The 260,309-nt window shown below is 44.8% G+C and overlaps 3 protein-coding genes, 3 long non-coding RNA genes, 1 other non-coding gene and 2 pseudogenes across 10 annotated transcripts; 4 read left to right on the top strand and 5 right to left on the bottom strand.

Moving 5' to 3' along the window:
• Nucleotides 1-3,491: 3,491 nt before the first annotated feature.
• LOC100436056 (large ribosomal subunit protein eL34-like) lies at nucleotides 3,492-3,842 on the top strand (annotated as a pseudogene).
• A 21,695-nt stretch (nucleotides 3,843-25,537) lies between these two features.
• HSPA8 (heat shock protein family A (Hsp70) member 8) lies at nucleotides 25,538-30,293 on the bottom strand. 2 transcript variants are annotated; one of them, XM_009247180.4, is made up of 9 exons: nucleotides 30,045-30,293; nucleotides 29,097-29,306; nucleotides 28,574-28,779; nucleotides 28,103-28,255; nucleotides 27,462-28,017; nucleotides 27,048-27,250; nucleotides 26,622-26,820; nucleotides 26,270-26,502; nucleotides 25,538-25,963 (listed from the first exon to the last, which is right to left on the bottom strand). In XM_009247180.4, the coding sequence occupies exons 2-9, from the start codon at nucleotides 29,299-29,301 to the stop codon at nucleotides 25,778-25,780; spliced, it is 1,941 nt and encodes a 646-aa protein (XP_009245455.1). In that variant the 5' UTR covers nucleotides 29,302-29,306; nucleotides 30,045-30,293; the 3' UTR covers nucleotides 25,538-25,777.
• On the bottom strand, nucleotides 26,901-26,987 carry LOC112135698 (small nucleolar RNA SNORD14). The gene has a single exon (XR_002916935.1). It is a non-coding gene; the product is annotated as a small nucleolar RNA SNORD14 (small nucleolar RNA).
• LOC129048880 (uncharacterized) lies at nucleotides 29,770-31,237 on the top strand. Its single transcript, XM_054525502.1, has 3 exons — nucleotides 29,770-29,990; nucleotides 30,335-30,677; nucleotides 30,969-31,237. Exons 1-3 carry the CDS (start codon nucleotides 29,770-29,772, stop codon nucleotides 31,083-31,085), a joined length of 681 nt encoding a protein of 226 aa, XP_054381477.1. The 3' UTR covers nucleotides 31,086-31,237.
• A 6,582-nt stretch (nucleotides 31,238-37,819) lies between these two features.
• Nucleotides 37,820-164,669, bottom strand: CLMP (CXADR like membrane protein). Of its 2 annotated transcripts, XM_009247183.4 has the most exons (8): nucleotides 164,281-164,669; nucleotides 65,695-65,852; nucleotides 52,457-52,658; nucleotides 51,625-51,792; nucleotides 51,034-51,156; nucleotides 45,674-45,747; nucleotides 42,673-42,821; nucleotides 37,820-41,752 (listed from the first exon to the last, which is right to left on the bottom strand). In XM_009247183.4, exons 1-8 carry the CDS (start codon nucleotides 164,306-164,308, stop codon nucleotides 41,452-41,454), a joined length of 1,203 nt encoding a protein of 400 aa, XP_009245458.2. In that variant the 5' UTR covers nucleotides 164,309-164,669; the 3' UTR covers nucleotides 37,820-41,451. The 2 variants fall into 2 exon arrangements, with proteins under 2 accessions (XP_009245458.2, XP_024110805.1); XM_024255037.3 differs by lacking the exon at nucleotides 45,674-45,747 and having other exon boundaries at nucleotides 42,673-42,814.
• Nucleotides 103,012-108,628, bottom strand: LOC112135534 (FUN14 domain-containing protein 1-like; annotated as a pseudogene).
• Nucleotides 164,670-173,725: 9,056 nt separating the features above from the next.
• On the top strand, nucleotides 173,726-177,232 carry LOC129048810 (uncharacterized). Its single transcript, XR_008511475.1, has 2 exons — nucleotides 173,726-174,200; nucleotides 176,370-177,232. It is a non-coding gene; the product is annotated as an uncharacterized LOC129048810 (long non-coding RNA).
• Nucleotides 176,050-177,148, bottom strand: LOC129048808 (uncharacterized). Its single transcript, XR_008511472.1, has 2 exons — nucleotides 176,769-177,148; nucleotides 176,050-176,619 (listed from the first exon to the last, which is right to left on the bottom strand). It is a non-coding gene; the product is annotated as an uncharacterized LOC129048808 (long non-coding RNA).
• Nucleotides 177,233-181,127: 3,895 nt separating the features above from the next.
• Nucleotides 181,128-212,433, top strand: LOC129048809 (uncharacterized). 2 transcript variants are annotated; one of them, XR_008511473.2, is made up of 5 exons: nucleotides 181,128-181,179; nucleotides 181,409-181,514; nucleotides 196,466-196,698; nucleotides 196,911-197,093; nucleotides 211,847-212,433. It is a non-coding gene; the product is annotated as an uncharacterized LOC129048809 (long non-coding RNA). The 2 variants fall into 2 exon arrangements; XR_008511474.2 differs by having other exon boundaries at nucleotides 196,911-197,037; nucleotides 211,847-212,280.
• The last annotated feature ends 47,876 nt before the right edge of the window (nucleotides 212,434-260,309 follow it).

Below are 260,309 nucleotides of genomic sequence, written 5' to 3' on the forward strand. Positions count from 1 at the left end.
CCCAGGCTGGAGTGCAGTGGCGTGATCTCGGCTCACTGCAAGCTCCGCCTCCCGGGTTCACGCCATTCTCCTGCCTCAGCCTCCCGAGTAGCTGGGACTATAGGCGCCCACCACCACGCCCGGCTAGTTTTTTGTATTTTTAGTAGAGACAGGGTTTCACCATGTTAGCCAGGATGGTCTCGATCTCCTGACCTCGTGATCCGCCCGCCTCGGCCTCCCAAAGCGCTGGGATTACAGGCGTGAGCCACCGCACACAGCAATAGAGGAATATATTCTAAACACAAATGAGGCGAGGTGTGGTGACTTGTACCTGTAATCCCAGCCCTTTCTCATACTGAGGCAAGAGGATCACTTGCTTGAGGACAGGAGTTCAAGACCAGCCTGGGCAACACAGCCAAGACCACAGTCTCTACAAATTAATAATAATAATAATAAATTAGCCAGTCAGGGTGGCTGAGGTGGGAGGATCATTTGAGCCCAACAGTTTGAGGCTGCAGTAAGCTGTGATTGCACCACTGCACTCCAGCATGGCCAACAGAATGAGACCCTGACTCTTAAAAAAAAATTTTTAGGCCGGGTGCTATGGCTCACGGCTGTAATCTCAGCATTTTGGGAGGCCGAGGCAGGCGGATCACCTGAGGTCGGGAGTTGGAGACCAGCCTGACCAACATGGAGAAACTCCGTCTCCACTAAAAATACAAAATTAGCCGGGCATGGGGGTGCATACCTGTAATCCCAGCTACTCAGGAGGCTGGGGCAGGGGAATCACTTGAACCCGGGAGGTGGAGGTTGTGATGAGCTGAGATTGTGCCATTGCACTCCAGCCTGGGCAACAAGAGCGAAACTTCGTCTCAAAAAAAAAAAAAAAAATTTAGACTTTATTTGGTAGCTTAATTGTAGTCATAATATTTGTTTTATTACTTTAAAACTATTTTATGGCCAGGCGAGCTGGCTTCCGCCTGTAATCCCAGCACTTTGAGAGGCCGAGGTGGGTGGATCACGAGCTCAGGAGATCGAGACCATCCTGGTCAATATGGTGAAGCCCCAACTCTACTAAAATACAAAAAATTAGCCAGGAGTTGTGGTGCACGTCTGTAATCCCAGCTACTTGGGAACCTGAGGCAGGGGAATCACTTGAACCCGGGAGACGGAGGTTGCAGTGAGCCAAGATCGCGCCACTGCACTCCACCCTGGTGACAGAGCAAGACTCCGTCTCAAAAAAAAAACAAAACAAAACTATTTTATGTATTGTAGACTAATGCAGCAAGTAGTAACAGTGTCAGGAACCAAGATTTTCAATGTAAGAAAAAAGACATAAAGGATAAATTTTAAAATGTTAAGTAAAGATCTTGGTAAATAAAGAGATGATATAGTAACTCTTAACTTTTTGTTCTTGTTTTTGTTCTTTGGAAAGAGACTCTCCACACGGAGAGTCTCTGGACCCCTGACCAAGGGGTCCAGAACACCCTGAGTTTCTTCCTTTGGCTTGGGGCTCTGTTAGATGGTCTTAGCTACAAGCAACAAACAGAAATAGGTACTCATTGACTTGAGGGGAAAAAAATGACTTGTTAGGAAAAAACCTGTTAGAAGCGTAGCCGGAGAATCAAAGGAAGTGTCAAACCATCACCCGCCGCGGGAGGGCCCTGCGAGCTGTTTTAATCAGCTATTGCAGCATCACAAAACACAGCTGATTAATACAACGGCAGTGTCCTGTTTCTCAGAATTGTGTGGAGGGACTGGCTAGAAGTTCTTCTGTTGGTTTCTTCTAAAACTCACTCAGGTGACAACATCCAGCTGGTGGAGAGACTGGGGCAGGACTCAGCTGGGAAAGCTGTGAAGATGGGGCCATTCTCTCCACGTGGTCTCTCATCCTCCAGGGTTAAACTGGGCTTTTTCCCATCACACCGTGGGCAATGGTCCAAGAGAGTAGGAGTGGAACTGCAAGGCCCATCCTGGCAGCCGTACTACAGCATCGCTCCCACCGCGCTCTGCTGGCCAAAGAACGTCATCAGGACATCCCAGATTCAAGTGTTCATACTTCACCTTTTAATAGGAAAGGCCACAAATAATTTTTATCTGCTTTTAATCAGCCACAGTCCATCTATAAACAATGGTTGTCACTGGTAACAATGATTGGCAGCTCCTTCCATCAAAAAGTAGACCCCTTGAATCTGGACCAGCCTTACGAAATGTTTTCAATGATAGAATGCTGGAGAAGACATGGGCCACAGCATCCCAGAAAGGCCGTATCTTCTCCCTCCTGGAACACTGCCTTTGCCGTGTGAAAAAGTCTGGTCTAGACTCCAGTAGGATGCAAGACCATGTGGAAAGAAACCTATGCCAGGCTCTTGGCTAAGCTCAGCTCACAGTCAACACCACGTGAATGTATCTACATGAGTTTGCCCACAGACCAGAGGAAGAACTGCCCAACCAACTCACAGAATCACGAGCAATAAGTTGTGGTTTCAAGCCACCACATTTTGGGGTAGTTTGTCACACAGCAGTAGATAACCACCTCTGGGGCTCTCAGCATCAGGAATTGTGCAAAGTCTCTCTGTATTTGTCATTAACATAACTGCTCCTAAGTCTGGTGCCCTGGCCTCTTGGCTGCAAGATTGCCAACTTTAGGTTAAGAGTCTACTTCTGAACCAACCAGCTACGGCAGAAAAGTGAGGGGCTGAGTCACTTAGCACAGAAAGAGGTCCTGAGGGTCACCCAAGCTGATATCTCCTGTTACCTCCACACTGCATCCCAAAGAGTCTGCTATTTCTGATCTCAATCTTCAAAACCCTAGCCCATTTCTCCACATCCTTGCCAACGTGCATGTTATCTTTCATCTTTTTGATGCTGCCATTCTGACATGTGTGAGGTAAGAACTCATTGTGGTTTTAATTTTTATTCTCCTGATGATTAGTGATGTTGAACATTTTCTCATCTATTAGTTGGTATTTGTATTTGTTTGTCTGAGATGGAGTCTCGCTCTGTCACCCAGACTGGAGTGCAGTGGCGCCATCTCGGCTCACTGCAACCTCTGCCTCCCGGGTTCAAGTGATTCTCCTGCCTCAGCCTCCCAAGTAGCTGGGATTACAGGTGTGCGCCACTATGTCCAGCTAATTTTTTGGATTTTTATTAGAGACGGGGTTTCACTATGTTGGCCAGGCTGGTCTCAAACTGCTGACCTCAGGTGATCCACCTGCCTCGCCCTACCAAAGTGCTGGGATTACAGGCGTGAGCCACTGCACCTGTCCTGTTTTCTTTTGAGAAATGTCTATTCAAGCTCCTTTGCCCATTTTTTAATGGGAACCCCTCTCCACTCTTGGTGGGAATGTAAACTAGTACAGCCATTATGGAAAATTGTATGAAGTTTCCTCAAAAAAAAACTAAAAATAAAATTGCCATACGATCCAGAAATCCCACATCTGGGTCTATGCCCTAAGGACTTGAAATCAGTATGTTTGCTCTTCCGGGGATGTGGTCTAGAGGCACTCGGAATGGTCCAGCATTTGACATACTGCTGTAGGCTTTCCTACAGTTCAGTCTCTAACAAAACTAGGCTGTCCCGAACACCTGGTAATAGAATTGTTTACCTTTATACCAGGAAGGTTGGGAAAGCACCAAAATCTGCATGTGGGCATGTGTCCAGGCAGACTTCATTTTGAAGTTTGTGCTGTGAGACCTAAAGTTCCTAGGAGATTGCCCCAAACAAAAAATATGTCAGCAGGGCCTCTGGTGGTTCTGTGTGTGTTAGATGTGTTCATGACAGGATCAAGAGTGATTTCCTTATCAAGGAGCAGAAAACCATTGCGAAAGTGTTGAAGGCACAAGCACAGTCAGAAAGCTAAATAAAAAATGAAGCTTACAGCCGGATGTGGTGGCTCAAGCCTGCAATCTCAGCACTTTGGGAGGCCAAGCCGGGCGGATCACCTGAGTTCAGGAGATCGAGACCAGCCTGGCCAGCGTGGTGAAACCCCGTCTCTACTAAAAATACAAAAATTAGCCTGGCATGGTGGTGCGCACCTGTAATCCCAGTTACTTGGAAGGCTGAGGCAAAAGAATCACTTGAACCCAGGAGGTAGAGGTTGCAGTGAGATCATGCCACTGCACTCCAGCCTGGGTGACAGAGTGAGACTCTGTCTCAAAAAAAAACAAACAAACAAAAAAAAAACTGCCGGTCATGGTGGCTCACACCCGTAATCCCAGCACTTTGGGAGGCCAAGGCGGGTGGATCACCTGAGGTCAGGAGTTTGAGACCAGCCTGGCCAACATGGGCCAACCCCATCTCTACTAAAAATACAAAAAATTAGCTGGGCGTGGTGGTGAGCACCTGTAATCCCAGCTACTCAGGAGGCTGAGGCAGGAGAATCGATTGAACCTGGGAGGCTGGGGTTGCAGTCAGCCAAGATCGCACCACTGCACTCCAGCCTGGGCAACAAGAGTGAAACTCTGTCTCAAAAAACAAAACAAAACAAAACAAAACAAAAAAAGAAGCCATTTGGAGTCATAATTTTTTTTAAAAATCACTATGTCAAAAAGCTATCTGCACTCCATGTTCATTACAGCATTATTCACAATAGCCAAGATGTGAAATCAACCTAAGGCTTCATCAAGGGATGAATGAATAAAGAAACTGTGGTACATATAAACAATGGAGTACTAAACAGTCATTAAAAAGAAGAAAATTCTGTCACTTGCGACAACATGAATGAACCTGGAGGGCAATAAGCTAAGTGAGGCCGGGCATGGTGGCTCACGCCTATAATCCTAGCACTTTGGGAGGCCGAGGTGGGCAGATTGCCTGAGCTCAGGAGTTCGAGACCAGCCTGAGCAACACTGTCTCTACTAAAATACAAAAAATTAGCCAGGCGTGGTGGCGGGTGCCTGTAGTCGCAGCTACTCAGAAGGCTGAGGCAGGAGAATTGCTTGAACCCAGAAGGCGGAGGTTGCAGTGAGCCGAGATCAGGCCACTGCACTCCAGTCTGGGTGACAGACCGAGACTCTGTCTCAGAACAAATAAATAAATAAAAATAAGCCAAGTGAAATCAGCGCAGAAGGACAAAATCCTCATATTTTCATTTATCTGTGGAATCTAAAACAATCAAACTCAAACCAGAGAGTAGAACGGTGGTTGGGAGGTGAGAGGAATGTGGAGATGTTGGTCAAAGGGTACCAAGTAGCAGTTAAACAGGAGGGATAAATAAGTATTTAAGGTAATGGGTATGTTAATTATCTTGATTCAATCATTCCACACTGTATACGTAGATCATAACATCACTGTGTATCCCATAATTACATAAGATTATAACTTGTCAAAATTAATACTAATTAAAGAAAAAACAAGCTCAGGTAGGATGCTTCTCCTTTCTTTTTTCTCTTTAATGCAGCTGAAAAATGCTGAAGCTTTGGAGATTTGGGGAAGCTGGTAGTTAGCCAAGATCGCAAAGGGAACAAGAGTCCTAAATAAAGGAAAAGAAAATGTATAAAATAATTTAAATAGCAAGATTTCAGATGTGTGCTAGCTAGGCTGTGATGACAGGCATGATGGACCTTTTTTTTTTTTTTTTTTTTTTTGAGACCAGGTCTCTCTCTGTTGCCCAGGCTGGAGTGCAGTGGCGTGATCTGCACTGCAACCTCCACTTGAACCCCGGGTTCAATCCTCCACTTGAATCCCAGGTTCAAGCGATTCTCCTGCCTCAGCCTCCCAAGAAGCTAAGATTACAGGCACCTACCACCACGCCCGGCTAATTTTTGTATTTTTATTAGAGAAGGGGTTTCACTATGTTGGCCAGCCTGGTCTCAAAACTCCTGACCTTGGGTGATTCACCCACCTTGGCATCCCAAAGTGCTGGGATTACAGGTGTGAGCCAGTGTGCCCAGCCAGTCCTCACCTCTTATATGCTGAGGGTTATTTATTTATTTATTTATTTATTTTTTATTTTTCTTTTTTTTCGAGATGGAGTCTCGCTCTGTCACCAGGCTGGAGTGCAGTGGTGCGATCTCAGCTCACTGCAACCTCCACCTCCCGGGTTCAAGAGATTCTCCTGCCTCAACCTCCCAAGGAACTGGGACTACAGGGGCATGCCACCACACCCAGCTAATTTTTGTATTTTTAGTAGAGACGGGGTTTCACCATATTGGGCAGGATGGTCTCTATCTCTTGACCTCCTGATCCTCCTGCTTTGGCCTCCCAAAGTGCTGGGATTACAGGTGTGAGCCACCACGCCCGGGCATGCTGAGGGTAATTTTGTTGCTCTTGCAGATCCAAAAGAGTATCAATACCTTGACACACAATACACAAGTCTATAGAACATGGTCTGTTCTGGGAACTTCCCATTTACAAATTCCAATAGGGTAAATTCTGTCCAGGTGTCACGTGGCTCACACCTATAATCCCAGCACTTTGGGAGGCTGAGGCTGCTGGATCACTTGAGGTCAGGAGTTTGAGACCAGCCTGGGCAACATGGCAAAGCCCCATCTCTACTAAAAATACAAAAAAAAAAAAAAAAAAAATCCAGATGTAGTGGCGCATGGCTGTAGTCCCAGCTGCTCAGGAGGCTGAGGCAGGGGAACAGCTTGAACCCTTAGTGAGCTGATATTGCCCCACTGCATTCCAGCCTGGGCAACAGAGTAAGACTCTGTCTCAAAAAAACAAACAAACATACAAATTCCAATAGGGTAAGTTCTATATAGGGAGACGGTACTGCATGGTGCTTAATATTATGGATTGAAGAGTCAGACAGAATAGTCTCCTCATTTGTTAATGCGAATACAATGTAGCTTACCTCATAGGATTATGGCAAGGATTAAATGAAAGAAGGCATGTGGAGTATTTCACATAGTTGGCAAATAGTGTTTTATAAATGCTGGTTATTAATAAGAAACTAAGAACAATTTTTTGCAGGAAGTTCACCTTTGTATCCTCAGAATCTATCATGTTGCCTAGCACCTGTTAGGGGTTCAATAAATGTTCACCAGGCCAGGCACGGTGGCTCACGCCTGTAATCCCAGCACTTTGGGAGGCCAAGGTGGATGGATCACTTGAGGTCAGGAGTTTGAGACCAGCCTGGCCAACATGGTGAAACCCTGTCTCTACTAAAAATACAAAGAAAAAAAATTAGCCTGGCATAGTGGCATGTGCCTGTAATCCCAGCTACACAGGAGGTTGGGGCAGGAGAATCACTTGAACCTGGGAGGCAGAGGTTGCAGTGACGGGAGATCATGCCACTGTACTCCAGCCTGAGCGACAGAGCGAGACTCTGTCTCAAAAGAAAAAAAAGAAATTCACCAAATGCGTCACCGTATCCAGGGGTCAGAAAGCATAAGGACACTCAGGAATGAAGTCATTTGCCCAAGGTCACCATGCCACATGGCCACTTCGAAGCAGACCTTATAAATCTCTACAGTGTGGGTGCCCTGTAAGTCTCTTGTGCCCTAAGTGTTTAGATGATACCTGACTGAGCATAAGTCTTGGGGAGAAAGATTCAATCAAAGTTCCAAATCTGATTCTATTCCAGCCAGAGCTGAGTGAGTGTCTGTCTCTCTTTTTCCCTGGGCCTGTCACAATCTCAACAAATAGGCTTTTAAATTAAGTAGTGATTTGGAATGTAAGTGAGTGCATTTAAGATGATAAGAGACGGAGAGATCCTAATGGCTGAAATATTTGTCATATCACAAGTAAACGGAGTGTTTCGGGGAGTCACTAATATAACTAATTTTTTCCAAATCCTCCTCTGCTCTGTGTGGGAAGATGAGGTCAGTGCAGGTTGAGCCAGCCTGGAGTGAGCAGCTGCCGGGGGACTGAAGAGAATACTGATGGATGGCTGAGGCGCCCGGACAGTTCGCCTCAGGAAACCAGAGCCCACTTGTTCAAATTAAGCTATGGATGCCCAACAACCGGTGGCAGGCTGCCGCGAATGAAAAGGTGGGGAAATGAATGCACAGCCCAGCCCGCCTCCCCCCGAGAGTGGAGCTGTGCTGCCGGCTTGGGCTTGGCCCCTATGCTGGGGGGTGTCTGAAAGGAAGCTGGAAGTAATCTAACGCAGCTCCCTCCTCCTTGCACCCTGACACCCCATTCTTGAATATCCTCTGCAGCAACCCAAATCATTTTAGTCAGACCTCTTCTTGGTGGCTCCTGAAGCCTGGGATCTCACTACCTCCATGGCAGCCCACTTTCCTTGGCAGATCCCAGAGGTCTCCTCTGCCGCAGCCAGGAGCACATTCTGCCTGTGTTAGTGGTGAACTGACAGCTGTAGAATATGCGAATATTCGGCACTCACTGTCCAAAATGAATAGCCCCCTCAGTTAGGCTTGGTGTCTCGAGTGTTTAGGCTTACAGCCAAAACCCAAGTTCCAGTCTTTTATTTATTTATTTATAAATTTTAAGTTGTCTATTTATTATTTATTTATTTTTTATTTTTATATTTATTTATTTTTGAGAAGGAGTCTCACTCTGTCGCCCAGCCTGGAGTGCAATGGTGCGATCTCGGCTCACTGCAACCTCCGCCTCCCAATCAAGTTCCACTACCAAATTTGCTGCAAAGCCTTCAGGCGGAAACAATACCTTTGCTGAGATGCTTTCTTGGTTTGTAAAAATGGAAATGACATTTGCACCATGGCTTTTCACAATGGCAAGTGCTGGTGGAAAGAGAGAAGTGGTCATTTCACCTGAACCTCACATTAATTTGGGGCCTCAAGTTTAGATTTTGACATTATCTTAAAATAAATACACATTCAGGCCAAGCATGGTGGCTCACACCTGTAATCCCAGTACTTTGGGAGTTGAAGTTCCCAAAATTGTCCCATGTTTGGGAGGCTGGTCAGAAGTTCAAGACCAGCCTGGCCAAACATGGCGAAACTGTCTCTACTTAAAATACAAAAAATTAGCCGGGTGTGGTGGCATGTGCTTGTAATTCCAGCTACTCAGGAGGCTGAGGCACACGAATCGCTTGAGCCCGGGTGGTGGACTTGCAGTGAGCCGAGATTGCGCCATTGCACTCCAGCCTGGGTGATAGGGTAAGACTCTGTCTCAAACACACACACACACACACACACACACACTCAGCCAAAGAGAAATACTGATAAGACTAAAAGGAAATGATCAGCCGGGAGCAGTGGCTGGTGCCTATAATCCCAGCACTTTGGGAGGCTGAGACCAGTGGCTTGCTTGAGCCCAAGAGTTCTAGACCAACCTAAGCCACATGTCAAAACCCCATCTCAATTTAAAAAAAAAAATAGGAGATGTTCCTCATTGGAAATGTATGAGTCATTTTTGGGCCACCCTTTCTGCAGTGCACACTAATGGGATTTTTAAAATACATTTTTGTCTAGGACAAGGATTTAGCATTGCGTTTTTTAGGTAGGTTGTTTGTTTGTTTGTTTGTTTTAAGACAGGGTCTCACTCTGTCATCCAGGCTGGAGTGCAGTGGTACAAACACAGCTCACTGTGGCCTTGACTTCCTGGGCTCAAGCCATCCTTTCACCTCAGCCTCCCGAGTAGCTGGGACTAAAGGCACATGCCACCACATTTGGTGAATTTTTAAAACTTTTTGTAGAGATGGGCTCCCACTATGTTGAATTCCTGGGCTCAAGTGATCCTCCTGCCTGGGCCTCTCAAAATGCTGGGATTACAGGCAGGAGACACCACACTTGGCCAACATTGCATTTTTGTTTACTTTTTAAAAATTTTTTTGTAGAGATGGGATCTGGTTTTCTGCCCAGGCTGGTCTCAAACTCCTGACTTCAAGTGATCCTCCTGCCTCTTCCTCCTAAATTGCTGAGATTATAGACGTGGACCACCATACCTGGCCAGCATTGCTTTTTTTTTTTTTTTTTTTGAGACGGAGTCTCGCTCTGTCACCCAGGCTGGAGTGCAGCGGCCCAATCTTGGCCTCCCCAGTTCACGCCATTGTCCTGCCTCAGCCTCTCAAGTAGCTGGGACCACAGGCGCCCACCGCCACGCCCGGCTAATTTTTTGTATTTTTAGTAGAGACGGGGTTTTACCATGTTAGCCAGGATGGTCTCGATCGCCTGACCTCGTGATCCACCTGCCTCGGCCTCCCAAAGTGCTGGGATTACAGGCGTGAGCCACCACGCCCAGCCCAGCATTGCATTTTAAAAAGCATTCACTCTTCAGAGAAATGTGAGAAAAAAAGAAAAATAAATAAGTAAATAAAATAAAAGCATTCACTCATTAAATATAAAGTTTTAAATATATCACAATTTTTATAATCTTGTTTTGACATTTTTTAATATCCTAAGAGCCTAAAAAAATGTAAATATTCCAGGTTTCTGTCTAAGAGGTTCTGTCCTTGCCTCCTTGTAACATTATTGTTGCAATCAAATAAGATTAGAAATGTAAAATCAAGCCAGGCGCGGTGGCTCACACCTGTAATTCCAACACTTTGGGAGGCCGAGGCAGGTGGATCACCTGATGTCAGGAGTTCGAGATCAGCCTGGCCAACATGGTGAAACCCCGTCTCTACTAAAAATACAAAAATTCGCTGGGCATGAGGGTGCACACCTGTAGTCCCAGCTACTTGGGAGGCTAAGGCAGGAGAATCACTTGAACCTGGGAGGAAGAGGTTGCAGTGAGCCGAGATCATGCCATTGCACCCTAGCCTGGGTGACAGAGCAAGATTCTGCCTCAAAAAAAAGAAATATAAAATCAGTTTTTCATAAAAAGGTTCTGTATATTATATAAGGTATTTAAAATAGTCAAATTCATAGAAACAAAAAGTAGCATGGTAATTGCCAGGGACTTGGGGGTGGGGAAACTGATAATTTGTTTAATGGGTTCATTCTGCAAGATGAAAAAGTTCTGGAGATGAGTTGCACAATGATGTAAATATACTTAACACTGCTGAACTGTACACTTACAAATGATTAAGATGGTAAATTTTATGTTATGTGTGTTCTACCACAGTTAAATTTTTTTAATCTTAAAAATTTTTTTAAGTTGTCTATAAATTAGTTGCTGCTGCTATTTTTTGTTAATACTACTAACAGTAATTATATACTGTCTTTCTTTAAATATGTATTGAGTATTCACTATGTGTCAGGTGCTGTGTAGACCCTAGAGAGCTTTTTAACTTAGATGGTGAATAAATACAATATGATGGCCAGGCACAATGGCTCACGTCTATAACCCCAACACTTTGGGAGGCCAAGGTGGCAGGATTGCTTAAGGCCAGAAGTTTGAGGTGACCAGCCTAGACAACATAGTGAGACCATGTCTCTACAAAAAAAATTAATTAAAAACTTAGCCAAGTGTAGTGGCACACACCTGTAGTCCCAACTACTTGGGAGGCTGAGGCAAGAAGATTGCTTGAGTCTAGGAATTTGAGGCTACAGTGAGGTATGATCAATGATGCCACCGTACTTCTGCCTGGATGACAGAGGGAGCTCTTGTCTCTAAAAAAAAGAAAAGAGGGTCGGGCACAGTGGCTCACGCCTGTAATCCCAGCAATTTGGGAGGCCAAGGCAAGTGGATTGCTTGAGCTCAGGAGTTCAAGACCAGCCTGGGCAACATAGCAAAAACCTGTCTCTATAAAAAATACAAAAAAAAAAAAAAAAAATTAGCCAGGTGTGGTGGTACACACCTATAGTCCCAGCTACTCAGGAGGATGAGGTGGGAAGACCACTTGAGCCTAGGAGGTAGAGGTTGCAGTAAGCTGAGATCACACAACCGCACTCCAGCCTGGGTGACAGAGTGAGAGCCTGTCTCAAAAAAATAAAATAAAATAATAAAATAAAATAAAATAAAGTAAAGATATGCAAGATTTCTTCATTTTAAACTACAAAACACTGCTGACAGAAATTTTAAAAGACCTAAATAAAAGGAAAGATATGCCATATTTGTGGATTCAGACTCAATTTTGTTAAGAGGTAAACTCAATTTGATCTAATAGAGTCATTAAAATCCTAAGAATAAGTCAAATCGGTTATTTTTGTGGAAATTGAGTTGATTTTTAAGAATTATGTGAAAAAGCAAAGATCTAGAAGAACAAAAGCAATCTTGAAAAAGCAAAACAGCTGGGCGCAGCAGCTCATGCTTGTAATCCCAGCACTTTGGGAGGCCGAGGCAGGCATATTATTTGATGTCAGCAGTTCAAGACTGGCCTGGCCAACATGGTGAAACCCCGTCTATACTAAAAATACAAAAAGTAGCTGGGCATGGTGAGAGGTGCCTGTAATCCCAGCTACTCGGGAGGCTGAGGCAGGAGAATCACTTGAACCCAGGAAGCAGAGGTTGCAGTGAACCAAGATTTGTGCCACTGCACTCTAGCCCGGGTGACAGAGCAAGACTCCATCTCAAACAACAACAACAACAAAAAACACACTAAAGTTGGAGAACTCATTACCTGACTTTAAGACTTACTATAAAGCTTAATAATCAAGCTTAAACACAAATATTACCAAATCTAACTGTTCTAGTTATTTATTATTGCGTAACAAACTACCCTAAAATAGTGGCTTAAAAACAATAACATGGCCAGGCACAGTGGCTCATGCCTGTAATCCTAGCACTTAGGAGGTGAAGGTGGGAGGATTGCTTAAGGCCAGGAGTTCAAGACCAGCCTGGGCAATATAGCAAGACCCAATCTCTACCAAATACAAACTAACAAAAAAATAGCCAGGAGTGGTGGTACATGCCTATAGCCCCAGCTACTTGGGAGGCTGAGACCAGAGGATTGCTTGAGCCCAGGAGTTTGAGGCTGCAGTGAGCTATGATCACCACTGTACTCCAGCCCAGGTGACAGAGGGAGACTCTGTCTCAAACAAACAAAACCCAATAACATTTATTTTGCTCATGAACCTGGGGGTTGGCTGGGCTCAGCTGAACAGTTCTCACTTGGGTTCTGCCATGAAGATGCAGTCAGCTGGTGGCTGGGACTGGAGTCATCTCCAAGGCATCCTCACTCACATGTCTGGCGCCCAAGCCAGGACCCACTCAAACAGCTGGGGACTGGAACAGCTGAGGCCCCTCAGGCCCCTCCTCTCTCTCTGTGTAACCTTTCCAAATATGGGCCTCAAGGGGACCAGACATCCTACAAGGCAGCTGTAGGGACAGTGAACATCATCCTACAAGGCAGCTGTAGGGACGGTGAACATCATCCTACAAGGCAGCTGTAGGGACGGTGAACATCATCCTACAAGGCAGCTGTAGGGACGGTGAACATCATCCTACAAGGCAGCTGTAGGGACGGTGAACATCATCCTACAAGGCAGCTGTAGGGACGCTGAACATCATCCTACAAGGCAGCTGTAGGGACGCTGAACATCATCCTACAAGGCAGCTGTAGGGACGGTGAACATCATCCTACAAGGCAGCTGTAGGGACGGTGAACATCATCCTACAAGGCAGCTGTAGGGACGGTGAACATCATCCTACAAGGCAGCTGTAGGGACGGTGAACATCATCCTACAAGGCAGCGGTAGGAACGGTGAACATCCAGACAGCCAGGTGGAAATAACATGGCTTTAATAATCTAGACTTGGAAGTTACCCAGCGTCACTTTCTCCTCATTCTATCCATTAGAAGTCAGTGCCTGAGGACAGCCCATATTCAAAGGGAGAGGAATTAGACTCTGTACATACAAAAAAAAAAAAAAAAAAAAGGCACGGTGGCTCACGTCTGTAATCCTAGCACTTTGGGAGGCCGAGGCGGGTGGATCACAAGGTCAGGAGATCGAGACCATCCTGGCTAACATGGTGAAACCCCGTCTCTACTAAAAAAAACACAAAAAATTAGCCAGGCATGGTGGCAGGTGCCTGTAGTCCCAGCTACTCGGGAGGCCGAGGCAGGAGAATGGCATGAACCTGGGAGGTGGAGTTTGTAGTGAGCCGAGATCGCGCCACTGCACTCCAGCCTGGGCGACAGAGTCAGACTCCGTCTCAAAAAAAAAAAAAAAAAAAAAAGTAGCTGGGTGTGGTGGAGGGTGCCTGTAGTTCCAGCTACTCGGGAGGCTGAGGCGGGAGAATCACTTGAACCTGGGAGGTGGAGGTTGCAGTGAGCCAACATGCCACTGCACTCTAGCCTGGGTGACAGAGTGAAACTACGTCTCAAAAAAAAAAAAAAAAAAAGAGGCCAGGTGCAGTGGCTCATGCCTATAACCCCAGCACTTTGGGAGTCCAACGCTGGTGGATCACCTGAGGTCAGGAGTTCAAGACCAGCCTGGCAAAACCCGTCTTTACTAAAAATACAAAAATTAACTGGGCGTGGTGGTGCGTGCCTATAGTCCCAGCTAGTCGGGAGGCTGAGGCAGGAGAATCGCTTGAACCCAGGAGGCGGAAGTTGTAGTGAGCTGAGATTGCACCACTGCACTCTAGCCTGGGTGACAGAGCAAGACTCCACCTCAAAAAAAAAAAAAAAAAAAAAAAAAAAGGCAGACATATTTTTAAACCACCCTGGGAACCAAAGAAGTGAAGAGCCTGAAATAAAAATCACTCTTGGCCTAAACGAAATTTTGGTCCAAACAAGAAGGCACCTGGTAAAATGGTGGGAAATGCATCTGAGACTCTTTTTGAGCTTTCCTAAGGCTCCAGGTGAGATTTAGCCACAGTGGGAGGTGGGTGAGAAGGCAAGAAACCTGAGTGAGGGCTGGAACTTTTCCCCACCTCATATAAAGTCTGAGCCTTACTTTACTGGATGAGGTTGTGTCGTCTGGCCTTTGCTTCCGTGCCCTTTGGAACATGCTGTTCCCACTGACTGGGCTGCTCTTCTCTCTCATCTGGCCATCTCCTGCTCATTCTTTAGGCTCAGCTTAGGCATTTGCTCCTCCAGGAAGCCTCCCTCCATCCTCAATCCTGGGTCAAGAGCTTCTTCCACTGGATTTCTTAACTCCCTGTCCTCTGCCCTTTCTCAATGCTCATTGGTGTCTGTCTCATTGCTGCATATTTACATGTTCATCCCTTTTCCCCTTACTAAAGTCTAAGCTCCTTGGGGGCACAAGGCAGTGTTTTGTACTCCTTTGTGTCCATAGCACCCTAGTAAAGGTGATGGATGATTTAAGCAAGAGGATGGAATATTCCTGAGCTATGTCAGGACTCAAAGCCTCACAAGGAAGCAGCTGCAAGATCTCTCACTTTGTCCCAAGGTCTCCTGCGTCACCTCCCTGCACAGGCAAACCAGAGCTGGGCAAAGCACATCTGATGGTGTGATTAGTAGTTCCTTAGTGGGAGTAGCCAACACTGCAATCTGCTCAATCGTGGCCTCCCCTCCAATCTCCCCAAATCAGCCAACTCCTCTTCCCAGTTCCTCTCTGGGAGTAGACTGACCTGCTTCCCACTAAAACCACAGACGCGATAATAGGAGAAAAAAAAATAAGGGTCGAGAGTAGGACAATTGGTGGCAACGAGATGAACACAGATTAATGATGCAGACCTCGCCCTGGCCTCCCCAGCCTAAGCTGGGGAAGGTTCATAGTTGATACCCATTAAAGGGCTTAATGAAATAATTATAATTCACACCCCAGAGCATCTGAGAATCAATACTGGGGAACTTTGAGCCACTCTGGGGGTGGCACCCCACTGGCTGCACAGTTCAGCGCAGCAGGCAGAGCTGGTGGAAGTAAATGCAGTTGACACAGAAGTTGCATTAAAAGAGGGCAATAATAGATTAAAAGCTGCCGGGATCCTGGCGACTGGCTGTCGATATCCTTTATTCCCTATCTCACCCCATTTCTGCCCCCTCTGTGCACTATTAGCCCAAATCGATGGGCTGTCAATTTACATCACTGGCTACAGCATTAATGCAAGCTCACAAAAGAAGCCCGACCCTAGATTATCACTTCTCTCGCTTCCAAATTACCACATAATGCAGGCCGTGGGCAGCTTGTGACATGTTAACACTATACACGATTTGTTGGGATTGGACTAAACATTTCATAGCTAAAGATTTCATCAGAGACTTGATGACAGGAATAAACTGCTGCCCACGGGGAAATCACTGGAAATAATAGAATTAGGCATTGTTTGGGAATCCGGAGGGACGCTGGAGGGATGAGGAAGGATGTCGGGGAGCAGGACCTACAGCTGGTGGCCTGCTGTGGGAGCAGCTTCAGGGAAAGAGACGGCAATTAAAAGGCCTTTTTGTTGGTCCCACTAAAAGACAGGTATTTGGATCTTGTCTAGGGCTTACGTAGTTTCTATTTTTGTGCAAAAGCTGGGAAGGGAATTTTTTCAGTGATAACAGGGAATATAACTGCTGTGGGTCAAATTGTGTCTTTTCTCCCTGCGGCCCACTCAAATATGTTGAAGTCCTAATCCCCAGAACCTCAGAATGTGACCTTCCTTATTTGGAAATGGGGGTCTCTTACAGAGGTAATCAAGTTATAATGAGGTGCAGTAGGACATGTGTTCCTATAGAAAGGGGAAATTTGGGCCAGGCATGGTGGCTCATGCCTGTAATCCCAGCACTTTGGGAGGCCGAGGCAGGCAGATCACTTTGAGCTCAGGAGTTTGAGACCAGCCTGAGCAATATGAAGAAACCCAGTCTCTACAAAAAAAAAAAAAAATGTTTTAAATTAGCCAAGTGTGGTGTCTCACGTCTATAGTCCCAGCTACTTAGGGGGCTGAGACTGGAGAATTGCTTGAGCCTGGGAAGCAGAGGCTGCAGTCAGCCGAGACTGTGCCACTGCACTCCAGCCTGGGCAACAGAGTGAGACCCTGTCTCAAAAAAAGAGGGGAGGGGAGTGGCGGGAATCTGGACACAGAGACAGACAGGTGCAGAGAGATGATGTGAAGACACACAGAAAGAAGACAGCCATGTGACTGCAGTGATGCAAGAAACACCTGAAGCTACTAGAAGCTCATAGAGAGGCATTGGACAGTTCCCTCCCTCGTGCCTTTAAAGGAAGCATGGCCCTACTGACACCTTGATGTCAGGCCTCTAGCCGCCAGTAGATTTCTGTTGTTTTAAGCTACACAGTTGTTGGAACTTTGCTACAGCAACCTTAGGAAAAATACTAATTATTATAATCTAATAGTGATAATAGCCCCCATTTATTGAGCATCTCTGAGAGTCTGGCACAGAGACTGGCTAATTTCATCCTCATAACAAACTAATTGTTGAGTATTATAACCCCCATTTCTTTTTTACTTTTTTTTTTTTAGACAGAGTTTCACTCTTTTTGCCCAGGCTGGAGTGCAGTGGCGCCATCTCAGCTCACCGAGCTCCGCCTCCCAGGTTCAAGCGATTCTCCTGCCTTAGCCTCCCAAGAAGCTGGGATTACAGGCATGCACCACCACACCTGGCTAGTTTTGTATTTTTAGTAGAGACAGGGTTTCTCCATGTTGGTCAGGCTGGTCTTGAATTCCCGACCTCAGGTGAGGTTGGGAGTTGCCTCAGCCTCCCAAAGTGCTGGGATTACAGGCGTGAGCCACAGTGCCCAGAAAATTTTAATTTTTTTTAAGTACAATTTCTATTTTATTTTTCTCCAGAGAATAATCCATCTTCAGTCTTTTTTTTTTTTTTTCTTTTTTTGAGACGGAGTCTTGCTCTGTCATCCAGGCTGGAGTACAGTGGCACGATCTCGGCTCACTGCAAGCTCCGCCTCCCGGGTTCACGCCATTCTCCTGCCTCAGCCTCCTGAGTAGCTGGGACTACAGGCGCCCGCCACCATGCCTGGCTAATTTTTTTTTTTTTTTTTGGTATTTTTTTAGTAAAGACAGGGTTTCACCGTGTTAGCCAGGATGGTCTCAACCTCCTGACCTCGTGATCCATCCACCTTGGCCTCCCAAAGTACTGGGATTACAGGCGTGAGCCACAGTGCCCGGCTCGTCTTCAATCTTTAAGGACTCAGCTCCTTACATGGGCTTTGGTGGGGCTCATGGGGCAGCACCCATGGGTATAAATGGACCTTGCTGGTGTCATGAGATTAATTCCTGACTACTTTGCTGTGAATTGCACAACTCACACAGTAATGTAGCTTCACATTCAGCTTGGGAAGCACATAGGTATCGAAGACGCTTGCTTCAGAAATGTCCCTGATTGCTGCAGCCTCCACTATGTTTCAAATGACAATTTTTTTTTTTTGAGACAGAGTCTTACTCTGTCACCAGGGCTGAGTGCAGTGGCACGATCTTGCCTCACTGCAACCTCTGCCTCCCTAGTTCAAGCGATTCTCCTGTCTCAGCTTCCCGAATAGCTGGGACTACAGGCACTCGCCACCACGCCCAGCTAATTTTTGTATTTTTAGTAGGGACGGGGTTTCACCATGTTGGCCAGGATGGTATCAATCTCTTGACCTCGTGATCCGCCCGCCTTGGCCTCCCAAAGTGCTGGGATTACAGGTGTGAGCCACCGCGCCACCGCTCCCGGCCAAATGATGAACTTCTCAATGGCCTTATCCTTGGGCACGCATCGGGCACAGTTCTTGCAGTGAATAGACTGCACATGACCGCAGCCCTTCTTGGCATGACCGTTGTTCCTTCTTTCCTTTCTTTCTTTCTTTTTTTTGACATGGAGCCTTGCTCTGTCGCCCAGGCTGGAGTGCGGTGGTGCAATCTCGGCTCACTGGAACCTCCACCTCCCTCGTTCCAACGATTCTCCTGCCTCAGCCTCCTGAGTAGCTGGGATTACAGGCATGTGCCACCACACCTGGCTAATTTTTGTATTTTTAGTAGAGTTGGGGTTTCACCATGTTGGCCAGGCTGGTCTTGAACTCCTGACCTCAGGTGATCTGCCTGCCTCAGTTTCCCACAGTGCTGAGATTACAGGCGTGAGCCAACGTGCCCATAAAGCCACAACCCACCTTCTTTTCAGTACAATCTAATCTTTTCCCAGCTCCTAAGGGGACCTATATCCACTTGGTTTGAGTGACCACAATGTCTCAAATGAAAGTGTAGAAATTTTTTAAAAAATAAAAAACAGGCCAGCACGGTGGCTCACGCCTGTAATCCCAGCACTGTGGGAGGCCAAGGTGGGTGGACCGCTTGAGGCCAGGAGTTCGAGACCAGCCTGGCCAACATGGCGAAACCCTATCGCTACTAAAAATACAAAAAATTTAGCCAGGCATGGTGGCGCGTGCCTGTAATCCCAGCTACTCCTGAAGCTGAAGCCAACAATCCTTTGAACGCGGGCAGTGGAGGTTGCAGTGAGCCGAGATGGCCCCACTGCATTCCAGCCTTGGCAACAGAGTGAAACTCTGTCTCAAAAAAACAAAAACAAAAACAAAACAATTTGGACCCGGCAGAATGGCTCTTGCAGAGAAGGGTGGTGAGAAGGGCCATTCTGCCATCAGCGGAGGTGATCATCTGAGACTACACCATCAACATATACAAGCGCATCCGTGAAGTGGGCTTCAAAAAGGGTGCCCCTTGGGCACTCAGAGAGATCCGGAAATTTGCCATGGAGATGGGGACTCCAGATGTACACACTGATATCAGGCTTAACACAACTGTCTGGGCCAAAGGAATAAGGAATGTCCCATACTATATCCATATCCATGTGCACAGAAAACATGAGGATGAAGATTCACCCAAAAAAACGCTGTACCTATGTACCTGTTACCACTTTCAAAAATGTATAGACCGTCAACATGGATGGGTGCTAACTGCTGATTATAAAATAAAATTATAAAACTACCAAAAAAAAAAAAACCCAGTAAGCCCAGCACAGCCATGATTATTCCATTCTTTGAGAGTAAGAATCTTATTATTTTTTTCTTTTTCCTTCTTTTTTGTTGAGTCGGGGGGTGGACAGAGTCTCACTCCATCGCCCAGGATGGAGTGCAGTGGCGCCATCTCAGCTCACTGCAACCTCTGCCTCCCAGGTTCAAGCCATCCTCCCATCTCAGCCTCCCAAGCAGCTAGGACCACAGGCATATGCCACCATGCCCAGCTAATTTTTGTATTTTAGTAGAGATGGGATTTTGCCATGTTGCCCAGGCTGCTCTTGAATTCCTGGCCCCAAGCAATCCACCCACCTCAGCCTTGAGCTGAGCAATATTGTTCTTCCTCATCCATGTTCCCAGTTACAATGGTAGGCCTTTGTCTCTGTCTCTGTCTCACTTTCTCTTTTCTCCTTGCAGGGGAAACCAGCCCTACGCCTCTTTTTCAGTTAATATATGTAAAGCTTTATTGAGATCATACGATTCACCCATCTAAAGTGTGTAATTCAATATTTTTAGTTTACAGAATTGTGCAATCATCATCACAATCAATTTAGAACAATCTGATCACCCCAAAACAAATATCCCATACCCTTTATCACTCTGTATTTCTCCCCAACTGTTTTTCCCCTCAGCCTATGCAACCATCAATCTTTTTTGTCTTAAAAGATTTCCTATTCTGCACATTTCGTATAAATAGAATCATATGTGTTTTTTTGTGACTGGGTTCTTTCACTTACCATAATGTTTTTAAGGCTAATCTATGTTGTACCACATATCAGTACTCAATTCCTTATTTTTTTTTTTTTTTGAGACAGAGTCTCACTCTGTTGCCCAGGCTGGAGTGCAGTGGTGTGATCTCAGCTCACTGCAACCTCTGCTTCCCGGGTTCAAGCGATTCTTGTGCTTCAGCCTCTGGGGTAGCTGGGATTACAGGCACACACCACCATACCCGGCTAATTTTTCTATTTTTAGTAGAGATGGGGCTTCACCATGTTGCCCAGGATGGTCTTGAACTCCCGACCACAGGTGATCCGCCCTCCTCCTCGGCCTCTCAAAGTGCTGGGATTACAGGTGTGAGCCACAGCGCCCAGCCCCATCAGAGTGTTTTCCAAAATGGCTATACCACCAACAGTGTATGAGGGTCCTAATTTCTCTACATTCTTGCCAGCTTGATTATAGACATCCTAATGTACGAGAAATTCTATATCTGTGATAACTTGCATTTCACTGGTGGCTAATGTTGAGCATCTTTTCATGTGCTTATTAGCTATTTATCTTCATTGAAGAAGTGTCTATTCAGACATTTTGCCCATTTTAAAAAATGGGTTGTCTTTTTGAGTTATGAGTATTTTTAATATATTTGGGATAACAGTCCCTTATCAGATATATGATTTATAAATATTTTATCTATGGGTTCACTTTCTTGATGGTGTCTTTGACTTTATCTTGGCAACATGGCAAAACCCCGTCTCTACACAAAAAAGTACAAAATTAGCTGGGCGTGGTGGCATGTGCTTGTGGTTCCAGTTACTCAGTAAGAGGATCACTTGAGCCCAGGAGGCGGAGGCTGCAGTGAGCTGTGATCATGAAACTGCATCCCAGCTTGAGTGACAGAGCAAGACCCTGTCTAAAAAAAATAATAATAAAATAAAAAAATAAAAAATTGGGCTGTCTACATGCTCTGAATGTTCTGTGCTGTGGCCCAGTGTTCTAGGACAGGCCCCATTGCTCCAGGCAGGCCCTGACAGTCTTCTCATACTGCAGACTAGCTACACTGTCTCTGCTCATCCCACTGACTCCACATAGTGCCCAGATCTCAGGGGCAATGTAAAGACCTTTATTCCAGTCAAGATCTTGGCAATTCTGTTATTGCCAACTTTCCTTTACCCAAAGCTGCTCCAGGTTTGATCACTTTCTTCCCATCACATGCAACTCTAATGTTGGCTCCCCACCCTGCAAGGAACCCTCCCACTCTTCCAAAAGAGATGATCATGAGTAGACTATTATAAAGCACAAAGAGAGCACATTCTATCCTCTTGGGTACCTGCTCCACCCACCCCTTTTTATTCATTCACTTGACAAATATGTGCTGCTTATGTGCCAGACACTGGGAACACAGGTGTGCACACAGGTGTTTCTCCATTCTTGGGTGAGCTTCCTGAGGAATTTAAGCATTTCACCAAGGTGTGTTGAGAAACCCAGAAGCAGTTCAGGGGGATGAGGGAAATAATATGGGGACTTAAACTAGCCAGTGTGACTCAGGAAAGGCTATATTCTCTGAGCTTTTTCTTCACCTCACCCTCCGTATTCTAAACCTGTCTGTATTACCCATCCCTCCATACCCATTGCCCAAGTATCCTGAGATCTCAACTCAAGCCATTACTCCCACCTGAGCAGGGCACTTGCTCAGTTGAGAATGCCGGGCCGGGCGCAGTGGCTCACACCTGTAATCCCAGCACTTTGGGAGGCTAAAGCGGGCGGATCACCTGAGCTCGGGAGCTCGAGACCAGCCTGACCAACATGGAGAAACCCTGTCTCTATCAAAACCACAAAATTAGCTGGGCATGGTGGCGCATGGCTGTAATCCCAGCTACTCGGGAGGCTGAGGCAGGAGAATTGCTTGAGCCCGGGAGGCGGAGGTTGCAGTGAGCCGAGATCTCACCATTGCACTCCAGCCTGGGCAACAAGAGCGAAATTCCATCTCAAAAAAAAAAAAAAGGAAAAAAAGAATGCTTTGCCTGGAAGGTAATTGTGGATATTTAGAGCTGACTTCCTTTTCCTTCTTCATTATTTGCTGTGCTTCCAGCTAGAAAGCACAACAAACAGCACAGACAATGCTACAGCAGCTTCCCTCGGGGTACTCTGATAGTTTTATAAATAGCTACTGCCATCTAGTGGACTAAGATGACTACATCAGTACATAGACCCACAGAAATGGAAATTCTCAGCGTTTCCTATTTATGTCCTACAACCACTTCATCCCACCTTAACGGAATCCGAAACACCACTTTTCCTTTGAAAGCCTAAAGCCTGGAACATTATAAGTACTCAATATTGTTTGGGCAAAGGATTTTTCACGGGCCTTGTCATTTTTTAATTTTATATGTAACATAAATATTGTAGTAATATTGTTGGATAATTTTATTGCTGTGGCTTTATACTATTGCCTTAGAAGTTTAAGTCTATTAAGGGCCAGGCGTGGTGGCTCATGCTTGTAATCCCAGCACTTTGGGAGGCGGGCAGATTGCCTGAGCTCAGGATACTGAGCCTGGGTACACGATGAAACCCTATCTCTACTAAAATACAAAACATGAGCTGGGCGTGGCAGCGTGCACCTGTAGTCCCAGCTACTCAGGAGACTGAGGCAGAATTGCTTGATCCCGGGAGGTGGAGGCTGCAGCAAGGTGAGATCACACCACTGCACTCCAGCCTGGGCAACAGAGCAAGACTCCCATCTCCAGAAAAAAAAAGAAAAAAAGAAAAATGTCTAATAAGGTCAAGTAGAAACTTGGAGAGCTATAGTAATAAGAACACATTTTAGAATATAACCATATTGCCAAGTTCACCAGAAACCTGCATGTAACTCCTAAACTGGACCTAGAGATTGTTTTTTGGCCTGTCTTCCCAATCCAGTAGTGCCCTGTGCAGCAGGGACAGAACCATCTAGGTCATGGAGTTTCCTCTTACAAACTCAAACCTCCTTACAGTAACTTGCAAAAGCAAATTTTGCCACCGTGTAGATTTGTGCATACACAGCCAGAGCATCCAAACATCCCTCCATTTTAAGGTTATTTGGAGAATCAAATAAGGGGAGAAACAAATGCCATTAACTCGAAATTGAATGGGAAATGGTAGACATTGCTGTCCCTATGGTTACCTTCTCTTCCTCTAAGCCTTACCTAATAAACAGCTAATTAGACATTTATAAGGTTTAAACATCTTTACTGGCTTTTTATACTAGCCCACAGCAGAACCCTAATTACAAATAGGCCAGGCACAGTGGCTCACACCTGTAATCTTGGCACTTTGGGAGGTCAATGTGGGGCAAACCATTTGAGGTCAAAAATTCAAGACCAGCCTGGGCAACATGGCAAAACTCCCGCTCTATAGAAAATATAAAAACTAGCTGCGCATGGTGTCCTAGCTACTTAGGTGGGAGGATGCAAAGGTGGGAGGCAAAGTTTGCAGTGAGATCGTACCACTGCACTCCAGCCTGGGTAAGAGAGGCTAGAGGCTGTCTTAAAAAAAAAAAAAAAAAAAATCCATTTCCCCAGATTAGACTATGGGATGACATTAAGTGTCCACCTGAGCCTCAGTGTCATCTATAAACACATCCTGGTTTATAGATGAAAATATAATACAAATAACTGAGAAAGCCTAGCAAATATTAATTCCCAACTTCCCAGGTCCCAATTCCTTGCTATACATTACACATGTCCAACAAGGTATTATCTGTATAGGGGAAACACTGCCATATTTACTACTCTAATTTTGTGTTTCACTAATGAAACATTAAGCTAACATTAACCTGAAGTTCAAAAATTTGCAGTAACAGCTACCACTGAAAACCTTCCACATAATTTTAAGATTCCACATGAAACGAGATAAAACTGTATTTACCCTTTAGTCTCATTGAGTCAAGGCATCAAAAAAGTTTGTAGCATCTCAAATACATGGTATGGCCATGTGCAGTGACATACACCTGTAGAGCCAGCTACTTGGAACTAAGGCTGGGTGACCACTTGGACCCAGGAGTTCCAGTCCAGCCTGCCCAAGTGATGATAAACCCGTATGGAAAACTGAAGCCCAGGTAAGATTCTCACCCAAACAAAAGAAACATGCCAAAAATGTGCATTGCTGTCAGGCGCGGTGACTCACGCCTGTAATCCCAGCATTTTGGGAGGCCGAGGCAAGCAAACCACCTGAGGTTGGGAGACCAGCCTGACCAACATGGAGAAATCCCATCTCTACTAAAAAATACAAATTAGCCAGGAGTGGTGGCGCACGGCTGTAATCCCAGATACTCGGGAGACTGAGGCAGGCAGGAGAATCCCTTGAACCCGGGAGACAGGGGTTGCACTATTGCACTCTGAGATCCAATGAGATCGTGCTATTGCACTATAGCCTAGGAAATAAGAGCAAAACCCTTCAAAAAAGAAGTGTGTACTAGCCATTTTTTGTAACCTTGGAGAAAATATGGAATGAGAAATGTATTAAATCGTGCTATAAATTCCCACTGATACCCAGACATTAGTAGACCTTCAGTACCAAAGGGAAATACTGCAGCTCCTTCATGAATTAGCTTTTTGGCATATGCTAAGATTAGCCAGTCCACCTAAATCTGAAATCTGTCACCTATGTAATGACAGCTAACAGCCTGCTCCCCTAGGCTATCACAACTCACTGTTGGGACCTTCATTAACCAGGTGGCAGCTTAGCTCCATCCCCAACCTTCTGAATAATCTTAACTCAGGAAGATGAAATAGAAGCCCACAGGGCAGTGGCTCATACAAGGGATTGAGATTCAAAAATACCTCTGCCATGTAGCTTAACATTCACTGCCCTTTATTTGGTTCTGATCTCTAAATTCTTACTCATCTAGCACAACCCTCCAGGAAAGCCTCTGCTCCTAGGCAGGCTTACACACAGAATAAGTTTAGGAAACACCATTAAGTCAGCTTTCTGCCTCTCCAGACTAAGGACTAAGGTTAGTTTGATCCAGATCCCATTTCTCATGGTCCCCTTCTCAAAGCTCTGAATTCCAAAACGTACCATCCACAACGCTCTGAAGGGCAACTTGCCACCCAGCCCTTGTTAACTCAAGCTTAAGAGGAAGGGAGGAAGTTAGTAAGATTCACATAATCACCCTAAGCCCTACTTCTCCCACCAGCTGGCCTGGAAGGCTATTTAAAGACTCAGAACAATTGTATGGTGCCAATTTTAAATAGTTTTATTTAAGACATTGCATTTTCCACTTACAATACAGTTTATAAAGTGCAATGTTATTTCCTTCCCCTGTGCATATGTTCCATATTCAAGTATTGAAAATGCCCAGTAACTTACTATAGCAGCTTAACTTTTTAAAACTGCCACAGAATTTCCTACGAATTTAGGTCCTTCAAATGTTTTAGATGTGTGGAACAATGCTACATCTACACTTGGTTGGCTTAATCAACCTCTTCAATGGTGGGCCCCGAGGAAGCACCACCAGAGGGAGGAGCTCCACCACCAGGGAATCCCCCAGGCATTCCTCCTGGCATGCCTCCTGCACTCTGGTACAGCTTGGTGATGATGGGGTTGCAAACTTTCTCCAGCTCTTTCTGTTGATGTTCAAATTCCTCCTTCTCAGCAGTCTGAGGAAGAGAAAAAGGAATTACTACAAGTTCTTTTAATGTTAATAACCCTTCTTTCTCCCTGATGCAATCTGATACTAAAAAGTCTGGCGCAAACTGGCAACATTAAAATAGGGCCTTATTCTTCCTTAACATCTTGGGTCACTCAGACATCCAAGGAAGGTAGTTGCCAACACCTTGAATTCTGGTGGAAACCGCGAATGTTTTGGACCATTCATCATTGTGACCCTATACTGAAATCCAACTCAAACTTGGTTTACCATCCCCCTTCCCCTACACAGAGTGAAAAAAAAAAAAATCACAAACCTGATTCTTATCAAGCCAGTTGATAATTTCATTACACTTGTCCAGAATCTTCTGTTTGTCCTCATCGTTAATCTTGCCTTGAAGTTTCTCATCTTCAACAGTTGCTTTCATGTTGAAGGCATAGGACTCAAGTGAATTCTTGGATGACACCTTGTCCCTCTGCTTCTCATCTTCAGCTTTGTACTTCTCAGCTTCCTGGACCATACGTTCAATGTCTTCCTTGCTCAAACGGCCTAGAAAAGAATTACCTGTGTAACTCTAGTTTCTCTTAGCTAGATGCCCTTAGGCACCAGTAACTCAACTGAAATACCATTATGATCCCTGTCAAGACCAGATGATCGTGCCTACTTACCCTTGTCATTAGTGATAGTAATCTTATTCTCTTTTCCTGTACTCTTGTCCACAGCAGAGACATTGAGGATACCATTGGCATCAATGTCAAAAGTGACTTCAATCTGAGGAACACCTCGGGGTGCAGGAGGTATGCCCGTGAGTTCAAACTTGCCAAGCAGGTTGTTATCCTTGGTCATGGCACGCTCGCCTTCATAAACCTTGGTAGGGAATAAAACGAATTACTGCAATGGACTTCAGGTCTCTGTCATACTGCTAGAGTCCTGCTAAGGAAGAATGGTCGCTCAGACATCCAAGGAAGGAACTGGCCAACATGAGACTTTCTGGTGGAAACTACGAATGGTTTTGGAATCCATCATCATAGCGAGTCAGTCAAGACTTCCCTTTATCTGTTTTCAGTAAGCCAAACAAAAGTACAGAAACATACCTGAATAAGCACACCAGGCTGGTTGTCAGAATAGGTAGTGAAGGTCTGCGTCTGCTTGGTAGGAATGGTGGTATTACGCTTGATGAGGACGGTCATGACTCCACCAGCAGTTTCAATACCAAGGGAAAGAGGAGTGACATCCAAGAGCAGCAAATCTTGAACATTCTCAGACTTGTCTCCAGACAAGATGGCTGCCTGGACAGCTAGCAAACAAAAAGTTAACATTAAAAAAAACTAAAAAGAAAACCCGGTACATAGCTCCTGTTTTAACAACTATATCACTCGCTCAGACATCCAAGGAAGGTGTTGCCATCATTAGCCAAGCTTTTGGTGGCAACTACGAATGTTTAACAATCACTCATCAGTGAGTCACCTTGGGCCTGCCTGCCTTTAGGGTTGAGCTACCATTGTTACCTGCACCATAAGCAACAGCTTCATCAGGGTTGATGCTCTTATTCAGTTCTTTTCCATTGAAAAAGTCTTGGAGAAGCTTCTGAATCTTGGGGATACGAGTAGAACCACCAACCAGGACAATATCATGAATCTGTGACTTGTCCAATTTGGCATCTCGAAGGGCTTTCTCTACTGGGTCCAGGGTGCCACGGAACAGGTCAGCATTCAATTCTTCAAATCGGGCACGGGTAATGGAGGTATAGAAGTCGATTCCTTCATAGAGAGAATCGATCTCAATACTGGCCTGGGTGCTGGAAGAGAGGGTACGCTTAGCACGTTCACAAGCAGTACGGAGACGTCTTACAGCTCTCTTGTTCTCACTGATGTCCTTCTTATGCTTGCGCTTAAACTCAGCAATAAAATGGTTGACCATTCGGTTGTCAAAATCTTCTCCACCCAAGTGGGTGTCTCCAGCTGTAGACTTGACCTCAAAGATTCCATCCTCAATAGTGAGGATTGACACATCAAAAGTGCCACCTCCCAGGTCAAAGATGAGCACGTTTCTTTCTGCTCCAACCTGCCATTAAAAACAATCATTTAAATTCGTGATGGATCAAATTAATCTTAAAATAATCTGGATTTGCATCACAAATGGTACATACCTTTTTGTCTAAGCCGTAAGCAATAGCAGCAGCAGTTGGCTCATTAATAATTCTAAGTACATTGAGACCAGCAATAGTTCCAGCATCTTTGGTAGCCTGACGCTGAGAGTCATTAAAGTAAGCTGGCACTGTGACCACAGCATTGGTAACAGTCTAGGAAAAAAGAAAAGACCACAGATTGATAACTAGTATACTTATATATGCAAACTCCAACAAATGGATTAATGCTGGTGAAAGAACAGCTGGAGCACCCCCTCAAAATGTAAATCACTGTGTAATTGTCAGGATCCACTGGTTTCTGGCGTTGACAGACCCATCTACCTAGAGAGCCTGGGGCATTGTTGGGCACGTGGTCTTAACCCTGAGCTGAGCCCCATCTGTTCCCCTCCCTCGCCAGGTGCCAGTGCCCCTGGGAGTCATCAAGCTTTTAACTACTCCGGAATGCACTCCATACTGAAAAACAAACCTCACCTTCCCAAGGTAGGCTTCTGCAATTTCCTTCATCTTTGTCAGAACCATAGAGGATACCTCCTCTGGATAGAAGCTTTTGGTCTCTCCCTTGTATTCTACTTGGACCTTGGGCCTGCCAGCATCATTCACCACCATGAAGGGCCAATGTTTCATATCAGACTGGACAACAGCATCATCAAATCTGCGTCCAATCAGACGTTTGGCATCTATAAAAGATATCAAATGAACACACTTAATTTCATACCTCTTCTGATAAAACCCAAGTCCATGATTACTCAAATAACTAAGAGTTCATAGGTAGGTGAATTCAACTACCATATACGTAGTGAAGGTTCAAACTTCGACCTCCTACATTACCTAGATTTCAGCCTGAAAGGTTTCTACAACCTGTTTTATAACAGACTTGAGAACAAGTCTCAGCTCAGTTTTTCTAAAAACAAAAAGATACCCGCTCACGTTTCATAAACTTTTCTGCTTCCTAGCCCTGTTAAATTTGTTCTGTCATTTAAAATTAGTAACTTACCAAAAACTGTGTTGGTGGGGTTCATTGCAACTTGATTCTTTGCGGCATCACCGATCAACCGTTCAGTGTCCGTAAAGGCGACATAGCTTGGAGTGGTTCGGTTTCCCTGATCATTGGCAATTATCTCGACTTTTCCGTGCTGGAAAACACCCACACAAGAGTAGGTGGTGCCAAGATCAATACCAACTGCAGGTCCCTTGGACATGGTTGCTGAAAAAAAAAAAAAATCCAGTTTAAAAATTCAATTAATCAAAATATTTCCCTTATCCCTTAAAACAAAACATAACCAGGAAAAAAGTATGGCCACTGTCAAGAGGTAATAGTGCCCATCACCTCTTGTCTGAGCACGCGGGAGGTCCAAAACTAGCGGTGCAGTCCAGGTTGCCGTGCCAACCACAGCAGAGCACGCCCTAAATGAAGGACCCATCTATCCAGAGGGCCTGGAGCGTTGCTAAACACGTGGTCTTAACCCTGAACTGAGCACTATCTGTTCCCCTCCCTCGCCAGGCGCCAGTGCCCCCTGGAGTCAACGGGCTTTTAACTACTCCGGAACGTACCCCCATACTGGAAGCACGCCAACAACGGGTTTGAAGAACCACGGTGGGACTAGGCTAAGCAAAGAACCAGGTGAAAGAAAACGCTGGCACCATTTCCCTGCGCGCCAGGCAAGCCGATGCAGCAACCCTCCCCCGCCACGCGGTCGCCGGGCGTCTCCCAGCCTCCTCTGAGGCCACTGCGGCCCACTCCCCTACATTTCTGTCCTGCCAGCTGCAACCAAACGCCGCTGCCATCCCACCGAAAACTGAGGCCCCTTAATCCGGTGGATGGGGCCACACACTCGCCTCGACGAAATTCTCAGAACGCTCCAAGCCTCAGCAAGCCCAACCGGCCTGTGTGGAAGCTTTACGCTCCCAGACCCACAACCCAACTCTTGAGCAGAGGTTTTACCTGACGTGTAGGCCTGGCTCCAATAACGAAGAGAGCCACAAAAATCCCCCAAGAGATGCAGGCGAGTTCAATGAGACCGGTTTCCGCCCGCCACCCTGCCTCTTATACCCTATCTCAGAACCTTCCAGAAGGAGCCCGCCCCTGCTACCTGCCATTACGGCTTCCCCGGCCAATAGACGCCCGGCTGCCCTTACAAGACCCAATCACAAGCCCGGCTCCACTCCTCGGGCCTCGCCCCCTTCCGCACCCACCCCACCGCGCTCCGCCTCGCGATAACGCACTCACCGCAGCGTTCTGGAACTTTCAAGCTCGCCCCCGCTCTCCGGACGGCCCCGGGGAAAGGGAGGGTGGGGCGCAGAGAGCCCGCGCGCGGGAGTCCTCAGTTACCCCGGGCGGGGGAGGGGAGCGTCCGCCTCTACGCATGCGCCCCCAGCTTCCGCGGGAGGGAGGGGGCGGAAAGAGGAGGAAGAGGGGCGGGCAAACGTGGAACCAACCAATGATAGCGGCGCTAGCCGGGATCTTGGCCCGCACAGAACTGGGGGAGGAATCGCGCGGGGCCTGAAGGGAGGGGTTCGGGCGCGGGAGCCCGGGAGGAGAAGACGGAAGTGGAGCGAGGACAAAATGGCTGCGAAGGTTGTTACTCCCCTCCCCCACCCACGTCCTAATTCCTCCTTTCCATCCCCCACCTCTGTGTTCCAGACGGTCCTCTAAGTGCCCCGGGTTTCGCGAATCTATATTTCATAGCGTGGCTTTGGGCAAGGGCTGACCCCGAGGGGCTGGGGCGAAGGTTCCGGCTTCAGGGTGTTACTAGGGCTGCTCGCTCACGGCCCCCCAGGATTGGGATTGGAGGGAGCCGCCAGGCCGCCGCGGGGTGGGGCGGGTTAGCTCCGCAGGCCCCCCAGTACCGGCACTTCGCTACGGCAGCTGTTGGGAGGCAGCCCCCGACGCAGAGGTTTAAGGAGCCCGGCTTTTCAGAACCGCCTCACGATGCGGTCGTGTCTGGACCCCTCCGCGGAAAAGAAGGCGAGCCCGCTTCTCTGAGCCCTGACCGTTGGGCCCCTTCCCACCTCCGTCTAGAACAGATTCGACTTCTTGGCTCAGTCCTTCCCCAACTAGCCCAAGCCCTGCATTTCACCGTTGTTTATAAAATAAACAGATTTAAAAGGTGGCGAGTGTATTGTTGGTTAGGTGAACCAGGCATTAGGAATCATAGGTTCCAATAGCCGTGCGTCTTTGATTTAGACTTTCTGAACGTTTGTATTTTCAGTAACATGAGGTGACATCTTTCCTGGTTTGACTTTCATCAAAAATTAAACGACAGACCGTGCCGACGCTTTGAAAACGTGACAGAGCTGGTGCACAAAACAATGGTGCCTAGAATTTTAAATTGTGCAGTGTTGTGCATGGCCCCGGACATGTGGGGCCTTGTCGTTCCAAGAGCCTGTCTCAGGTACCTTGAACACTCCCTGTATCCTTTCAAGCAGGCGAGGTAGCTGTTATTCCTATTTAGTAGATAAATAGGCACCGATGGGGGAAAAGATTTTTTAAGGCTACACCAAAAGAACTTTTAGTAGCAGGGCTGGAATTAGAAGGTCTCTAGACTGCGAAAAAGGCTGTCAGAAGAGCGAGGACATCTTGTCCTTGTCAAAGCCAGTAAAGGGTACAGACAGACTCAAACATATGAAAAATTTCCTTTTCATATTTTCCTTTTGGGGAGGAACGTTGGCTTAGAGTTCATGGAGATATATTCTTAGCCTCTCCCACGTCCCAAGAATTTAATTTTATACAATGCCTCACTACACACAAAATGCTTTCATTTGTCATCTAATCATCAACACAGTTCTCGAAGGTGTGTATTATTCATCCTTATATCAGGAGAAAAATGCAGCTGAGAGATATCATTTGTGGGAAGATAAGCAGCTGGGTAAGCTAGTATCAAATATAGCTTTTTTTGGTTCAAGATTTGTTTTATATCTTTTGTTAGTTACGCTACAGTGTAATTTCCTTCCTGGAAATAAATTCAACTCAACTCCAGAAAGAGGTAAGGTGTGTCCTGTGAGCCACTCTTTTCAGTTTCTTTTGGTATTTGGAACCCCCAGTCCCCCACGCTAACTGTTAGTAATGTTATCTGGATTTTTTCTTTTCACACCCCAGTGCCTAAAGTTTAACAAGCACACATTTCAAACTACACCCTGTGCTGTATTTTGCATTTTTGTAATTATTTTAATCATCGAACCGGTGGAAAATAGAATTGGGGCGCACATCCACTTGTTTGGGATGTCCCATCCAATAGCAGTGATAAAAGAAAGCAGAACAAATAACCTCTGTTTCTGGTTACTCTCAAAACGTGTTCTGGGACTTGGGCTATGTCTTATTAAATGGAATGATTTAGCGTTTATATATTTAAAGCTCAGAATATGATAAAGGTCCTGTCTCCACCACTTTAAATGCACAGGGTTTCAAATCACACATAAGATCTAAAATTAAAGTTTGGTTGCATGGGACTGCAGTGGAGTCTAGAGCCTAGGACTTCTGACTGGATAAAAGGATAATGATGTAACATTTTTGTGTGCCTACCACATGCTAACCTTACCTCATTTAATTCTCACTGTACACCTAAGCGGTAGCAACTTATGATCGTCATTTTGTAAATGAGGAAACTAAGGCACGACTCTGTCTCCCAAAAAAGACAGTCTCCCAATGGAGTCTCCCAGAAAAGACGGAGTCTCGCTCTGTCCCCCAGGCTGGAGTGCAGTGGCACGAACTTGGCTCACTGCGACCTCTGCCTCCCAGGTTCAAGCGATTCCCCTGCCTCAGCCTCCCGAGTAGCTGAGACTACAGGTGCATGCCACCACGCCTGGCTACTTTTTGTATTTTAGTAGAGACAGGGTTTCACCATATTGGCCAGGCTGGTCTCAAACTCCTGACTTCAGGTAATCCGCCTGCCTTGGCCTCCCAGAGTGCTGGGATTACAGGCATGAGCAACCACGCCTGGCATGTTTTTTTTTTTTGTTTTGTTTGTTTTTGTTTTTATGTGGAGTCTAACTGTCATCCAGGCTGGAGTGCAGTGCTGTGGTCTTGGCTCACTGCAACCTCCGCCTCCTGGGTTCAAGCCATTCTCCTGCCTCAGCCTCCCAGGTAGCTGGGATTAGAGGCCCGCACCACCACCACGCCCTGCTAATTTTTGTATTTTTAGTAGGGACGGGGTTTCCCCATATTGGTCAGACCGGTCTCAGGCCTCAAGTGATCTGCCCGCTTCGGCCTCCCAGAGTGCTGGGATTGCAGGAGTGAGCCCCCGTGCCGGCCTCAGTTTTTGAAGAAATTATTTAATAGTTTTGTGGTTTCAGTTGCTTCTGTTGAAAAGTCTCAACCAGCCTAGGCAACATAGTGAGACCCCCATCTCAAAAAATGAGATGGGAGGATCACTTGAGCTCAAGAGGTGGAGGCTGCAGTGAGCCATGATTGTGCCCCTGCACTCCAGCCTGAGTGACGGAGCAAAACCCTGTCTCAAAAAACAAAAAAAAATGAAAAAAATGTAAGGTTTAGAATTTAATTGAATAATCTGTGTTAGGATTATGTGGTGTACTGTTACTAAATATGCATTTTTTAAAAATTAGTATTAAAGAATAGTAAACTTACAGTCCCTTGCTTCAAAAACTCAGATATTAAAAACAACCCTTCTGGGACCCAGTGACATGACTAAAAGATGCAATATATGTATGCCCTGATTGCCCAAATACTGGAGTGTATGTACTGCATTGCATCAGGGAAATTTGAAACCAGAATGATGAAAGCTGTTATTAATATTTTGATTTCTAACTTTAGCCATGTATAAATTATTGCAACTGGAGAACAGCATACATAAACATAGCTCCAGTATCTTTTTCCTGCATTATGCTTTACCTTCCTAAACCAGATTATATGCTTTAGAATATTCTCATGCCTATTGTATTTCTGGTAGTAGAGCCCTTGCCATTGATGTTTTATTCAATGCTTTATGCAGGGCATCATGCTAAGCATTTCACATATATTCTCTTACATGAGCCTCACAACTATTTTTGGCAGATCATATTGTCCCCATTTTCAGATAAAGAAATTCAGGTTCAAATAGGTCAAATAATTTGCTTAAGATCTCTAGCTGACCCTGAATTTTTCAAAATCAGATTTTATTCCACAGCTTATGCTTCTTACTCAGGCTAGATTGCTTTCTCCTTTCAAACTCTTAGTCATCTTGTTTAGCCCCTGCACTATGGAGAGGAGGTGCTGTATAAAATGCGCTCGTGGCCAGGCACTGTAATCCCAGCATTTTGGGAGGCCAAAGCTGGTAGATGGCTTGAGCCCAGGAGTTCAAGGCCAGCCTGGGCAACATAAGGAGACCCTGTCTCTACAAAAAATACAAAAATTAGCTGGGCATGTTGGCATGTGCCTGTAGTCTCAGGTACTCAGGAGGCTGAGGTGGGAAGATGGTTTGAGCCTGGGAGGTTGAGGCTGCCGTGAGCCGTGATTGTGCCACTGAGCTCCAGCCTGGGCGACAGAGTGAGAGAACCTGTCTCTTAAAGAAAAAAAAAGTGCTCCTTATTATTTTAATTTTTTTTTTTTTTTTTTTTTAAATCTGAGACGGAGTCTCACTCTGTCACCCAGTCTGGAGTGCAATGGTGCAATCTCAGCTCACTGCAGCCTCCCCCTCCTGGGTTCAAGCGATTCTCCTGCCTCAGCCTCCTGAGTAGCTGGGATTACAGGCGCGCACCACCACGCCCGGCTAATTTTTTTTGCATTTTTAGTAGAGATGGGTTTTCGCCATGTTGGTCAGTCTGATCTTGAACTCCTGACCTCGTGATCCACCCGCCTCGGCCTCCCAAAGTGCTGAGACTTAGGCATGAGCCACTGCGCCCCGCCTATTTTAATTTAAAATTTTTTTCAGAGCAGCTTAATTTTTAAGATTATTTATTTATTTATTTTTTTGAGATGGAGTTTCACTTTTGTTGCCCAGGCTGGAGTGCAATGGCGCAATCTCAGCTCACTGCAACCTCCGCCTCCCAGGTTCAAGCAATTCTCCTGCCTCAGCCTCCCAAGTAGCTGGGATTACAGGCATGTGCCACCACGCCCAGCTAATTTTTTCTATTTTTAGTAGAGACGGGGTTTCTCCATGTTGGTCAGGCTGGTCTTGAACTCCTGACCTCAGGTGATCCACCCGCCTCAGCCTCCCAAAGTGCTGGGATGACAGGCGTGAGCCACCGCACCTGGCTAATTTTTAAGATTTTTTTTTGGCTGGGTGCGGTGGCTCACGCCTGTCATCCCAGCACTTTGGGAGGCCAAGGCAGGAGGATCACAAGGTCAAGAGATCGAGACTATTCTGGCCAACATGCTGAAACCCTGTTTCTACTAAAAATACAAAAATTAGCTGGGCATGGTGGCACGCTCCTCTAGTCCCAGCTTCTCAGGAGGCTGAGGCAGGAGAATCACTTGAACCCAGGAGGTGGAGGCTGCAGTGAGCCGAGATCACACCACTGCACTCCAGCCTGGCAACAGAGCAAGACTCCGTCTCCAAAAAAAAAAAATTTTTTTTTGTTTGTTTTCCTTTTGCAGAGATGGGGTCTTACTGTATTGCCCAAGCTGGTCTCAAACTCCTGGACTCGAGCGATCCTCCTGCTTTGGCCTCCCAAAGTGCTAGGTTTACAGGCAAGAGCCACTGTGCCTGGCCCTAATTTTTAAATTGTTTTACTAATTGAAGTCTTTAGCAGAGCTGCTTACAAGTAGCCAAACTCATTGAGTTTTCCTTTTTTATAACTTACTTTTCCATCCACAAGTGGTAACAAAAACATATGATATAAAAGATGACAGAGGGCTGGGTACAGTGGCTCACGCCTATAATCCCAGCACTTTGGGAGGCTGGCGGATCACCTGAGGTCAGGAGTTGGAGACCAGCCTGGGTAACATGGTGAAAGCCCATCTCTACTAAAAATACAAAAATTAGCCAGGCGTGGTGGTGTGCGCCTGTAGTCCCAGCTACTCGGGATGCTGAGGCAGGAGAATCGCTTGAACCCAGGAGGCGGAGGTTGCAGCAGTGAACTAAGATCACACCACTGCACTCCAGCCTGGGCAACAGAGTGAGACTACGTCTCCAAAAAAAAAAAAAAAAAAAAGAAGCAAATAATTGTAAACATAATTACTAAACACGGGGTCCTTGAACTGTATTTTTTTTTTTTTTTTTTGAGAGAGTCTTGCTGTGTCACCTAGGCTGGGGTAGAGTGGTACGATCTCCGCTTACTGCAACCTCCACCTCCCGGGTTCAAGTGATTGACCTGCCTCAGCCTCCCGAGTAGTTGGGACCACAGGCATGTGCCACCACGCCTGGCTAATTTTTGTATTTTTAGTAGAGATGGAGTTTCACCATCGTGGCCAGGCTGGTCTTGAACTCTTGACCTCAAGTGATCCACCTACCTCAGCCTCCCAAAGTGTTGGAATTACAGGCGTGAGCCATGGCCCCCAGCCTACATTTTAAATAAATTGATATGACTGTATCATCTTTGAAGAATCAACTGTACCTATTATTTTGTAGTTTCAATGCACCTTATCTTTTTGCCTCTCAGAAGATTGGACAGATTTAATCTTGATGTGCTCAAGATACTCTGTGCTTAACATTCAACAAAAATTACATGATCTAAGCCCATCATTACCATATAAAGACAAATCAGGCAATTATAAAGTTGGGAATTGTATCTTGTTTTGCAGAACAAGGGAAAACTAAAGGATTTGGACTTGTGTGAGTGAGCTAAGTGTGTCCCAAGTATGGTGAACAGCTTTAGGTCAAGGAAGAAAGCAAAGAGAAAAGAAAGCCTATAGTTGAGTGTAAAGGTTTGAGGATTTCAGGAGGGAAGATGATGATGAATCAGGATCTGTCAGTTGTGATGGAATATATTAACAGTGGCTGGGTTTAAATCCTGGCTCCAGGGCCGGGCGCAGTGGCTCATGCCTGTAATCCCAGCACTCGAAGGCTGAGGTGGGCGGATCACGAGGTCAGGAGATCGAGACCATCCTGGCTAACGGTGAAACCCCGTCTCTACTGAAAACACAAAAAATTAGCCAGGCGTGGTGGCAGGCGCCTGTAGTCCCAGCTACTCGAGTGGCTGAGGCAGGAGAATGGCGTGAACCCGGGAGGCGGAGCTTGCAGTGAGCCGAGATCGCGCCACTGCACTCCAGCCCGGGCGACAGAGCTAGACTCGGTCTCAAAATAAAAATAAAAGTAAAAATAAATCCTGGCTCTACTACTGACTTAACCTCTTTGAGCCTTACATTTCTCACTTGTAGAATGTGAATACAGATATTTCCTTATAGGGTTGATGTGAGTATGAAACTGAGACGAAATGTGTAATGTACTTAGCGTGACTGGCACACGATGGCTCAGTAAGTGATGATTGCTGTTACCGCTGTTATTTTACAATGACCTCTGTGAAGTTTTTCCAGATGTATTTGAATCTCTTAGTGCATACTTTTCAGATTTATTTGAACCCCTTAGTGTGTGCTTCTCTGTTGGCACTTCACCTAGGCACAAAATACTTGCTTAGTAATTATTATGTCGTTAATTTTGATAAATCCTTAAGGACAGCAACTCTCTTGGTATCCCCTGTGCAACTTATACCTAGCATCTTGCCTTGTGGGAGAAAAAAGTAATTGGTAAATTCGTGACTGAAATTGATAAATAATAGATCATATTCAGTCTGAGTTCTTCTGTTCTTCTATTGGCAGCAAGCTGATAAACAAATTTCCAGTCCAGGTTATATGAGCTTCAGCTTCTCCTACAGTATCACTTTTACTTGTTTATTTTTTAATTGCTGATACAGATGCATCCATAATAAATATTTGGTTTTTATGATGCTGAAACACAGTCCCAATTACAAGGAACTAGAAGTTAAAACTGAAACTGAAATATAAACAGCTTAACACCAGAAGGAAGCAAAACTATATATGTCTTTTTGCAACAGCAGTTCCGAAATTGTTTTTATACACTGTAACAACAAAGGTACCAACTTCCTTATTTCACAAATTTAAGTTTGGTTTATATATTTTATTGACATGGTTACTCAACATCCACATCATTCCATCTGCATCTTCTTCTACAAACAGTTTTTCTTCTACTATTTGGTTATTTCTCCTTTTTTTGTTTCCTATTTCAGAATCAAATTTATTTTACTTGCAAAGTCAGTGGAATATGGTTTGGAACCAGTAGGGCCTCTAACTTAAGCCCAGAACCTGTCAAAGAGAAGTGCAGTATCATTGCTAAGACTTGAACAGTTTATCTCTCAGAATCTTCAGTTCCTTTGAGTTTCTCAGCTCTTAGTGTAATCTGTTTTATGTGTTTGTTGTAGACTTCCATTATGGATAGATTTCCAAAATAATTTGGGTAGTCAACTGGTATTTTAGCATTCTGGTAACTAACATGTTTAAAAATCTAAGGCTGTTTTTCATGCAAAGGAGACTGATTTTTGCTTTCAAAAGCATAGGCAGGAAACCTTAGGTTCAAAGGTAGTAAATAATGATGAGCAAATTGCTAGTGATGATAACAGCTGCAGCTTCCGTAGTGTATTTGTTTGGCTCAGGTACTCTAGAAATGAGAATTCTTAGAATTACATAGCAGAAGTGATATGTTGCCTGGATACCACACTACCAGAGGAATAAAAATGTAGTTAGAGTAAGGGGTTTTATATTTTACAATGAGACAGTGTTAGTGTAAGAAGCATTCCAAATACACCAGTTCTCTTAAACCCATAGCAGACATTTATATGTTAATTCCTCAATGTCTCATTTCCCACCTTTTTTAGAGGAAGACAATACTCAGGCTAAAACTTTCACCCAAGGATAAACTCCTGGGGACTTGACAAGAATTTTGTTTTTTGCACTATGTGACGACACGATTGTGAGAATTAAATATAGGAATGAAAAACCAGAGAAATGGGGCAAAATCCCAGATTAGTCTTTCCTCTTTAAGCATCGGCTTCCCATTTTAGAAACATGCTTTCATCACCACATTCAGCATTAATGTTTTTCTTTCCTCTAACCTGCTCTTCTTTTAAAAAGTATTCTGGGCCGGGCACGGTGGCTCACACCTGTAATCCTAGCACTTTGTGGGGCTGAGGTGGGTGGATCACCTGAGGTCAGGCGTTTGAGACCAGCCTGGTCAACATGGCGAAACCCCATCTCTACTAAAAATACAACAATTAGCTGTATGTGGTGGCGCACACCTATAATCCCAGCTACTTGGGGGACTGAGGAAGAAGAATCGCTTGAACCCGGGAGGTGGAGGTCGCAGTGAGCCGAGATGCGCCACTGCACTCCAGCCTGCATGATGAGAGCAAGACTGCATCTCAAAAAAAAAAGTATTCTGGGCCAGGTGCAGTGGCTTCCAGCACTTTGGGAGGCCAAGGGTGGGCAGGTCACTTGAGGTCAGGAGCTTGAGACAAGCCTGGCCAACATGGAGAAACCCTGTCTCTATCAGAACTCCAAAAATTAGCTGGGTGTGATGGCAGGCACCTGTAATACCAGCTACTCAGGAGGACAAGGCAGGAGAATCGCTTGAACCCGAGAGGCGGAGGCTGCAGTGAGCTGAGATTGTGCCACTGCACTCCAGCCTGGGCAACAGAGCGAGACTTCATCTCAAAAAAAAAAAAGTTTTCTACTCTCCCAGAGGTGATCAGTTGACATTTGTGCTAGGGTCCTTGAAGGGCTGATTCAGGTCCAGCATTTGTGCTATAGGTATTAAGAGTAATCAAAACTATTAAAAAGGCAAGTTATTGTATCGGAGGCTGCTGTTTTCTTTATTTCTCAAACATCTTTCTTCTCCCATTCATCAGCTCTTCAGCAGCTATCCTGGTGAGTTATTTTTGCTAAATCTTTCCAAGATACAACCAAAATTTTAGCAGGCACTAGCTCAGCCCTCTCCTGCCACCCACTAATTATTCTCATCTCTTCCCTAAATATTAGTACCCTTTTCTTCCAGCCCAGAGCTAAACTTCTGGAGGCCGAGCCTGGGAAAATACTGAATTTCTCTCATTTTTCACTTTTAGGAGGGAACGATTATGGCATATACTTGCAGTGCCATTAGAAGCGTTGGCAATCCCTGATCTTTTTGATAATTTAAGGCTTAGAATCATCAAAAGTTCCAGGTTCTCATCCTTCTAAAATGGAAGAAATGGAGGAAGTTCCAAGTGTGGTACAATACTGAACTTTCTTTTATCCTTCCTTGATTTTTTTTTTTTTTTTTTTGAGATGGAGTCTTGCTCTGTCACCCAGGCTGGAGTGCAATGGCACAATCTTGGCTCACTGCAACCTCCACCTGCTGGATTTTCCTACAGGTGCCTGGCACCACGCCCAGCTACCTTCCTTGACATATTAAGAGAAAACTGATCTAATCTCCCTTTCTAGTCCGCCCAGTCTTGCAATTCTGGTTTCACATTTTCTCAGAAAGAAGAGACTATAATGGAATGTTGGGTAATCTTTCAGCATTCCTAGATCCCTTTTTCTCTAGAAGAATTCTTTCTAAGGACGTTGATAAATGACATGTTGTATTTTCTCCTTCCAGAAATATCTAGCAGGAAAGTCCTTAGAGGTATCTGATTTGAGGGGAAATCCACAATTGCTCCATTATATATTTCTAATGTTTGTCACCAGTCCTCATAACATCATGAAGATGGAAAGCTCTTCACAATCCTGTCACAAATTTTCGTCTCCTTTCATAGTTATTTTGGGCTCAGTACAAGTAGTGAGATTAGTATAGAGTGGCAGAAACTCATTCACTCTTCTCCATCTCCCACTATTTCAACTCCCCTTGAAATTAATATCCAAACCTTATGACAAATGAAGTTAAGTCAGAATAGAAGACACATGTTTCCTTTTTTGGAGTTTCTTAGAAGTGGTTAGCTCAGTACATGGTGCAGACAGGTGTAATAAGGCTGTGGGTTCTGCTTGACTGTCTGAATAACTGTAATAATCCAATAAGTTTGCAGAAATGCATAGAAAAATTACAAACAGCATCCCATTTCCTCTTGAAAATTGTGAATCAAAGCACTGATACAAAATATCCCACATTAAAAGTTTTAGGTATATTCACCTCACCTTTCCCCAACCTTCTCACCACAGGTCCTGGTCAACAAATAGATTTGGACTCCTGTTTTCCCTTACTCTGGTCTAAAGGCACAATAAGATGCCTTTTTGGAGATGAATCAGCTTACATCCTTTTGCTTGTTTGGTATCGTATAAGGAAAGTGCTCATCTGAATCTGTTCCGTGCAATGCTCACTGCTACTTAAATGACCTCTCATCTGGTTGTGTGGCTGGTGACTTGAGCTCCAATGACTAGAAGAGTCCAAAGACCCTGACTCCTAGGAAAGCGTGGGAGTCAAGTCGATTGTAATTCAGACCGTTTGGAAGGCTCTGCTCTGGCTGGGGATCATGCTGGGTGTGGTTTCTGCTTTGGTCAGCGTAGCATGGTGGACTTTCTTTGGTTCAGAACCTCTCACCTCTGGCCCCACTAGACTGTATGCCTGGGTGGCCAGCCCTGGCTGGGGTGCTGCGTCAGTTGACAGTGTCCGCTGGCTGCGTGAGGCACTATTTGCTGTGGAGCGAGTGGAGGAAGAACCAGAGCGTGAGCTCCGAGAGCCTGAGGAAGAGGAGCTGGGTTTCACAAGACGGGCTTTCGGAGCTTCAGCATCTTCTCTGAGGAGAAAAAACAGCAAAGATAAACTTAACACTGGCAGATCTGTGATTGCTTCCAGTATGATTGCTTCCTTCTGAGGTTTCCCAAGCTGTAAACCTCAGATCATACCATCGGAAGGCAACCATTTAGGGTCATAGGTACTTCTTCGTATCTTAAGACTTAATGCTTGGCTCACACAAATGTGTATTTTGTTAGCCCACAGGTCAACTCTATTATACTGGGGAGGATAGGATCTTACCATTGAGATGGTCTAGACAGCACTCCTCCTGATTTAGGGTTTGTCTGCATAAACCCTTTCATGACCTATAGGCTATGCCCATTCTTCATTGTATGCCCATTATGAGTAGAAGTGAATCAGAAGTAATGTAAATTGAACTGTTTTATGTATATACCTATGTACATACTTTTTTTTGTGTGTGTGAGACATGCTCTTTCTCTGTCACCCAGGCTGGAGTACAGAGGTGCAATCATGGCTCACTGTAGTCTCAAACTGCTGGGCTAAAGTCATCCTCCTGTCTCAGCCTCCTGAGTAGCTGGGACTACAAGCGTGGGCCACCATGCCTGGTTATTTATTTATTTATTTTTCTTTTGTAAAGATGGAGTCTAACTATGTTGACAAGGCTGGTTTCAAACTCCTGGCCTCAAGTAATCCTCCTCCCAAAGTGCTGGGATTACAGGCATGAGCTACCACGCCCAGCCTAATTTAACTTTTAAGTGTTTGTTGAGGATAAGATAGTTTCACAATAAAGTCCAGGTAAACCATACCCTCTGTCCCTAGGCTGGAACTTCCTACCTACCAGCATAATCCTTTTAACAGATTCATGGTTAAGAGAAAACTGGGAACATTTATGTTGGCTGGTCACTATAGTGCTGGCCCTAAAACAGAAGCCCCCTAAAAGTGGGGATTTGAGAGGTTTACCGAATTTCATTAGGTCTCTCTTCTTCCTCATATCTTTCTTTGTCTTTCCTTCGGATTAGCAGCCACACCAAGAGGAAAATCAGCAGGGCTCCAGCCACTATGCCTGTCACTGCTCCTGCAACCATGCCGATGCTTTGTACATCTATTTTCTCAGAAGCAAAAGCACAAGTAAAACCAAACATAAGCTAGGAAATACGTTATTAACTCAAAAAACATAAGCTCTGGACAGAATGAGTATTTCCAGGTTTTTTTTTTTTTTGAGACGGAGTTTCACTCTTGTTGCCCAGGCTGGGGTGTAATGGCATGATCTCGGCTCATGGCAACCTCCACCTCCTGGGTTCAAGTGATTCTCCTGCCTCAACCTCTTGAGTAGCTGGGATCACAGGCGTGCGCCACCACGCCCAGCTAATTTTGTATTTTTAGTAGAAACGGGATTTCTCTATGTTGGTCAGGCTGGTGGCAAACTCCTGACCTCAGGTGATCCACCCGACTCAGCCTCCGAAAGTGCTGGGCTTACAGGCAGAAGCCACCGCGCCGACCTCCAGGTCTTTATGTCTATCTTCCCGAGTAGTACTGCATTACTCTCTCTTATTGTATGACCAACCCTCTTGATATATTTGCAGTTGCAGGTACTGAATCACAGACTTCGCCAGCAAGTGGCCAGGGTTTTTGTTTGTCTGTTTGTTTGTTTGTTTTGAGACGGAGTCTCGCTCTGTCCCCCAGACTGGAGTGCAGTGTCGCGATCTCGGCTCACTGCAAGCTCCGCTTCCCGGGTTCACACCATTCTCCTGCTTCAACCTCCCGAGTCGCTGGGACTATAGACGCCCGCCACCACACCCGGCTAATTTTTTTGTAGTTTTAGTAGAGACGGGGTTTCACCGTGTTAGCCAGGATGGTCTTGACCACCTGACCTCGTGATCCGCCCGCCTCGTTCTCCCAAATTGCTGGGATTACAGGAGTGAGCCACCGCACACAACCAAGTGGCCATGTTTTAGTGAATAAGTCTGGGTGGGTTCAGATGATAAAACTGGGCTGGGAGAGTAATCATACCATGTCTGAAGATTTGTCAGCCTTAATAGGATAACATTTGGGCATTCCTCTGGCTCTGCCGACTTCCTTGTTTTCTCTAACATCTCTCTTCTCCCACCAGTCATATAAAAGGGAATGTAAGAAAAATTTTTTGGCTGGGCACAGTGCCTCAGGCCTGTAATCCCAGCACTTTGGGAGGCTGATGTGGGCGGATCACTTGAGGTCAGGAGTTCGAGACCGGCCTGGCCAACATGGCAAAACCCCGTCTCTACTAAAAATACAAAAATGATCTGGGCATGGTGGCGCACGCCTATAATGCCAGCTACTCAGGAGGTTAAGGCAGGAGAATCACTTGAACCTGGGAGGCAGAGGTTGTAGTGAGCCGAGATCACGCTACTGCACTCCAGCGAGACTCTGTCTCAAAAAAAAAAAAAAAAAAAAAAGAAAAATTGAGTAGAATAAAAGTTGATTTTTAAAAAAGGAATATAACCTATAATGTTAGACTCTGTGGAATTTGACGTTGGATCCTAGAATTTAAGAAGTTAAGGTAAATACAATTTGTAGTTTAGTAATACACACTTTTTCTTATACCAAATATTTATTTCAGTGCCTACCCTGAGCCAGGCACAGTTATAGGCACTGTTGAAGACCAGCAAGTTTTCTGCTTTTGTTGAGTTTTCATTCCAGAAGGGGAAAACAGATAAACAAGTAAATAAAGATAATTTCAGATAATGGATAAATTCCATGAAGGCAAAATTGGATGAGTGAATTTTAGAGGGGTAATGGAGGGATACCACTTAAGTTTGGGTGATCAAGACTTTGAGGAGGTGACATTCGAGTTGAGGCATATATGATATAAAGGACGATCTTGTGATTATCTAGAAACAGAGCATTCCAGGCAGAAAACAGCAAGTACAATTAATGTGAGTGGGTCTGGAGCATAGTAAGCAAGGGAAAGTAGAGGGAGATGAGGTCCAGAGACAGGAAAGGACCAGCCCACATAGGCCATGGCAAAGATTTTAATGTGAGAGCAATAAAAGAGTAACACAATCTGAATTATATCTGAGACAGTACACCATGGCTGCTCTAGGGAAAATAAATAGTGGAGAAGTAGGAAAGAAAGCAGGGACATTGGCTACGAGGCGTATAATAGTGCAGGCTAGAGATGATGATGGATTAGGCTAGGATGAAAGCAATGTATATAGAAACAAGTACATGGATATTGCCTATATTTTGGATGCCTAATCAACAGAATTTGCTATTTATTCTTTTTTTTTTTTTTTTTTTTTTTGAGACGGAGTTTCGCTCTTGTTGCCCAGGCTGGAGTGCAATGGTGGGATCTCGGCTCACTGCAACCTCCACGTCCCGGGTTCAAGTGATTCTCCTTCCTCAGTTTCCTGAGTAGCTGGGATTACCAGCGCACACCACCATGGCTGGCTAATTATTGTATTTTTAGTAGAGACAGGGTTTCACCATGTCCGCCAGGCTGGTTTCGAACTCCTGATCTCAGGTGATCCACCCACCTTGGCCTCCCAAAGTGCTGGGATTTCAGGCGTGAGCCGCTGCACCCAGCCTATTTATTCGTATAAAAACAAAATGATATAATTATTTATTTATTTTTAAGATAGAGTTTTGCTCTTGTTGCCCAGGCTGGAATGCAATGGCGCGATCTCAGCTTACCGCAACCTCTGCCTCCCGGGTTCAAGCGATTCTCCTGCCTCAACTTCCCGAGTAGCTGGGATTACAGGCATGCACCACCACACCTGGCTAATTTTGTATTTTTAGTAGAGATGGGATTTCTCCATGTTTGTCAGGCTGGTCTCAAACTCCTGACCTCAGGTGATCTGCCCACCTCCATCAAAGTGTTGGGGTTACAGGTGTGAGCCACATGCCCAGCCAAAATTTTATTTTTTAAAGAAATTGAACTTTGGATATTTTTATTTAAGGTCTCAAAGGAATGGAGTTATTTTACCTGAGTAATTTCAAATAGAGAATGCTGTTTTCCCCACTGCCCCAGCTCCAGGACACGTAATCTAGATGGATTGTCTGTTAATGGAAATTTAAATCACTTTCAATTTTTCACAATTGAAAATAATATATCTCTGGGTGCTGTGGCCACACCTGTAATCTCTGCACTTTGGGAAGCTGAGGCGGGTGGATCACTTGATGCCAGGAGTTCGAGACCAGCCTGGCCAACATGGTAAGACCCTGACTCTACTAAAAATGCAAAAATCAGCTGGGCGTGGTGTGCAGGCCTGTAATCCCAGCTCCTCAGGAGGCTGAGGCAGGAGAAGTGCTTGAACCTGGGAGGCGGAGGTTGCAGTGAGCAGAGATCGCACCATTGCACTCCAGCCTGTGCAACAAGAGTGAAACTCCGTCTCAAAAAAAAAGAAAAGAAAAATCATTATTTTCCATATGTATTTGGACACTTGGGGCATGTCTCTAAAAGATAAATCCACAGAAATATTACTGGATAAAATGGAATGCACTTTTGCATCTGAAATAAAATGAATGACTAATTGTATAGTTATACAATGAAATACTATAGAACAATGAAAAATAACATACTCTAGCTATAAGCAACAACAATGATGAGTCGCAAAAATATAATGGGAAATGAAAGAAACCAGACACAGTGGAATGATTCCACTTATTTAAAGTTTTGAGACAGGAAAAGTAATCCATAAAGTTAGAAACCTGGATTATGGAGAGGTAGCAGGAGTTAGAAACAGGTTCTTTTTTTTGAGCCAGAGTCTCTCACTCTGTTGTCCAGGCTGGAGTGCAGTGGCACGATCTCGGCTCACTGCAACTTCTGTCTCTCAGGTTCAAGTGATTTTCCCACCTCAGCCTCCCGAGTAGCTGGGATTACAGGTGTGCACCACCATCCGCAGCTAAGTTTTGTATTTTTTTTTTTTTCTTTTTTGAGACAGAGTCTTGCTCTGTCGCCCAGGCTGGAGTGCAGTGGTGGGATCTCGGCTCACTGCAAGCTCCGCCTCCGGGTTCACGCCATTCTCCTGCCTCAGCCTCCCGAGTAGCTGGGACTACAGGCGCCCACCACCACGCCCAGCTAATTTTTTGTATTTTTAGTAGAGATGGGGTTTCACCGTGTTAGCCAGGATGGTCTCGATCTCCTGACCTCGTGATCCACCCACCTTGGCCTCCCAAAGTGCTGGGATTACAGGCGTGAGCCACCGCGCCTGGCAAGTTTTGTATTTTTAGTAGAGCTGGGGTTTTGGCATGTTGGTCAGGCTGGTCTCAAACTCCTGACCTCAGGTGATGTGCCCAGGTTGGCCTCCCAGAGTGCTGGGATTACAGGCATGAGCCACTGTGCCTGGCCAGAAACAGGTTCCTAATCATGATACTGGTTACACAGTTATCTTCACTTTTGAAAATCTATCAAGTTGTACACTTATCCTTCTTCTTTGCATAAGTTTTACTTTAACATATTTACCCCTCAGAAATCTATAGATAAATCTAAATTGTGCTACCAATGTATATGTTAGTCAAAAATGTAAAAGCACCTGTTTCCTCATAACCTTTCTAATATAGATTCTACAATTTTTATATTTACTAAACTGATAGCTTAAAATTAAAAGGGTGATATTTTTTTCTCAACCTAGTGGGGAAAAAAGGATTTTGGGGGGCCTCTTTATTTATGTTTATTGACCATTTTTTATTTCTTTTCCAGAAAACTGCCTGTTACTTTTTTTGTTTTGTTTTGTTTTTGAGACGGAGTGTCCCTCTGTCACCCAGGCTGGAGTGCAGTGGCCTGATCTCAGCTCACTGCAACCTCCGCCTCCTGGGGTCAAGCGATTCTCCTACCTCAGCCTCCCAAGTAGCTGGGATTACAGGCATGCCCAGCTAATTTTTTGTGTGTGTTTTAGTAGAGACGGGGTTTCACCATGCTGGCCAGGCTGGTCTCGATCTCCTGACCTCGTGAGGCCCGCCTCGACCTCCCAAAGTGCTGGGATTACAGGCGTGAGCCACTGCACCCAGCCTGACTGTTGTGTTTTTAAGAAAAATTATTGAAACTTGGAAATAGACAAAAGAAGTACAGAGCTTGGCAATTTACAACTCTGTAAGGGCAACTTGTAGACCTCTGTCTGGTAGAGATGGAAATAATTTCTCCACCAGTTAAACAGCTGACCCCAGGAATTATAGTCTGCGACTTTGTAGCTCGATGTCTAATCCAGCAATCTGTTAATAGTAATAATAGCTAGTGATACTGAACACCCACCATGTGTGAAGCCCTGTTCCTAGGCTTGCCTGGTGTTGGATGATCTGCCTCTGAAATGGCTCATTCATATGGCTGTTGGCTGGAGGCCTCAGTTTCCTCACTTAAAATAAAACATAAAACATGGGCCTCTATATAAGGCTCTTAAAGCGGCTGGCTTCCCATAAAGTGAGTGATCTAAGAGAGAGAGGATCTGAGTGATCTGAGATCTAAGAGATCTATCATCTAAGAAAGCAAGCTGCAGTGCTTTTGCAGATGCAACATACCATCACTTCTGCTGTATTATACTCATCAGAAGTGAGTCACTAAGTTCAGATCATACTCAAAAAGAGGAAAATGAAGGTGTACTTTTTATTTTTTTGGAGACAGAGTTTTGCTCTTGTTGCCCAGGCTGGAGTGCAGTGGCGCAATCTAGGCTCACTACAACCTCCACCTCCCGGGTTCGAGTGATTCTCCTGCCCCAGCCTCCCAAGTGGCTGGGATTACGGGCATGTGCCACCACACCCAGCTAATTTTCTATTTTTAGTAGAGACAGGGTTTCACCATGTTGGTCAGGCTGATCTCGAACTCCCAACTTCAAGTGATCTGCCCGCCTTGGCCTCCCAAAGTGTTGGGATTACAGGTGTGAGCCACTGCGCCTGGACAAAGGTATACCTCTTGAAGGGAGAAGTAGCAAATAATTACATGGACATATTTTTAAAACCACCAGAGTGCAAATTCTAATAAATAGAGTATATAAATACATAATAAAGAACTCTTTCAAATCAGTGAGAAAACAGCTAAACCAAAATAGGCACAGAATGTTGAAGTATAACTTTGAAAAAAGTAAAATACTGATTCTGACAAATTAAAGGTTTTATTTAATTTATTAATAAGGGGGCGCTGGGTGTGGTGGCTCACACCTGTGATCCCAGCACTTTGGGAGGCCGAGGTGGGCGGATCATGAGGTCGGTAGTTCGAGACCAGCCTGGCCAACATAGTGAAACCCGTCTCTACTACTAAAAATACAAGAATTAGCCAGGTGTGGTGGCACGCGCCTGTAGTCCCAGCTACTCGCTACTCGGGAGGCTGAAGCAGGAGAATTGCTTGAACCTGGGAGGTGGAGGTGGCAATGAGCCAAGACCACGCCATTGCACTGCAGCCTGGGTGACAGAGTGAGACTCTGTCTCAAAAACAAACAAACAACAACAAAAAAACAGGGTGGGGGTTAGGAAAATGTTAAAAGTGGTGCAAAGAGCATTTGAGAAATTAGAGACAATTTAACAAAGATGTTATGGAGACAATGTAACAAAGATTAATATCCATGCCCTGCCTCCTTTTATCTTTCAACTTGGTTTATCCTGTCTTTTTTTCAAGACTCAATCTCTAGATGATAAGCCTAGCATAGTATTTATTGCACCAAATAAATTTTAACACTGCAAACATGGCTTGTGGATATAGGATTTGGTTCAAAAGTCTGAAGTTACTAAACTGATTAAGGAGAAATTATAATAATAGCTAATGTTACTGAACACCCACTGTATGTCAAGCCCTGTTCCTAGGCAGTTGTGAGTAAATGTGTTCATTTACTAACTTTTCAGAAACACTCTAAGAGGCCAGGTGGCGTTGCGCACGCCTGTAATCCCAGCACTCTGGGAGGTGAAGGGTGGATCGCCTAAGTCCAGGAGTTTGAGACCAGCCTGGCCAATGTGGCAAAACCCTGTCTCTACAAAAATTAGCCAGGTGTGATGGCATGTGCCTGTAATTCCAGCTACTCAGGAGGCTGAGGCAGGAGAGTCGCTTGAACCCGGGAGGCAGAGGCTGCAGTAAGCCAAGATGGCACCACTGCACTCCAGCCTGGGCGACAGAGCAAGACCCTGTCCAGAAAAAAAAAAAAAAAAAAGGAAAAAAAGAAAAACTCTGTGAGACAGTTACCTATTATTCTCCTTTATAGATTGGGAAATATGCCTAAGGTACTACAGAGTCAGTGGTAGCTGTGATTGAAATCCAGGCAGTTAATCTGACTCCATGGCTGATGCTCTTAGTCGCCTACTATTGTCTCTCATCCGTACTTGAAGCAAATCAAATTCTTGATTATAACACATGTACACATGTGTGTGTGCACGAGCACATGCACGTATGCACTCACAAACACTCTGTGGAGGGGAGAAATCTCATCTACTTGCCTAGAATGGTAGGTGGCATATAACTAACTAGCTGCACGGTTTTGTTTGTTTTTGTTTTTAGGAATAGTGTTTATTTAGTACTCTCCTGGATATAGTGAATTTCTTTAGGGGGCTGGCTAATTCACATGTTTGTAAATACAGAGTCAACTGATGTGTTTTTGTTTTTTTTGGTTGGAGTCTCGCCCTGTTGTCCAGGCTGGAGTGCAATGGCACCATCTCGGCTCACTGCAACCTCCGCGTCTCAGGTTAAAGCAATTCTCCTGCCTCAGCCTCCTAAGTAGCTGGGATTACAGGCACGCATCAGCACACCTGGCTAATTTTTTTGTATCTTTTAGCAGAGATGGGGTTTCACCATGTTGGTCAGGCTGGTCTTGAACTCCTGACCTCGTGATCTGCCTGCCTCGGCCTCCCGAAGTGCTGGGATTACAGGCGTGAGCCACCGCGCTGGGCTGGTTTTTTTTTTTTTTTTGAGAGGGAGTCTCGGTCTGTCACCCAGACTGGAGTGCAGTGGCGTGATCTTGGCTTACTGCAACGCAACCTCCGCCTCCCAGATTCAGGAGATTTTCCTGGCTCAGCTTCCTGAGTAGCTGAGATTACAGGCACCCACCACCACACCCAGCTAATTTTTGTATTTTAGTAGAAATGGGGTTTCACCATGTTAGCCAGGCTGGTCTCGAACTCCTGACCTCAACTGATCTGCCCACCTGGGCCTCCTAAAGTGCTGGGATTACAGGTGTGAGCCACTGTGCCTGGCCAGTCAATTGTTGAGTGGTCTTTGCAACTATTGAATTTATTTTGGTGATAGCCATATCCTTCTGGAGATAAAGATTTTGACCTTAACCTTACTCTTACTTATGATTAGAATGTCTTAACATTGATCTACAATGCAAAAACAAACAGAAAAATGAAATTAAAACCTCTTTGGATGCTTACACTGTACAGTTACTCGCACCACACAGCTTTCCTTCCCAGCTTCATTGCCTGCTGTGCACTGGTACAGTCCAGAGTAGGACATGGTAAGATTCTGCAGCAGAACTCGCCCAGGGTGGTTGTAGTCTGCACAAGCAGAAAGAATGACTGTAAATCCCTTTAGTGATGGTATCTATATTTATTGTTTACTTTATTGTATCACTGACCTGAGATTCTGTAATACTATTTGATAAGAATGAAATGATGGAAAAGATATCCTTTGGGAACACGAGAAGAAAGGTAAACATTTTTTTTAAGTTGTAGCACATTCTCAAAAGTTACAAAAGATTGTGAACATTTAAAGGATACTAAACATAATATTTAGATATAGTGGATTTATGTAGTACATTTCTTCCAATCTCTTTTACTACTTTTACATGTCATTTGAGGAAAGGAAAGACAGATTTTCTGTTCTAGTTAATGGATTTTAAAAATGGAAGTTCAGGAGGTTCAGCAGGGTATTTCAGGTCACACAGTTGCTGAGAAAGCTGATTTAGAGCTCGTGGATAGAGGACTATTTTGTTGGCTCAATAGATTGGTAGGAAGATGACTTACCAATCCTAGATTTGGGAGGCAGACGTTCATCCTCTCCCTCTTTCTCTCGGATTCGCTGCCAGTAATACACAATGGGCTCTGTGCCAGAGGATGACTCACACTGCAAAGTCAGGTCACTTCCTTCTGTCAGCTCTCCTTCCAACTCACACTTGGGCTTGGATGGTCTCACTGGCAACAGCAACAACAAGCAAAAGTGTAGTGATTCAAAGATCCCCAAACACCAGATTCAATGGAAAAATTATGTCCTATTGAGTTGCTTCTCCAGCCATCCATTTTGGTCAACTTTTGAGTGGGGATTCAACTAGTCTTGCTTTACACTACCCCCAGCAAAACATCCACCTCCATCCCCTAAGCACACATACCCCCAACTCCAGTGGTGCTGTTTTAATTTTTGGGGCAGAGGCTGCCTCATTACTTCTCAAAGAAGACACATTATTATTGGACATTTTAGGAAAGTTGAGCATGGTTTTACTGATACAGAAGTGTATTAATTTGGAAGCAATTAAGTAGAACTTAGTAGCTCTTGCTGTCAAAAAACAGAAATGAATTTGAATCATATCTGAGAGACTTAAATATGAAGATCCCACTTAAATATTAGAGAATATGTTTTGTAATAGACAACTATGGAAAATTGCTCTTATATTTTCATTTTTTATTATGGCTATAATACAGAAGATACACATTTCTTTCCAGGGAACTGGACGAGGTGACCTCTGAATGTGTAATACAAAGTACTGAACATGATGTTTTGTACCACCGTGATGCGTATGGCTATCCCTCTTAGATACCTTAGAAATAAGCTGTAGACATTCACTGTGGCATCCTATCTTACCTAAGACTTTTAAGATGACATGGCTCCACACGTAGCGCCCTGAATTCTTAACCTTGCAGGTGTACCGGCCCTCATCACTGGGCTTCAGAGGTTCAATCTGCAAGGAGGCATCTCCTGCCAGGAAATTGGAAGCAAAGGCCACTCGGCCCTTCTGTTCCTCAGTCAAGTTATTGTAGACATGACGACTGGAGTAAGTGATCACCTGTGGGATAGACCGAGGCAGAGTCAAGCAGCGTAACTCTCAGCCTGCCTTTCCTGATGGTGTGAAGAAGAGGAAAGGGAGTACTCCCAGTGGCACAAAGTAGTCAAGCCTGGGGCTAAGAGTCCAAGAGACCTCTGTTCTAAATAAAAGTTAAAAATACAGTACATTTGCACCTAGGCCTTGCCTCTCCTTCCAAAAATAATAACACTTCATGTTTGTGTAGCATTTTTAGTTATAAAGTATTATTAATTGCTCAGAACCACTCCATCTTACAGGTAAGGAATTTGAAGTTTGAGTTACATACTGAAGTTCACACAGCTAAGTCAAGGAAAGGAGGAAAATGTACGAGTGTAGAGCTATGCATATATTAAGCATAGACTTGTGAAAGGAAAAGAAACCTCGAGACCCCTTGGGAAGCCAAAGGGAAGGTTGAGCTTGGAACTATGTCAGCAAACCTGCCTCCCATTCTTTTTTTTTTTTTTTTTTTTTTTTTAAGTATTTGAGAGACTTCTATGAGACAGGACTGTTTACTTGGTTTTATTTATTTATTTATTTATTTATTTTTGAGACAGTCTTGCTCTGTCGCCCAGGCTGGAGTGCAGTGGTGTAATCTTGGCTCACTGTAACCTCCGCTTTCTGGGTTCAAGCAGTCCTCCTGCCTCAGCCTCCTGAGTAGCTGGGATTACAGGTGTACACCACCATGCCCGGCTAACTTTTGTATTATTGGTAGAGACGGTTTCGCCATGTTGGCCAGGCTGGTCTTGAACTCCTGACCTCAGGTGATCCACCCTCCTTGGCCTCCCAAAGTGCTGGGATTACAGGCATGAGCCACCATGCCTGGCCTGCCTTCCATTCTATTCCTGAATAAGAAATAAGGTAGCTACAAAGATGAAAAAAAAAAAAGCTTACAGTACTCCTGCACAATTTGCCTACAAGGAGACTGCTTGTGGACAAAGGACAGAGAGAACTCACAATTACCCCTCTGCACACATGAGATAAATGCATATCTTATTGCTTCCTTTGCCCTATTTCACTAAGCTGGACTAATTTTTTTTTTTTTTTTTTTTTTTTTGAGACGGAGTCTCACTCTTGTCGCCCAGTCTGAAGTACAATGGTGCGATCCTGGCTTACTGCAACCTCTGCCTCCTGGGTTCAAGCAATTCTTCTGCCTCAGTCTCCTGAGTAGCTGGGATTACAGATGCATGCCACAACGCCTTGCTCACTTTTGTATTTTTAGTAGAGCTGGGGTTTCACCCGTGTTGGCCAGGCTGGTCTTGAACTCCTGACCTCAGATGATCTGCCTGTCTCAGCCTCCCAAAGTGCTGGGATTACAGGTGTGAGCCACTACGCCTAGCCCTAATTTTTTATTTTAGTAGAGATGGGGTTTCACCATTCTGGCCAGGCTGGACTCAAAAGTCCTGACCTCAGGTGATCCACCCTCCTCGGCTTCCCAAAGTGCTGCGATTACAGGTGTGAGCCACTGCGCCTGGCAAATCTCTTCTTTGGTTCAAGTGATTAATAATCAAGTGAAATTAACAAGGAAAGACATATAAACAGAGAAAAAGAAATGATTTATTTGAAATAGTATCAAGGAGAGTGTCCCAGAAAAGTTGGTGGCATTTGAGCTAGGCTTTGAGAGGCAAGGAGAAAAGGCCTGGAGGGAGCGTTCCAGATACACAAAAGGGCACTAAAAAAGGCATGCAAGCATATGGGCATCTCCCAGGCACCTTTCCGCTGCAGCTGTTCCAAATTGTTTCACTCAAGCCCTCAACCCTGCCCTCAATCACGTGATGCTCTGCAGCTCCTCAGATCCTTTACTGAGAAGGTTCTCTCAATCAGATAAAACCTATGAACTCTGACCCAGAAAAAACTCACATATTATTTTGCAGATAATTCCATGGGGTTCCTAGCACTCAAGGGAAAGCCCTCTGCTTTAGGCACAGATGGGGAAGAGCTAGGATCACAGCCCTTCTCCTGGATGTGGTACTTGTTTGTTCTAAATGTTTGTGGGGGCAAGACGCGCGGTGTTTCATGCCTGTAATCCAAGCACTTTGGGAGACCAAGGCTGGTGGTTTGCTTGAACCCAATAGGTTGAGGCTATAGTGAGCCGAGACTGTGCCACTGCACTCCAGCCTGGGTGATAGAGTGAGACCCTGTCTCAACAAATAAAACAAAATTTAAAAAAAGGAAAAAATGTAACTGGGTGCAGTGGCTCACACCTGTAATCCAAGCATTTTGAGACACCAAGGCAGGCACATCACTTGAGGTCAGGAGTTCGAGACCAGCCTGGCCAACATGGTGAAACCCCGTCTCTACTAAAAAATACAAAAATTAGACAGGTGGCCTGGCGCGGTGGCTCACGCCTGTAATCCCAGTCCTTTGGGAGGCCGAGATGGGCAGATCACCTGAGGTCGGGAGTTCGAGACCAGCCTGACCCACATGGTGAAACCCCATCTCTACTAAAAATACAAAATTAGCTGGGCGTGGTGGCACATGCCTATAATCCCAGCTACTTGGGAAGCTGAGGCAGGAGAATTGCTTGAACCTGGGAGGTGGAGGTTGTGGTGAGCAGAGATCGTGGCATTGCACTGCAGCCTGGGCAACAAGAGTGAAACTCCGTCTCAAAAAAAAAAAAAGAAAAAAATTAGGTGTGGTGGTGTGTGCCTGTAATCCCAGCTAGTCAGGAGGCTGAGGCAGCAGAACCACTTGAAACTGGGAGGCAGAGATTGCAGTGAGTGGAGATTAGGCCACTGCACTCCAGCCTGGGCAACATAACAAGACTGTCTCAAAAAAATAAAATGAAATAAATAAATATTTGTGGCTGAGTATGGTGGCTCACGCCTGTAATCCCAGTACTTCGGGAGGCCGAGGCGGGTGGATCACGAGGTCAAGAGATCGAGACCATCCTGGCCAACGTGGTGAAACCCTGTCTCTACTAAAAATACAAAAATTAGCTGGGTGTGGTGGCACATGTCTGTAATCCCAGCTACTAAAGAGGCTGAGGCAGAAGAATCACGGGAACCCAGGAGGCAGAGGTTCCAGTGAGCCAAGATCATGCCACTGCACTCCAGCCTAGGGACAGAGTGAGACTCTGTCTCAAAACAAGACAAAACAAAACAGAAAAATGTTTGTAGGGTGTTGTTGGCCCCACATCCTGTTGTACTCCATAGGAAGGGTAGGTTTCGTTTCTTTTTTTTTTTTCTTTGAGACAGAGTTTCACTCTTTTTGCCCAGACTGGGGTGCAATGTCATGATCTTGGCTCACCACAACCTCCGCCTCCCGGGTTCAAGTGATTCTCCTGCCTCAGCTTCCTGAGTAGCTGGGATTACAGGCATGTGCCACCACGCCCGGCTAATTTTGTATTTTTAGTAGAGACGGGGTTTCTCCACGTTGGTCAGGCTGGTCTCGAACTGCTGACTTCAGGTGATCTGCCCGCCTCGGCCTCCCAAAGTGCTGGGATTACAGATGTGAGCCACCGTGTCCAGCTGGAAGGGTAGTTTCTTGGCAGGTGGTAGAGCTGCCTTAGTAATGCAAAATTTCTGGGATAGTTGGAAAAGAAGGAAATGCGTTCACAACAGGAAAAAACTGGAAGCTCTAGGGTTTGTCTCCATTCAAAGACTGAAAGTAAGGGGGCCTTACACCTGGAGATAAGGCAGGTAAGCTTGGAACACTTAATAGGTGCTCTATTAATGTTTCTCTTTCTTTCTGATTTGTCCATATTTCCCCCAGATGCATAATCACTTACAATGAAGTCAGTTTGTACTTTCTAGGAGAATGAAGAGAAGCAAAACCTAGAAGACAGTGAAGCACTGGGTAATTTTTAGGAACTTTGGGGTTTTGTGGGCTTTGAGAGGTGGGTGAACTTTTTGGCCTGAGGGCTTTGGAATTTCTTTCTTGTTTATCTTATTTATTTATTTTTGAGATGGAGTTTCATTCTTGTTGCCCAGGCTAGAGTGCAGTGGCATAATCTCCACTCATTGCAACCTCTGCCTCCTGGGTTCAAGCGATTCTCCTGTTTCAGCCTCCGAAGTAGCTGGGATTACAGGCATGCACCACCACACCAGCTAATTTTGTATTTTTAGTAGAGACGGGGTTTTACCATGTTGGTCAGGCTGGTCTCGAACTCCCGACCTCAGGTGATCCACCCGCCTCAGCTTCCCAAAGTGCTGGAATTCCAGGCGTGAGCCATCGCGCCAAGCTGCTTGTTTATTTTAGTATTTGGATTAGCATCCAGAGATGGCTTTGTCTTGAAATGTATATTTGAATTTGAAGAATCTTAGTAGCTGTGGTCCAAAGTAGAATCAGGCTGCTTTGGACTGCTAGAAGAACAGTACAGCAAGCACTTTCAAACTGTTTTCAACAAACTCACATTAAGAAATACATTTTTCTGGCCCGGGGCTCATGCCTGTAATCCCAGCACTTTGGGAGGCCAAGGCAGGCAGATCACTTGAGTCCAGGAGTTCCAGACGAGCCTGGCCAACATGGTGAAACCCTGTCTCTACTAAAATTACAAAAATTAGCCAGGCATGGTGGCACACGCCTGTAGTCCCAGCTACTCAGATGGCTGAGGCAGGAGAATTGCTTGAGCCCAGGAGACAAAGTTTGCAGTGAGCCGAGATCATGCCACTGCACTTCAGTCAAAAAAAAGAAACACATTTTTCTTCATGACACAGCGTACACATATATAACTGAAACATGAGTTTCATGAGTATATGTGCAGTATGCTCTGATATTGTCTAGTCTATGTTAAAAGAAAACAAAATGACCAGGCGCAGTGGCTCATGCCTGTAATCCCAGCACTTTGGGAGGCCGAGGTGGGCGGATCACAAGGTCAGGAGATCAAGACCATCCCTGGCTAACACGGTGAAACCCCGTCTCTACTAAAAATACAAAAAATTAGCCAAAAAATTAGCCGGGTGTGTTGGCAGACGCCTGTAGTTCCAGCTACTCGGGAGGCTGAGGCAGGAGAATGGCGTGAACCCAGGAGGCGGAGCTTGCAGTGAGCCGAGATCGCGTCACTGCACTCCAGCCTGGGCGACAGAGCAAGACTCCATCTCAAAAAAAAAAAAAAAAAGAAAGAAAACAAAACAAGGCTGGGCGTGGTGGCTCACACCTGTAATCCCAGCATTTTGGGAGACCAAGGCGGGCAGATCATCCGAGGTCGGGAGTTTGAGACCAGCTTGACCAACATGGAGAAACCCGTCTCTATTAAAAATACAAAATTAGCTGGGCATGGTGGTGCATGCCTGTAATCCCAGCTACTCGGGAGGCTTAGGCAGGAGAACCCAGGAGGCGGAGGTTGCAGTGATCCAAGATCGTGCCATTGCACCCCAGCCTGGGCAACAAGAGCGAAACTCTGTCTCAAAAACAAAAAACAAAAAACAAAAAAAAAAACAAAATTTCTTATCATGTAGGATCCACTAACTAGTTGTGATACAGATTTTGAAAAAAACGCTAGGCCGGGCGTGGTGGCTCACGCCTGTAATCTCAGCACTTTGGGAGGCCAAGGTGGGTGGATCACAAGGTCAGGAGATTGAGACCAGCCTGGCCAACATTGTGAAACCCCCATCTCTACTAAAATACAAAAAAAAATTAGCTGGGCATGGTGGCACGCGCCTGTACTCCCAGGTACTCAGGAGGTGGAGGTTGCGGTGAGCCGAGATTGTGTCACTGCACTCCAGCCTGGCAACAGAGCGAGACTCCGTCTCAAAAAAAAAAAAAAGAAAAAACACTGTGCCAGGCCGCAGTGATTGGGATTGCTGGCTGGGAAGTCAAGTGATCTCCACACGGAAGCCTCTCCTCTGACAGCTGTGTGCCTGGCTCTGATCACTTATCCTTTCTAAGCCTTAAGATCCTGAACTATAAAAGGGGGCTGCATTACTTCAGAGGATTTTTGTGGGAATGAGATAGTAAGCATTCAAGTGTTAGCATTATCATTTTTATTAGCCTGGTTCTGGGTTCAAGAAGGCCCCTAAGGTTTTAAAAATTGTTCGGCTCAATACCCAAAGAATACTAATCATTCTCTTCCCGGAAAGAGCCGGGTCCAGTTGCATTTTCTCATGGCCCAATAACGAGAAGCACACAAACTAGGAAAGAAGGGAATTTATCACTGTAACCAGATACAGGGAGAAGGTTGGAGATAATTCCACCAGACCAACTCAAAAGTGTACAATTTTCTTAGTGCTTATATAGGTTGGGGTTATGTGCCTATGTGCAGTATAGCATTTGCCTAAGTCTATAGGTAACTAATTTTGTTTCAACTAGAAGGTCAGAGGCCAAAAAAATGCTTGCTAAGTCCGATTAAGCTGTGAGGGTCTCAGTATCTTCAAGATCTATCTACTGTGGTACTGGAGTGATTCATTCATTCTTTCTTTCTTTCTTTTTCTTTTTTTTTTTTTTTGAGACAGTTTCATTCTGTCACCCAGGCTGGAGTGCAGTGCCACGATCTCGGCTCACTGCAACCTTTGCCTCCTGTGTTCAAGCGATTCTCCTGCCTCAGCCTCCCATGTAGCTGGGACTACAGGCACATGCCACCATGTCCAGCTAATTTTTGTAGTTTTAGTAGAGATGGGGTTTCACCAGGTGGGCCAGGCTGGTCTCAAACCCCTGGCCTTAAGTGACCTGCCCACCTCAGTCTCCCAAAGTGCTGGGATTACAGGCGTGAGCCACCGTGCCCATCCGGAGTGATTATTCCTATCTTATCTCATTTACAGCTTGGTCTGAAGAGCTGCCTTAGACTTTCCAATAAATCTATTCAAACAACTGCCTCTGTTACCTTGGCTCGTCTCAGATTTCGACAACCCAAGTCAGGTCCTGGCACTAGGAAAGTGAGACTGTCTCCGTTATTTTGACTTGCTCCAGGATAGGGAGAAGCCTATGCACGTCTCCTACTGACCATATGTTTATATTTCTAGCTTTGATGTCTGGGCACTGATTTCCCTAGGTTTAATTATTTGCTCAGTGTTAAGGCAGTGCTGTGGAAATTTGTCTGTGTAACTGGAGTGCTGTGCAGGCCTGTCTGTGTGACTGTCATGCAGGCCCATCTGTTTGATTGTTAGGGAGAAATGGCCTGCCACAATTCCACACATTTGTGTAGCAAAACTCCCCTGGCTGAAAATCTGTTTCCCATCACCTGTGCACACTGATGAAGGCTTGGCCTTCTGAATGTTACACCTATGCCAGTGCAGTCTGGACCATACCTCATTTTTGACTCCTGCCCTCAGATCTCTGAATCTCGTTGTCCCCAAACCTGATGTTTCTTGACTCTGAATAGTGTTTTCTGATAGATCTCGGCTTTGATTATGCAGTTTTTTCTTTCTGAAATGCCTTTTCCTCTTGTATTTTTGCCTCAACAACACCTATATAAGGCCTCAAGATCAAGCTCAAGGACCACTTTCTGAATATAGCCTTTCTCGACTCCCCAGTTAGAATGGTGACTCCCTGCTTCAACCTGTGGTGTTTGGGGCATACTGCTACCATAGTGCATAGTACATTCCGGTAGGTATGACTCCATCTGCTTTTCCTCGCTTTCCCTAAAATCTTGTCTCCACACACACACACACAAAGACACACACTTTTTTTTTTTTGAGACGGAGCCTAGCTCTGTCGCCCAGGTTGGAGTGCAGTGGCGCAATCTTGGCTCACTGCAACCTCCGCCTCCCGGATTCAAGTGATTCTTCTGCCCCAGCCTCTCAAGTAGCTGGGACTACAGGCACACACCACCACGCCCGGCTAATTTTTGTATTTTTAGTAGAGACTGGGTTTCACCATATTGGCCAGGCTGGTCTTGAACTCTTGACCTTGTGATCCACCCATCTTGGCCTCCCAAAGTGCTGGGATTACAGGCATGAGCCACTGCACCCAGCCACATTTTTTTTTTTCTTTTTTGAGACACAGACTCACTCTTTTGCCCAGGCTGGAGTACAGTGATGCAATCTCAGCTCCCTGCAACCTTCGCCTCCCGGGTTCAAGTGATTCTTCTGCCTCAGCCTCCCAAGTAGCTGGAACTACATGTGTGTGCCACCATGCCCAGCTAATTTTTTTGTATTTTTAGTAGAGATGGGGTTTCACCATATTGGTCAAGCTGTTCTCGAGCTCCTGACCTCATGATCTGCCCGCCTCGGCCTCCCAAAGTGCTGAGATTACAGGTGTGAGCCACTGTGCCCGGCCTGACACACACTTTTTTTTTTTTTTTGAGATGTTGTCTCATGCTGTCGCCCAGGCTGGAGTGCAGTGGTGCGATCTCTGCTCACTGCAACCTCCTCATCCCGGGTTTAAGCGATTCTCCTGCCTCAGCCTCCTGAGTAGCTGAGACTACAGGCATCCGCCATCACTCCTGGCTAATTTTTGTATTTTTAGTAGAGACGGAGTTTCACCGTGTTGTTCAGGTTGGTCTCGAACTCCTGACCTTGTGATCCGCCGGCCTCAGCCTCCCAAAGTGCTGGAATTACAGGTGTGAACTACCACGCCCGGCCATCACACACCTACTTTTAAGAGACAGGTCTCACTGTGTTGCCCAGGCCGAGACTGTCTCCATATTTAATGAAGAAAAAAGGGATAAGGTATAGGCAAGCATCTGACATCTTTGGAAAGGTGAAATTATACAATTGCAAGATAGTCTTTTTTGCGGGGTGGGGATGGACTCTCACTCTGTCACCCAGGTTGGAGTGCAGTGGTGCGATCTCGGCTCACTGTGACCTCCGCCTCACAGGTTCAAGCAATTCTCCTGCCTCAGTCTCCCAAGTAGCTGGGATTACAGGTGCCTACCACCATGCCTGGCTAAATTTTTTGTGATTTTAGTCGAGAGAGGGTTTCACCATGTTAGCCAGGCTGGTTTCGAACTCTTGACCTCAAATGATCTGCCCACCTCGGCCTCCCAAAGTGCTAGGATTACAGGTGTGAGCCACTGCGCCCGGCCTATTTTGTTTTTTATCCTAAGAAATGTAGTGTTGAGACTAAGCAGTTCATCAGGGTGTGATGGGAGAAAAATGAACATCAATTTAGTCCTTTTGCAAACAAATAAAAAAATTAAAAATATGAATTTCAGTGGTTTGGGGCTGTTTGTATTATGTCATTCCTGGTGGACTTGGAACAATTTGTTAGGACTTGTATAGAACAGATGGAGCAGCTCAACTTTCTGGCGGCCATTCTGCTGTGCCATCGCCTGCAGAGCAATCGTAAAACTGCTCTAAATGGAGATGGATGCAGATCTCTCTTGATGTTTCAGATCAGGATTTTTCCGCCATTTGGTCTTTTCTTGGAGAAGAAGCCTACATAGCACATATTATACTTTCACATTATTTATGAAGGTAATACAGCTAGTGGTTCTCAGACCAGGCACTGAGGTCAGGGTGCCTAATTTGTTTTTTGTTCATTTGTTTTGTTTTGAGATGGTCTCCTTCTGTCACCCAGGCTGGAGTGCAGTGGCGCCATCTCTGCTCACTGCAGCCTCAACTTCCCATGCTCCAGCCATTCTCTCACCTTCGCTTCATAAGTGGCTGAGATTATAAGCCTGCACCACCATGCTCAGCGAAGTTTTGTAATTTTAGTAGAGGTGGGGTTTCACCATGTTGCCCAGGCTGGTCTTGAACTCCTGAGCTCAAGTGAACCTCCCGCCTGGGCCTCCCAAAGTGCTGGGATTACAGGCATGAGCCACTGTGTCTGCCCAGCCCAGCCCAGAGTGCCTAATTTGAAAATGCAAATTAGGTGACCTTAGGCAATGTGTCACTATGTTTGTGTGTTTACACACATGTGGGCATATCTCAGCTCCTTATTTGTAAAATGGGCCCATTAATCCTAGTTATGAGTATTACATTAACAAATTTTAAAAATTGTTTTAGAAATGGGGGTTCTCACTCTGTTGCTCAGGCCTTCTGGAACTCCTGGCCTCAAGCAGTCCTTGCACCTCAGTCTCCCGAGTAGCTGGGACTACAGGCACAAGCTACTGCAACTGGCACATATTAAATAACATGAGATAATATGTGCTAAACAGATTTGTACCTGGCATATTTATTGGTTTCTTTGTTCCTACCTTTCTACCTACCCCTCCCCTCCTTTCTTAAAAAATAAAAATTATTTAAGAGATAGAGTCTCACTGTGTCACCCAGGCTGGTCTCAAATTCCTAGGTTCAAGCAATCCACCCACCTCAGCCTCCTGAGTAGCTGAGATTGCAGACACTAGCCACTGTGCCAGGCTCTTTGTAAAAAATTATTAAATGTCTTTTCACTATAACCTCTAAGAAGGCAAGGACTATGATGTCTTCTTCACTATTGTATCCTGGTACCTAGCATGGCATACAGTAAGTGCTAAATAAATTTGTGTAATCTGAATGATTGAATAAATGGACATCCTTGCTTCACAGTATCAACTGAAGACAAGCAGGGAATTGTGACTGCTTAAAGCCATATCAAGGGCTTTTTGAAATCAATAATTAACATCCTAATCCTTATATTCACTTGGCTATATAACCAAGCAAGTCCTTTTTTCTTTAATTCAAATGAAAATACTTGGGTGAAAGTTAGATGTGTGAAATTGTTAATGAGAAAATTATCCAGTGAAACTTTTTTTTTTTTTTTTTGAGACAGTCTTGCTCTGTTGCCCAGGCTGGAGTGCAATGGCTCGATCTCAGCTCCAAGCTATTCTCCTGCCTCTGCCTCTCTAGTAGCTGGGATTACGGGCAGATGCCACCAGGCTTGGCTAATTTTTTTGTACTTTTAGTAGAGACAGAGTTTCACCATGTTGCCCAGCCTGATCTTGAACTCCTAACCTCAGGTTATCCACCCACCTCGGTCTCCCAAAGTGCTGGGATTACAGGCATGAGCCACCGCACCTGGCCGAAACTTGTTAAAGATAGTAAAACAGACTATTCAAAAAGGGCCACGGTAATAGGTATGAAGACCTATGAGTCAGAGATTGGGCTTGACTCTGATTCCAGCAAGTACAAGGGGAGTTTACAACCAAGGAGCTGGGTGGGTGTCATGAAATTACTAAGAGGGAGCATCAGGGCTGAGGGGGTTTCTGGTTGAACCTGCTTGATAGGATTATTGTAGGCAGGACAGGGTGATAAGATACCAAGCGTAGAGCATTTTCACCAACCTGACTTGGCAGCATTTTTGCTCAAAATGCTTTCTATGAGGGCAGAAAGGGAAGTCCAAGATTAGCTCTAGTCAGAAAGACCTCAGGAACCTGCCTCAAGTGTGATCAAAGAAGAGAATCTATCAGAGTCATTCTTGGATTTTTATTACAGGAACATGGGCTGTAATAAACATGAACATCACTTCATTCAGAACTGAGAGTATCAAATCTAGGCTGACCAAGAAGCTGTTAAAATAAACATACTCAGAGGTCGGGCACAGTGGCTCACACCTGTAATCCCAGCACTTTGGGAGGCCGAGGCAGGTGGAACACCTGAGGTCAGGAGTTCGAGACCAGCATGGTGACACTCTGTCTCTACTAAAAAAACAAAAATTAGCTGGGCGTGGTGGTGGATGCCTGTAATCCCAGCTACTCGGGAGGTTAAGACATGAGAATCGCTTGAACCCAGCAGGTGGAGGTGGCAGTGAGCTGAGATGGCGCCACAGCACTCCAGCCTGGGCAACAGAGGAAGACTTCATCTCAAACAACAACAACAACAAAAATTCGCCAGGCGTGGTGGTGCACGTCTGTAATCCCAGCTGCTCAGGAGGCTGAAGCGGGAGAATTGCTTGAATCCTGTGAATGGAGGTTGCAGTGAGCTAAGATCGAGCCATTGCACCCCAGCCTGGACAACAGAGTGAGACTCTGTCTCAAAATAAAAAAATAAATAAATAAACCTACTCAGGTTGAAGTGACCTCGCTCTACAGAGAACAGATAGTATCTTAGGATGTTGCTGTATGCGAACAAAATGACAAGCAATATCAATATAATGAGGTGATGTAGACAGCTATTTAAGCAAGTTAAACTACAATAGTGATCCTGAAATCTGTTTTCAGTGAAAACCTTAGCTCTTCCCAACATAAACCATGTTATAAAATTAGTGGTATAGACAGAGAAGAGGAAAGGACAACTTTTTTCTTTCTTTTGCTTTTGTTTTGTTTTTGTTTTTTTAGAGACAGTGTCTGGCTTGTTGCCCAGGCTGGAGCACAGTGGTGTGATCTCAGCTCACTGCAGCTTTGACCTCCTGCACTCAAGTGATCCTCCTGCACTCAAGCGATCCTCCTGCTTCAGCCTCCTGAGAAGCTGGGACTATGGGCATGTGTCATCACATCTGGCTAATTAAAAAACTTTTGTTGGTACAGAGGGAGTCTCACTTTGTTGCCCAGGCTGGTCTTGAACTCCTGGGCTCAAGCAGTTCACCCCCCTCAGGCTCCCAAAGTGTTGGGATTACAGGTGTGAGTCACTGCACCAGCCTGACAACTTCTTATTTATTTAGAGACAGGGTCTTGCTATGTTGCCCAGGCTCAAGTACAGTGGCTATTCCCAGGTGTGATCATAGCTCACTGCAGCCTTGCACTCCTGGGCTCAAGTGATCCTCCCACCTCAGCCTCCCAAGTGGCTGACACTACAGGTATGTGCCACCACATCTGGCTAATTTTTCTTTCTTTCTTTTTTTTTTTTTGAGATGGAGTCTTGCTGTGTCACCCAGGCTGGAGTGCAGTGGCATGATCTCAGCTCACTGCAACCTCTACCTCCTGGGTTTAAGCGATTCTCCTGCCTCAGCCTCCCAAGTAGCTGGGTTTACAAGCATAGGCCACCACACCCGGCTATTATTAGTAGAGACAAGGTTTCACCATGTTGGCCAGGCTGGTCTCGAACTCCTGACCTCAGGTGATCCACCCGCCTTGGCCTCCGAAAATGCTGAGATTATAGGTGTGAGCCATCACACCCAGCAATACTCTTTCTTCTCAATAGTTTTGTATCTAAAGTCTTTCAAGTAGAAGCCAGATGAAAAAGGAATTCCAGCTCTTTCAGAGCCAACAAGAAAGACTGGAAGACTGAAGAAAGGCAAATGCAGGAGGACAAGAAGGAGGAGGGACTCCAGCCAGGTGTCTACTTACCACTTTTTGGTTCCCTTCATTATCGGTGAGCAGCCATTCAATATCCAGAGTGTCTTTTTCTGGAAGCCCCAGTTGATGGTGGCAGGGCAAAGTGACTTTTTCCTCTGCCACTCTCTTGATCTCAGTGTGAGTCCCCAAAGTTCCAACATAGTAGGAAACTGCAAGAAGAAAATCTTTAATGAGTAATGCAGAGACTGGATGGCAATGTGTGGGGAACAAATATGACAACAAAGAATTATGGGATGTTCCTGTGGGCAAAGGCATGTCGAGGGGTTGCAAGAGTCCTAGACCAGGAGTACTAGAAGTCCTGGTCTCACACTGGCTCCTCCGTTAACTGAATTCATCACGTCTTCTTTAACCACCCCAAATTACAACCTACTAGTGACTGTCTTTCTTACCTTACTTGGTCTTTATGAACAATGAAATTGCTCATGTTAACTTTTTTTTGGAGATGGAGTTTTGCTCTTGTCACCCAGGCTGGAGTGCAATGGCACGATCTTGGCTCACTGCAACCTCTGCCTCCTGAGTTCAAGTGATTCTCCTGCCTTAGCCTCCCGAGTAGCTGGAATTACAGGTGCTTGCCACCACACCCAGCTAATTTTTGTATTTTTAGTAGAGACAGGGTTTCACTATGTTGGCCAGGCTGGTCTCGAACTCCTAACTTCAGGTGATCCACCCGCCTTGGCCTCCCAAAGTGCTGGTATTATAAGCATGAGCCACTGTGCCCGGCCTGTTTGTTTGTTTGTTTGTTTGTTTGTTTTTAGAGAGATTGGGTGTCTCTCTGTTACCCAGGCTGGAGTGCAGTGGTGCAATCATGGCTCATTGCACCCTCGACCTCACCAATTCAAGCGATCCTCCCACCTCAGGCTCCAGAGAAGCTAAGACTATAGGCACATGCCACCATGCTGGCTAATTTTTTTTCTTTTTTTTGAGATGGAGTCTCGCTCTGTCACCCAGGCTGGAGTGCAGTGGTGCGATCTCAGCTCACTGCAACCTCTGCCCCCCAGGTTCAAGCGATTCTGGTGCCTCAGCCTCCCAAGTGGCTGGGATTACAGGCGCACTGTAATTTTTGTACTTTTTAGTAGAGATGGGGTTTCACCATCTTGGCCAGGCTAGTCTTGAACTCTTGACCTCACGATCCACCCTCCTCAGCCTCCCAAAGTGCTGGGATTACAGGCGTGAGCCACCGCGTCCGGCCATGCTGGCTAATTTTTTGTAGAGACAGGATCTTGCTCTGTTATTATGCCAGGTCCCAGGTTACTTCTGGGCTGAAGCGATTCGCCAACCTTGGCCTCACAAAGTGCTAGAATTGCAGGCATGAGCCACTGTGCCTGGAAACAACTGTGTTTTTGATCTTTCTGTCTTCTATTAGCAGAGGCTTCCAAGAAGATGATACTCATGGAAACTGCACTAAGTTGCCCAGAAACTCATGTTCTTAAATTATAGAGTCATAGCCATTTGAAGCTGGAGAAAACCTTACAGATGAACCTTCTTACTTTCTTTAAGTCTAGTAACAGTTGTTGCTGACCAGTAGCATGTATTTAGAAGGATGAAAAGACAATTACACAAATAGTGTAGTATAAAGGGAAATTATTCATGATCAAAGGGCTATGCAAATTTAGAGGAGAGAAATTATAGGCAATTAATTATAGGGTTCAGGAAAAGCTGAAATCCTTCCAGGGTTTTGTAAATATTAGAAACAGAGTATGTAAATCATCTAGTATAGTGTTTAGCACTGAGTGGCTCTGAATAAAAGGCAATTTATTTTATTATGGAGAAGGTGACATTTGATATGGAGCTTGGAACATGGAATTCATGTGGATAGAATAGAGGAGGAGGAAAGGTGTTGAGATGTTGGGGGAGATGACGGGATCAAAGACACAGGATGGGAGAGGCGGTGGGGGGCGGATATTCAGTGGATGGTAGTAGTTCAGCTTGGCTGGTGTGAAGAAGAAATGTGGAAAAACAAAACAAATTATGCTGGAAAAGTGAAGCAGTTGATGGGATAAAAGTCCTTTCTTGCTGCAGTGAGCACAGTGACATGATCTCTTGCTTAAGGAAGAGATAATTTAGGAGTTGTGTGTTGAATGCACAGGAAAAGGGAAATATTGAGACAGACATTTGTGAAAATGCTATTAAATTTTTCCAAGTAACAGATATTGCTCTAGGATAGTGGTGAAGGTAGTAAAAAACAAATGATGGATTTGCGAGGTAATGTGAATAGTCAAAACTACGGAATACAGCAACTGACTGGATCTAAGAGGAGAAAGAAAAAGGATTCAAAGCAAAGATTGGGCCGGGCACGGTGGCTCACGCCTGTAATCCCAGCACTTTGGGAGGCTGAGGAGTGACGATCAACTGAGGTCAGGAGTTTGAGACCAGCCTGGCCAACCATGGCCAACATGGTGAAACCCCATCTCTACTAAAAATACAACATTTAGCTGGGCCTGTGTGTGGGTGCCTGTAATCCCAGCTACTCCAGAGGCTGAGGCTGGAGAATCGCTTGAACCCAGGAGGCAGAGGTTGCAGTGAGCCGAGATCGCACCATTGCACTCCAGCCTGGGTGACAGAGCGAGACTCCCTCTCAGAGAAAAAAAAGCAAAGATTGTTTTCAAGCTTGCATGACTGGTAGGATGGTGATCGCAGTAGCAGTGATGGGGAAGCCAGGAGTACGATGTGTTTTATTTGGGGGTGAGCTGGGGAGGGTAGGCACTGAGTTTAGATTCAAGTCCATTGTGATGCAGGCATCTGTCCAACAGGCATCCCTGTGTTCTTTCCCCAACCATGGCGCCTCCCTTTCCACTGCTGATGCTCACACAGCTCCACAAATAGTGTCCACCCTCAGTTGTTGTGTTAGAGGAAGTCACAGCCCTGCTTTGCTTTATTTCTTTATTTTTCATTTCTCTTGTGCCTCTAAATGAAGCTCTTGGAAACACTTCTGTTCCATCCGTTATGCCTGGGCTAAACTGTCTCAGGTCCCTTAATTTCTCTGCTTTTTCCCAAAAACAGTTTTTTTCCTCCCACTGAGACAGGAAGTCAGGGGTTGGCATCCTCCCCAAAACAGTCTTCAATACCAGGTCAGGCTGGGTTCCAGGTTGCTCCTTAGAGCCTTCCTAGAGACAGGTTACTACCCCCCTCCCCCACCGCCCGCCCCCTGGCCCCCGACCTCTCTGTGAGTGCAGAAATACCTTGCGGAACAAGTGGGCTCTTACAAGGAGTTCCTGCCTCTCTTAGAGACACATATTCTTGTATCCCCCCAAGTTCTATCTTCCATTCTCTGTAGTTTCCTGTCAGATGGTTTCGAAATATGAAACAGCCTTTTTCTTTTCTTTTGAGATGGAGTCTCTCTCTGTCACCCAGGCTGGAGTGCAGTGGCACGATCTCAGTTCACTGCAACCTCTGCCTCCCGGGTTCAAGGGATTCTCCTGTCTCAGTCTCTGGAGTAGCTGGGATTATAGGCGTGTGCCACACTGACTGATTTTTTTGTATTTTTAGTAGAGACGGGGCTTCACCATGTTAGCCAGGCTGGTCTCAAACTTCTGACCTCAGGTGATCTGCCTGCCTTGGCCTCCCAAAGTGCTGGGATTACCGGCGTGAGCCACTAAACCCGGTCTCCCTGTTTATTTTCTAATTCTCTAATTCCCTGTTTATTTACCAAAATTGATTAGCAGCCAATCTGTGGGAAGGAAAAGGGCTTCCGGTATTCCTGCTTTCAGGGAAATGAGATGAAGAAGAATGGAGCAGGGGAGATTGTGCTTCATTCTACAGCAAGGCTGCTTGGGCTGACACTGCAGGGGAGGAGCCCTCAGAGGCATCTGAAACGGCCTTCGCAAGTGTTATATCAGTGGGAAAATTATAACAGTAAGCTAAACTAACCCACCCTGGATCTTCCCTTTCCCTTAATTATTCCTGGGCTATTGGGCCAAGCTAACTTTGGAAGACATTTAGGTTATAGTTTAAATGATAATAGGCCTTGCCCAAAACTCAACCGCTTTTGCAAAGCTAATGGGAAGCCATCAGGCTGGGAAGGAAAGGAGACTAAATCCTGGTAAGGCGCAGGCATAAGTCATTGTCAGCCATTACTCCAGAGGTCATAAGATATGCAACTTCCAGGCCTGGTGCGCTGGCTCACGCCTGTAATCCCAGCACTTTGGGAGGCCAAGGCAGGTGGATTGCTTGAGTCCAGGAGTTTTGAGACCAGCCTGGGCAACAAGGCCAAACCCTATCTCCACCAAAAATGCAAAAATTAGCCGGGCATGGCGGCCAAGCCTGTAGTCCCAGCTACTTGGGAGGCCGAGGTGGGAGGATCACCTGAGCTTGGAAAGTCGAGGCTGTTGTGAGCCATGATTGCACCACTCTACTCCAGCATGGGTGACAGAGTACGACCCTGTCTCTATAAAAAAAAAAAAAAAAAAGATATGCAACTTCCCTAGTTATTCCTGCAAATAACACTATTGTAGAATCTAAGATTGGCCCTTTGAGCTATCTTTCCAGGTTTTTTTCTTTTTTTGAGATGGAGCATCTCTCTGTCACCAGGCTGGAGTGCAGTGGCACAATCTTGGCTCAGTGCAACCTCTGACTCCCTGGTTCAAGTGATTCTCCTGCCTCAGCCTCCTGAGTAGCTGGGACTACAGGCATGTGCCGCCACACCCAGCTAATTTTTGTATTTTTAGTAGAGACAGGGTTTCACCATGTTAGCCAAGATGGTCTCGATCTCCTGACCTCGTGATCCACCCACCTCGGCCTCCCAAAGTGATGGGATTGCAGGCAAGAGCCACCGTGCCTGGCCAGGTTTTTTTTTTTTTTTTTTTTGGGATAGTCTTGCTCTGTCACCCAGGCTGGAGTGCACTGGTGCCATCTCCTCTCACTGCAACCTCCGCCTCCCAGGTTCCAGTGATTCTCCTGCCTCAGCCTCCCAAGTAGCTTTTTTTTTTTTTTTTGTATTTTTAGTAGAGACAGGATTTCACCATGTTGGTCAGGCTGGTCTTGAACTCTTGGCCTCAAGTGATCCACCCGCCTCAGCCTCCCAAAGTGCTGGAATTACAGGTGAGAGCTACCATGCCCAGCCTCCTCCTGCCCAATTTTATGTGGCTTCCAGGATGTCTGGTTCTCCCATTATCCTGTAAGCTCCTTGAGATCAAGTACCATTCATTGCTGCCTTCTCATAGAACTCAGCCCAGGGTCTCACACTGCAGGTATTCAATTAATATTTGTTGAATTTATTTGAGTGTAACCTACATGCTCATTTTTACCAATGAGGAAACTAAGACCCAGGGGTGAAAGAGACAGCCCAAGGTCCTACAACTCATTTAGCAGCAGAAATAACCCATATGATAACCCATCCTCCCAGAATTACTATAAAGCAGCTTTAGAATAGCTGGGAAATTCACTGGTTTGCAGTGTAATAAGCCAAACTTTGTTAAGAAAGAGCTTTGTAAGAAGGAGCTCTGGCTTAACCCTGATCACTTTCCACCAGACACAAAAATGCTCAAATGAAACCAGTGCCCTACATTCCAGGCAGAGCTAGCGAACCCAGCACCAATTTAGTGCATACAATAGATACTTAAACATTCAATAACGAATGCCAAGAGCCAGCTATGAAAGTTGCCAATTTAAGCCACTAGAGGGAATCAAAGGCTCAGATTCGTCTGATGTCCCAAAAAAACCGGAACATTGTGGTGGGTGGTGTGCTTTGACAGTCAGCCAAGTCCTATTTATACCATATCCAGAATTAAATACAGCAGTGCAGGGAGGAGCCCCTCTGTGCATACAAATGGCTTTATCAAGGCAGGGAGCCAGGAGATCAGGGCGCATATACTTCTAGTCTTCCTTGAACTTCAGTTTGTTAGACTCCAGGAGGCCACTGAGATTTCTACAGATTTCTAAGGTCCTTCTCCTTCTGTCCCTTTTTTTCTTTCTTTCTTTTTTTTTTTAAACATTAAAGCTTTTACATTTTTTTACATTGCTCAAAGGATCTTCTGTACTTTTTTTTTTTCTTTTTTAAACCCACCTAAGCAGAGAGGGGCCTGGGTTCTGTCTCTTTTTTTTTTTTTTTTTTTTTTTTGAGACAGTCTCACTCTGTTGCCCAGGCTAGAGTGCAGTCGCTCAATCTCGGCTCACTGCAACCTCTGCCTCCCAGGTTCAAGTGATTCTTGTGCCTCAGCCTACTGAGTAGCGGGGATTACAGGCGTGCACCACCATGCCTGGCTAATTTTTGTATTTCTAGTAGAGACGGGATTTCACTGTGTTGGCCAGGCTGGTTTCAAACTCCTGACCTCCGGTGATCAGCCCGCCTCGGCCTCCCAAAGTGCTGGGATTACTACAGGCCTGAGCCACCATGCCTGGCTTTTTTTTTTTTTTTTTTTTTTTGATCCAGATTCTCCCTCTGTAGCCCAGGCTGGAGTGCAGTGCTGCGATCTCGGGTTCATGAGTAACTGGGATTACAGGGTTGCACCACCCACTGAGCTATTTTTTTTAGTAGAGATGGAGTTTCTCTATGTTGACCAGGCTGGTCTCAAACTCCTGGCCTCAAGTGATCTGCCCACCTCAGCCTCCCAAAGTCTAGGATTACAGGCATGAGCCACCGCGCCCAGTCCTGGGTTCTATTTTTTTTTTTCCCCCAGACGGAGTCTCGCCCTGTTGCTCAGGCTGGAGTGCAGTGGCATCATCTCAGCTCACTGTAACCTCTGCCTCCCAGGTTCAAACAATTCTCCTGCCTCAGCCTTTCAAGTAGCTGGGATTACAGGCAGGCGCCACCATGCTCAGCTAATTTTTTGTGTCTTTAGTAGAGACGGGGTTTCACCATGTTGGCCAGGCTGGTCTCGAATTCCTGACCCCTTATGATCCACCCGCCTCAGCCTCCCAAAGTGCTGGGATTACAGGTGTGAGCCACCGCGTCCAGCCTCTGTCTTTAACTCCAAGGCTTAGCAGTGCTCATGGGGGCTGCTGAGCTTGTGTCTGCCATTTGATGGGTGAGAGGAAAGGGGCAGTCCGATCATCCCGTGGCTAGCCTTGGATTGCGTGGGCACTGGAAGATTCATCTTTGTTAGGAAAGACTTTAGAGATCATCAGTTTAACTTATGAGGAAACTGCACCCCAGAGAATTGAGATGTCACGTCACAAAACTAATTAGTGGCAGAACTGCAAGTAAGGGAATAGTCTTTGCTAGGATTCTGTTACAGCATTTACCTATGGGAAGAGGTGCTGAGTGGTGGCAGTGGTAAGGACTGCCTCCTTAGGCACAGGCAGAATGCCTTCAGGGAAGCCGCAAGCTCTCCCTAAGTGGGAGCTTCTGCATGCACCTCAGGCACTTCAAAGGACCTCTGGGAGCTTGAGAGAATTACCTTCTGAGCCTTAGTGTTTCCATCCGCAAAATGGGAATTAAAGAAGACACTGAGGAAAGCAGCTAGCACCGTGAAAGCACATAGGAGTCTCCCAGTAAAATGTTAGTTCTCTTCCCCTGCTTATCTCTGCTAGAAGGGACTTCTCACATGACTGCTGCCTACACTCAGTTAAGAGTAGTTTAGTTTTATCCTCTAAAAGGTATTTACATTTATTTCCTTCCCTCCTTCCCTCCTTCCTTCCTCTCTCTCTCTTTCTTTCTTTTTTCTTTTCTTTCTTTCTTTTTTTTTTTTTTTGAGATGGAGTCTTGCTCTGTCACCCAGGCTGGAGTGCAGTGGCACAATCTTGGCTCACCACAACCTCCGCCTCCCAGGTTCAAGTGATTCTCCTGCCTCAGCCACGCGAATAGCTGGGATTACAGGCATGCGCCACCACACCTGGTTAATTTTGTATTTTTAGTAGAGATGGGGTTTCGCCACGTTCGTCAGGTTTGTCTCGAACTCCTGACCTCAGGTGATCTGCCTGTCTTGGACTCCCAAAGTGCTGGGATTACAGGTGTGAGCCACCGTGCCAAGCCATATTTACATTTTCTTATAGATTCTCCTGAGCCTTAAGACACCCTTCAAAGAGATGGGCAGGAGTAACTGTGGTTTTTGTTTGTTTGTTTGTTTTTTGTTTTTTTTTTTTTGAGACAGTCTTGCTCTGTCACCCAGGCTGGAATACAGTAGCGCAATCTCAGCTCACTGCAACCTCGGCCTCCCGGGTTCCAGCGATTCTTGTGCCTCAGCCTCCCGAGTAGCTGGGATTACAGGCCCACGCCACCACGCCTGGCTAATTTTTGTACTTTTAGTAGAGACGGGGTTTCACCATGTTGGCCAGGCTGGTCTCAAACTCCTGACCTCAGTGATCCACCCACCTCAGCCTTCCGAAACGCTGGAATTACAGCTGTGAGCCACCATGCCCTGCTATTATGAGATTTTATTGTGATTTTATTCTTTTTTTTTTTTTTTTTTTTAGCTCATCAGCTGTTGTTAGTGTTAGTGTATTTTATGTGTGGCCCGAGATAATTCTTTTTCTTCCAGTGTGGCTCAGGGAAGCAAAAAAATTGGACACTCTTGAACAGTTTATTAAATTTGTATGCCTTTTCTCCTATTAATCTGCCTCTTGTCAGTGCTTTTCCATGAACCTTCAGCGGGCAGACGGGAAGTTTTCGCTTGACCCCGGCTACATATATAATTCTGTAGGAGGTGTGTGTGTGTGTGTGTGTGTGTGTGTGTGTGTGTGTGTGTGCATGTGTGTGCCTGCGTTCCAGATTGCTTATGGAACACTGTATGCAGTTTAAGACACAGCATGGTGCAATAGAAAGAGCATGAGCTTTGGAGTCTGAGAGGTCTGGACTTGAGTAGTGGCTGTAAGACCAATTAATTCCCTGATTGCTCTGAGTTGTTTCCTTTTCTGTAAAAGGAAAATAAAAACATCAACTTTGGAAGTTATTGTAAGCATTATATATGATGTATGAAAGTGTCTAGCACTGGCACATGGTATGTAGCACACACTCAGCAAATGGCAACTACTATTAATAATTGTACTTGCTGCATTTTTTTTTTTTTTTTGAGACAGGGTCTCAGATGCTCTTTCTGCCAGGCTGGAGTACAGTGGCACAATCATAACTCACTGTAGCTTCAACTTCCTGGGCTCAAGTGATCCTCCAACCTCAGCCTCCCAAGTAGCTGGGACTATAGGCTTTCACCACCATGCCTGGCTAATTACATTTTTTTTTTTTTTAATTTAGACAGAGTCTCACTCTGTCACCCAGGCTGGAGTGCAGTGGCGTGACCTCAGCTCACCGAAACCTCTGCCTCCCAGGTTCCAGTGATTCTCCTGCCTCAGCCTCGTGAATAGCTGGGATTACAGGCGCATGCCACCACATCTGACAAATTTTTGTATTTTTAATAGAGATGGGCTTTCACCGTGTTGGCCAGGCTGGTCTCAAAGTCCTGACCTCAGATGATCCTCCCACTTCGGCCTCCCAAAGTGCTGGGATTACAGGCATGAGCCACCGCGCCTGGCCAAAAAAATTTTTTTTTTTTTTTTCTTTTTTAGAAACAGGGTTTCACTATGTTGCCCAGGCTGGCCTCAGGCACCTGAGCTCAAGCAGTCCTCCTGCCTCGGCCTCTGAAAGTGATGGGATCACAGGCACGAGCCACCACCTTGTTGCATTTTGAAAGACAGAGAAAACCAGAAAACATACCACATGGACAAATCAGGATTGTGAAAAGTTTGGAAGTCATTTTGCTTCATCGCCGTTAGCATTTGGCTATATTTGCTCACTTTTGCGTGCTCTCTCCTATTTTTTTTGTTGTACCCGTTGAAATCAAGTTGTGGATGGCATGACACTAAGTCTAAATGTTTCAGTGCACACCTCCTAAAAATAAGCATGTTATTCCTCACAACAACAACAACAATATTAGCACACCTAAGAAAATTGATAATATTGTAGAGAAGGTCATTCCTGACGAGCGATTAAGGAAGACTGCAGTGAGTAAGGATGAAGGTAGTTCTGGAGAGACAGGCATGTTTTTACCACACAGAGGGAGGGAAAAGAATTCTAGGCGGAGGGAGCACCTGGAAGCTAATGGCACCACCTGTCCTCTCTGATCAGCTCCCCCAGCCTCCCTTGTCATAAACTAGTGAAGTTCCTCTGCCATTTGCTTTCCCAATCCCACACCCAGCCCAATCCCAGAACCTCTCCAGTCCACTCCTTTTATGAGAGTCTTCAGAAGAAGACCATATTTACTATGAGCTGCTAAATCCCTGACATTTTACTGTCTTTTTAAATACAAACATATATTTGGTACTTAAACAGTTTAAAGCCTAAAGCCAAAGGAATGAAGCTTGTAAGTTATCAGTGGAATTTCAGACATCTGGGAATCAATACGGTGCCTAGTTATTTCCTCCCACCCCTCCAAAGAGGATATTTGTTCCTAGAGTCCTTAATATTAGCGGTGTGGATACAAGGGCCCAGGTGACAGCCTGAGCTTTGGGCTTCAGCCAGGGGGCCAAATATTGAGCTTCACCTCCTTCCCAGCCTGTGGGTTGGTTTTAGGGGAGGAGAATGATGGGGAAAGGGAGTGAGGGAAAAGGGAGAAAGTGAGGGAAAGGAAGGGAAGAGGAAGGGAAGTGGGGGATGGGAGAAGGAAAAAGGAGGAGAGTGGGAGGGAGGAGAAGGAGGAAAAGGGAGAACCTGACACTGATGGAAGATAGTTGGAGAAGTTTTCAGATTAAACACAAACTGATTAAAAATGATCAACCTGGCTGGGTGCGGTGGCTCATGCCTGTAATCCCAGCACTTTGGGAGGCTGAGGCGGGTGGATCACCTGAGGTCGGGAGTTCGAGACCAGCCTGACTAGCATGGAGAAGGAGAAACCCTGTCTCTACTAAAAATACAAAATTAGCAGGTTGTGGTGGCGCATGCCTATAATCCCAGCTACTTGGGAGGCTGAGGCAGGAGAATCGCTTGAATCCGGGAGGCAGAAGTTGTGGTTGAGCCAAGATCACACCATTGTACTCCAGCCTGGGCAACAAGAGTGAAACTCCGTCTCAAAAAAAAAGAAAGAAAGAAAAAAAAATGGTCGAGTTGCCTCCCTTCCCCTCTGTGAAAAACTGTCTCAATAGGAACTTTGCAAGTGTTTATCCACATTAAAAAACTGCACTGAGCTTTTCACCTATCAGGCAAGGATGGTGCTAAGAATACTAAGGTGATGGATGATAGTCTTTCCTACTCCTTCAAATCTTTCGAAAGAGGATCGTTGATACCTGATATTAATTTAACAATGAACAATTAACTGATTCAACTGCATGATCTCATGTGAGCCCGTGACTCAAATGTTATCATTTGTTATCAATCTGAGCCCGTGAGAGCCAATGTTATCAACTCTCTTTTAGCGAAGAGAAAACTGAGGATGACCACACAGCTGAGGCCACACTGCCGATAGTCCACCTCTAGTTTTTATTATTTTTCCTTCCCCACACCGAAGATGATTGTCTTTTCCTTGAAACTGGCAGATTGGAAACACAGAGATCATGTTTATAAATGTAGATGGCACAGAGCTAGGTAGCAGAGCTAATCTGGTTGGACACACCTGAGGTACATAGTTATCCTGCTGGCTGGGATTCCGACCCAAAGCAAGAATAAATTGAATGGAGGCAAATGTTAAAAGTTTCAGTGAGACACAAGTCCAGGGTGGGAAAGACCTGAAGGACCTGGGGAACCAAGAGATTTATTGACCACCAGTATGATGTGGCCGCATTTATAGAGGTTCGATGTTCCAAATATGGGAGTAACATCTCCATCGTACTTTATACTAGCCAACCTAGCATATCCAGAGCAACTGTGTTCAGTTTTAGATGCTGAAAACTGGGAGGGACATTGACAAAAAGGGGCATTCGGGGAGTCATGACCGGCAAATGATAGGGTCAGAAAAACATATGAGGAACAGCTAATGCAGTTATAGGTGAAAAAATTATGAAGATGGAAGACCAAGGGGCAGCACTGTAGCTACCTTCCATCATTTAAAAGGCCACAAAACAAGTAATAGGTTTACTGCATTTTGTTCCTTTGGTCAGAATTACGGAATCAATATGGTGCCTAGTTATTTCCTTCCACCCCTCCAAAGGGGATATTTCTTCCTGGAGTCCTTGAAATAAGTGGTGTTGCCATGCGATGGCTGATGCCTGTAATCCCAGCACTGTGGGAGGCTGAGGTGGGCAGATCACAAGGTCAGGATTTCGAGGCCAGCCTGCCCAACATAGTGAAACCTCGTCTCTACTAAAAACACAAAAATTAGCTGGCCATGTTGGCAGGCGCCTATAATTCCAGCTACTTGGGAGGCTGAGATGGGAGAATCGCTTGAACCCAGGAGGTGGAAGTTGCCGTGAGCCCTGATTGCGCCACTGCACTCCAGCCTGGGTGACAGAGTGAGACTCTGTCAGAAAAAAAAAAAAAAAAAAAAAAAATTAGCCAGGTGTGGTAACTCATGCTTGTAATCCCAGCTACTAGGGAGGCTTCGACAGGAGAATCGCTGAAACTCAAGAAGTGCAGGCTATAGCGAGCCAAGATCATGACATGGCACTCCAGCCTGAGCAACAGACCAAAATTTCTCAAAGAAAAAAAAAATGGTGTTGGTACAAAGACCAAGGTGACAGCCTGAGCTCTGGGTGTCAGTCAAGGGGGCTGGATATTGAGCTTCTACTTCCTTCCCAGTCTGTGGGTTAGTTTTAGAGGAGGAGAAAGATGGGGAAAAGGAGTGAGGGAAAAGGGAGAAGCTGAGGGAAAGGAAGGAAAGGCCTTATGCCATTTGGGCTTAATACGTTGACTGACTCTGTAACAGCGCTGTCTGATAAGAGAAAGAGCTCTACTGTTTAGTGAATTTGCCATTACTGGAGTCATTCAAATGAGGGTGTGTGAGGAGCTGTAAAGAGATCCTTATATGTGGATGTTAAACCCAACATTTAATGTCTTTTCTAACTATAATATTCTATGAACTGCTAATAATTATGAGTGCTTAGTATATTCAAGGCCCTGTCTTAGTTGAACGTGATGCAAAATATAAAATACAAGTGTACACTACTGTCAGTGTATTTTGTCACCATCAGTGAGCACTTACACAATTTATACAAAAGGTCTAGTTTTGTCCCATTGTGTGTGTGGTTTTTATGTGTGTGTGCCTCAGCTGGAGTGCAGTGGCGCGATCTGGGCCCACTGAAACTTCTGCCTCTTGGGTTCAAGTGCCTCAGCCTTCCGAGTAGCTGGGATTACGGATGCACGCCACCATGCCCAGCTAATTTTTGTGTTTTTAGTAGAGACAGAGTTTCACCATGTTGGCCAGGCTGGTGTGGAACTCCTGACCTCAGATGATCCACCCACCTCAGCCTCCCAAAGTGTTGGGATTACAGGTGTGAGTCACCACGCCCGGCCATAGTTTTGTTCCATTATTAACATGACTTTTCAAGATTGTTGGAGGGACTTTTCAAGATTGCTGAAGGCTCTTTCAAAGAACTGAAAACAACTGGCCCATCCAACTATAGCGTTTCTTTCCTTTCTGTTGCTCTTTTAATCCACAAGGGGGCAGAATTTACTTAGGGAGGGTTAGCCAAGCCTCACCTTTAAGGTAGTTAGTTATTCTTAGTAACAAGGATTATAATGGACAAAGAATTACAGACTACTTTGGATTTAAGCTTATAAGCACCTTGCTGCCATTTGTGGTTATGTGCTAAATTTCCAACCATGTGCACTGAATGTTCAAAGGCCCATGGAAAAAATGAAAATCTTAGAAAATATGGTTAGGCATTTGAGGGGAAATTTTCCCGGGAAATAGAAACATACACTACTTTAATAACTTAAGATCACTGTTTTAACTTATTCCAACTGAAGCAGATGTTTACTTTGTTTGTCTAAGACCAAAAAAGACTTATTTATTTTTTTAGAGACGGGGTTTCACCATGTTGACCAGGTTGGTCTTGAACTCTGAGTCTCAAGTGATCCCCCTGGCTCGGAAAAAACTTATTTTAATTGTGGAATTTATTATGAAACAAATCAATTCGTCGGATGTGGTCAACTATGGCCTCTAGATAGTTAATAAGAAAAGGCAACAAGGGAAGGAACAAGTCTGCCCCAATCGTTTCAGGGAGATTAAGGAATTGGCAAAATAACTCTTAAGGCTCTTTCAATCTTAAAGTCTAGTTTTTGTTCTAGGCCAGTAAATTACAGAATCCTGGAATGCTCTGACTATATGTAATGTAGAATCTCAAGCTTGGGCAGGCCCACAGAAGGTCATCTAGGTCACTATCTTGCCTTCAGGCCAATTTCTTTCTTTTTCTTTTTTTTCTTTGAGACGGAGTTTTGCTCTTGTTGCCCAGGCTGGAGTGCAGTGGTGTGATCTCAGCTCACTGCAACCTCCGCCTCCCAGGTTGAAGTGATTCTCCTGCCTCAGCCTCCCGAGTAGCTGGAATTACAGGCACCCGCTACCACGCTTGGCTAATTTTGTGTTTTCAGTAGAGATGAGGTTTCACTATGTTGGTTAGGCTGGTCTCAAACTCCTGACCTCAGGTGATTCCCCCCACCTCGGCCTCCCAAAGCGCTGGGATTGCAGGCATGAGCCACCGTGCTCGGCCATCTGCAGGCCAATTTCATATTCAAAACTAGTCAGCTGAAATGTATCAAGTTATTTACATTCTCTTATTGTCACTGGGGATCTGAAATCACAGCAAAATGGTTCCAAGATCTTGACAGGTCTGTTAGTATTAAATTTTTTTTTTTTTTTTTGAGATGGAGTCTCGCTCTGTCACCCAGGCTGGAGTGCAGTGGTGCAATCTTGGCTCACTGCAATCTCCGCCTCCTGGGTTCACACCATTCTCCTGCCTCAGCCTCCTGCATAGCCGGGACTACAGGTGCCCGCTGCCACACCCGACTAATTTTTTGTATTTTTAGTAGAGATGGGGCTTCACCATGTTAGGCAGGATGGTCTTGATCTCCTGACCTTGTGATCTGCCCGCCTCAGCCTCCCAAAGTGCTGGGATTACAGGCGTGAGCCACCAAGCCCGCCCAATACCCAATTTTTAATTATTGTGTATCATAACATATTCAGGGATACTGATGCTACAACATTTTCTTAAACACCCTTTATGCTTCCAGTTGTGGGTGCCACAAATTAGCAGGTACATTGACAAAATAGTTGGCACCCAGAGGCGAGTAACCTGGAGGAGTGCATATTTGTTCAATAAATGTAAGCAGCACCTGTTATTACCATCCTAGGTGCTGCCAGGGATACAGAAGATGAATGACATTGTCTTTTGTGTATCAAGAGATCACAATCAATAGAGACACAAAACAGGCACCCAGTTCAAGGCAGTGCACGATTATCAGTATTGTGTAAGAGTCAAGCTGTTTTAGGAATTTAGAGGAGGAAGATCACTAACGTGATCAGGGATGGCTTCGTAGTAAAACAAATGTTTATCCCAGACCTTGAAGAGTAGGTTAGAATTTTAGCAGCTATACACGGCAGGCGATGACCTTCCAGACTGAATGGCAGCCCTAGTGATTAGCAAACCAGTTGCCAAGCTGACTTCCACGTTTGGGAGATTGGAACATCGCTGTGGACCCTTCGTCCTGATAGGTTCTCAAAGTCTGGTGGTTGGAAGGAGGATGGTCAGTAATAAAACATACTGCGCCTAGAAGCTGCACTGCTGTTCTACAGACTGGGGGTTGACTATTTGGGAGTAATGTTTTGTGTTGATTTCTCCAGTAATAATTGTCAGGATAAGGATAACAATTTGGTCCACAAAGATCACTCCACCATTCAGAAGTACAGCAGGTACCTCTCTGAATTCTGTCCTTGATAATATGCTACATATGTTCCATGCATGTATTCATGTTTACACATGCAGAAACACACATACACACACAACTGTTTGAAGACCCTGGCAAGAATGCCTGTGCCAGTACACAGATCAGGCAAGAACGTGTGCTTTTGATTCCGAGACTCTCGGAGATCCAGATCCCACGCTGACCTATTTCATTGACATATCTATTTATAGTCGCTGTCTAATTCCAAATGTGAAGTCGCTTTCTAAATCTAAATCTTTTATTACCTTAGTCAGAGAGATTCGAACAGAGGCAGAGGGGACGGGAATTAAAAATAGACACAGACTTTCTATGAAAAAGAAAATAATCAATTGTTAGGGATCCATGGCCAGGAAGAATTGAGATTATGTTGATAATTAAAATCCATTGACAAATCCTCAATTCGGCCTTTAGTTTTATCCTGCCTCTTCCACTTTCCTATCAAAGCTAATAACAAAGAGAGAAGATGACTGGTTTCAACTTCATCCCTGCTCCTCTCATTCACTCTCCCTAGGGAGGGGCAGAAGATCCATGAAACAAACAAAGAATTGAAGGAGCTGCATTTTCTTTCCCTCCCTCCCACCCTCCCTTCCTTCTTTCCTTCCTTCCTTCCTTTATTTTTTGAGATGGGGGTCTCACTGTGTTGCCCAGGCTGGTCTTGAACTCCTGGGCTCAAGCAATTCTTCCTCCTTGGACTTCCAAAGGGCAAGGATTACAGGCGTGAGACACCACTCCCAGCCCTGCATTTTCTACTCACAGGAAAATCACGTCCTACATGCTAAAAATCACAGATAGTACAAATTTGGCAACCTATAATTTTTAAAACCCCCAAATGTAACACTTCTTAATAATAGTAATTTTTGAGGACTTATTATGTGCCAAGCATTGGTACTTGATTTATATTCAATTCCATTTCTTCATCTTCTCAATAATCTTGTGAAGTAAGCACTATTACCTTCATCCTACAGACAGATACTGAAATGTAGAAAGATTAACTTGCCCAAGATCACACAGATCATGAGGAATTGAGCCACTATTCTAATCTAGCCATTTAACTCTAAGACCTATACCCTGAACAGTATATTGGACTACTACCCAGTATAGGTAGCTAACACAAATTTTTTGCTCTGGATTCCCCTTAAAGCTTTCATCGTCATGTTTTCTACCTTGGTCATATACAAAAAAGTGTATATTGAGACAGGGTCTTGCTCTGTTGCCCAGGCTGAAGTGCAGTGGTGTGATCATAGCTCACTGCAGCCTGAATCTCCTAGGCTCAAGCGATCCTCCTGCCTCAGCCTCCTGAGCATCTGGAACTACAAGTGTGCACCAGCACACCTGGCCTAGAAATGTTTTTCAATTTCTTTTTCTTTACTTAGACTCCCATTTTTTACATATATGTAAACTCACAGTCTTCTTTACTGTTATTTGAAATAGATTAAATATTATGATTCAACAATGGCATTTTCGAGTAGGCTTTCAGAAACTACATGTGATTAATGTAATGCTGATCAGAAACAAGTAGACACAAAAGAGTACATTCTGTAGGATTCCATTCTATATGATTCCAAGGTACAGAAACAGAAAAAAAAAAATCTGTGCTGTTAGAAGTCTAGATAGTGGTTACTCCTGGAGTAAGCAGTAGTGAATAGGAGGGAACATGGTGGGGCCTTCCAAGGTGCCGGTTCTATTTCTTGATTTGGGTGCTTGTTACTTGGGTGTGACCATTTCACCAAATTTGTTCAGCTCTTTATGATGGCTGCATTCTTCTGTATGTATATTATACTTTATATTATCTATTGCTGCATACCAAATCGTCCCAAAACTTAGCAGCTCGTAACAATAAATGTGTTATCTCATAGTTTCTGTGGGTCAGGAATCTGAGCATGGCTTAGCTGGGTGGCTCTGACTCAGGGTCTCTCATGAAATACAAACTGTTGGATGGGGTTGTAGTCTCATCTGAAGGCTGGCATGAGGTGGAGGGAGATTTACTTCTAAGCTCGCTCATGAGGTTGTTAGCAGGTTTCAATCCTTACCACATGAACCTCTCCACAGGGCTGCCTCACCACATGGCAGCTGGCTTCCCCCAGTGTAGGTGATGCAAAAAAGAGCACAAGATGAGACGTCTCAGAGGAGACATCTAATCTCTGCTGCCATATTTTACTTGTTATAAGCAATTCAATAATTCCAGCCCACACTCAAGGAGAGAGGAATATTAAGAAGCAGGAATCATTAGGTGCGATCTTAAAGGCTGCCTACCACACACTTTAATAAAGCCTTAAAGGCCTGGCATGGTGGCTTATGCTTGTAATCCCAGCACTTTGGGAGGCCGAGACAGGTGGATCACCTGAGATCAGGAGTTCGAGAGCAGCCTGGCCAACATGATGAAACCCTGTCTCTACTAAAAATACAAAAAATTAGCCAGGCATGGTGGCAGGCACCTGTAATCCCAGCTACTTGGGAGACTGAGGCAGGAGAATTGCTTGAACCCAGGAGGTGGAGGTCACATTGAGCAGAGATCACACCACTGCATGCCAGCCTGGGCAACAAGAGTGAAACTCCATCTCAAAAATAAATAAATAAATAAATAAATAAATAAATAAAGCCTTAAAAATTATCCATATGTGTCCTCTGCCTCCCCACTCACAATAACAATCATTGTCTTCTTATAGAATTAAAAATGCTTTCACAATTCACTAGTTTTTTGGCAACCACAACATCTCATAAGAGTAGGTTATGACATGAATTCTTCTTTCTGTTTTACAGAAATGTAATAAGCTTGATATGACCACTTTTATGTTTGCAAAGCACTTTTCAGATTTCACAATTCTTTTTCATACATATTTTGAGTTTTATTATGCAGAATAAGTGAGAACTGTAGTTTAGTGTTATTTCCTTATGACAAATTCCAAGAAAATATATTATCAGGGTGGCATGAACAATGTTATAGTTTATATTATTTATAGAGGATAAAAGGTCTCAGCCAGGCATGGTAGCTCACGCCTGTAACCCCAATACTTTGGGAGGCCAAGGCGAGTGGATCAGTTGAGGTTAGGAGTTCGAGACCAGCCTGGCCAACATGGTGAAACCCTATCTCTACTAAAAATACAAAAATTAGCCAGGCGTGGTGGCAGGCGCCACCCTGAATACTCTGAAATTAGTATTTCAGAGTATTATCTGATAATATTCTGAAAGTTGTAAAATGCATATAATATACCAGTCACTGTGCACTAAGGGATATAAATATATATGTATATATAAAATTTCATTTAATCAGAACAATCCTACAAAGCAAAATTTTGCCTCATTTTCCAGAGTAAAACCTGAGACTCAGAAAGGCCTATTTGCTAAGATCTAAGAGCTAATAATTGCTAGAGCCAAAATTTCAACTAAGTTTGACTTGAGACCTTTTATCTTTTTTTTTTATTTTTTATTTTTTATTTATTATTATTTTTTTTTAGCCAGAGTCTTGCTCTGCTGCCCAGGCTGGAGTGCAGTGGTACGATCTCAGCTCACTGCAGCCTCTGCCTTCTGAGTTCAAGCAATTCTCCTGCTTCAGCCTCCCAAGTAGCTGGGATTACAGGCACTCGTCACCGTGCCTGGCTAATTTTTGTAATTTTTGTAGAGACAGGGTTTCACCATGTTGGCCAGGCTGGTCTCGAACTCCTAACTTCAGGTGATCCACTCGCCTTGGCCTCCCAAAGCGCTGGGATTACAGGTGTGAGCCACCATGCCTGGCTGAGACCTTTCATCTGCTATAAATAAAATAAACTATAATGCTGTTCATACCACCCTGATAATAAATTTTCCTATAATTTGTCATGGGACAATTTTTACAAAAGCTGTATCATCTTGATCTTAGCGGGAAAAAGGAATTATCTTCAAAGATTATGGCAGGTAGAATATGAAAGGCAGTAATTCACTCTCTTTATGGCATTTGTGTACAGCACTAAAGAATGTGGCAGTCTTCCTCCAAGACACTGATGCTACTCACCTACGATCATTGGGGAGAAATCTTTGGAATATATTCTTATGAATGTGTTCGTGGAAAGCTGACCATATGCATCATACCATTCATTTAATATACACTTTTTAAGTGGCTTTAAAACAACTAGTGTATCAGTTCTCAAAGACTGCAATAAACTTTTTTTTCTTTTTTTGAGATGGAATCTCATTCTGTTGCCCAGGCTGGAGTGCAGTAGCACAATCTTGGCTCGCTGCAACCTCCGCCTCCAAAGTTCAAGCGATTTTCCTGTCTCAGCCTCCCAAGTAGCTGGGATTACAGGCATGCACCACCATGCCTAACTAATTTTTGTTTTGTATTTTTAATAGAGACAAGGTTTCAACATGTTGGCCAGGCTAGTCTCGAGCTCCTGACCTCAGGTGATCTTCTTGCCTTGGCCTCCCAAAGTGCTGGGATTATAGGCATAAGCCACCATGCCCAGCCAAGACTGCAATAAACTTTAATCTGCTTCTTACATCAAATGTGTGAGCAGAACTATAATCAAACTTAGCTCATGCTTGACAAAGGAAATATTGGAGCTTCTTTTCCCCCAGAGACAGATCAGGGCAATTAAAAATCTGGACCTTGATCTGTATGCAACTAAATGATGGTATGCAGATAAATGGGCTAACCCAGACTTCCACTTTTCTCATTAAAGTGGCAAGAATAGACCTGGCATTGCAATTTGGCTCCTACACCCAGTTTATATCCCAGAAGAAAATGTCGCGTCTCAGCAAGGGAGGATTTGTAATGCCAAGTCATTTCCCCTAACTTTACTTTCTTCCTGTCCCTCCCTCACACCCAAATGTCTCAAATGGCTGCCTCACACTCATGTACTCACTTATTCACTCATGTACTCATTCATTCACTCATGTATTTACTCAAATGACCTAACTATGAGTCTTGAGTTTGTCTTGCCAGGGGATTGTCTTCCAGGTGATCTTTGCATTGTCTTTCTTTCTTTTTTTTTTTTTTTTTGAGATGGAGTTTCACTCTTGTTGCCCATGCTGGAGTGCAATGGCACGATCTTGGCTCACCGCAATCTCCACCTCCCGGGTTCAAGCAATTCCCCTGTCTCAGCCTTCCGAGTAGCTGGGATTACAGGCATGCGCCACCACACCCGGCTAATTTTGTATTTTTAGTAGAGACAGGGTTTCTCCATGTTGGTCAGACTGGTCTCAAACTCCCGACCTCAGGTGATCTGCCTGCCTTGGCCTCCCAAAGTGCTGGGATTACAGGTATGAGTCACCGTGCCCGGCTGATCTTTGTGTTTTCATCAGAGCATCAAACCAGTTCTGGCTGACTGCCTTTCCTGTAGACCTGGTGTTCTTCATGCTCACGAAGAACAAGAAATCACCCAAGTACTTTAATATCTAAGATGGGCAGTTCACAAATCTAATTAATTATTAGCATCCCTTAAAAAGCTTTTAAAAACTTTTTTGAATAATGTAATGTAAGCATATGGTAAACATTCAAACAGAACAAAATAGTATACAGTGAAAAGTCTCTCTCACACGTGGCCCTCAGTTTCCCTTCTACCAGTTCATATGCATTTTATGTGTCACATTACTTTGTTTTTTTTGAGACTGAGTCTGGCTTTGTCGCTCAGACTGGAGTACAGCGGCGCAATCTCTGCTCACAGCAATCTCTGCCTCCTGGATTCAAGTAATTCTCCTGTCTCAGCCTCCCCAGTAGCTGGGATTAGAGGCGCGCACCACCAAGCCCGGCTAATTTTTGTATTTTTATTAGAGACAAGGTTTCACCATGTTGGCTAGGCTGGTCTCGAACTCCTGACCTCAGGGATCCACCCACCCTGGCCTCCCAAAGTGCTGGAATTACAGGTGTGAGCCACCGCGCCTGGCCTAGGGTCTTATCTTTATCCCTGGAGTTGTAAAATTTTACTCTGATGGGTTTTGGTATAAGACTTTTTCCCATTCACTTATTTTGATGTGCCTTTTAATCTAAAGACTCATTTAAATGTCAGGAACTGTTGTTGTACTATTTAAAAATAATTCTGCTGAGTTCAGTGACTCACGCCTCTAATCCCAGTGCTTTGCGAGGCAAAGGCGTAAGGATTGCTGGAGCTCAGGAGATTGAGACCAATCTGGGCAACACAGTGAGACCCCATCTCCACAAAAATAAAAAAGTAATACTAAATAAAAATACAAATAATTCATGTCATTTTCTCTTCTTTTTCATACACCCATCTTTCAGATGTTGGACCTCCTGGACTGATCCTCTATTTTTTTTTAGATCTTTTCTCTCATGTTGTTTGGTTGAGTTGTTCCAAGAGTTTGTCAAGGGATCTCTTGGATGGCATTATAAGATAATTGTTAAAATCAGCAATTCAAACACCAGAAAAATTATTTTCTAGTTCTACAAGCTTGGGCAAGTTCTTTATCCTCTCTTAGTTTTCTTACCTATAAAATGGAGGAAATAATTGTATTCAATTATTTGATGATTAAATGATGATTATTAAAGCATGTTATGAGAATTGAGTTAGTTTTAATACTAACTCAATTTAATACATTTAATACATAGTAAATGTTCAATAAATATTGCTATTATTGTTGTTATTATTATCCTATTCTTGTTTGATGGATACAGTGTGTTCCATTATCTCTCTCAGGATATTAATCACAGGGTTCCTTACATAGTCTTTGTTTCTATTTGCTTTTCTCTTACTTTTCTCAAATGTCTCACGTTATATTGAGAGATACTAAAAAGCTGTTTGGGACCCGGTGCGGTGGCTCACGCTTGTAATCCCAGCACTTTGGGAGGCCGAGGCGGGTGGATCACGAGGTCAGGAGATCGAGACCATCCTTGGTAACACGGTGAAACCCCGTCTCTACTAAAACTACAAAAAATTAGCCGGGCATGGTGTCAGGAGTCTGTAGTCCCAGCTACTCGGGAGGCTGAGGCAGGAGAATGACGTGAACCCGGAGGCGAAGCTTGCAGTGAGCCAAGATCCCGCCACTGCACTCCAGCCTGGGCGACAGAGCGAGACTCTGTCTCAAAAAAAAAGCTGTTTGGAAATGCTGTGAATGAGCAGGACTTGTACAGTGGGCTTCTTTGTAGGCTGTTTGACTGTGGGATTCCCAATGTCAGTGTCTGTAGGCCTTTTTTCTGAAGCTGTTGAATTACTCCAGAGAAAAATTCTTGTTTTTTTTGTTTGTTTGTTTTTTGAGATAGAGTCTCGTTCTGTCGTCCAGGCTAGAGTGCAGTGGCACAATCTCGGGTCACTGCAATCTCCGCCTCCCAGGTTCAAGCAATTCTCCTGCCTCAGCTTCCTGAGTATCTGAGATTACAGGCATGTGCCACCATGACTGTCTAATTTTTTTTTTTTTAAAGACAGAGTTTCACTCTTGTTGCCCAGGCTGGAGTGCAGTGGCGCGATCTCGGCTCACTGCAACCTCCGCCTCCTGGGTTCAAGCAATTCTCCTGCCTCAGCCTCCCAAGTAGCTGGGATTACAGGCATGTGCCACCACGCCCAGCTAATTTTTGTATTTTTAGTAGAGATGGGGTTTCACCATGTTGGTCAGGCTGGTCTTGAACTCCTGACCTAAGGTGATCCTCCCACCTCGGCCTCCCAAGGTGCTGGGATTACAGGCGTGAGCCACTGCACCCGGCCATGACCAGCTAATTTTTGTATTTTTAGTAGAGACGGGGTTTCACCATGTTGGCCAGGCTGGTCTGGAATTCCTGGCCTCAAGTGATCTGCCCGCCTTGGCCTCCCAAAGTGCTGGGATTACAGGCGTGAGCCACCGTGCCCGGCCAGAGAAAAATTTTAAAATCACTTATCTGTCAGTGAGAGGTGGATAATGGCTGCCAATGTTCTCTGAGCTGGATGGGTTTAGTGGGTCAGGAGTGTACCTATACAGATTCCAGTCCTTGAGCCTTTTAATAAACTGGCTTATAAGCACTGGGGTTTCAGCCACTGTGTTTTGGTAAGTCAGTTACCTCTCTTCCACCTGCTTTCATCAGCCTAACATTTGTTGACATTTCTCTTTCACCTTTATTTCCTCCCCCATTTTCAGCCACCTGAGTAGCTGGTACTGACCACAGGCATGTGCCCTTGCGTCTGGCTAATTTTCGTATTTTTTGTAGAGATGGGGTTTTGCCATGTTGCCAGGCTGGTTTTGAACTCCTGGACTCAAGCAATCCACCTGCCTGCAGCCTCCCAAAGTGCTGGGATTGGGAACCACTGTGTCTGGCCCTTTACTTCCATTTTAGTGGGTTTTGGGGAGAAAACAGAGAAAAATACATGCGTTCAATCTACCACATTACCTAAAATATCAGTAAGTGATTTAGGGGGCAGGTACTGTCTTCTAGACTATAGACATTTTCTCTGCTCCATTTTTATTTTTTAATTTTTTTAGAGATAGGGTCTTGCTATGTTGCCCAGGCTGGTCTTGAACTCTTGGGTTCAAGAGACCCTCTCAAGCTTTCCTAGTACTGGGATTACAGGTGTGAGCCACCGTGCCAGGTGCTCTGCTCCATTTTTGAGACCAACAAAATATTTAATTTGATCTGTGGCTTTTTATCCTCCCACTTCCCCTGTTCAACAGACAGTCATCGTTGGCAGGGTTGTATCTGTCGGCTGCGATACTGACTGTGATATTGGCTCTCTAACCCTGGGACGGATAGGACAGTCCTCCGGGAAACAGAACAGCTTGTCCGTGTACTCAGGAAGCTCATGTGGGATACACAGTGGCCACACTCCTACTGGAAAGCTTTTCTGTTGCAACACCCTCTGCTCAGCATGATAGAAAAGGAGAAAAAGCTTCTATTTCCCAATAGGCTCTCTCTTACCCCGAGAACCTTATCTGGGAAAAAGGTAGCAGAGAAATGTGAAAGCAAGTTTCATCAGGAATGAGGAAATTGCCACTCATTTTGCTAATTTTGACCTATGAAACCCAAAGAGAAAACGTGTGTGGGATTTTGTTTTCATGTCTTGTGTTTTTCTTACTTTCCCCCTCTCTTCCTCCCTGTCTTCCCTCCTTTCCTTCTTCCTTTCTTTCTACTCACCAGGCATGTTGTATTTAAGCTATTTTGGTTCAGACTAAGGGAAATGAATCAAGGCTTTCGGAACAAATTAAAGAAGTACACAAATGCTCAGGATGAAGCCATCATGTCCAATAGAAACGAAGGCCTGCTCTGCTCAAAATAACTCGTTCTTGCACCCTCATCCCTTTTGCTGTGTTTGCAGCTTGGAAACCCTACCAGACACTGAGGCCTTCTTAGGAAAAATATTTGTTTAAATCTTTCGTTTTCTCTGTGGTCTTTAAAAGCCACTAAGCCACTCTGGTTTCTAGTCCAGGAATCAGCTTTTCTGGGCATATGATATTGTCCTCCAGCTGTGACCCTTCCAGGGGCGTGAACTCTGCAGAATTCTAGCAGAGATCTGAAGATTTTTTCTTTTCTTTCTTTCTTTTTTTTTAAGACAGAGTCTTGCTCTGTCACTCAGGTTGGAGTGCAGTGGTGTGATCTTGGTTCACTGCAGCCTCCACCTCCCGGGTTCAAGCCATTCTCGTGGATCAGCCTCCCAAGTAGCTGGGATTACGGGCACGTGCCACCACACTGGCTAATTTTTGAATTTTTATAGAGACAGTGCTTCACTATGTTGGCTAGGCTGGTCTTGAACTGCTGGCCTCAAGTGATCTGCCCACCTCAGCCTCCCAAAGTGCTGGGATTACAGGGGTAATCCCACTGTGCCTGGCCAAGGTTTTTGTACATGAGAAATTGATGGCAAGTCCCATGAGGAAGTGCGGCGCACACACAGGCAGATTTCCTTGACCGTTAGTTCCTGTGTCAATCAGGGAACCTGCAATGTGACCATGTGTTATGTACAGCATTGTACAGGGATTTTGTGGAACATGTGAGAATAGACACAATCCATACACAATTCTTGACTCCTGTCCTCATGCAGCATCCAGTGTAGTTGTAAGGCATGTGAAAAAATTAGCAAATACTTTAAGACAGCACAAAATTGACACTACCTCTAATGCTGTGGCAGCTCAGAGGAGATGGTGACCCATAAATGATGAAAATCAGTGCAGGAAATGAGACATGGGTGACAAATGGAGGGACAATGCAAAGGGGAAAGGCAGGAACGAGCTCTGGATGATTGGGTGGGAGTGAACTCATTACTCAGGGTTAGACTGCAAGGGAAAGAGAAAAGGAGCAGTGAGGAGAGAGCAATTCATTTGAGGGGAGACTTAGGAGAAGGAAACTTCTAGGTAAATATTATTGGAATTGGCCTACAGAGAACAGCCCTATTATATTTTTTTGGTTGTTATTTTTAGTTTAACAACAAGTGTCTGCTTTTATCTATAATTTTCTTTTTCTTTCTTTTTTTGTAGAGATGGGGGTCTTGCTATGTTCCCTAGGCTGGTCTCGAACTCCTGGCCTCAAGTGATTCTCTTGCTTTGGCCTCCCAAAGTGTTGGGATTACAGGCATGAACTACCATGCACAGCTTACAGTTTTCCCAGTTGATTGGTTTGCTAATCTTTGAGATTAATCCAGAGGCAAGTAGAGATCTATTTCACCCCTACCCCACAAAACCCCTCTTAAATATCCAGGATTTTTGGTGGGCTGTGGTGTCACAGGTGAGTGAATTGAAATCATTAGGGAGTTGGATGTATTTCATTCAGCATGCAGGACTATCTGGCAGCAGAGACGAGAAGGGCCAAATCCTACTTCTCTGGATTTTTGCCTCTGCAATAATCTAACAGCCATCTGCTTATATCACTTTTGAGAATAACCAGTCATTTAATGTCGTTCATTCATTTAATAAATACTTATTGAGCACTTGCTATATGTCAGGCACCATCTGCGGTGCTGGGCATACAGCATTGAACAAAATGGATATTCTCCTTATTTTGTCCTTCTCAGAAATGTGTACATATCCCTGAGGGTCTTGGGTAGTGAGACAGAAACACATAGCATTCTAAAATAATTATGTAATCAATATTTTCTTGGAGTGTCAGTTTACTAAATAAATAATTGAAAACACTGCCCTGTATTTAAATATATATATGGAGTGGAATACAAAACTTATATGCATTTCTTTTTTGAGACAGGGTCTGGCTCTGTCACCCAGGCTGGAGTGCAGAGGTGAGATCTTGGTTCACTGCAACCTTTGCCTCCCAAGCTCAAGTGATCCTCCCACCTTAGCCTCCTGAGTAGCTGGGACAATAGGTGTGCACCACCATGCCTAGCTAATTTTCTGTATTTTTAGCAGAGATAGGGTTTCACCATGTTGCCCAGATGGGTCTTGAACTCCTGAGCTCAGGCAATCTGCCTGCCTCGGCCTCCTAAAGTGCTGAGATTATGAGCAAGAGCCACCACACCTGGCCTTATATGCATTTTTAAGCTAAAGCAAGACTTTAAAGAAATGCAGGTTGTTCTGGGCTATGTCTCAAATCTCCGAGGTCCACGTGCCCACTCCTCTGCCTTTACGAGCACTCATGGAGAAGTTTGCAAAGCACTGCCCTACTTAACCTCAAGTGGCCTTACCACTGCCTATAAGATCAAGAGGAGACTCCTGCACGAACACTCAAGGTTCTTCAGGATGTGGACCGGGGCCAGGTTCCCCAGCACTCACTCTCCTTCCTTCCTTCCTTCCTTCCTTTCCTCCCTCCTTTCCTTCCTTCCTTCCCTCCCTCCCTCCTTTCCTTCCTTCCTTCCTTCCCTCCCTCCCTTCTTTCCTTCCTTCCTTCCCTCCCTCCCTCCTTTCCTTCCTTCCTTCCTTACTTCCCTCCCTCCCTTCTTTCCTTCCTTCCTTCCCTCCCTCCTTTCCTTCCTTCCTCCCTCCCTCCCTTCTTTCTTTTCTTTTCTTTCTTTCTTTCTTTCTTTCTTTCTTTCTTTCTTTCTTTCTTTCTTTCTTTCTTTCCTTCTTTCTTTCTCTTTCTTTCTTTCTTTCTTTTTCTTTCTCTCTCTCTCTCTTTATGTCTCTCTCTTTCTCTCTCTCTCTCTTTTTTTTTTTGACACAGAGTCTTGCTCTGTTGCCCAGTCTGGAGTGCAGTGGCACGATCTCAGCTCACTGCAACCTCTGCCTCCTGGGTTCAAGTGATTCTCCTGCTTCAGCCTCCCAAGTAGCTGTGATTATAGGCATGTGCCACCACGCCTGGCTAATTTTTTTGTATTTTTAGTAGAGACAGGGTTTCGCCATGTTGGCCAGGCTGGTCTCAAACTCCTGACCTCATGTGATCTGCCCGCCTCGGTCTCCCAAAGTGCTTGGGTTACAGGCATGAGCCACTGCGCCCAGCCCACTCTCTTTGCTTTCTGCTCTCTCTTCCCACAGCAGGAGCACATAGGAAGCACCCACTGGACAATGTGCTGGGTTAGAGTATAACAAAGACACCTTCCTAGCCACACCCACCATGTGCTGCTCACGCTGCTTATTGCCTCACCTTCCCTGCTTAGAAAATCTTTTCCTCTCTTCCAAGAGGCCAGCCTGAATATATTGCTTTGCCTGAATAGCATGAATTTCTTTTTTTATCCATTTTCCTATAATACTCTGTAGACACTTCTATAATAGATCTTACATTTTGTCATGCCTATATAGCGTCTCATCTTTTCTCCTACTGCATGTTAAATTCCCCAGGCAGGGCCATTCTTTTCAATTCTTCTTTGTATTTACACAATGCTTTTCACCAAATAGGCCCTCAATGGATGTAAGCTGAATTAATTAAGTTTTCAGAGAGACATGCAAATTCTCTGGGAAGTTCATCTGAAAATATTAAGTAATGTATTAATTAATTTATCGATATATTAATCAACTATTTACCCGTCCTATTTTTTGTAGAGATGGGAGTCTCAGTGTGTTGCCCAGGCTGGTCTTGAACTCCTGGGCTCAAGAATGCTCCAGCCTCAGTGTTTCAGTGTGTGAGGATTAAAGGTGTGAGCCACTGCACCTGGTCTCCTGCCTTTCTACTCTTGAGCTAAGTTTATGAAGACGGTAATAAGAAAACAGAACTAGGCTGGGCCCAGCGGCTCACTCCTGTAATCCCAGCACTTTGGGAGCCGAGGCGGGCGGATCACAAGATCATGAGATTGAGACCATCCTGGCTAACACGGTGAAACCCCATCTCTACTAAAAATACAAAAAATTAGCCAGGCGTGGTGGTGGGCGCCTGTAGTCCCAGCTACTTGGGAGACTCAGGCAGGAGAATGGCATGAACCTGGGAGGCAGAGCCTGCAGTGAGCTGAGATGGCGCTACTGCACTCCAGCCTGGGCGAGAGTGCGAGACTCCGTCTTAAAAAAAAAAAAAGAAAACAGAACTAGTCTCTTCCCTCATGACACTTATAATTGTATGAAAAAGACTCATAGTAATAAGAGAGAAATAATTATAAGAATTTAATTATATTAAATGTGATAAGTTAAATATAATTAAGTGTATAAATGTGATAAATGCTATAAAGGAAAAGTACAGGAAACTATGAGCATATAATTCCATCTTTAAATAATTTCTTTTTTTTTTCTTTTCTTCCTTTTTTTTTTTGAGACAGAGTCTCTCTCTGTCACCCAGGCTGGAGTGCAGTGGCGTGATCTCAGCTTACTGCAACTTGCGCCTCCTGGATTCAAGTGATTCTCCTGCCTCAGCTTCCTGAGTAGCTGGGATTACAAGTATGTATCATCACGCCCAGCTAATTTTTGTATCTTTAGTAGAGATGGGGTTTCACCATGTTGGCCAGACTGGTCTCGAACTCCTAACCTCAAGTGATCCACCCATCTCGGCCTCCCAAAGTACTGGGATTACAGGTGTGAGCCACAGCGCCCAGCCCACCTCTTTTTATAATGACTTCTTTTCCATATTAGTAATTAAGACTTACTGTGTGGAGGGAGGGAGGACTAAAAGGGGCGGTTTGTTTCACATTTAAAAGCCAGAACTAAACCTTTTGGAGAGGAGAAATGATAGTGATTCTACCCAAACTCTTTGAGAAAATAGAAAAGGAGCACTTGCTTTTCATTTTATCAGCATTACTCTGATCCCAACACCCAGATAAAGATATCACATACACACAAAAGAAAATCACAGACCAATACCACTCATGAACTTACATGCAATCATCCCTTAACAAAATCAAATCAAGTAATAGATATAAAGAGTAATGTGGCCGGGCACGATGGCTCACGCCTGTAATTCCAGCACTTTGGGAGGCCAAGGTGGGCGGATTACCTGACGTCAGGAGTTCGAGACCAGCCTGGCCAACACGGCGAAACCCTATCTCTACTGAAAATACAAAAAAATTAGCCGAGTGTGGTGGTGAGAGCCTGTAATCCAAGACTCAGGAGGCTGAGGCAGGAGAATCACTTGAACCAGGGAGGCAGAGGTTGCAGTAAGCCAGGATCACACCATTGTACTCCAGCCTGGAGACAGAATGAGACTCTGTCTCAAAAAAAAAAAAAAAAAAAAAAAAAAAAGTAATACATCAGACCAAGTAGGTTTTATCCTCAGAATATAAGGTTGGTTTAACAATAAAAAATCAATTAATCATAGTAATTCCCCATATTTATAGGATGAAGGAGAAAAGCAGTATGATTTCAGGAGATGAAGAATGAAGAAAAAGACTTTAACAAATTCAATACCCATTCATGATTAAAAAAAAAAACAAACAAAAAAAAACCAACTCAGCCAACCAGGAAGAAAGGGGACTTCTTTAAAAAAACAAAAACAAAGTAGGACTACAAGGCCAGCATGGTGGCTCAGGCCTGTAATTCTGAGGTGGGAGGATCGCTTGAGCACAGGAGTTTGAGACCAGCCTGAGCAACATAGCAAGATCTTGCCTCTACCAAAAATAAAAAGTAGCCAGATGTGGTGGCACATGCCTGTAGTCTCAGCTACTGGGGAGGCTGATGTGAGATTTTTGCTTGAGCCCAGGAGGTAGAGGCTGCAGTGAGCTATGATCACGTCACTGCATTCTAGCCTGAGCAACGTGGTGAGACCATGTCTCAAAAAAAAAAGAAAAAGACTGCAAGTTAAAAAGTGAAAAATAAGTAAAAGTTTAATCATCAGTATATGTCAAACAACTAATTTGACCTTTTTTTCAAATTGAATATTAAAATATATAGAGGTGGGAAGAATTTTATGAAACTTTTATACTAATAGCTACTTATATTGAACACTTGCTAAGAGCTCTGTGAACATTATCTTTCTTAATCCTTACACAACCCCATACAATAGGTATGATTTTTATTCCCATTTTATAGGTGATGAAACTGAGGCTTAGGGAAGTCAAAGAAATTGACTGCAGAAATACAGCCAATAATTAGCACAGCCGGTGTTAAACTGAAGATCTGTCTGCTTCAAAATGTGTGCTTCTAAATATTGTTCAGGGCCAGGAGCAGTAGCTCATACCTGTAATCCCAGCACTTTGGGAGGTCGAGGCAGGTGGATCACCTGAGGTCAGGCTGGAGACCACACTGGCCAACATGGTGAAACCCCATCTCCAGCAAAAACACAAAAATACAAAAAATTAGCTTGGCGTGGTGGCGGGTGCCTGTAATCCCAGCTACTCAGGAGGCTGAGGCAGGAGAATTGCTTGAATCCAAGAGGCGGAGGTTGCAGTGAGCCGAGATCGTACCATTGCACTCCAGCCTGGGCAATGAGTGAAACTCCGTCTTAATATACATATATATAAAATATATAACATGATATATTATGTATAATATATGATATTATACATAATATATCATATATATAATTAATTTCAAAAATTTCAAATATATTCTAATTCAAAATTGAATATTCAATTTCAAAAATAATTGAATATATTATATAATTATATAATATATAGTAATTGTAAAATATATAATAAATAATATATTTATATATAATATAATATAACATAATATATAATATAATATATTATATTATATAATATATAGTTCAGTATATAAATTTTATATATATAAATATTATATTTATATACAATAATATTATATATTATATATATATAGTTCAGTACCACTTCTCATTTGACCATTTTATCTTATATATTAGGCAGCTAAGTGACAAGCCACACTGATGCAAGTTAATGGCAAAGTTGGGACTGGAACCCAGGCCTTCTGACTTTTGACACCTTGTTGCTTTCAGAAACAGTGTTTCACATCTAATCCACCTACTCCTTCCTTTTTATCAAAACACACTTTTTTTTTTTTTTCCTGGAGGCTCCAGACCTGAGAAACTAGAGAAATAAATATAAGTTACACAGCCAGGGATCAAATTTTGTCTCTTGCTCTGTTTAGCATTCAAAACCACTAAGCCACAGAGAAGACTCTGCCCACACTCAGAAAAGAGCATGTTAAAGCAGGATTGAGTGGAAACCTCTCTTCATAGGAATCCAGATGGTGAGAAAGAGTAAAAATATTCAAGGGAAAAGGAGGTAAAGAAAATTAGTGTTGGGGCTGGAGAACACTGTATGGTGTTCATCTTTCAGAAATTTGAAACTCTGGGAACTGTACAGGGGAGTCCAAGGGATGTAACTGCCCCGAGAGGCCTCAAACTGGCCCTTTTGTGGACGAAGATCACTTCCCATAATTGTCACTCAGAGTCACCCTGGTCTGGTAGAGCTCCCTGGGAGGCGCTGGGAAACGGCCCCAGGGCCATCAAGGCTTTCCCCTGCTTTCTGGGCAGGGTTCGGCAAAATTAAAAAGGAAGAAAAAGTATTTATCGTCCACCCAGTGCAAATTAAGAAAAATGGTATGGTCTGGATGATGTTTAAGCAAGTCAGGAGGGAGAAGAAAAATTTTATCACCCTTCCTTTGACAGAAGCTGATGGCCCTTAAGTGATGTCCTCGCCCAGATGGACAGAAGCGCACCTTCCCTGGCAGGCACCCACTGAGAACTGCATCGTTCCTGCCTTCTACACATGCCAGGGAATGGACAGCAGGCATTCTGGGAGGGTGAGGGTTGAGCTGTGGAAATGGTTGGGGAAAAAAAAGTAGTTCAGGAGTCAGAAAATAGTTCACAAATCTAAAACTCCCTTCAGAGTTGCTTCTAAACACCATCATAGCAAAAAGTGTGGTAAGTTCTTTGTTTTCCTTCCCCAAATGGAATTCGTTTTTTTTTTTTTCTTTTTCTTTCTTTTTTTTTTTTTTTTGAGACGGAGTCTCACTCTGTCGCCCAGGCTGGAGTGCGGTGGCACTATCTCAGCTTACTGCAACCCCTGCCTCCCGGGTTCAAATGATTCTCCCGCCTCAGCCTCCCAAGTAGCTGGGATTACAGGTGTGCACCACCATGCCTGGCTAATTTTTGTGTTTTTAGTAGAGACGGGTTCACCATGTTGGCCAGTCTGGTCTTGAATTCCTGACCTCAAGTGATCCACCCGCCTTGGGCTCTTAAAGTGCTGGGATTACAAGCATGAGCCACCGTGCCCAGCCGGATTTCAAAAATAATATCTGTCATTCCAAAATAGTACTTAGGTGATCATTTTTCTTTCCCCCCAAATAGTATGACTGTTTAGTTTTAGATCTTTTTCTCATCCCTCAAATATGAAGAGCCTAGAAATTTCTCTTACTCCATCAGTTCCATTGAGAAATATTTCCTGGTAGCCACAAAGATTAGAAAAAAATACAGAAAAAAAAGAAAAAATATAGAAAGAATATTTTGACAAAGAAATATTTTGACTCTTGGAGGGAATTTCTAACTCTTCTTACTTTAATTTTACATATTTAAGATTAGAAGCAAAACAAAACAAACAGGCAAACAATAACCAAAAATAAGCCCAAAACTAACCTTTTCCAAACTCTTAAATACTGGGTTTCAAAACACAGTGTGGAGGATGGTTACTTGAGTGGGTTTGGGTCACATTTGAGTCCTGACTCTGCCCTTTATCTTTCTTTCTTTTTCTTTTCTTTTTTTTTTTTTTTTGAAATGGAGTTTCGCTCTTGTTGCCCAGGCTGGAGTGCAACGGTGAGATCTCGGTTCACTGCAACCCCTGTCTCCCGGGTTTGAGCGATTCTCCGGCCTCAGCCTCCTGAGTAGCTGGGATTACGGGTATGCGCCACTGTGCCCGGCTAATTTTTGTATTTTTAGTAGAGACGTGGTTTCACCATGTTGGCCAGGCTGGTTTCAAACTCCTAACCTCAGGCAATCCACCTGCCTTAGCCTCCCAAAGTGCTGAGATTACAGGCGTGAGCCACAGCACCCGACCAAGATCCTTAATTTTTCTAAACCTACTTTTATCATCTATAAAATGAGCCATCTTTTCACATGGCTCTCATAAGGATTAAATGTCGTCTTGTTTGAAGAACGTTGTATAAAATCTATCTTAGCTATTATAGTAAGAAGTACAAAAGTGAAGGAAAGTAATAATCTTTGCGGGGGGCCTATGTGTAAGAAACCTCTCAGGAAGGAGCAGAACTAAACCAAGTGCTGAGGCAGAACCTCTGCTTCACAAATAGCATTCTTTTTCTTTTTAGCAAATTGCAGAAGGATATGATTCCTAACTTCCTGCAGGCTGATTCAGTCCCATGCCAGGGCACACGGCTGGTGAGTGGGCAGCTGCCCTATTAAGGACTCAACAAAGGAATGATTACTTTGGGGAACTGTCAAATATGGAAAGCTATTCAGAAGGTCCACATGGAGATGGCTGTTTCCTAAATCACAGTTTCCCCAGTGTTTTCTATTCCTCTGTGCTCTGAGGTGATAACTTTTTCCTTTTTTTTTCTCTTATTTTTGTCTCTCTCACTTTATTTTATTTTATTTTATTTTTGAGACAGAGTCTTGCTCTGTTACCCAGGCTGGAGTGCAGTGGTGCAATCTTGGCTCACGGCAACCTCCGCCTCTTGGGTTCAAGTGATTCTCCTGCTTCAGCCTTTTGAGTAGCTTGGATTACAGGCGCCTGCCACCACACCCAGCTACTTTTTGTATTTTTAGTAGAGATGGGGTTTCACCATGTTGGCCAGGTTGGTCTCGAACTCCTGACCTCAAGTGATTCACCCACCTCGGCCTCCCAAAGTGCTGGGATTACAGGCGTGAGACACTGCGCCTGGCCCTGTTTTTTATTTTATTTTTATTTATTTATTTTGTTTGAGACAGGGTCTCACTCTGTGGCCCAGGCTGGAGGGCAGTGGTGTGATCTCCGCTCACTGCAACCTCCACCTCCCAGGCTCAAGTGATTCTCCCACCTCAGCTTTGCAAGTAGGCGTGCACCATGCCCAGCTAATTTTTGTATTTTTTGGTAGAGGCAGGGTTTCACCATGTTGGCCAGGCTGGTCTCAAATTACTGACCTCAAGCGATCTGCCTGCCTCGGCCTCCCAAAGGCTGGGGTTATAGGGGTGTGTCATTATGCCTGGCCTCTGAGATTATAACTGCCCACCAAGGAATTCTAGAATTGTTGGGATGACCTGGAGATATGTTCAGGGAAAGATGGGAAGTTTGCAATGATATCAGTATAGAATCCACAGGCTCTAATGACTGGAAATGAGGCTGGAAAAGGGTAATGGAGCAAAATCAGAAGTTCATGTGAACACAGACTCCTTGACCGGGCTCTAGTCAGGCTCCTCTGGGTCCTCCTTTTGACTAGGCCCAACCTTTGGCTCTGTCTAGGTCTGCTTACTCCAGTTTTATCAAGAATCCTACTGAGAGAGTTTAGTGGAATCCTCCTCTCGGTCTGACCACCGTCAACATCTTCTTATCCTTGCTTCCTTTCAGCAGAAATCTTGTTAAGTCAGTTTAGCAAAGAGTTACCCTACTTCCTAGTGATTTTCCATCCATTGGTTCCCCTACCTTTTTTCTTGGCTATAAATCTCCACTTTCCCTTATTGTCCCTGGATTTGAGCCCCATCTCTAGCCCATACTACAAAACCCCATTGTAGTAGCCACTACTATGATGGGGTTCAGAATATCCTACCCCAAAATATGACACCTTGGCATATTGAGTATTTTAAGCCAAAGAAATCTGAGAAAGAGCAGGTGCAGGAAGGACTGTCTGACCTTCCCCTCAAGAAGGTCATAAGACCCTGATATGAGAGGCAACCTCCCTATGCCCAGAGGAAGTAGTGTCCTTGTCTGTGAAGACAGGAACACTGAGACGAATCTGAGCGGGCAGGCCTTGCTGTCTCCCCCAGCTTATCACCCTTAGATCATACCCTTTTCCCCTGATTTTTTACTCTTCATCAAACCTAGTAAAAACATATGTAACTATTTTTCTGGGGCTTCATTTCCTTATGAAAGCTCTCATATGACATAAGACTTATATTAAATAAATTTGTAGGCAGTGGCTCATGTCTATAATCCCAGCACTTTGGGATGCCAAGGTAGGCAGATCACTTGAGGCCAGGAGTTCAAGACCAGCCTGGCCAACACGGTGAAACCCTGTCTCTACTAAAAATACAAAAATTGGCCAGGCGTGGTGGCACACACCTGTAATCCTAGCTACTCAGGAGGTTGAGGCACGAGAATCACTGGAACCTGGGAGAGGGAGGTTGCAGTGAGCCGAGATCTCGCCACTGCATTCCAGCCTGGGCGACAGTGAGACTCTGTCTTAAAAAAAAAAAAAAAAAGTATGTTTTTCTCTTTTTTCTCTTATTAATCTGTCTTTTGTTGCAGAGCCCCAGCAAAGGACCAAAAAGGGTAGAAGGAAAAGAGTTTTTCTCTCTCCTACACTCCCCTTGAATAGTGAATTTCTTACCATCTTTAACAAGTATTATGATTAATTTTTTCTTTCACAATAGCATACTAAGAAGATTAAAATTTGTCCCTGGTGCTTAGGCAAAGGGGAGCCATTGGGGTTTTTAAGCAAGGGCATTTCATGTTCAAATTTGCACTCTAGACTGGGCGCGGTGGCTCATGCCTATAATCCCAGCACTTTGGGAGGCTGAGGCGGGGGTGGGGGGTCACATGAAGTCAGGAGTTCCAGACCAGCCTGACCAACATGGTGAAACCCCATTTCTACTAAAAATACAAAAAAGTAGCCCAGCATGGTGGTGCATGCTTGTAGTCCCAGCTACTCAGGAGGCTGAGGCACCAGGATCGCTTGAACCCAGGAGGTGGAGGTTACAGTGAACTGAGATTGTGCCACTGCACTCCAGCCTGGGCAACAGAGTGAGACTCTGTCTCAAAAAAAAAAATTGCTGTCTAGCACGTGAGCTTGTCAGTGTGCCAGCACACTGTCAGGAGAGCGCTTGGCTTCATGGATACCAGCTGTCATAAATCCAAGAGCAGCAATAAACAAATTAACTGGTTTTGAAAATTTTTTTCCTTATTTACTTCAAGAACAACAAAATAGGCTGGGCATGGTGGCTCATGCCTGTAAACCCAGCACTTTGGGAGGCCGAGGCAGGTGGATCAACTGAGGTCAGGAGTTCGAGACCAGCCTGGCCAACATGGTGAAACCCCATCTCTACTAAAAATACAAAAATTAGCCAGGCATGGTGGCGGGTGCCTGTAATCCCAGCTACTTGTGAGGCTGAGGCAGGAGAATGGCTTGAACCCAGGAGGCAGAGGTTGCCGTGAGCTGAGATCGTGCCATTGCACTCCAGCCTGGGTGATAGAACAAGACTCCATCTCAAAAAAAAAAAAAACAAAAACAAACCCTGAGAAAACTGTCAAATATCTTTGCAGTGTTTGTGCTGTTCTCAAAAGTTAAAAAAAAAAAGAAGGTGTGGGGAGGGGACCCTAATTTATAGAGCCTATACACCATATGTATATGTATATATGGTCAAAGCTAAGGACTGACAATGTCCCAAGAGGTAACAGTGAAAAACAAAGTCCTGAATGAGGTGTCTGTCATAGATATTTCAGGAGTCCAGGCTAGGAATTGGGTTGATTAAGGTAAGATGATTGCCTGTAGGTTTGTATTTCCACTGTAGTATTTCTATTTTTTTTCACAATGAAGAACATTTTATTTACATAAAAAGAGAATATTTCACTAGGCAATAAATCCAGCATATTTCTTTTCTCTCCATATCTACATCCAATGGTGATATTTTATAGGCTAATTTCTAAACAGATGCAAATTATTACAAAAATGATGAAAGCCATGTTTTGCTCAGGAATACTATTGTTGCAGATACTAGTTTGCCTAGCTTCAGATGGCAAAATGCTAAGTTGTGAATTCAGTATTTTCCAGCTAGTTGTTTCTCCTTGCCCTACAGACTCTGGCAGCATGTACTGTTGAGAGACCCCTTATTGCTGCCACTTCTTTTCTCATAGTTGAATCCACTATGGGAGAATATTCACGTCCTTAAGATGCAAGTTCGAGAAAAAAGCCTCCCACAAATCCACCGGATATCACAATGTGCTGTTTGATAAATTCTATTGCTTCTTCAATTAAATTGTTGATTTCAGGTGCTGCTTTGTTTGCTCGCTTCTTCATCTGCCTTTTTGCTGTTTACATCTTTTTCAACTCTCTTCCAGTTAATCTGCACATAGCCACTATGACTAGCAATCTGACGGCAAGAAAGTCACCACCTACTGCAGTTGCTGCAAGTTTTCAAACTTTCTGGAACAAAAATCCTGCAAACCAGCCAGGAACGCCACCCATTACAATCTGGGTAGCTACTGCGTATTTTTCCACCATAGATCCCGAACTGTGGCCAAACACTGGATTCCACCACTGGTGCCTTCGTGCATACTCAGTTAAATCCAACAGTTCGTAAGAGTCGTCCTCACTTTCATATTCTTGGGGAGCGGGGTTCAGGTTGCCATGATACCGCCGGTGGCCGGTTCTAGGGTGGTCCCCCCCACCCCGCCCTCCTCTCCCTGGCGCTTTAAGGGCCGCTCTAGGCCAAGATGGAAGTTTATGGTCTCTCCAGTGTAATGTTTCATGGCTGGAACCTGGGTTATTACTTTTAAGTAATTTTTTTTTTTTTTTTGAGACTGAGTCTCGCTCTGTCGCCCAGGCTGGAGTGCAGTGGCGCGATCTTGGCTCACTGTAATCTCCGCCTCCCAGGTTCAAGCGATTCTCCTGCCTCAACCTCCCGAGTAGCGGGGATTACAGGCACATGCCACCACGCCTGGCTAGTTTTTGCATTTTTAGTAGAGACGGGGGTTTTACCATGTTGGCCAGGTTGGTCTCGAACTCCTGAGCTCACGGGATCCGCCTGCCTCGGCCTCCCAAGTGCTGAGATTGCAGGTGTGAGCCACGACGCCCTGTCACCTTTAACTTTCTGAAAGTATAACTTTAGTAATTTACCATAAATGGAATCTTACTTATGGGGCTGGCTAATGGCATTTGGTTTTAGATGTGACAAGCTGCCAACATAGGCAAACAAGGTTTGTCCTCATTCCAAACTGGGTATGTAAACCTCCCATGTCCAGTTTCCCGAGCCCCGTATGTTTCCATTCAACCCTTCTCCTCTAGGAAACCAAATTAACCTTCCACAATGGAAAGAATGCTGACTTTTCCTTGCAGACCTTTCCTTTTTTTTTTTTTTTTTTTTTTCCTTTGAGACGGAGTCTCGCTCTGTCGCCCAGGCCGGAGTGCAGTGGCGCGATCTCGGCTCACTGCAAGCTCCGCCTCCCGGGTTCACGCCATTCTCCTGCCTCAGTCTCCCGAGTAGCTGGGACTGCAGGTGCCCGCCACCACGCCCGGCTAATTTTTTGTATTTTTAGTAGAGACGGGGTAGACCTTTCTTAAAGCTCAAAAGTGGTATCAAATTCAGAGGACTCCCATTTAGAAGGAGGAAGGGGGAGATGCGGAAGGGAAAGAGGAGCAAAGGCTGATGGAGCCGACAGGGTCCCAGAGGGGAGATGGCCATCTCCTAAGAATAAACAGTTTCACCAGAGGCCGAGCTTGGACCATCTGCTCGCTGTTTGCTTTGGACGGCGCTGGCCAAGAGGTCTCAGGGTTAGGCTGTCCCCAGAGATGAGATCTCCCCCGAGCAGGCTGCAGGCTGCCTGCAGCCTGTCGCCTGGGTCTGCCCTGATATTTCCGGAATTTTATAGAAAGGGGAAGGCTGAGCCTAAAACCTCTCTCGAAGGCGGCCACCCTGCTGGGCCCAGCTCCTCGCAAACAAAGAAGTCAGTTGGGCGCCCCGAAGCTGCTGGGCTTCTGAGTGGCGGAAGGCGCCAGGCTCGGTGATTGAAACCACATGTGCTGGAGGTTTCAAGAGCAGCGACCCAGACACCAGGGGACTGGCTGCGGCTGCTTTTTACGTCTCCTTTGTCCTTGGGGTTTCCAAAGTCAGATCCTCTAACTAGACCACCAGTATCCCAGCAGAAAGAGTAGTAATTTTATTTTATTTTTTAATTTGACGAAATAGCATTTCTCCCCTCCCTACCCCAAACCATAAAATGACCGGAAACCCTCAGGGCCCGAGGCTGCCTCCCGGCGACTTGCTAAGCAGGGGCAGAAGCTCTGTCCTGGGCTTCTCCAGCTCTGTCCCTAATTCCCACGGATGAGACAGCAAGGAGGGATGAAGTTGATTTGTGAGGGGTGAGGCAAATTCATTAAACTAGTATAAGATACACATGGACTCTTTTTAAATTTAAAACAAATTACAGGACTAAGACATAAATATATTCTCATTATAAAACACATGGAAACACTGCAAGGCCTTCCTTCACCTATTCCCATCAAGCCTCCTCCCCTCCCCCAAGTAATTCCTGTTATGAATTTTATGAAGATCCTTCTGGATCTTTCTCTAGTGCTTATGTGTATGTGTGTGTGCATATAGAAATATGAAACTTTATCTTACATTTAGCAACAACAGTATTTATGGTATGTATTGTTTGCAATTATTGCACTTTTCTGGAGGTTTTTAAATTTTTTTCCTGCTGGTTACAGAGATCTACTTTCTGATAGCAGCATATCAGCAATTTTGATGTAGAGTCCAAATCTGGTAACATCCTCCCTGCTCCCACCTGCCCCCCACCCCCTCCCCCCACCCTGCCACCATTTGGTGAGGTCTGGAGCTAAGAACAATTCTTATTTATTTATTTGAGATGAAGTCTTGCTCTGTCACCCAAGCTGGAGCGCGATGGCAAGATCTCGGCTCACTGCAACCTCTGCCTGCCGAGTTCAAGCAATTTTCCTGTCTCAGCCTCCCAAGTAGCTGGGATTACAGGTGTGCACCACCACACCCAGCTAATTTTTTGTATTTTTAATAGAGATGGGGTTTCACTGTGTTAGCCAGGCTGGCCTCGAACTCCTGACCTCAGGTGATCCACCCGCCATGGCTTCCCAAAGTTCTGGTATTACAAGGCGTGAGCCACTGCGCCTGGACTCTTCTAACATTTTTAAATGGGTGGAAAAAATTAAAAGAAAATTACTGTTTTCTGACACATACATTGTATAAAATTTAAGTTCCGTGTCTATAAATAAATTCTACTGGAACACAGCTATACCCATTCATTTATGTATGGTGTATGGCGGCTTTCACACTACAGCAGCAGCGTTGAGTATTTCTGACTGAAATCGTCTGGCTTATAAAGCCTAAAATATTTACTCTCTGGTCCTTTGCAGAAAAGCTTTACAAACCTCTGAGCTACAGAATAGTTTTCAACTCAATAGGAACCTCCTGTTGAAATAGTTGAAAACTATTCTGTAGCTCAGAGGTTTGTACGTGAGATGTTCAAAAGGTTATTGGGCTGTTAGATGTCAAAAATAAAACAGAAGAAACAGGACTGGCCAGTGAGTTAGGGGCCTGCGTTCTGCAGCTGGTTCTGCTATTTAGAAACCTGTGTGGCCTTGAGCAATCAATTCTGTGTCTTTAGGGGAAAGCTTCCACATCTGCAATACAAAGGAGTTGGGCTGAGCTTCGGTGGTAACAGTTTAAGATTCTAAAATGGATGGTAGAAGGGCCGGGCGCTGTGGCTCATGCCTGTAATCCCAGCACTTTGGGAGGCTGAAGCAAGTGGATCACAAGGTCAGGAGTTAGAGACCAGCCTGGCCAACATGGTGAAACCTCGTCTCTACTAAAATTAGCTGGGCATGGTGGCGCATGCCTGTGGTTCCAGCTACTCGGGAGGCTGAGGCAGAAGAATTGTTTGAACCTGGCAGGTGGAGGTTGCAGTGAGCCGAGATTGCGCTACTGCACTCCAGCCTGGGTGACAGAGCCAGACGCTGTCTCAAAATGAAATAAAATAAAATAAAATAAAATAAAATGGATGGTAGAGAAGTACATAATAGATGCTGTCTGTCTGAAGGTGATAAAAGGGTATTCAACTGGCTGTCCCCCAATTCATGTGAGTGTAAATAGTTCGGCCATTAAGATTCAGAATAGGCACTGACTCAATGGTTGGAATATTATGGTTTGTTGTTTAGACGTGTGAAGTACAGGAATAACTGCTAGAATGAGAATGGAGAAGACAAGGGCCAGTACGCCTCCTAGTTTGTTAGGGATGGATCGTAAGATTGCATAGGCAAACAGGAAGTACCACTCTGGCTTAATGTGGGATGGGGCGTTGAGGGGGTTGGCTAAAGCGTAGTTATCTGGGTCGCTCAGGAGGTCAGGTGAAAATAGTACTAGGGTTACTAGGAGGAGGAGGAGAAAAATTAAACCTAAAATATCTTTGGTTGTATAGTAGGGGTGAAAGGTAATTTTGTCAGGGTCTGAAGAAACCCCTGAAAGGTTATTAGATCTTGTTTCATGCAGGAATAAAAGGTGAACAGGAATGAAAGGTGAAATGTAAAAGGGATTCTTATATTTGTTGCTAATGGAGATCAGTAAGTCAGAAGATAAGTTATCATTAGTTGGTGGAGGGAATCTTCCTCCAGATTACAACGTGGGATGGTGGCCTGGTGTTTCTATTGTTCTTCCACCTGCCTCCATCTTATACCTCCCCTCTACTCCCCAACCCTCACACTCCCACACACAACCTTTGCCCAAAGCTTTCCTCTCTTCCTCTCTGCCAACTCTAGGCCAGGGATCCTCAACCTCAGCACTACTGACTATTCTGGCCAGGTAATTCCTTGCTGTGGGAGCGTTTCGTGCATTGTGGAATGTATAGCAGCATCCAGTGTACAGTGGCCTCTATTCCCTACATGCTAGTTGCACCTATCCATACACCCGATATGATTTAGATGTTTTGTCCCCTCCAAATCTCATGCTGAAATATGACCTCTAATGTTGGAGGTGGGCTAGTGGGAGACGTTTGGGTCTTGGGGGTGGATCCCTCATGAATATCTTGGTCCCCCTGCTATGGTAGTGAGTTCTGGATCGTCCGTTAATTAACGTGAGAGTGAGTTGTTTAAAGGAGACTGGCATCCCTTACCTCTTGCTCCCTCTTTTGCCATGTGATATGCAGGCTCCCCCTTTGCCTTCCACCATGATTGCAAGCTTCCCGAGGCCCTCATTAGAAGCAGATGCCTAGCACTGTGCTTCATGTACAGCCCAGAGCCATGAGCCAATAAACCTCTTTTCTTTATATATTATCCAATCTCAGGCACTCTTTTTTTTTTTTTTTTTTTTTGAGACGGAGTCTTGCTCTGTCGCCCAGGCTGGAGTGCAGTGGCGCGATCTCGGCTCACTGCAAGCTCCGCCTCCCGGGTTCACGCCATTCTCCTGCCTCAGCCTCCCAAGTAGCTGGGACTCCAGGCACCCGCCACCACGCCCAGCTAATTTTTTGTATTTTTAGTAGAGACGGGGTTTCACCGTGTTACCAAGGATGGTCTCGATCTCCTGACCTCGTGATCCGCCTGCCTCGGCCTCCCAAAGTGCTGGGATTACAGGCGTGAGCCACCACGCCCGGCCAGGCATTCCTTGATAGCAATGCAAAATAGACTAACACAGCCCTTCCTCCTTCCTTGTGTTGTGACAATCAAAAATGTTTTCAGATATTGCCAAATGTTTCCTGGGAAACAAAATTGCCATCACCTGAGAACCACTGCTCTAAACCTAGGTCTCTTTCTAAGCCCAAATCAAGTTATCTGATTCTGGTTCAGAATGGGCTCTTCTATCTGTGAAATGCTAAGGTGTTTAGTGTATATAGTAACTTTTTACTTAACAATATAAACAATTAATTTATTATTTTTAATAATGTTTATGAAGTGGCTTATATTGTGTTGCATTCATCACTTGCAGTGTGCATATCTCACTCCCCAAAACATAGTGAGTGTTTTATAACTCCTTTGCTTTTGTATGAGAAAATTTCACTCAAAATTTCTCCTCTCCACTGTGGCCCCAGCAGATGGGCTACAATCTCTGGTAGAGCCAGAAAGAATTAAATTGAGCTAACCAAAATTCCCCCCCCCTTTTTTTTTTTTTGACAGGGGTTTGCTTTGTCCCCCAGGCTGGAGTACAGTGGTGTGACCACAGCCCACTGGACCCTCGACCTCCCAGGGTCAAGCAATCCTCCTGTCAGCCTCCTGAGTAGCTGGGAATACAGGTGCATGCCACTATACCTGGCTAATTTTTGTACTTTTTGTAGAAATGGAGTTTTGCCATGTTGCCCAGGTTGGTTTCAAACTTCTGAGCTCAAGCAATTCCTCCTGCCTCGGCATCCCAAAGTGCTGGGATTACAGGTGTAAGTCACTGCCTGCACCTGGCTGATCTAACCAAAATTCTTCAAGTTTGACCTTGATTCTACATGTTGGGGATGGGGTAACAGAGGCATTAGGAGATCTGATTGTCCAGGCACTGCTTTCAGATATACCACTAGGGGCTTGTCGTTGAAATGCAAGTTGCTGAAATGCAAGTTGTTGAAGCTGTTGAAATGTGAGCCTAAGATCGGGGCGGTTTCCACAGTGCCTGGTAGAGAAGGTGGGAAACCTGTAGTAAGTGGCTTTGACCTAAGCATCCTACAGTCAAGCCCTAAGTGGGAGAAGGGGGACTTAGGAGTTACAGTGCAAAATCTCCTAGGAACAGTTGTGGATGAGGTTCTTGGCTGGATGAGATTTCTTAAAACTGGCAGTCCTACTCCTAGACATGAGCCCATGATTACTTCTTGCCAGGCCAAATTCCCATGTCTCATCTCTGATGTTCCTGCCTAGGTCCAGGGAGGGACAGTTCAAGAACCCAGTGGAGGTTCCTTACAACCTATTCCCTAGGCCAAGTCTCTCACATGTGTGGGGACACTGCAGAGTTCTGGGTGAGCTTATTTATAGCCCCCATCCCTAATTATTTAGCCAGCTGCCTGAGGGCAGGAGCCATGTTTCACTGTCACTCTGTGTTAGAAGGGACATTGGCCATTGGCCACGGAATCAGCATCCATGGACCTTAGTGATGAATTTTTCTCCTACAAGCTGAGTGACTGTTGCCAATCATTGTCCCCGACCCTCACTGCTTACCTATGTTATTTATTGGGATAATACCACTGTGGTAGACATACCCTAAGGTGGCTCCCATGATCCCCAACTGCTGGTGTTCATGCCTTTGTGTAATCACAGGCCCTTGAGGATGGGGTAGACCTGTGACTTGCTTTCAACCAAGTCACAGGTTTTTTGAAGTGCAGGGATATCTTCTGTCTTGCAGATTTATGAGCTTTCAACCAACAGAATATGGCCAAGGTGATGGGGTGTCAATTCCATGATCATGTTAAATTGTATAAAACAACCTTGCAGCAGACTGGAATTAGAAGTACTGCCAGCCTTGAAGAAGTCAGCTGCCATGTGAACTGCCTATGGGGGCAGGGGGGCATGAGACGGGGAACAGTGGGTGGCCTCTGACCGAAATCCAGCAGAGAGCTGACTCTGTCCTACAACCACAAAGAACTCAATACTGCTAACAATCATGTGAGTGATGAGGGTGGAAGTACATCCTCACATCCTCACAGATTAAGCCGCCCTCATCTTAGGCTCACATTTCAACAGCTTCAACGACTTGCATTTCAACGACTTGCATTTCAATGACAAGCCCCAGCTGAGCCTCCAGATGAGGACCCAGCCCTTGCCAACACCTTGACTATAGTCTTGTGAGATTTTTTTTTTTTTTTTTTTTTTTTTGAGATGGAGTCTCACTCTGTTGCTCAGGCTGGAGTACAGTGGTGCGATCTCGGCTCACTGCAACCCCTACCTCCCAGGTCCAAGCGATCCTCCTACCTTAGCCTCCTGAATAGCAGGGACTACAGGTGTGCACCACCACTCTTGGCTAAGTTTTGTATTTTTAGTAGAGATGGAGTTTCACAATATTGGACAGGCTGGTCTCAAACTCTTGGCCTCAAGTGATCCGTCTGCCTCAGATCTGTTTCCCAGAGTGCTAGGATTACAGGCATGAGCCACTGCACCCGACAGCCTTGTGAGATTCTAAGCAGAGGATCCTGCTAAGCCATAGCTGGACTCCTAACCCACAGAGATGATGAAATAGTAAGTGTGTGTTGTTTTAAGCTGCTAAATTTGTAGCCATTTGTTACATAGTAATAGATAATTGATACACCCACTTCTTTGATTTGTGTTGAGGGCTTTGTAATCTGCAATGCATTGTAGATGCAGAATACATTACTGGATCCAATATCTAGCACAGTGCAGGCATGCTGTACTCTCAATAAATATTTGGGGATAATATTTTTTTGAGATGGACTTTCGCTCTGGTTGCCCAGGCTAGAGTGCAATGGTAAAATCTCGGCTCATCGCAACCTCCACCTCCCGGGTTCAAGTGATTCTCCTGTCTCAGCCTCCTGAGTAGCTGGCATTACAGGCATGCGCCACCACACCCAGCTAATTTTGTATTTTTAGTAGAGACGAGGTTTCTCCATGTTGGTCAGGCTGGTCTCGAACTCCCGACCTCAGGTGATCCTCCCACCTCAGCCTCCCAAAGTGCTGGGGTTACAGGCATGAGCCACCGCACCCAGCAGGGATAATGATATTTTTTGGTAAACTGAGGTTAAATGGACATGAAGGTGAGCATTGTGACAGAAAAGAAGTCATATAAAGCAGTAGACAGAGTTTTTGAAGTGCAGGGATATCTTCTGTCTTGCAGATTTATGAACTGATTGCATATGGACCTCAGGTACCAGCTGGTGGATCCCTTTCGACCCCATTCCTCAGATTTCACTGGCTGATTGTGTGTCAGGGGCCTGACTTTCCTGCTGTCCCGGTTTTTCAGACTTACAGGCTCTAGTGCTGCACCAGCCACTACACGTGGCAATGGAGCAACTGAAATGTGGCTAACTGGAATTGAAATGCATGGTGAATGTAAAACACCCACCAGATTTTAAAGACTTAGTATAATAAAAAGAGTGTAAAAAATCTTGTTAGTAATTTTTCCATTGATTATATGTTGAAATAATATTTTGTATATTTAGGGTTAAATGAAAATATATTAAAATTAATTTCCCGTTTCTCTTTGGTCTTTTTGACATGACTATTAGAAAATTTTAAACTCCATGGGGGCTCACATTCTATTTCTATTTCTATATTTTCTACTGGACTGCATTCCTCTAGAGTGCTATTAAAGGGTTAACTTTGTGCTCTCGTCTGTTTTCCTGCCAACCTCTGTGACTCACAGGTTAAGAACTACTGCCCAAGGTCTAGTTCTAGGTCACCAGAAACTGAAGTAAGAGGACACTCCTTTTACTTGCACGTCACAGACTTTGTCAGTGTGTGCTCCATGAGTGGGTTCAGCTCTGCGGCTGTTTTTTTTTTTTTTTTTTTTTTTTTTTTGAGACGGAGTCTTGCCCTGTTACCCAAGCTGGAGTGCAGTGGCGCGATCTGGGCTCACTGCAACATCCGCCTCCCAGATTCAAGCTATTCTCCTGCCTCGGCCTCCCAAGTAGCTGGGCCTACAGGCGCCCGCCACTATGCCTGGCTAATTTTTTTATTTTTAGTAGAGATGGGGTTTCACCATGTTGGCCAGGCTGGTATCGAGCTCCTGATCTCAAGTGATCTGCTGGCCTTGGGCTCCCAAAGTGCTGGGATTATAGGCGTGAGCCACTGTGCCCGGCCTTGCGGCTGGTTTTAATGTGCTGACTGAGCTGTACTCCTCACCGTGTAAGGCTGAATAGTCCCGCACTTCCCTGCCTTAGTGAGCTTGATAAGTGCACTAGGAAATTAGCACCATCTGCTACTTTACGTTATCTCCTCCTGCTCTTCAGCTCCCACCTATAGCCCTCCCTGGAGGGGAAGGCCCATAACGCCAGCAGGCGGGGTCTGGGCCTGCGCAGGTAGCTCCCAGCTGCTCACTAATGCTGCATAGGGGCTCAGGGTAGGGCAGGGCCAGCTGTGTGCACCATGGCTGCTGTTAGCATCCCTATTTTATAGATGGGGATGTTCAGGTATGGAAAGATCAAGTAACTTGCATCTAGGTAAGCTGCAGAACCAAGATGCTGACACACCTCCCAGCATCATTTCTTCTCAGTTCTAATAGTGATGCTGAAAATTCTGTCAGATTAGCCATTCACAGGATTTTTTCCCGGTTAAAATTCAGCTATCAGTACTGAGTGCGGTGGTTCGCATCTGTAATCCCAGCACTTTGGGAGATATATATATATATATATATATATATATATATATACACACACACACACACACACACAGAGATATGTCCACGTACATATATATGTCCACGTACATATATATATATACATACATATAAAGAGCGTGTACCTAATAGCATGGTTGTGAGAATCGAATGAGATTATTCATGCAAAGTGTCTAGTGCTTGGCACATGTACACACTCAATAAATATTGGCTCTTATTATTTCCTTATTCCTTACATATTAAGCATCTGCTATTTTGGGAAAACAGATGCATCAGACACAACTCTGCTCTTCTATCACAGTCTTGGTGGGGAGTTCGATGTGCAGATCCACCTACAAGTAGAGGTCGGCCCACTCCTCAGCTCTGTGACACATCCTCATTCTTAAAACCCTGGCCTTAGCCTGCATGACACCCTCTTCTCTAGAATTTCCTCCTTCCTGCTCCCTGCCATTCGTTCTTCTTCCATGGGTGTGTGTTGTGAACATTGGTTTGACTTCAGCTCTCTTTCGTCTCTCCTCCCCAGTTCCCCTGGTATCATTGTCACCTCCAGGCCTGTGCACACCTAGATGCTAATAACTTCCACATCCACCACCAGACCTCCTCCTCAAAGACCAGTATAGCCAGACAAGGTGGCTTCCCTTGGAGCGGGGCTGTGCCTCCTGCATCACTTATCAGATTGAATGGGGCTACTCCCTACTTACCAAGAACCAGCGAGTCATGTTTGATCCCTCGCTCTTCCTTTGCTTTACATTCAGCCAGCCCTGGTTCTACGTATTCGAGCTCCTGAATACCTTTGACTCTGACCTTTCTCTATCCCTGTTAACCTGCTTAATGCAAACTCTCACATTTTTGTGTAAAATGGATTCTTTGCCTTCAGTTTTATGTTTTCCAGTGCATTTACTATGTTTTCTAAAAATGTCATTTTTTTTTCAAGTTCAACTTCAAATTTAGTATGGTAGAAAGGCCCTTGGAAATATGACTTTGCTTGGCTCTCCAACCTCATCCTGTGTAGCTGTCCCATTGCCATGCTCTGTTCCAGCTACACTGAGCTGCCTCCTATTCTGCACATGAACCGTCACACAATTATACTTGCATTCACTGTTTTCTCCACCTGGAGAAACCTGTCCTACTCTTTTATCCTGCCTGCGGCCCCATGGTCTACCTTTCACAGGCCCCATAAGACTCAGAGGTCACATCCTCCAATGAGCCTTTCTTTTTTAAAAAATTAAAAAGATAGTTTTTTCTTTACAGATGGGGTCTCACTGTGTTGCCCAGATTGGTCTTGAACACCTGGGCTCAAGTGATCCTCCTGCCTCAGCCTCCCAAAGTGCTAGGATTACAGGTGGAGCCACCATGCCCAGCAGCGAGGCTTTCTTGACGGCCCCTACTCTGGATTCCCATGGCACACCTGCAACCCACACTGTGTATTGTGATGCCTCTCCCACTAGAATGTCAGTGCCTGCAGGGTCAGGACCATGTCCTTGACTGCATCTTCAGCATCTTGTGCAGGGCTGGGTACAGAGTAGGCACTCAGGAAACAGTTGTTGAAGAAATGAATGGAGGGAGGTAATGAAACTTGCCTTAGTGGTTAAAGACACTAACTTTTTTTTTTTTTTTTTTTTTTTGAGACAGGGTCTTGTTCTGTTGCCCAGGCTGGATCAGTGGTGTGATCATGGCTCACTGCAGCCTCCAACTGCTGATCGCAAGAGACCCTCCCACCTTGGCCTCCCAAAGTGCTGGAATGATAGGCATGAGCCACCATGCATGGCTTAGACACTGACTTTGGAGCTAGACTGTGTAAATTCACATGTTGGTTCTGCAGCTTACCTAGATGAAAGTTACTTGATCTTTCTATACCTGAACACCCCCATCTATAAAATAGGATGCTAATATACACAACCTCATGAGTTAGTGGTGAGAATTAAGTAAATTAACATGTGTAGGGCACATAGAATAGTACCTGACATGTTTTAAGTGCTATGTAAGTAAGTGTAGCTGTTATGTTTAGGGCCACAGGGCTTTTAAGTGGCTTTCAAAGCTGGCATTTGGTCCAGGTCTTTCTGACCTCAAAGCTTATGCTGTTTTCACTATGCCCTGCTGTCACAGATTTGTCTGAACTCTGCACAAGGGCATTTGGATGGAATCTGAAGAAGGAGAGAAGAGCATCAGTGGTCCGCAGTTCTGGCAGCATAGAGCTTAGCATGCAAGAATGTACCTGCCTATGACAATGAGGAGAAAATCCAACCCCATGAACAGGAATAGCCTAAATTTACATGTCCACTAAATAAGTTGGTTCCCATTCTATTTTTCTTCTGTCTCATACTAGTCACAGACTATCTCTCGACTTAGATTAGCAGATGGGAAGGGGATTGGATGCCTAAGACTGTTTCCTTGGACAGTGGGAATCTTTACCTCCAGACTTCAGACCTTCTAAGAGATGAACAGATTCTCCCTTGAAGAACTTCAAGTCTGAATGCCAACCCCCCTAAACTTCTGCCCTCATCTCCTAGAAGCCTCATCTGTACCTGCCTGACATTTACAGTGGGAAGCTAGTCAATTGCGTGCATGGCCCAGGTTCTAGTCATTACTAAGAAATATATATTAGCAAGACTTCTTCGCCAACTTACTGCCTCTGTTATATTCCATAAAGACTGAGGTCTAGGGTGTGCCTAATGCCTCAGCTTCTAGAAACATCAGCCTCTTTTAGGGAAGCACATTGAATGCTACTTCTACCCTGTCATGGGTATATCCTTACAGAGCATTCACTCATTGCTTTTCAAGACAGGAATTAGAATCTGTTTTCTGTTTAGTCAAACCATGGGCTCAAGCAAGGAGAGATGGGCTGGGATGTGGTGAGGGGTGGGCAAAATATCAAAGGCCCTGCATTTTCAGGAAGCGGCTGTCTAAATTACCACCAGAGGAGATGGCTGTAAAGTACATGCCACATGTTCATCTGCAGAGCCCAGTGAGCCGTGCTAAGAAAGTGTTTACAGAATCTAGGAAGAGGCAGGAAAGAATTCTTCCCCAGAGCCTTCAGAGGAAACACCACTCTGCTATACCTTGATTTCAGACGTCTGGCCTCCAGAACTGTGACAGGATATATTTCTGTTGTTTGAGGCCACCCAGGTTGTGGTGATTTCCTGCAGCAGCCCTGGGAAACTGATACATTTTTATATCTGAAAATCCAGGGATTTCTGGCTTTATGCATGGTTAAATGCAGGTGCTTATACATATCATGTCATCAGAAATATACCAGTCACCATCTCTGGGTGCTGTTTATCTTGGAGTTGACTTTATTTCAGGTGAGCTCTTCCCAAGGGGAGCAAAATGGCCCCAGAATATAAATTCCGGGCTTAACTTTGACCAGTTTAATTGTAAAAAGCCTGGGTTTGGTCAATCTTGAGTTCTGTGTCCACTGCCAAACCAGTTCCTGCCACCATAAGCATGGTGTGCTGTAATTGGCTGGGCCTGAGACCTTTGTGCATCCCTGGAACTTGGAACAAGTGGGGAAATGGGAGAAGAGAGGTTCTCAAAGGGAAAAGAGGTCCTCAAAAGGTTTCTTTTCTTTCTTTCTTTTTTTTTTTTTTTTTTGAGGCAGAGACTCACTCTATCATCCAGGCTGCAGTTCAGTGGTGCAGTCTCAGCTCACTGCAACCTCCGCTTCCCGGATTTAAATGATTCTCCTGCCTCCTGAGTAGCTGGGATTACAGGTGCTTGCCACCATGCCTGGCTAATTTTTGTATTTTTGGTAGAGATGGGGTTTCACTATGTTGGCCAGTCTGGTCTCGAACTCCTGACCTCAGGTGATCCTCCCATCTCAGCCTCCCAAAGTGCTGAGATTATAGGTATGAGACACTGTGCCCGGCCTCTGAAAGGTTTCTCAGAAGGAAAACTGAAGGGAGGTAAAAGTAGGAGAGATGTTATTGTCAGAAATAGTTGGAAAAAAATGCTACACACACTACACACACACACACACAGGGATTAGATCATAGAGGGCTGTGAGTGACAGGTGAGACAGATAGGCTTGAGAACAATAGACTAAGGGGTGAGAATTGTAGTTACTGGGAGTTCCAAGGAAGATCCTCCATGGTCAGAAAGGTGTGGGGGTTTGATACAGAGGCAGGTTAAATTAGAGCCAAAAAGATGAAACAAAGGAAGGAAGGAAGGAAGGAAGGAAAGAAAGAAAGAGAGACAAAGAAAGAAAAAGAAGAAAGAAAGAATGAAAGAAAGAAAGAAAGAAAGAAAGAAAGAAAGAAAGAAAGAAAGAAAGAAAGAAAGAAAGAAAGAAAGAAAGAAAGAAAAGAAAGAAAGGAAGGAAGGAAGGTAGGTGTGGGGAGAAAGTGGATAGGAGATGGAATGCCATCCCACTGTCCCACAAATTCTGAAAGTCGTGACTTCTTTTTTTGTTTTGTTTTGAGATGGAGTCTCACTCTGTCGCTCAGGGTGGAGTGCAGTGGCGCAATCTCGGCTCACTGCAGCCTCTACCTCCCGGGTTCAAGCGATTCTCCTGCCTCAGCCTCCTGAGTAGCTGGGACTACAGGTGCATGCCACCACGCCCGGGTAATTTTGTCTATTTTTAGTAGGGATGGGGTTTCACCGTGTTAGCCAGGGTGGTCTCAAACTACCGACCTGGTGATCCGCCCACCTCAGCCTCCCAAAGTGCTGGGACTACAGGCGTGAGCCACCACGCCTGGCTGACTTCTTTCTTTTTTACAGCAGTAGTACTACCCAGGTCGGTCCTAGCCCGAGGTCAACTTTCAATAGTAAATAAAGGTGCCAGGATGCTGTCATAGCAACCCAGAAAGGGGGTAGAAAGGGTCTAAATGGGGAAAACCTTAAGGATGAAACCCCTAACTTCATCTTTACACATTCTATGAATGTAACAAAAACTTACGTGTGCCCTATAAATGTTTAAAATATTTTACCTCAATTAGAAAGAAAGGACCCGGAAAAAAAAGAACGTGATGTTTAGCTTCCCGAATTCTTAATACTTTTCCTGAGTGCATAAGAATGGGATTTATTCAGTGTAGAAAGGGCATGGGCCATTTTCAGCACTAACCAGGAAGATATTTCTCTCCCTATGGAACACATAAATTTCTGAAAAACAGACTGTCTGTTACCTGACTTTGTAGCTCTCACAATACTTACTTATTCAAACAAACTGATTGAGGAGCTCCTGATTGCAGTTCTATCCTGGGGGAATGAAAGAATAGTAGTTCAAGTGACTCAAGGCCACCTGGACTTTTTCATAGAAATGTTACGAGGAGTACCAAGTCAGCCTGGGGTTTTGGGGTCTTTCCATCTTTTTCTTCTTCTTTTTTTTTTTTTTTTTTTTTGAGATGGAGTCTTACTTCATCACCCAGGCTAGAATGCAGTGGTGCTATCTCGGCTCCCTGCAACCTCTGCCTTTTGGGTTCAAGTGAGTTTCATGCCTCAGCCTCTCGAGTAGCTGGGATTACAGGCACATGCCACCACCCCAGCACATTAGAGATGAGGTTTTGCCATGTTGTCCAGGCTGGTCTTGAACTCCTGGCCTCAAGTGATCTGCCCACCTTGGCCTCCCACAGTGCTGGGATTACAGGCGTGAGCCACTGTGCCTGGCCTGGGTCTTTCCATCTTATCTCACCACTTTTCTGATACTGCCAGACTTGTTCATTCAACAGGTGTTTTGGTGGCTCCTGCCACGTGCCAGGCAGTGAGTGATGTGAGAACGGCAGCAGGAAGGAGGACCAGCACGCTGTCCACGAGCTTACGAGAAAGGACCCCTGGACTACAACCAGGGCAGGGCCATGGAGAGGGAACCATTGGTTTCTACCTAGAAAGCTATTCTGTGGAACAAGTTATTTCAGATCATCTTTGCCATTTCCCTGGCAGTTCTCTATGATAAAGTCCACATATGGAAAAGGCTGTCACCTGAAGTGACCTAGTATTCGGTCCTGGCTTTAGGTTTCTGGATCTTAGAGAGATGTCTTTCAGAATGGATTTACCTGACGGCTCTTGGAGCTGTCCTGGGGACGGCTCTTGGAGCTGTCCTGGGGACAGCTCCTGTAAAGCCACTGGCACTTGTCCTTAAGGTCTTAGCCTCTGCTATTTATGCTCACTCATTCACCTGCCCACTCATTCATTCATTCCAAAGGTATTTACTAAGCGTCTAACTACAGAAGCATTTTGCTGTGTATCAGGTATACAAAAATGAATACAATGCTGTACTGCCACTTTTCCAGTGGAGGAACTCATACTCTAGTGGGAGAGACAATATATGAATAGATGATTACAGGGTAATATACTAAATGCCTGTGAAAGACATGTGGGAACAGAGCTGCACCTTCTTTGTGTTCCTACTTAGCAAAGACGGGAAGAATTTGGTCAATTAATTCCTGCTGAGATATGAATTATGATAGGAACCAAATGCATTACCCTTCCAGGGGCCTTTTTGCTTATTTCATAGCATGTTCGTTTTTAGCATGTTTATTATCCAAGCTAACATCAAGTTGTTGGTAGGGTTGGTTTCCTCTAAGGCATTTTTCTAGTTCTAGTACCACCCCCCTAATTCCAGCTTTTATCACTTCACTCCTGTTCTAATCTTGAATAGCTCCCTGCCTCCTTCCTCTTCCCTCTCCAGAGCATTCTTCACAAGCCTGTCAGATGAATTTGCCTATAGCACAGTTCTGATTGCAGCCCTCGAATCTGCTGGTTAAGCAATTTAAACTCTCTTCCCCTCAATTTCCTATAATAATCATTATAGAATGATTCAAATAATGCCCTGATGCTTTCACTGAGTATTTGTAGTGATGAAAATGAGATCATTTATGAAAAATCTTAATAATTATAAGGAGCTATACACATATATTATTACTGTTATGTTCACTGCCCAGCTAAAAAGTACTCGTGATGGCCGGGTGTGGTGGCTCACGCCTGTAATCCCAGCACTTTGGGAGGCTGAGATGGGTGGATCACGAGGTCAGGAGATCGAGACCATCCTGGCCAACATGGTAAAAACCCGTCTCTACTGAAAATACAAAAATGTAGCTGGGCATGTTGGTGGGCACCTGTAATCCCAGCTACTCAGGAGGCTGAGGCAGGAGAATCGCTTGAACCTGGGAGGTGGAGGTTGCAGTGAGCCGAGATTGCACCATTGCACTGCAGCCTGAGCGACAGAGTGAGACTCTGTCTCAAAAAAAAAAAAAAAGTGTTTGTGGGAGGAAGTCTATGTGTAGCCAAGCCCTCCACCCTCTAGTTTCAGCTCACTCTCTCACTTTCTCACTTTCTCAAGCTCTTCTCTTCTCCCTTTACTTTTTTTTTTTTTTTTTTTTTTTTTGGAGATCGAGTCTTGCTCTGTTGCCTAGGCTGGATGCGGTGGCATGATCTTGGCTCACTGCAACCTCTGCCTCTGCCTTAGCCTCCTGAGTATCTGGGACTACAGGTGTGTGCCACCATACCTGGCTAATTTTTTTGTATTTTAGTAAAGCCAGGATTTCACCACGTTGCCCAGGTAGGTCCCAAACTCCTGATTTCAGGCAATCTGCCCCCCTCCGCCTCTGAAAGTGCTAGGATTCTGTAATCCTAGCCACCCATGAGCCACTGCACCCGGGCTCTTCTTCCCTTTCATAAAATGAATGCTCCAACTTACAAGATTGATCTGTTCAACATCCTCTGAGCATGTCTTCTTAGAGTCTTAGCTGAACATTTTCCATACTAGTCTTCCCACCTGGAATATTCTCTCCTCCACCCCATCTCCCTCTCTCTACCTTCATCAGATCTTACTTCCCTTTCTAGCTAACTCCATTCCCAACTCTTCAGTAAGGCCTTCTTCCACCCACTCTAGCTGCTGGCAGTTTCTCCATCTCCTGAGTTCCTTCCCCATAGTCCAATACACTTGGCCTGTAGCACAACAGCCGTGTTATAGACTTACATGAGTTTCCATGTGTGTGGGAATTGCTACATCCTCTAAACTGAAATCCCCTTGTTAAGGGCTGGATCGTGACCCCCAATCCCATTTGTATGTTGACATCCTAACTCCTAGTGCCTCAGAAGGTAATGTCTTTGGAGACAGGGTCTTTTAAAAGTTAAAATGAGGTCATTAGGGCGGGCCCTAATCTAATATGACCAGTGTAGTCATATGCCCTTATAGGAAGAGGAGATTAGGCCACAAACAGGTGCAGGGAGACCATGTAAAGACACAGGGAGAAGAAAACCATTAAAAGCCAAGGATGGGGCCAGGTGCGGATTACACCTGTAATCTCAGCACTTTGGGAGGCTGAGGTGGGTAGATCACCTGAGGTCAGGAGTTCGAGATCAGCCTGGCCAACATGGTGAAACCCTGTCTCTAGTAAAAGTACAAAAATTAGCCAGGCGTGGTGGTGTGCACCTATAATCCCAGCTACACAGGAGGCTGAGGCAGGAGAATCACTTGAACCTGGGAGGTAGAGGTTGCAGTGAGCCGAGATCGTGCCACTGCACTCCAGCCTGGATGACAGAGTGAGACTCCGTCTCAAAATAAGTAAATAAACAAACAAATAAATAAATAATAAATAAATAAAATAAAAGCTAAGGAGAGAAGCCTTATAGGAAACCAACCCTATCAAAAACTTGATCTCAGACTTCCAGCTTCCAGAATTGTGAGAAAATACATTTCTGTTGTTTCAGTCACCCAGTCTGTGGTACTGTGTTTTGGCACTCCCAGGGAAAAAATACACCCCTCAAGGACAGGTAACTTTTGATTTAGGTAATTTTAGCTCAATTTAGGTAAATATTTGCCAAGGACCTTGCCACTTTTTCCCTTTGCATCCACATTGCCCCCTGTATCCTTTCCTATTTATATCATATATGTCCCAAACATACTCAGGAGGGCCTGGTGAAGGATCTTGAGCACAGAGGTTGTGTGCGTAATATCTGGAGGGAGAGAAGGATGTTGGATAAAGTGGTTCAGCCACTGGCGGATACAAATTGCCCTCAAAGGAAGCTCATTGAGGACATTTATTCTTTTTTTCTAAATGTTTCCTTAGGAAACAACATCTCTTGCCATGGAACACATCTGGCTGAGCGAGTACAGAGCAGTGACATTAAATGTAATTGACATTACAGCATCTCTCTGGACCACACTGATGGAACTCCCAAGGTTTCAGGGCCTGTGTTGCAGCAAGGCTGACATTCAAGCTTGCCAGTCATCTGGAACACTGAACTCTTCTCCTCTCCCCCAGGCACAGAACGGCTTCCAGCGTTTAAGCAAATACAAGTTTCAGATATTTTCTCTCCAAGACAGAGGGCTCAGTTGAAAACTTTTATCTCATCTTTTTCTCTGATTTTCCTTTTCTCTCTTGCCAGCTTCTCTCCTTTGCAGCCTATTGCCATGACCATATTTGTCCCTAAAGATTTACCTCTTCCACCTAAAATTTTGGCCCATGTATGGAAAAGACAAAATCCTCTTTCCTTGTGCCCCTTAATAAAGCTAAGGTGGGCGGCAGCATTTAAAAGGAACTCTACTATGAACTAAAGGGAGGAACTCCCCCAAACACACACATATAAAGAGCATACACATTTTGTTAAGTATTGGTTTTTACACAACAGGCTCACTTGACTTACTCATAGGCACTAATTATTTCCATTGCACGGCCAGACGGATTCCCTTTTAATGCTTTTTAATTTAATTTTTATTTTTTTCTGAGATAGGGTCTCACTTTGTCCGCCAGGCTGGAGTGCAGTGGCAAGATCTCAGCTCACTCCAGCCTCGACCTCCTGGGTTCATGTGATCCTCCCACCTCAGCCTTCTTAGTAGCTGGGACTACAGGTGCATGCCACCATGCCTCGCTTTTTTTTTTTTTTTTTTAAGAGATGGGGTTTCACCATGTTGGCCAGGCTAGTCTCGAACTCTTGAGCTCGAGCGATTCACCCGCCTCAACCTCCCAAAGTGCTAGGATTACAGGTGTGAGCCACCTCTCCTGGCCTTCCTTTTAATTCTTAGGCTTTTCTTCCTTTGGTTCTTTTTTGTTCCCTTTTATAGAAGGTGTTGGGATTGGATACCTATCATAATGCTGACCTTCCAGCCAATAAATGAGGTCAATGGCCCCCACCAGGATGAGTATGAAGCCCTCATACTTCTCAGCTCTTGCTCTCCATGGCAAGACGGAGTCAACGCCAAACCATGCCCTCTCTCACCCCCTCCTCCACGCAGGTAGGCTCAAAGATGACTTCCTTGCACCCTACTCTGACTTCACTCTTACGCGTCAATGAGAAGCTGGTACGGACCAGAAAACTTGAACACGCAAAACTTGCCCCGTATCCTATAGCTCTGACTAAATAGCTTTAGAATCTATAGGCACATTGGCTGGGGAGACAGCCCAGCATGGAGGCCACCTAGGCAATGGCCTGTTCTGTGGTGTTGATGAGCCACATTTAGGGGTACCGAAGGCTTGCCCATTTGTGTTAGCCATGCAAGTAGGGCCTTGAAAAAGTAGATATTTTATTCTGAAGTTTTATACTGTTGGGCTAGAAGGGATTTAAATCTCTTATGTCAGATATCATGACATAAGAGGTATCGTGACATGGCACCTCATGTCAAATAAATAAGGTGACCACTTAGGACAGGGAATGATCACTGATTTGGAGTCAGGAGGTCGAGGATTGAGCCCTAGTTTTATCAGCAGCTAATCTGAATGACCTTGGATAAATCCCCCTCATTTTTCTGGGTCCCTAAAATAATAACTGCTTTACTTTTCACTGAAATGATTATAATTCATTGTGAAGACCCAGATCTTCACTCACTGATCAGATATTCTGATGGGCTGTTATACATGCTTTTGATGAATATAATGGGAAACGAAATATGTAGTTACTGTAATTTGTTTGGTGGTCAGAACTATTTCAAAATATGGGGCTCATTGGGAGGAAAATAATAGAAAGGCCTTGATGTTTAAAAAGTTAGGGACTACTAGAATAGATGATACAGAAATAGCTTTGTTTTTTGAGACAGGGTCTCGCTCTGTTGCCCAGGTTGTAGTGCAGTGAAACGATCTCAGCTCACTGCAACCTTGATCTTAAGGGCTCCAGTGATCCTCCTGACGTAGCCTCCTGAGTAGCCTGGACTACAGGCATGTGCCACCATACCCAGCTAACTTTAAAATTTCTTTTGTAGAGATATGGTCTTATTATGTTTACCAGGCTGGTCTCAAACTCCTGGCCTTAAGGGATCCTCCTGCCTTGGCCTCCCAAAGCGCTGAAATTATGGGGCATGAGCCACCATGCTTGGCCTCAGAAGACCTTTCTAACTCTGGCATTCTAGAATTCTTGACTTGTATTACCATTGCACAAGGAAGTGTTGAAGCCTGGGCAAGTGCTGAAGGTGGGAACAGCGAGGTGGTGAGACACTAGGGAAGGCAGGGGAGGGAAAGAGTGTTTACCAGATGATTGCTAGTTGTGACACAGTAAATTCGTTCTCTCATTTGGTACTTACACCCACCGTATGAGGAAGGTATTATTATTTTAGTGATGGAGAAACTGGCTCAGAGGGGTTAGTTTTGCATGTTACAAGTGGTAGAGCTAGAATTTTATTTTAGTTCCAGGTCTACTGGTTTTCAAAACATACATTCTTTTTCTGATACCATAATGCCCTTTTATCCAGAGATGTGATAGCCAGCCTCCAAGATGGTCCTCAGGGACTCTTGCCTCCTGGTATTCATGTCCTTGTATAGTCCCTATATTGAATAAGACTGAGCTTTGTAACCAGTAGGATTTTGCAGAAATGATAGTGTGTGACTTCTGAGACTCAGTCATAGAACACATTATGGCTTCTCCTTTGCTCTCTTGAATTGCTCTCTGTGGGAAGCCAGGTACCATGGCATGAGAATGACAAAGCAGCCCAAGGAGAGGCCCACATGGGGAGGAACTGAGGCTTCCTGCCGACAACCAAAACCTGTAAATATACCATCTTAGGAACTGCAATAGAATGAGTGTTTATGTCCCCCTGAAAATTCATATGTTGAAGTTCTAACCCTCAATGTGGCTATCTTTGGAGATGGGGCCACTAAGAAAGTAATTAAGGTTAAATGGGTGGGGCCCTGATCCAATAAGATTAGTGTCCTTATGAGAAGAGACACCAGAGAGTTCGCTCTCTCTCTCTCTCTCCCCTCACACACAGGCACTGAGGAAAGGCTGTGTGAGGATGTAACAAGAAGGCAACCATCCAAAAGCCAGGAAGACAGACCTTACCTGACACTGAATTTGTCGGCACGTTGCTCATGAATTTTAGCTTCCAGAAAATAAACGTCTGTTATTTAAGTCACCCAGGCTGTGTCATTTTATGACAGCCTGAGCATACAGGCTAAAACAGAAGCAGATCCTTTAGCCCCAACCAAGTCTTCAGAGGACTGTAGCCTAACCTTGGCTGCAAACTCGGGCATGATCTTGAGCCAGGACCACCTAGCTAAGCTGCTTCTGAATTCCCAATTCATAGAAACTGTGAAATAATAAATGTTTGTTGTTTTACGCCATTAAGTGGTGCTCAGGGGGATTATTTTGGTAGTGATAGATAACTGACGGAAGAAGTGAGGGAGAGGGTCTTTTGTCCCAAGGCATTAAAGCCCATTGCCATTTTGTACAGCTGGAAGAAGGAAGTGTCATTTGCAAGTCTTTACCTGTGGTATGGAGATGGTTTCTTCTTTCAGCTATAGAAAATGGTGGAGAAATGTGAGGGAGAGATGCCCAGCTTTGCTCCATCCCACAGATAAAAATCCCACAAATGTTCTTCCTTCTTCCCAGAAAGCTTCGCTAAGCTTCCCCAGCAGCAGTGCACATGGCTGCAGGGAAAACCTCCATGGATACCAATCACTGCTTGGACACTTTCTTTCCAGGACTCTGCCTTTTACTTTGTTAAGCAATTATTTTGGTTAAGATTTCTATTGAGTGGCTGAGGCTTGTGACCAAAATAACATTTAACAGCATTAGGAACAGAAACACTGAGGGATACATTTACTCCCAGGAAAACAGAGGAATCCCAGAAGTTAAAAGCCTAGGGCCAATTTATCAACTGGCTCCGAATTCCAAAACAAAACTCAGAGGCACTTGGAGAGGTGACCATCACAGAGTAGTCACAGAAGGGTGGAATATTCTGAGTAGTTTTAGGACATCAGATGTAACCTTCAGTCATCCCAGTCCAGGAGAATACTAATACTTGAGTGTCAGAGCCAGGTGACTTAGAAGTCACCCAGGACAACCTCTTTATATCATGAATAAAGAAGAAATGAGGGCATGGCATGGTGGCTCATGCCTGTAATCCCAGCACTTTAGGAGGCCGAGGTGGGTGGATCACTTGAGGTCAGGAATTCGAAACCTGCCTGGCCAATGTGGAGAAACCCCATCTCTACCAAAAATACAAAATTACCCAGGTGTGGTGGCACATGCCTGTAATCCAGCTACCCCAGAGGCTGAGGCAGGCAAATCACTTGAACCCGGGAGGCAGAGGTTGCAGTGAGCCAAGATCGCGCCATTGCACTTTAGCCTGGGCAACAAGAGCGAAACCCTGTCTCAACAAAACCCCAAAAATTAGCCGGGCATGGTGGTAGTTGCCTATAATCCCAGCTACTCCAGAGGCTGAGGCAGGAGAATCACTTGAACCCCGAGTGGGGCGGGAGGCAGAGGTTGCAGTGAGCCAAGATCTCGCCACTTCACTCTAGCCTGGGCAAAAGAGTGAAACTTAAAAAAAAAAAAAAAAAAAAAAAAAAAGAGGTAGTGAAGGCCCAGAGTGGAGTTACTGGCCTGGGTTCACAGCATGTAAATAATGGAGCAGAGACTGGGATGCTGGTCTTTGGATGTTAAGTGCAAGTGGTTCCATTGCCCTTCAGCACTGGGGAGAGAGTGGGGGGCCATTTTCTTCTTCTAAGTGATATTTTGGAACCAACACAGTACTGCCCCATTGCCCTCCCCACAGTCATTTCTTTATTACATTATTTTTTTCCTGCCGCTTCCAACCCATTCTCTTCTGCACAAAATCCCCAGTTTCGCTCTCCCAGGCTTTCACACACATTACTCAATCTACCCGAAAAGTACTCTATACTGCTTCACTCAAACTCCGACACCCAGCAAGCCTTTGTCAGGGCAGGAAGATGCAAAGTGCCCCTATTGCATGGTTAGGCTGGGGCTCTAATATTGGCCACTGGTCTGCACTGGGATCTTAGGCAAGTCACGTACTGCCTCTCAGCCTCTAAGTGCCCTTCCAATTATAGTCTGCCATCCCATCAATCAGCGGAATCAATCCTTTTTAATGAGTTTCCCAGCTAACTCTCAATGCGTCTAGATAATAGAATGCTGCAATCTTAATAAAATGCTTCTCTCCTGGAGAAGGCTGTTCAATGGCTAGAACAGGGGTGGCGAATTCAGGATCGGCAGAAGGTTTGAGTGTCAGTCTCCTCCAATGCTAGAAATCAGTCTTGGGGACTCCAGGGACTGTGCTGCTCTGGCCTGATGCCTTTGCAGCCCTGGGTGGACCTGCCCTCCTCTCTGGGCCTGTCTCCACCTTTAAAAGGGCACTGCTCGTTGTTTTCCCACACGTGTCATGCTGTTGGGTGTATTATTTTAATTTTGCAGTAGACCACAAAGCCAGGAGACTATCCGATTATTTACAGTCTCTAAAATCAGGGTTAGTTCAACTGTTGTCCTTATGCTGTGCTGAGTTAAACACAGGGGCTTTGGAAGTAGACAGACCTGGGTTTGAAATCTGATTTGTCACTTCCTGGCTGTTGAACTTGGGCAAGTTTCTTCACCCCTGTGAGCCCCAGGTTGTTTTCATTTACAAAGGGTGGTGCTAGTGATCCACAGCACACAAGGTAGTGATTACTAAGACTGAATAAGATAATTGCATCGAGGGCTTCGATGTGTGGCATAGAGAGAATGTTCAGTGAATATTAGCTATGACCATTGCTATTCTATGTCTAATGCATTGAACCCCTTTCTATGTGCCAGGGATTGTGCTAGGCACTTGGGAGTCAAATATAAGTCAGACCTCCCTTAAGCAGTTCACGAAGTAGTTGCTATGCAGTCCTAGTTCTAAGACATTTCGAAAATGTGAGAAAAGCCAAAGATCTGTCAAAGCAGTAAAGATATCATTGTGCTTAAAATTGGATGTGTGTATGTTATTTAAAAAATACTTAAAATGGTGTTTGGAAAGCCCAGCAAAAACCCAGTCTCTCCCGGAAATGCTTTAATGGTTACTTTCAGTGAGAAGGTAAATATCAGCCTTCCAGAATGTGCTCATAGTTGATTACGGAATTAGCCCACGTGGGAGCCTGCAGGCTACTAAGACAGAGCTGTGCTTGGCCCGGCGATGGGGCAAGGCTGCATGTGACAGGACAGGTGCGGTGGGTGACGAGGCTACAGTGTGTCTTCTCAGGTGTCCTGTGGGCAGGCAGCCCGGGGTACCCTCCAGGCAGCGTCTGAGTGTGGGCAGCATCTGAATGAGAACATGAGAACCTGTCATTTGCTGGTTGGAATCAAGGAATGAGTAAAATTGGTGTGCTGTGTCAGTTTTAATTTATGTTAGCCTTACTGTTTCAATCTTGGCATAATTATCTCACACTTAACAGAATAAGGGAGGGGCAACTGACACGTACAAGGCAGTGAGGTGGCGGGAGGCCCAGGGGGCACAAAGGAAGGGTGGTTTTTGGAGGATGGCTATGGCGCCTTGAGTCTGCAGGGATGAGTAGGTGTCTTCCGTAATTCTCTGCCAATCCTCTCAGTCAATTAATAGTCGTTGCTTTAAAAAATTATTTTCAATTTCTAGCCAAAAGGAAGAACAATGAGGAATGTATCAATTTTTTTTGTTTACATCTACCACATTGGTTTGTTTTTAAGACCTCCTGCCTGATGACGATGATAATTTTATTTTTGTAACAAGCTGTTAAATGCTCGGAGAACCACAAAACAGACCCTGGTTGTAAGAATTTGTTTCAATAATCCTGGCTGGGTGCGGTGGCCCATGCCTGTAATCCCAGCAGTTTGGGAGGCTGAGGCGGGAGGATCATCGGAGGTCAGGAGTTTGAGACCAGCCTGGCCAACATGGTGAAACCCTGTCTCTACTAAAAAATACAAAAATTAGCCAGTCATGGTATCACGTGCCTGTAGTCTCAGCTACTTGGGAGGCTGAAGCAGGAGAATCACTTGAACCTGGGAGGCAAAGGTTGCAGTGAGCCAAGGTTGCACCACTGCACTCCAGCCTGGGCAACAGGGCATGACTCTGTTTCAAAAAAAAAAAAAGGGAAATAAAAAGAATTTATTTCAATAATCCAATTATACCCTCAACTTTTTCCTGAGAAGATAAATAGATACTGACATTTTCAGAAGGGCAGTGCTTAGAAGCATGTTTTGCTGCATGTCTTCACTGCACTTTTTAATGATTTCCTAAATGCTGGCTCACATGGACGCAGTTAATTTCAAGGGGAAATCAGAGAGTGCAGCAGATATGCAACGAGAAACTTGGGAAAGGAGCTGAATTATGCAGAATTATTTGGATTGGCTCAAGTTAGAGACAAGTCTCTGATTGACTTATTTTCTAAGATGTATAATAGCTTAGTCCTATTTCCATTCTCTTCCTTTTGAAGCCTCTTCCTCTATAAACATCTCAGGCATGAATTCTTCAAAGAAGTTGACAAGGGGGAGGGGTGCCGTGACTCAAGCCTGTAATCCCAGCACTTTGGGAGACTGAGGTGGACGAATCACCTGAGGTCAGGAGTTCAAGACCGGCCTGGCTAACCTGGCAAAACCCCATCTCTACTAAAAATACAAAAATTAGCCGGGCGTGGTGGTGCATGCCTGTAATCCCAGCTACTCAGGAGGCTGAGGCGGGAGAATTGCTTGAACCCAGGAGGTGGAAGTTGCAGTGAGCCAAGATCACACAACTGCACTCCAGCCTGGGTGACAGAGTGAGACCCTGTCTCAAAAAAAAAAAAAAAAAAAGGTGACAAGAAACTTGCCTTCCTATTTATTGATTGAAACAGGCAGCATTGGATTTCCTTGGCCTTCCTTTGACAGCAGCACTAGAAAGGGACAGGAAAGGCAATTACTTGTCCAAAGGTATGTACTAGGTATGTACTAGGTGCCTACTAGGTGCCCAGCCCTGGGCCTAGCCCTGGGTTCTGCCCAGTGAGATTTATAAGAGCAGTGCTTTAAGACTTGGTTTCTAATCACAAGTTACTTATAATCTATTTGAGAGGGTAGAACTAAGATAGATGGAGCAAATAATTTAACCTGTTAAATATTTATCAAGCCCTTACCATGCACTAAACCAGTCATGCTCAGCCTGCATGTGAGAAGCACTGATTTTTTTTTCTTTAAATGCAGAACGGGTTCGGGTGTGGTGGCTCATGCCTGTAATCCCAGCACTTTAGGAGGCCAAGGTGAGTGGACTGCTTGAGCCCAGGAGTTCGAGACCAGCCTAGGCAACATGGTGAAATCCCATCTCCAAAAAAAGAAAAAAATACAAAGAATTAGCCAAGCATGGTGGCAATGTGCCTGCAGTCCCAGCTACTTGGGAAGCTGAGATGGGAGGATTTCTTGAGCCCGGGAGAGAAAGGTTGCAGTAAGCCAAGATTGCACCACAGCATTCCAGCCTGGCAACGGAGCAAGATTCTGTCTCAAAAAATAAATAAATAAATAAACAAACAAATAAACAAAAATAAATACAGAGTGGCTGGGCATCACCCCTCAGAACAGCAGTCCCCCAAGAGTAGTTTTTGGACCAGCATCACCATCATCTGGTCACGTATTACACATGCAGACTCTTGGACCTAAACTCCCTTGGGGTGGATTCCAGCAATCTGTGTCTCCACAAGCCCTGCAGGTGCAAAGATGCACTGGCTCTCAAATTGGAGAACCACTTGATTCAGTAGGCCTCAAGTACCATGTGAGGCTTTGAGCTCCTGAATACCTGCACAGAGAACCTTGATGTGCAGCTAGGATTGAGAACCCCTGTGCTGGCAACAGGAAAGATGCAGAGATGCAGAGAACATGGCCCCAACCTGAAGAAGCTCACAGTTTAGTGGACGATGTTAAACCAAATGCCACTGAGTGCCACAGAACAGCTCAGTCTAAGGGGAAGTTCCTGGAGGACACCGAGCTCATTTTAGAGTTGAGCAGGATTCTAAAGAGCTACAGGAAGACCTCTCAGAGGGATAGATGAGCAGAAGGGCCCGAGGCAGGAGACAGTGGGAAGAACAGAGAGAGACTCAGCTTTGAAGAAAGCATCCATTTATTCATTTAACAAACATTTCCTGAGAGTCTACTCTTCAGCTGATTATTTATGGTTTATAGCACACCAGTTTCCAAAAAAGGATTTGAGGTGGTTTATAATGTTAAAACACATCCAAAACAGGAACATGTATAATGTATAATGCATGTATAATGCAAATAGAACAGAGACCCATTAAGAGGAACGGGGAAATAAATCTTTCGGGCACCTAGGATGAATTAATTGAGGGCTTGCTGGGAGCAAGACACCGTCAGAGGTGCTATGGGGTTTGCTGAGAGAGATGAAGGAGCTTATAGTCCACAAGGGAAGATAAAAGTGTGCATAAATGGCCAGATGTGGTGGCTCACACCTGTAATCCAAGCACTTTGGGAGGCCAAGGTGGGTGGATCGCTTGAGCTCAAGAGTTTGAGAACAGCCTGGGCAACATGACAAAACCTTGTCTCTAAAAAAAAAAATACAAAAAAAAGTAGCCAGGCATGGTGGCAAGTGCCTGTAGTCCCAGCTGCTTGGGGGGCTGAGGCAGGAGGATCACTTGAGCCCGGGAGGCTCAAAAGCTGCCTGTGAGTCAAGATGGCACCACTGCACTCCAGCCTGGGTGATAGAGTGAGACCCTGTCTCAAAAAAAAAAGAGAGAAGAAAACCAAAAAACAAAAAATCGACATAAATAACCATATTTAGGCAAAGAGCCATGGCAGATTCAAGGCAGGAGAGATCATTCCCAGCTAGGAAAGTGGGTGCCTGCACCTTGAAGAAGGGAGAGGGTTTGGGGGCTGAAGGAAGGAGAGATTAGGGCTACAGCTGGAAGCAGGAAGAAGAGTCAGGGGAAAGAAGGGTGTCCACAAATTCCCTAAGCAAAGAGGCAAGGGAGACAAAGAACAGGATAAATCAGTGGGAATCCTGAGAGTTCCCATTGAAAATGCCACGGCTAGATCTTACAGGGTCTTCACTTCAGTTGGAGAAATTTGTGTCCTGTTTGCTAGTCAGTGAGGAGTGACTGAAGGTGTTTCAGCAAGGAATTAACATGGGGAAGTTATACTTTAGAAAGATTAATTTAGCAGACACATGTAGCATGGAGCAGAAAGACAGGCTACAGGTAGGGAGACCACTCAGGAGGCTGAAGCCTGGTCTAGACTCCAGAGGAGAAGTAATCATGGCCTCAGCTGGAGATAGCAGGAGCAAGAGAAAGGAAGAGAGTTGAAAGAGACACTGTGGAGCTGTAATCTATGGCTTGCTACTCAAAGCGTGGCCTGGGGACCAGCAGCAGCAGCAGCACCTGGGAACTTGTTAGAAAAGTAAAACCTAGAGCCCCACCCAGATCCCTACTGAATCAGAATCTGCATTTTGCCAGGAGCCTTCAGTAAAAGGGGAGAACCACTGGCTACTAGGGCCTGGCAACTTACTAAGTGTAGGGAGTAGGAGAGGGAGAAAGTCCTAAGGTAATGTCAGATCTTTCAAGGACTGGATCATAGGGGTTAGAGGTAGAGTCAGAATTAATTTGCGTGGAGGCTGAGAGGACCAGACTAATGACCAGCTTATGGGTTCTGAGGCCCAAAGCTAGAGGGAGATGTTGGGAGCTAGAGTGTCTCTGCTTAAATTTCAAATCTTTACTGCAAATCATTGTACAGTGGAGCCACTTAATCACATCGTCTACAGGTTCCCTCTGTAAAATGGAACAATGACAATAGTGCCCACATTTTGTTTTATAAAAAAAATCCAAATTAATTGGCCAACTATTTATTTTCCAACAGTGATGATAGTGATATTAACAACAACATGGCCTACCATTTATTTATCAGTGTTTGCTCTGTTCCAGGGGAAGTATTAAATAATTTGCTTCTACGAAAATCAATAGTAAATGCCTACCAAAAATTGTCCTTATCTGTTATATTTACCCCCCTTTGTATCATATAATTTATCTATTTCTTTGTCTCTTTGCCTTAATAGACTCTCCTTGGATTTCCTGGTACCTAAAATAGGGCCTCACAATTAGTAGGAACTCATTGATTTAGTTATTTTTATTTTTATTTTATTTTTTGAGAGGAAGTCTTGCTCTGTCGCCAAGGTTGGAGTGCAGTGGCCCACTCTCAGCTCACTGCAACTTCTGCCTCCCGGGTTCAAGCAATTCTCCCACTCTAGCCTCCCCAGTAGCTGGGATTACAGGCACGTGCCACCACGCCTAGCTAGTTTTTGTATTTTTAGTAGAGACAGGGTTTCGTCATGTTGGCCAGGCTGGTCTCGAATTCCTGACCTCAGTTGATTGACCCATCTCGGCCTCCCAAAGTGCTGGGGTTAAAGATGTGAGCCACCATGCCTGGCTTGATTTTTTTTTTTTAAATGAATGAAAAACCAATCAAGTGAGAGTAGCTATCTGTATAGCACTTTAAACACCGTGACACTTTAGCACACAGCATTGTACTTGTTTATGCATCTGTCTCATATGGGAAGAGATAAGCTTATCCATTTTCCTGTTCCCAGTCTGAACCTAGTGTCAGCCTCAATAAAGTAAGTGCTCAAAACATTTAGATGAATAAATGAGATTGTAGTTTGCACTAACAAGTTTTTAAAAATGATAATACACTCCTAAAGTTAGTAAAAGTGACCTTAGAATCATTGGAATTGAAACTAACCAAAGAATGTTATAACATAATCAAGTATATTCTAATATGTCCAAGAAAGAAAGGATGTCATAACAGAAGGGTCATGATCTCTACAAAGTTCTAGAAAAAGGACTGTAAAAATGCGACTTTGACAGTATCATTCTACATTGTGCATGGGACAGGCTATGCTTCTGATAAAAATAGACACCTCTTCAGACCAGAGACAACTTTTCCAGTTTTTGCCAGCCTGATGGTAGGATCCTCATATCCACCATAGCATCTTCTGATCTGTCAGCTGCCCTCTGATGACAAGGCATCCCCCAGGAGGGAGTGTTCCAAACAAGTAGCTAACCTTGGTATAAACAGGCTGCTAAAAACAGCCTGAAAGTAGGGAGAAGTTTGAATCCCAGCTCCACCATATGGTAAGTCTAAAACCTTGAGCAATTTACTTGACCTGTTACAACTTTAGTTTCATTCATAAGGATGAAACTAACAGTTATGACATCAAAACAACAAAATAGTGTATATGAGGTCCATGATCCGGTATCTGGTACCTACCACATAATATTAGTACTCTAGCCCTGTTCCTGACCATCCCTTCCCTCCATGCCCAGACGTCCCTCTCATAGTTAACAAGGACATTATTATTTTTCTGCATTCTGGCAGGTGCACAAAGGCCCATGGTGTCCATGGTGACGATCTTAAAGTATTGATTCCCTAGGCCTTAGCAGCTCGCCACTAAAAGCTTTCCTCTTTTTAGCATCATTATTTTCAGTTTCCTGACTTGCTAGAAATTCACTGAGCCAGCTTCAAAAGCAGTGTTCTTTGTACCCAGCCCAAAGACTGTAGGGACCTTTCCCAAACCATCCCTTAATCTTTCATCAGCCTAGGGACTAAGAGAGCACAGGGTCTACCCAAGACAAATGAGACCTAGTGCCCTCTCCCCAGGAAGATACCATGGGAAGCAAGGTGATGTAGAGAGGTCGGACTCGCCACAGTCAGCAACCAGATTGGACTGTCAACACCGTCAAGCCATCTTTCATTTTCCCAAGTTCTATTAAGGTTTTGCTACTTCCAGTATGCTTAAAAAGGTCTTAAATTTCAAGAGAAAATTTTAAAATTCAACGGGCATAAGATCTGAATTCTCTACTACAAAGCCATATGGACTCATCCTACATCAAAATGCCACTAAAAATTCATGATTTGCAGCCACAATCCTTCCATTCATTCCACCTTCCAACCTCCTTTCGGCATTATTGAGTCTTCTTACCTCGCAGGCCTGAAGGGGGAGCAGTCGAGCCCAAGTTCTGGGACACTGGTAGTGTTTGGATGTAGGGAGGTTTCTAGTAGTTACTGTGGGCATCTCTACATCCAGGTGCCTCTTCTCTAGCTTTATCTCTTTCGCCAAGCCCCAGGGCTACACCCTCTTCGGAGGGATTGACTATAAATGGTCATGGGGGAAGCAGTCAGAATGCCAAGAGCTGCAAGCCTGACAGAGCTTGTGTATCAGCCTGACAGCTTCAATAGCCCAGAGTCTGCTGTGTGGAATCCCAAACAGCCTTGTATCTTCCTCCCTAACCACAGACAGCCTGCCTGCCTCCTGGGCCTTGTTTAAACAAGATGAGAGCAGGCCCTGTTTGGACTAGAAGGCCCGTGACCCTTCCCCAGTGTGGGAGAACAGGTCAGCAAGACATGGTGCAGCCTGAACGTGAGCTGCTCTCTTGCTTTTAGGTCTTCCTGACTTTCAGAAACTGGGGGCCATAAGAGTTCCACCATCTCAGAAGTCTGCTGCCAATAGGAGGAAATGGTTCAGGTTCTGTTGCACGGCAGGGTGACTATGGTTGACAATAGTGTATTGTATATTTCAAAATAGTTAGAAGAGAGGATTTTGATTGTTCTCACCACAAGGAAACGATACATGTTTGGGGTGATGAAAATGCTTATCACCCCGATTTGATTGTTACATATCATACACATGCATCGAAACATCTCATTGCACTTCATAAATATGTACAATTATTATGTGTCAATTAGAAACAAAATAAAACTAAAAAAAAAAAATCTGCCACCGAAGGAGAGATATCCTTGGCTAATGTGGATCATTGTGTTCTGAGTGTAGTGATCAATCACTACAGTTAACACGCCAGGCATGGCACTAGGTACCTTGGGGTAATGGGCACATATAGTTTAGCACAGTGCTTGGCACATAGTAGGTATCTGATGAGTGATAGCAATTACTATCAATAATCTTATAGATCACCCTATGAAGAGGTATCATTATGATCATCCTTTGTTTTGGGAAGCTGAGGAAACACATATACAGAGAAATTCAACTTGCTCAAGGTTTTGAAACCTTGACACCATCCAGTTAGAAAGACAGATGTCTTTTATTTATTTATTTCTTTATTTATTTATTTATTTATTTATTTTGAGATGGAGTTTCACTCAATCATCCAGGCTGGAACGCGGTGGCATGATCTCGGCTCACTGCAAGCTCCACTTCCTGGGTTCACCTCATTCTCCTGCCTCAGCCTCCTGAGTAGCTGGGACCCACCACCACGCCTGGCTAATTTTTTGTATTTTTAGTAGAGATGGGGTTTCACTATGTTAACCAGGATGGTCTCGATCTCCTGACCTCATGATCCACCCGCCTTGGCCTCCCAAAGTGCTGGGATTACAGGCATGAGCCACCACGCCCGGCCGAAAGACATATGTCTTTTTAGTGAAGCTGGGCCAGTTTGGCAGCAGATATTGTGCTGCAGCCTCCGTTCCATGCTACCTCTTACCCTACTGGCAAAGCAATGACCCTGGATTATAGCCCCAGCTCTGAATATGTCACCTCCTCACTCTGGGCTTGTAGTAGGTGTTGAAGTTAATGACCTCAAAGGACCCTTCCATTCTCACCTGCTGTGACTTCAAGTTGAAGATCTCAAGGAAAGGGGAAGCTCTTCCCTAGTTGGGAATATGCCTCCTTCCCTGTCCAGAAGGAAGCTTGTGTGGATGAGGGAGGATTGTTGAGTTCCTGAGAAGCAAATGGAGAGAGTGCAGTCTCTCTTATCAAGCCCAGGAAGGAAAGACAGACAGACAGGCTACTTAGCATGAACGATATTTCCAGAAGCTGAAAGCTTGTTCTTAAACTGACGGAGGGATGCCAGCCTGCCATGGTCAACAAAGGAATTGGGACTGGAGAAATCCCGTCCTAAGAATCTGAGCTGAAAAGCATGATTGGGGTTGAACATCTGCCACCATCATTTCCTCTTTCCACTTTTATTCACTGCCTGTCCCCCCACCCCCACCCCAGGTCCACTAAGTGGTACATATGCTTTTTTCACAAAGCAGGCTGCAGAGGGGAGGCCATGCATCTGGCCAGGGCAGGGCTAGGGCTGCAGCATCACACCCTAGAGCTGGGGCCACGGCACTCCAGCTTTGGCCAGACAGCATCTAGGGCAACTACCCTCACTGGCTCTTCCTATCTACATCTGGATTCCACTGTCTTCTTTTTGTGACTTTTTTCTGAAAGCCCTCTGTTCCTTCCAGGTTTGGAAATAACTGAGATAGTTGGGCAAGTTAGTTTGGAATGAGGCAGGGATATTCTCGGGGAATGAGGAAGACTTGGGGCTGCTTTTCTCCTTGCCACTCAATTGCCTTGCAGTGTCCCCTGGGAGCCGGGTAAGACAGGGTCAGCTAACCCTGACCAATAGTCAGAACCCTCCAAAACCCATCCTTTTCTTGTCAAAAGCCACCTCCTCCAAGAAGTCCTCTGCAATCGGATCCAGCAGCAACTCTTTCTTGTCCTGCCTCATCTCTGTGGAATTTACAAGGTTCACATGCTGCTGATTATGTGAGGTGGATGCTGCATTTTAAGTGTATACTTTTTGTTGTTCCTTCTCTATTTTGTATATTGCGTTAGATTGGGAGTCCTTTAAGAACAAAATGTTCTGGGTCTCATTCCCCTCAATGCTCTTGCACCTGCCCTCCCTGGGTTATGCAGCATCTACTCCGGGCTTCACACAGAATGTACTGCATCCAAGCATTCACTCAGGATTGGGGCATATGAGAGGGTAGTGGGGAAACCCTGCTCTTCAGGAACCCATGAATATGAAAGACCACCATAAGAGATGGAGGGACAGAACAAAGCTCTGGTCCTTCAAAGGACAAAGTGTCCATTTTTGCACTCTGAAACTGAGGTGTCAGGTCCCTGCTGGGGAATCCCTGGAGGCAGCTGGGCTCCCCAAAGCAGCTGGGCTCCAAATGTCCAGGAGGAGGTACAAAGAGGAAGAGATTTTGCTTTGGCTCTGAGGGCCTCTGGGATTCTCAGAGGAATCCACAAGCCTCATATATATTTATGTGAACTTAAGATGCTAATGAGCGTTGAGGAGCCAAGAGCCCTGCTGGGTTTGCAAGTAACTGGGCCTACTCTTCACACAGTCTTCTTTGCCTGAAAGGCTTCAGGTTCACATTGCAGATCTGGGTTTTTTAGCGCAGCTGACATGGAAACCTGCCCAGGCCTATGGCAGAATCACAGTGGGCTTCAGGAGAAAGCTTCCACTCTGTTTCCCTGGACAAGACACTGAAGCCTAGGTCTGACTGAGGTCATCTTGTCCATCTTCCAATCTCCAAGAAGGACAATGTCCAACCCCTCTTAGATACGGAGGTTTTTACTCCACTCCTAAGACATCCCTCTTACCCCAATTTTTCATCCATTGCAATATAGTGTCAACAAAAGCAGTCAAACTCTGTAAAATATTTGAAGAAACATATTCTGAACCAAATAAGAGTGACCATGGCCCATAACACAGCTCTCAGGAGACCCTGACAACATATGCTCAAGGTGGTAGAGGCACAGCTTGGTTTTATCATTTTAGGATACATTTAAGATGTACATTGGTTTGGTCCAGAAAGGTGGGACAACTTGAAGCAGGGGAAGCGGGTATTGGGGGGTTTGTGAGCAGTGCCTCCAAGTTATAGGTAGATTTAAAATTTGTCTGATTGGCAGTTGGTTGAAAGAATTTATCTAAAGACCTGCAATCAATAGAAGTGTCTGAGTTAAGGGGTTGTAGAGACCAAGGTTCTTATTATGCAGACAAAGTCTCCAGGTATGGCTTCAGAGATAATTGATTGTAAATTTCTTATCAGACTTAAAAAGGTGCCAGACTCTTAGTGGATTCTCTCTTCGATCAGGAAAAGGTCTGGAAGAGGAAAAGAAGATTCTCTATAGAATGTAGACTTTTAACCCCAAGAGATGACTTTGTAGGGCAATTTCAAGATATGGCAAGGAAATATATTTGGGGTTAAAATATTTTCATTTCCTTCCTTATTTGTTATGTGATGTGCCCGAGTCAGGTTGGAAAGCAGGCCACATTATATAGGGCTAAATCAAATCCCTCTGATGAGACTTCATGGTTTGTAGGGCAAACTCCCCAGGCCTCGTAGGTACTAATTTGGGGAAGAGAAGAAAACAGGTCAGAGTTTAGTCCTCAATAACAACCTATGGAAGTTCCTCCTTTTGGCTAACTTAAGTACTTAAGTGTTGTGTTGCACATGAAGCCTACTTTTTCTTGCCCCTGTGAGGCATGAGGATCAGCTCCTTGTCATCCTATAAAGACTCTTTGCTGGCATTAATACTCCCTGCTGCCTCCTTGGTCACAGCTTAATAACCAGTTTCTTTATCTGTTCATCACGGGGTGAGGACTCTGTGCCAGGCACTGGGCAAACCAAGATGAATGAGTCTCAGACTTCATCCTTACGATCATATGGTCTTATGTGGGGAGATGTTCGAATATATTTATCACAACATATTATGATATTTATTAAAATCAGGGCATGAGCAAGGTCTCTGGGGACCACAGCAAAGAGCAATCGGCTCTGGTTAGGGCTGACGGGCAAGGTTTCCCAGAGGGGCTAACCTCTGAGCTTGGCCTTAAATGCCAAGTAAGCATTTCCCAGGTAGAAAAATGGGGAAAGGGTGTCATTCTAAGTAGAGGGAAGAACATGCATGAAGACCAGAAGATCTGAAAGGGTCTGGCCTGTGTGGGGAACAGCAAGTCATACCAGGGAGTCTAAAGGGTTCTCCTAGTTTAAAGACACCAAGTAGACAAAGTCTGCATTAAGCTAAGGGCTAGCCGGTCCCTTAGAGTCCACAGAAGGTAACCTTGGAGACAGCAGGCTGGAAAGGGGGTGGGACTGGAGAAGGGAGGGTAGTTGGGAGACTATTCCCTAAGTTTTTTTTTTTTTTCTTTTCTTTTCTTTCTTTTTTTTTTTTTTTTTTTGAGACAGAGTCTAGCTCTGTCACCCAGGCTGGAGTGCAGTGGTGTGACATTAGCTCACTGCAACTTCCACCTCTTGGGTTCGAGCAATTCCCTTGCCTCAGCCTTCCGAGTAGCTGGGATTAACAGGTGCGTGCCAAAACACCCAGCCAATTTTTGTTTTTTAGTGGAGACAGGGTTTCACCATGTTGGCCAGGTTGGTCTTGAACTCCTGGCCTCAAGCGATCCGCCCTCCTTGGTCTCCCAAAGTGCTGGGATTGCAGGCATGAGCCACCGCGCTCGGCCTGTTGGAAGACTGTCATACTAATTCAAGCAAGAGAGAAAGCCATTTAAGGACGAGTGGCACTTAGACATTTAGATGTTTAAAGTAATACTTTAAAAATAGGAGTTATACATACTTGTTATACAAAACTTGGATAATAAGGACAAAAATAATGAAGAAAATAACAATCATCTGTGTCGGCTCTTAACACTTCAGTGCAGATTTCCTTCCAGGCTGTTTTCTAAGCATTTATACATATTCACTGTAGAGATTTTACTACACTGTATATACAATTCTGTATTTTTTTTTTTACTCAACATTATATTATGAGCATTTATCCAAGTCATAAAATTTCTTTGTCATCTGTTTTACGAGCAGTGTTATATTTGATTATATAGATTCATGAATCATAATTTACTTAGCCACTTTCTTTCTTTTTATTTTATTTTTCTTGAGATGGAGTCTCGCTCTGTTGCCCAGGTGCCTCCTGGGGTCAAGTGATTCTCCTGCCTCAGCCTCCCAAGTAGCTGAGACTACAGGCACCCACCACCACGCCTGGCTAATTTTTTGTGTTTTTAGTAGAGACGGTGTTTCACCATTTTAGCCAGGATGGTCTCGATCTCCTGACCTTGTGATCCACCTGCCTCGATCTCCCTAAGTGCTGGGATTACAGGCTTGAGCCACCGCACCCAGCCTACTTAGCCACTATCTTATTTTGAGATGTTTAGTTCGTGCCAGTGTTTATGTTGCAATAACCTTTTATTGTTTATTTATTTGTTTTTTTTTTTAGACAGGGCCTCTCTCAGTCATCCAGGCTGTAGTGCAATGGCACCACCTTGGCTCACTGAAGCCTCAACCTCTTGAGCTCAGGTGATCCTCCCATCTCAGCCTCCCATGTAGCTGTAGGCGTGAGCCACTACACTTGGCTAATTTTTTGTTAATTTTTTTTTTGTAGAGACAGGGTTTAGCCGTGTTGCCCAGGCTGGTCTCAAACTCTTGGGCTCAAGTGATCCACCTGCCTTGGCCTCCCAAAGTGCTGGGATTACAGGTGTGAGCCACCACATCCAGCCAATAAACATTTTTTTACATTGCATTTTATTATGTCCTTAGCATAGATTTCTAACAATGGAATTATTGGGCCAAGGCTATGAATGGTTTTAAAATTCCTGAAGCTGACTTTTAAATGTTTTTTAAAGAGGTTTGTGCTGTTTGCACCCCACTAATAATGTATGAGCACTTCCGGAGGGATGTATCTATAAGGGCCATAGTATTTTCCTCATCACCATTTTGCATGACACCTTTTCAGGATGCATGAGATGTCACACCTTGCACCCTTAGATACCAACCCAGAGCTTCACTCTCAAGGTTAACATCCTCTTTTCCTAGACTTCTCTAGAACAATTATTAGTAAAAGCAGATATGGTTTGCTTTAATCTCTTACAAAGAGCTCGGTTCTGGGACACGATGGTACGTATGATCCCCTGTTGGGAGCAAGCCAGTGCCAGCTGCAGTGCTGATACGACAGCATGTGTAATTGCCCATGATATGAGACTGTTTTATGGCTGGAGCCAGCACATAGCCTGGGTTTTCTTGGAGAGTCCCTGTTCTATCCTGTTATTCCAAAAGTATTCTCATGCCAGTCAGACCACAAAGTGACTTCTATTTGTAACGCACAGTCTTACATGAATGCATTCATGGACACATGTAGATGTGGGCTGACATTCCTTTTTATATATGCCAGATGGAAGTCTGCGTGTAATAACCACAAGGGAATGACTGCATAGTGCCTGGATCATTACAAAATATTTTAATGCATATGATCTCATCTTGAGGGTTGGGGTGATTAAGGAAAAGAGCACAGGCTTGGCAATAAGGTATACACTAGTTTGTGAGTTTGGCCACATTTCTTAACCTCTGAGAACCTCATCCTCCTCTGTAAAATGGGAGTTAGTGTCCTTGTTTTGCAGATGAGGAAACTGAAGCTCAAGAATAAGTGACTTGCCTAAGATCACAGAGCTGATAAATAACAGCACTGTCCAGGATGCTGCACTCCTTCACCACATCAAAAAAAAATTCCAGGCCTGGGCTGGGTGCTGTGGATCAGACCTGTAATCTCAACAATTTGGGAGGTCAAAGTGGGTGGATCTCTTGAGCTCAGGAGTTCCAGACCAGCCTGGGCAATATGGTGAAATCTCATCTCTACAAGAAATCCAAAAAATTAGCTGGGCATGGTGGTGCGTGCCTGTAGTCCCAGCTACTTGGGAGGCTGAGGTGGGAGGACCACCTGAGTCTGGGAAGTTGAGGCAGAAGTGAGCTGTGATCTCACTACTGCATTCCAGCCTGGGCAACAGGTGGGACCCTGTTTCAAAAAAAAAAATTTTTAATAAAACAAAAAATAAAAATTCCAAGCCTAGAAATTTAAACTTCTTAAGTTTAACCCTAACCTTTCCGCCTTACATAGAGGCCAAGACATTGTCCTTCAGAGCAAGCTCTTCCTACACGTAATTACATGCTCCTTCTACTGCACTGTGTTACCTCATATCTCCCTCCACAGCCAGTTCTTTGGGAACAGGAAATAGTTTAAAAGTTTTCTGTTGCCTACTATGTATACTAGGAAATTCTGATTGTTTCCTTCCTTCTTATTCAGGGAAGCAAGATGGTTAATGGGAAGGGATGACATACGCAAAGGTCATCTGGACTAGGCCACATCCTATCCTGAATCCAGCTTCTCTTCCATCTGGACACTAAAGCACTGTCTCCCAAAATATAATATTTCACATCTAGGCCTGACATTGGGTCTCCTTGAGCTGTTTTGTTAAGCATTGAAAAAATAAATAAAAGAGCCTCCCACTTGCCCACTTGCTGCCTCCTTCCTCCTTTGGAAGATGTGTCTGGTCTCTGGGGAGACTTTTGCAATGGCTGACCTTGCTGGTCTATCCATCTTCTAAAGGCCCTTCTGTCTAGAGGCGGCAACCTAAGGTCCTTTATATTCTCTCTTTTTTAAAGCCCCATGAATTTTCTTTAATCTAGAAATTAGGAAGCACTTACAATTTTTTAAATGGTTATCTAAGGGTTATTTAATTCATCGCCCTGTTACTCAACCCAGCATTCCTTCCCTGGATTAAAGCCATCTGGTGTGTGCTCATTGTGAAACATACTAGTGGAATGTTAATGCCTGTACTTTGGAAGTAGAGGCAAGGAAAGAGGGGAAAGGGGCTCTCTATTGCAAAAGTGGTAGCTTTTCCTTGGTGTTTTAGAGACAAGATCTCGTTCTGTCACGCCAGCTGGAGTATGGTGATACAATCATGGTTTGCTGCAGCCTCAAACTCCTGAGATCAAGTGATCCTCCTGCCTCTGTCTCTCCAGTAGCTGAGACTGCAGGCCTGCACCACCATGCCTGACTTATTAAAAAAACAATTTTTTTTAAGAGATGGGATGTATTAGTCCATTTTCACACTGCTATAAAGAACTTTCCTGAGACTGGGTAATTTATAAAGAAAGGTTTAATTGACAGTTCTGCATAGCTGGGGAGGCCTCAGGAAACTAATAATCATGGTGGAAGGGGAAGCAGACACCTTCACAAGGCAGCAAGAGAGAGAAGAGCAAAGGAGGAACTCCTAAACCCTTATAAAACCAACAGATCTCACGAGAATTCACTATCATGAAAACAGCATGGGGGGAACCACCCCATGATCCAATCACCTTCCTCCCTCAACATGTGGGGATTATGGGTCCCTCCCTTGACAGGTGGGGATTAAAAATCGAGATGAGATTTGAGTGAGGACACAGAGCCAAACAATATCATGAGGTCTCACTATATCACCCGGGCTGATGGGCTCAAGAGATCCTCCCTCCTCAGCCTCCTGAGTAGTTGGGACTACAGGTGTGAGTCACCACGCCCAGCTTGCTTTTCTTTTATCTTTTATGCAAAGATACAGTTTGAAGTATTTTAGCTTTGGCTCAATTATTATTTATTTGGGGCATTGCATTGGTTGACAAAGGCTGCAAGCTTATGAGTCGCAGTGTCAACTGGGAACAGAACTCAATGGGTTCCATATATTGAAGAAAACTTGAGAGGAAGATGTTTGTCATCTAGATCCTGCATAGAAGAGCTCACTCTGAAAGATCACATCCTGGCCTTTGCATCAGGTGGAAACTTGAAGATTCATAGAAGTTTTGACTCCTGCAGCTATGAGTTGCCTCAAGAAATCTTATTTTAGTTAGTTACCAAATGCTAGCGATTCCCTAGCACTAGAGTGTAAACTTAGGCCACCGGTCCTTGACATTTTCATTGCCTCACAGGGGAGTAAGAAAAAATATAGATGATGTAATCTGCATGTGTATAAAATGAGATATTATTAAAATACTTAGAATAGTGCCTAGTGTACATTTAGCACTCACTAAGTGTTAGCTGTTGGAAACAAAGAACTGTCCATGAATGGTTGCCAACTGCCTTTTTATTTTTGTTTTTGAAATTCTGCTTCTTTTTAGGAATAATTTTAACAGCAGGATGGTAGTTTGTATTTTTGTTTAAAACTATAGTCAATAATATTTTAAAAGTGAGCCCCTGATTTTGTGCCCACATTTATTTTTGAAATTACACTAGTTCCTGAAATGAAAAAAAATTGAGAAACACTCACTTAGGCATGTCTATATTTGAAATCACATTTTGTCTGATGTATAAAGATTCCTCTTTGAGTGACCTAAGGAAGCTTAACCATTTGGGCGTTTTGTTCAAGGAATGAGTATCTCTGGAAGGGAAATGGTAGGCTGGTGGCCCGCAGGCACCACTACTCCACAGGCTTCCTTTGAAGGTTGAGACTGAGCCAATGGGACCCTATTTGCTGAGATTCCACCCCCATGCTGGTAACTATTCCCTCCCACTTTGAATGCCTGTCCTCTCCTGGCTCCTTAGCACCTGCTGGGGCTGTTGGAGGTGGGAGCTATATCTGCCCCCAGAAGCAGCCTTACCAGTGACAATCTGTCAAGCCAAGCCTTACCTTTGCTGAGAGTTAACAGCGTATGTGAAGGAGACAGTGTATGCATCTCCCTGGTTCTATTTATATTACACACAGAGAATCACCATTTTGGGTGTCATATACTAATACTTCATATGTGGCATGTGGTGTGAGAGACACAAGGGTAGTGCTATGCTCAGCTCTAAGTCCTGCCCTGAGGTTTAGGACAAGGTGGGTCATTCACTTGTCCATTCAACAAGTACCTACTGACTAACCACATGTTAGCCACTACAGAGGATGCAAAGAAGAATCAGGTCAGCACCATGCCTACAGAGAGCTTATGGTCTAGAAAGTGAAAGAAGACGTGTGAATCATCACATTTTGAAGGGTAGCAAGTGTGGGTGATGGTTGCCATAACAGTAAGTTCATGAGAGCTTAGAGTAGACAGAGATTAATTTGATGGAGGGGAATATAGACAGTCTTAGGGTAAAGATGGTACTTAGGCCATTTAGAGGCAGTCCTAGAGCAGGCTTCTGTCTGAATTCAGAGCCCTTCCCTCAAAATCCTCACTGCTTTGGGGTGTTTTTGCTCCTTTGATGCAGTGTGTATTTGGGAGGTGCGGTCTTAGGAAGCAAAAGTGAGGCAATAGGAAGCAGATGGGAGGGTGGGAAGTGGACACTGGCCCTGTGCCTCCTGTCTCCTGAGCATCTTCTTGGAGGCTCTGGTGGGTCACTTCATCCTTGCTGAATCAGGAACCGTCAGCTGGAGGACCAACACCTTTGGGTTACATTTACTTCATCTTTCAGCCCCAAGGACTTAATGGTAAATTTATTCTTGAACTCACATGAGGGGTTCATGGGATTCTGAAGAAGCCAAACAGGGCTGTAAACATGGATTCTGGGCCTCAAGATCAAAACAAATCATCAAACTACAAAGTTGTATGGGAATCCAGAAGCAAAGGAAGGATGACAGGTTCTATACAGTCTGGACTATAGCTGAGATTGCAGGCATGAACCACCATGCCCAGCCTTGAGATGCCATCTTTTTGGGTTTATGACACATGTTTAAAACATCTTGATTGTGGTGATGTTTCATGGGCATACATGAAACTCAACCAATTATATAGTTTAAATATGTGCAGTTCATTGTATGTTAATTATATCCCAAAAAATCTTGTTTTTATTTTTATTTTTACTTTTTTATTATTTTTAACACGGGGTCTCACTCTGTTGCCCAGGCTGGAGTCTGGAGTGCAGTGGCACGATCTCGGCTCACTGCAACCTCCGCCTCCCGGGTTCAAGCGATACTTCTACCTCAGCCTCCAGAGGAGCTGGGATTACAGGCACGTGCCACTATGCTGGGCTAATTTTTTTGTATTTTTAGTAGAGACTGGTGTCACCATGTTGGCCAGGCTGGTCTCGAACTCCTGACCTCAGGTGACCCACCCACCTCGGCCTCCCAAAGTGCTGGTATTACAAACATGAGCCATGGTGCCTGGGCCAAATCTTGTTTTTAAAAAGTGTACTTAGAATTGGTGTCAAATGACCTCCACAGAGCAATGGCCTCCATAGTTCAGGCTCTACTCCTCTGCCCAGATTAGACTCCCCTGAAGAGACGCCTTTTGTGCTAAGTCATTCTGTAGGAGAAGTCAAGTGTGCCATCACCAGAAAGATGGTTTAAATGGGAGAATATCCAAGTGTGCATCATTCCTCACTTGGATTCCCATTGCCTTCATTCCATTCCTTCACTCTAGCATTTTTCTCATTTTCGCAAAGACACCCAAGCTGAATCCTAGCTTTTTGACAGTCACTAATTGAGTGCCATTGGACAAATTGCTTCTCTGAGTTTCAGCAGTTTGCTCATCTATAAAATGGAGTTATTTGATGGTTGTTATGGAGATTAACTTAGTCTACATATTGAGTGCCTGGGACATAACATGACCTCCATTCATGATGGTTAGCATTATTGTGACAACTAGAAAGGAAGGTTAAAGGGATAGGAGTGTTACATTTGTAAAAGAGAAGAACAGAATGGGAGATGCAAATGAAAGGACTCTCTCTATTTAAAGGGTTTTTGAGTAGCAGGAGGATGTGTGGCTGTGGTGTCTTAGAAAGGACACAGCCTCTGAAGCTTACGAGGCCTCTATCTTTGGGCAAGTCATTTAAACCCTCTGAGCCTCAGTTTATGTATTGGTACAATGAGGATTGGTGCTTTGTACTTTAGGGTGTGGTTGTATTACATGAGCTTCACATATATGAAAACGTCTAGCACAGTGTCTGTTACAGATAAAAAAGAATTTTTTTAGGGATGGTGTCTCCCTATGTTGCTCAGGCTGGTCTCCAACTCCTGGCCTCAAGCAATCCTCCTGCCTTGGCCTCCCGAAGTGCTGGGATTAGCAAACATGAGCCACTACACCCAGCCTGATAAATGTTTTTAAAACATGGCTTTATAAATTGGAGGACCCTTTACTTGTAAGGCAGTTATGGCCATTACTAATATTTATTACCTCAGTTGGTGGAAGATGCCAGGAAGGGAAACTCCAGTTCAGAGGAGAAAGTCCTTTCTCATGGAAGGAGCTGCCTGAGAGTGGAAAGGGCTTTGCAAGTATTGAGCTTCCTGTTGTTTGCTCAAATGGAGGATGCATGATCATCTTTCAGAAAGGGATTTCTATTGGGTGGAGGCGGGACAGAGAGATTTGTAAAAGTTTCCAACAGGTCTAGCTCTAATCTCCTGTGTCAGAAAGAAAGGAACAAGGAAGCTTGGGGAAGGGTGGAGGCCGCACAAATGAGCTGACACTCATTATAATAAATACTGTAATAGCAAACCCTAGAGCAGCTAGAGGGGTCTTGTTCATGAGGCAGAGAGAGTGGAGATTATATACCTCAGTGTTTGTGCTAGGAGGGGTTTGGAAATTCTGGGGAAACCACTCTTGTCTCTCAAAACAAGAACTGTTGTGCCCTGTAATGGGAAGGCCCAGTGGCAACCAAGTACCAGTGATCCGCAGGGGGCAGAGGCCAGTGTCCTGGGCCCCCTTTGCAATTACCAATGCAAGATGTAAGTATGCCTTAAAATCCTTGGGCTTGCGGGGGGTTCAAAGAGCTTTGGGCTGGGAGCCAGGCCCCTTGGCTGGAGTCCCAACTCTGCCACCAACTAGCTTTATAGTTTAAGGAAAGTCACCCTAACTTCTCTGAGCCTCTGTTTCTCTCTTTCCCTCCCTCCCTTTCTTCCTGAGAGGCATTTTCCATGGACCAGCAACACTGGCTAGGAACTTATTGGAAATCCAGAGTCCTAGGCCCCACCCTAGACTTAAATCAGAACTTGCATTTTTAACAAGATCCCCAGGTAAATTCTAAAACTCTGAGAAACAGGGGCTTAGATGGCTTGAATAGCATTAATTTATGGTACCAGCTCTAAAGTCAGACTGCCTGGGTTCAAGTTCAGACTTCATTGCTTACCAGCTGTGTAACCTTCAGTGAGTACATGAGCATCTCTGTGTCAGGCACTGTCCTAAGCACTAAGGATGCAGAAGTAAACGAAGTAAATGATATGGACGAAGTCTTGGCTATTGAAGAGACAGGCAGTAAACAAGTACATTGGCACATTCGGTCTAACGTGTGTGTTTCCCACAAAGCTCATATGTTGAAATCCTAACCCTCAAGGTGCTGGTATTTGGAGGTGGGGCCTTGGGGACTGATTAGGTCATGAGAGCAGAGCCTTAGGAACAAAGCCCCAGAGAGCTGCCTTACCTCTTCCACCACACGGCTCTCTATGAACGAGGAAGCAGGCCCTCACCAGACACCTAATCTGTTGTGCCTTGCTCTTGGACTTCCCAACCTCCAGAACTGTGAGGAATAAATTTCTGTTGTTTATAAGTCACCCAGGCTATAGTAATTTGTTAAGCAGCCCGAATAGACAAAACCAGAAATGCATAGGAGTAAAAAAAAAAAAAAAAAAAGACAGTGATAAGTGTTAGGGAGAAAATATAACAGGTCAAAGTGATAGTGACTAGGCAGAGGCCCTTGTTAGCTGGGGCAGGGGTGAGAGAGGGTTTCAGGAAAGCGCTCACTGAGGTGGTGTTTGCACTGAAACCTGAAAGGCAAGGAGCCAGCCTCGCAGCCATCTGGGGAAAGAGCATTCCTGGGCAAGGGAAAAACAAGCGCAAAGACTCCGAGACAGAAACCACTTTGGCATCTTCAAGGGCAGAGGCTTGGGCAGAGTCAGACTGTGTGGGAAGCTGGATGCCTGGAGAGAAGGTCTCTATTCTTACTGATAGAACAGCATTGGGGGCAGAGCTAGCAGCGGGAAGCAGACTGGGGGCCCGGGGTGTGTGCCTGTGAGAGGGTCTCTGCCTCCAACCTCAGTGTCAAGAGCATCAGATCACGCTGCCTGCAGGGGAAAGAACAATGCGCAATCCAGTCTATGGCTCCCCACAAAGGAATACCACACAGCGTGACCTCTGCAGCAGAGAGGGAACCTACATCTTCTCCCTTCCAGTCTTTCCTCCAGCAGGGTGAAATCTGAGACCCAGAGGTGAGTTGCTCAGTCACTTCCCAACACCGCCACACAGCCTGAGGAGGTCTCCAAATTGGCCTATAAACTATGAATGTGTTCTGTTTCCAGAGTGAGACTGAACAATTTCACAACTGTCTCCACCTCATCCCCACGTGTCCTTTCTCCTGCTCTCTTCCTAGGTCCCAGGCTCTCTGCAGCTCTTGCCCTGGCTCACCCCAATGCAATGCCCTCAAGCGATTGCTTTCACCTCATGGTAGGTATTCTTGCTCCACTGTGAGCTGAAGTTAAGTTCTTCCATCTCCCTTACTATCTTTTCCCAAAACTTTTGTTTCACTTATTATCTGTACCAAACATTTTGGCAATGAATTCCATTCTGTCCTACTTTGTTCCCCAGTTTCTCTCCTCTGTCAATCTGCTCCCCGACCAAGCTCTTGGGTCATGTACGGCACTATCTCCACTCACAGTACCAGGCAAGGGAGTTGCCCTGTAAGTGAAATCTGTGTTTTCTTCTAAGATCCACCCCCAACTAGCCCTTCGAGATACCAGGGAAAACAACACACACAGAAGAAATTGTTATAAAACCAAACCTAGGTCAGAAACATTTCACCCCATTCTGAGAAAAGTGACAGTTTGATTTCTTGTTGTCTGGGTGGGATTAATATCACAGCAGAAATCAGGTTTGTCTGAAACAGCTCCAACTGAACGGATGAACACATTCATTTCCAGGCCTGCCTGTCATTCCCTCCCCTGGGCTGCCCTTATTTTGGGCTCCCTACTGGGCATGTGACTTGGAATAGAGAGAAAGTCGACAAATGTGGGTTATGCTTCTTTTAGTTCAAGGCTGCTCCGCAATCCTAGAAATACAAATGTCTTTTCCTACCTTGCTTGGTGCCTGTTATTTTAACATCTGACAGTCTGGTTTTAGAACAAAAACATTAACAAAAGATGACACTCAGCACCCATTTAAAGACTTTTACAATGACTTTGACCCAGGATGACACACAGCACCAATTTAAAAGACCGAACAACTGCTCTGACCCAGGTTTGCTTTGAGATAAGCCAAGGCCCTAGAGAAGTTGGTGAAGCATCCTGTGAAGAGCTGGCCAATCACTTTCTCACCTGGAGCACAGATTCCATCACTTCTGTTTCCGTCCAAGTGAGGTCATCACCACAGGGTAGGACAGGCTGGGGAACCATGAATAACTCATTTCCAAATCTGGGTTAGACTCTTGCAGCAGGGAAGGGACCTACAAATTTTCCCTTCTGATCTCTCCTTGGGCAGGGTGAAAATGAGACCTAGATTCAGAGCCAGGCATCAAACAGGAAAACATGTAGTCTTGGAATACCTCTTTGGTGGCCTAATTATTTCTTCAATTTTAACTACTGAGGGTCTACTCTTCACCAAGCGTGGTTCCTGTTATATGCTTTACCCTCTGGGTGTTTATTTCCCTTTCTGAATCCTCAGGCCCAAGAACACAGGCTACTGCTGTCCTCACACACAGTCTGGTTTATTTGCTGTCCACTATGACACTCCAGCCCGACCTCGGCAAAAGGGTGTAGGCCAGTGAATCCAGAAAAGTCCAAGTCCTTCGTAAGAACATCATCATTTCAAAGACGCAAGAAAGGCTTAACTGTGAAATAACGATGCCCACACACCCTCACCCAGCATTCACGCACCCTCCAGCCTTTCATTCCACTTGGACTGAATGTGGACCCTTAACTCCTTTCTTCCTCAGTTTATAAACCTAAATCTTTTGTGCCAATGTGCATCACCTGAGGTATATAGCAAAGCCATAACATATAAAAGCAAGCTTAGAAAAGTGAGGATGTCACCTCTCTCAGGTCAGATGATTCAGGTATGAATCTTCATTTCCATAACTTCTGTCAAATGTGCCTTCAGTACTTGTTCTTCTATAAAGTTTTTTCCTTTCCATGGGGATCTTGCTAAAATGTGCATTCTGGTTCAGTGGGTCTGGGGTGAGTGGGTCTGAGATTCTGCATTTCCAACAAGCTCCCAGGTGAAACCACTGCTGCTAGTCTGAGGCTCAGTGTTTTTTTTTTGTTTGTTTGACAGAATCTTGCTCTGTTGCCCAGGCTGGAGTGCCGTGGTAGGATCTCAGCTCACTGCAACCTCCATCTTCCGGGTTCAAGCAATTCTCCTGCCTCAGCCTCCTGAGTAGCTGGGATTACAGGCGCCTGCCATCATGCCTGGCTAATTTTTGTATTTTTAGTAAAGACGGGGTTTCACCATGTTGGCCAGACTGGTCTCGAACTCCTGACCTCAAGTGATTCACCTACCTTGGCCTCCCAAAGTGCTGGAATTACAGGTGTGAGCCACTGCACCTGGCCTGAGGGTCACTGTTTGTGAGTAGCGAGATACTCTACTACTAGGGTGACCAATTAAATGACTTTCTTGGGACTGTCCCAGTTTTAGCACTGAGAACCCTGCATTCCATGTCCTGAGAAACACACAGGACATGGGCAAACAGGATGATTGGTCACCATATGCACGAAACAAATCTCAAGGCTTCCCAGAGAAGACAGCCTTACCTGGCAACCATCTTTCAGGGAAAGCTCACTGAATGCCCACCCGATGCGCTGGGGTGGGGATGAGACACAGAAGCCATAAGCCAGCACAGAGCCCTGCTGAGTGCGGTGGGGTGCAGCTGCCACTCATAATGGGGCTCCTGGTCATGTGGGGCAGTAGGATGAGTAATGATTCAGGAGCCAGAAGACCTGGCTTCGAGTTTTGATTTGACTAACTGGCTGTGGTAACACCAGAAAAGTTTCTTAACCTCTCTGATCCTCATCTGCAAAATGAAGGCTATCATCTGTCTCACAATGTTATCTTGAAGATTAAATGTGCTAACATATGGACAAGCACTTAGCCTAGAAATCATATTTTAATTAATCAATTAATTATTACTTTTTTTGATTAATTTTGCTCTGTCGCTCAGGTTAGAGTGCAGTGGTGTGATCTCAGCTCACTGCAACCTCGCCTCCCAGGTTCAAGTGATTCTCCTACCTCAGCCTCCCGAGTAGCTGAGATTACAGGCACGTGCCACCACGCCCGGCTAATTTTTGTATTTTTAGTAGAGACGGGGTTTCACCATGTTGGCCAGGCTGGTCTCGAACTCCCTGACCTCAGGTGATCCTCCCGCCTTGGCCTCCCAAATGCAGGAATTACAGGCATGAGCCACCACGCCCAGCCGAAATAATATTTTAAAAATCCTACCAAAATTTTCTGTGCTCATTAGCTGACTTGTGTTTCTTCTGCTCAGGCTGCCTCAGTGATACCCAGGCAAGGTTAGTGATGAGCAGGGTGAACCTGGCGAGGCGGAAGCAAAAGAGGAAAGGAGAGGAAGAGGGCCTTAAACTCTATGCACCACGGAAGGAGCTCCTGAATTGGCTCAGAGCCCATACACGACTCTTGCCATTCTCTGCAGAGGACCTAAGAGGGCCAGAGAAGGAGTCAGTCAACATTGCTGGAAGGGCTTTGACCACTAATAAGGCTAAAGTTCAAACTAAAGCTGAAAGGAGAGGCCACATGTCCTGGCAATTACTAAGTGAAAAGTGAATCAGCCAACCTTCTCCTGGAAGGGGATTTTACATGCATTCATACATTTGTTTGTTCCCTCATTCATTCATTTGGCAAGAATCTAACATGTGCCAGCTGCTCACTGGGCTTGGTATTCCTGACAATACGACACTGTTCCCTGCTCACAGTCACCAGGAAAGACAGAGAACCCCAAACTGTACCATAACATGCCACAAACTATTCTAAAGGTGTGGACAAGGTGCTCTGGGGGCTGAGAGGGGCGAGCACAGCTCTGTGTCTGGAGAGTGAGGAAAGCCTCTGTAGATGAGGCGGCGGATGGGAGGGAGCTGGTCAGGGCAGAAGCGGTGAAGAGGTGGCTGGTCACAGGGGATGGAAGGCAACAGTGTGGAGGTCTTCAAGAACAGGGTGGGGGACCAGGGGACAAAGCACCACTATTAGCTTAGGCTGAGGAGAGCAAAGGCTTTCAGGAGTGGGTGCCTGGCAGAGGTTGTGGAGTGAGAATCTGGGAGAGTGGGGGAGGGAGAGAGAGAGGAAAAGGGGCAATACAGGAAAGATGAGCTTGACGGAGTTCACGGTGATCTTTGTTCTCTGTCTGTCTTGTTAAGTGCCAGATCTGAGAGCAGGCCAATTTGGCACCAGAGGACAGAGAGCGAGAGAGCAGGAGGAAGGTCAGGCTGAGGCAGCAGCATGTGGGGACGGTCACCTGTATTCCTCAGGGCTTGGGAAGCTGCAGGGCTCCGGGAACAGGGTGTGAGAGGCAGTGGAGCAGAGAAGGAGGCTGCGGAGAGGTGGCCTCGTTTCCGGCCTCCCCTCCCCGGGGATGGAGCGGAGGCAAGGTGGGAGCCGGCTGCCCTTCGCTATTGGTGGGAGTGGAGTGGGGTAGAGCTCCCCCAGGGGAAGGCAGATGGGGACCAGGCCTCCGCTGAAAACCCGGACTCTGCCTGCCTGGCCCAGGACTTCATTCAGAGTGGGAATTCTAGGCTCGCAGGAATCTGGGACACCAGTTTAGCCCTCTTTAATGAGGAGAAAAATCGCACTTTGCTGTTCAGGTCAGTTTCTTCCCACCTTGAGGTTTTCCTTTCCTCCTATTTAAAAAGGAAACATAATTCAACACATCTTGAATTTTGGTGTGGGGCTCATTGGAGTCTAATTTTGATCAGGACAAATGACTGCCTGGAAACTGGGGATGAGGAACTTGAAGCTCCTTGTTAGGCCAAGCCCCCACAGGCCAGGCCTCCCAGTGGCCTCCTGTCTGTCTGTGTGTCACTGTACCTATTTGACCTGGTTGCCTCGTCATGCCTGCTTCCCAGATCAGTGCTGAAGAGGGCAAACTCTGCTCACGTCTGCTGTTTCGCTCTATTCAAGCTGTATAGCCTAGGATGGAATACCTTACCTCTTATGTCTCACTTTTGTATCCTGTAATATAGGGACAATAATACCAATCTCACAGATTGTTTAAGAATATAAGAAATCACTTGTCTGGAAGTCCCTAGCACAATGCCTAGTCCATAGTACTTGCTCAGTTAAACATTACTTAACACTGAAAGCAGAAACGAACCAACCAGTTATAAGCCCAGGCTGGGGCAGCCTAAGTTGGCACAGGCACTCGGGGGCATGAGTCAAGAGGGTAGAACCCAGGAAAAGAAGACTCACAGCTGTGATATGCCAAGCAGCATAGAAGGGCACCTCTTGCCTAGGGCTAAATAACACAAAAAGTTGCTCTCCCAGAGCAGCTGTGGAGAGTTGGGGCACAATCTGTGAGCCTTTTTTTTTTTTTTTTTTTGAGATGGTGTCTCACTCTGTCACCCAGAAGCTGGAGTGCAGTGGCATGATCTCAACTCACTGCTGCAACCTCCGCCTCCCAGGTTCGAATGATTCTCCTGCCTCAGGCTCCCGAGTAGCTGGGATTACAGGTGTGCGTCACCACGCCCAGCTCATTTTTATATTTTTGGTAGAGACAGGGTTTCACCATGTTGGCCAGGCTGGTCTCGAATTCCTGACCTCCAGTGATCCACCCGCCTCGGCCTCCCAAAGTGCTGGGATTACAGGCGTGAGCCAGAGCCTGGCCAGAATCTGTGAGCCTGTTGTGGACCTGGAGCAGGGCAATATTCCCTAAAGGACACTAGGGACTCGCCTATAGGGTGAGGAACCACAGTGGATGAAGCCCCAAATGCTGGTGCTGATGGCCTGGTGGTCGCTGACTTCAAGCAGACCCTCCAAATACCCATGAACTGACCCTCCCCCAGAAAGGAAACTCATGATAATAACAACAGACATTCATTTACTATTTATTACGTACCAAGCAGAGCGTTAAAACTCTTATGCATCACCTCATGTAATTTTCACAAAAAAACCTCTATGACATTGTTACTAGATGCAGTGGCTGATGAGAAACCTAAGGTTAGGGAGGTGAAGTAACTTGCCCAAGGTCACACAATTTTCAAGTAGACAAGCCTGGCTTCCAGCAGGGTCTGGGGACCCCAGGGGCCAATTCTTACAGCGGTTGCTCCACGCCTGGTCTACATGGAAGCATGTGCACCTTCCCTGCTGTTCCCTTGAAGAGTGATTGGAAATAATTGGAACTGTCATTGGAAGTAATGAGAAGTGACAGAGATTGGGTTAGAAGGCTTATTGCTTTAAGTCTGAACGATCCCCACAAACCCAAGCCTAAATTTAAACAATGAAGTCACAAAGCAATTTCCCTCTCAGGGATTTCATTTTTCCCTCTTTCCTCCCCCACCAAGAAAACAAGTATGACTATGTTGGGGCCGAGTCTCTGCTTCGTACAATGAATTTCTCCTGGAACATAAAAATTCCTCTTTGGCTTGATCCTATTCATTTTCCATGTGGAGTAATAAGATACAAACCTGGGGTGAGTAGATGGCCATTCTTAATTAAGAGATCCAAATTCACAGATACATTTTTTTTCTTTCTTTTTTTTAGAAAACATCCCATGAGGGATGAGGACTTAGAGGTAACTGTGTCACTGGCAGGTTGTGATGAAGAATGAGACCATAACCTTCAATAGGCAAGGACAGTGGGAGTCTCAATTTCTCCAGGAAGCTCCTGGCTGAATGCCAAGGATGCACTGATTAATTCTGCTCATTTCTGACGCTGATGGGTGATCCATCAACCCACCGACTGCTTATTTAGCGCGATCTCAATAATGAACAAGTGCTGTGAGGGGCACAGGAGTATCAGACACAGTCCCTGAAGACCTGCATGAGAAGAAATACACAGCAGCCAGCACATAATGAAGCAGCTTCCTCTTTGGGAATGCTAGAATCCTTGGTACTTTCCTCCAAAATAGCCTCCTCATGTATCTGACATTCCTTGTTTGTGAATACATCTCTCCCACTGAGCTGAATTCTTAGAAGGTAGAAAGGGTATCTTTTGTATGATCGGGGTCTCAGAGCCCAGCAAGGGGCCCGAACTCTGGCAGGCGCACCCGCTCTGTAATTGTTTTGTGTGAGACAGCATGTGCCTGAAGTAGGAAATGTTACAGCTTGGATGTAAGCCCTAAAGAAGATCTCAAAAGGGACATCAGTGAGCTGCTCCCACCATCCGTGAAATAGAACGTGCTCAGAGGCTGCTCTGTAAACACCGGGAGGTCAGCTTAGCTTAGCTTTTTCATCCTCTACAGTCTCTGTGCCTTCCTCCTCCTCTTCCTCCTCTTCTTCCTCCTCTTCCTCCTCCTCTCCTTTGTTCTCCTCTGCCACCGTTGGTGACCTGAACTTTCCACATCCCCCTTGCTGCTCCTCTTTACAAAAACCCCCAATATTCCACACCCACTGAGGGACTATTCTGAAGATAGTTGCCCATTTTCTCTTCTCAGTATGGGCACAAAGGAAACAGCTTTCTCCCCTGCCTGCTCTTGAAACAAAGCAGCATTCAGTCTTATCACTGCCAGGCTTTGGCTGAGGCTCCACACACAGTGACCCAACTGACTGCTGCTAACAAAATAAAGGTTTCATTTCGGCATTCTTCCCCATTATGGTCTGTATGGTGCCAAAGGAAATAAACTTTTATTTTTCCAGTATCCAGACATTCAGATAACCAGAACTTGAAGGGGAGGAAGCTATGGTTTGCATTTTTCTTTAGGAAACAAGTAAGTCAGAACTGCTGAAAACAGGACTTTAAGTAGAAAAAGCAACATATGAGGTGAGTCATACCCAATCCATAAACCTCATCATCCACAGTCTCAGGATAGTGCTAGCAAGGGAAGCTCATGCATCTGACCCCAAAGCATCTGACCTCTTGGACACTTAGAAGGGTCTTCTGATGTATTAGAAGGAACACTAGTAATCCATACACGATGTATGTAGAAGTAGTTCTCAGTTATAAACAATAGTCATCCAAACACATTTCTTAACCATTGGAATGGAGTGGGGGAAGGGGATGGGTAATAAACATTTGGCAGAACTTTCCACTTTGGGGTTTAAAGATGAAGCCTCTGCTTCAGCCTGATCCACCCTTCTTAGTAACACAGAGCCTTGATTTCAGAATAACCATGTGTCTCCTGGTAAGTGGAAAACACACAGTTTTTGGAATCCAAAGTCCTGGGTTGGTGTCCTAGCTCAGCTGTTTATTCACAGTGTATTCTAGAGAAAGAAGCTCACTTTACTTCTCTGAGCCTCCATTTACGTATCTGTGAAATGGAGTAATAATAATACTCTCAAAGAGTGATTTGAGGTGAGATAAGGTATGTTAATATACCTCGTAAACTACTAAACCTTGTACAAATGTTAGAAATTGATTATACTGTCATAATATTCCTGCCCATATAATCCCCTCTCAGAGTACTACAAGTGGGCTGGTAATATACATTTCATATTTCAAATCCAACCCCAAGTTCAAATCTAGGCAAGGAATCCATTAAGCTGTACATTTACTAGGTATGCTTTATATGCACATTATGCCTTAATTTTAAAAGTAGAAGAAAATGGCCAGGCGCAGTGGATCATGCCTGTAATCCCAGCACTTTGGGAGGCTGATGATCACTTGAGGTCAGGAATTCGAGACCAGCCAGGCCAACATGGTGAAACCCCATCTCTATTAAAAATACAAAAAATTAGCTGGGCGTGGTGGTGGGCGCCTGTAATCCCAGCTACTCAGGAGGCTGAGGCAGGAGAATCGCTTGAACTTGGAAGGCGGGGGTTGCAGTGAATGGAGATTGTGCCACTGCACTCTAGCCTAGGTGACAGAGCAAGACTCTGTCTCAAAAAAAAAAAAAAAAAAGCTTCTGCTTACAAATAGTTTTATACCGTAGCCCCTCTGCACTGAAGTCTATCCTAGGTGCCCATGCTTGAGGCTGTTCTGTAGGTAACCCTGCTTAAGATGAGGTCCTTTTGGTGAGTATTTCAGTTACTGAACTTCCTGGGTGGGGGGATCGGGCCATCACCCTGAACCTGAGTGGTGCTCCATGGCTAACAGTGCCGCAGGGCAGTTCCAGGATGGAGATTACTACTGTTCTCTTCCAATTAGTTCGTCGACCCTTCTTGGTTTATCATCATGTGCTACCAATTGCCATGAGTGAACAGTGCCTGAAAAAATCAATAAGCATGGTAACACCCATCTGTTCCTGATCACAACCACATCTGGACCAGCCAGAAAATTCTCAGAATTAAAAAAAAAACTCAGAGAATGTTATTGGTATAAGGAAACTTAGAGATAACCTTAATCTCATATTTTCATTTTACAAAGGAGAAAACTAAGGCTCAGAGTGGTATGATTTTCCTAGGCTCACCCAGAAAAATGATTAAGGAGCTAAAGCTATTGATTTCCAGTCCTGTTCCTTGTACACATACACCCACATCTTTGGGACTTTGAGTATTAATTCCTTTCTCCTGAATACACCAGACATACATGACACTGCGGAGTTCCTAGGACTTCCAGTTATGTTGGCAAAATTGAAATGTTATGATGCCTGCCTGATTTTTCAGGCAATTTCTCATATAATAAAAACCAATGCCAATTATTCAGCATTTAGCTCACTTAACTGAAGCATCACAAGAGCAGCTGTGATCTTGAAGCTTAAGTACATGAGCTGAAAAGGAAGGAGAGACATTTTTCTATTTCAAAAATGTGTAATAGGATCATGGAATTCGGGTTCCAGTCTTGGCCCTTCTACTAAGCTAGCTGTATAACCTTAGCCAAACCTCTCTGAACTTTGGTTTCTTCTTCATCCTAAAAGAAGGCATAGGTTTAGATCAAAGATTAACTTGGGTTCCAAGGAAAAGTATCAGGAGGTCTCAATGAGGTCTTATATATTATTGGCAAATCTGATGTATACATGTCTTTTTCTAAGAAGTGGTTTTGTGATTTTCTAAGAAGTGGTTTTGTGATTTTCATCAGATTCTACAAAAGGTCTGGGACTCAAAATTTTAAGAACCATTGATTTAAACAGTCTCTTAGTTTTCCTCCAGTTCTGGCAATCTTTGACTCTACCTTTAAAAAATATCCATCATCACTAGATACATTCATGAAATAATACTCATGTGTACCCTGCCCAGATGAGCACAAGACAAAAATAGGGTGTGACTAGATATATGCCTACAGGGAATATATCATTATTATGACCATCACCATTAAAGTGGGGACATAAGGGTAGGACATGGAATCCTCCTGAGGCCTGTCATTATCTTATAGACCAATGGACTATGCATTCTTGCCTTCTTCAAACACACTTTCTGCGAAACCAGGCTCCTTCCCCATCCTGGCAGAAGTTTCAACAGATAAGTCTATTTTTAATCCGGTACTAGCACACACGATATAACAAAATACATTTGTATGACAAATATATTATCTGGTCCCTATCCCTGTAATGTTCTTTGTAGAATTTTTTAAAAATAGGACTGGTTCTATTTGCATTAATAGACAAGGAAGCTCAAAGCAAGCTGAATTAAAACTGGGCTCCTTGCTATTGGGTTATCCCACAGTCAAAGGTTAGTGATCTTTCAAATTTTTCACCTCTCTTGAATTTAAACATTTCAAATATTTCAAAAACCCAGTTATCTCTTAACAAATAGTTCACAAGTGTTTATGCAAGTTACTGAACGTGGTTCAGAGGTGAATGAGACACTGTCCCTGCCTTCATGGAGCTTCCATTCTAATGGGGGTTAGATAAGCCTTTGGAACACCATAATACAAAGTAGCATTAGAGGAAGGCTATTGGGATTCAAAGGCCAAATAGACTACTCAAAAAAAAAAAAGTATATTCAGCTGGTGAAACCATGGACAGGTGTATGGAGGAAGTGGCATTTGAGGTGAGACTTGGGGAATGAACATGATTTTGATCTGCAGGGGCAGGAAATAAGGAGGCAGTTTTGGTGGGGGGATTATCATAAACAAAAGCATAGAATTAGAAAGAAGCATGGGACATGTTTTGGGCACATGAAGTAATTCAGGTTCCCTACCGAGTATCTGGGGGTGAGTAGAGGAAGAGCTAGAGCTGCGAATGACATTATATAAAGTCTTTGATGTCAGAATGAAGTGTTTATACTCAACACTAAAAGCAATGAGACTACTAAAGGTTTTTCGAAGAAGGGAGAAAAACCATAGAATTATAGAAATTTTGAATTGAACATTCCCCCACCCCTGTGCACAGACAAGGGAGTCAGAACAAGAACCGGAGAGGTTGCCAGACTCTTAAGTCCCAGCTTCGTGCATTCTACCAGCGGCCTCACAGGGTTACTCGGGTAGCAGTGTGCAGGATGGAGGAGAGAGGACAGGCAGGACAGGAATGTGGCAGCTACTATAGTCATCCAGGAGAGAAGTTAAGGCGGCACAATGAGGACCGGAACATTACGGGAGTGGGGCAGGATAGTGGGTCAGAAGAAGGGCTGAGCCGGAGCCCCTTCTCTCTTCTCCGTGAGGCTCAGAGCACTCCTTGTTCATTCACATCAGACAGGTGGGTTATTTGACCTCACTCATTGGCAGGTCCAGGAAACATGAAGTCAACTGTCCCACAGTTCAGACAATGAACACTCTTCACCCTCCCAGCCCCTGTTTGATACTGTGCAATCTTTAGAAAAAGACAGGCCAAAAACCATGCCAGCCATGATCAGAAGCAGCCCTGGAACTGCCCCTTTAAAGGACCAGTATGATGATTTCAGGATTCAGACAACTTGGTGTGTTTTCTTTCTGGCTTTGCTGAACAGTGTCTGAGCATTACATGGCTCCAAACCATTTCTTAAATAAGGACAGGTGCTCAAAAAGTGCGAATTTTTTTTCCCTTTCCCAGCCCTCTCTCCTATAGGTCACGCTGACATCTTACATTCCATGAAGAGGATGGTGAGATCGAACAGCCAGCCAGGTGTGGTAGAGGGTAAGCGCTTTGAGAATCTCTGCAGCCACAGGAGGCTGTAAAGCAATGCGCTTTAGCAAGCTTTCTCTGGAAGCAGGCAGCCTGCGCTCAAATTCCATCTCTCCTAATTATGAGTGTGTGGCCTTGAGCAAGTTACCTGGCCTTTTTACAGCTTGGTTTCTTCATCTGTAACATGAGGGTAGCCAACAAGGATGGCTGGGCAGCCAATAGGCTTGTTGTGAAGAACAAATGAATTACCAAGATGGTACATATAAAGTGTTCGTATAACAAGGACTATTAGCTGTTTTTAATAAGGGAGCTCTGAAGTTTCATTCTACTAAATATCTAGTGATTGGTAACCTAGTGGTAAGAGTCTAGTAAAGGGAATCAAGGTGCCATCCAGCTGCGCCAGATGTGCACAAGAAGAGTATTGCAATATTTGGTTAAGTCTAAAAGAGTTTAGAAAATAACCCCTCCCCACCTGCCTTACTTGAGCAATAGTTTGGCTCAGCCCACCTTTTCATTTCTCTAACTTGAGTGATTATCAGCCTGAGGCTGGCCGAGATGGGTATGCATATAGTCTAATTGGTTTGTAAAGTTTCAAAAAAGACAGAGAACTCTAACCACGTATTTCAGGGTTTGGTGGTTCTTCTAGACACCAGCCTCGTTCAAACCTCTGGTGTTGTAGGCTAGAAGGGACTTAGGAACCATCTAGTATTCTCTTTCCAGAGCTAAAGACGTGGAAGCCCTGGATAAGGAGTAAGTTGTCTGAGGCCACCCAGTTAGTCAGTTCAAAACCCGGACCAGTTTTCCTGTGGCCTGGTGTTCAGGGTAGTGCTCACTCTTGACCACTGGCTGGCTCTTTGATTTTCTCATCTCCAGCTAACTGTGGGGCCTGTCTGCAGTGGATCCCATGCTTCAGGGTGCATAGTATGACGTGCCCTTGGCTCTCCCTGCCTGCCTTTCCTGCCCTGGCCCCTCAGACATTCCCAGTCACTCCGGTGGGCTCCTACCACCCATATCCCTGATGTCCTCTCCTGCAAACCTGCCTCTGCCTAAGGGCCTCTGAGGCCCCAAGAGTCCTGCCTGGGGAATCCCAGGAAGGGACGTTCAGGAGGACTCTTCCCTTTGCTCTGGAGCCTGTTTCAGGAAAAAGTGGTGCTTGCTCTATTTCCCTCTGTTCTGGTTCCTCTGCTCCGTTTTTTCCAAGTCTTCTTCACTCTCTGTGCTCGGTCTCCCCTAGCCTTGCTCTTCTGTTTTACATTCCTGTTCTCTTTTTCTCTCTCCTTCCGAACCCTTCCCCTTTCCCCTTTTCCTTCCTTCCCTGTGTGACTTGGGGCATTTGCATCTTCCTGGTGCTCCTTGGGCCCTGCCCTTTTCCCCTCTCCCCTTTCCTCTCCAACACTGCCTATCCCCCACTCTGCTCACCCTTTAACACATCTGTTTCTAATCTGAGACTCGGAGGCGCCTGTTTGAAACAACAACAAAAAACCCCCACCCTCAGGAACCTGGCACAAAAATTCCTGGATAAACCTTCCCTCCACCAATCGGCTCCACTTTTCCCAGATACACCAGAAACTAAACACCGCCCTAAAGAGGACTCTGCACATCAAACGGTTCCCCAAGCCTGTTCAAGGGCCCAGATGTGCGAGACAATCTCGATGGCCGACTGGGCGGCTCTCCGTTGCCAGATGTGCTCCTCCGTGGCCAGGAGGCAGGGACGGAAAAGCCGGCTGACTCCAGGGGCTGCAGGGACACCCGGTCAGAACCGGCATCTTTCCCGGACGCAGGGCTGCGTTTGCCCACGGCCATCCAAACTCCCGCCCTCCCAGAGGCACTCACCTAGCAAGAGGAGAAGGAGGAGGGACATCCCGATCCCCGGACGCGGGCGCTTCCCCGCTCAGCTGCTGCCTGGCTCCAGGGCGGCCGGGCGCCTCCGACGGACCTCGGGCGAGCTGGGCGAGGCGCCTCGGGGTGCGCGCGAGGTGGCTGCAGCCATGTGCCGGGCGGGAGCCGGCCCCGCGCCCCGCGCCCCCGGGGGCAGATGGGCTCCCGGCGCTCGCCGCACCAGCTGGCGTCCGGACGGGAGCCGGGACCAGCGTCAGGGAGGGAAATGCGAGGCGGAAAGGCGCTACCGCTTCGTGGAACACTTTTCCCTGTTTGGAAAGAAAAAGCAGTGAAGAAAGAGAGAGGGAAAAAAAAATTCAGCTGGAACCACATGGTTGCCTCCTACCGCAGCCCCTCCCTCTCTCTCTCGCTGTTCCCTCCTTCCCTCCCTCCCTCCCGCGCAGCGTTTGGGGTTAGCGGTGGGGGCCGGTCGGGGAGAAGCGTGAGCTGGCCGGGCAGGGAGGGCCGGGGGAGACCTGGGGCCGTGCAGAGGCGGGTGGGTTGAGAGGCGCCGGGCGTAGGATTGATTCTTTGCAGGAGGCATTGGTGACACCTCGGCTGAGAGAGAGCCCGTGGACGAGGCCTTGTCCGTTCCTAGAGCTCTCCTCTCACTTTGTCCTTCTCTCCACTTCTCTCTAGCTTCTTTTTTACTGTCGTTTCTCTCTGCTTCCATGTCTCTCACAAATCTGGCATTTCCCTCTTCCATCTCTTCCTCTCCAGGCCTCCTTATTGGCATTCTTGCCTCTCCCTCCTCGTCTCCTCATGCCCTCTCCCCTCTGTCCTCTGCCTTCTTCTCGCCTCTCCTCTCCCTCCCCGTCTGGTTCTGTTAGTGTGAAGCCACCAGACTGACCAGGCCGACGGCGGGGCGCGGAGGTGGGCGCGAAGGCAGCCAGCGCCCGGCCGACCAGGGCTCTCCCCACCGACTGCCTGCTTTGGCACCCGGCGACCCCCCTTGGCCTGGCTTTCCTGGGGCCTTTCGCGTTCGCTCGCTTTCTACCGTCGATGTTTGCAGCAGCGCTCCCTCAGATCCCGAGCAGAGCTAAGCTAGCCAGCACCCAGGGGAAGGGGACCCACAGCCCCGTGGAAAGAGGTCTATCGAGATGCTTTGCAGCAAAGTGCTCTGCACGTGGCCCTGGCCAAAATGTGCACCACCCCCTTTCAGAAAGAACATAAGGCAAAGGGAGCAGAATCCCCCTGGTGCCAGGGCCTGCGCGCCCGGGCTCCAGGAACCCGGCCCAGGAGGCTCGCGGAGGGCAGGCTGGCGGCCGGACGGGGGCGGACGGTGGGTTCCGCGGAGCGGAGCAGCCCCGCCCCAGGGTCGGCCCCTGGGAGTCTGCCCTTCACTACCCTTCTGCTCAGCGGCAGCGGGAGGCAGCAAGACTAAGAAAGGGCAGTGAGGGTGGCGCTCAGACCTCAGCTGCCTGGACCTCCTGCCCTGACCTTGTGCCCAGGGCCTCTCAGAAACTCTGGTCCCAGTCTCTGAATGTCCCTGGAGGGCTTCTCCCTCAGCTGCCCAGAGGCATGATGACGCAATCGCTCACCTTCGGCCTCGCCAGAGCCCAAGTTGGGAGCTGGGGCCAGCGCTCTTAAGAAGAAAGATGAACCCCGCCAGGGCCGGTGGGCTGCCGAGTCACACATTTGCAATGAAATGCAAATGTGTAGTGAAAACCCGTCCCATTTCGCAGACTAGGAAAGCAAAGGCCTGGAGAGGTTATGGAAGTTTCACAATGTCACTCAGAGGACTTGCAAAAGCAGGGGCTGTTCCTAGGGCTCGCGAATCAGCTGGAGCATTGCTTTAGAATTGCAGCATTTCTCCACTCACTCCCTCACCCCTTCGATACCGATGTGTTAGGCATCCACACTATGCCAGGTGCTTTTTTAGGTGTGAGGACACAAAGTGAGTAGAACTTGGAAGTTGACATTTAAAAAAATCTGGGAGGAGTATGTCATGAACACCAACTATGGACCCAGAATCATATTATTGACCTTTTTATATCATTCTTATTATACTGCTAAGGGATAGTCATTGAAAAAAATCACCCTCCCTTAGCATGAATAGGAAGACAAGGAAACTGTAACTTAGAGAGGCCTAAATATCTTGCCCCAGATCACAAAATATTAAAATGCTTCTATTCCAATATTAATATTCTAATATTTAAAAATATTATTTTTTATATTGAGAAGTGTTTAAAAGGTCTCTGACTCCGAGGTAACTTTATTTTCCATTTTTATACTAATTATCTAATAGGGGAAATAGATACATTCACAACTATAATTTGTAAATGAATATGTTGAAAAAACCGTCTTTTTTCTTTTCTTTTTTTTTTTTTTTGAGACAGAGCCTCACTCTGTCACCCAGGTTCACTGCAACCTCTGCCTCCTGAGTGCAAGTGATCCTCCCACCTCATCCTTCCAAGTAGCTGAGACTACAGGCTCACACCATCATGCCCGGCTAATATTTGCATTTTTTGTAGAGATTGGGTTTCGCTGTGCTGCCCAGGCTGGTCTCAAACTCCTGGGCTCAAGCAGTTCACCTGACTCGGCCTCCCAAAGTGCTGGAATTACAGGCATGAGCCACCATCCCCAGCCAAAAACAGTAATTCTTAAAGGCTGGAGAAGGTGGCAGAAAAACTACATACAGAAGGTAACTTTTTTGTTGTTTCTGCTTTATAATTAAAAAAAAAAATTGACATTTTGGGCTTACAAAAAAGTTGAAAATAGTACAAAAATTATTCACCCAGATTCCCCCTTTTTATTTCTCTCTAGAGGTGGGGTTTTTGCACAAGTTTTAAAGCCCCACCTCCACCCCACCACTGCTGGTGGCCTTTCTTAAGAACTTAGTAATGCCAGTGCTGTTTATTGCTTGAGGGCTGGTGTGCGCATGAAGACAGATGTGTGTGGGTGTAGGCAGATATGTGTTTAAACCCAGTTGCTCAAGCCAAAGGTAACAGGCGCCTTTGGCTCTAGGTCATTAGTCACCAGCACAGGAAATGATTAGACTGAGATTGGGTCACAAGCACTGAATTTTCCCAGCCCCAAGTCTTGTAGCCAATATGGCACATATTTTTTGGAAGAGGATCTTTGAGTCCCTGAAGGTGTCTGTCTCTAAATCTGAAACCTCTTTTCTATTGGCATGGCTCTCTGGGCAGGAAGAGCAGAGAGAGTGCTTCTGGGATGGTTTGTAACTCACATCCCATCCCTACCAGTGCTGGGCCCCACTCTGGGCTGGGTGCGTCAGAGGATCCCAAGATTATGAGACAGTCCTTACCCTGAATGGACCTCAGTTCAGAGGGAGAAAAAACACCAATATGGGAAATGTTTCAACAACAATACAAGAAAGTTAGATAGTTAAATGCCACAGTAAATTATCCTGACAATAAAAAACAGTGGGAATTCCAAGAAAGGAAGGAGCACCTTAGGCTGGAGTAATTGCAGAGGAGAGCAATGATGGAACCAGCCTTGGGGGATGAACAGAATGTCATTAGAAGAGAGGAGCTGGGGAGGGCCACGAGTGGGGGCATTCCTAGACAAAGACATGGAGTTAGGAATAGCTTTGGCATATTGAGGGGCCTTGAATGAAATGAAATGCTTGAAATAAAAATTGTTGTTGAAGCAAAATGCCCTGGGGGGCAAAATTGTGACAAGTTCTGAATGTGAGGCAAAGGATTCTAGAACTTGTTCTGCAGTGTCTCTTCCAGGCTCTTTGAAATAAATTTAAGAAAAATCACCTTGATGAGAACCATATTTTAGGAAGTGGAAATTGGCAGCTTCTGCCTAGAGGTGACTCCAACAGTTGGCCAGGTGGAGAACTTTCGCGACCCTTTCGTATCTATCGAGCTGCCTTTGTCTCAATATTTTGTAGACTGATATACACATGCAGCTTCAAGACACTTCTCTTGTCCTTCCCAATTTCTGGGGAGCCAAAGAGTACCACCCTAAACCTCTCCTTTACAGGAATTCTAGAGCTATCAACGGGAGTGTATGATGCATTGGAAAAGAAACCTGAAGGACAGGAACTGTTTAGGACCTATTGCATTAAATAGGCAGATAAGATGAGGGTAGTGAAACAGTGTAGAAGACATTGGGAAGAAAGATTAGACAGGGTTAAGTACATAACAATCACTGTGGGTGAAAGGAGTGGAAGAGGCCAGGCGTGGTGGCTCATGCCTGTAATCCCAGCACTTTGGGAAGCCGAGGCAGGCGGATCACAAGGTCAGGAGATCGAGACCATCCTGGCGCTAACGCGGTGAAACCCCGTCTCTACTAAAAATACAAAAAATTAGCCGGGCATGGTGACGGGCGCCTGTGGTCCCAGCTATTCAGGAGGCTGAGGCAGGAGAATGGCGTGAACCCGGGAGGTGCAGCTTGCAGTGAGCCGAGATCGTGCCACTGCACTCCAACCTGGGCGACAGAGCAAGACTCCATCTAAAAAAAAAAAAAAAGAAAGGAGTGGAAGAGAAAAGAGGCACCAAATCTGAGTATAAATGACTGAATACATTGTTACATGTGCCAAGATTGATACCGACCATTTAGCTACCTCCTGGTATATTCCAGAGATTATAAGCATGATTAATAGGTATCACAATATCATACTACAGTGAAGAAACTAAGGTTAAGTTTTAGCAAGATTAAATAAATTGCATATCATCCCATGGTTAGTAAATGATTGAAGCAGGATATAAAGTCAGGAGATTCAAAGGTTTTACACCTCACTGTCTTTTGATAGTACTGCTGACAAACTAGGGAAGTTGGGTAAGTTAACTTGTCAGGAATGGAAGGATAAGTTACCCAATTACGTGGAGACACGGTAACTGAAGAGCTGATAAATCATCATCCATCCAGCCATCCCTCCATCCATCTTTCTATTCTTTCTTTCAATCAGTAATACAGCAAATCTTTGTTAAACACCTACTATATGCCAAACACTGGAAAATCAACAGTGAACAAAGGAAAAGTTGTCCTTGTCCTGCAGAAGCTTCTGGTGAGTTAAGGGAAATGAACAACCAATAAGCAATTAGAACGTGGAGTGAGAAATGCTCTGCTCGGGGAAGGGCAGAGTGCTATGGAGATCACAGCAGGACCTTACACCTAGTGTAGGAGATACCAAAAAGACATCCTGGGAGAAAAGTGCTGTGAACTGAGGGGGAGATGGAGACCTGTGCTCTTCTCTCATCTCATACCTGGGAACCATGGACTGTATCTTTTTTTTTTTTTTTGAGACAGGGTTTTGCTTTGTTGCCCAGGCTGGAGTGCAGTGGCACAATCTCGGCTCACTGCAACCTCTGCTTGCTGGGTTCAAGCAATTCTTGTGCCTCAGCTGCCTGAGCAGCTGGGATTACAGGCACCTGCCACCATGCCTGGCTGATTTTTTTGTATTTTAGTAGAGACGGGGTTTCACCATGTTGCCCAGGCTGGTCTTGAACTCCTGAGCTCAGGCAATCCGCCTGTCTCGGTCTCCCAAAGTGCTAGGATTACAGGCATGAGCCACTGTGCCTGGCCGTGGTCCGTGTCTTTTAATCTTTTTGAGGTCCAGAATCCACCTTTTGAGGTCCAGACCCATCCTTACAGATGATGATACAAGCTCATGAGGACACTTAGGAGAAGGCAGCTGTGGAATGATGGAAAGGGTTCCGGGTGAAAAGGCAGAAAGTCTGGGCTTCCAGTAGTTCTGAATAGGTCCCTTGACTTCACTGAGCCTTTCTTTCTTCTGAGCCCAATACCGGTGGGAGGAAGAAATGGAATTATAATATGATGGAGGCGCCTGCTGCAGTGTCTCGCACATAGGAGGTTCAGTAAATATTTGTTCCAACTAAAACTAAAGTTGAGTTCATAGGATTCCATTCCCTGCAGTAAAAGAGCCAATTTCTGTCTCATTTCCTTTTTTCTATTAAAACAAGGTTATCTTTATATATTCTTTCCTGTCCTGCAAGGACGCTTCTTGGCTTGGCTATTCAGTGTGTTATTTCTCTTATGGCTGGACAGTAAGAGGCCCCAGCTGGCTTTCAGGGTCTTGACTGGACAACATTTTTTAAGACTGTGACTGAGAACCCTGTGTGCTAATAGAGGATAAGGCACACGTTGTACAGTGACAGTCCCAAGCACTGATTTATGTGGTCAGCGGAGGAGGCAGGGGCTTTGTGGGGTTGATGTCTCCTGTAGGACGTTTGATGGTGAAGAAAAGATCTCAGCCTCCATCTTCCCGCCAGCACTCAGGATGCATAGACCCATCCCTCCAGCTCAGCAGGCCTTCCAGGAGGCCAGTGGAAGAGTAAAGAGTCAAGACAAAAAGCAGAGAAGGTGTCTATAGCTGCCGTGGAGCCTAAGGCTTTATAGTAGGATGGTGCTGTGTGTACCAGCTTCATGCCTGGCTTCAGCTAGGTCTGGGCTTTTCCAGGTTCTCCCACATGCTACTTTTAATTCCTGCTAAAGTTACACCGGCAGAGGTGGTTCTGGAGGAAGACAGGCTGATTTTGAATTCTGGCCACTCTCCTGACTGTGCCCAACTTGGGTGTATTTCTTAACCTCAGCCTACGTTATTTCATCTGTAAGATTTCTCATATGGTTGTTGAGAAGATAACAGGAGACTATATAAAGAAAACACCTAGTAATCTCAGCACTTTAGGAGGCCAAGGCGGGTGGATCACGAGGTCAGGAGATTGAGACCATCTTGGCGAACACGGTGAAACCCCGTCTCTACTAGAAATACAAAAAATTAGCCGGGGGTGTGTTGGCATGTGCCTGTAATCTCAGCTACTCAGGAGGCCAAGGCGGGAGACTCGCTTGAACTTGGGAGGCGGAGGTTGCAGTGAGCTGAGATTGCACCACTGCACTCCAGCCTGGGCAACAGAGCTAGACTCCATCTCAAAAAAAAAAAAAAAAAAAAGAAAGAAGGAAAGCACCTAGTATAGGGCAGGCACATTGTTGCTCAGCAACTGATGCCCTTCTCTCTTCCCCCTTAATTAATGCAACAAAATATTCCATGACTCCAGGATACATTGTAACTGGATCTTCAGGGGTCCTTTCCCCTCTCAGAGAAAGGGGACGATAGCATCTCCTTCCTTTAGGTGGGGAATTGAGGTCTAGTGACTTCCTTAGAAACACAGCAAAAGGAGTAGTAAAAAGTGTTTTCATGTTCTCTCCTCCCTCACGTTGGTCCCCAACTCTGGGTTGAGATCAAAAGCAGGCTTTTCTTTGGCTAATGATGCTTAGAATTACCCACTAGACAAGCTGTCTTCATAAGGGAGCCAAATGAGACAGGAATAAGAACAGGCAATACATTTCAGATTGTTAGATTGAAGGGGATATCAGATACATCCGATCTAACCTCCGTATTTTACAGGAAAGGACACAAGTGCAGCGAGGAACGGCAACGTGGCTAGGGCCACCTAGCTAGTTGGTAGCACAAAAGGTATAAGAACCCCAGCCTGACTCTTCGTTCAGCGCTCTTGCCACTGTGTGGTGCTGACCTGCTGTGATCCTGAACAACCTCTCCCCGAAGGCAGAAGCCATCAGGTTGGTGACCAGACGCATGCCTGGCTTCATTCTCTAGCCAGACACCTTGTGATTTTCTGAAAACCCAGCAGCATGTTTCCCTTTGTTGACATGTAAGCACATGGTAGAGAACACAGACCACCAAACCACAGACAGGAATCTTCCTATGTTCCCAGCTGGACAAGGGCAGCTAGCTGTCCTCGGCTAGCATAAGCGCTCATGTACTTTTCATTCATTCAGCCTCAAAAATGTGTCTGCAGCCTGTAAGCCTGCATTTGTTCCACCTCTGTGCAGCTGCTGTGTCCACTATCAAGCTGGGCAGGACCTTAGAGTTCCTTTTGGTGTAACTTCCTCACTTTGTAGACTGAATCCCAGCCAGGAGATGTGCTATCTCTGGGTCAAACTCAAGTTAGAGACAGAGTCAAGCTGGAAACCAGGTTGCCTAGCGACCAGCTCCATTCTCCTTCTAGAGTGTGGAAGATTACCACACAGAGTGACCCTGCCTCTTCCTAAAAGGTCAGGAATGAGAATAAAAAACTCATGGTCTCTGCTGGCAGAAACAGGTGGGACAGGGCCCAGGGAAGAGCTGGGCTTTTTTGTTGTTGTTGTTGTTGTTTTTTGTATTTGATAAGACTCAGTAGAAGCCATAAAATAAAACTAAGAAGAATCTATGCGAGGCCTCATTATGCCACTGGTGTCCTGCCTGCGGGGAACTCATTTATTTTGTGGCTGAGATGCTGGGAGCTGTCAGCAGCTGCTTGCAGCTGCTCAGTGACAAGATTGATGGCAGCGATGGCCAGGCTGAGGAGATGGGAGGGGAGAAGAAGCATCCCCCGTCTTCCCACCCACCACAGGCACACGCACAGTTGCGTGACATACACTCAGAACAGTCTTGTAGCCTCTTGCATTGATGTGCACCTTTCCTGATGACACTGTCCCAGGAGGTGGAGTGGGGGATATGCCAGCCATGGCCTGAAACCAGTGTCCAAGAGGCAGTGGAGGATGCTGGATAGAGCATGAGGTTCGACATCAGGAGACCAGGATGGAGCCTCTCCCGTACTGTCACCTACTGAGTCAGCTGGAATAAATGATGAACCTCTCTGCGTCTCAGTTATGTATCTGGAGAAAATAGGGAAGCTAGTGCTTTGTCAACTCAGGTTCTTTATGAATGTGAGGTAAGCATGATAAGGGAGTGTAGATTGCAGGAATTGGCAGGACCTGACTTGAGTCGGTCATGCTTCTCTGTACCCTGTGTTGTAGAGAATCAATCCATTTCAAACTGGTGTGGAGCCCCATGACAGACACAGCAGACACAAAGGGAACAGGAGCTGGGCCCGAGACTCATGGTGGGGCCTCTCCCCTGACTTCCCGGAGGATGTGCCCAGCACAAAGACAGATCCGGAAGACACTGTTCATTGGCTCACTCAGCCCTGTTCCTAATACCCTCTCTTGCCTACCTCCACCATAGAAGCTAAACGGTCAAACATCTGCTTTCCAGGCCTCCTTTGCCCCCAGGGAAGGCCATGTGACAGGATTCTAGCCAATGAGTCTTATCAATGGATAAGAGAAGTCAGCTAGGGAGCTTAGGGGAAATATTTGCTTTATACTTCGTGCAAACCAGAACTGGATTTAGTCCCTAAAGGCTAATTTCTTAGGATATATAATGCACTCTTAAATAACCATAAATCTAAGACAAAACACAGCCATTGCCTTGATAAAGGCACAGGTGAAGAGCTATTGAATTTCAAGGGTAACTATTTCTTCCTATGTAGTGATCAGGGATTGCTTCACGGAGGAGGGAGCATTCGAGGTTGATATGACTTGAATACCCAAGGCTGAGAGATTCGGACATGATTCCCAGTCCCAATCTCAGATGCCCTGAGCTCCTTCACTCTTCCAAACTGCATTATGGGGAATCTGATGATTCTTGCCAGGTGATGTAACAGCTCTGGTGATGATCAGATATCATCCCGCCTCTTAATCACAGAGCACCATCTTCTGAAGCCCTTTAAAGATACAGTCTAACTCATGCCTCTGAAGTGAGCAGAGATGGATAAAGATAAAGATGCCACCTCATAGACACAAAGGAACTTCCCAAATTTCCAGAATTGTTTGAGAAGAGAACCTACCGATCCTCTCAGCCATGTAATCCTTCTTGGAACACTCCCTCATCTTCACCCACGTAGACTCGCACAGCTACCCTGCAGATGTGGTGGGAGATGCCTTTATGTAACATGAATCTATATGATGAATTCTTGCTCATATTGAAGACATGAAATTCCTATGAGTAAGATGTGTACTTTGAGTTCATTATCCCTAAAAGCAAGTCATGGATATGCTTAAGTTATCTGAGTGCTTTCTCTGGAGACCAGTGGAATGCTTCGGTGAGATTTGTGGCTGGGGTTGGAGCTGACATGTCAAGTAGAAGCTAAACTGGTTTCACTAGGACTAATTTCTTTTTCTTTCTTTTTTTCTTTTTTCTTTTTTTTTTTTTTTTGAGACAGAGTCTCTCTCTGTCACCCAGGCTGGAGTGCAGTGGCACGATTTTGGCACACTGCAACCTCCGCCTCCTGGCAACCTCAGCCTCCAAAGTAGCTGGGACTACAGGTGCACATCACCACACCTGGAGAATTTTTTTTTGTTTTTAGTAGAGACGGGGTTTTACCATATTGGTTAGGCTGGTCTTGAACTCCTGACTTCAGTAATCCACCAGCCTTGGCCTCCCAACATACTGGGATTACAGGTGTGAGCCACCACACCCGGCCCACTAAGACTATTTTCTAACTGATCTGAATGAACCAACTTGGATAACCTCATGTTTAAAAAACATTCATTTATATACCCACCAGGATTGCATATATATAGAGAGAGAGAGAAAGAGAGAGAGAGTAACAAATGTTAGCAAGGCTGTGGAAAATCTAGGACCCTTGCGTACCTTTGGTGGAAATGTAGAATGTGTAGGCATTATGAAAAACAGTAGTACAGGGATTCCTTAAAATATTTTTTTTTTTTGAGACGGAGTTTCACTCTTGTTGCCCAGGCTGGAGTGAAATGGCACGATCTCGGCTCACCGCAACTTTTGCCTCCCAGGTTCAAGCGATTCTCTTGCCTCAGCCTCCCTAGTAGCTGGGATTATAGGCATGTGCCACCACGCCCAGCTAATTTTATATTTTTAGTACAGACAGGGTTTCTCCATGTTGGTCAGGCTGGTCTCGAACTCCCGACCTTAGGTGATCCGCCTGCCTCGGCCTCCCAAAGTGCTGGGATTAGAGGCGTGAGCCACCATACCCGGCCTGGATTCCTTAAAATATTAAAAATAGAATTACTGTATGAATCAACAATTCTATATTTTGGTATATACCCAAAAGAATTGAAATCAGGGTCCCAAAGAAATATTTGTACATCCGTGTTTATTGCAGCACTATTCACAATAGCCAAAAGGTGGAGGCAGCCCAAGTGACCGTATACTGATAAATGAATAGCCAACATGTGGTATGTCTTTACAATTGGATATTCTCAGCCTTAAAAAGGAAGAAAATTCTGATATATGCTACAACATGGCTGAATTTTGAAGACGTTATACTAAGTGACATTATCCAGTCACAAAAGGACAAATACTATATAATTCCACTTATATGAGTTACCCAGAGTAGTCAAATTCATAGAGTAGAATGATGGTTTCCAGGGGCTGAGAAGAGGGGCTTGGGGAGTTATTATTTAAAGAGTACAGAGTTTCAGTTTGAGAAGATGAAGTTCTAGAGAGATGGCAGTGACAGTTGCACAATAATGAATGTACTTCATGCCCGTCAACTATACATTTAAAAATGATTAAAGTGTGGCTGGGCAAGGTGGCTCACACCTATAATCCCAGCACTTTAGGAGGTCGAGGCGGGCAGATTATGAGGTCAGGAGTTTGAGACCAGCCTGTCCAACATGGTGAAACCCGTCTTACTGAAAACACAGAAATTAGCAGGGTGTAGTGTGTGCCTGGATTTCCAGCTACGGGGGAGGCTGAGGCAGAGAATTGCTTGAACCTGGGAGGCGGATGTTGCAGTGAGCTGAGATTGCGCCACTGCACTCCAGCCTGGGTGACAGAGTGTGATTCCATCTCGAAAAAAAATAATTAAAAAAAGATTAAAGTGGTAAATTTTACATCATGTGTATTTTACCACAAAAAAATTATCTACAACATCACTTTATTTTAGAAAAAAAACTGTTTCTAAACTGTCCAGCTCAGATGTGATCTCTTTTATATTTTGGGGGATTATCATAATAGAATTAAAAGAGCTAGATTTACAGTCAGAAAACCCAGATTCAAATCTCAGTTCTGTTGCTTCTTGGCTGTTTGATCTTGTTCTTATTGAACTTCATTTTCCTTGTCTTTGGTCAAATATTATGAAACCTATTTTTACTCCTTCACCGGGCGGATGTGAAGATCCAATTAGATAATTTATGTGAATGTGCTTAGCAAACCACAGAACACTAAACAAATATAGAAATTTTTTCAAGAAGATAATGAGGTTCTCTCTGGGACCTATTGTAATATTTTCCAGCTTTTCTTGCCAAGAAGTTCCTTCTATCACACCTAAATTCCGTCGAACACAGCTTCAGCCAGCTTGGAAATAGCCTTTCTGTTGGGACATTTCCAAATCCCAGGTTTAGAGGTTCTTCCATCTGGCAGGTGTCAAAGAAGACAACAGGAACCATGAGCAGAACCACTTGGAACTGCAAACTCTTTGGGCCAAGGACAGACTTCTTCTCCAGGTCTGGTTTGGTTTGCAAATTCCTGGCTGTCATAGCAACCTGAAAAGCAAAGGAAGACTGTTTAGTGTCGTCTTTGACTGCAGCCTGGGCTCGGAATGCGCTCAGGTTGGCCCAGTAAACAGTGTTCACCGCTAACCACTCTGTGTCTCTCCCTCTGGGCCCAGGGATGGGTGAGGCAGGGAGCTCACCAGGCTGAAGTCATCTGGCCACGCAGCTTCTCACCTAGGGTCACTCAGCTCCCCTCTGCTGCTCTGTCTTCCAGTGGCTCTGCCAGATCTAACATGGGGAGGGAATTTCCAGAAGAGGCCTATTGGGAGATGGAGTCAACTCCATAGTGGAAGCAAATGCCTGCCTCCCACATGAAGATGTGTGAAGATGACTTGGGGAGGGGGAGCCGACAGCATTTCCATGGTAACCTCAAGCACCCTTGTGAAGTCATCATTGTGCTCTTCTGACCTATTCAAACCCTGGCAACCAGGGCTGTTTATCTCTAGGGATTGAGTTCAAGATCTAAAAATGTGAAAGACCTAAACTGAAATGAATAAGCACCTCACTTGCTAAGAAGTAGATCTACAAAGACATGTGATGTCATGTTCATTAATCGTTACATTGATTGTTACAAGATTTTTACACATTTGACAACAATTTACAGGCGAGTTTTTTTTCTCATTGCAAGAATTCCTGATTATGCACAGTGATTGCTGAGAAATCATTGTTGGGCCAAATTTCAAAAGTAAAATTATAAAAAATACTGCAGTACTTTTATAGTTAAAAAAAGGGATTTGGTGTATTTTAATATGCTTAATATGATGTGTGGGGGCTCAAAGGCCCATGAAGTCCTCAAAATGTCCATGCTTGTTGCTTATAAGTTTGTTTTTTTCCTCTCTCCCCTCTTTTCCCTCCCTCCCTTCCTTCCTCCCTTCCTTTCTTTCTTCTTTCCTTCTTTCTCTTTCCTACCCTCCCCTAATTTCTCAATCTCTCTCTCTGTCTGCTTTCTGCCTTCCTACTGAGGCACGGTGGCTCACGCCTGTAATCCTAGCATTTTGGGAGGCAAGGTGAGTGGATCACTTAAGGCCAGGAGTTTGAGACCAACCTGGCCAACATGGAGAAACTCCTTCTCTACAAAAAATACAAAAATTAGCCAGGTGTGGTGGTACATGCCTGTAATCTCAGCTACTCAGGAGGCTGAGGCACGAGAATTGCTTGAACCCGGGAGACAGAGGTTGCAGTGAGTCAAGATCATGCCACTGCACTCCAGCCTCGGTGACAGAGTGAGACTGTGTCTCGAAAAAAAAAAAAAAAAAAGAATAAAGAAACATACCCTAACATGGTCTGGTAAGGGAGCTATGAATATAATCAATAATTTCAGTAAGAACAGTGTGGGAGAACTGTTATTAGACAAGTACACTCATCTTGGGGTCCAGGAGCATGAGGTCCCATCTGTCAGGAGTGACCATGGAAGTCTTCATAGAGAAGGTGATGTTGAAATTGGGGCATTGAATGATAGGTACAATTTCTGCTCAAAAGTAAGAAGGGGATGGAAGCCCAGTAGACAAAGAAGCTATTAAGGGTTTTTGACATGGGGAGCAATATAGTCAAAGGAAGATTGATTGGATTTACCTGTAAACACCTAAAGGAAAGGAAAGGGATTGGAAGTGGGGGAAGAAGGGTTGGGGGAGGGTGGGGAGAAAGGCTGGGGAGGAATTGGAGATGGAAAGTTTATCTGTAAGGCTTTCAGTATTCTAGGTGAGAGGTAAAGAGGCCACGTGCCTAGAAAAAAGAGATGACAAATGTAAATTTTTGAATAGAAAGTAAAGAGATTTTTTTGATTTATTAGACGGACACAGGAGATGGTGGAGGACAGAGAGAAGTCAATCGTGACTTTGATTTTAAGCCAGGATGACAAGAAGAATTATGGTTCTGGCCAGGCACAGTAAACAGAGCTCTTCCTCCTGTCCATCCCCAACCATCCAATTCTCTTCTCAAAAGGCAATCTCAGCTGGGTGCGGTGGCTCACGCCTGTAACCCCAGCACTTTGGGAGGCTGAGGCAGGCGGATGACTTGAGGTCAGGAGTTCGAGACCAGCCTAACTATAGTGGGTGTCTGAGGCAGAATAGCAGTTTGAACCAAACTTTTAAAGTGGAGATATTCTCCGAGGTCAGACTGGCTGCCTTAGCAACCTGAGACTGAGCACTGGCCTGCTGCAGGGGTTCCCACACCTGGCAATACGGAAGTCACAAGGGGAGTCTCAAAATGACACTTTCTTTCTCCCCACCCCAAGTTGGCTTCATCATATCTGGGGTAGGGCCTGGACAACTGTTTTTAAAGTTTCTCTTCTCCTTCTGGTCTTAGCCATTCGTCTATCAGGGAAGAGTAGCTTTTGTCTGTTCAGAATTGGTCCTGGCTACTGACTGTAAGGCTGATCCTATAGGCGAGAACCTAGTGGTCCTGGTTTTCTTCCTTTACTTTTTTTGGAGTTGGGGAAGAAAGAACTATGTGGGAGGCTGGGCCCCAGTCTGGCAGGAGTTGGGCAGAGAGGTAAAGGCAAGAGTCTCTGGCATGGAGCCTTCTGCAGAGAGGTGATGGTGAAGCTCTGGTCATGGGCAAAGGACAGAGCAGAGCAAAAGAAAGCTGGGCACGAGCCCCATGCATCCGGCTGTGTTGCGATTCTCTCATACTTGCCTCTGTTTTCAGAGAGAACATGAGAGCAGGGATTCCATGAGAGCAGGGATTTAAAAACAATCTCTCGTGGAAAAATTTTAAACCTAAAAGGAAATAGAAAGAATAGCGAAACCTCTGTGTTTCAACTCCTCACTTTGACAATTATCTACACCAGGCTGATCAGTTTCATCTGCTCCATTTTTATCTGGAACCCCCTCCTCAACCTCCATCGTTCTGAAGCAAATGAGGAAAAAATATCAGACTGGCCATTCTGAGCTCCTATTTTACAGTCCAGCAGCCCCTTTGATGGCAATAAAAATAAGCTCTGAGGATGGGAAGAAGGGATCAAGGAAGACTCATCAGTTTACCTTTAATTCCATTTTTATGTATTTATTATTATTATTTTTAAATTTAAAGATGGGGATTTCTCTATGTTGCCCAGATTGGCCTTAAACTCCTGGACTCGAGTAATCCTCCCTCCTCAGCAACAGAAAATTTTGGGATTTCAGGCATGAGCTATAATGCCCAGCTTAATTCCTCTCTTTTTTTTATTTTTTATTTTTTAATTTTTTTTTCTTTGAGACGGAGTCTCGCTCTGTCCCCCAGGTTGGAGTGCAGTGGTGCGATCTCGGCTCACTGCAAGCTCCGCCTCCCAGGTTCACGCCATTCTCCTGCTTCAGCCTCCTGAGTAGCTGGGACTACAGGCGCCCGCCACCAGGCCCGACTAATTTTTTTGTATTTTTAGTAGAGATGGGGTTTCACTGTGGTCTCGATCTCCTGACCTCGTGATCCGCCTGTCTCGGCCTCCCAAAGTGTTGGGATTACAGGCGTGAGTCACCACGCCCGACCAATTCCTCTTTTAAACACAAAGAAGCAGTCGTTTATCTTGCCCCTTAAAATTGTCACCAAGTCTCCGTGCAACATATGCAGACTCTAACAAAGGGCAATGCAAAAGAAGCTCATCCCTGGATCAGTTAAAAATAAAAGGGCTGCAATCTGTGCTTCCTAGAGTATGTTCTACATCCAGCAGCCTGATCCTAATGATAAACAAATAATATTCTACTCTGTGGGGGTAAATCTCTGGAGAGCAGAAATATGTGCACGGTTCAAGAGGCTTAGTGCAGTAGGTAGGAGCTGGGAGGCTTGGAGTCTGGGTGGTCTGCAAGTCACAGATTGTGGAGACTGCTCTGGCTCCCCAACCCCCCTTCTCATGGAAATCCCTCTGTTCTGAGTCTGCAGCTCCCTTTCCCCTTGCTCTGCCCCCTTTATTCTGCTCCACTTCCATGCCCAATTATGGAGCAGAAAAACTAGAGGGGCAAAGGAAGGAGGGTGACGGAAATTTGGAAAAACTCAAGTAGTCATAAATATCCTTAAGCCAGTCAAGAAGAGGTGAGGCTGACGGCACTTGGGTGGGAGTGTATGCAAAGGGAAACGGCTGTCGAGAAGTCTGGGCATGACCGTGGCTGGGGAGTGGAATCTCTGCTCAAGGCATGTCTTCTTTTGATCCCCATCCAAGGATTCCCAGTCCCTAAAGTGCCAAGAGGGCCTCAGCCAAGTGTGGACTCTTTTGTGCCTTTGTCATCGAGGTGTCATGAGCAATGCCACAGGAAGGTGCTAATAGCACAGTGCTTTTCAGACTGGGATACTTCAGCCTCTTGGATTAGGGGAAACACAGAAGATTTATGGAACACCTTGATGGGATTCAAGTTTACCAAAGACTTTTTTTTTCAGGGGGGATTGCTATTTTTAGTATTAAAATAATTGTGAGTATGTGATGAAATAGAATGTAAAATTTTAATGAATTTATGAAGATAAACACAAGAATTTAAAGAAATGTCCCAATTCTAGTGGCCTATTTAAAGAAGTATTTTCTTTCTTCTGTCCTTAGAAGTATTTGGGGAGAATGTGATGGGAGCTACCCAATGTTCCCGGGGATAGGTGAGCTCTTAGGGTTCTGCGATCTCCGCCCACCTGACTGGTCATCTCTCATTTCCTGTCAGCCCATGAGGCTGGCTCTTTCGTGGTCTCCTGGGATGGCTCACCCTTTCCTTTCTCCAAGCTTTTGTCCAAACAGTCACTTATGTTTGAGATAAGCTCTCACCTTCTGACAACCACATCATGTCTCTTCTTCTCTTTACAATGAAATTGAAAGTCATTTTTTTCCCAGGAAGATTTCTCCGACTAAGCTAGGAGAACTGACTCTCCAAAGAGAATCTATAAGAATACCAGGCTGGGATGCCAAAACTACATGCTGATACAAAGTATTTGTAAAGGTTTGTGTAAAACTTATTGCATAAAACTGTCAAATGCCTGTCTTATTTAGTAATCATTAAAACCCCATGAATTATACAGGGCAAGGATTATTTATAATTCTTATCTACCAGCCAAGTGATGGAGCATGGCGGAGGTTAAGTAACTTGCCCAAAACCACACAACTAGGAAGTGGTTCTTTTGACTCTGTAAATAAAAATTATCCAAAACTTGGAAATAAAGGGGGAGAGTGACTGCGTGTTCTCTCAATGTCACACTGGGGCACTGTCTAAAAACTCTTCTAAAGATTATTTAGTTCTGTAGGCAAAGTCAGCTTCCTGGGCATGCAACCTGTGCCATCATTATCCTAAACTCAGAACCCTGAGTTTAGGGGGGCCCCTCATTTGTATAATGCTCAGCTGTTGCTGTCTTGAAATTCTAAATTTTTTTTTTTTTTGAGACAGAGTTTCGCTCCTGTCTTCCAGGCTGGAGTTCACCATTTCGGCTCACTGCAACCTTGGCCTCCCAGATTCAAGTGATTCTCTTGCCTCAGCCTCCCAAGTAGCTGGGGTTACAGGCATCTGTTACCATACCCGGCTAATTTTTGTATTTTTAGTAGAGACAGGGTTTCACCAATGTTTGCCAGGCTAGTCTTGAACTCCTGACCTCAAGTGATCTGCCTGCCAGAGCCTCCCAAAGTGCTGGAATTACAGGCATGGGCCACCATGCGCGGCCTAAATTCTTCAAAATTTTTGAACAAAGGCCTCTGAATTTTTTTGCACTGGGTCCAGCAAATTGTGTAGCTGATTCTGTCTCCAGGATAATAAATATCCCAACTGACCTTGTTATTTGCAATTAAGGGCTCAGCTCTGTGAAGTTGCCTGTTAACTTGTAGATATGGATCCGGTAGGGAAGCAAATGATTTCTGTCCATTAGCAAGGGTAATCTATACTTTTATTGCCCTGCGGAACATTAACTAGATTTGTCCCTGACTTTAAAAAACTTCCTGCGGTGCGCCTTTCCCTACGGGCTATAAAAACCCTGCTTCCTCAATTGCTCTTGGCGTCAGCTTTCCCATCTTACTGATTCCCTTTATGGATTAATAAATTAAATGAAATCTTTGACAAGTGCTCACTTTATTCTGGAAGAGGATTATGTTTTTAAGTCTTTTCTGGAAATTATGCTTTGAAAGCTTTGTATTCCAAGCTCCTTCCATCATATTATGCTACTGAAGTCGCACTTTTCACTTCCATCTGCTGATCGGGAGCCCACGCTGAGTCTGTTCGTGCACTGATGTTTATGCATTTTAGGCACAACTATTATTTTTGCTTGTCTTATCACTCTTGGTATCCTGTAAATTCTTTTAAAATTGTATTTACTGATTTTTAAAAAGTAGATAATACATCCACATGGCTCAAATTCAAAAGTTCAAAGGGTACATAGTGAAAATTTCGCTCCCATCACTATCCCAGTCACCCAGTTTTCTTCTCCAAGACAACATGTATGACTTCTACCATTTAATTTTACATATACCTTCAAATATGTGTATATATTCTTTTTGTTTGTTTTTTTTCTACAAATAGTAGAATGAATATTCATATCATTGTCCTGCAACTTCCTCCTTTCACTTAACAATAAATTCTAGAGATTATTGAATTTTAGTGCATAAAGAACAAAAAACTAAAAAAAAACCTCCCTCATTGTTTTATGGCTATATACTATTCCACTGGATAGGTTTACCATAATTTAACCATTATTTTATTTATGTGTGTGTATGATCTAAATGCCTCAAAGTGGATCTTATTAATAGATATTTAGTTGTTCACTGTTGTTTGATATAATGAGCAATGATGCATTGAATAACTGTGTACATATATCATTTTGCATGTGTGTATATATATACATATATACACACACACACATATATAGATATATACATATATACATGAGATAAATGCCCAGAAATGAAATTGGTTGGTCAAAGAACATATACATTTATAATTTTTGACGTTTTTGAGAAATTACTCTCCAGCAAGGTTGTATCAATTTATTTCCACTTCTGCCGGGAATGTTCCAGAGCCCTTGCCAACACCACAACAGAGTGTATTTTGACATTTTTCAACTTCGAGATGGGAGATGATATCTCATAGTTTTTACTTGCATTTCTTTAGTTAATAATGAGATGAAACTTTAAAAATATATTTGAGAATAATTTCTTTTTCTGGGAGCTGCCTTTTCAAATCCGCTGCCAATTTTTCTATTCGCTCACTAGTCTGTGATATAAGTGGTAAATATCATCTTCCCCTAGATTGTCTTTTTTAAAAAATAAAAAACTTTGTTTATGGTGGTTTTACTTGTGGACTTTTGTTTGATGCTGTTGAATTTTTCAGTATTTCTTTCTGTGGCTTCTAGTTTTCTGTCATAGTTAGAAAGGTTTTCCCCAACTAGGATGATGAGAAAGAACCCTCCCAGGTTTCTTTTGGTAAATGTATGGTCCCATGTTTCACATATAAATCTTTGATTCATTTGGAGTTTATTCTGGTGTTAGATACAAAATATGATTTCAACTTTATTTTTTCCCAAATGGTTCCCATATTGTCCCTAAGCTGTCTATAAAATAATCTTTTTCCACAGATTGGAGATCCCAGCTTGATTATTCACTAATTTGCCATATGTACTTGTGTTTGTTTTTTTAAGTTTTCTCCCCATGCCATGATCTGTCTGTTTATTGCATGAGTACTGTATGATTTATGTTAATGTAACTTCAGAATATATTTAGTATCTGGTAAGGCAAGTGCTCTCCTTATTATATTTCTTTTCCTTTTTTTTTTTTTTTTTTTTTTGAGATGGAGTCTCGCTGTGTCACCCAGGCTGGAGTGCAATGGCGCTGATCTCAGCTCACTGCAACCTCCGCCTCCTGGGTTCAAGGAATTTTCCTGCATTAGCCTCCCGAGTAGCTGGGATTACAGGTGCATACCAACACACCTGGCTAATTTTTGTTTTTTCAGTAGAGACAGGGTTTTGCCATATTGGCCAGGCTGGTCTTGAACTCCTGACCTCAGGTGATCTGCCCACCTCGGCCTCCCAGAGTGAGGAGGTGTGAGCCACCACGTCCAGCCCCTATTATATTTCTTTTAAAACATTTCCAGGACGAAACTTAATGTTTCTTTTTCCATGTTAACTCTAGAATCAGCTTGACTAGTTAAAACAAAACAAAACAAAAAACAAATTGGTATTTCATTGAGAGTGCATTACATTTATAGATATGTTGGGGAGAACTGGCTTCTTAATAATGCTACACTTGGCTACCAAAAATCATGATAAGCTTTTCCATTTAGTCAAGTTTCCCATCTAGTTTAGTTGCAGCATTTTAATATTTTGATCATCTTGCATAACTCTTAAGTTTATTACCAGGTATTGTTTGTTATAAAATAGGTTTCCTTTCATTTCATCTTTTTGTTGTTTTCATATATGAAAGTTACTGAATTCTGTGTATAATTGTGTATGACCCAGCTTATTGAGTTTCCTTGTCCTGTTAACTCTAACACCCCACACCAAGTCCCACACCAAGTTCCTAAGATAACTAATTGTTGACTGAGTGACCCTTTATCTGCCTTCTTGGGAGTTGGGGCTTCTTCTTCTTTTTTTTTTTTTTTGAGATGGAGTCTTGCTCTGTTGCTCAGGCTGGAGTGCAGTGGCACGATCGCGGCTCACTGCAACTTCCGCCTCCCGGATTCTAGCAATTCTCCTGCCCCAGCCTCCCGAGCAGCTGGGACTACAGGTGCACACCGCCACGCCCAGCTAATTTTTGTTTATATTTTAGTAGAGACAGGGCTTCACTCTGTTGCCAAGGCTGGTCTTGAACTCCTGAGCTCAGGCAATCCACCGACCTCAGCCTCCCGAAGTGCTAGCATTACAGGCGTGAGTCACCACGCCCGGCCGGGAGTTAGGGCTTCTTAAGGTTTCAAGACAGTTAATGCTGAGGGAGAAACAGGAAACACTGATTTCATCTGTCGTTCCAGGATAAAGAGTAGATCATTAGCAATTTCTTTGCTCATTCTTAGGGATTTCTTTGAAAGTTGGCTTTTAGTGCCAGTGTTAGGGCTTCTGAATGGCTTGCTGAGATCTGCTCTGTGGTCTCAGGAATGACTTTTTTTTTTTTTTTTTTTAACTTAAAACCCTAAAAAAATTACTTTGGGAGTGACTAGGTAAGGAAGGTTATCCTCATCTAACCAGAGATCCAGCCTGAATTTATGCACACAGTCGAGACAGAAGAATTGGGTATGGGGAAGAGCCACTGTGCAACATCATTGAAGCTCCACAGAAGTTTCACAACAGGGATCCTTTTATGGGGTCAGATAGAGATCATGCTGTCTGTCTGAGACCAGATGGACCCATTAAAAAAACAGTATTAAGGCCGGGTGTGGCGGCTCACGCCTGTAATCCCAGCGCTTTGGGAGGCCAAGGCAGGTGGACCACTTGAGGTCAGGAGCTTGAGACCAGCCTGGCCAACATGGTGAAACCATGTCTCTACTAAAAATACAAAAATTAGCCCGTTGTGGTGGCACACACCTGTAATCGTAGCTACTCAGGAGGCTGAGGCTGGAGAATACCTTAAACCCGGAAGGCGGAGGTTGCAGTAAGCTGAGATTGCCCCACTGCACTCCAGCCTGGGTGACATAGGGAGACTTTGTCTCAAAAACAAAAACAAAAACAAAAACAAAACCACACACACATTTTGGGAGGCCGAGGCAGGAAGATCATCCTAGGTTAGGAGTTTGAAACCAGCCTGGCCGACTTGGTGAAATTCTTTTTTTTTTGAGACGGAGTCGCCCTCTGTCTCCCAGGCTGGAGTGCAGTGGTGCAATCTTGGTTCACTGAAGCTCCGCCTCCCTTGTTTTACGCCATTCTCCTGCCTTAGCCTCCCGAGTAGCTGGGACTACAGGCGTGCACCACCTACGCCCAGCTAATTTTTTTTGTATTTTTAGTAGAGATGTAATTTTTTTTGTATTTTTAGTAGAGATGGGATTTTACCGTATTAGCCAGGATGGTCTCGAACTCCTGACCTTGTGATCCGACCGCCTCGGCCTCCCAAAGTGCTGGGATTACAGGCGTGAGCCACCGCGCCTGGGGACTCGGTGAAATTCTGTCTCTACTAAAAATACAAAAAATTAGCCAGGCGTAGTAGTGGGTGCCTGTAATCCCAGCTACTCAGGAGGCTGAGGCAGGAGAATCACTTGAACCCAGGAGGTGGAGGTTGCAGTGAGTCAAGATCACACTACTGCACTCCAGCTTGGGTGACAGAGGAAGACACCGTCTCAAAAACAAAAACAAAAACAAAAAACAAAACAAACAACAGCCCCCCACCCCCACTCTCCAATATTAGTCATTACTCTGTAAAGGTTCCAGAAAAAGTTTGTTACATCCATTTTGGGTTTTCAATTTAGTATCATTGGAATTCGACTGGAATTCTAAAGGGTTAAAAGACATCCTAGCATTTGACCTAAATACTCTTAGAAGGCTCTCTCTCTCTCTCTGGCGATGTTTAACACCTCAGAATGAAAATACATGAGCTCATTGGAATTGCTAGAAAAGGGTACAGCAGTTTTTCACACTTCTTTTGCCAGCAAGATAGCACTTTAATTTGAGCCTGATTTTTTTCTCACCCTGGAGGGGAGGTGGGGTTACTCACTGGGGCTCTGGGGCCTCCATTCTGCCTGCTTCTTTGGTGGGTATTAGCGTGAGAATACACAAGAGTAGTTTGAATTCCTATATTTTTCCAATGTTGCCCGAGAATCTGGGGCTCAAATTGCAGCATCAGGGAGTAAAATTATATGCCAGGGTCTCAAAGCCTTTGTCCATCACTTTCTCTCATCTTTATTCTTTATTAAAAGTCTAGCTAATTAAAAAAAAATCTAAGTTCAAAAGTTCAGATAAACTCCCTTAAGTCTGTGACCTGATTTTCTTCAGCTTGAATCGTGTTAGGTCCTGGATATGGAGTTTTTAGTTCTTCTTTATGATTTTGTCAGAGGCATTTGAACCAGAGAAACTTCATTGTGGATAGCGGCTGGGTAAAATGAGGCTGACACCTCCTGGGCTGCATTCCTAGGAGGTTAGGCATTCTTAGTCACAGGATGAGATAGGAGGTCCGCACAAGATACGGGTCATAAAGACCTTGATGATAAAGTGGGTTGCTCTAATGAAAGCCAGCCAAGACCCAAAACCAAGATGGCCATGAGAGAGACCTCTGGCCATCCTCACTGCTCATTATATGCTAATTATAATACATTAGCATGCTAAAAGACACTCCCACCAACACCATAACAGTTTATAGATGCCATGGTAACATCCAGAAGTTACCCTGTGTGGTCTAAAAAGGGGAGGAACCCTCAGCTTCAGGAATTGCTCACCCCTTTCCCAGAAAACTCGTGAATAATCCACTCCTTGTTTAGCATATAATCAAGAAATAACTATAAGTATCCTCAAGCCAGCAGCTTAAGCTGCTGCTCTGCTTATGGAGTAGCCATTGTTTTATTCCTTTATTTTCTTAATAAACTTGCTTTTGCTTTGCACTGTGGACTTGCCCCGAATTCTTTCTTGCACAAGATCCAAGAACCCTCTCTTGGGGTCTGGATCGGGACCCCTTTCTGGTAACAGTTTCCAGAGACACAGTGCTGTGCCAGACGAGAGCATGACGAGGTGGATATGTTTTCATCAGCTGATAGCTGCAAAGAAAAACTTGCCAACTAACCAGGTCTGGGTCACTCTCTACTATAGTAGCAGCATAATTGCAATCTGATCGGCTAACCAGAGATTCCTTGCCTGCTTATTTTTCCTGGGTTTTTTTGCCTCAGTGCTCTGAGACATCCATGTTATGTCTTTCTGTTTATACTCTTCTTGACCAAAACCTTAGAATATGAAGTAAGATGAAAGAAAGCCGGCTGGAGAAGCTGTCAGTTCAGCAGGTTTGGGCCATGGTCCCATAAGACACTATTCCCTGAATCATGCCCGGCGTGACCCATTTCCTTCTGTCTGCCTGCTGCTCCATCCTCTGTGCTTGAGGCCAGGCTCTGTCCTCCAGCCAACACCAGGACGACTGGGTGTGTGGACCCTGACCCTTACGACCTGACTCACCACAGCTCTTCAGGGTGCCCTGAGAGCCCACATGGCTCTGGGTGCTGGGGAGACAAATATTTAAAAGACAGGCACTGTGGCCTTGAGGAACTCTCAGAGGTTTGCCCTCAGCTCCTTTATTTGAAAGAGTGAACTTAACTGAGGCTCCCACCTTTGAAGAAATCTTACCAAGAATTTAAAGAAAGCCCAGAAGAGGCCAGGCAAGGTGGCTCATGCCTGTAATCCCAGCACTTTGGGAGGCCGAGGAGGGAGGATCACTTGAGGCCAGAATTTCAAGACCAGCCTGGCCAACATGGTGAAACCCTGTCTCTACTAAAAATAAAATAATAAAATAAAATAAAATAAAACAAGCCGAGAAGAGAAATATGATCGACAGCTTATAAGGTGACCTCTGATTCTTCTGAGAAGGTGCAGAAGAACTAGACATACTTGGACAAAAAATAGCCACCTGCAGGAGAATAGACAGCTTCCTTCCCCTGCCTTCTCTGGTGAGAGAATCCTTTAAGCCCACTTCCTGATTCTCACTTATAATCATACCTGGGTGGTCTAGAAGTGTACTTGGGTATCATGCTGTGCTGGAAAGAGCCTGGGACTAGGAGGAGGCAGCTTTGGGCTCTAATCCAAACCATTGTGTGACCTTGGGCAAATGCCTATGGGATTAGTTTCTTTGGGAAATTGCCTCCCTACCTCATCAGGATATTGTAAAAATCAGTATGTATCTATATATGAGTGTGGATTTACATAGGTGGAAATATACACACACAATAAAATATACACATACATAAATTTAAAATTTTCACAATAAATAGTTATCATTTACTGAGCAGCCCTTAGTTATTAGGCATTGTGTTAAGTCTTTTACATATGTTAGCTTGTAGTTACTTACAATATTCTTGCAAGACAGGTGATAGCAACCTTTCCTTGCTCCACTGCCTCCACCACACACCATATTATAGATGAGGAAACTGAGGCTTAGAGAGGCAAGGAAGTTTACTCAAGCTCACAGAGAAAGTTTCTTTTTTTTCTGAGACAGAGTTTAGCTCTTGTTGTCCAGGCTGGAGTGCAATGGCACGATCTCGGCCCACTGCAACCTCCACCTCCCAGGTTCAAGTAATTCTCCTGACTCAGCCTCCCGAGTAGCTGGGATTACAGGCATGTGCCACCACGCCCAGCTAATTCTGTATTTTTAGTAGAGACGGGGTTTCTCCATGTTGGACAGGCTGGTCTCAAACTCCCAACCTCAGGTGATCCACCCGCCTTGGCCTCCCGAAGTGCTGGGATTACAGGCGTGAGCCACTGCGTCCGGCCTAGAGAAAGTTTCTTTTGGATAGTAGCCAACACTGTGCCATGCAGCAATAGGTCCTCAGTAATGATGACTTCAAAGGCAATCATGATGCTTTTCCATTGCATTCTTCTTTCCTATGGCTCCTTCTTCCCATATCGGGAAGATTGTTTCTGATTGCAACATAGGCCGTCAAGCTCCTAGACATCTTTAATCTGTTGTGGGCTTCTCACACTGTGTTCCATAGAAGAGCTATGCAATTTAGGGGAATTCTGCCAGTGGCTTGACATCCGCAGCGTGGGCCTCATTTGGGTTTGGTTCATCATCCAGCGTTCATGAACATTTCCATCTCAGCTCCTTACCCTCCTCTTTCCCAACTCTATGCCTCAGCAAGATGAACTTCGCTCTGTTTCAAGTCCATGCCCCAGGCTTTCCCACTTTTCTGCTTTTGCTCAAATTCTTTGCTCCATTGCTCCATCTGGAATGCCCTTCTGTCTCCTTCTTTGCCAAATTTCTAAATATTACTTATCCTTACAGTCTTCTGTAAGGTCCTTTTTCTTCATGAAGCCTTTCCTAATCTGTTTTGCTGGAAATGGTTATAGGACATTCTTTATTTCCTTTTAGTGGAACATTCCTTATTTCTCCTTGTAAACATATGCTTTCTGAAGGTTAAATTCATGTCCAGTTCATATTTGTACTTCCAGTCTGTAATACATGTCTGTATATGTAATAGCCACATGTTCATTTACTCAATGAATAAATCAATCAGTAAATGAGTGTAGAAATCTTGAGGGAGTTCTGAATTGTGTGTGGTGTTAAAGATGTGCCAGGAGAATTATACTTGTTTATTTATTAAGCACATACTGGGTTTAAGATCCTCTGCCAATATTTATTACACAATTTTTTTGTCTTAGAATTTATGGTCTCTAATAAACAACTATGAATAACAAAGAAAACAGCACACATCAAGAGAAATACATTAAACCAAATTTTAAAAAATGCATTTTATGTGATGATGAAGGGAAGGGTAATTGTGAAAGAGATTGCAATTAGGAAAAAGAGTTCCAAGGTCTGACAAAGGGTAGTGCCATGGACTGAATGTCTATGTCTCCCCCAAATTTACCTTGTGAAATCCTAAACCCCAATGTGATGGTATTAAGAGGTGGGACCTTTGGGAGGTGAGAAGGTCATGAGGATGGAGCCCCTATGAATGGGATTAGTGCCCTTATAAAAGATACCCCAGAGAACTCTTTAGCCTTCTTTCCACCTTGTGAGGAGACAAGGAGAAGACAGCAGTGAACAACCTGGAAGAGGGCCCTGACCATACTGGCACCCTGATCTCGAACTTCCAGCCTCCAGAACTGTGAGAAATAAATTTCTGTTGTTCTTAAACCACCCAGTTTGTGGTACTTTGCTATAGCGGCCCAAACAGACTAAGACAAGGAGGGAAGATGAAATGACTGAGAGAAAAATGGTGTTTGAACATGGATTAAGAAGCTACCAGATGACACTATACAAAACATACATTTGTTTTCTAAGACCCTCTATGTTTAGTAGGACATCTACACAACCTATGAACATCTACTGAGAAAGCACCTTGAACTAGAGGTTGGGGTTACAAAGGTCAAAATGGCCTACTTCCCGCCCTTGCATTCTGCAGAAGTTTGTTTCAGAATGCTCTGGGAGGAGACAGGAAGAACTCTTAGTGTGTAGGGAGGTCTCACAGAGGTGATGACCCTCAACCAAGGCCTGAGGAAGCAGTGTGGTGTGAAGTTTCAGAGTATAGACTCTAGAGTCAGACAGGAGGCTGATATGGTTTGGATTTGTGTTCCCACTCAAATCTCATGTTGAATTGTAATTCCCAATGTTGAAAGAGGGGCCTGGTGGAAGGTCATTGGATCACGGGGGCAGATTTCCCCCTTCCTGTTCTCGAGATAGTGAGTTCTCATGAAATCTGGTTGTTTAAAAGCGTGTAGCACCTCCCTGGTCTCTTTCTTCCTCCTGCTCCAGCCATGTAAGACATGCCTCCTTCCTCTTCACCTTCCGCCATGATTGAAAGTTTCCTGAGGCCTCCCCAGCCATGATTCCTGCGCAGCCTGCAGAACTGTGAGCCAATTAAACTTCTTTTCTTTATAAATTACCCAGTCTCAGGTAGTTCTTTATAGCAATGCTAGAACAGACTAATACAGAGGCAGACTGCTTGGATTCGATCTAATCCTGCCATTAACAAGTCCTATGGTTTGCATGTTTGTTTCCTCCTAAACTCATGTTGAAACTTAATCCCAATGTAGCAGTATTGAGAGGTGGGGCCTTCAAAAGTTGATTGGGTCGTGAGGGTTCTGCCCACATGAGTAGAGTAATCCATTCATGGATTAATGGGTGAATGGGTTGTCATGGGAGTGGGACTGGTGGCTTTATAAAAGGAGAAAGAGAGACCTGAGCTAGTACACTCAGCCCCCTCACCACATAATGTCCAGCACTACCTGGAGACACTGCAGGGTCCCCATCAGCAAGAGGGCCCTCACTAGATGTGGCCCCTTGACCTTGGCCTTCTCAGCCTGCATAACAGTAAGAAATAAGTTTCTTTATATATTACCCAGTTTCATGTATTCTGTTATAAGCAACAGAAAATGAACTAAGACAACTATTAACATAATTCTGACATGTAACCAAGCCTCAGTCTCTTTCTCTGCAAAACGTGATAGTTATATTACCTATACACAGAGTTATGAAGATTAAATGAGAAAATCCCCAGCCTCTAGGTAGGACTGCCTCATCCCACCCAAGACTGACTCTTCTTTCAAGATTCAAGTGAATTGGGAGGCCAAGGCGGGCAGATTACAAGGTCAGGAGATCGAGACCATCCTGGCTAACATGGTGAAACTCTGTCTCTACTAAAAATACAAAAAATTAGTCGGGCATGGTGGCATGCGCCTGTAATTCCAGCTACTCAGGAGGCTGAGGCAGGAGAATCGCTTGAACCCAGGACGGGGAGGTTGCAGTGAGCCGAGATTGCACCACTGCACTCCAGCCAGGGCGACAAAGCAAGACTCCATCTCAAAAAAAAAAAGGATTCAAGTGAAAGTGCCTCTTGATTCACTCAGAAGTTGATTCTGTTCATTTTTTGTTTCACCAAAAGTGATGGAAGGATGGGCTGGTTAAGCAGATAACTTTTCTCTAAAGAGTATTAAAGTTGAGCTAAAGGATTTTTTAAAGGTTGTGGATCCAGACCCCCGAATTAGCACTTACATAAAATGATAGCTTATAGAAATATAAGACAGCCCAAGGCTGGCAACGAATAGGCTTATTTTCTAGCATATTATTGGATGAGGAAGAGGAGACAGAGGACTCTTTATCCAGCTGCGGGGACTCTAAATTTGGCAGGTTAGTTCTGTGTGAGGAGGATGAGGGGCTCCTGAGAGAGTTTGTACCTTGTGCCATTGATTATTGGAGAGTAGATCTTTCTTTTGCTGGTATGTTTTTCACTGGCATCCTATTGCAATGGAAGTATCTGACTTTATTATAGCACATATGAGCAGTGCCTTTAAAACTAGGGATAATGCACCTATGTTTCTAATTTCTGTCTTCAGCAAAAATTGCTTTCATATAAACTTTATGGTACCAATTATATAAATTGTGCCTATATAAATAGTAGGGTTAAAAGCAGTTAGAGATTTGGAGATTATTAAAGTTATATTTTTGGGGGTGGAGTTGTATTTTCATTTAGTCATAGTCTCCTGTTACAAATGAATATTTTGTATTTCATTGCTAAGATAAAATAATAGAAACAAAACAGCACGATTGGAGAGAGAAATGAACAGAAGGGATCGATTGAGTGAGGAGGAATGTGGGAAAGAGGGCAGCAAGTGGACAAAGATTGGAAGGGAGAAGTGGGTAGAGAAAGGAGGTAAATACAGAAGAAGGATATATGGTTTGATAGAAGAAATAAGACCTAGTGTTGATAGATTAGTGGGGTGACTATAGTTGACAATAATCTATTGTACATTTCAGAATAGTTAGAAGAGAATAATTCAAAGGTTTCCAGCATAGAGAAAAGACACATATTTAAGGTGATGAATATTTCAAGTATGTTAATTCTATCTTTACAAATTACATGAATGTATTTAATTATCATATGTACCATGAAACTATTACATCTATTATGCATCAATTTAAAAAAAGACAGGCTGGATGTGGTGGCTCACACCTGTAATCCCAACATTTTGGGCGGCTGAGGTGGGCAGATCACTTGAGCCCAGGAATTCAAGACCAGCCTGGGCAACACAGCGAGCCCCCCATCTCTATGTTAAACAACAATAACAACATACAAATAAAAATTAAAAAGTACAGAAGGAAAAACAATGTTTGGTAATTAGAGTTGAGCCTAGGGGTGGCTGTGATATCTGAACAATGTTAAGCAGGGCCAAACAAACAAAATCTCTGTTCAAAAGTTTCCCTCATCCATTTGGAAAACCATTCTGGGAGGGCATTTGAACCTTTACTTAGTTCAGGCACTCTTTATAACTATAGATCCCTTTGCATATATAATGTGTACCAGACAATGTCGCCTGGGTGTTTTCTCTAATTTTTTTTGCAGTAAATAAATCTCCCTGGGTAGATGGCGGTATTGTGCAGACAAGGTCCAAGGCCCTACCTTCATCTCGCACTCCCTCAACAGTGCTTCCAACTCTTTGCACCACTCCGCACACACACCCAGAAGGTGTGTGTCTCCTGGGCAAACACAGGAGACGACACTTCTGATAAAGGCTCCTGTGTGGATGGTGGTGGCTGGAGGTGGAGGTGGTCGGGGACTCTGCCTGCTGTAACACCCCACATGCTGGTGCAGAGGGACATTCAGTGGATAGTTTTGCCGTGGCTTGACCTTCCGATTTCTTGCCAAATGATGGCCCCATCTTCTTCAAACGTGAAGAACACTTTCTCTTGGAAGGCTCCTAGATGTCGATAGAGATGAGTAAAAATTCTGTTAAGCTGTAATTAGCTTACTTTTGATCAACCTGCATGTTCCTATTGAATTTTTATTTGCCAATCTCTCTTAAGCCTGCATGCTCCTAGAAGGCTTACAGGGCCCTACCTTTTGTGCCTCTTAGTATGTCAGTTTCTGGTATGGTTGTCCTTACAAAGAAGAAACATGATCAGAACTCCCTCCTCTTCTCTCCTCTACCTCTAAATGTTCTGGCTGGCGCTCATCCATTCCTTTTTCCCCATCTCAGGAGGTGGGCTCTTTTCTTGTTGAACGGGAATGCCTCCACCTCTGCTCTGGGGCAGTTCCTTCTGTTCCCCAGGGACATTGTTCCATCCATTGTCTCCAACTCTCTTTCCACCTGTCCTTCCCCACTGGATCCTTCTCTTGGCAAGTGCATGTGCGCATTTGCTTGTTTCTCTTATTTAAAAGAAATCCGCCCTTCCTTGACCCAAACCTCCTTTCTCTTCTGTTCATATCAAAGCTCTTAGAAAAAGGAAGCCATGCTCAAAGTTAATTGTTTCATTATCTGTTCTTGTAACAAAAGATCTTATTCATCCTTATTTTAACTTATTTATTTCAAAGCAAACATGGTCCTATTCATTTTTTTTTTTTTTTTTTTTTTTTTTTGCTTATAAAAGTAGTACATTCTCATTTAAAAGTTTAGACAACACACAAAGAAAATCAAAAGTAGTAGCAATCGATAGCCCCAGAATTCAGAGAGTACCGCCATAGCACTGTGGGCACTGCTCTAATAACCCTGTTCTTCCATCTTCCTTTGTGGCAAACTTTAGGTATCGACCTCAACTCACATGTGTCGCAGTTACAGGCATATCCAGAAGACCCTTTCATGCTCTTAAAGTTAGTAAAGACCTCCAGGAGCTTTAGTTTGTGCATGTTACATCTATTGAAATTTATCATATTCAATGTTAAAAGAAAGTTTGAGATATTTTATGTACTAATTCATTAAGAATAACAATAATACATTTGTTACAGGCTACCATAAGTAATATTTTAATGACAAAATACTAAATATGCTTTTCAGAACAAAAAATATTTGGTGAGAGGAATGGCATGTTTTACATTTTTACAAATTTTTAAACGTCTAACTAATAGACAGCTGGACTTTAATGCCTTCTGCATTCAAATTGTTATGGTATGTTGTTAAATATAAGAAAAAATGTGATCTCACAGACACGTGCTTAAAAAAGGAGGAGTGTTTTAATAATTTTAATAACATTTTAGAGTAATTGTTGATATTCTGATTTGGTATAACATCAAAACTCAAGAAGTAGTAGTTTCATATCTATGAATTTTTGTACTTTCTCTGCACTTGTGAGAGAATGAAAATAAAAAAGGAAAAAAAGTATTATTATGAAAATAGTTGTGACCTTATAGGCCCCCAGATAGGGCCTTGAGATCCCCCAGGAATCCCCATAGCACACTTTGAGCGCCAGTGGTCCAGGCCACTGATACCATTTCCTTTATCAGTGACTTAGGAAGGACATATGACTGAGTTCAGATGAAGGAGACATAATGGGATTTTTCAACCTACTTGAAAATGTTTCCTCAAACAGAAAAAGGGCCCCATAGGAAGACAGAGCATGCTGCTTCTGCTCGTCAGTGTCATGTTTTCGTGTGCATCTTGGCTTTGAAAGGGAGGCTACCTGAGGATGGCTGAGCAGATGACATTGAGCCACAGGGCTGACCGCCTCGAGTTACCTTGACTCAGGACTTAAAGTTCTGTGAAATTAACTTTACTTAAGGGAAGAAGGAAGAAAGGAACAAGGGAAGGAAGAAAGGAGAAAAGGTAGGACCTTTTGGTAGATATCCTTCTAGACTTTTTTCTAAATGTTTATATATATAGGTCGATATTCATTCATCTCTGTGTGCCAAGCACTTATCTCAGTGTAATGCCTGGCACAACTCAGTGATTAATAGACATTCTTCAAAGGAATGAATAATTGAATATGTGGCGTTTATTGACTGACAACGATTTCCTCTTATTCTTTTCTTTGTCAGGATGAAGAAAAGCAGATCACTCTAAGAATGACAGGTTTCCTGGGTGCTGTGAAGCATACCTAAACAGCTGCAAAGAAGGATCTTTTCTCTATTTCAAGACATGAACACTGCCCCGTCCCCACTCCTGGTATTTTGTACCCTAAACAAAATTGGGTATTTGCCTGATATAACCTGAAAAATGTGGTGCGTTATACTTTACATAGTGATTTATAGTTTACAGGCTGCTTTTACGATGGTCTCATTTAGTTTTCCGAAATCAAGCTGTGATATAGTGCTATTATTCCCCTTTTTAAAAAGAGGAAATGGGGGACATGTGAGGGTAATTGAGTAGTTCAACGTCACACAACTAGTCAGCAGTAGAACCAGGACTAGAATTGCAAGCCCAGTGTTCTTGAGGGTTGAGCCCCAGGAAACTCTGTCCAGGGCTTTGCCATCATGGGGATTTGCCCGACCGCCCTTAGGCAGAGGAGGGATGGAGTGCAGAGACAACTGGCCTTCATCCTTTGTCCCAAGCCCTGCCCTCTGGGAAGTCCAGGACCAGAGAGCCGCAAGAGTGACATTGTGATCCACCTCAGTTGAATGGCAGTAAAATGATCAAGCCCTTGTTCTGAATGACTTTACCTGGAGGTGACGTCTTCCGCTAGACTGACTGTGACATTAAAAATGGATGAGGCCAGGGACGTTTTCCACCCAGAACTCAACAGAAACTGGCAAGTGTCAAATTTGAAATTTTGCACTGCAGCTCACAGGCATCTACTGACCTAAGACATGAAGGCTCCAACCTGGAAACAATCCAGGACTAAATGTTGACAACTAACTCAGGGAGAGAGAGGGAGAATATAAAATGCCAGGGCATGGCAGCAGCAAAGGGCTTTGGGTCTTTACCTGCAGTTGTGGGCAAGTAGAAAATAATCCATGCAGGATTCAAGACCTGCCTTCTCATCCTGACCCTGTGCAATGATTGGAATGTGCCCCCTTCAAAATTCAGGTGTTGCAAATGTGATAGCATCAGAAGATGGGGCCCGTAAGAGGTGATTAGGCCATAAAGGCTTCTCTCTCATTAATGGGATTAAGGCCCTTGTAAAGAGGCTTCACTGCAGTTTTAGGTTAGCTTGCCCTTCTGCCTCCAGCCATGTGAAGATGGCATGGAAGATGCCCACCAGACCATCTAGCTGGTGCCTAGATCTGGGAGTTCCCAGCCTCTGGAACTGTAAGAAATAAATTTCTGTTCTTTATAAGTTATCCAGGCTCAGGTATCTGTTGTAGCAGCACAAATGAACTAAGACACCCGCCACTATGTTGTGTGACTCTGAGCAGATGGTTTCCCCTCTCCAGAACTAAGTTTTTCTTTAACTTTTAAAAAGAAATTAAGGGCTGGGAGCAGTGGCTCATGCCTCTAATCCCAGGACTTTGGGAGGCTGAGGCGGGTGGATCACCTGATGTCAAGAGCTCGAGACCAGCCTGGCCAACATAGTGAAACCCTGTCTCTACTAAAAGCACAAAAATTAGCCAGGTGTGGTGGCAGGTGCCTGTAATCCCAGCTACTTGGGAGGCTGAGGCAGGAGAATTGCTTGAACCCAGGAGGTGGATGTTGCAGTGAGCTGAAATCGTGCCACTGCACTCCAGCCTGGACAACAGAGCAAGACTCCGTCTCAAAAAAAACAAAAACAAAACAGAACAAAAAAAAAAGAGATGAGAACTAGATGGTCTCACAAAGAAGATGACATCTGAAAGCACAAGGAGCAGCTACATAAACTTAAGTCCATTAAAAAAAGTAGGATGGGCATGGTGGCTCATGCCTGTGCTCTCAGCACTTTGGGGAGCCAAAGTCAGAGGGTTGCTTGAGCCTAGGAGTTCAAGACCAGCCTGGGCAACATACCAAGACTTCATCTCTATAAAAAATTTTTTAAATTAGCCAGGCATGGTAGTGCATGTCTGTAGTCACAGCTACTTGGGAGGCTGAGGTGGGAGGATTGCTTGAGCCCGGAAGCTTGAGGCTGCAGTGAGCTGTGATTGAGCCACTGCACTCCAGCCTGGGTGACAGAGTGAGACCTTGTCTCAAAAAACCAGTAAGAATAATAAAGAAGAAAAATTTTTACTCATGTAGCAAAATAAATTGTGGGATACACACACACACACACCTGCATATCTATATATACTCAAAAAGTTTACAGTCTCACAGATGAAATATGTAGATGTTGAAAAAAGTAATCCATACTTGCTACCTTTGTTCTTACCTAAGCCCTGGGTCACTTGTTCATCTCCCCCACTTACCTTTCAGTAAGAGGCCTACTGCCTCTTCTATACACATAACTGTTTTTGAATGAATGAATGTGAGTGAGAAGTGTGCACAGGTCTTATCTCTTCTGAGAGAGTCTAATGCAATGGAAAGAAGTTTGGCACCCAACACACCTGGTGTATTCCCAGCTTCATCTTTAATCATCTGTGAGGTTTGGGGCAGGATCACCGTTATTCCATCTGTAAAAGGGGATTATGGAGAGGAATCAAGATAATTTGCGTGAGTTCCCTAGAGTAGCCCTGAGCTCTGGCGGTTGCTCAATGCGTGGTAGCTGCTCTCTGTCACATGCGTGAGGCTGCATGAGGTTACACCATATCGGAGCTGCAGGATAGCACATAAAAATGCAATTATTTCATGTTGGGGTAACCAGGGCAGGATTTCTGGGGGAGGAGTATTTAGATGGGGCCCAGAAAGAGGGCCCCCAAGTGTGGTAGGTAGAGATGGGAAAGGGAACAGCAATCCAAGTGAGGGAGAGCCAGGATGAGGAGGCAGAAAAGCGGAAGGAATGGCAAGGCTGTAGAAGGTAGGGTGGTTTATTTGCAGGAAGATGCAGCTGGAGAGACAAATTGGGGCCAGGCTTTAGAGGGTATGAGTGGCAGGCAGAGCATTTGGATTTTATCCTATGAAAAACGAGCAGCCATTGGAGGTTTTGAGCAGATGAGTGCCAGGTTTTGTGTATGTTTTTGGTTTTGGTTTTTTGAGTTGGAGTCTGTCGTCCAGGCTGGAGTGCAGCAGCGTGATCTCAGCTCACTGCAACCTCCGCCTCCCGGGTTCAAGTGATTGTCATGCTTTGACCTCCCAAGTAGCTGTGACTACAGGTGTGAGCCACGACACACCTGCTAATTTTTGTCTTTTTAGTAGAAGCGGGGTTTTGCCATGTTGCCCAGGCTGGTCTTGAACTCCTGAACTCAAGCAATCCACCCACTTCAGCCTCCTAAAGTGCTGGGAGGATTATAAGCGTGAGCCACCGTGCCCAGGTGAGTGACAGGATTAAGAAACTATATTTCTTTGGGGCAAGTTGTGGAAAAAGTCACGGCAAAAGCAACTCAGTGCAAAGATAGGTACACATTTCAGAGACGGACTTTGAAGCAGACTTTACTGAGCTCATTCTAAACAGACGCTATGGTGCAAGCAGCTCATGCGTTTTGGAATGCGAAGCCTCTGATAAAGGTCTTGGGAGAAAGATTGGAGTCATCTTGGGTAAGGGTGGGGGTAGGACAAGATAATGTAGGATAGGTTTTTGAGAGGAGGGAAACTCGTGTAGGGATTTATGGCTCCCACTACAGTGGCATTTAAGTGGATTAGTCATGTAAGATCTTGAATGTGGACCTACGGCTGGAGTCTTCAGGGACCCAGGGTGAGAAGGCAACTTTATTTTAGCCGAAAAGCAGCAAGTTCTTCAGTTCTGAGTAACATTGATGTCAAATAACAACCCCTTAGCACTGACAAAGAAAGATGAAAAAGAAAAGGAAAATGAAAGAATTAAAAAAGAGGGATGAAAGGAAGAAAAAAGAGGAATGTACTGGAGAGAGAAAATAGGAAAGGAAAAAGTGAGGCAGGTCATAGCCAGGGATGCGTTCTGCTCACGGTTGCCTGCCATGCACTGTGCCGCCCAAGGCGCCTGCCCTGCCTCCATCAGTCACTTCAGCTGGCCGAGAGGAGGTCCAGGATGCCAGAAGACTATAGTCAATTTCTTCTTTCTGACTATAAACAATTCAAATGGAAAAATGTTGGATGAGACCCCAATGGCTCAGTCTGGATGGAGGAGATTTACTCATCAATCTTTGAGTTTTTTCACTTCTGGGGATTGTCACCCATGTCAGATCCATCTGGACATCTCAGCTTTTTATTTTTTTTCCAAATGTCTTGCCAGGAAGAATATTTAACACATTTAAATGTAAGAAACTAGGACATAGAGAGAAAAAACTGGGTGTTAGCATCAGTTTTTCCCTTTTTCATAAAGTCTAAGTGTTATTATAAGATCATTAGATCCATTGAATAATTGAATTTGTTTAACTATTACTTCACAAGGGCTTGGTAGACACCAGACACTGTACAAGCTACAGTTGGGTTTCTTTTTTTTTTTTTTTGAGACAGGGTCTGGCTCTGTTGCCCAGGCTGGAGTGCAGTGGCATGATCTTGGGTCACTGTAACCTCTTCCTCCTGGGTTCAAGCCATTCTCCCACCTCAGCCTCCTGAGTAGCTGGGACGACAGGTGTGGACCACCACACCCAGCTAAGTTTTGTATTTTTTTTTTTCATAGAAACAGGGTTTTGCCATGTTGCCCAGGCTGGTCTTGAACTCATGAGCTCAAGTGATCCATCCACCTTGACCTCCCAAAGTGTTGGGATGACAGGCGTGAGCTACTGCACCCAGCATGGACTTCTAATAGGACCCCCTATGTCATAAAGATGAGATCACACAATGGACAAAAGAACAACAGAGACGATATTGCAAGGCATTCCCCTAGTTATGTGTCTGGTAAAAAAACAAAACTCATTCTCGTGAGTTCTTCCTTACATCTCTCTGCTACTCTGCCTTTTCCTGTTTTCTGCCTGTACCACTGATATCTTCTGTGCTTAAAAGTGCTGCTTGACAGTAACTTCAAGGCTAAATAATCCCATTTCTTTGGCAGTCAAACTTGAATCAGGATTTTTTGTTACTCTACTTTCCATCTGCTATAGGCTGAATGTTTTCATTCACTCAAAACTCATATGTTGAAATTCTAATCCCCAATGTGATGGTATTAGGAGATGGGACCTATGGGTAGTAATTAGGTCATATTAGGTCTAATGAGGTGGAGTCCTTAGGATGGGATTAGCGCCTTTAAAAGAAGAGACACCAGTCCCTCTGCCTTGTGAAGATATAAAGAGAAGACAGCTGTCTACTAGCTAAGAAGAGTGACTTGATCAGACACCAAACCTGCCAGGGCCTTGATCCTGGACTTCCCAGCCTCCAGAACAGTGAGGAATACATTTCTATTGTTAAGCCCCCAAGTCTATGGTATCGTGTTATAACAGCTGAGCGAAGACACCATCTTTACAACTCTCTTATAAGGCTAGCTAGTTATCCAGTCCTTCCTAGGGGTCAGGCCTTTTACTTTCATTATCTGTAAGCCTCACAACAACCTCTTACAGGAAATTGAAACTCAGCCAGGTTTCATTACTTGCTTGGAACACATGGCTAGAAAGTAGCAGAGTCAGGCTTTGACCCTTCAGTCTGTCCAAATTCTGCAAAGTGGTCTCTTTCCCCAACACAATACGTCTCCCAACCCCCTAACTGTGAGTTATTTCCCACTCTGCTCTTGCCCTTGCCATGGAACCAGGGAATTTCAATTAGGAGACTGTGTCCCTTGGTTTTCTCTCTATTAATAAATGTTTGATTGATTCTAAATGAGCTGTCACTATGCCTTGGTGTGAGAGTTACAAGCAGCTCCACAAGCAGATTGTAAGGTGACAGCCACGTGACCCAAGCTGTTACTGTGACAGCAGCTGTGGAGGAAGAGTATTTAATTATGGAGATGGGAGGAAGGGGACCAATGGGTCTGAGGGAAAAACTTGGTTATTCCTGGCCTTATCAACTCTTCAGGATTAAGAAACCAGTCTTTGTTCTGTCTCTTCATATCCTTTTGATTTTTAAAATAAAATGTAAGTCAAAATTCCTTATTGTATTTAAAATCTGCACCAGTTTTGTTCTCTGGTTCTCTTGGGCAATACGAGTGATAAAGTGTGAACTATCACTTTTGAAACTCATGTCTGAGGAACTTGACTCAGATCTGCAAGCATAAAGGGTTTAAACAGTTCTGTTTTTTCTCTGAGCCCAGGAGTTCAAGGCTGCAGTGAGCCATGGTCACACCACTGCACTCCAGCCTGGTGACAGAGTGAAACCCTCCTTTCAAATATATGTATTTCATCAAATATATATATATAACATATATGTTATATATATAAAATATATGTACATATCATATATGTTATATATAACATATATGCATATATATAACATATATGCATATATAACATATATGCATATATATAACATATATGCATATATAACATATATGCATATATATAACATATATGCATATATAACATATATGCATATATATATAACATATATGCATATATATAACATATATGCATATATAACATATATGCATATATAACATATATGCATATATATAACATATATGTTATATATAGCATATATGCGTATATATGAGAAACATATATGTGTATATATAAAACATGTGTGTATATATATAAAATATATATATATAATACATAGATAAAAGGTGCCCCATCTGCAGGTGAGCACAGCTCTGTGCAAAGGGCGAGACTCTTGAGTGAAGCAGCAGGCTGGACTTCAGCTCCATTCAGCCCCTGGTTCGGGTGCCCCCATAACCACAAAGTCCATCCCCCATAACCACACACAGCAAACCTATCTAATGCTAGGCACATTTTAATGAGTTAGGATTTATTAACTGTTATTAGTATTACTTACTGTACGTCCACCAAGCCCTGAATAAATAGAGACATTAAAAGGAATTAAGGCTTTGTATCATTATCAATGAAGGGACATTGTTGCCTCGGTTTCTGAGAGGATCCCGGCCATGGATGCTAAGTTCCTTAAGTCTGGTCTAGTAATAAGAGCGAGGGCAGGAGAAAGTGGCACTGATACAAGTGGCTGAGGTCAGGGAACTATCACCCAGATGCCATATTTCCCAATGTTCAGGTCTGCTTGGAGAAGCAAACGTGGGCAGGAGAAAAAGTTTGAGGTCTTTTCTCAAACTTTGGGGACAGAAAGATCTGGGGACAGAAAAACTGAGTTCCATCCCCAATTCCTGCGATCATGGGCCAGGCCTTTCACTCCTGCAGTCTCCTCATTTTAAAAATGTGGGTTACAATCACTTTCCTATATATGTTAGATGGCTTTGAGGATCGCACAAGATAATTTCTGAAAAAGTACTGTGAATTCCGTGAGACGCAATATAGATGGAAATTGTCGTTTCTCTTCTCAACGTATTTGTTAGGTTTGCTGAAACAAGGAGGCAAGGTCTTGGACTGTGAGCATCCGAGGAGTAAGGATATAAGCTTTATCTTTTCTTTCAAATTGAACATGGATAGCCTTCGGTGAGATCTGGGCCTGGCAGCGTGCCAAGTGCTCTTGCGTGACTCCTGCTGGTCGTGGATGGAACCGTAGGGTACACGGGGACTGCTTCCCCCAGCCTTCAGCTGATACTTGACGATCTCTAAGTGTGCATTTTGGAGCGTTCCCTTCCCACCAGTCGTTGGAGACTACCTTTGCATTTCTTGTTCTGCCAAAAAGATTCACACTTGTTGAAACCTATGACTAATTTGTCATACCCAACATCCAGATTTGATGCGAATTTCCAAAATAACCTTCTGGCAAACTCACCTGAACTCTCGAAACTTTTTCACTGTTCTCCACCATAATCTGCCTATGTATTCATAAGGTCGAACCATCACCACAAATTTCTGTAGGAAAAATAACAATTCAGTTACAGAAAGTGAATTAATAGTCCATTTTCATAAAGTCGGGCTGCGTCCAGCACTGAGACGCTAAGAATCTATGACTTCAGCTTTTTCTCCTGAAGCACTCCTCTAAAATGCACGACTGGGCACAGTTCCACTGGGAAGCTAAATAAATCAGGAAAACACAGTGGCCTGTGAGATGCTGAGAATTTAGAATTCAAGATAGCTTCATTGATTTGTCCTTCTTTTTTTCTAATGGATGTTCTCTTTAGTTTCCATGAATTTGTGAAACACATATTTGTGGTTTAACCCATCAGTTTTTTCTGTACAGCAGGAAAAGTTTTGTTTTTTACTTAGAAGAAAACGAAAGTCTGGAGATGTTAAGCAATTTGCTTAAAGTCCCAAAGGACACATCTCAAATATGCTTATCAATAAAACGTGTGGGTCAGTGGGTGAGTTAGAAGTCAGCAGATGCTGAACTTTCTTTCACTGCTTTCCATCTGCCGGAACCAGTGAATGGGCTGATGACGCTGTCTAGTGTTAAGAAAAAACAAATGGGCAGGGCGCAGTGGACCACGCCTGTAATCCCAGCACTTCGGGAGGTTGAAGCAGGAGGATTGCTTGAGCCCAGGAGTTCAAGACCAGCCTGGGCAACATGGCAACATGGCAAGACTCTGTCTTTATAAAAAATAAAGACAGAGTGCGATGGGTGCGATGACTCATGCCTGTAATCCCAGCACATTGGGAGGCTGAGGCGGGCAGATCACTGAGGTCAGGAGTTCGAGACCAGCCTGACCAACATGAAGAAATCCCGTCTCTACTAAAAATACAAAATTAGCTGCACATGGTGGTGCATGCCTGTAATCCCAGCTACTTAGGAGGCTGAGGCAGGAGAATTGCTTGAACCCGGGAGGCAGAGGTTGCCGTGAGCCAAGATTGCGCCATTTTACTCCAGCCTGGGCAACAAGAATGAAACTCCGTCTCAAAAAATAAATAAACAAATAAATAAATAAATAAAATAAAAACAAAAATAAAAAAAATTAGCCAGGTGTGATGGTGCATCCCTGTCATCCCAGTTGTTCCAGAGGCTGAGGCCGGAGGATTGCTTGAGTCCAGGAGGTCGAAGCTACAGTGAGACGTGTTTGCACCGCTGTGTTCCACCTTGGGCTACAGAGTGAGATCCTGTCTTAAACAGGCAAACAAGAAAAGGCAACTTATTCTAAGACCCAGATCCGACATTCTCTCATGAGGTGGAATTAGCTCCTGGGATGTGCAAGTATGATTAGAGATGTTGATTTAAACTTCAGTTTTGCAATAGAAGAAATATTAACCATCTTTCTTAGTTCCAAAAGAAACTCTCATAAAATAGAAGAGTTGCAATTGGAATCCTCATGTAGAATATTCAGGTGTGTACGGGAAAATGATGATGAAATTGCTCTTTTTCACAAGAGTCTCGATATGGAAAGCAGTGAAGTAGGAACAAGAGTTAAGTCAGACTGAAACTGGGAGAAACCCTTGAAACAAGTGGTTTGATCCACTTGGTGGCCTGTAACTCCTGCCACCTGAAAAGATCTGCATTTCTGCTTTCCTTTTCTTTTTTTTTTGAGATGGAGTTTCGCTCTTGTTGCCCAGGCTGGAGTGCAATGGTGCGATCTCGGCTCACTGAAACCTCCATATCCTGGGTTCAAGTGATTCTCCTGCCTCAGCTTCCCAAGTAGCTGAGATTACAGGCACTCACCACCACACCGGCTAATTTTTTGTATTTTTAGTAGAGATGGGGTTTCGCCGTGTTGGGCAGGTTGGTCTCGAACTCCTGACCTCAGGTGATCTGCCCGCCTTGGCCTCCCGAAGTGCTGGGATTACAGGCATGAGCCACTGCGCCCAGCCAGGATCTGCATTTTACTTTACTCTTTTCATTTGAACTTCGTTGTATGGACAGCACGCAGTGCACTCAGTCAGCACCTGCCGCACCCAGAGCAAGCTTTAACATGAGCTAGAATGACTCAGAGAAGCCTCCCTGGTGAACCCCACATGGCTTCGGCCAATCCAACTTCACGTTCCCACAAAAGGCATTGTACTCACACAGGGCCTGAGCTTGGTCCACCACTGGAACTATCCTGTAAGAAAGATTGCTGGGCTTTGGGTATTTGGTAACTAACGTCTTTGCATTGGTTTCTTGACCAAATGAAGGCAATTTGGCCCCCTAGAGGACATCTGGCAATGTCTGGAGACTTTTTTGGTGTTACAATTAGGAGTGCTATTGGCACCTACTGATGTATCTAGTGAGTAGAGGCCATGGATGCTGCTAAACATCTTACCTTACAAAGAACAGCCCCCCTCAACAAGAATAATCTGGCCCAAAATGTCAGTATTGCCATGTTTGAGAAACTCTGCTCTGGACCAATTCAATTTTCTTTTTTTAAAACTTTGTAGAGACAAGATCTTGCTATGTTTCCCAGGCTGGTCTTGAACTCCTGGCCACAGACAATCCTCCTTCCTTGGCTTCCCACAGTGCTGGGATCACAGACATGAGCTACTGCATCTGGCCCAATTCTTTTCTAAAGCAAGCAAAGTATAGTAGGATTATAGTTAAGCTTGTCCCACACTGCCTTTAGCCTTATAAAAGAGGATCTGCCAAACTCTATTATGATAATACTGCTATATAACCACCAACCACAGAACCTAGGCAACATACAACAATAAACTTTTGCTCATGAGTCCAGAGTCAACTGGGCAGTTCTGCTAAACTGGGCCAGGCTTGGCTAACCCTGATGGAGCTCACTTAGGTCTCTGCAGTCATATGGTGGTTTGGCCTGGGAGCTGGCTGCTATAACATGACTTCACTCAGTGGTGGGTGGGCTGTTGGCTGACATGGCAAGGGTAACTGGATCACATGGTCTGTCATCACCCAACAGGCTCACCCAGGTTTTTCATATGTCTGTGGCAAAGTTCAAGAGAAAGAAAGTAGAAACATGAGAGGCCTCTGGAGGCCTGGGCTTGGAACTGGCATGTTATCACTTCCACTGTACTCTACTGGTCAAAGGAAGTTGCGAGATTCAAGGCCTGGAGGAACTGACTGTATCTTTTCACGAGAAGAGCTGCAAAGTCAATTGCAATGGGCAAGGATACAGGGAGGAGTGAAGAATTGTGGAAATGTTTGCAGAAAATCTACCACACCCTTCTTCTCCAATCCTAACTTACATTTATGCTTCAAAATTCACTTGACCACTAGTCCTCCAGGAAGCTTGGTCTAACCTCCTCTGTCCTCCTACTGACTGCCAGGCTGACGTCTCTCACAGCACTCCTCACATTGCCCCACAATCATGGGCACAACCATTGGCCTGCCCCCACTTGACTCCAAGCCATCCTGAGGGCAGGATGCATGAATGAGTGAATATATGTCCTTAATGTTTTGTAAATCTGGCTGTAGAGCATAAGGAGCTTGGGTTCTAGAGTGAGAATGCCTCCATTCAAATCCTACTTTTGCCTCTTACTAGGTCAAGCCAAGCAAGTGAATAAATAATTTCTCTCTTCCTCTGTACAATGGGGAGAATAATAGTCCATACTCCAGAGGCTTAGAGGAGTGATTGGCACATAGGAATCCTCAGTCATGGTAGCGTCTGTTATTATGAACGCCTCTTTCTCCATTTCAATTTGGCACCTGGTTTGTAGAGACCTGTGACTTCATTCACTAATTCATGCATTTAACAAGTATCTGTAGAGCCCTTACTCGCTAGACACAGCACTCCTTGCTTCTCCTCACACAGTAAGAGAACCGCACATGTCACCCGGCAATTGACTCCTCAGCGTTTGAATTCATTTTCATCTGTGGCTGGTTTTGCCTTCCATTCAGTCATTAGAAGAGATGAATGTTTCCTTCTGTAGAGGTGACACAGCCAGGGAGTCACCATGCTCCCAGGGAGAGGAGTCCTATGCATCCTTTCCTTCCAGGCCTGACTCATCAGGGAGACGTTGCCTGGGCTGTTGAATTCCTATAGATCACGGAGACAATGAGGAGAACTGTGTAGGAAGGAGATTTTAGCAAGCTCAAGAGCTGAATTCGGTGTGTTGCTGTAACATTTTGGGAACTGTTAAAATAAGACACATGTACGATTTCAGACAGATTTTTAAATGGCAGCATAAAATAGCTGCTTCTGCCGTAGACTGGTTTTTGTGGGTTTTATAACCAGAAAAAATTAGAAGATGGCTCATGAATAATACACTGACTCAGTTCTGGGAGTCGCAGTGCCCCTCACAGTGTGACTGTGTCTACTGCTTTTAATATCCTGCAAATTGACCGGGTGTCTCTCACTTAGCAGGTCTCAGCAGAAAGGGAATCTGGCAGGAGGATGGCATCACCAGCTTCTTCCAGGTTCCAAGTTACCAAGTCAGATGACTCTTGCTTGGCCTTGAAATTGTTCTCTTTCTTAGAGGTTTCAGGTTAGAATTGAATACTTCTGAAACATTTGCAGGAGATTCCAGGTGTCTGGTGTAAGCTGGATTGCACAAGTAGAAATATGGAAAAACTCAGCCTAAAGTGGATTTGCATTTTGATGGCCCATCTTAGGGAATTTACTGTAGTGTTATTGTTGCCAAATACCTGTGTCCATACTAATATTTTTTAGTCTCTAAAGTACTTTTGTATTACACAATCAGAAGAGTATAATTTAGCATTGATTATACTGGCTTTGAAAGTATATTTGAACATTTCCACGTGAGTTAGTTTTGCTTTCAAAATAAGGATTTAGATTTTTAAGTAAAAGGCCATGTGTTTATATCGTTTTCTCCACAATCCCTAGCACCAAGCTGGAAACATATCACTTGATTCCTACCTGTCAGTTGTCACAAACAGGGAGCTCACAAACTTGTTTAGTTTGGCTATTTTTTTTTTGTTTTATTTTGTATCAGTGCAAAGTGATAACAGGGAATATAATTAGATAGGTATTACCCTGGGTCATAATATAAGCAGCCTAACACGGGATGGTGCCTCTATATGTTTACGTGGCCTTCCCTAGGAATTTGGATTTCTGCCAGTGCTCAAAGCTCATTTGCTTGGAGTTTTCTTTCCATTACCCATTCCCTAAGTCCTGCCCTTACTTCAAGGTGCAATTCTAATTCCATCTTCCCTGTGAAATCTTCCTGACGTGGCTCTTATAAGAGTCTCCCCTCTCCTGAGCACATCCAGCATCTCCCCTCAGTGTGCTTTATTTGGCAGCTAATACCTACACTCAGTGTTTTTGTTCTGTAGGCATTTGTCCTCATGGCCAGTTAAGTTGTAGATCCTTTTCAAGCAGGCTCTGAGTTGATACGGCTTTGTAGCCTCCTGGCGACCTGTACAGAGTAGGTGTTAAATATGCATTTGTAGGCAAGTAAGATTGATCCTCCGAGAGGCAGTCATTTATCATGGGCACGTTCCTGAAAGGAATAGGCCAATCTTTTGGCCACATTGCTCTTGCCCAAATCTCCATTTACCGTTGATTACAGCCACAGATCTCTCTTTAGTCTTTATCCTCATATTCTTTATCATCATTAAAGATAGTGCAAGCCTCCAAACCTTGACTCTTTCCCTGTATCATCTCCAAAAGACTTTGTTTGTTTGTTTAGCGTCTGTCTGCATTTTTTCCTTAGCTAACTGTTTTCCTGAATTCGTTCAATTTCAGGAGACAGACTGCAGCAAGAACAGTATTAGACACATCTAGTAGTGTCATGTTTCTTAACAGATAATTATTCAGCACCTATTCTGTGCATTGCGCTGAGTAACACCAGTGGCAATTTATGACTCCTGTTCTAAGGAGCTTTCAGTCCAGTTGAAGAAATCTTACACACACATGCAAAATACATACATAAATCAAGACACTATGAACAGTACTTAAATGTCAGTAAGTGCTACAAATTCCAAGAAGGGAGATGTCTCTAAAGAGTGGGGGAAGATTTAAGGAGGAGACAGAGCTATTCTGGGCCTGGAGCATGAGTGGAATTTGTAGAGGTGAAATGGAGCAGGAAAGAGGCACCAGAGCAGGGGGACAATCTGGAGGGGGAAGACTTGAAGCCTCAAGGTCACAGGTAATCTGACACTTACTGTTATGTCCATGGACAATCTATAGAAATGTCTGGTGCACAACAGGTGATAAATAGTCGTTTGTTTGTTTTATAGAAACTGTCAAAAGTGGACAAAACACGGGGATAGGGCAGTCTACTGTGGCTTTAGAGGGAGTGATGGGACATGTGGTAGGAGTGGCAGGTTCCACTCACCTGCAACTGTGTGTGGATTAGTCCTAGCCTTGGAAGGATTAAATACCTAGATAAGGATTTGCGCTTCAAGCAATAGACTGGGATGCAGAGGGCAGCACTGATGATGTTCTTGCATATTTTGGAAGTTTCTAATTTGGAAAGTACACACGCTGAGGCACCGGAAGGAGTGGGTGGCAGGAGAGGACCAAGTCTCCACTCATTATACTCATGTGGTAAGGTTTTTGTCTTCAACAATTTAGGAAATACTTATGTAAAAGTAAGTCTTCTAAAATAAGAAAATCTCAAAATACTAAAATACTGAAATATAAATCCAAAAGGATCTAAATCAGGAATACAAAATTTAAAATACTGAAAATTCATGAGGACACTGCCTCCTCCTTCCCCACACTGTTCAGAGTCAGCAATTCTGAGCAATTTCTCTGCCCCGAACCATTCAACTATTTTGTATTCCAGAAACCCCATGTGATAGTGATTCTGCAATTTTGCCAAGTTGGAAATCAATTATGGGCAAAAGCACTGATTAACCGCTGAAGTTTTGTCTGGCTCATCAGCTCTTAAGTAAATAATGCATTTTCTATATGCAGCTGTTGTTCAGGGTGGGTGGGGAGGGGTGTTTGTGGAGGGACACGCTGGTGGTGCTCTGTTCTTGTTGTTCTCAGAGTTACACTTAATAATTGCCATCATTTTCCTGCACGGAATTGAATGGATAATAAGCCATTTTGGTGAAGGAAAGTGAAGTGGGTGGTGGTGAGAAAGAGGAAAGAGAGAAGCATTTCACCAATCGTATGCATTTTACTATTTTAAATTATTATCATCAATCCTAAACAATATCTCAAAACTATGTTTATAGATCATAGGAAAGCAACTACCTTACTTTATCTTTGTTTAAGAGATAATTAACCAACTGGCCCAAACAGCATGAAAGATCACCAGGCAAAAAATAGAAGAAATATATACCCTATCATCAAAAGGTGCGTTTAAGTTGAAGTCTCTGTTGAAAAACTGCTTATTAGCCTGAAGAATCTAGCAGGGTCATCAGAAGGCTTTTCACACCCAGTTGGTTCAGCTGTCTCAGATGACTGTACTACCAAGAAGCTCCTGTGATTCCCAGCTTGGTCCCCTTTGTAGAAGGCCATGTCTTCTTAACCTAGGAATAAATAAAACGGAACAGATGCCTATACCCCCTTGTGATATTTTTTTGTGACACTTAACATACTTTGAAAAGACCAGGGAAATGTTCCTGTCAAAGAATAACAGATATATCCACCTGAAGCACATCAGCGTCTTAACTCTTCAATATACTTTGTGTCACTCCAAGAGATTCTGAGACGACTCTGTACATTCAGATTTATTTTGGATGGACTTAAATGTGGATCGTTGTAAGCAAGACGTGAAAACAAGACTTGATATGACTTGATATCTTTCACTAAAGCCACAGTCTCAGCCAGTTGGATTTATTAAAGGTCATTGTGCATCCAGCCTGCGCTGAGTACTGAAGGCAAATAGTGCACAATTCCTCGTCTTAAGGAATCGTGGTGAGCCATGATTTAGACACACCGAAGTAAATACCGACTCGAGGCAGCACGTGTTCATTGCGGCACCGTGGCAATAAACGAGTGGTACAGTCAGTGTCATTGGGTTCTAAGTAGGAGGGTCTGTAGTGTCTCAGGCATAGCGAGGACATCAATTTGCCTGGAGTTGAGGCCTTTCCTAGAGGGGTAAAAGGGGATAATGTTGGTGAGGTGGTTTCCAGTTGAATTGTGGGGGACATTGATAACCAGTATAACTTTAGCTCTGCAGGTAACTAAAACCCCCAGGAAGATTTGAGCTGGGGCATCAAATTTCCCTCTGATTTAGGAAGATAAGCCTGGTAGCAGCATATTGGGCAAGTCAGAGTCAGGGGCAACAAAGCCATCAGAAGGGTTAGAATCATTTAGACGGCAGCTGGTGGACAATACACCAGGACAGGAGCAGAAAGAGACCCGTGAGAGGGACTGTGAAGAAAGCAGTGATTCTTCATGACAGGCTTCCTTCCCGCTGGATCATGGTTACCATAATTATTAGTATGTCCATCTTACTACTCTGATTAAATGACAAGTTTCTCGTAGGTAATGCCTTGTTTGCACAGAGGAGGCTCTGTTGGTTGAATTAAATTGTGTGTAACCTAATACGGTGAAATTAGATTTTTTTTCATGCTATTGCTAATGATGTAAATCTGTTTAATTGTTCTCCAAGACATACCAACTATATGAGTCTTTGTTGGATATTGAGATTATTTTATGCAAAAGGTGTATTTCCTGACAATGCATCACTTTGAATAGAAACTTCCCCTGCCCACACATAAACAAACACACACACAAAACCAAAAAAACACACACACAAAAACCCTCAGAATCAAAATGCTTCCTGTTTGATTAATAAAACAGAAAGGGAGCGCTTAAGGAAGCAAACACTTGCTTTTTGAGTCAGAAACCTGAAAGCTGTGAGGGGTGTTAATCAGTTTCTCGGCCATTTAAGCATTCATCACATTTGTTTTTCCACTTTTTTGATTCATCATTTTAAAAAGCCTCCAACTTGCGGATTTCTGATCTGTAAAAAAAAAAAAGTTTTAACAAACATCCCTAACACTCTTTTATGCGAATACCTCTTCTCCTCAGAGTGCAAAAATAGAAATCACTTGCTCTTCTAAATAATGTATAGTGTTCTCTTTGAGGCAGGACCTCTCGTTGCTACTTCAGCTGGGCTTTCTGAGTCCAGCCTCTTCCAAGAGCTACATGTTTCATGGGGCACGAAGGCAACATCATAGCCACCTCTGATACCAATTGTGGCTATAAAGCTTCCCTACACTGCTGCTTTTCCACTTTCATTTAAAAGCTGCTTATTTTTGGCTGGGCGTGATGGCTCACACCTGTAATCCCAGCACTTTGGGAGGCCGAAGTGGGCATATCACCGGAGGTTAAGAGTTCGAGACCAGCCTGACCAACACAGTGAAACCCCATCTCTACCAAAAATACAAAAATTAGCCAGGAGTGGTGGTGGGTGCCTGCAATCCTAGCTACTTGGGAGGCTGAGGTAGGAGAATCGTTTGAACCTGGGAGGCAGAGGTTGCAGTGAGCTGAGATCACGCCACTGCACTCCAGCCTGGGAGACAGAGCCAGACTCCATCTCAAACAACAACAACAATAACAACAAAAAAACTGCTTATTTTTATTCCTTTTTGTTCATTCCAGTTCATCTGCTTTTCATATGGGAAATAGAATGAATATTCAGCATGGACTTTGAAGCTGGATCAAATCCATTTCTAACACTTTACTAGCTGAATGACCTCAGTCAAACAACCTCCTGCAGCCTTCATTTTCTCAATTGAAAATGGGAATAATGATACCAAATTGCAGAAATTAGTGAAGATGAAATAAGAGGAGATAATGAATGTAAAGCATCCAGCGTATGGTAGTGTTAATAAACATTAGTTTCTTATTTGATGGATATTTGTTTCTGAGCATTCTGATGCTTAAGGGTAATATAGTCAATATACGGGCCAATCCCTCTGTACTGTGTTATTAATAAAGAGTGGTTCTGAAAGTGTGGTCCCTCAACCAGCAGCATCAGCGTCAGCGGGAACTTGTTGGCAATGCAAATTATCAGGCCCACCCTATTCCTGCTGAATGAAAAACTCCAGGGGAGGGGCCCAGCCAGTTGTGGTTTATCAACCCTTCAGAGGGTTCTCATGTGCACTGAAGTTTGAGAATCCGATTCTAGATAAAGGTTAGCACACTGTGTTTGTGGGTGTGATGGGGTGTTAATCTAAAGGAAATAAACCAGTGAGGTGCAATTGGAGAGTAATTACATTATTTAGATTTGGTCTTTGGTGTCTGGTTCTACTGTTTGTTCTCTTTCCTTGTCAAGCTAAGCCTTTGGGACCAGGGATGCAGAAGTAAATAGAGTTTGATTTCTGTGATCTGTTGAGATCTGAGGATTTGAAGTAGTCCTGAATCCCAGCCTCAAATAGCATAGCTCTGGTGTTTTTATTTATTTTATTTTTATTTTTATTTTTTTTGAGAGACGGAGTCTCGCTCTATCTCCCAGGCTGAAGTGCAGTGGCGCGATCTCAGCTCACTGCAAGCTCTGCCTCCCGGGTTCACACCATTCTCCTGTCTCAGCCTCCCGAGTAGCTGGGACTACAGGTGCATACTGCCACGCCCAGTTAATTTTTTTGTATTTTTAGTAGAAAAGGAGTTTCGCCATGTTAGCCAGAATGGTCTCGATCTCCTGACCTTGTGATTCACCCGCCTCAGCCTCCCAAAGTGCTGGGATTACAGGCGTGAGCCACTGTGCCTGGCCAGCTCTGCATTTTTATATAGGCTTTTTTGTCTTTGGGGGCCCCTCTGGCTTTGGGAGTGGGATGGGAGGGCTAAGATGACACCAGGACCGGATGGTATCCTCTATTCAGATGTTTTTCTTTTTTTTTTTCTTTGTTTCTTTTTTTTTTCTTTTGAGATGGAGTTTCGCTCTTGTTGCCCAGGCTGGAGTGCAATGGTGCAATCTCGGCTCACTGCAACCTCTGCCTCCCAGGTTCAAGCAATTCTCCTGCCTCAGCCTCCCGAGTAGCTGGGATTACAGGCATGTATCACCACGCTTGGCTAATTTTGTATTTTTATTAGAGACGGGGTTTCTCCATGTTGAGGCTGGTCTCAAACTCCTGACCTCAGGTGATCTGCCTGCCTCGGCCTCCCAAAGTGCTGGGATTACAGGCGTGAGCCACCGTATCCCGCCAGATGTTTTTCTTATTTAGAGACATCCCTCCACCTTCCATTTTTGGATTTTTCTTTTCTTTTTTTTTTTTTTTTTGAGACAGGGTCTCATTCTGTCACCCAGGCTGGAGTGCGTGGTTTGATCACAGCTCACTGCAACCTCGACCTCTTGGACTCAAGCAAGCCTCTTGCCTCAGCCTCCCTGAGCAGCTGGGACCACAGGAGTGCGCCACCATGCCCAGCTAATTTCTGTATTTTTTGTAGAGACTAGGTCTCGCTATGCTGCCCAGGCTGGTCTTGAACTCCTGGCCTGAAGTGATCTGCCTGCCTTGGCCTCCCAAAGTGCTGGGATTACAGGCATGAGCCACCATGCCCGGCCAGCACCTTCCATTTTTGGCTCTGAAACCAGAATTTGAATTTTTCTTCCCTTTTTTCTTTTTAATGTACTTTGTGACTTTAAGGGCTAACAAGGCTTTGGGTTTTGTGTGAGATGGGCGGGGAGGGAGGTCATCAAAGGACTGGCACTAAATGCTGTTCATCTTTTATGAGAAGCTACTCCTGAAAATTGGCGTCCAGTTCTGAGCTTTCAGTATTTTGGTGCACTTTGGGGTCAAAACGATAGCAAGACAGACACATAAACTAATCAATGGCTAAAAAACTCAGTTTTCGTGTGTATTCCAAATAGCTGCACTCAGGAGCCGCGGCCGCTCAAGCTGGGTTTGCAGTTGGTTAGATACCGCCCCCTTGTGGGAAGCGGGTGTCACTGGCTCCTGTCGGGAGCAGGGGCGCCTGCAGCGTGATCAGCTCAAATTTCCTCGGGGTCATTGATTAAATGTCCATGCCTTGTCTATCTATTCTTTCTCCTGCCCTGGTCTTCTATCACCATTTGAATTCCATCAACTCTACGCTGATATGGGGAGATACAAATGTTATAACTACCCAGTTGCAGCTGTGTGGATCAGGGAGCTATGGCGTCTGGTACCACCGATGGGATTCTGTAAATACATATGCCCCACCCCATGATGAATTATTATTTTTTTAAAGTTCAAAATTATTCAAGTAATATGTTTATTGTAGAAAAATTCAAAAATTACAGCCACAAGCCTATCACTTACCAAACTGATATTTTGTTATGTTATATTATTCTATTAATATATACCTCTCCCCTCAATATTCCTACCGTCCACTTTTCTCTCTCCGGTTCCACTTTAATTCTATTCATCTATTCCAGTAACAAGAAAACAGAGAAGAGAGGAGGGGAATGGAGACCAGGCAGTGATAGAAAGTGAACAATGCTTTATTCCTTGGCCTTGCCTCACTGCGGCTGGCTGCAGTTATCCTGATTTGAGACAGCACCCTCCTTGATTGCTTGGCATGGTAACTTAAAGCGACACCTGTACCACATGGCCCCTCTTCCTCTTCCTTCCTTCACCTCTTCTTTTTGTCTATTTTCTTTCTTTTCTTTTCTTTTCCTTTCTTTCTTTCTTCTCTCCTTCCTTCTTTCTCTTTCTTTCTTTCTTCCTTTGTTTCTCTTTCTTTCTTTCTCTTTCTCTCTCTCTCTCTTTCTCTCTTTCTTTTTTTTTTTTTTTTTTTTTTTAGATGGAGTTTCGCTCTTGTTGCCCAGGCTGGAGTGCAATGACACCATCTTGGCTCACTGCAACCTCCACCCCTCCCAGGTTCAAGCAATTCTCCTCAGCCTCCCTAGGAGCTGGGATTACAGGCACCCAACACCACACCCAGCTAATTTTTGTATTTTTAGTAGAGACAGGGTTTCACCATGTTGGCCAGGCTGGTCTTGAACTCCTGACCTCAGGTGATCCACCCTCCTTGGCCTCCCAAAGTGCTGGGATTACAGGCATGAGCCACCACACCCGGCTTGTCTCTCTATTTTTGATCCCTTCTACAGGGGCAAATACCTCCTTCCCTTTTGCCTTTAACATCCTTTTTATTTTCAATGGAAGAGACAGAAAAAGACGGTGTCTAAGTATTATTGTCTGGGCTGAGAATATATTTTCCTGGATCTTGGCTGGGAACTTCTGGGCCAGCCTTTCTTGGGCTTATTCATATTTTTCTTGCTGAATAATAAAGGCTCTTACATATTAGAGTTATTAACCCTAGGTCTGTCATTAAAGTTTAAAAAATTTAATTTATTCATTCAACACCTTATTCAACACCTTCATGCATTCATTCAACAATCAATCAGCACTTAGGGTGTGTTATCAGGTGCTGTTCTAGATTCTGGAGATTCAGTGATTTACAAAAGGACAGATGGGGTTTCTGCTTTTGTGGAGTTTAAGTGAAGATGGAATAGAAATGTAAAAGCAAGTAAATAGTTTTAGGTTTTGGTGAGTGCTTTGTTGTTGTTGTTGTTTGTTTTGAGTCAGGGTCTCACTCTGTTGCCCAGGCTGGGGTGCAGTGGCTCACTGTAGCCTCGACCTCCTGGGCTCAAGAGGTCCTCCCGTCTCAGCCTCCTAAGTAGCTGGGACTACAGGCATGCACCACCGTGCCTGGCTCATTAAAAAAGATTTTTCTTTTGCAGAGAGTGGGTCTCACTATGTTGGCCTCGCTGTTCTCAAACTCTTGGGCTCAAGTGATCCTCCCGCCTCAGCCTCACAAAGCGCTGGGATGACAGGTGTGAGTCACTGCACCCCACAGGTGAGTGCTTTGAAGCAAAGTAAGGTGATGGGGGAGGTTGTTTCTTTAGTTGAGGCTGTTGGGAAGGGCTGCTCTGAGTAGGTGGGATCCACACCAGGACAAGGAGTCAGCAACATTTCAACCTGGGAAGAACCTTCAGACAGAAGTCAGAGAAAGGGCGAATACCCCACAGGCGAGTAAGCCTGCTGCTTCAGTGTCCAAATGAAGGCTGTTGATACCACAGCATAGAGAACAAGAGAGACGTAATTAGCTGGGCATGGTGGCCCAGCTGTGTCTGCAGCCCCAGCTACTCAGGTGGCTGAGGCATGAGAACTGCTTGAACCTGGGAGGTTGAGGGTGCAGTGAGCTGAGATCGCGCCACTGCACTCCAGTCTGGGTGACAGAGTGAGACTCTGTCTCAAAAAAAAAAAAAAAGGAAAAACAAGAAGAGGGACAGCGGGAGGCTATGGGGTTAGAGAGGTAGCAAGGCCGTGGTGAATTCAGTTCTTATGTTAGATGAGGTTGGAAATGAAGGATTTTATGGGCATAACAGATGGTCTCATTTACATGATTCAAAGGGCATGCAGGCGGTTCTCTGGCAAAAGGACAGTGAGGTAGGCAGAGGGGGCACCACAGACAGACAGTGAAGAAGACTGTGTGTCGGTCCAGATAAGATGTGATGATGGCTTAGCTATGGGTGGCAGCCACTGGGGTGGGGAGAAGTCAATGAGCCCTAGACAATCCTTGAGGGAAGAGCTCATGGGACTTGCAGCTGAACTGGATTTAGGGCAGAAAGGAAGAATCAGAAATATTTGCCTTTCAGTGTTGTTTACGGTTTTTTGGTGTGTGTGTGTGCGTGTGTGTGTAGCCTTACTAAAATACTACATTGTAAATGTATTTATTTGTAGCAAATAGTACTATTTTTCGTAGCAAGAACTTGTGCTCTGAATAACTTGGGGGATGTTTCACATGGGCTTTGTTTGTTTAACAGCCCGAATGGCTGCAAACATCTCATCAACCAAACAAGTCGCCTTCCTCATATCCTCATTTCTTCAAGGCAGAGGACAAGAGATGGAAGATAGGACAATATTTTGACTTAAGAAACCTACTTCAGCACCATAGAAAAGAAAAATAATAATAAAAATTTAAAAAAAAAAGAAATCAGCCAGGTGCGGTGGCTTACGCCTGTAATCCCAGCACGTTGGGAGGCCGAGGCAGGCGGATCATGAGGTCAGGAGATCGAGACCACCCTGGCTAACACAGTGAAACCCCGTCTCTAATAAAAATACAAAAAATTAGCCAGGCGTGGTGGTGGGCGCCTGTAGTCCCAGCTACTCGGGAGGCTGAGGCAGGAGAATGGCGTGAACCCGGGAGGCGGAGCTTGCAGTGAGCCGAGATCAAGCCACTGCACTCCAGCCTGGGCGACAGAGCGAAACTCCCGCTCAAAAAAAAAAAAAAAAGAAATTGACTTTACATTTAGGCCTGAGTCTGGGTTTTGAAAAATGATGAATCGGATCCTTTATTGGAACCAATTGACAGCCGGGTCCAGCTTTTAGGAGCATTTTTCTCTTGGTCGTGCTGTTACTCATTTGATGCCGAGAAAGAGCGATCAGTGAAGCCACGGCATGAGACATCTGGCAGCAGCTCTTCTCCGTCACGTTTCCAGCGCCTTCTATGAATAAGAAATGCAAACTCAATGGCCGTCCATCTGCTCATCAGGGCCCCCTTTGTTGGACTTCCTCATGCTGTCTTATTTGGAATTGTGATCGCTCAGGCAGGATGGACTAGGGGAGTGCGGGTGTGCGTGTGTGTGTTTGCACGCCTGTGTGTGAGCAAGCATGTGTATGTATGAGCACATGTGTGAAGGAGAGAAAGATGACAGAAGGGAGAGGCCGATAGGAAAGCCTACAGAGGGAAACAGCAAGACAGGCAGAGGTGGAGAGGCCGATAGGAAAGCCTACAGAGGGAAACAGCAAGACAGGCAGAGGTGGAGACAGAGTCCGAGGCAAAGACAGGGTGGAAAGCTAGAAACCCGAGAAGTGAGAGTGGATGGGTGATGTTTTCTCAGATTCCTCACTCTGAGGCTGTAAAACCTGCTGAGAAGAGATGCCGGGGACTCACAGTCATTCTCAGCAGTGTCTCTCTTGTGTGTGGCTGAGTCCTTCTGCTATCTCTGCACTCAAGAGAAACTGAGGCTTGTGGTTGAGAAACTAGATGAGGCTTGGGAAGGCTGCAGCAGCAAAGGGGATGAAAGACTTGGATTTTTGATTTGGTAGGGATACGGGTTGAATTGTGTCCTCCAAAAAAATATGGTCAGGTTCTAACCCTGCACACCTGGGAATGAGATCTTGTTTGGAAATTGGATCTTTGCAGATGCTATCAAGTTAACATAGTCATTAGAGTGAGCCCTCATCCTGTATGACTGGGATCCTTATAAGGAGGGGGAAATTGGGACAGAGGGAGAGCACCAAGTGACGACAGAGGCAGAGATTGGAATGATGCAGCTGCAAGTCAGTGAAGGCCCTGGACTGCTGGCCACCACCCAAAGCCGGGAAGAGGCAAGGCAAGGAAGGATCCTCCCCCACAGGGTTCACAGGGAGCCTGGCCCTGCTAGAAACTTGATTTTGGACTCTGTCCTCCCATAATTTCAAGCCGCCCAGTTTGTGGTACTCTGTTACAGCAGCCACGGAAAACAAAGGCAGGCAGGTAGTAGACCCAGTACATCATTAGTGTGATGCCACAGTTAGAAAGCTTAATATGAGTTTGAGCTGCATTAATAGGAGTATAGCTTCTAAAATGAGGGAGGAGAGGGTTGTCTTCCACTCCGGGATGTTTATAGTACAAGCAGACAATTGCATTCACTCCTGAGAAGTATATTTGGCAGGACATGAACAAGCTAGAGATTGTTCAGAAAATACCCAGAGTGGGAGAGGAGCTTGGAACCCTGCCACATTGTCACCTAGACTTTTGCAATCTGATGCCAAGTTCCCTTATTTTTGTAGCTTTAACTCATAACATTTCCATACATATATATATATATATATTCAATCATTCATTCAAACAAAGATAAACTGTGACCCTGGCTGCCTTCTTTTCTCCTTCCACAGATGATTCATTCCTGTGCCTTCAGTTTTCATCTCCATCCAAATTTCTCTCTGGAGCTCCAGATCTACTTATCTCCCCACCTACTCCACTCCAGTCAGTGATCACCTAAGCTCAACTTGGCCAAAATGGAACTCATTATTTACCCCCACACTAAACACTTGCTTACCCCCTGTTAACCCTGTCTCAGCAAAGGGCACCTCTACCCACTTGACTGCCTGAGCCACAACTGTGGGTGTCCTGGAAGCTCCTGGAGGGCTGGACCTGAGCCTGCTCTTTCCCCGGGCTCTCCTCTGGTTCCCAGGACAGGTGGTGCCCACAGTGGACACTCACTTGAGTGGACAGATGGCCCCTCTCCTGCTTTTGCCCCCATGGGAAAGCAACACTTAGTTTTTGGTTTGTCTTGAAATAAGGCTACCTAGGGACACCACAAATATTCAGTTGTTTAAACGACATGGATTTTCCGGGAATATTTTAAAAGACTGAAGATAGAAACAGTGCGGTAGAACATGTGCTTTCTTCTTTTTTTCTTTTATTTTCTTTTATTTATTTATTTATTTTTTGAGACAGAGTCTTACTCTGTCACCCAGGCTGGAGTGCAGTGGCATGATCTCAGCTCACTGCAACTTCTGCCTCCCAGGTTCTAAGGGGTTCTCCTGCCTCAGCCTCCTAAGAAGCTAAGATTACGGGCACGCGCCACCACGCCCAGCTAATTTTGTATTTTTAGTAGAGATGGGGTTTCACCGTGTTGCCCAGGCTGGTCTTGAACTCCTGACCTTAGGTGATCCACCTGCCTTGGCCTCCCAAAGTGCTGGGATTATATGCGTGAGCCACTGTGCCCGGCCCATGTGCTTTCTTAAAAGTAAAAAAAAATCAAGGCAGAGATAGTTTGCCAAGTGGTACTGTCAGTGAATTCTTTGAGAAGGGCATCGAATCCCATTGTTCCTAAACAGTTAATTTGAATATTGATCTGACACTGTGGCATTACCTTCTCCTTACAAACCTCTAGCGGAAGTTGATGGTACTGCACAATAGAAGGTAAGTACTCAGACTCTTACTTTGTGTTTTAACATAATACCACCGCCCTCCTTCCTTCCTTCCCTGCTCCCCACTTCCTTGATATGAACTGGATGTCTGTGCCCCCTATCCCCTAGAATTCATATGTTGAAAGCCCCAACCTCTAACGTGACGGCATTTGGAAGAAGGACCTTCAGGAGGTTTAGAGGTGGCCACGAGGGTGGAGCCCCATGATGGAATTCATGTTTTTATAAAAGGAAGGAGGAGACCAGAGCTCTCTTTCTCTCTGCCATGTAAGGACACAGCAAGAAGGCTGCTGTCTGCAAGTCAGGAAGAGAGCTCTCTCTCTAGGAATTGAATTGCCAGCACGTTGCTCTTGGACTTCCCAGACTCCAGGACTGTGAGAAATAAATACCTGTTGTGTATAAGCCACTCAGTGTCTGATATTTTGTGATAGCAGTATGAATGGATTAAGATACTCCCTTTCTCCCTCCCTCCTTCCCTTTCTTCCTTATTTCTTCTTTCCCCTCTTTTTTTTTTTCTCTCTCTCTTCCTCTCTTTCTCTTTCTGTCTCCCCCAGTTGCAATGTCTTTTCTGATTTCATTTCTTGTGGGCAGAAAGAACTGCACGGTTTCCAGAGGGCTTCTATTTGGGTCATGGCAAGCAGCTCAGGTTTCACAAGCACAGGACAGATGGTAAGCTAGCTTTCCTTCTGAGCAGAGGGTTCACCCATCAGAAGGAAGCTGGTTTATTCGTTGGCCAAATTGTTTATAATATCATGCTTATTGTGGGTGTCTTTTCTTCATTCTAGACTTTGGTGGTTAAAAACATAAAACAAAAGAAAACCCTTGGAGAACGGCTTTGGTCTCTTTCTTTATTTTATTTTTTAGATTTGAAAATACTAACATCTACTTATTTATTTATTTTTAGAGACAGGGTCTCACCCCATTTTCCAGGCTGGAGTGCAGTAGCACGATCATAGCTCACTGTAACCTGGAACTTCCAGGCTCAATTGTCCCATCCCAGACTCAGGAGTAGCTGGGTCTATAGGAATGCACCACCAAACCTGGCTAAGTTTTAAATTTTTCTGTAGAGATGGGGTCTTGCTGTGTTGCCCAGGCTGGTCTCAAACTTTTGGCCTCAAGCAACCCTCCCACCTCGGCCTCTCAAGGCGCTGGGATTACAGGTGTGAGCCACCATGCTGGGCTGACTTTGGTCTGTTTCTGCCTAACAAATCTGCATTGCCTATGTGTGGCAAGGGAAAACGATCATTGGTGAGGTGTGTCTGGGAACATGAGGGTGGAAATGCAGACCAAGGGCATGGGCAGAGATTTCTGGACAGATGGAGTTAAGCTGAGTGGGTGCCTGTGAATGTGTTGCAGGCAGAATGGTGTGGTTGACAGAGGCAACCCAAAGATTTGGAAATGAAGACTCTTGTTTGAGACCCAGGTCTGCCACTTAATAGCTATGTGGCTTGGCAAGTGATTTAACCTCTCGTTCTTGGTTATTTCATCTGTTAAATGGAGATATAACTATTTGACTATGCTGTTATGAAGATTAAACAAGTCCCCAAATAGGAAAAGTACCAAGTAGTGATGGTCCCAAACATGGAAACTTCACTCTGATGGTTCCTGCCCCTTCCATCTAGATCCTCAACCTCTTTTCATGTCTGTCTTTTCCTCTAAACAATACTTTTTTTTTTTTTTGAGACGGAGTCTTGCTCTGTGGCCCAGGCTGGAGTGCAGTGGCGCAAACTTAGCTCACTGCAAGCTCTGCCTCCCGGGTTCATGCCATTCTCCTGCCTCAGCCTCCTGTAGCTGGGACTACAGGCGCCCGCCACCAAGCCTAGCTAATTTTGTTTTGTATTTTTAGTAAAGACGGGGTTTCACTGTGTTAGCCAGGATTTTTTTTTTTTTTTTTTGAGACGAAGGCTCACTCTGTCACCCAAGCTAGAATGCGGTGGTAAGATCTTGGCTCACTGCAACTTCTGCCTCCCAGGTTCAAGCAATTCTTCTGCCTCAGCCTCCCAAGGAGGTAGGATTACAGAAGCCTGCCACCATGCCCAGCTAATTTTTGTATTTTTAGTAGAGACTGGGTTTCACCATTTGGCCAGTCTGGTCTCGAACTCCTGACCTAGTGATCCGCCCACCTCGGCCTCCCAAAGTGCTGGGATTACAGGTGTGAGCCACCGCACCTGGCCTCTCCTGCCCTTTGACTTTGACCCTTGTCCTGACCTAGGCAGGCCTGAGTCTGTGGGTAGACCTCCAGCTAGATACAGATTTATTCAGGGAAATGGAAGGAGGAGAAAACAGTTGGTGGGAGATGGGGGTTAGCGAATTTAGCTTAAAGGGGTTAAGGAGAGCAAAAACCACCAATGTCCCTGTCTCTTTGCCAGATATCTCTCAGTAAAGCAGTGAATTCTTACTTGAGTCTCACATTTTGTACTAACGAGAAAGGCCTGTTTTACCCAGAGTTATATAACCTCTGCTCTTTATCCTGGTATTATTCACTTCCAAATCTGTCACTACCACCGGACTTTTGGCTGAAAACTATCAAAGAAACCATCACGGATTAGGACCTATCGGGTGAAGGGTGTGAGTGTTGTGTGTGGGGGTTGGCAGAGGAGAATACAGGGCCTCTGGCTGGCCGTCGTTGTCATGACAACTGCAGGAACACTTGCTCCACCCATTTGAAATGTCCTGACTTTTGGAATGAAAGGCAGTTAATTGAAAGGTTCCACCTAACATCTGTGCAATTGCAGTGATTATCTGAGCAAGTCGGTAGGGAGTCAAAATGAGGTCTCAGAGGAACTTAGGCCTGAGACATCTTCTCAGAATATGCATTATCTAGTGGATTTGAGTGAGAGGATACAAAGACTAGGGGTGGGAGTGCCTTTGGAGAGTACAAAATGATAAAAGGGATCACTTCAGGTTAAGAGTTCGAGACCAGCCTGGCCAACATGACAAAACCCCGTCTCTACTAAAAATACATACACACAAAAATTAGCAGGGCATGGTGGTGCATGCCTGTAATCCCAGCTAGCCGGGAGGCGGAGGTTGCAGCTGAGATCGTGCCACTGCACTCCAGCCTGGGCAACAGAGAGCCAGACTCTGTCTCAAACAAAACAAAGCAAAACAAAAAAACTAAGGGCAGGAGAGCAGAAATTGGATGTGAGAAATGTCTTTACGAGGCAGAAGGAGCTTCTGAACTTGTTAATGGATTGGAAGTATGGGGTAAGGTGAGAGTGACCAGATTTCTCATTAGGGCAGCGGCATGCATCATGGGCTCCGTGAAGTTCCCACTAAGATTGGGAACTCATCTGCATTTCCACAGGAGAGAAGCAGGCTCGGGGGGATGGAAGAGGATTTCCACTTTGCACAGGCTGAGGTCTCAGTGCAAAACCTGGGCACAAAGCACCCCTTTCAATTCTGCTTTTTCATGTTGAACTGAAGAGAGTCACCCTCCTAGTCCCCATCCTGGCTCACGAGAGGAATCAAACTGAAATGAAGGGGGAAAGGATTTTATTCATCAGAGTCTCATAATGTTGAAAAATCTCTAGTCCGATCATGAGGCCTATCCATCCAAATCCATAGCAGGGTTAAATTCATCCCTGTGAGCTGGCCTGCCCAGAGGTGCTGGAAAGAAACATTAACCATTGGCCGGGCATGGTGGCTCACGCCTGCAATCCCAGTACTTTGGGAGGCCAAGGTGGGCAGATCATCTGAGGTCAGGGGTTCAAGACCAGCCTGACCAACATGGAGAAACCCCGTCTGTACTAAAAATACAAAATTAGCCAGGTGTGGTGGCACATGCCTGTAATCCCAGCTACTGGGGAGGCTGAGGCAGGAGAATCGCTTGAACCTGGGAGGTGGAGCTTGCGGTGAGCCAAGATCATGCTGCTGCACTCCAGCCTGGGCAACAAGAGCAAAACTGTCTCAAAAAAAAAAAAGAAAGAAAAGAAAAGAAAAGAAACATTAACCATCATGTGAAAACTAAATTCATTAAATTCATTAATTCATTGCAGATCAACACCTGTAATTCTCCTTTTCTCTTCTCTTGGTGCCCATATTAAAACCCCTGCTTGTTTTCTCTCTATGTGGCATATTCGTGTCTATGATACCCTGGGTATAGCAGTTGCTATGACCTCTCATTGGTTTTCAGTTTCTGTTGCTCAGGAGGAGAGTTATTTAGTTCTTTGAGGGGTCCCCTGTGCTTTCTGGAGTGAATATTATTTATTACCTCGTGGCCTATATTTTAAGCCTGACTGTCACAAATACTCTCCAAATTTAGCAAAAATGAATTCTGCTATCTTTGTGTGATCCATTTAATTAGAAAAAAGATAGAAAATACTTTGAAAATAATACGAAGTAATTTCCAAAGCTTTCCCACATGTTGATCTCAGTTTGTCTTCATAAAAACTCTATGAGGTATGGCAACAGATGGGCCTCTTTTCTTGATGTGGAAACTAAGGCTCAGGAAGGTTAGACTTGCCTGAGGTCCCCAGGTGGATCAATAGGAGCAGAAACAAGCATTTTATGTAGCACCAGGCAGTGTACGAAGCACTTTCACTGATACTGTCTCATTGTGAATGGCTATAATGATCATTCCAGCTAGCTTCATTTCATAGATGAAGAAACTAAACCTCAGGGATGAGTAACTTGCTAGAGACCAGGTAGCAGTAAATGGCTATGGTGACACCAATGGTTGTACTGCATTTCCATGTGGGTATTAACCACCTGAAGTTAGCGTAGACCCCACAAGATGAAGGCGTCGTTCTCAATAAGATTGTCCCCACTTAGATGTCAGCTGCAAATAGGGTCCCCAGGCACTCACATTTCTGACAAATTGGCTTCAAATCTGGGGGTCCCTACAATGCCCTTCAGGTATGATAATTTGCTAGAATGACTCACAGAACTTGGGAAAGTGCTATTCTTATGATTATACTTTTATTCTAACGGATACAAATCAGGACTAACTAAATGAAGAGATGCATAGGGAGAGGTCTGGGTGGGCCTCGAATGCAGAGCTTCTGTGTCCTCTCTCTGTGGATCAGGGTGCATCACCCTCTTGGCATATTGGTGTGTTCACCAACCAAGAAGCTCAATGAGCTTCAATGTCTAGGGTTTTTATTGGAGTTTCACTTTGTAGACATAATTGATATCTCAATCTCCAGCCCCCTCCCTTTTCTGGGCTCAAAGCCCCAACCCTCTAATTTCATGGTTGGTCTTTCTGATAACCAGCCTCCATCCTGAGCCATTTCGTTATCTCACACTCCTGGCCTCAGGCAATCCTCCCACCTCAGCCTCTGGAGCAGCTGGGATTACAGATGCCAGCCACAGCACCTGGCCTGAGCAATCTCATCATAAATTCAGGTGTGATTCAAGGAGCTCATGAATAACAAAGCCACTCCTATCACTTGGGAAAGTTCAAGGGTTTTAGAAGTTCAGCTCTAAACCTGGGTTAAAGACTAGACAAATTCTTTATCATACAATAGTAGCAGAGCCAGGCAAGTCTGTGTCTGCAGAATCCAGCAAAGTGACTTCCCCTGTGCCCAACAACGTACCCCAAACACCTGGCTCCCACCTGGCTTTCTGACTATGAGTTTAGGAGAAAGTGAAAAATTGTGATGTATTCTGATCTCCGGAAGTCTTGGAGAGAGGTGTCAGATAGTTCAAAACCACATCCTATCCTTCTGTTTTGCCCACCTCAAAACCAGACCAAACCTACAGCCCTATTTCCACATTTCTAAGGTAAGAAGCCTAAAGCAGGAAGGATGCTGGCAGCAAATGTGCTGTTCTTCTTCCACCTTAGCAAAGAGCTTGTCATCAGGACAGCCCAGGGCTTCTGAAAGCAAGCCATGTGCGAGGTGCTAGCACAGACCTTGATTGCAGAGGTCTGCTGTTGGGAGCAAGCCCCCCAAAATCTGACCATAAACTGGCCCCCAAATTGGCCATGAATAAAATCTCTGCAGCACTGTAACATGTCCATAATGGCCCTGATGCCCAAGCTGGAAGGTTGTGGGTTTACGGGAATGAGGGCAAGGAACACCTGGCCCGCCCAGGGCGGAAAACCGCTTAAAGCCATTCTTAAGCCACAAACAAAAGCCTGAGCGTTCTGTGTCTTAAGGGCGTGTTCCTGCTGCAGTTAACTAGCCCAACCTATTCAATTAATTTGGCCCATCCCTTCGTTTCCCTTAAGGAATACTTTTAGTTAATTTAATATCTATAGAAACAATGCTAATGACTGGTTTGCTGTTAATAAATATGTGGGTAAATGTCTGTTCGGGCTCTCAGCTCTGAAGGCTGTGAGACCCCTGATTTCCTACTTCACACCTCTGTATTTCTGTGTGTGTGTCTTTAATTCCTCTAGCGCCACTGGGTTATGGTCTCCCCAACCGAGGTGGTCTCAGCAGTCTGCATTCAGCTTTAATCTGCATTTTAAACAAAAACTCTCCATCCCACACATCCCTCTGCCTAGGAAGCTGCGTCAGAAAACTTGCAAAGCAAAATCGAGTGGTTGATGAGGAATGATTTTAAAGGAATAAAGGAATAAAATCCTGGGCATGCAGGCTACAAAAGGAGGGTATATCCACTTTAATTATTGATGTGAGGCCTTGCGTGGTGAGCAGGAAAGGGTATGTAGCATTTAAATGCCTATCACAGTGCATTGAGCCCTCACAATTTTATGAAGTATGCCCTACTATCCTACTTTTTATTTTATTTTATTTTTGAGACAGGCTCTCACTCTGTCACCCAGGCAGTAGCACAGTGGCAAAATCCCAGTTCACTGCAGCCTCCACCTCCTGGGGTCAGGTGATCCTGCCACCTCAGCCTCCTGAGTAGCTGGGACCACAGGTGAACACCACCACTCCTGGCTAATTTTTGTATTTTTCACCATGTTGGCCAGGCTGGTCTCAAACTCCTGGGATCAAGCAATCTGTTCACTTTGGCTTCGCAAAGTGCTGGTGTTACTGGAAAGGGGACACAATCCAGACCCCAAGAGAGGGTTCTTGGATTTCGCACAAGAAGGAATTCCAGGCGAATCCATAAAGTGAAAGCAAGTTTATTAGGGAAGTAAAGGAATAAAGAGTGGCTACGCCACAGGCAGAGCAACGGCTGGGGTTGCTCAGCTGCTTGGACTTATTGTTACTTCTTGATTGTATGCTAAACAAGGGGTGGATTATTCATAAGTTTTCTGGGAAAGGGGTGGGCAATTCCCAGAACTGAATGTTCCTCCTCTTTTTAGACTACATAGGGTAACTTCCTGACGTTGCCATGGCATCTGTAAACTGTCATGGCATTGGTGGGAGTGTCTTTTAGCATGCTAGTGAATGATAATTAGCATATAATGAGCAGTGAGGATGAGCAGAGGTCACTCTCACGGCCATCTTGGTTTTGGTGGGTTTTGGATGGCTTCTTTACTGCAACCTGTTTTCTTAATATCAGCAAGGTCTTTATGACCTGTTTTGTGCCAACCTCCTATCTCATCCTGTGACTAAGAATGCCTAACCTCCTGGGAATGCAGCCTAGTAGGTCTCAGCCTTGTTTCACCCAGCCCCTATTCAAGATGGAGTCGCTCTGTTCAAATACCTCTGACAGTGGGATCACAGGCATGAACCACCACACTTAGTCCCTACTTTAATAAATAAAGAAATTTAGGCTCTGAGAGTTAAAGAATTTGCCCAAAGATAAGGAATTAGGAAGAGACAAAGCTCTGATTCAAACCCGGGTTCAATTCCAAGACCCACTCTCCAAGCTGCCTCCAGTAGGAGGCAAATGTTGCTGTCCTTTTTGTTTGATTGGTGTTTCGTTAAGTATTATTTTTGTATGATTATGTAATTAAACTGTGATCCTCAGAAAACCTGTAATTTTGAAAGCCCAAGGCAGCAGAACGAAGCTAATGAAAGGCAAGCTTCATGTACACGCAGCCGGCTGGAAGAATGCTCAGGTCATTCCTCTGAACATCCTGGTGACCTTGCTTTGCTTGGTCTAAACATTAGGCCGTTTTCAGTTCTTAAACCACTGCTAATTCAGGTCCCTGGTGCAGAACAAATGCGATATTAATGATAAAAGTCGCAGTCACATAAAAGGCTTGCTGTGGGATTGATTATAAAAGCAGCACTCTTCCTGGCTCCAGTCTCTATTTTACCTCTGTGAATAAACGTGGTGGCCTGCGGAAGGGTGGGCGGGAAGGCCGGAGCTCACATTAGCTCAGTGCTAGTGCCACCTAGTGGCTGTCCAGGCGTCTGCCGGTCCCCGGACACTGACTCCTACCAGGTAGGGTGGGGCTTCGGAGCTCTGCCTTCTTCAGGTCCTCAAGCAGGTTTTTTCACCATTAGTGTGAGGAGAAGAGGAGTGAGGCAATCACCTAGTTCATGTAACTGCAAAATTCCAAATAACTGTGATGACAAATTTTTGGGCTTGACAGTTTTGTTTGTTGTGACCTCATGCAGGTACAGGATAAGAAAACCCTGACTACCGCCTCTTTCAGATCTCTAAGGCCCACTGATAACTGCTCCCATCCACACATGCTCAGGGGTCTCTTCTTCCACGTTTCTCCGAGGCATCCTCCATCGACACCACAGCCCAGGAGGAAAATGAGAAAGTTCAGGACTATCTCAGACCATTCACTCAACTGATCCTATCTCCTTCTCAAGATGTTTCTCAGTCACCTGCCTGGCAGAGGACAACCAGGCATTTCCTGAGCACTATTCCTGAATAAGATGTAGGAGCATCAGGCTGGGCGCAATGGCTCAAGCCTGTAATTCCAGCACTTTGGGAGGCTGAGGCGGGCGGATCACAAGGTCAGAAGATCGAGACCATCCCGGCTAACACAGTGAAACCCCGTCTCTACTAAAAATACAAAAAAAAAAAATTAGCTGGGTGCAGTGGCGGGAGTCCCAGCTGCTGGAGAGGCTGAGGCAGGAGAATGGCATGAACCCGGGAGGCGGAGCTTGCAGTGAGCCGAGATCGCGCCACTGCACTCCAGCCTGGGCGACAGAGCCACACTCCGTCTCAAAAAAAAAAAAAAAAAAAAAAAGGTGTAGGAGCATCAGCTGTGTGTCACGCCTTCAGTAAGAGCTGAAAATACAACGTTTGTAAGTCACATTTTCTAACTTTGCGAAAGGCACAGTTGATTAGGGAGACAGCCTTGTTAAGATGTAATCACAGTAGGAGACAATAAACGGTAGGTGGGGAGAGCCAGGAGACAGCTGTAACAGGGCCAGATCACGGTTTGGAATCAGATTCACCTGAGTTTGAATCCTGGCTCTGTCACTTACTTGTATACAGGATTTGGAGGAATTATTTGACTTCTCTGAGTGTCAGTTTCCTTATCTGTAAAATGGACATAATAATGTCTGCCTTGCTGGATTGTAGTAAGAAATAGACTCAATTGTGGAAATAAATGAAGATCAGCCTAATGAGAACAAACAGAGCTTGCTATAGCAAGGGAGTTAGCCACCATTGCTTGGCTTGCCAGAGACTCAGAGGCAGGCAGGGGAATGGAAAAGCTTCATAGTGAAGAAAGGGAAAGGCTTCAGGTCTGCTCTGATTGGAGGCTGTTGGCACTTGGAAGCTGAAGAGGGCCCAGCATCTGGAAGCAGGGCTTCTTCTATGATTGGTTTGGGGAGCATATTTGGTGTTCTCTGATGCTCAGGTGGAAGCAAGGGCAAAAACAAGGGAAGCTGCCAGTCATTGACCATATCCTGGCCATTCTGAGCTGATTGTTGTTGGAGAGGCTGCAGTTTGTTTTCCAGGCTGGTTGTTGCAGGGGCAGCGGGTTGGAGTTTTATTGTCACATATGGCCTGGCCATTGTCCGTTTGTATAGCCAGTCTCTCTTAATGCATTCAAAGCTTGTCACACGGTGCATGACATGCACAGATATTCAGTAAGTGGTAATCATTATAATAATTTTCTGTGATCAGAGGTGACTGTAAAATTGCAATTGAGCCAGACCTTAGTGGAAGCCCTCTGACAGCTGTTCCCCCTGTGTCAGTCAGGGTCCTATCAGGAAAACAGAAACCATGCCCGTTATTTTAAGAGATAATGTAACACGCCTGTAATCCCAGCACTTTGGGAGACCGAGGCAGGTGGATCACCTGAGGTCAGGAGTTTGAGAACAGCCTGGCCAACATGGTGAAACCCCATCTCTACTAAAAATACAAAAATTAGCTGGGCATGGTGGCGCATGCCTGTAATCCCAGCTACTTGGGAGACTTCGGCAGGAAATCGCTTGAACCTGGGAGGTGGAGGTTGCAGTGAGCTGAGATTGAGCCATTGCACTCTAGCCTGGGTGACAAGAGCGAAACTCCATCTCAAAAAAAAAAAAAAAAGATAATTTAATAAGGGACATTGGTTACAGGGATTGGGGAACCGAAAACGCTTTTAAAGGGGGCTAATGCAGTAATACAGAAATAGTCACTGCAGGAAGCAGCTGCCAGTCCTAGCTAGAGCTGGAGGAACAGAGAGAAGGGATTGAGGCTGCTAAACTCTGGAGCCCAGAGGAGGAGCTTCCTAGAGTGTGACCCAGATCTCTGAGGAGGGTCTCGCTGCTCAGCTGGTGCTGCTACCTCTGGAGCCTGAAGCAGGGTGCTGAAGGCTGGGACCTGAACCTCCAACCACCATGAGGCTGATTCAGGAAAGTGGAAGGCCCCTCGAAACTGGGACAAATTGCTGCTGTCGGATGAAGAACCACTGTTGCAACGATATTGTCAGCAATAGCAAGCAAAAAGAGCTGGACGGTGCGTCTCCTGCCTCTAGCTTTCCTGTCTCCCACTAGTGTCCCTGATGGCTGTAACTAGCAAAGGAGGAATGAGCCCCAGGCTCAGCATCACAGAGCAGAGTGTACAATGGTGGGTTTGGAATGGAAAGACAACAGCTTGTTAACCAGCATACCCCCTTCCTCATTATTTACAGAACCTCAGTTCTGTTCAGGCATAAGTTGGATAAGGCATTAGGGGAACACAGGCACCCCTCTCCAGACCCAGGGATAAATCTTGATTGGTATATGCTTTTCTTCATGTCCCTAAACCTTTTTTCAAAACTGAAAAACAGGCTGTTAACAGTAGACAGTCAGTTAACACCTGCCAGTCTCGATTGTTTCCTGCCCACGATCTACTCTTCCTTTCTCCCTTCAGTCTGGAAACACATGGACCTGGGGGAAACCTGCAAACCTCTCTTTCCACAGTGATTGTGAGGCAGCCTCTGCTTCCTTTCCTCTTTCTTTTTTTTTCTACCCAGAGCCAAGAGGCTCCTGGAGGACTTTTCAGCCTTTTTCTTAATGGATTCAGGGAGAGGGAGGTACAGGGGTAGGAGTTCTATTCCACATTAGATCTTTCCATTCTAGACGGTTAGACTGTTCCAGGAGATTATAAGGCTGGAGATGTGGCCCATTCCATTTAGAGAAGGAAGGGCTCTGATTATGCTTTTGCCCAGAAGTAACTAGCCTGCACCAGACGTGATATGGGGCATTGGGAAAGCCAAGATGAACCAAGCATAGTCCCTTCCCTAGAGGAGTTCATAACCAGTGGAGAGACAGACTCCAATAAATCAACTACATAGTGTGAGCACAAACATAAGTGCCTGACATCATGGAATCATCAATGTCTAATTCTCTGATAGTCTCAGACAGCTTCCCAGAGAAGGTGACATTTGACTTGAGCCATGAAGTAGCAGCCTGCCAGGAGGGTGAAGGAATGAGCAAGCCCCCGAGGCAGATGCCAGCACACGTTGGCTGGCAGGTGCACAGGAGCATCTCCTTTAGGGACCTCTAAGAAGGCATGGAGGCTGCACAGAGGGCTGGACACACAGCATCAGTGGGGTGGAGTTCTGGGATGTTGAACCTGCAGGGGTAGAAAGGGACCAGCTCCCAAAGAGGCTGGGATAACATGCTACAGAGACAGTGGGAAGCTGGGGAGGACTGTGACCCAGCCTGCAGTGTAGACAGCTCGCTCTAGCAACTGAGTGGAGGGTGGATCTGGAAAGGGTGTTGGCAAAGTTCAAGGCAGAGAAGCTATTGAGAGGCTGTGTCCTTGGTGGCTTTAAAGATGTGTGAGAGATTTGCCTGGGCTCCCCCAGCGAAAGGGATCCAAAGCAGATGAAGGGAGGGGAAAGGCTGTACCTGAGCTTCGTGTGGTGGGCCCTCCCAGCAGAGATACCGTGTCTGACCATAAAGACCACGTTTCAAGGAATATTGAAGCTTCCAGGAAACTACTATGGAGAAAAGTGCTGGCAGGCGAGGCAGAGAAGCAGAAGATGCACATTTGGGAGCGCAGAAGATGCACATTTGGGAGCGCGGTAGATGCCAGTTTGTGTGCCGTTCCTGAGGCTCCCGATAACCGGTACAGACTTTGGGGCTGAGAAATGACATGACCAGAGGCTGTGATTTAGGAAGGTTCACCTGGGAGCTGTGTGTAGGGTGATTCAGAGCAAGAAGGGTGTCCTGTTGTAAAATTTGTGTGCAGGCTGTGATTACAAGGATCAGATTCAGCACAGTAACACTGGAAATGGAGAGGATGGGTAAGCTTTGGAAGGGAGATGGTGGAAGCTGTGATAACTGATTTGGGAACTGGGGTAAGGGTAGGAGTCAAGATGTTCCCAAGCTTTTTGTTAATGTAAGAGGGAATAGAAATTGGGAAAGCAGGAGAAGGAGCAAGGTTAGTGCCAGCTCTTAGTATCTGAATAATGGCCTTTTTCAATTTTTATCCTCGTTGCTGGTGTCCTGCAACAAAGCCAAACACAGCACTTGTGACATCAGATGAGGACATTGAAGCCATAGGGAAGAAAACCAGAAAGAAATAAGGAGTAGAGGCTCTGTGGACAACTTGATTTCTGGTGGTAATTTTCATTGCAACAACAGTAATAATAACACCCCATTTATTTTATATTTCTGTTTGAAAGTGCTCCATTAGGCTAATTTTAGTGAGTATACAGTGAAATTTATCTACTAATTTACTTCTGGTAGTGCTGTAAATTCATCCAACACTCTTGAAAGCAATATGATAGTATGTGGCAAATCCTACTCCTAGGAATTTATCCTAAGGAAATATATGTTTTTAAAGCCAAAGCTGAGAGTCCAGAGAAGTTCATTACAGTATTATCTATGCTAACAAAAATAGTGAAGATATAAAACTGCAAGAGAAGGAAATGGTTTGCTAAATGATACCATGATGATTCAATGAAATACTATGAGCCTATTAAAATGCAAATTACAAATATATTGACTGGGGAGAAACACAGAAACATATTTGATATGATAAACAGGCATGGGGGAGTGGAGCACAAAATACTTTGTACACTTTAAAATAACTGTCAAAACCCACATGCATGTGGATGAAGACTGAAAAGTAATTTGAAGAAATTAAAGTAGTTATTGTAGTGCATGACGTGGGCTCAGGAGTCAGAATTCTGGGCTCCAATCCTGTTGTTTACTAGCCTGTGACGTTGGGTGATGTCTTCAGCTTCTCGTGGCTTCGGCTCCTCTTCTACAAAATGGGGTTAAAAAATGAGTGCAATTTTTTTTTTTTTTTTTGAGACAGAGTCTCACTCTGTCACCCAGGCTGGAGTGCAGTGGCTCAGTCTCAGCTCACTGCAACCTCTGCTTCCTGGGTTCAAGCGATTTTCCTGCGTCAGCCTCCCAAGCAGCTGGGATTACAGGTAGCCACCACCACACTCGGCTAATTTTTGTATTTTTAGTAGGGACGGGGTTTCACCATGTTGACCAGGCTGGTCTCAAACTCCTGACCTCAGGTGATCCACCTGCCTTGGCCTCCCAAAGTGCTGGGATTACAGGTGTGAGCCACTGCACCCAGCCATTAGTGCAATTTTTAAACTTCAAGGAGTTGTGAGCATCCAAGTAAGATAATACATATAAAACTCTTGTCTCTTGAAAATGTTCAATAAATGACACATATTATGGGTAATTTCTGTTTGAAATATGTTATAGATAGATTACTTTGTTGTTTTAAAAAATGCATACATGAAGACCGGGCACAGACTCTCACACCTGTAATCCCAGCACTTTGGGAGGCTGAGGTAAGTGGATGGTTTGAACCTAGGAGTTCAAGACCAGCCTTGGCAATATAGCAAAACCCTGTCTCCACTAAAAATACAAAAATTAGCTGGGTGTGGTGGTGTGTGCCTATAGTCCCAGCTACTTGGGAGGCTGAGGGGAGGATTGCTTGAGCCCAGGAGGTTGAGACTGCAGTGAGCCCTGATTACATCATTGAACTCTAGCCTGGGCAACAGAGTGAGACCCTGTCTCAAAAAAAAGGACAAGTAATGTATAATTATCTTTAATGGAGTTAAGTAGATCGAATAGGAAGTTCACAAAACATTAAGAAAGTGTTAGGTGCTGGGTTCTCTGTTTTGTCTTTGTGGTTTTGTTTCTATTTTGTCCTTGTATTTTAACCCAACTTGGCATGTGGACCACTCAGAAAGTGAAATAAATGCAATGCTAAAAAAATTTTTTTTTTACTTCATGCCTTCCTCAGCCAGGACTTTGAGCTTCTTTCCCACCCTCCTATTTGAAGCACAGATTTTAATAATATAACTTCATCTACTTTCCTTCCCAAATGGTAGGTGCATCAGGGATCATCTGACAGCTGCCAGGCGAACAGGGGAGTGCACGGGCCAGGCAGGGGTTGCCTGTGAGCCCGCCACGGGAGGACTGGATTTCTGGGCAGGCAAGGAGGTGAGACTGACAGTCACTTCTGAGTGGTCCCCTCGGTGCTGTCACTGAACTTGAGATATATGTAATCATGATTTCAGTTCTCTTCTATTTATTCGGTGTGTAAGAGGGATGTTCACTGGTGCCTGTGTGAAGATGGTCAGAGCAAACATTAGATGTCAAGTGATCATCCTATTTGTTTCTAACTTCAGAGGAAAGGAAAGCACAGCTGGTTCCTCCTCAGTGCCATTGTTTCTCTCATCACAAAGGATTTTAAACTCCTGCCGTGTGGACCCATCTCATCTTCAGCTGTACATCACTGACTGCTTTGAGCAGAATCTTGAGATCAATACTCTGCTCTAAACATGACCCAAGAGCTCCATCTGCATCATGAATGAAGAGGCTGCTGCTTCCCAGCATCTGGTTTCTGGGAGAGCAGGGGGCCAGATCTGCCCAGGCAGAATCTGACAGAGCTCAGGTACCTGCTGCTTATGCACATTTCAGAGAGCAGTGAAACTTAAAATGCATCCAGCAATTACACTTCTAAAATCTGCTGTTCAGAAATGCCCACGAATGTTCACAGAAATGTTCACTGGAGGGTGTTTCGTCATTCCTTTAACAACAAAAATGGTTGGAAATAATCCAAATGTCCATAAATTGGGAGTCAATCAAATGAATTATAGTCCATTAATAAAAATAAGTTATCCCCACGCTTATATGGAAAGATGTTCTAGATCCATAGGTTAGTTAAAAAAAATCTACTGTTTCTAATGTAAATACTTAGAGTGAGAAGAGATTTATACTGCTGGCTCCGTGGCGATGAATTAATGAAAGGTAGTTAGAAAATTATGCAAAGGAAGAAATAGAAGCATTATTGACACCAAGCAAAACAAAAATTGCTCAAGAAAAGAAATGAGGCTGGTCGTGGTGGTTCATGCCTGTAATCCCAACACTTTGGGAGGCCAAGGTGGGCAGATCACCTGAGGTCAGGGGTTCGAGACCAGCCTGGCTAACATGGCAAAACCTCGTCTCTACTAAAAATACAAAAATTAGCTGGGCGTGGTGGCGGGCACCTGTAGTACCAGCTACTCGGGAGGCTGAGGCAGGAGAATCACTTGAACCCAGGAGGCGGAGGTTGCAGTGAAATGAGATCGCACCACTGCACTCCAGCCTAAACGACAGAGTGAGACTCCATCTCAAAAAAAAAAAAAAGAAATGAAATGAAATCATAGTGCCCTACATAGCTACTTGAACAATAATTACATAACCATTACAATGTGAACATTTCATTGTAATCTGAGATGATAATTGTATTTTCGCTATAGAACAAACAGGAGGAGGCAGGTGTAAGAAAATGCATGTGTTGTGTGGGGAGACATAAAAGAACCAAACACTTGTTTTCCACAGTAGGACGTCAAATAGAGAACCTCTAAGACTGAACACCCAGAAAAAACAGTGTCAACAGGTCATCTAGAACTGTGGAAACAAACAGCCAAAAGAGCATAAAGCGAATGGCTTTGGGAGGGGGAATTGGAGAGTATGGGATGTAGGATGGGTAACTGCTCTTTTCCATGACAAACCTTGTACAGTGATTTGACTTTTTAAGCTATAAATATCTGATACAAATTTTTGAAAGTTAATTTAAAATATAATTAAATAAAAATATTTAATTATCAAGGCAACCTGTCCTTTTATGTATACTTACATACCACTTTATATATCAGTTATCTACAGTTAATCTATAAGTCTACATAGAATAAGCCCTTTAAAATGTGTAAACATGAATATTTACGTATATATGTATGTAGCGAGATGGATAAACAGATTGACAGATGATTAGAAATGCATCAGAAAAATGAGGCTGCATAAACCTCTGTGCTATAAATAGTCGACAGCTTCATGGGCGAGGCCTATAGGAGTGTGCTTTACTTTCCACAGGATTCATTTCTTTTGTTTGAAATTTATACCACAATTATTTTTGTGATTGGAAAAAAATAAATTTAAATTAGAAAAAAATTGAGATGAGAACACTCATCTCCTCACTGACATTCCCATTCACTAGAGCTTTTTTTTTTTTTTTTTTGAGGTGGAGCTGGAGTCTTGCTCTGTCGCCCAGGCTGGAGTGCAGTGGCGCGATCTCAGCTCACTGCAAGCTCCACCTCCCAGGTTCACGCCATTCTCCTGCCTCAGCCTCCCGAGTAGCTGGGACTACAGGCGCCTGCCACCACACCCAGCTAATTTTTTGTAGTTTTAGTAGAGACGGGGTTTCACCGTGTTAGCCAGGATGGTCTTGATCTCCTGACCTCGTGATTCGCCCGCCTTGGCCTCCCAAAGTGCTGGGATTACAGGTGTGAGCCACCACGCCCGGCCCACTAGAGCCTTTTTATCTATCTGAAATAACGGATGACCCAAGCAATCTCGCATATCTTCCCAGTTTCTTCATGTTCACTGCCCTAGAGAGAAAAAGGACACAAGAGGCTGGACGTGGTGGCTCACACCTGTAATCCCAGTACTTTGGGAGGCTGAGGTGGGTGGATCACCTATGGTCAGGAGATCTAGATCAGCCTGGTCAACATGGTGAAACCCTGTCTCTACTAAAAATACAAAAAAGCCGGGTGTGGTGGTGGGCGCCTGTAATCCCAGCTACTCAGGAGGCTGAGGCAGGAGAATCGCTTGAACCCGGGAGGCGGAGGTTGTAGTGAGCCGGGATAGTGCCACTGCACTCCAAACCTGGAGGACAAAGTGAGACTCCATCAGAAAGAAAGAAAAGAAAGAAAGGAAAGAGAGAGAGAGAGAGAGAGAGAGACAGAGAGAGACAGAGAGAGAGAGAGGGAGAGGGAGAGAGAGAGAGAGAGAGAGAGAAAGAAAGGAAGAAAGAAAAAGAAAGGAAGGAAGGAAGGAAGAAAGGAAGGAAGGAAGGAAGGAAGAAAGAAAGAAAGAAAGAAAGAAAGAAAGAGAGAGAGAGAAAGAAAGGAAGAAAGAAAAAGAAAGGAAGGAAGGAAGGAAGAAAGGAAGGAAGGAAGGAAGGAAGGAAGAAAGAAAGAAAGAAAGAAAGAAAGAGAAAGAAAGAAAGAAAACAGAAGAAAGGGAGAGACATCTTATCCCACTCCCCACCTCGCCCACCCACATCCTCAAGCCCAGTACGCATCCAGGCTGTCACACACAGAGTTCTCTGATTGACCCCATTTGGATCAGAGCCTAATTCTGATTCGACCTCGAGAATAATATGGGTTTCTGTTTTTCATCTCCGGGTCACTCAGTAAAACATTTTGAAGGGTACTTCACAAATGTTTTCTGAATTGAGTTGTTCTCATCAAAATGCAAATTGGGGGAAGGGAGGAAGAGACTTGTTAAAGGATAGAAAATTACGGCTGGATAGGATGAATAAGTTCTAGTATTCTATAGCACTGTGGGATGACTATAGTTAGCCATAATTTATAGTTTCAAATAGCCAGGAGGAGGATATTGAATGTTCCCCACAGAAAGAAATGATAAGTGTTTGAGATGATGGATATGCTAATTACCCTGATGTGATCACTGTATATTATATGTAATGAACCATCACTATGTACTCCAAGAATATGTACAATTATTATTTGTCAATTAAAAAATATAATAAAATAATGCAAAGTGGTCTTGGGAATAGCAGCTCATTGAGTTTTAGTAGTTATTTCCATCTAAATGCCAATTATTTTACAGTTAAAAAATTGTAACAGTGGATTTTATTAAGGGAAAGAATTGGAACCTGAGGGCTCCAGGACCAACTGGAGGCAGAGGAGGAGGCTTACGGGTGTTTAAGAAAGAAATTAGATGCCAAAAGGTGGGTCAAAAACACATTGAAAATAAATGTCATTTTGTCTAGGACTGCCATTTTTCTTATCTTTTGGTAAAGAGTAGACTTTCTTAAACATACAACTTCCTGACTAATTTAAAAGCTCTCCAAGTCTGGTGAAGAATTTCCAGGCCATAGTTGTACCTCTATTGAAGCATTGTACGGAATAATACCGTTATGATGGCTTTATAACATATAGAATTTCTCAGCCGGCCGTGGTGGCTCAAACCTGTAATCCTATCACTTTGGGAGGCCGAGGCAGTTCAAGACCAGCCTGGGCAACATGGCGAAACCTCATCTCTACTGAAAATACAAAAATTAGCCAGGCATGGTGGTGTGCACCTGTAGTCCTAGCTACTCAAGAGGTTGAGATGGGAGGATTGCTTGAGCCAGGAGGCTGAGGTTGCCAAAATCGCACTACTGCACTCCAGCATGGGTGACAGAGTGAGACCTTGTCTCAAAGAAAACACACACACACACAAACACACACACACACACACACACACACAATTTCTAATCACAGGTCCCACAACTACTGCTTGCCAATCAGGTGAGATATTTTTATTTCCAAAAGTATTACATTACTTTGTAACCACCACAATAGTACTCGATCTATTTGATCTATGCAAAAATCATCCATGGATGCGAAAATCACAGGGAGAATGATTTAGGAGAACAGGATACTCACACAATATCAAAGTATCACATCACAAATCACTTACTAAGTAGAAAGAGAAAAAGAGACATAAAATGGATAAGTCCGGCAGACACTGTCCTAACCAAGTGAGCCAACTTAACCTTACCAATAATGGGATAAGCTTTTGCCTCCTGGTGTGATCCACAAAAAGAATACAACACCACATACATAGTATTCCTGGCAAAAATGTATGACCAGTGGGTGTGGTGGCTTACGCTTGTAATCCCAGCACTTTGGGAGGCTGAGGCAGGTAGATTGCTTGAGGCCAGAAGTTTGAGACCAGTCTGGGCAATATCACAAGACCCCCATCCCTAAAAATAATTTTTAAAAAAATTAGCTGGATATTGTGGTGCATGCCTATATTCCCAGCTACTGGGGAGGCTGAGGCGGGAGGATCACTCGATCCCAGGAGTTTGAGGCTGCAGTGAGCTGTGGTAGTACCACTGCACTACAGCTTGGGTGACAGCAAGACCCCATCTCAAAAAAAAAAAGTATGACTTGAATGCATCATGAGGAAACAATTAGCCAAATCCAAATTGACAGACATTGTGCAAAACAACGAGTTCAAGCCCTTCCAAAATACCAGTGTCGGCCAGGCCCAGTGGCTCACGTTGTAATTCCAGCACTTTGGGAGGCCAAGGCAGGCAGATGACCTGAGGTCAGGGGTTTGAGACTGACCTGGCCAACATGGCAAAACCCTGACTCTACTAAAAATACAAAAATTAGCCAGGTCTAGTGGTTCACACCTGTGGTCCCAGCTACTCCTGAGGCTGAGGTGGGAGAATCGCATGAACTGGGAGATGGAGGTTGCAGTAAGCCGAGATTGTGCCTCTGCACTGCAGCCTGGGTGACAGAGCGAGACTCTGTCTCAAACAAACAAACAAAAACAAACAAAAAGCCAATAACAAAATACCATGTCATTTTTATTTCATATTTATGTATTTATTTGAGACAAAGTCTCACTCTGTCGCCCAGGCTGAAGTGCACTAGTGAGGTCTTGGCTCACTGCAACCTCCACCTCCCAGGCTCAAGCAATCCTCCCACCTCAGCCTCCAGAGTAGCTGAGATCACAGGCTTGAGCCACCATGCCTTGCTCGTTTTTGTATTTTTTTATAGAGATGGGATTTTGCTGTATTGACCAGGCTGGTTTCCAACTCCTGGGCTCAAGTGATCCACCCACCTCGGCCTCCCAAAGTGCTGGGATTACAGGCATGAGCCACCATGCTCGGCCCATGACAGATTTTTTAAAAGGCTGAAGAACTTTCCAGAGTAAGAAATACTAAAAAGAGGAGGGTGAATCACGAGGTTAGGAGTTCAAGACCAGCCTGGACAACATGGTGAAACCCCATCTCTACAAAAATATAAAAATTAGCTGGGCATGATGGCAGGCGCTTGTAATCCCAGCTACTTGGGAGGCTGAGGCAAGAGAATTGCTTGAACCCTGGAGGCGGAGCTTGCAGTGAGCCGAGATCACGCCACTGTACTCCAACCTGGGTGACAGAGCGAGACTCTGTCTCAAAAAAAAAAAAAAAAAAAAGAATAAAGAAATACTAAAGAGACATGGCCACTAAATACAATGTGTGAATCTAGACTGGATTCTGGATTTAAAAAGAAAGAAAGATAAAAAGCTGTCTTACATTATTAGGACAATTGAAAACTTGAATACAGATTATGTTGGATAATAGCATTTTATCAATGTAAATCTCCTAACGGTGATCATTTTAATATGATTGCATAGGAGACTGTCCTTGGGTCTCAGGAGATAGTTGTTTAAATACTTCTGGCGTGTAATATGAATATATTATCCATCATGTTTAAAACAATAAAGAAGTTATGTAGAGTAAAAAGTGTTAATTCATTCACCGTGACTTCCACAATGATACAGTGAGTGCCTATTATGTGCCAAGTACTGCTGCAGGCACTGAGGATACAATTAGGAAACAAACATACCAGGTGCCTGCCTCATCAACCTGGCATTCTTCTGGTGAGGAGGAAGAAGTACCTAGCTATAGTGAGTAATGTGGCAGGCTACCCAGATGCCCCATTCAGGACCAAGGCACTTATTCCCTCTGATTTCTGGCTCACGCCTCCATCCTTCTCTAGGAATTGCTCTTGGCTTCAAGGGACTGCCTGGCCCAAAGTTACCTCTTCCTCACTGGAGACAGCCCCCATCTAGTGACCCATCTATATGGAGCTACAGAAGCCCAAGTTGCCATCCCAGTTTGGGATAACTCTGAAGAGCCTTTCCAGCTCCAGGTTCCATGTGGCTTCGATTGCAACACAGCAGTTCAGCTTCTCCCTTGCCCAGTTCCACTTCCCTCACTCTCTTTCAGGTGTTTCTCAGAACGTGCCCCATAAGCCTTCTGCATTCAAATCTCCCTCTAGAGTTTGTTTCTTGGGGAACTTGACCTAAGATGTTAACCAAATTACTGTGCAACACAGTGAGCATGAAAATACAAATATGGGATGCAAAAGGGTCAGGTGGATGCACTCTGGATAATCTCAGGTAAAGCTCTGGGCACAATCTGGTGACAAGAAACCACATGCCCAGAAACAAAACAAGAAATATTGTTGCTCCAATTATAATCTAATACTATGCCTCTTTCCAGCCTCTACAAAGTGTTTAAATTGAATTTTTTTTTTTTTTTTTTTTTGGAGACAGTGTCTTTATTGCCCTGGCTGAGTGCACTGGCACGATCACAGCTCATTGCAGTGTTGAGGTCCCGGGCTCGGGTGATTCTCCCATCTCAGTCTCCATAGTAGTTTGGATTACAGGTGTACGCCACCACGCCAGGCTAATTTTTTATTTTTTGTTGGGATGGAGGTGTTCTTACGGTGCCCAGATTGGTCTCAAATTCTTGGACTCAAGCAATCCTCCCACCCCGGCCTCCAAAACTGCTGGGATTATAGGTGTGAGCCACTGTGCCCAGCCTAGATGGAAAATTCTTGACTAAAGTCATTGGGCTGTCTTTGGACTTCACTTTTAAAATTTTTTGCTTGGTTGGAAAGAGAAAGCCAGAGGCAAATTCCCAGATTCCAGCCTAAGTGGGGAAAAAAGGCAAGCTATTTCCTGCTCATCCTCCCTCCCGCAACCTCTTCTCCTCCTCCTGTTACTATTTTTTAACTAAGAGGACAAAGCAGGCCAGCCTTGGCAAGAGGTTATTGATAATAGCTCTGGGAAAATACCACCCACCTACCTTCATTCCATTTATGACTTTATATCTGAAAAAAGGCAATTATATGAGAGCTGGAACATGGCTAGTGACGAGTTCTGGCGACTCTCACTCTCTCCATCTCCATAATGACCACACCTGGGTCTCTAGAGAGAAATTGGAGAGGCACCTGTAGGGAAAGACATTGCTGTCGTTGTATACGGTTATTATGCCTCATTGCAGTTATGGGCAGAAGAAAACAATGGGGCTAAGAATTGTGTGGTAGTTTGATCCTCCGTGCAATAGCATTGCTAGGTTCATTGCCTCTTGAGAGCCTGTTCACTCAACTTGGTGGAAGGAAGCTACTAGATTTGCTGCCTCATCTTGATTCCCAATCCCCTGGTGCACTCTCCTTCAGCATTGTTGTGGCAATTGTTTTAGACACTGGCAACTACCTTTTCTTTTCTTTCTTTTTTCTTTTTCTTTTTAGATAGGGTCTCGATCTGTTGACCAGGCCGGAGTGCAGTGGTGCAGTCACAGCTCACTGCAGCCTCGACCCCTCGGGCTCAAGCAATTTCCCACCTCAGCTTCCTGAGTAGCTAGGATTACAGGCATAAGACTCTAGGCTAATTTTTGTTTCTTTTTTTGTAGAGATGGGCTTCTCACTATGTTGACCAGGCTGGTCTTGAAGTCTTGGGCTCAAGCGATCTACCCGCCTTGGCCTCCCAAGTAGCTGGGACTACAAGCGTGCATCACCAAACCCAGCTAATATTTTTTCTTTTTAATTTTAGTAGAGTTGGAATCTTGCTATGTTGCCCAGGCTCGTCTCAAACCCCTGGGCTTAAGTGACCTTCCCTTCTTGGCCTCCCAAACTACTGGGATTACAGAAATGAGCCACTGGGCCCGGCCTGCCTTTTTGATACATACCTGAGGAAAAGGACAAAGGCATTTTAATTCAGTGCATTTAGAAAAAATTGAGGCCTTCTCAAAGGCAAAATTATTATCTATCACCTAAGGTGGGCAATGGGCTAGGATTTTCTATTAGATGACGGTGATAACTTGGGAACAAGAGCGTTACCTGGAAGCCAGGCCTGGTTTTATCAGCAACAGATTCAAATTTCCTGGGCAACGCATTTGAGTACTCCTGGAGTCCGTTTTCTTTTCTGTAGCATGAGCAAAGAGTCCCTGAACTTTCTGATCTCAAGATGATACGAGATTAAATGAGATCGTTTTGGAAAGAATAGTCCCATAGAAAACACAAGGCACACAGTGCCTCACTGTAGTGTCAGGCAGCAGGGCCCCCGCCTTAGATCCACGGGTGGAGACCTGACTTCCTGCCATCCTTCTCAAGGGTGGCATCCAGGCTGTCTCAGTTCCTTCTATCAGGGTGGCTTAATAGTTCTCCTGGCTGTTTTCATTTCAGCAGGATAGGAAAATAATGTAGTGGGATTGTCCAAAAATCTAGATATGACTACAATTCTCCTTATTTGGCTTTTTTTTTCTTTTCTTTTCTTTTTTTTTTTTTTTTTTTAGATACAGGGTCTCGCTCTGTTGCCCGGGCTGGAGTACAGTGTCACAATCACAACCCACTGCAGCCTTGACCTCTGAGGCTCAAGTGATCCTCCCATCTCAGTCTCCTGAGTAGCTGGGACCACAGGTGTGTGCCACCATGCCAGCCTAATTTTTTAATTTTTTTGTAGACATGGGGTCTCCCCTATGTTGCCCAGGCTGGTCTCAAACTCTTGGGTTTATTTGATAATTTTAAAGGATATTTAGAGTCACAAGAGTTATCTTTTTTTATAGACCAGTCTTCTTGCAGGATAAGGGACATGAGAAAAATCCCACTCTCGCACAACTTCTGATCACAACTTTCATGTGGGACCTGGAGATTTCTGCCTTATTGCACTGTTATGAAGACAAGGTAAGAATATATGTAAAGTGCTCATAGCAGTGCCTGACCAGGGAGTACTCCATGAGGGTCAGCTCTATGAAAAGCAGATTCACACAGAATAGGCCCACCCCTAACATCGTGGCCTGAGGCAAGACTACATCTGAAAGCCCACTTACCTCTGAATATTTAAAGTTCTGAATTGGAAAACAAATTGTTCATTAAATATGTTCTATTCTTCTACTTTAACACATAGATCTGTATACGACCTGGAAGGCCCAGTTTAAAATGAGAATTATTGGACCCCTTGGAGCTGTGTGTCAGAACATGGGGCGTGGCCAGGCATGGTGGCTCACTCCTTTAATCCCAGCACTTTGGGAGGCCGAGGCAGGTGGATCACTTGAGGCCAGGAGTTCAAGACCAACCTGGCCAACACGGTGAAACCCTGTCTCTACTAGAAATACAAAAATTAGTCGGACATGGTGGCACACACCTGTAATTACAGCTACTTGGGAGGCTGAGGCATGAGAATCACTTGAGCCGGTGAGGCAGAAGTTGCAGAGAGCTGAGACTGCACCACTGCACTCCAGCCTGGGTGACAGTGAGACTCTGTCTCAAAAAAAAAAAGAACATGAGTTGTGGGGAGAGCTGGCTGTTGGCACCTTATGCCCCAGCCTGCAGCCTTCTCCCTTCCCTTTTCACTTCTGGCTCTAACTTGCCTGCGAGGGCAGTGTAGCCACACATTGGAGCTCCATCCTACTCCCTGCAGTCACCCCTGCGCCCCCTCTTGGTTCTAGCAGTGCACAGCTGGGGTGCAGTGCCACTTTTGGGGGATGGGCTTAAGAAAGGAGCCTGTGGAGGCCCTACAAGCAGGTTTGGGGCTATTTGCATAGAGAATACTGGGAGCAGGGGTACCTGGCATGGGATTCAGCTGGTCATGGCTTCTCGGCCCACGGACTTCTCTCCCCATGGGAGCCAGATGGGAAGCCAGAGTGTGGGATCCCCTGGAGCATGGGGTACAGAATGGGAACCCCTCCTTGACTGGGTCTAAGGGCTGTACCGGCTGGTGTTTTAAAGCATTTCCATCGTAGGAGATAGACTGCCTGGGATTACATCCTGGTTTCTGCACTTTATGGAGTGGTGAAACCAGAATTTAACTGGGTAATTTACCTAAAACCTCTGTGCCAGAGTTTCCTCATCTATAAAATAGGGGTGATGGTAGGAGTACTTACCCCATAGGGTTGTTATGAGGATTAAATGAGTGAATATCTGTAAAAGCACTTTGAAATGTGCTTTGCATACAGAGCGTGCTATAGGTATTCATGTCCACCGCTCCTTCTTTTAAAAAAACAATTCTTGACCTAGTCTAAGCATAATAGTCAGTGTCTCATTCCTGCTTCTGCTTGCAGAAAGGAAGACAGGAAGGAAACAAACAGTGATTTCACACAGTGGTTCTAAAATTGCCTTCTAAGGTGGGGAATTTAGTTAGTTAGTTGTTTTTTTTTTTTCTTTTATGTTTGGAAAGAGACTACACTGCCCAAAAGGCATTCTGGTGTATCTAAATAGGAAACCCCATAGAGAGGGGTGAGAGCACTTTTATGTACAGTGGCAGGAAGTAGATGGTGCAGCATTTTCTCAAGATCATTAAGCACACAAGAGGGTCCCATCTGTTTGGGACACCACAATTTTGTCCAGTTTGAAGGCAGAGGATGAGATGGAATGATTTTTTGTTAAATTATATATTTTTTTTAAAAATCACATAATGTAAAATTTACCATGTTACCATTTTTAAATGTATAGTTCAGAAGTGTTCAGTGTATTTACATGGTTGTACAACCAATTTCCAGGACTTTTTCATCTTGTAAAACTGAAACTGTGTATCTATTAAACTTTACACAACTCCCTTGCATTAGTCCATTTGTGTTGCTCTAAGGGAATACCTGAGACTGGGTAATTTATAAAGAAAAGAGCTTTATTTGGCTCATGGTTCTGTAGGCTGTACAAGAAGTATGGCACTGGCATCTGCTCAGCTTCTGGTGAGGGCTTCAGGGAACTTCCACTCATGGTGGAAGGCGAAGGGGAGCAGGCATCACTTGGCAAGAGAGAAGGAAAGGGAGGGGAGAAAGGTGCCAGGCTCATTTCAACATCAGTTCTCAAGAAAACTAATTGAGAGAGAACTCACAAATTATCACAAGGACAGCACCAAGCCATTCATGAGGGATCCACTTGCCTGACCCAAACACTTCCCACCAGACCCCACCTCCCATATTGGGCATCAAATGTCAACATGAGGTTTGGAAGGGACAAACACCCAAACCACATCATCTCCCTTCCCCACTCTCTCCAGCTACTGGCAACTACCGTTCTACTTTCTGTGTTTGTGAATTGAAGTACTTTAGATACCTCATATAAGTGGAATCACACTTATATATTTGTTCTTCCACGACTGGCTTATTTCACTTAGCATAATGTCTTCAAGGTATACCCATGTTGTAGCATATGACATGAAATGATTTTCCAAGTGTCTTTCCAGCTTGGAGTTGGTAACTGGAAACCTCTAGATGATGGAGAAGTGAAAGAGATGGAAACAGACAACTCAGCATCAGAACCCAGCATCTGAGATGGATCCAAAGAGTTTGCTTTCCTCTTGGGAGCAGAGCCCCTCACCTTAATGACCATGTGCTTGTGATCTGATGACAGCTGCACTGTTAGATAATGAATCATTTTTTAATGATTTCTTTTTTTATTATTATTAAGTATTTATTGATCATTCTTGGGTGTTTCTCGGAGAGGGGGATATGGCAGGGTCATAGAATAATAGTGGAGAGAAGGTCAGCAGATAAACACATGAACAAAGGTCTCTGGTTTTCCTAGGCAGAGGACCCTGCGGCCTTCTGCAGTGTTTGTGCCCCTGGGTACTTGAGATTAGGGAGTGGTGATGACTCTTAACGAGCATGCTGCCTTCAAGCATCTGTTTAACAAAGCACATCTTGCACCGCCCTTAATCCATTTAACCCTGAGTTGACACAGCACATGTTTCAGAGAGCACCGGGCTGGGGGAAAGGCCATAGATCAACAGCATCCCAAGGCAGAAGAATTTCTCCTAGTAGAGAACAAAATGGAGTCTCCTATGCCTACTTCTTTCTACACAGACACAGTAACAATCTGGTCTCTCTTTCTTTTCCCAACATTTCCCTTTTCTTTTCAACAAAACCGCCATCGTCCTCATGGCCCGTTCTCGATGGTTGCTGTCTCTTCTGAGCTGTTGGGTACACCTCCCAGACAGGGCGGCCGGGCAGAGGCGCTCCTCACCTCCCAGACGGGGCGGCCGGGCAGAGACGCTCCTCACTTCCTTCCAGACGGGGAGGCCGGGCAGAGGCGCTCCTTACTTCCCAGACGGGGCGGCCGGGTAGAGGCGTTCCTCACTTCCTCCCAGACGGGGCGGCCGGGCAGAGGCGCTCCTCACTTCCTCCCAGACGGGGTGGCAGCCAGGCAGAGGCGCTCTTCATCTCCCAGACGGGGGCGGCTGGGCAGAGGCGCTCCTCACTTCCTCCCAGACGGGGTGGTGGCCGGGCAGAGGCGCTCCTCACCTCCCAAACGGGGGCGGCCGGGCAGAGGCGCTCCTCACTTCCCTGACGGGGCGGCCGGGCAGAGGCGCTCCTCACTTCCTCCCAGATGGGGTGGCTGCCGGGCAGAGGTGCTCCTCACTTCCCAGACGGGGCGGCCGGGCAGAGGCGCTCCTCACTTCCCTGACAGGGCGGCCGGGCAGAGGCGCTCCTCACTTCCTCCCAGATGGGGTGGCCGCCGGGCAGAGGTGCTCCTCACTTCCCAGACGGGGCGGCCGGGCAGAGGCGCTCCTCACTTCCCAGATGGGGCAGCGGGGCAGAGGTGCTCCTCACTTCCTCCCAGACGGGGTGGCGGCCAGGTAGAGGCGCTCCTCACTTCCCAGACGGGGCGGCCGGGCAGAGGGGCTCCTCACATGCCAGACAATGGGCGGCCAGGCAGAGACGCTCCTCACTTCCTAGACGGGGTGGCGGCGGGGCAGAGGCTGTAATCTTAGCACTTTGGGAGGCCAAGGCAGGCGGCTAGGAGGTGGAGGTTGTAGCGAGCCGAGATCACGCCACTGCACTCCAGCCTGAGCAACACTGAGCACTGAGTGAGCGAGACTCCATCTGCAATCCCAGCACCTCGGGAGGCGGAGGCGGGCAGATCACTGGGGGCCAGCAGCTGGACACCAGCCTGGTCAACACGGCGAAACCCCGTCTCCACCAAAAATACAAAAACCAGTCAGGCGTGGCGGCACGCGCCTGCAATCCCAGGCACTGGGCAGGCCGAGGCAGGAGAATCACAGGAGCCCGAGGCAGGGAGATTGCAGCGAGCTGAGATCACGGCAGTACAGTCCAGCTTCGGCAACAGAGGGAGACCGAAGAAAGAGGCGGGAGACTGGAGGAGGGACAGGGACAGGGACAGGGACAGGGAGACGGAGACGGAGAGGGAGAGGGAGAGAGAGAGGGAGAAGGAGAGGGAGAGCCATTTTTTAATGATTTCTCAGATTTATCTGGGCAAGTTGGCAAGGAAAATGTAGAACTACAGTTTTTTTTTAAATTAAAAAATTATTTTTATTTTTATTTTGGTAGGGATGGGGTCTTGTTATATTGTCCAGCCTGGTCTCAAACTCCTAGCCTCAAGTGATCCTCTCACCTCAGCCTCCCAAAGTATTGGGATTATAGGCATCAGCCACTACACCAAGCCAGAACTATAGGGTATAAATTTGATATAAATATAAAAATAGTTCTACTGACGTTTAAATTATTCTCAATCTCCTATTAGGCTAGAGAAGGCTGTTGTCAAATTCAGAAAATTTCAAATGAACATTGAGTCCCATGGCAGTACTTGAAATAATCATAAACCTTCAAATCATAATTTGCTTGAAATGTTTTGGTCAATCCCTCTTACTTAAAGTCTTCCTTGATCCCTGCCTTCACAGAGATCTGTCCTCAGATGCCTTGTCTTAGTAAACTTTTAATTAGTGTGTCTGTTGTTTTCCTAAATGGATTGAAAGGGCAGGAAGCATATATTATACTTATTTTATCTTTCTCCATGTTTTTTGTTGAATGCATGAATGAATAATGAATTCAAATTGTGAAATGCCTTAACATTACGGTTGTATAATACTGCTCTGCTAATAGAACAGAAACGCTCCGTTTTGATGATTTGGAATTTTCCTTGAGGTCATTGTTCATAAACTTACTAATAAATGTTAGAATCCCAGAAAACTAACTTAAGAGGGACCTATTGAAGATAATGGAAAATGCTATCATTCAAGAAGAAGGAAACAGGAACATAAATCTCATTTATTTATTTATTTATTTATTTATTTTTGAGACCGAGTCTCGCTCTGTCGCCCAGGCTGGAGTGCAGAGGGGCGATCTTGGCTCACTGCAAGCTCGCCTCCTGAGTTCACACCATTCTCCTGCCTCAGCCTCCCGAGTAGCTGGGACTACAGGCGCCTGCCACCACAGCTCGCTAATTTTTTTTTTGTATTTTTAGTAGAGACGGGGTTTCACCGTGTTAGCCAGGATGGTCTCGATCTCCTGACCTCGTGATCCGTCCGCCTCGGTCTCCCAATGTAAGGAAAAGAAAGAGAGATCAGACTGTTACTGTGTCTATGTAGAAAGGGAAGACATAAGAGACTCCATTTTGAAAAAGACCTGTACTTTAAACAATTGCTTTGCCGAGATGTTGTTAATTTGTAGCTTTGTCCCAGCCACTTTGCCCCAACCACTTTGACCCAACCTGGAGCTCACAAAAACACGTGTTGTATGAAATCAAGGTTTAAGGGATCTAGGGCTGTGCAGGACATGCCTTATTAACAAAATGTTTACAAGCAGTATACTTGGTAAAAGTCATCGCCATTCTCTAGTCTCAATAAACCAGGGGCACAATGCACTGTGGAAAGCCGCAGGGACCTCTGTCCTTGAAAACTGGGTATTGTCCAAGATTCTTCCCATGTGATAGGCTGAAATATGGCCTCATGGGATGAGAAAGACCTGACCGTCCCCCAGCCTGACACCCATTAAAGGTCTGTGCTGAGGTGGATTAGTAAAAGAGGAAAGCTTCTTGCAGTTGAGATAGAGGAAGGCCACTGTCTCCTGCGTGCCCCTGGGAATTGAATGTCTCGGTATAAAACCCGATTGTACAATTGTTCAATTCTGAGATGAGAGAAAAACCGCCCTATGGTGGGAGGCAAGACATGTTTGCAGCAATGCTGCCTTGTTATTCTTTACTCCACTGAGATGTTTGGGTGGAGAGAAACATAAATCTGGCTTATGTGCACGTCCAGTCATAGTACCTTCCCTTGAACTTAATTATGACATAGATTCTATTGCTCACATGTTTGTTGCTGACCTTCTCCTTATTATCACCCTGCCCTCCTACTACATTCCTTTTTGCTGAAATAATGAAGATAATAATCAATAAAAACTGAGAGAACTCAGAGACCGGTGCCGGTGCAGGTCCTTGGTATGCTGAGCGCCGTTCCCCTGGGCCCACTGTTGTTTCTCTATACTTTGTCTCTGTGTCTTATTTCTTTTCTCAGTCTCTCGTCCCACCCAACTAGAAATACCCACAGGTGTGGAGGGGCAGGCCACCCCTTCACCCAAAGTGCTGGGATTACAGGTGTGAGCCACTGTGCCCGGCCAAATCTCATTTATTTTTATAATAATCTGTTCATCCATACGTTTTCTCACAGCATCATTTACTCAACCAATATTTACATAGCACCTATTATTATGACACTGTGCCCTAGCATATAATAGGGTTGCAGAGATGAATGGGACAGTAACTGTTAAAGTCTACAGTCTCAGCCTTCTAGTGGATCAGACACGATAAAAATTGATATGATACAATGAACATAAAAATACAGGTGGCATAAGAAATATGTAAATATTTTCTCTAAGTGCAGAGGAAGAAAAGTTGACTCCCAACAGTGGGCATGGTGGTAGGGGGATGAGAAAAGCTTTATGAAAGAGCTGGCGTGAGTTAGAAGGGCTATTATTAAAAAGTCAGGAAACAACAGATGCTGGCGAGGCTGTGGAGAAATAGGAACACTTTTACACTGTTGGTGGGAGTGTAAATTAGTTCAACCATTGTTGAAGACTTCCTCAAGGATCTAGAACCAGAAATACCATTTGACCCAGCAATCCCATTACTGGGTATATACCCAAAAGATTATAAATCATTCTGCTGTAAAGACACATGCACATGTATGTTTACTGCAGCACTATTTACAATAGCAAAGACTTGGAACCAACCCAAATGCCCATCAATGATAGACTGGATAAAGAAAATGTGGCACATATACACAATGGAATACTATACAGCCATAAAAAAGAATGAGTTCATGTCCTTTGCAGGGACATGGATGAAGCTGGAAGGCATCATTCTCAGCAAACTAACACAGGAACAGAAAACCAAACACAGCATGTTCTCACTCATAAGTGGGCGTTGAACCATGAGAACACATGGACACAGGGAGGGGAACATTAAACATCAGGGCCTGTCGGTGTGTAGGGGACAAGGGGAGGGAGAGCATTGGGACAAATACCTAATGCATGCGGGGCTTAAAACCTAGATGACAGATTGATAGGGGCAGCAAACCACCATGGTACGTGTATACCTATGTAACAAACCCGCACATTCTCCACATCTATCCCAAAACTTAAAGTTTAAAAAAAAAAAAAAAGAAAGAGCTGGCATGGAAGGGGGCTTCTCGGCTAACACGTGGGTGAGCAGTACGTGGTAAGGGCTCCAGCCAAAGGAACGTTATTCTCTAACTAAGCTCTAGCCAAAGCCCATGGGCTGAGACTGGAGTATGGTAGGTTTCCTGTTCCCTGAAGAAAACCTGAACACTGTGAAAAGACAAAGGGGCAGTAAATGCCATCGTGTGAGCAAAACTACACATGCCCTCTGCAATGACATTTTAAAGGTGTCTTAAGAGGTCAGAAATATTGTGAATAACAAGAAGAACAACAACAAAAAAAACCCAAACACAAAACAGTAAGAGACCTTTATAAGTCTAGCGCATTTTCCAATCTAAAGAATCTGAATGGCCCCAGGGATAGTCCCTGTGTTTATCTCTCAGTGCATCCTTACCAAGGGCCTCCAGCTGGGCAGGCACCATTGTAGAGGCTGCCCTACCGAGAGCAGGCACAGAGACCACCACAACCATGCTGCCACCACCCCAGCACGGCAAGGACAATCGACTTCATGAGGCTCGCTTTTGGCTTCTAGGATAGAGTTGGGGTCTTGGCAGAGAAGACAGACAGGTGGTCAAGACAGAGAAGAATGTGGGGGCATAAAGAAGAGAAATAGAGAAAAGAATAGAGAAGGGAAAGGATTTCCAGACATTCATCCATGTCGGACTTACTCAGTTTGTCGAAAAGTAAACCACTAAGAAAAGGTCAGGAATCTTTAGCAGAGGGCTCGGGAGGCTACATAGGTTTCTGATTGTCTAATGGCAAGATGGCTTATTTTTTAGAATTGACACCTAAATCCTTTCCCAAATGTTGCAGGTAGACCGAGGAGACTCCACGTGAAAAGCACTAAGAGAGGATTCAGAGGAGTGTGGATGTCTGTGCAGAGTCTTGAAGAATGAGTTGAGGGCACGGGCTCATTCCAGGCAGCAAAGCTTCATAGCATGAGCAGTAATTGTGATTTAGTGATATGGTTCAAAAATTCTCTACAAATAACCCCATGTGGGAAAACCCCTCATCTCCCAGCAACAACCAACCTTTGCAACTTAAGAGCAGTGCAGAGCCGAGCTGTAGCAGCACTGTTTCATAATTCTTCCCCTTACTAGTAAGTAGCATTTATTTATTGCTCCCTCTCTCTTCAAACATTGTAGTCTCTCCCTTCCTGCCTGAAAATCTACAACTCCCCCTCCAAGGGAAGAATGGTGCTGTGGGATGGAGGAAAGAACTTTGGCTTTAAAATCAGACCGAAGTGTGTTTGCTGCTGGCCTTGTCTCCTATTCACTTGTAATCTTTTTCCCCCTCACAAAAATGGAGTCTTGCTCTGTTGCCCAGGCTAGAGAGCTATGGCACAATCTCGGCTCACCACAACCTCCACCTCCCGAGTTCAAGCAATCCTCCTGCCCCAGACTCCCAAGTAGCTGGGATTACAGGCTTGCACCACCACGCCTGGCTAATTTTTGTATTTTTAGTAGAGACAGGGTTTCACTATGTTGGCCAGGCTGGTCTCAAGCTCCTGAACTTGTGATCCACCCACCTTGGCCTCCCAAAATGCTGGGATTATAGATGTGAGCCACTGTGCCTGGCCTTCACTTGTAATCTTAAGCAAGCTATTTCACTTCTGTGGGTCTCCGTTTTCTTACCTGTAAATTGGGACTAATACAACTCCTTGGATTGCTGTAATAATAAAATGAGGTGGTGCATGAAAAAAAAACCAGCTCTCAAAAAAGGCATGCAATACATGTTAGTTTCTGAAGAGGATCAGGATATGCCACCCCCAAATATGCCACTTTTGGAGGGTTATTTTGAGCCAAAGGCAATTGAGGATCGACAGATGCAGCAAGAGTTTCCTGCCCTTCACTTATCCATCTAAAAGCAGGGCGTAAATTCATCTTTGAGAAGGTGGCATAAATTTCCCTAATGATGGTGTCCCCTTCTCCTGGCACCAGGAAGAAGAGAGTGACTCTTATCACAGAGATGGAGAGTCGGCACTGAGAGAAGTCTGCATACAAAAACTTTGCTAAAATAACTCTAATCTTCCATTAGTTCTCCCACATATTCTTAGTCACTTACTCCTGCTTTCACATCCCTTGAAACTCAAACTTCCTTTTCTTTGTTTTAAAAGGTATATAAGCCCCAGAATCTAACCACTCTTTCCCTCCCTCCCTCTTTCTTTCTTTCTCTCCCTTTCTTTTCTTTCTTTCTCTTTCTTTCTTTTTCTTTCTTCTTTCTTTTTCTTTCTTCCTTTCTCTCTCTCTTTCTTTCTTTCTTTCTTTCTTTCTTTCTCTCTCTCTCTCTCTCTCTCTCTCCTTCCTTCCTTCCTTTCTTCTCTCTCTCTCTCTTTCCTTTCCTCCTGGACTTGAACTCCTGGGTTCAAGAGATCCTTCCACTTCAACCTACAAAGTAGCTGGGACTACAGGCACAAGCCATAGCGCCTGGCTTCTAACTACTTCTTTGAGCCTCATTTCTTTTCTAGTAACTGCCATTCATGTAAATATTAGTAAATATTGTGTGCCTTTTCTCCTGTTAATCTGTTGTTCAATTTGCAGGCCTCTAGTTACTGAACATAAGGGTAGAGGAAAAGTTTTTTCTCCCTGATGTTTCCATCCCTCCCACATTCCTGAAAAGAAATAAAAAGCAACCTGGGGCAAAAGGGAGCTATCTTTTGCAGTCTATCACAGAGAGATGCATCACAGTTACAGTTATTCTCCAGTGTCTTGGGGCTGGAGATGCTTCCTGATTGTGAAGGAAAATTAAAAAAAAAAAAAACAAAAAACCCGGAGCTCATTAGAGTAGGTTATCTTCTACACACACACAGAGGAAATACAGAGGAAATACAGGAATGCCCCACTTTGAGCGATCCTACTAATGCAAGACTGAAATTTGCCAGAAACAAATTAACCAGCCATTAGTTTATCTTTTTAGCATTTCCTCACTTTTCTAAAAAGGATTAACAAGAATAGAAAGCCAACTCTTTGTCAGTATTTATACGTAGGTACTGAAGTTGAATGGTGACAGACACTTGGGGCTGAAGTAGAATTAAACTTCAATTAGAAATGAAGATGAAACTGCTCTGAAATGATCAGTTGTCATTGGACTCCCAATCTGAAGTGTGAAAAATGCCATTCTATTTACAGACATTGAATCAGCTTGCCTGCCTCCAACCCTACACACTCCTGCCGATCCCTCTTCCTCCCATGCCACCCTCTTCCTCTCCAGCTGAAAAATGCTCTTTTCAGATGGGATATACTCCCCTCTCTCATCACAGCTAATCTAACAATATGGCAAATTACCAGTTTCCCAATTTAGCTCACACCTCTCCTGCCAAAAACCTTCCTTCCTTTTCTCCATTTATCTATCATCAAAACCCTGGGTTCAACTTGCTCTTCCAGCCTCTGAATGGTATTTCCAGCAGGTGGTACCCCAAGTGAACTCCTTACTCAAATCCTTGAGAAGTGATTTCTTTCATGTTTGGGTTTGTACCTGATTTCCCCAACTAAACAGTCAATTTCTAAGATTTAGAAATTTTGTCTATTATGGGCATGCATTTGCATCTTCAGTGAGTTGCAGGTTGTGTGTATAAAAGTATATTGTTGGCCGGGAGCAGAGGCTTATGCTTGTTATTTCAGCACTTTGGGAGGCCAAGGTGCGAGGACTGCTTGAGGCCAGGAGTTTGAGACCAGCCCTTGCAACACAGTGAGACCGCGTCTCTACAAAAACTAGAAAAATTAGCTGGGTGTGGCGGTGCACACCTGTAGTCCAGGTTCTTGGGAGGATCGCTTGAGCCCAGGAAGTTGAGGCTGCAGTGAGCTATGATAACAGCACTGCACTCCAGCCTGGGTGACAGAGCGAGACTATGTTTCAGAGAAAAAAAAAAAAAACTGTCATTGATAATAAAAAGTAGATTTATATGCAACTTTATAAGGATTTCATCTATTGTAAAAATAAAGGCTCATATGCACTGACATTTAATTCACCTGAAAACAGAAGAGAAAGTCCAGGATAAGAATATAATTGGGAAGAAAACTTGAAGCTAAGAATCTGATCAGTGAGCAGGGGTTTTTTGAGGATCTATTGCTACCACGTGCTTGTCAGTATTCTTTACCAGTAGCATAATATGTAGCGACCTCATAGCAACACTGCTTTAAATATAATCTTTCTCTGCAAAGGCTATACTTCCAGCCAATGTGCTTGGCAAGATGTTTGCTGCCTGCTTTGCTGGCTAACCTAGGAACGAATTCTCTCTCTAACCTGAGTACCCTTTATTCCATATCTTAGATTTTGGCTGACATCAGCATTCTCTTTCTTGTCATCCTGATAGGGGTGGGGAGAATTACATTTTTCTCTCTTTTGCAAGAAGAGTTGTTTCATGTTTGGCATACCTGCTGAAAAATTTTGGCTTATTATTATCCCCTCTGCTTGCCACCCCCTCCTTTTCTAGTTTAGATATTTTTTAATCCCCGCAAGCTCAGCATTAAACCCAATATCCTGACAGCAGTAGGTCAGAGCTATAGCTGCTTTAAATGGGCTACCACGGCACAATCTCATAAGTACAGAACTAAGGTACACATGGGAAACTCAGAATAGTACAAAATAAAGGCAAATAAGTGCTAAATTCTATGAAATAGACTCTGAAGTAAGAAAGGGGAAACGAGATTCATGACAGCCTTGGCAATAGGAAAAAATTCAAAAAGGAGTGTACGTAAGAACCTATTCTGAAGATAGACTGGGAAAACCGTGAAAAGACAAATGCATTGCAGCACTATTTGCAATGCTAAAGCCTAGCATTGCACAACACCAATAGGGGATTGGTTGGATAATCTGTGGCTCATCCACAGAATGGAATACTAAGCAACTGTTAAAAAGAATGCAGACCATCTCTACATTTTGCTTGGAAATGATTTCCAGTAAATATTATTAATTGAAAACTGCAACTCTCAGAAGAGCGAACATAAGGTACTCTTTTATCTAAGAAAGGGTGGATAATAGAAATATTTACATATTTGTTTATATTTAAAATAAAAAGCAGGGGAAGGACAAACTCACAAGTAAAAAATTGGTTACCTTTGGGGGGATGGAGGAGGCAGGAATGTAAGCTAGACTTGTCTGAATGTACTTGTATTTGTTAACTATTGCCACAAAATAGATTAGTCAAAAAATTTAGTGGCTTAGAATAACAATAGTAGCATCTCACATAAATTTTGAGGGTCAGGACTCCAGGAGCTGCTTAGCCGGGTGGTTTTGTGTCAGGGCATTTCACAAGATTGTGGTCAAGACATTGGTCTGAGTCTCAGTCATCTAAAGGTTTGACTGGGGCTAAAGAACCCACTTGCATAGTGGGTCACTCACCTGAGTTGCTTCCTTGTTGGCAGGAGGCCTCAGTTCCTCACCACACGGACCTCTCAGACCCCATAGAGCTGCTTGAGCAGCCTCATGAAATGGCAGATGGGTGCTTCTATAACAAGTTATCCAAAAGGAGCAGGGAAAGCTGAAACTCCTTTTATGACCTAGTCTTGGAAGTCACATACTGTCACTTGCATCTTATTTGTTAGAAGCAAGATACTGAGCGTGGGGTGGCTGTAATCCTGGCACTGTGGGAGCCTGAGGCAGGGGGATTGCGTGAGTCCAGGAGTTCAAGACCAGCTTGGGCAACATGGCAAGACCTTGTCTCTATTTAAAAAAGAAAACAAAACCAAAAAGGTACTGAGTCCAGCCCACACTCAAAGGGAGGGGAATCAGGCTTTGCCTTTTTAAATGTGTGTTAAATAATCTGTGGACATATTTTATACCCCTATAAAACCTAATTTTATATATTTTAGTTTGGAACCATACTAATGATTTATATAATTATAAAAGCAAGT

Source organism: Pongo abelii, chromosome 9, assembly GCF_028885655.2.
Source record: "Pongo abelii isolate AG06213 chromosome 9, NHGRI_mPonAbe1-v2.0_pri, whole genome shotgun sequence".
Taxonomy (NCBI): Eukaryota; Metazoa; Chordata; class Mammalia; order Primates; family Hominidae; genus Pongo; species Pongo abelii.

What these genes read in the sequence shown, in the direction of transcription:
- LOC129048880 (XM_054525502.1), top strand. Translation starts at nt 29,770, where the DNA reads ATGCAGCAACCCTCCCCCGCCACGCGGTCGCCGGGCGTCTCCCAGCCT. An exon ending in AGCAAGCCCAACCGGCCTGT is followed by an intron (nt 29,991 to 30,334) that starts GTGGAAGCTTTA and finishes CACTCACCGCAG; the next exon opens with CGTTCTGGAACTTTCAAGCT. An exon ending in AGGACAAAATGGCTGCGAAG is followed by an intron (nt 30,678 to 30,968) that starts GTTGTTACTCCC and finishes TCGCTACGGCAG; the next exon opens with CTGTTGGGAGGCAGCCCCCG.
- HSPA8 (XM_009247180.4), bottom strand. Translation starts at nt 29,301, where the DNA reads ATGTCCAAGGGACCTGCAGTTGGTATTGATCTTGGCACCACCTACTCT. An exon ending in CCCCACCAACACAGTTTTTG is followed by an intron (nt 28,780 to 29,096) that starts GTAAGTTACTAA and finishes TATCTTTTATAG; the next exon opens with ATGCCAAACGTCTGATTGGA. An exon ending in TACTATCACTAATGACAAGG is followed by an intron (nt 26,503 to 26,621) that starts GTAAGTAGGCAC and finishes ATTCTTTTCTAG; the next exon opens with GCCGTTTGAGCAAGGAAGAC.
- CLMP (XM_009247183.4), bottom strand. Translation starts at nt 164,308, where the DNA reads ATGTCCCTCCTCCTTCTCCTCTTGCTAG. An exon ending in GGTGCGAGTAACTGTACAGT is followed by an intron (nt 45,748 to 51,033) that starts GTAAGCATCCAA and finishes TTCCATTAACAG; the next exon opens with ACAATCCATCTAGATTACGT. An exon ending in GAGAGACCTAATGAAATTCG is followed by an intron (nt 41,753 to 42,672) that starts GTAAACCTCTCA and finishes TTTTCTCCTCAG; the next exon opens with AGAAGATGCTGAAGCTCCGA.